General features: G+C 42.8%; 4 protein-coding genes and 1 pseudogene across 6 annotated transcripts; 2 read left to right on the top strand and 3 right to left on the bottom strand.

Annotated features, from left to right (window-relative positions):
- Positions 1 to 9034: 9034 nt before the first annotated feature.
- LOC127580664 (guanine nucleotide-binding protein G(i) subunit alpha-3) lies at positions 9035 to 38929 on the bottom strand. The gene is made up of 9 exons (XM_052034340.1): positions 38438 to 38929; positions 23668 to 23710; positions 22678 to 22819; positions 21715 to 21872; positions 20028 to 20156; positions 16793 to 16922; positions 10882 to 11035; positions 10233 to 10445; positions 9035 to 10042 (listed from the first exon to the last, which is right to left on the bottom strand). The coding sequence occupies exons 1-8, from the start codon at positions 38553 to 38555 to the stop codon at positions 10255 to 10257; spliced, it is 1065 nt and encodes a 354-aa protein (XP_051890300.1). The 5' UTR covers positions 38556 to 38929; the 3' UTR covers positions 9035 to 10042; positions 10233 to 10254.
- Positions 38688 to 133214, bottom strand: LOC127581026 (Fc receptor-like protein 5; annotated as a pseudogene).
- Positions 133215 to 142397: 9183 nt separating this feature from the next.
- LOC127581024 (high affinity immunoglobulin alpha and immunoglobulin mu Fc receptor-like) lies at positions 142398 to 184254 on the bottom strand. The gene is made up of 8 exons (XM_052035083.1): positions 184218 to 184254; positions 179263 to 179583; positions 177416 to 177736; positions 173503 to 173593; positions 171381 to 171472; positions 168826 to 168872; positions 148011 to 148095; positions 142398 to 142525 (listed from the first exon to the last, which is right to left on the bottom strand). The coding sequence occupies exons 1-8, from the start codon at positions 184252 to 184254 to the stop codon at positions 142398 to 142400; spliced, it is 1122 nt and encodes a 373-aa protein (XP_051891043.1).
- A 4285-nt stretch (positions 184255 to 188539) lies between these two features.
- LOC127581023 (uncharacterized) lies at positions 188540 to 208564 on the top strand. Its single transcript, XM_052035082.1, has 6 exons — positions 188540 to 188759; positions 196330 to 196650; positions 199745 to 200065; positions 204551 to 204636; positions 208086 to 208176; positions 208554 to 208564. Exons 1-6 carry the CDS (start codon positions 188540 to 188542, stop codon positions 208562 to 208564), a joined length of 1050 nt encoding a protein of 349 aa, XP_051891042.1.
- A 9472-nt stretch (positions 208565 to 218036) lies between these two features.
- LOC127580793 (polymeric immunoglobulin receptor-like) lies at positions 218037 to 269642 on the top strand. Of its 3 annotated transcripts, XM_052034689.1 has the most exons (13): positions 218040 to 218271; positions 218853 to 219173; positions 219604 to 219924; positions 225259 to 225579; positions 226447 to 226761; positions 244884 to 245204; positions 245619 to 245939; positions 253529 to 253849; positions 254570 to 254887; positions 259456 to 259534; positions 262326 to 262417; positions 264092 to 264138; positions 266022 to 269642. In XM_052034689.1, exons 1-13 carry the CDS (start codon positions 218082 to 218084, stop codon positions 266301 to 266303), a joined length of 3249 nt encoding a protein of 1082 aa, XP_051890649.1. In that variant the 5' UTR covers positions 218040 to 218081; the 3' UTR covers positions 266304 to 269642. The 3 variants fall into 3 exon arrangements, with proteins under 3 accessions (XP_051890648.1, XP_051890647.1, XP_051890649.1); XM_052034687.1 differs by lacking the exons at positions 226447 to 226761; positions 244884 to 245204 and having other exon boundaries at positions 218038 to 218271; XM_052034688.1 differs by lacking the exons at positions 226447 to 226761; positions 244884 to 245204; positions 253529 to 253849 and having other exon boundaries at positions 218037 to 218271.
- The last annotated feature ends 403 nt before the right edge of the window (positions 269643 to 270045 follow it).

The raw sequence follows: 270045 nt of genomic DNA, 5'->3' as shown, positions 1-270045 counted from the left end.
GCTTGTTCCTTTAAAGGTCATCCTCCTTGAACTGATGCAATTCCTTTGTTGGTAATTTTCCATTGATGGTGTAAAGCGGGATATTCCACGATTTTGAAGCAGCATTGATGAAGGAGAGGTATTCTGTACAACTCAGGACTGATGGGCTGAATTTTGGAAGAAATTTAACATGCATTTGCTGTAATATTGCAAACTTCTATTTTTGCAATCCACCTTTTTCTGTTTTGCCTGCTCTGCTGTATATTTCTATTTTACTGTTAAATATTTGTTCATTTTATTTATCTCAATATTGGAAACTTAATGCATTCTCTTTTCCCATCAGGATCCTCTGGCTCTAGCCTTTCCAGATTTCTTATTAAGCATACATCAGAACAATAAACGATTCTGCATGAAAACTCCCGTTATAGACCCATTTAATCTTATCAGCAAAACAAGCAGTAAAATGGCTTGATGTAATTCACTGGGTGTACTGTATTGCTTTTCACCATTATTAAAACCAGTGTAAGAAAACTGATGTTCATCTCCATTAGAAGTGAACCTAGCTCAATGACAAATCTTTCAACCATTGGTTTTGGAATATGAAGGAAGATCTTGTGTTGGTTTTGCCGCAAAAAAGTTGCCCTTTTGCTTTTATTTAAACAAATTATGGAGTTCTGTTGAATAATGTGAAATGGTTGCAAAACAATCTCCATCACTTATGTCATCTGTGTTTATAAAAAATATTGCTGATATGTATTTAGTTTAATATGATATTTTCAGTTTGACATTTAATCCACTTGAATTCATTCTACTAATACAGGTGAATTAATGTTTCACTCCTAAAGACAAGGCCTACAACAAATGTTATCATATGTAGTCATATTTTAAAGACAGAGTTATTGTTTATCAAATTTAAAAAATAAAAACATTGGAAATGCTCAGCAAATCAGGCAGAGAAATCTGTGGAAAGAGAAACAAAGTTAACATCTCAGTTCAATGTCCTTTCATCAGAATATTGCAGTATTAATGACATCGTCAACACTGGCACTTACCCTGTTATATGTTAAAACTGGCAATAACCTCAGATTTTATATAAAATGAAAATTCATGTGTCGCTATTAGTAATTCAGCCCTCAAGTTCAAGTCTATTCTCATGGGCATACATTAACAGGGTATAAATGTTTCTTGCAGCAGCAGCATACAAAATTACAAAGTGATGTGGCATTTGTAATGGAATCAAAGGAAGTTGTTTGCATTAATGTGGATATTACTTATGAATTATTCACTGTAAAATACCCTTCAAATATTTCTTTGTTGCACAATGTGAAGTGAATTTTCAATGGTGTACAAACCTTAATTAATGTCCAGAAGACTCTCTGGCTCTATCAAATTAATTTTATAGTTTGCAAATCCCTCTCATAGATTTTAAAATATTTTAATTTTCTACAGAGTTTATTTATTTCAGCTTTATTGATCAAAAGCATCTGTCATAATTTTTATTAGCTCTGCATAGTCTAAAACGTTAATGTGAAATTTGACTTTTGCTTCCTGTAGGCATTGTTTAAAGTGATTAATTAGCTGGTTCCTGGACATCAGTGATCCTGGAAATCCACATTACAACAATAACCCCGTCTTTGTGGGTAGCTTTCTTAGAAGTCAGCAACAAATATTGCTTTGGGTTCTTAGCAGTTTTCCCTCCACAGATGCTGCTTGACCTGCTGAATGTTTATTTTCAGTTCTAGTTTGGATATTCAGTATTTTTCTTCTGTGTTAATATTCAACACCTTACCATGCATACACATACACCTTTATTTGAAAACTTCAATTTTAAGAACATTTCCCAATGCTGCCATGAATATTGCATGTAACAAGCCAACATTTGAAGATCACCCGTGGTCAACATTTCAATTGCAGAAAAGTCATGTTTATTGGCAATTCTTTTTTTAATAAACATGGAAGAATGTGATTGATGTAAATAAGATTTATTGTGGCAGATTTAAAAATGCATTTTAAGAGTTATAAAGACTAATTCTGTCTCCTAATATTTGTATTTCAAGCATCTTTATTTTGTTCTGCTGCATTGATGGTGTTACAAAATCATGAAACAGGTATTCAGGATCATGAATATAACAACATGAATGTTAGGTGGGCCATCTGGCTAGGTATTTGAGTTTGTACGTTATCCCTGTGTCTGCATGGGTTTCCTCTGGGAGCTCCGGTTTTCTCCCACATTCCAAAGACGAACAGGTTAGGAAGTTGTGAGCATGCTATGTTGGCGCCGGAAATGTGGTGACACTTTCAGGCTGCCCCCAGAACTGCTTCGCAAAAAAGATACATTTCACTGTGTGTTTCGATGTACATGTGACTAATAAAGATATCTTAAAAGGAACCATTCAAATACAAACATTTTATTACTCAAAATGGACAGCATTTAATGTATGGGGCAAAATGAGGAAGTAATTATGCCTTCTTTTAGAAATAGAAATTGACTCAGGTTTCCTGTTCCTTTTCTCTAAATACAGTAAGTCCTATTTTGTCATATGGTTTGCAATTCCATGAAGCATAATGGTAGTCAGTGTTGTGACTATGACTAAGTCACTGGAGATACTGGTAGATATGAAGGTCTTTATTCATCACAAGCAGACTTTCTCTTGGTAGAGTCTTCCACATTCAAAGTACATCAAACTTTTATACCCTTAAGGACAATGGTAACAGTAGGTGATTCAATACAATTTCAAAAACTACAATGACATTGTTTACTTCAATATTTTGTGTCTGGCAAATGGTTGCATTGACGTACATATTTACAGTGGGAGCACATTGTAACTGACAAGACACCTCTGGAAGTTCAAATAACCTTTGCTGGGACAAAGTAATTCACATAGATGGTCTAAAAGCTTCCGAGAATGGAGAACCAGTCACCTAAGATTAATGTTGTGAGGTCTGACTCTCTGAATACACAATATCTGTTATAGATAGAGGAAACATGCCTGCCTGTTTGACAGCCCTCCTTGAGCTATGGGTGCAAAATAACTTATCTGTAGGTGCATTGTTTGATGTAGGCCAATTAACATAGCCCATTGTCTCATGTGTGGCTGATGCAGATGAGAACGTCTCATCATAACATCACTTTGCAAACCATATCTCTTGAGCAGCCCAATGTCCTGCTATGGGCCAGAAGCCTGTGCTCTGTAGACACAATTTGAAAACTGATTACTACTTGTACTTTACATTTTTTTGAAAACTGGTTGGTTCTTGTTTGTATTAATACCTGCTACTCCTATTCTGTAAACCCTAAAAGATGTCCCATGTCTGACAATTCCCTGTCAGAATTACCTGATTAACAGTCTGGGGTCTAGAAAGAAAAATTGCAAATTAAAACTGCATGTAAAATATCATAGCCCTTCCTTCTCTAATATTCATGATGTTACTCAATTTACATTCTGTTGAGAGCTTGTCAACAATGGATACAAGGTTACTTATAGATATGACCAAAAATGTGAAGAGTATGAGGTGATAATTAATCCTCATTAATACTGCTTGAGTTTTGGAGATAAGCTACCATAATAATGAGTGATTTAGATCCATGCGTATAAGGGAGTTAGTTAGCAAGCTCCTACAATGAATTGCCCAATGTGTTACCACAGCAAGGAGTAAGCATTACAACTCATGTGAAAACAGGAAGAAATTTCTCAATGCCAGGATGTGCACAGTGTCACAGCTAGTGAAGGTACTGCCTCATATCTCTAGTGACTGGGTTCAATCTTGAATCCCGCTGCTGTCTGTGTAGAGTTTGCAAGTTTTTGGTGACTGTATGGGTTACCACCTAGGTGCTCTGACTTCCTCCTACCTTCCCAAGAAAAATGCAGGTTAGCCAGAGGCAAATAGTAGAGTCTGGGGCAAATTAATGGGGAAAGTAAAACAATGGAATTAGCGTAAGGTTTAGTGAAAACAAGTGCTTTCTGGTCAGCATAGACGCAGTGGGCTGAAGGGCCCATTTCTGTGCTGTATAACTCTATACCTCTCTGTAGCAAAAGAGCATCATTGATAGTTTCCAAAATGGAGAAGAAAACAACTTATAAAAATTAATAAATGTGGAAAAATTAAAGGGAGCCTTTCCTTACACCTGATGAAATTAAAGCTGGTAGCTAAATTAAGTCAGGGTAATCAAATATTAGGCATGACACAATTACATCCAAAAAGCTAAATGAAATGTGAAAACAAATACTCTTACACAAAGAATTAGGGCTGACTTCATCCAAGGTTTCATACATTTTATCATATTTCTTCTCTTGCATACTTCAGCCTAGCTATGGAAGATTTGTATTAGTCACCAGGTTTTGTATAATTTACAGTTTTAGAAGACTTGCTTCTCACTGTATACATCAGTAACTTAGAATCAAATCCAGAAGGCACTTTTAAGAAATTTGTAGATGATACAAAAATGACTGTGTGGTTGATAATGATGGGATAAGCCTTCAGGAAGGCATCAATAAGTTTTAGGCAATCAGAATGATGACAAATGCAATTCATTTCTAGAAAATGTACTTGTGGATAGCAAAGGAATACAGAATAAATGATGAAATAATTTTGATAGTGTAGTGCAGATTAATAGTGTAGTGAAACAGGAATGTATGTCTATAAGTAGCTAGAATACGGTGGTTAGGAAGGCATGTTGGATATTCACTTTTGTTGGGAAGGCATAGAAAACATGAACATATGATTTAGGTGGTTGTCAGAACTGGAGAAAAATACTTGAGGAAACCATTGTTCTCCAAAGTCAAAAAAATTATGGAGACTAAGATGGGGTGAAGGAATTATTTCCCTCAGCATTGGGGTCATTAATTAGGGTGCACAAAAAGGATTAGAGGAAAGTGGAGGGGGAGATTTATTTTCCACGTTCTCACTGCTTGAAAAGAAACCTAAATCTAATATACTGCAACCCAAAAGATGCAGATCTGGAAATGGAAATTATCTCAACAGATATTTTTGGACTACATCGACAGAATGGATTGAATAGCTTCTGTCCTGTAAATGTCGATGGATTTTATGGTTTGAAGCTTTGCTTTTAGGTGACATATTTACATTGCAAAAGGGAACAATGACATTGCGTAAAGATTCCTGTTGGGAAAACTCGGTCCATAGTTGTCAGGTTGGATCTTATATTTTACTTCTGATGAGCATTATTATTCAGGTCATTAGATATCCATGATTTTTGTACACTCAGATTTGATGTCCTTGCTATTTCATTTTTCCCTGAAAAGGATGCTTAGAAAAAGGACAGCTCATCCAGAGGTAGCATGTTTTTTTAGGAAAACAAAATTAGCAACATTTCTATACTGAGACAGTTGATGCAAGAATAGAGTTCAGTGACAATCTCAAGCTCCAAATAGTTCATATTTTTCCATTTAAAATAATTACATTAACAAAGTGCATTTGTACAAACAAAACTCATTATTCCAATTAAAAAAAATTGGCATTTTCAGAAGCTTCCTATTATGTTAAACCATTATTTAACTAACAGGTTTGTTAAATAAATAAAAACTGACAGAATTGCAGTTTGGCATAATTTTGTTAAAAAAAAATTGCTGAGGCATCAACTTAAGTTTAGAAAAAGGACAATATTTTAGATGATTCTAAGAACCATTAGAAAATATCAGTTTACCACTGTTGAGGTATCATCAAGATGATATAGACATGAAAAAATGTAGCAAACAATTTTTTCTTCTCAATTCTCAAAGGACAAGCATAATTAGCTAATATTGGCTGAAGAATATTTCAACAACTATCTGCTACTTGTAATGAGATGATGAGTATGAACTGGCTGTTCAATTATTCATTCTCTGTTGCAAGAAGCCCACTGGAGAATGGTGAGAGTGGGGGGCAGGGTGAGTTGTTATTTAACATGTGCTTATAGAGCCAAGATAGCAAAATTGATATTAAGCTGAAACACTCATTTAGCCTGCACTTCACATGGGAAATAATTTGTTGCTGAAAGAGCTGCAATAAATGCTACAACAGCCAAGTAAAGTAAGGTTTGAAATTGATTGTCACTTGAATTACTTGCTAGTACTCAATGAGACTGAGTGGTATTTGTGGTTGGCACTGCATATTCCAAGGACTAGCTGTTTGGCAAAACACCAGCTGTGATAAAAGCTTAAGTGCTATTTGTCACCTTTTATTGTCAGTTACTGCTGGGGTTTTGAATAAAATGTTAGGAATTATTCCAGTATAAGTTCACCAAGATTTCAATCACATTTGAAAATTTAAACTTCACCCTGAAAAATTGTAGTGACACTTTATCTAGAGGAATCATTGTGATAAAGTAAGTGCTTGATCATTGATATTTTGTGCAAAAATCCTTTTGGTCTGCTGCAATTGCTGCTACAAGAATGGAAAGATGGATCCTTTGGTACTCTGAACCTTCAGTGCTGTGCCTGAAAGCCTGTGCACCCTCTTACTCATTTTTGTATTAGACCATAGTTAATAGTCATCAGAAACAAGGGCCAAGATTGCATGCTAGGAACACATCTATTTGGAAATGTCTTATTAGCACACCATTTTTTTTCTACCATTTCACAATTAAGCACTAACAACCACCCTTCCCATTTTCCTCATATTCTCGCAAACAGCTGAATAGAAGTGAGGAACTAGCTATCCAGGAAAATAGTAGGAAATTAACTAATATACTACCAGATTTCTGAACAGTCCATGAACATCTCAATACTTTTTTTTGCACTATTTTGTAATTTATAGTAATTTTATGTCTTTGCACTGTACTGCTGCTGCAAAACAAATTTCACAACCTACAAGTCAGTGATAATAAGCCTGATTCTGACCAGTTAAAAGTAGTGAAGGCATAGTAACGTAGTGGTTAGTGTGACACTATTACTGTGCCAGTGATCAGTGTTCACTTCCCACTGCTGTCTGTAAGGAGTTTGTACATTCTCCCCGTGTCTGTGTGGGATTCCTCGAGGTGGTCAGGTTTCCTCCCACATTCCAAAAGCGTATAGGTAGGTTAACATGGGTTTAAGTGTGCAGTGCGGACTCATTGGGCCAGAAGAGCCTGTTACCGTGCTGTATAAATAAATTTTTAGCAGACCCTTCCATAGAAATATAATGCTTAAATACTATTTTCCAATGCATAAAATGTTAGGCCATACAGTATATACTAAGCTTTAGATCACACCTTTTTTTTTGGTTCATTTTGTCATCCCATGCATCTTTTTAGGACTCACTCTTCCAGCAGCAGTACCTTGTGTGCACCACCTAGACTTGTCAAAACAAAAATACCACTGAATTCACCTCAGAAGTACAATGGTCACATACAAGCCTCCCCATCCTTTTGCTGTATATTTTATGAATTTATATTTTATTTACAGCATCCACGACTTTATTCATTACCTATATTTAAAAAAAACCTGACACCATCTGAAGCATATGAATACTTCTAAATGTCATCCCCCAAAATATAACACCTTCCTTTAATTCTGAAACTCGTTGTAATATGTCTCTTTTTCCGGATGTGTATGTCCACTTGTGTGCTTTGATTTATTTCTCTTAAATGTTAGCAAATCATTAGCAACTCCCACGGATGCAATGTTCATTTGAAACCGAAGGTCTCACAAGTAGGAGGGCAATTTCTGCTGGGTATTTGGTCCTGCAAATTTGATGCTGTCTGGTGAATAAAACCAGTGAAAGGCTAGATGGAGTTTGAGAAAATAAGAAAATTAATTGCATAGTATAAAAAGGAGGGAAATAACAGATCTGGACTATTTTGAAACTAAGGAAGTGCTTTTGTTTTCAAACAATACAGATTATTAGAAGCACTAGTTTCCTCCCCACCCACAACTTGGATGCAACATGAATATAGATGTACAAATGGGCAGATTTTCTCCACACTCATCTCAGAACACCAAATAATAATCTGCAGTTACATTGAAGACATACAAAGGTGACCTTTGCATTATTTTTGAGTGGGGGGGGGGGGGGGGGGGGCGGTGGAAGCAAGCAGTTGCATTCCTAACTGTATAGACCAACAAAAAACGATAACAAAGCAGTGTCACCTACACATGCCCCAAGAAACACATTGGAAAAAAATTACTTTTCACATAAATTCCATTACTCAATTTTTTGGGTCATAATTTGTGAATTCTGCAAGGGAAAATTTCCATTACCAGAACAGATGTAAGGTAGGGTCACCTGTATATCATAATTTCCAAGAAGAAAGTGTTTCTAGCTTTAAGGCTAGCAGACTTCCAGATCCCTCCCTTGCAACTGTCCAAAAAAAATTCACTTCCTATCCCAAATGTTAGGTAGAAAACACCTTCAGATGTAAGAGCAACAGGGGGGGGGGGGTGGTTTCCAGAGGCGTGTGCAAAGTGGAACATGGATTGACTCAAGATGGAAAACAAAAATTAATACACAGCTTCTTGGGAATAAAATGCCAGATCTCAGCACAGCAAGAACCCTAGTTTCTTTTGGTCAAATCACTTAAAAATTAAAACCCAAGTAGCTACAGGCTTCACTCACACTAAAAGTGTGCCAGGTGTAGGGTTTGATATTAATTTTCATTTTACTCCTTAAAGTTATATTTGAAAGCTTGTATTTCTTATATTTCAGGCATGTAAACAAGCAATTAGATTCCAATTTAATCTGACATCATGACTCCCACCACACCCCTCCCCAATAATTTCAAATCATGACTAAAATTAATAATCAAATATTTCAATGGATCATCAAAACATTTTCTGACTCCAAGCTCTCAATATAAATAAAATTACAGGTACTTATTGATATTTTAGATCACCTTAATTTTTGATTTGATTTGTCTTTGAAAGGAGTTGGGCTGCAAGGAAAAGGTGACCTCAAAAGAATATCCACAAACTCCTCATGATGGAATGTAACCATCAGTCGTGAAATCCATGTTGAACAAGCAAGTCTAAGATCAGAAACAACCAGGAACAAGTAACAAACTGGAATGCCATTGTTGTCGGGATAAATAACCTTGCAGTGAGGGAAAAAAGTACTTCCACACAATTCACCACAAAAAATGTATGTTAGATTTTATGATTTAATTAGTTGTGGTTTACATGGCAGTGCTGTGTTATAAAAATAATCAAGTGATAGAAGTATGCCACTTCACAGATCATAACTAAAATCTTCCAAATTCTTTTAGGTGCTGGCTGTTTCTATTAAAATTCTGGAATGAACAGGAGGAACTGATGATTTTAAAATCAAATTCCAGACCATAATCCCTGCATTCACAAAAATCTCAACTAAAAGCAGTAAGATAGAGCAGCATAATGGGCATTTCATCAAATTGGTAAATTCATTCAAAAAGGTTTGGCCTGATTTTAGCACTGATACATATTATATTTGGCAAATTGAACAATGGATAGCACTTAAATTCTCAGTGGCATTGCTTAATTCTAAACAAATACTGGATCACATCACTATATTCTGTTGATCTTAACACTGATTTACAAGTGGACAAATACAATTTACATAAACATTGGCAGACAGAAAATGTGCTCTGTAGAACTGTGTTCTCTTTCTGGGTGGATTCATCAATTCTACCAAGAAACACAAAATCCTTGAATTTCACATGTTTAAAGGTCCTTAAGAATAAGCAAATAACTACTTGTAGCAAAATAAGTTTCAACAATTCATGAGGATACAAAATACATATCTGGCAACAAATGAACATCAGAACACTTAATGAAATACCATCCACAAAAATCCAATTGTCATAGATTTCATCAACACTTGGTTAATCAACTCAATTGTAAAGGAATGTTCAAGGCAAAATGGACGTTGAACACAACTTTCCTGAACATTAGGGGGGTGGGGGCTGTGGTTGGTGGCTGAATCAAATCAGACATCATGTACTTATTGGTTTCAGCCTAAAATGCAGTTTTAGAAACAGTCCTTAACAATTAATATCAAATATCTTGCATGCAGTTTTGACTCATGACATCAGTCATCTCTCTTCAGGGTTCCTTTCCTGTTTGGCAAGCAGCATAACCGGGGAATCCTTGCAGGCTTCTTTATTAACAAAAACCTTATTAAAAAAATAGGTTTGTTCAGTTTCAAATCAAAATAGAATAGAAAAAATATTAAGTTGTCCATTCAGCATGGCAGTATTTTAAAAACAACACGTAATACACATTTAAAGGTTTCATGATTTCGGTCTTTCCACCCCATTTCCAATGAATAAATATTTTACTTGCAAGTCTGCTCGAGGCTCTCACCTGGGCACGCTGTCAATACGTTTCAGTACAATCCACATTCTTTCAAATTATTTTTGATGATGACATCTGTCACTGCATCAAACACAAACTGCACATTTTTCGTATCTGTGGCACAAGTGAAATGGGTATAGATCTCCTTGGTTTCTTTCCGTCTGTTCAGATCTTCGAAGTGGCACTGAATATATGCTGCAGCTTCCTCATAAGTGTTGGATCCTGGTTAAATGTGAAGTAAATGGTGTATTTAGCATCAGGTTGGAAGAGGAAGAAATATCAAGAGGGCAAATAGCAAAATGCACTATTTCTGATGGATGATTAAAATCATAACAAGTAGAATTCAATTCTGATAATGATTTCCACAGAATATGAACAACAGGATCACAATATGAAAAAGGTTTCAGGAGTTAAAACTGCTAGAGGCCTTGCATGTTAAAGTAAATTGTACAGTGTTATTGTCTTCACACACTTCTAGTTGCACATTATCAGGTCAGTAACTCACTTTTTGCCATCTGCCATTCTACAAAGTTTAGGTAGATTAAAACACAAAACCGGTAGAAATGTATTGTCATGAGATACTGATGAAATCACACATAGCAAACCACTAAATCTAATTTTGATCAAAATATTTCTAAATCAGACGAGCTATTACTACCTGCATATTCCGGATAACATATTGTTAAAGGACTTCTCTTAATCTTCTCTTCAAATAGATCTTTTTTGTTCAGGAACAGAATAATAGATGTGTCTGTAAACCATTTGTTGTTGCAGATGCTATCAAAAAGTTTCATGCTCTCATGCATTCTGTTCTGTGGGGGTAAAAGTTATATAAGTTTGTACATTAAAATGAACTGTAGAGATCATCTTAATCCCTTTCTTGGTTAAGCTCACTAAACAAAATCCATCGAATTACTGGACAATGCTACTTCCTACAATGTCACACGAAAACTAGACCAAATACTCTTAAAAAGCAGGTACTTCGTTTAAATTTAGTCCTTCCCACACCACCCACTCCCGCCTCCCCCCCCCCCCCCCCCCCCCCCCCCCCCCCCCCCCCCCCCCCCCCCCCCCCCCCCCCCCCCCCCCCCCCCCCCCCCCCCCCCCCCCCCCCCCCCCCACCAGACTTCTGCCTCATGAAGATTAGTTGGACCTCCTTAAAATTGTGCATTATGATTAGCAAGGGAAAACATTCATTATTTTTTTCCCCCCGATTATACCAAGATTTCAATATAAACTAATGATTTGCAATGGTCTGGGTCTCATTTCAATGATCTGGTCTTCAGTAATTACTGTCAACCCCTACTAACTGAACTTTGAAATTTCTGCTGACAGAAACACAAGTATGAAACCTGGGATTTTGTGAATGGGGATGTTAAGTGAAGTGGAGAAAAAAATGTTCCATTTGTATTTTAGTTATAGCTAGTAAGTGAGTAAGGCAGTGGTTTGAAACCAGAACCAAGTAATTATTATATTGTTTTAATTAGCTGAGCTATCGATTTACTATTTCAAGATGGTAAAAAAATCAAATAAAGACTTTACCTACTTAAATAAAATTAAGATTTGCCCAAGATCTGGCAGGGGCAGAGGGTTGAGAGCTTCAAGTTCCTGGGAGTGAACATCACCAACAGCCTGTCCTAGTCAAATCACGTAGATGCCACAGCCAAGAAAGCTCACCAACACCTCTACTTCCTCAGGAGGCTTAAGAAATTTGGTTTGTCCCCTTTGACTCTCACCAACTTTTACCGATGCACCATAGAAAGCATCCTATCTGGATGTATCATGGCTTCGTATGGCAACTGCTCTGCCCAGGACCGCAAGAAGCTGCAGAGAGTTGTGGACACAGCCCAGCGCATCACAGACACCAGCCTCCCCTCCTTGGACTCTTGTCTTTACCTCTCGTTGTCTTGGGGTAGCAGCCAGCATAATCAAAGACCCCACCCACGTGGGACATTCTCTCTTCTCTACTCTTCCATCAGGTAGAAGATGCAGGAGCTTGAGGGCACGTACCACCAAACTCAAGGACAGCTTCTACCCCACTGTGATAAGACTATTGAACAGTTCCCTTATACAATGAGATGGACTATGAGCTCACGATCTACCTTTGTTGTGACCTTGCACCTTATTGCACTGCACTCTCTCTGTAGCTGTGACACTTTACTCAGTACTGTTATCGTTTTTACCTGTACTACATCAATGCACTCTGTACTAACCCAATGTAACTGCACTGTGTAATGAATTGACCTGTACGATCAGTTTGTAAGACCAGCTTTTCACTGTACCTCGGTACAAGTGACAATAATAAACCAATACCAGAACAGATTGGAGTTTGGTCTTGTTATCTTCATCTGCCCTGAACAAACGCATCCTTAGATGGTACGTTTAGTTTGAATCTGTCTGCCTCAGACATTGAGCTGCAGTGAAAGTTGGAGATGCTCCAACAAACAAGGGTAAGGGAATTTCCAGATTATTATTATAGCTAGAATACAGTCAGAGGAAAGCACAGGTTTGGGAAGAGGAGATCAAGATTATTAGGGAGCTGGATGGTGGGGATTTATTAGAGGTCAAGAATGAGGTCGTGCAGACACTGATCTTGTCCAACACTGCCTGTTAAGACAAAGAAAACTGCATTGTGGAAATCACAATGCAGACTAAAGGAACCCCGACTCAGAATGCTGATCAAGATGGAGAGGGATGGAAACAACTTGAATAGAAATATGGTAAAGAAGAATTCCTAAAAATGTATTGACTACTTGCTGCCTAAGTAAGGAATACCCCATGGCAGCTGGAGAGCATCTTGGCATGAGACTAAAAATCCTGCTGCTGTGGTCATGCTAGAATTAAAGGAATAGGGAGGTGGTCCCACTGAAAGAGGTTCAGAAGTCAAGTTCTAAATTAAAAGCAAGGCTTTGAGGCAATAATCCCCAAATAACTGCACAAGCCACATGCAGATCGGGAAGGTTAACAGAGCTAAAGTGTTGCTGTGTGAAAAGGAAATTCATTTCATGGGACACCAATACCAGTTCTGTGATATGAAGGTGCTGCACAGATGGGATGGAAGCCATCTCCTAACAGAAAGGAAAAACTGATGAAGGCTTTAGACTAGCAAGGACAGGGAAGGAATCTACAAGAAATGCAAGCAGCCCGAGGATAAATGAAACTGGGAAAGAGCACAGAAAATTAAAGACACCAATGGAAGGGGAGTCAGAATGATAGTTTAAATTATGGTAATTAAATGGAGGGGAATCCTATTAAAATGAGTTACACTGTACAGAAATTCAGAGTATGTATAATAAAACTGGGAAGCTGAAACCAATCGTGTATTGAAGGAACCAGGCATGGCAAGAATTACTGAAGCATGGGTACAGACAAATTGAAAATATTGTAATTACTCAGCAAGCCAGGCTATGTGTAAGGAGAGAAAGTCAATGTTTTCAAGTTGAGACATTTCACCAGAACCTCTCATCAATTCTGATTAAAGATCATTGATCTGAAAAATTAGCTCCATTCCTCTCTAAGATCCACCTGATCTGTCAGGTATTTTGTCTTTAATTTTTATTTACAACTCCAATTTTTTTTTGCTTGTTAATTACAGAAAAATCAGGCCTGAAAAGAAATTGCAGGGCAACATCTTTTTAGAAAGAGGAAAAAAGAGATGAAACAACAAAAATTAGGGATAACAATGACTGTAGAAAAAATGACAAATACAGCAAAAATAAATTCCTTCTAGATCAAGATAATAAAGAATGAATCACAAGACAGATTCAGCTACAGTACTTAATAGTGGAGGAGGACAACGACAAAACATGCAGACAAATTATGGAAATAGCATAAAGCGGAATCATTGTGGAGGATTTCAACTACCCCAACATTACCTACATCCTTTGGCCCATTTAAATAGGATAAGTGGATTGAGTTCCTACAATGTGCAGGACTCCTTGCTAATTTACTCTGTAAGAAGACCAAAGGAGGATTCGTCATTGGATCATGTAGTGGAGAATTAATCAAAGCAAGTAAATGGGGGAAAACAGAATAGCAGGAGGTGACAAAAGCAAGATGGTACAACATTAAATCACTATTTTGCTTCAGGGAGATAACAGATGGATATGACATTGGAAGAGGAGATAAATGATGAGAAAGGTACATTTAAAATCCAAAAAAATATAAACTAAACCAAATCAAAGTCAAAAATCAAGACCATAAAATGCTGCTCCTGATCAATGCATTTTAAAAGGATCTAAAGACTTGCAGAGCTATTTCCACACATTAATTTTTTTTTAGAAAAAAGTATGCTAGAGTATGGTAAATAGCTAACATAATACCTGTACTTAAGAAAGGAGACAAAATATGTTGAGAAAATTGCAGACTAGTTACCTTAACATGAAATATTTACTAAAGCAGAGAAGAATATTCAGAATTGAAAAATATAATGGTCAGCATGGGCTTTAAGAGGACTTGCTTGACCAACATTTACTTTTTTGGAACCACCGCTGTTTATAAATTTGTATTGATTTAGATTTTGGAATCAAGAACAGTTACAGATGTTGTTAAACTGGGGAGGAATAGTTATATACAGACGTAGACTGCAACATATCACAGGAGAACATTCATAAACCTGCAGAATGGGCAGACAATTGGCAGACAAGGTCAAACAGATAATGCAAGCTGGTTCATTCTGGTCGGAAGAATAAGCAGATCACTTATTATTTGGAAGGAACAAGCGCAGGCAAAAAATGGAACAAAATGATACACATATTACAGAGTCAAACCTTGGTTGCCATATTATTAAAGGATATAGGCAGTGGAGAAGGTACAGGCAAGATTTGCAAGGATAACAGAAATGAGAGGGTTTGCAATCAGCAAAGGATGAACATGCTGAGTCTCCTTAAGGAGAGGAGGCCAGACGGTCTTTAGAACGATAGAGCAAACTCAGTCAGAACGAGAGCACTCGTGAGAAAAACAATAACTGGAGTTCAAGTTTCATTAAAGTTTTAGCATGACCTCCCTACTTTTCAGTTTGTTCCTCCAGAAATAAAGTGAGCCAAGCATGAGGGTTTATTTATGGACTTGCCAACCTGTATTGCAAGATTTAGTGATTGCTATATCTGTACTCCAAGATTTCTCTCTCACACTTAAGCACCTTATTTGGCCAATAAAAGTAACCTCCAAGAATTCCAATATGGGATTCAAAAGAATGCCTTTACGCACATAATGGTGACAATATGGAACTCACTATCCCAGGGAGTAGCTGAAGCATGTAAAATAGATGCAAGGGGAAACTGAACAAGCATGTGTGATACGAGAATAAAGGTTTACATTGTAGATTTTGATGAGAAAAGGTGGGGAAGGCTCGAGCACAGCACAAACACTAGCATGGACTGAATATGCAAAATATCTACAGGCTTGAACATGGGGTACAAAAGTGGTCTTCTAAAAAAAGTTAGGTAGTTCATTAGCCCATGAACAAATGCATTAAATACTTTCTACAAATTTTGACATTTTCTTCGCCTTTAAATGGACACAATTTCGAAACTCAGTCATAATGATTTTACAATTGATCAGAGATTTGTGATCCCAAAAATATGGGATATCCCTAATGTAGATTCATATGAACAATTTTAGTTCTTAATACACAAAACACTTGAACTCAAATAAATTTGTATTTATTTTTCATGATATAAACACATATGGTACAATCCATGGTGCAGAATATTTTCTTTCAAAATTCTCTGCATAATCAAATTACAACTTTAGTATTTTAAAATATGCAATTTTCAGCACAACACTTGAACCACAATAATACAATCTATATTTTGTGCTCTTTTCCATTAGTCAAACTTTCTAATTCCAATCACCATCTATTGCCATCCTTTGCAGAAAGTACCCCTAAAGTCCATTTATAATATTTTGATCATTAAAATACATTAGGTATTACTAACTTCCCTCCCGTTAAGTCAGAATTCAATTTTTTCCTTTTTTAAAAATTATAATCTTTAAAGTATCAGTTCTGACAAACTGTTGCTAACTGGATCTTCATATTCTTTTAAAAGAATTAACTCTTTACTCAGCATGTGGTATAATATAAAATGTGTTTCATTTCTAAATGACAGGATTTAAAATTGCCCAAATGCTTCTTAGACTTCTAAAACTGGAGGATTCCACCTTCTCCACCCCCCTGCCCTCCCCCCCAAGTCTTGTATCACCTCACAGTTGGTTGTAAATCATGCATTTCTGATTACATACTGCCCTTTTTGCCCTTGATACAAGCTGCCCATTTATCTGTTAGGAGGTTAAGCTGGTGACTGTCCAATACCAGTTGGTACACCAATCAAGAATTATTCTTGCTTTTTTTTTAAAACCAAGAGTATTGTTCTAAATGTACATTCTTTGTACTTCTGAGCAGTCATTTCAGTCTCTTAAAAAGTAACCCTGTAAACTAAACTGAAATTCCATAGTACTCAATTTCAGCATTTACACAACTGCCACTGCCAGTTTGCAAAATCCTATAAAGACACAATCTTAGCCTACTTTGCTGGAAAATGGATATGAATTAGAATACAGGTACGCACCATTTCCTCATCTTCAGCAAGTACAAGATCGTAATCACTCAGTGCCACACAGAATATTATTGCAGTTACACCTTCAAAGCAGTGAATCCACTTTTTCCGTTCTGATCTTTGTCCTCCTACATCAAACATCCTGAGACAATAACATTAGTTTTATTTTTGAATACAACAAATTAAAACTGCCAAACACTTTATAGTCTCAGAAAAACCTTTGTATATTTAAAAAACTTATGCACTAAGTTTATAAAATCAAAATGCAATTTTTACAGCTCATTGGAATGCTATGGAATACATTCCAATGCTGAATATACAAGAAAACTTCCATCTTTCAACTTGAAATCTTTTATTATGATTAAATTTTGGAAGTATATATTCTTATTCTGATACTATACTAATGTATAGTTAGCATATTAAATTTATTTTGTCTACAAAATATTAGATATTAGAAATCTCAAATAACAAAATGCTACAAAATACTATGAGAGGTGAAGCATTCACAGAGGGAAAACAGAGTTAAAGTCAACAGCCTTTCATCTGAAACTTTAACTCTTTCCGCAAATGCTGCCTGACCCGCTGAGTTATTTCCAGTTGCTCCCAATTTTAAGATTGCATACTTTAAGTGGCAAAGCATAGTGAGTTTTTAAAAAAAGGCTCAATGCATTTTTACTTAATTTGTATACTCGTGTTTAACACAAGCTATACATCTTATGACTGAAAATAAATTTGCTGAACTAGCTTTAAAAATAATAACTTTCTGATGCAAAAGCAATATTCTGCAAAGTTCTAGTACAAGTTATATTATCGGGGTAGACACTCTTGTTCATTCATGAAAAAGGGCATTGGCTTCATACTCCATTGAACCACTAATTATTCACTAATATCAGTACCCTATTTAGGACAGATTGCTGGACTGCTTTGCCATCCTACCTGTGTACACTGCAACCCATAAGCAAGGACGAAATTAGCAGTCACTTGAATAAGTGTGAGTTAGACGAAGCCAGCATGGATTTATTAAAAGCAAATCCTGTCCAACAAACCTTTGACCATTTTTGATAAAGTAACAGTGTACTAATTACGAAAATGTGGTTGATGTGCTGTATGAATTTCCAAAAGGCACTGGATTAAAAGGTATCACACAATAGGCACAATGTAGCAGCATGGATTGAAAATTGGCTTAGTAACAGCAAACAGATTAGCAATTAAAAGGTTGATTTTCCCAGTATGGAGGAAAATGTACCATGCATTTCACCAGAAGTCTGTGTTAGGACTGCCACTTTCTTATGAGCTGGACTCGGGCCTTTAGAGCACCATTTTTAAATTTGCATACCTCAAAACTTGAAGGTATAGTAAATTGAGAATAGGATTTAAATATAGGGGAGCTGATGGAATAGGCATGCAGATAGGGAGCATATTAAGTTTAATAAATAGAAATGCAACATGTTACATTTGGGTATAAAGAATGAGTTTACATAAACTTGTGGCACAATTCTAGAAGGGATGCATAGGGCCTTGTTCATGCACAGCTCATTGAAAATGGCACGGTTCACTGAGGAAAAAAAGTTTAAAAAATGCAGAGGTGTTCCTTGGCTTTACGAAAGAAACAGTACAAGTGAAAGGAAGTCATCATGAACTTATGAAACACCAACTCAGCCACAATTGGAGTAATGCATTCAATTCTGGCACTGCACTTCAGGGAAGATGCAAAGGCTTTGAGGGTGCAGAAGAGATTTACCAAAATGATTTTTGAATGAGGGATTTTAATGAACAGGCTGCAGAAGCTGGGGCTGATCATTTTGGAAACTCAGAATCTGATCAGAGATTTTTAAAGTTATGAAGATTATAGATAATAGAGGGAAATTATTACTATTGGTGTGGGGTTCAAGAACCAGGTGACATTGAATGAAGGTGACTGGGAAAAGAACCAAACTTTTCCTCATGTTAATTTTATGTGGTTAAGGTTTGAAACAATGCCAGGAGGTAGGAGGAGGTAGACTCAATTGTAGCACACAACAGGGAACCTAAAGGAAAGAATTTGCAGGGCTATAGGGAGAGGATTGGAACCAGTTGTATTGCTTTAAGTGAGCCTGCATGCTCTACTTTCATGCTGTAACCAACCTTTGGGGAGGAGAGAAAAATGTAGCATTCTTTAGACAGATCAGGAGAATTGTTCTTGTAGAGAGCCTTCACATACTTAACTGGTCAAATAGAGTCCACCTGTTTTGTTACCATTCTATAATTGTAATTCCTTTGACAAAACAAAATTCCAATCAATTCATTGAAGTCAAAAGCATGTCATAAAATTGCTGAAATTATGCCATTCATGCAAATAAAATTTATTTACAATTGGTAATTTTATGTTAAGACTTTCAATGACATTCCTGGCCCCAAGGTGACAAATGTTCAGAAAGAGAACTGCAGCAGGTTGCTGTTTATTTTCAGTTGTTTCTTTTTAAAATTCTTGATGGTATTTTTGTGTCACTCTTACCATGCCGTTTCCTGGTGTCACAAGGCAATAATTTTTAGGTTTGCAAAGGTGTCTTGACTCAAATGCAAATTAGATTTTTGCAGAAGGTAGTTTGTCTACAATTTTTACATTAACGTTGGACACCTGCAGTATTGTATGGTTCTCCTAGTATTCCTGCAGTAATTTCTGTATCAATTACTTCTGTATCATTAATTATAAGAGGCAAACTAGGTAGGCCATGGTCTTTTCTCATCCATCAAAGCCTACAGACATTGGGTGGGCTATTAGTTCTCTATTTTATGGGTTAGAAATGGTTGTACACTAATGCATACTTAACCTGGCAATGATCAATTTCAAAGACTAAATCCCAAAATCAGCTTTTGTTATGTGATCCCTGCCAGTGCCTTTGCTTTAAAACATTGAATTAGTCAAATTAGAGGGTGTGCTGAAGAGACAATGTTCATTCTTTTCCTACTTCTTTCCTTCCTCTCATGAGAAGATAGTCCACTGTTTTTGGAGTCCTAGCTGAGACACATTACTGCACATCACTTAGTCTAATCGGGGGGTGGGGTGGGGGGTGGCGGGGGAAAAAAAAATCCAATTAGCCTCATTGTGCGAGAAGTGCCGGTGTAGCAAAATCCAGTCAGATTATACCTATAATGATAGCTGAAGAAAAAGCAAGATTGACCTGGCCCAGTATGACTGAAAGAACACATTTATAATTGATAAAATAATCCCATACACTGATTGTGATTAAAGAGCAATATTACTCACTTAAAATACAGCTCCTTGAAGGTAAAGTGCGTCTCCACTATACCCGTAGTTTTTACTCTGGTCCTTAAAACATCTTGTTGAGTTGGGACGTAGTTTTGCAAGGATATTCTATCCAAATCATTCAAATAACTGAAAAAGAAACTTCTAATTAATGAAGGAAATATACAAAATCAAATCCAATGTCCACCATCATTTCTGCACTTCTAAGCATCAGTTGCTTTCCAATTTGATCAAGGGGGTGGTGGAGATGGAGAAGATGAGACAGCATACAACAATCCACTGAATGGATCTACAAAGCTAGTACTAATTAGCTAAGAGGTCAGTAAGATAGCAGTTGTGGACTCAGAAATTCACCCACATCAATGAGATTCAAAGTGAGACCTGGCAGGGGGACTGGAATGCAAACTGCAGAACATACTTGGGGTTATTTGTATCAATTCAACATGAGGATAATCGGTTGTTGCACATCCTTCCAGCCAAACTCCATCAAGCTACAAACGTCAACAAAGACTCACTTCACACAGAAACTCCTGTGCATCTTAAGTGATGCTTTAAGTGTTCATCTTATCAAATTGAAATGATTATCATTACTCCTTTTCTAGTTAACTTCCTTTCCTTAACATTGAGGATAAAAAAAATGGATCAAGTACTTGTTCCACTTATGGACATAAAAAACATTTTCTCAGAACAGCAAGTCTCTAATAACACTTGCTGCTTCCACCTCTGTTGAAACTGACAACAGCATATTGTCAAATGATATTCAACTGAGTTTTATTCATTTGCAGCTCTGGTATTATAGTTAGAGCTGCTAATGGTGACAATGCTCATGGTAATTAACACATCAGAGAAACCATTTATAGCTGTAAACAGTGGAATGAAACTGGCCTTCAGTAAACAACATCTCTTAGTGAATTAAATACATCCCCTTTAATATACCCAAAACAAAACTTCAGGCTGATTTGGCAACCAGAGTTAGGCTCTGATTAACCAAATATAATAAAACATGGCAATTTGGAAACTAACTTGTTTGTGCATCTGAGCAGCCTTCCTGGCTCTGGCGAGGTGGTTAAGGGATTTAAAAAAGACATTTACAACACTTAATGACACTTGCAAAGGATGTCCTAAGTACTTTATAGCTAATGATTTTTTAAAAATATAGCCAGTCAGCAAGAAACAAAAAAGTCACAAAAATATGAAATGAAACAAACTAATAAGTATTTTTTTGTTTTGGCCATTCATGGAAGAACATTTGCCAAGAAATCGTTCATGTTCTCCTTTGAAGAGTGCAATAGGGGTGGGACAAGGTGGGGTATGAAGGTAAAAATAGGTGGTTCTAGACACCTCTACATCAAAAGGGACCATGGTTAACATCTACCACAAGCAGTATTCATATTCTGAATAAAAGCAACAAAATTAGCAAGCAGTTATACAATTTAAAGCAGATGCAAGTTGGCTATTATGCACAGTGAATCATTTTACAGTAATTTTTATCAAGGATATTGAAAATTCTCCAGCTTTAACACTCCAAGACTTCTTGAAGGTATCAACATTCGTTTCATCTATATCAGTTGGATGAGATAAATACCAAAGGGAGAGACAATACCAAATTAATTGTGAACAGGTGGCTAATGTTTTAGATGCAAGAACTTTTAATTTAATAATATTTAGTAGTAGAGACTCAACTTACTATGATGCAGAGTCATTCAGTTGATATTCTCTAGATCTACCAAAACAAGCCTGAACACCACCATCTTGCCACAACCGTTTGATAACTCCTGCAAGTTCCGCTGTCATGATCCCTTCCTCTGTGGTCCCTGCTAGGATAAACAATTGGCGAGCATCATCCTACGTACAAACAAAAATGGTGACAGGAAATTATTCAAGCATGTGTAAAACTGTTCATTTAAACATTTGAACAAGGCCTTTACTTTTTGCATCATTTAACACAATGTACCCCATACCTGCAAAATGTATTTGCTAAATTAATTGTGCACCTTCAAGCAAGATTTAAAATTTTAACCTGTGACCAAGAACAGTTAATGACAAAATGGCAACTACGATATGATCTTTTAGTGGCATGATTTAAAACAAAAATACCCAAAACACAAAGTCTCTGTTTTTGTATCTATTGACCAACCTCTAGATTTGTCATTAACCCTGTCAGATGCATCATAAAACATTACTTACAAATCATAAGTTAATTCAAAAACCTCAAGGAGAAAATTGAATGGGTGCTGCTGGACAACAGAATATTTCCAAGAATTTCCAACATTTTTTATACAGGTATAGATTAAAGTTTTTTCATAATGCTCCAGGAATTACTATCAGTTTTCTCCTCTTAATGGTGCAGATTCACTCCTGGGTAAGATTTCAAAGTTGCTGTTCTCTGGCACCATACCAAATGTACCTTTATATAGCGAGTGTCAGCAATCTACTTGACTACAGTATTAAGATGACTTGGCTTGATTGTGCCCTCACTTGCTATCCATACCTGCCCTCACAATAGGAGTAATTTTAAATGCAGGAAACAGTGTTACTTTGAGTATACTCCCCAAGAACAACATTAAAAATTACAACCATACTATTTCTTCTATGTATCCCCAAAATATCTCAGTTCATCAGTGCAAAAGAAAATCAAAGACAAACTCACAGCTCTTGATGGATCTCCAAAATCAACTTTCAACCGCCCCATGGCCCTGATGATAGCAATGATAGACTGAATTGTATTGCTATAGACTACTGCTTTATATTGCTTGCACTCCTCTTCAGAGTACCCATCTTCATGGATGATTCTGCAACAGAAAAGGGCAGAAAAGTTGATATTGCAAGAGTAATTTGTGTTTAATTTTTCACTATATTACTGACAAGTTTAGGATGATAGAAAAAAGTACTAATATCAAATTGAAACCCAATCAGACAAAATATATAAAAATCTTATTTGAATAAATCTGAAGCATTTAACCATCAGTTTTGTAGTTCTCACTTTCAGAATTAATTAGTTGTGGTGACAGAAAGAGGGCTTTGAACATTAAGATCTGTGTCCAGTTGGATAACATAGAGCTATGATTATAAAAGAATAATTTGCAGATGCAATCTTTCCTTCTACTCCATGGGATAACTCAACATTTTGGAACTTCTACTCAATATATTAGCACATAGTTCCAATCCATATAGCATAGATAGGACTTCCTTTCCAGGCCTCCTGTTTGATCTTGATAAATAGTAGCAATATTTGGGAGCCAATCAAAACAACTTCAAGAACAAAAGGACATGCATTAACAGTGTATTAATCATAATCCCTTATCTTTACAGTAAACTTATAATAACAATTTCTACCAACTTGGTACTATAAAAATAAGCTAGGTAACATAAGATAAGAATACAAGATTCTAGAATCGAGTTATAATGTGCAACTATATTACTCATCTAAACAAAACAGACTACAAAATACAAAGCGTCTCTAAATAACAGATGAGCAAGGAGAAGTGCTAACAAACCCACATTTATTCTGAAGCTGCATTAAAATAATGATTTGAACAGCAAGACAATCTACATTTAATTGAGGACTTCATTTTTAAATTATTATGCATCAACACTTGAAATCAAGATCAAAAGCTCAGGAAATAGTTTTCAGACTCACTTCATTTGTTTCACAATGGTACTTTTTCCAGATTCCCCAGCACCTGCAAATAAGAAAAATATAACCACTGTCAACACTTAATTTCAAGTTTTTGTGACTGCAATCATGCGGCTTAATATTGTCAATGGTCCATGCAAAAAAGGTGTTATGTCTGTTTTACAATGCATCTACCTTAACTGCAAAACTCTAAACGTATCAAAAATGACAATAGTGGAGTCAAGAACCCATTATCTGACAAAATTGCAATGATAAAAAAAGTACAGAAAATCTTCAGGCTCAAGTTAACAAAAAAACATGAATGTGGGTAAACTAAGCGAAGAATTGTCAAGAAATTCACGAAATTGAACATTTTATGGACCCAGATGTGGTCAAGGAACAACAATTTTCTTTATCAAATTCTGAAGCCTAGATTTTACAGCATGCAAGAAAAATGCCATAGATATTGTGTGGAAATAACACCACATGCATTTCAATGGAGAGCTTCACATCAAAATACCTTCCTTACATACTCTGTGGAAGACACCTTGGGCAGCTTCCTGATTTACACATTTAACTGGGAGTTGCTGTCCAACTGAGTGGTGCAATCCTTCCTGTTACTATAAGTTATACCACTTGCTGCTTATTTCAATTACTACTAAACACAAATGGCAAACACGTTAGAACAAAGTTAGGATTAAGAATGCAACCATAAGACTCCAACAAAAGAGATCTGTCTTACTGCAGCTCAAGAGTGTGATATTAGTTCTACTTGACTTTAACATGTCAGCTGGTCTGTTGTAACCTTTTCCAAGATCTTCAAACCACTGGGAGGTGGACAACAGGAGCAGTGCATACAGAGCTGGTTTTCCACATTACATCAAAGGGTACATAGCTGGTGCCAAATACACCGGCCCCTTCCATGAGATGAACAAAGTAGTAAATGACTGCAACTATTTGAAGAAACAAGGCCATAAAACCATGCAAGTCATTTATAGACTTGCATGGCTTTATGGCCTTGTTTCTTCAATAATCACAGAAATTGGCGTGCTACATTGACTGTAACCATTCTGATACAGTCAATGTAGCACATCGATTCCAGTGATTATTGAGCAAGGCTTAAAATGTAAATTGAACAAAACCAGCAACTGACTAAATACCACATTCAGGGCAAACACCGAAATATACACTTACTATGGAGACAAGAGACTGCAGATGCTGGAATATGGAGCAAAAAACAAACTGCTGGAGCTCAGTGGGTCAAGCAGCATCTGTGGAGGCAAAGGGGTGGTCCATGTTTCAGGTCGAGACCCTGCATCAGGGCCGAGCTTATAGAGAGACGATAGTTTGTATATAGAAATGAGAGGGAGAGTCAAGACAGAGACTGGGAGGTAATAGGTAGAAGCAAATTGGGGAGAATTTGGGCATATGGAGGAGAGCAAAGCAGGAGCATTGAGAAGAGACTGGTAGGTGATACGCAGAAACAGAAAAGGGGGAAAAAAGGCAAATAGAGCCAGGGAGGGGAAGGATAGAGAGAGACTGGTAGGAGATAAGTGGAACCAGACAAGGGAGGGATGATGGGCTGATGGAACAAGGTGGGGCAGAGGAGAGGAAAGGTGAACCAAGGGAGAAGAAACTCAGGTAGAGAGGTATGATGGTGATGAGTCTTGGTAATGAGAGAGGGAGAGACGGAAAAGGTAAACAAAGAAAGAACTGGTGGGAGTGGGAAAGGAACACAGGGGGTGTGGGTTATGCAAAACTGGAAAATTCAATGTTTATACCATTGGACTGTAGGCAACCCAAACAGAATACAAGGTGCTGTTCTTCTAGTTTGCATTTGGCCTCACTGTGGCAGTGGAGAAGGCAGAGGATAGACAGTTTGGCATGAGAATGGTAAAGGGAGTTGAAATGACATGCAAAAGAAAGCTCAGGATAGCCATTGTGGATAGAGCATATGCTCTGCAAAACATTCACCTAGCCTATGCACGGTCTCACCAATGTAGAGGCTGTCACATTGTGAGCATCAAATATAATGGACCAGGTTGGAGGAGGTGCATGCAAATCTCTGCCTCACATGGAAGGGCCATTTAGGTCCCTGAATGGTGGCAAAGGAAGTAGTGAAGGGACAAGTATTGCACCTCCTACGGTTGCAGGGCAGAGTGCTGGGGGACAGGGAGAGGTGGGTGGAAAGAGATCAGGGAGTCACGGATAGAGTGGTCGCTGTGGAAAGCAGAAAAAGGGTGGAGAGAGAATGTGGATGCTGGGATCATATTGGAGCTGGTGGAAGTGGCGAAGGAGGATTTCCTGAACGTGGAGGCTAGTGGGGAAAAAGGTGGCAGATGAGAGTGTTAGTGGAGGGAAATTGGTTGTGCCTTTATTCCAGAAAGATGGCAGAGGGCCCCAAGAACACTTATTACGCTTTTCACAACCTTGGGGTGTACTAAAACATTTTATAGCGAAAGAATAGTTTTTGACTGTGGCAATTTTTAAAAGAATCTCTAGAACCAATTGAAAAGCAGATCCCTACAGATGCTCAAAATCTGTTCAACCATATCAGTGGATAAAGAAGCAGTTTGTACACAGTAGTTTCTTCTACAGCTGCTTTATTTCTGAATTTGGTCTGAACCTGTCCACGTGGAGAAAATCAGATAAGGATCGCAGAGCAGCACAACTCGGATTTCTTGTAAACAGTTAATTAAAACCTAACCAAGGTCCCATAAACAGGAATGGCCATAAATGATGTTTTTTTGTTATTATTGCCCAATTTCTGTTGGTCAGGACACAATGAAGACATCCAGCTGACATGGCAGATGAGGCTTCAATTTTATGTCTCAGCCAAAAAAAAAAGCACCCTAATATTATGGTACTTCTTCAGTAAAGGTATCATTGTTCACATCTATGGAATGGTGCAGGAGCCCAGTCTTCTGGCTCAGAAGGTCACCGAGCCAGGGTTAAGCAGCAGGAAAACATGTTTAACACTGAGTGCTTAGGTTAACTGAGTGTGTGGTGTTCAAAAGTATTATGCCAAATTTCTCATCTACCAAATGGACACATATGGTATTGGCAATGCTTCATTTTCCCCTGCGAAATATTTCAAAAAAAAAACCAAAATTTATAAAAAGAGGAAAAAAATCAATATTAGAGAAAACATTTCACTTGGGTGCTCTGAAACCCATTCAGCTTCATTTTTGGGATAAATCTCCCTGCAGAGCTAGTAAAATAACATTTCTTATACAACATGAAAACCATGTTGGCAATTTTTTTTGTAAAGGTAGCTAGGTGGTATCTCCTCAGTAAAAAGAAACCTGCTATAAGTCACAAAATATATCCTCCACTTACATGTGGAAACCACTTTCAAAAAATTTTGATTATAACTTCCCAACATTACAGGTTTAATAACTGAATGTAGAAAGTAGGGGAAGGAAGTTCAACATTTCCTATTTACATTTGTAATTTACAGCATCCCCAAGTAATTGACTTCCAATTTACCATACAGACTTACTAATCAGCAGTGAAACAGGTGGAAATAAACCATCTTAACACTATCAGAAAATAAAACATATCTGATCAGAACGTGAAGAGCTTTAGAATACCTGAAATCACTTTTCTGATTATTGATAGGAGCATATAAAATAGAAATAGTGAACATTCAGTAGACTTGTAATTAACTACATTAAAAGGGTCAAGGTCACCTACTTAAAAACAAAAATCATACAAGCTGTCAGAGGCAATGGCAGAGACAGGTACAATTATAATGCTTAAAGGACATTTAGACAGGTATCTGGATAGGAAAGGTTTAGAGGGACATGGGCCAAGCACAGGCAAATGGGACTAGCTCAGGTAGGCACCTTAGTCAGAATGACGAGTCGGGTCTTTTGCTTTGCTGTACAACTCTCACTCTATGACCTCCCATCTTAAAATTCAGAAGAAACAATCCATTTGTGAAAAAATGTCTATATAATGATGACTAATATATTAAATGTGATGGCATTCAGACTTCGAATTGCACACCAAACTGATAGCCAAATTTTCAGTGAAAACCAAAGTAATTGGTATCATGCAACAAATTTTGTTCAAAAAAGTTCTAAAAATACTTAATACAAGGCTTTGACTGTGTCCTTTACAAATACAAGAGAGCCTGGACAATATTCCAGTTTATAAAATCATATGCCCAGCCATATAAGATACAGCTGTCATGTTAATTTTGAAACTTATTTATATTAAAAATGCAAATTAAAATTGGGCTAAGATAAAATGTGATGCATACACAGAGCATAGTGAAGCACTCGCTCAAGTTCAACTAGTCAGCTTTCTGTTCCAGTTTGAAGCAAATTAAATAAAAAAAATTGAGGAATAAAAGATTCAATGTTTTATCTGTGGTAGAACTGTGGTAATTATAACTAACAAAAACTGACAAATGAAAATGAGTAGGGTGCAGTTTGCAACCAATACTTATTTCAGAAAGACAGCAGCGGTGTCAGTGGTAGCATTAAAGTCCTCTTTTTCCAAGCATAGCATCTGCACAGATGCAACAATGAACAAAACTTGATTAGTAGAAAAATAGGGGCTTTTGCATTCCAAAAGGTAGTTTACTGAGACAACCTTATTATTAAAGCTTATATAACAACCTATATGAATTAATTATAGAACATGCAGGCAGTTCTATATTGTAATTAACAAATCTTACTATATTTCTAAATTTGTGAATAAATAATGAGTCATCCCTCCTTAATGATGGGATATGTTTTGCCTAGATTTAAGCTATGCAAGTATAGGGAAGAGACTTGCATCAGTGTTTGCATATGGCACTGTGATTAGTACTCTAACATGTTAGAAAGCAGGCTGTGATATACACATTAGTGCTCTATTATTTGTGGTGCCTGAAGATCAACTCTTTCAGCTTTAGAAAACATGTTAATTTGCAAATTTCCACATTCCTGCCAGTGTTTTTATAATTGCACTGTTTCTTTGTTTCTTGCTACACCACAGCATTCTCTTTGCTGCAAGAAATACTTAAACAAATCAGTAACCAATTTCATAGATAACAGCATATTGTGCTTCCATTGCTTTCAGTCCAGCTCTACTCTTTCTGAAGTATAATTAAGATGATCCAAAAACTAATATCACTTCTCCTTGAAGAAGCCACAACTGGCAGAGTTCCCTTGTGCCTGCTATTATGCAACTACAGTGCATTTTGTATATGGCATACACTACAGCCATAACATGATAGTGGTGGAGGAAATGAATGCTTAGGGTGGTGAATGTGGTATCAATTTGTCCTGGATGATGGCATAGAGTCTCTCAAATGTTGTTGGAGCTGCATTCACCAGGTAAATGGAGTGCATTCCATCATAGTCCTGATGTGCCTTGCAGCTAATGAATAGCAGTAGCAGGTGACGAATTGGTCCCCAGACCAGATACAGCTGACCCATTTGTATAGATGGCCCAGTTGGGTTTCTGATCAATGGCGAGTTCCAGGATGTTGATGATGGGAGGTAAGCACTGAAACCACCATTAAATATCAAGGATAATCAGCAAGATGTTCAGAATAGGGGACTTCCAGGTACTTGTCATATATGTTTGTTATCACTCATCAGCTAACATTCAACCATTTGATGGAAAAAAGGTCAATGATTGTTGGGCTTAGGAAACTGTCCTGACAAAATCTTGCAGCAATGTCCTGGTACTTTGATGAATGATTTTGAACAAAGCTGCCTTCCTTTATGCATGGTAGAACTACAACCATTTCCTGGTGAATATAATCTTAATTTAGATATTATACAAATAAGTCTATTTTGTATCTCCAACAAAGCTACATTGCTTTCTCCAGATGAAGACCAGGACTGGTCATAGTACTTAGAACATGCTCTATAAAGGACTAATAACAAGTTTAACAGAGCTTCATTGCTTTTCTATTCTATCCATTTGGAAGTGAACCCCAGTGCTTGGTTTACCCTTTTTATGGCTTTATTAGCTGGCATTAAAAAAAATCTGGGATATTTAAAAAGGTACAACATTCAGGAGTTTACTTCCCTTTTAACTAAGTTGAAACAACATTCATTGCCACAGATTTTTTTTAATATCAACCTGTTAAAACATATTCAATTATAATTTGAAGGGCAGCACAGTAGTGTAGCGGTTAGTGTAATGCTATTACAGCGCCAGCGACTTGGGTTCAATTCCCGCTGCTGTCTGCAAGGAGTTTGTACATTCTCCCCATGTCTGCGTGGGTTTCCTCTGGGTGCTCCGGTTTCCTCCCACATTCCAAAGACATGTTGGATAGGAACTGTGGGCACTCTAAGTTGAGGCCAGAAGATTGGCAACACTTGCAGGCTGCCCCCAACACATTCTCAGTAACGCAAAAAGATGCATTTCACTGTGTTTCAATGTACATGTGACTAATAAATATCTTGTCCTTATCTTACAAAATCAGCAATTCCTGAAATGCAATTCACAAATGCATACATGCCATATTTCAGAATCTAATTAACTTGATACTACTAATAAAATGATCTTATACTGAGCATCTGAATTACTTAGTATAACATCTAAATTGCATAAGATAATTCCATCAGGCTCAAGCCATTTCAGTATTCTCTTTCAGGACATTGTTCCTCATTTCATTTAATTTAAAAAAAAATCAATGCATGCAAACAGCAGAGAGCTACCAATTCTAAGTGGAGAAAGATACCAAATAAAGTTTACATGCATCAGTGATTGTAAGCAAAGAGCTGCATCAATCATTTGTTATCATCGTTTTACTGATCGAATTGAACATGAACATTAAAACATATTTAATATCTTACAAATCTAGTTTCTTATTTAGTTGCTCATGGGATATACACATCACTGCATTTATTGCTCATCCCCAATTGACCCAGAGACTATTTTAATTAAGAATCAGCCACTTAGTGGGTCCAGAGTCATATTTAAAGTCAATGACAGAATTTGAACATACCTCTCGGGATCAATAATCCACTACTAATTAAACCACTATATTACTGTATCTGTCAAAGGCTTTAAAATAAACAATTTGTTCACCTGTTACAGACAAATGTAGAGGTTCATGCTCAAGATCCTTGACTTAATAATTGGTTTAATAATTTGTTTAAAGGTCAGCAGAAATGTCAACAAAAATATTTCAATAAACATTGAAACTTTTTCCAAAGTCAAGAATTGACTGAAGGGACTACCAAGATCATAATGCTTGAAATGTGAACTAGTAATACAGAAAATAATATTGCAGTTGAGACTGCCTGTTATTGAGAACTTATGCAACTGTAAAAGGGAAAGGAAGTGAAGATTGATTTGAAATTAAAAAGGTTTCTTTTTTATTAAATAAATCAGTTTCCTCCTGGTGATGTGCAGACATTACAACACACTGTCACTGATACCCCTATAATAGCAAATAGAGGGAATATTCACATGATACACAGAAGGGCAAGCTTAACAATCAGCCTGAGAATTCAGGTGCAAAAACATTTTCCATTCCACCCCTACCCTGAAGTGTCCTAAAACCCATAAGGCTGGATACCTTATCTGATCACCATATTATTTTATATAATAGCAACTGAAATGATATTTCAAGACAGACTGTATCTATACCAAGAAATAGTGTAGCATAAATGGATACATCCAGCAATCCCATCTTCAAGCAGCAAACTGTGTCAATAACCAAATATTGAAAAGCAAAAACAAAATCTGCAGATGCTCAAAATCGGAAAGAGCAGAAAATGATGGAAATATTCAGCAAGTCAGGCAGCATCCATGGAAAGAGAAGCAGAGTTGACCAATGTGAACTCTGTTTTTCCTCAAGTACTGTCTGACCTACTGAGTATTTCAAGCAATTTGTTTTTATTTCAGTCAGCACGGGGTACCTAAACTTGGGGGTAACTTGGTACAAACAGTTTTATTTACAAAGTATCCTCCATCTAACAGAAAATACATTTTTTTGTTTAAGAAAGCATTTTTTGTCCCCTAGATTTTCCTCTTTCATTTCCTCCTTCATTTCCTCCATCCATACTGAATTGCATTGATGATGCAAGTCCAAACCACAAGATCTGAGCAGAATAGCCCAGCAGGAGCATTGCATGCTGGTATCAGTGGGAGAGGAAGTGAACACCACAGATGAGTCATATATTGTGGATTGTTCTGTGAAAATTAAAGGTGCAAGGTTCCAAAATTACTTCTATAGTTCTCTGCTTGTCCACCTCTCACGTGTAACTGACACGATGAGACATTAATAGCCAACAAGCCAATATTCCAGAAAAAAATTTTTGTCAGGACTTCTGTAGGGGAGGAAAGAGGCAGTTTAAAGAGTGTTGAAGAGAAAAAGCACAAGTATTATTTTGCATTATGATGTATATTCTCTCTCACAAATTAGATCATGTGATTATTGTTTCATTTCTGTACACGAATGGGAAGTACAATCTCAAAATGATGTGACGAATGAATGGAACCCTCAAGTGTAACCTAAAAATTATGAACCCAAGAGGAACCATGTTGAAATTGTAGTTTCACAAGGAAGCCATCTCTCTTCTTGGATACGCAATATGGAATAACAATTAAGCTATAAATGTCATTTGCAAACTGTTTTCATCATAATGAAACCAAATGAACAACAGTCATGAGAAACATAGTTATTTCCCTCAGCAACACCAATATGAGAATTTAATCTTTTGGCAAGGATACTTCAACAGGAAAATCATACGAATTTAGAATGCAAAATTTAATAATTCAGCAAGTATTTATTCTAGCTGTTGTTTCTTCATATTTCAATTTATTAAGTCACACCTTTGAGCAACTTTCTTGCAGACAACACGTGTAGGCCATTTTAATTTTCCCTGGCCATTTCAAAATAGTGGGACATGACATTGATACATTGATGTGTCATCATTAATCTGATCATTTTCACCATTGATTAACCATTCAAAAGACCAATAGGTTCTAACAGTAAGCTTTTTATTTCAAAATTTTTAAGGTGACGAACTAATGTGAAACCTCCAGATAGACACTTATAAAAGGACACATGGTTAATTAATAAGTACCAAACCATTGGATGGGTTACATTAAGTCACTCTGTGCTTCACTTATTTGAATAATAAGCATTTCTTCAGAGACAAATCAATTCACTACTTTCCTGTAATTTAACACACACATGCAAGATTCATTTCATAAAGCAAAATTTAGATAGTGGAAGAAATGCTTAGCTGAAGAATTAAAATACAAAATGCTAAAACTCAATAATCCTATAAATACCCATGAGGAAAGATAATTAATGGTTCAGACAGAAACCAATCCATTCTGTATTATCTCCAACCAAAAATGCTCATGCTGGCAGATCTACTGCAAGCTTCCAGTATTTTCCATGACATCCCCCAAATCAACCTACCACTACTGTATTTTTCATTAAAATACATTTGCTGTACTTAATTCAACTTCAAAAACAGTGTATGTGCATTAGCCTGTTTTTGCTATGTTCTACGACAATTATTTAACCAGTTGCTAACATCATCCCACCAGCTTGTCTCACATTGAACTACTAAATTGTACAAAAGCATGTGTCACAAATCAGGAAGACAATAGCTACAAAATATGGCTATCTCAACACATTACTCAGAAAATGTACCACTTACAAGGACAGAAATGCTACACCAGAGCTAATTTTGAACACCCCAGGGAACAGATTGGAGGACAGTTGTCCAAATCCATGTACTGAGCAGAGGCTACACCATAATTGCCCTGCAACATTTTACCTTCACTAATTTTGATGCTGGCCCAGATGACTCATGCATGGTGGAACCCATCTTAAAATTGTGGGCTGATTATATCACCAGAGTCACAACAGCATTTTAACTCTCACACAAGATGCTGGAGGAACTCAGCAGGTCAGGCAGCATCGATAGAAATGAATAGTCAATGTTTTGGGCCAAGACCCTTCATTGGGATTGGAAAGAAAGGGCAGAAGCCAGAATAAAAGGGTGGGGGGGGGGTGGGGAAGAAGAAGAGGAGGAGGAGGATCATGAGCTGGCAGATGATAGATGAATCCAGGTGAGGGGGAGGCAAGTAAGGGTAAAAAAGACCAAGTAAAATAGACAAAATATTTAAAAATCCTTGAGGGATACAAGATCCAACACAAGCTTTCAACTGCCTGTTGCCCTCACTTTGTTGGACTTTGAGATCCTGGTACTTCTCAAACCCTACTTCTCCCAAGAACTATTCTTCCTGACATTTGATGACATTTCACTTGTCTGCAAGTTACTCAATTCATTGTTATACCTTTGGTTTCAGAATACTGAAATATTGCCCAGGAGTTATAGTCTTCTGAATCTCAACACTCAGCAGCCAGATGAATCTCCATTCCCTTTGCTCCATTCCCAATTCCCATCCCTCACCTCCTGAAGTTAAAAACAGGTCATGGAATGGTGACACATTCTTTGGTAAAACAATGTTGAACTATACCCTTTGAAGACCAAATTTGAAAAGCTTGCAAAAACAGACATTCTCAGGAGTGTGATCAGAATCTGATCAGAATAATCCAACCATCATCAGAATCCAAACTCAAATGTTATTTTAGAGATGTCCTGGGTTTATAAATGTTCCTACAAGTAAATGCACTTACAATAAAATACCCGTGCACTTCACAAAAAAATTATGAATGGCTCAAACATGTAACTGAAAAATTGCTGAATTGTCTGCTTCAAGATTTTTAATAGCTTTTATAATTAATTATTCCAACTCCCAATACACAACTTGCTCTGCAGGACTTCTACTTAAATGCTCCAAGATGTGCATTTCTACACCACAACTTGTAACCTGATCCAGTTTAAAGATTTCAGCCTGCCTTTTCGTCAACTACGTGGAACAGCCCATGTTCCATGACTACACCGGTAATGCTCCCCAACTCTTTCTCCGTTACAATGACGACTGCACTGGGGCCACTTCCTGCACCGATACTGAGCTTGTCAATTTCATCAACTTTGCTCTAACTTCCACCCTTCCCTCAGATTTACTTGGTCCATCTCAGACAACTCTTCTTCCCACCTCCGCCCCACCCCCCCAGCCTCCTTTTTGGATCTCTCTGTCTCCATCTCCGGAGATGAATTAACCACAGACATTTTTACAAACCCACTACCTCCCAGTTACCTTGACTACACCTCTTCTCACCGTCACTTGCAAGGAAGCTATCCCCTTCTCCCAGTTCCTCCGCATCTGTTATGGTGAGGCTTTCCATCCCAGGACATCCAAGATGGCCTCTTTTTTTTCCAGTAAAATGGGGTTTCCCTTCCACCTCCATCAATGCAGCCCTCACCCACATCTTCTCCATTTCCTGCATGTCTGCCGTCACCCCACCCCCGACATAACAGGGACAGGGTTCCCCTTGACCTCACCTACCACCCCACGAGCCTCTGCATCCAACTCTTCATTCTCCACAACTTCTGCCACCTCCAACTGGATCCCACCACCAAGCACGTCTCCATCCACCACCACCTCTTCCCCCCAACTCCCCCCCCCCGGCTTTCTGCGGGGATGAGTCTCTCCGCAACTCCCTTGTCCACTCGTCCCTTCCCACTGATAACCCTCCCAGCACTTATCTCTGCAACCGTGCAAAGTGCTACACCATTCAGGGCCCTAGACAGTCCTTCCAGGTGAGGCAATGCTTCGCCTGTGAATCCAAGGGTGTCATTTATTGCATCCGGTTCTCCCAGTGCAGCCTCCTCTACATCAGTGAGACCCGACACAGACTAGGTGACCATTTCTCGAGCACCTTCTCTCCGTCTGCCGCAAAAGCAAGGATCTCCCGGTGGCCAGCCACTTCAATTCCACATCCCACTCCCATACTGTTATGTCTATCCACAGCCTCCTTTGCTGCCATGTTGAGGCCATGCACAGGTTGGAGGAATAACACCTCATATTCCACCTTGGTAGTCTCCAATCTGACAACCTCAACTTTGATTTCTGTAACTTCTGATAACCCCTCTCCTCTTTTCACCCCACCTCCTCTTTCCACACCCCCGCCCCTGTCTTCCCTCATTCCTGTGGCTCCCTCTCACCTCTTCTCTTTCCCCTCCCCCACCCTCATGACATGCCCATCTATTCCCCACCTCCTTCCCATTTTTTTCCATGGTCGACTGCCCCCTCCTACCAGATTCCGCCTTCTTCAGCCCTTTGTCTCTTCTACCTATCACTTCTCAGCTTCTTGCATCACTCCCTTTTATCCCCCCTCATCTTTCACCTACCAGCCTGTGCTCCTCCCCCTCCCTTCTTATTCTGGCTTGTGCCCTCTTCCTTTCCAGTCCTGATGAAGGGTCTCAATGCGAAACATTGACTATTTCCCCTCTATAGATGCTGCCTGATCTGAGTTCCTTCATCATTTTGTGTTGCTAAACATTTCATTCACATTTTTATCTCAGAATCACTGCCCACTGGCCCTTTACTGCACACATTGACTTTCACGTCTCAAATCTAAGAAAGCCTAATTGCAAATCCCATCTCACCCACCGTAGTCATCATTGGTTACCTCCTCCAAGATATCTTTATTAGTCCCATGTACATCGAAACACAGTGAAATACATCTTTTGCATAGAGTGTTCTGGGGGCAGCCCACAAGTGTCACCACGTTTCTGGTGCCAACAACTTCCTAGCCTGTACATCTTTGGAAAGTGGGAGGAAACCCACGCAGACACAGAAAGAATGTACAAACTCCTTACAGGGAAGCAAGTTATCTAAAACTGAAGAATTCAACACCGAGTACTGCAGGCTGCAACATGCCCAAGTAAAAGACAAGGTGCTGTTCCTCAATGTTCCAATGGCTGTATCCTGGTCAATCCACATTTCACCTTACACCACCACCATTGGTTGGATAAATCACCTGAGCTTAAAACTATCTGATGTCAAAAAACTTTGCTCCAACTTTAAAATCCTACCTTTGACCTCATTTGTCAGCTCCCATGACTTTAATCCAAACACTTACTCTAAAATCCCACATTTTATTCGTGCAAGGTCAATACTAAATCATCTACAAATGTCTGTCATGGTTAAGTGGGTTGTTCTATTATCTGTCAGAAAGTTACAGGTTCATAACAAATCAAGGCCAACACCCCAGCCAAGCACTCGGGAGGGGCAGCAGCTTTTTTAAAATGTGGTGCTAAACAAAGGATGAAGATCCCACAGCACTATTCTCAAAGAGCAAGAGGTTCTTGCCAAGTACATCACTAAAACTAGATTACCTAGTCAATATCACCTTGCCATCTACAAACTCATGCTGTGTGCAAAGTCTGCCATCACAACAGTGCAGAAACATCTCATATGCCATGCAGTGTCTTGGGACATCCTGAAATGGAATACAGAAGGCTCCAAAGTAATAAGTTCCTTCTGTAATGGCCAATCTGGACACCTTCTGCTTAACAAGACAAAATTTGCTCAAAACCAAAGATAAAACAAAGAATCTGACTTCTGGATTGCAGTAACTGAGACTTTGCACACAGCCAATCCTCAATCAAATTGTTACAGCACAGAAGCTTACTCTTATATTACTGCCAGCTCTCTGTTGAGCTATTCGGCCAATTCCATTCCCCTATCCTCTTCGCTGCAGTTGTGCAAGTGGTTTTCCTTTAAGTACTGATAAGATTCCCTTTTCAAAGCACCACACAGATAGCAAGTTCTGGGCAGTTTTGATATCTTTAAGCTGATGTCCTTACATCAAATCTCCAAATACAGCCTTTTTTTTAGTTCCAGAGAGCCAGCTCACTCTAGCTCTATAGGTAGACCCATTCCCCACTACAACCATTCTAGTCAACCAGGACTGCACCAACCTCAAGACCTTGAAATCATTCAAAAACTGTTGTAACCAGAACTGGGACATTACTCCAGTTGTAGGCCAAACTGTGTTTCCTACAGTTTCAACATAATTTGCAAATTTCCGAGGGAAAGGCTACAATGCAATTGCTCAAGATGGTGTGTTGCAACTACACAATTTGCTGGTGAGACTGCATTTGGAGTATTGTGTGCCGTTCTAGTATGGGAAAGATAACATTGTTGAAAAGGGTGCAGAAAAGATTTACAAGATGCTGGACTGGCTGGGACTTTTTTCCCTAGAGCATTGGAGGCAGAGGGATGACCTTATAGAAGTATATAATGTCATGAAAAGCATAGATAAGGTGGATGGTTACATCTTTTTCCCAGGGTAGGACAGTCTAAAACCGGAGAACATAAATTTAAGATGAGAGGGGAATGATTTAAAGGAGACCTGAAGGGCAAGTTTTTCCATAGAGGATGGTGGGTATATAGAACAAGCTACCAGAGGAGGTGGTACAAGTGGGTACAATTGCAATGTTTAGAAGGCACTTGGACAGGTACATGGATAGGGAAGGTTTAGAGGGACATGGGCCAAATGCAGGTAAATGGGAACAGACAGGTACATGGATAGGGAAGGTTTAGAGGGATATGGGCCAAATGGGAACAGCTCTGATAGAGATTTTGGCCAGCATGGACAAGTTGGGCCGAAGGGCCTGTTTCTATGTTGTATGACTCAGCAGAAGCCAGTGGTGCCTCATTATGTCCTACACGGCCTCCTCCTCCTCCTCAGTCAATAGCTTTATGATTTGGGGAAATTAATTTCCCACTCCCAGGAAGCTGCCCTCCGCACACAGCGCCCCCTGCAGCACCGGCGCCGCACCTCGGGGACGGGACAGGCGCCACCCCAGTGCAAGTCTCTCCCGCCACTGCACAGGATGCAGACGGTGCCTCGGCCTCCCCTACCCGATGCAACCGCTTCCCGGCGGCAGGTCTTTACCGAGCAGCAGCAGCTTGACCTCCCGGGACGACTTCTCGCCGTCTTCCCGCAGGTTGCGGTCGATCATCTTGCTCCTGGCCATCGCCGCCTTGTCCTCGGCGCTCATGGTGCAGCCCATCGCGGCGACCGGCGGGCCCCCCCTGCCCGAGGGGGCACGGGTGTGGAGGGAGGCGGCGGATCGGAGCCCCTCCGGCGCGGGAGAGGAGGGGTGGCGGCGGCGGCGGCTTCCACCGGACCCAAAGGGCTTCGTTCACCCGCCCCCGGCGACCAGTCCGCGGGGCAGAGGCGCGACTTCCCTCACGGAGGTGACAAGTCCTGGGTGAGAGCTGAGCTGAGCGTCGGCGGGACCGGCCGAGGGGGTGGCTCCGCCGTCGAGCAGCTCCCTGCCCGCTCTGAGGCTCCGGCGCCCGAACCGTTGGCGGTTTAAACCCGACCGCTCGCCACGAGCCCTGACAGTTAGCGTTCGAAAGCGGAAACCCCGCCCTTTTCTGACCTCACGTCCGGTCCTCGGAGCGCCGGGTCGCGCGTTGCACCGCGGGAGTTGTAGTCCAGCGGCGACACAGACGGCAGATGCTGGAGTCTGGGGCGACACACATCGGGTGCTGGAGGAGCTCAGTGGGTCAGGCAGCGTCTGTGGAGGGAAGTGGACAGTCGAGGCCCTTCATTTGGATTGAGAGGGGATATAGACACTAAGATACTTTGTACTGTTATTGTTTTTACCTGTACTACATCAATGCACTCTGTACTAACCCAATGTAACTGCACTGTGTAATGAATTGACCTGTACGATCGGTATGCAAGACAAGTTTTTCACTGTACCTCGGTACAAGTGACAATAATAAAGCAATACCAATATCTTTATTAGTCACATGTACATGGAAACACACAGTGAAATGCATCTTTTTGCGTAGAGTGTTCTGGGGGCAGCCCTCAAGTGTCACCATGCTTCCGGCACCAATATAGCATGCCCACAACTTCCTAACCCGTATGTCTTTGGAATGTGGGAGGAAACTGGAGGACCCGGAGGAAACCCATGCAGACGTGGGGAGAACGTCCAAACTCCTGACAGACAGTGTCTGGAATTGAACCCGGGTCACTGGCGCTGTAATAGTGTTATGTTAACTGTTACACTACCATGCCTGCTATGCAGTTGCAATTCAGTTGTTCAGTGTTTGCAAGAAATCCTCTGCTGAAGGAACTCAGCAGGTCCAGTAGCATCTATGGAGGGAAATGGACAGTCAACATTTCAGGTCGAGACCCTTCATCTCAACTGAAAGAGGGAGGGGATATAGCCAGTATGCAGGTGTAGTTCAGTGTTTGCAGGAAACAATCTGCTCGAGGAACTCAGCAGGTCGAGCAGCATGTTTGGAGGAAAGGAACTGTCGATGTTTTGGGTCGAAACCCTGTATCAGGACCCAGATTCCAGCATCTGCAGTCTCTTGTGTCTCTTCAGTAGTTTAGTGTTTGTCAGCCCTGCCCATTCCTCTGAAATGTTGACAATTCCTTCTCCTCAACACCACCCCCGTGCGCGCGCACACGCACGCACGCACGCACAGATGCTACTTGACCTGCTGAGTTCTTCCAGCAGATTGTTTGTTGCTCCAGATTCCAGCATCTGCGGTCTTTCGTGTCTCCTCTGCCTGTTCCTCTCCATGGTTCTTTTCAGATTAGTTACAGACTAGTTTATTGTCTTGTACACCAGGGTGCAATGAAATTCCTTGCTTGAGTGAGGCTCACAGAGTAAACAGTATACATGGTAATAATAAATACAATGATGAGTGCAAAATAACAGAACAGTGCACCTTTACTTTTACCAACACTTCTCCTTCCACCTTTCTCCCTCCACTTCCACCTCTTCATTCCCCCTTCATCCACTCTCCCCTCCCTTCTCTCACCTCCACTACCCACTTCTTCCTTTCTCTCTTCCCACTGTCACACATGGGGCAAACTATTTCTCATTTAAATACAGGACTGACAGCAGTCATAGCTGCAACAACCCCCTTCCACTTTACCTGGTGTGTTATCGATCTAGCATGCACCAACTCAGGTTAACTGACTTAATCTGTATCATACGTAGAGCTTGAATTTTTCAGCATTAGCTGATAATAACAAAAAAACTATTTTATATGCCAATAAAACTCTACTAATTGTACATTTTATAATGTTCCTCTTCACCCAGGCTGACCCAGCAGAAATTACTTGTTTCGTCACTGAGATCCTGCCTACTCCACAATTAGAATCTCAGTGACTCAGCAGGACCTGGTATTTTATGTGCTACCAGTTAATGATCAAATAAAGCCTAGTCTTATATGTGAACAAGGCAACAAATAAACACACAAAATGCCCAGCCGTAGGATATCAATTCTAGAATTCCTTGGGACAGTGTTCCAGGCCAACGATTTTCAGCAGCTACATCAATGACTTTTCTTCCAGCATAAGATAAGTGGAAATGTTTGGTGATGACTGTACAATGTTCAATGTTATTTATAGCTTCTCAACAAATGGAGTCCTTGCTTGCATGCAGCGAAACTCAGACAAGATTCAGGCATGTAGTGATAAGTGACAAGTAACTGTCATGCCATAAGTGTGCCAGGCAATGATCATGTCCAACAAGACTAATACCCAACCCTTGACATTCAATGGTATTACCCAGCACTAATACCATTCACCAGAAACCCAACATGACCAGCCCCATAAATAACATGACTACAGGAATAGGGCAGAGGCTGGAGAGCCTGCAGTGACTCTGTCACCTCCTGGCACCCCAAAGCCTTTCCACTGTCCACATGGCCCATCTCAAGAGTATGGAGAAATGTTCTCCACTTGCCTAGATGAATGCAACTCAAACAATTCTCAAGAAGCTCCATAGAACTGGGAATAAAGCAGCTGGCACCCTATCAACCACCATAAATATTAATTTCCTCCACCACTGAAGGCCCCAGTGTGTACCATCTACAAAATACACTGTAATTAATTGCCTAGTGACTCCAACAACTCTTCCAGAATTCACAATGTCTACCATCAGGAGACAAGGGCAGCAGGCACTTGGGAACATATCACTTGCAGGTTCCTCTCCAAGTCATACATATCATCGGTCTTTCTTCATTGCTGCATCTAACTCCTGGAACTTTATTGGAATTGGTTTATTATTGTCACACGTACCCAGATACAGTGAAAAACTTGTCTTGCATACTGTTCGTACAGTTCAATTCATTATACAGTGCATCAAGGTAGTACAGGGCAAAATAATAACAGAATGCAGAATAAAGTGTAACAGCCACAGAGAAAGTGCAGTACAGGTGGACAATAAGGTGCAAGGTCATAACGAGGTAGATTGTGAGGTCAAGAGTCCATTTTATCATACTTGGAAACCATTCAATAGTCAGGAGTATGTGCGTCGTCCCACTTTCCTGAAGTTATCTAACAACACCAGGGGAGTACCTTCACTCACAGGACTACAATAGTTCAAGAAGGCAGCACACTAGAGCAATTAAGGATATATGCCTTACAGGCAATTTTGAAAAGTGAATAAATAAAATCAAGCAGACTGTGAAGAGACAACTACAGTTATGAGATATTCTGCACTTATTTGAACCAATAGCAACACTGAAGATCCTTCAGGAGAAACAGCCTGCTTGGTTGGCATTCTATTCACCACCTTAACCCATCATTGGTGCAGTGTGGCTGCAGTGTGAAACTTCTATCAAAATACAGGGCAGACTAATTTTATTTCTACATTAGTTTCATAATTCTTGCATCTGCAGTATTTTGATTTTGTAAATATGTCACCTTGGTTGCAAGTTTTTTATTTTTACTTCTTTGATGGGATACGGGCATCGTTTATAAGCCCATTATTTATCATCTCTCTCTACTTGCCCATGAGAGGTGGTTGTGAGTTGCCTTACGCTGCTGCAGTGCATTGGTGAAGGAGCTTCCACAGTGCTGTTGTAAGGTTATTCCAGCACTGCCAAAACAACGTCAAAGTATCACCAGAAACAGGGTCAGTGGTTGGGGCACAGTGTTTGCATTAGGTACTGAAGATCACGGGTCTGGAAGGGTTAATAATCATTTGAAAGCTGGTTCTTCATTCCAGTCGCACTTTTCCTGTCTCTTAGGACACCTCAAAGTACTGACAACCAATGAGATGTGGTTGTAATTGTAATGTCAAGTTGGTTGTTGAGTGAGGACCAGAGGATCCAAACCTGACTACTTTAGCAGTTAGCTCCCCGTGAGATCTTTCCTGACTACAGCCTCTAGCAAGTGCATAGGCAGCTGGAACTTGAAGTGAACACACAGGGTGGGTTATGACCCTTCTGCCTGCTGTGATCCAGAATTCCCCAGAGCTCCATAAAGTACCAAGAACCACTTGGTCAAATCTGTAAGGTCCCCAGGACTGGAGATAGAATGTGGAAAATTGGAGAGACAAGAAAGGTGATGGGTAAATATCAGTTTGAAGCAGGGGACATAGGGGAAGAAGCTGAGACAGAGCTAATCTGTGACTTGGCATTGGGGTTCAGAATGCAACAGCAGGGAAGGGGATTGGAGGAAGTGCTTTGAAATTGAGGTTTCATGATGAGTAATAATAAAGTTCTTTCATCAAATTGCCAAACTAGTCATGTGTACCCCTTAAGTCTGCAGCCTTGAGACTGGATTCAACTTGGAGTTGCTAAGACATGCCCTTTGTAAATTCTGTTCTGTATCCATAAATAATTGAAGTCATTGTTTTCTCTTCTGTCCTAACTTTCTCCCTAATTTTTTCTCAAAGCACTGAGTTTTGTTGCAGTGCAGTTCTACTGTTGCTAGTTAACCCTTCTGCACCCTTAGAGGCCTCCCTCTCTGTTTGAACTTAAAAGATGAGTGTCACCTGCTAAGGATAACAGAAGTAAACCCAATCCTAACCACAGTCAATATCTATATGTGAACATTTGGTGGCTGGTCACAATAACAAGCAGCACTTGATGCTTTCTCTTGTCCAAATGCCTTCTTTCTCTTGTCCAAATTACTGAGAATAATTTTATTGTCCTTACTGCCAGCCCAGATGAAATCAGTAAGTGGACCCTGAGGCAGGAGCGGAACAGATCCCCTCTGGTCTGAATGACTCAGTTTCACTAGGGAACAAAATAAAACCATTCGTTATGCAGAATGGATTGTTCTTCAACTTCTCTATAATGCATTTGGTAACACTTCAGCAAAATTTTAGGAAGTTCAGAAAGAAACAGATATGTATGAACAAAACCACAATCCATTACTGTCAATGCTTTATTTCGTAAGCATATCATAACAATTTGCATAATGAAGGAAAGAATAAACAAGGGATGACAAACATTTCATTACCCCAGACCATCCCAAAGCTCTCTATAGCTAATAGAATAAACATCTGAATTGTTGTCCCCTTTGTCATCTAATAAATGTGGCAGCCTATTTCCTTTTAGGAGAAAAATAGAACAGGGTCGCTGATCTGAATCAAGTAAAATAAAATGAAATTTACATAGTTCCTTTCAGAATGTACAATATATTAAAAAATCCTCATATGCATCTGCACTTCTTGACTGCAGCATGTGACATTATCTTATCTTGGTCATGTTTTGTATCAACATTTTCCATTATTTACTTCTAAGAATGCTTTTATCGTGGAAAATGCATATGCAATCCTATCACTCTGATTGTGAAATCTGACTGCTGCCTTCCAAGAATTCTTTTAAAAGGCTTTCTGTAAAAGATTTATATTTTTTATAGGCATTTAAATTTCAAAGGTTCTATATAAGGGTTTAACACATGTTAAAATATGTTGTTTAACAATAGCACCTTTGAATTTTGCTATTGAATTATCTTTTGTGCCTTGTAATTCTTTCATCAGAAGCTTTACTTAAGTAGGGGACATAACCCTTTGGTTGCACAAAACCACAGCAGCTTTTCTGTTCTTAGACTAGCTCGTACTTCCCATTTAAACATGTGCACCTGCAAGCCATTTCATCAGCAACCCCAGGGTAGAGGAGTCTCCGTCTTCAGTTAATAAATGAGGGGTAAAGAAGGATATCCAGGCCTGCTTCGCTGAGAAAGAAGTGGTAGTTGGGAGAGGTAAGAAATTGAAAGAAAGAAGGCGATGGTAATTATAGCCTGCTAAGTTTGTATAGGAGGTTTAATTATACATGTAGATATCTGAAGTTTATAATAGAATTTTTCTGAAGAAATGAATTTTATAATGTGGATTGAATTCTATCTGGGTGCTTTGGTCTAATTTTGCTTCCCTCTGACCCGCCTTGCCTTGACTGCCAGTGTGTAATCAGAGATTAGCTCGCAAATGCTAGTATGAAGGATTGCGCAATATACCCAAACATTATTGTACTGTTTATCATTTTAAATCAGTGGTTGCCAGTACAACAGCTAAGGAATGCAGTGAAGTTGCAGCTAAGAATCCTTACACTTCTGGGAAATGCTATAAACAGAAACATATCTATCAATCTCTTTGGACGGTTGATGAGACAGTCATAATAGTAGAATCCTAGAATTGTTATAGCACAGAAGGAGGATATCTGGCCATCATCCATACCAGTTTCTGCTAGAGCAATCTAGTCAGTTCCATTTCCCTACAGCTGGAGGTAGAATTATCAGAATAACATTATGAGGTTGCATTATTGCCTACATCCAGAAGTTTGTGGGTTCAGGCACCAATCCAGTAACTTGATTAGCATCTCTTCCTAGTTGGGCCAATCTTGCTTCTCTGGTCAAAATGATAGATCCCAAGGAATATTTTGAGCAGGGGAATCCTCCCAATGATATAATCAACACTTATTTAACACAGGTAAATGGCATTAGCTCAGGTAGGCAACTTGCTTGGCATGGACGAGTTGGGCCGAAGGGCCTGTTTCCATGCTGTATGACTCTATCACTCGATGCTGACCCAGGTTCAGCATCAACCTTGGCTGAGTTTAGCACTCTTGCATTTGAGGTACAGGTTTGTCAGTTCAGGAAGAACTTCTAAAATATGAGCATGTAATCCAGCCTGGCTGTTCTGTGCAGGATCACTGAAAACCAAAGCACAGATGAGACATTAAGCCCTTTTAGATGAACATAAAACAACAATTCAATGGTATCGCTTTTACAAAGATCAATGTGTACTGGTGGTACCTTGGTCAATACTTCATCCCTCAAACCACATCCCTAAAAGTTATCGGGTTGTTATGTCTGAAGGATGCTTCATTTGCAAAATGGCTGCAGTATTTTCAATTTTACAACAATGCTTCAAAAATATTTAAATAGAAAATGCTGGAAATGCTCAGCAGGTCAGGAGTAAGCTGAGGAAAGAGTAACAGAGTTAACATTTCAGGTTGAAAGCCCTTCATCAGAATGGTCTGCCTTTTTCATTTGCACAACAAATTTAGTCAAGAATTGCAGATCTTTGCAAAAGAAAGCAATTTGCTCCTTAATCAAACGAAAGGTGCTGCACTGACATTTGCTACTGTTTAACCTTTATTTTTTAATTGATAAGATTCATAATCACAGATTAGGTCATAACTTCTGATAAGAATGTATATTTTTCCAACCTCTGAAGACTGTAGAAAGCTCATGTCAATTTATTCCACTGATAAAAATAGTAATGGTTCTGTCAACCCTGGGGTTATGTTACATTTCTAGATATTGTTCATATAAAGGCACATTCTGGTTTTTAAGGAATGTGTAGGGTGAAAAGGCAGCATATGTGTACAGTCTAACACTTCTCACAAATCAATTAGTGACACTGCTTTTTGTGATTCACAATTTGCAAAACTAAAACGGTCAGAGATGATCCTGTCATAAAAGATCCTATGGGAGTATCAATAGAAAACCAGAGACTTCTCCTGATGATCTGATCAACCTATGTCATCAACACACATTAACTGTTTATCTCATTGAATGCTTATGGCACTTGGGTCTGTGTGAATTGATTGTTGTATTTGGAAATTTCCCAATGGAAAATTGTTAATTGACTGAAACATTAATATAGTCAATTGTCTCCATGGAATGGTTTGAAAAACTATCAAAGTTTCTTGCAGTCCAACACAATTTAGTTCAAAATCAATTTTCCAATTAAAGCACTCTGCAACTGTATTTTGTTCATTTCATGATAACTCAACTGCCAATACCACATTGATTTTCATGTTAAACTGGGAATTGTTAACTTACTTTGCAAAAGCATCAGCCTAATTTATCTATTATTACATTGATATTTTTTCAGTGTAAATGTACCAATAAATGTAATTCAATTGACAGCTTGTGTAGTGGTTGCTACCGCGGAATAAAACAAGACTCACTCGGAGGATTGCCAAACAGAACTGGTTTATTTTCCCGCCTTGCGTGGGCCCTTTAAGGGAGAAAACTCCCGCCCAAAAAACCGGCAATGACGTAAGTCCTACGTCATCAGGACTTTCCCGCGCGCGGGTTCTCCCCGTCGCTCGGAAAGACGAGGCCCGCCGCCATCTTGGGCCTCGTCACTCCGACACCGCGCGACCCGACTGCCGAGCCGGTTCGCCCAACTAGACGGTGAGTCGCCACACAACCCCCCCCAGAACCGGCGAGACAGTCCCCAAGGTCCGTGGGCTGTGCCAGCTGCCGCTTAGGGGGGCGGCCTCTGCGTCGCGGCGTGGCAACCTCGACAGGCTGTTGCAGATCCAAATGGGCCGGTTTGAGGCGGTCCGCCGTGAAAACCTGTTCCCTGCCTCCAATGTCCAAAATAAAAGTGGATCCGTTATTCCGTATGACTCGGAACGGTCCCTCATATGGTCGTTGCAATGGCGCCCGAGGTGTGCCCCTGCGAACGAAAACAAACTTACAGTCCCGTAGTTCCTAGGGCTGGCAGGATGGGGCTTGACTGTGCCATGAGGTGGGAATCGGGGCCAAGGCGCCAAGCTTCTTGTGCAGTCTTTGTAGGACTGCTGGGGGTTGTTCCCCTTGGTCCCGAAGGGCAGGTATGAAATCCCCGGGGACAACTAGTGGCGCCCCGTATACAAGCTCAGCTGACGAAGTGCGGAGGTCTTCTTTGGGGGCAGTGCGTATGCCGAGCAGGACCCAAGGCAGCTCGTCAACCTGGTTAGGACCCTTCAGGCGGGCCATCAAGGCCGATTTTAGATGACGGTGAAAACGTTCCACCAACCCGTTTGATTGAGGATGGTAGGCCGTGGTGGTGTGCAGCTGTGTCCCTAGCAGGTTCGCTAATGCAGCCCAGAGACTGGAAGTGAATTGGGTGCCTCTGTCTGAAGTGATGTGGGCCGGAACGCCAAAACGTGAGACCCAAGTTGTGAGCAGCGCTCGGGCGCAGGAATCAGTTGTGATGTCAGTCAGGGGGGTTGCCTCAGGCCACCTCGTGAACCGGTCCACAATAGTAAGGAGGTACCGGGCTCCTCTTGAAACCGGCAGAGGGCCCACGAGGTCGACGTGTATGTGGTCGAACCTCCTACGGGTAGGCTCGAACTGCTGTGGTGGGACCTTGGTGTGTCGCTGGATTTTTGACGTCTGGCAGTGCGGACAAGTCCTGGCCCACTCACTGACCTGTTTGCGCAGGCCATGCCAGACAAACTTGCTGGCGACCAGTCGGACAGTAGATCTGATGGACGGGTGCGCCAACCCATGTACCCAGTCAAAAACGCGTCTCCGCCAGGCTGCAGGGACTATAGGGCGGGGCTGACCAGTCGCAACGTCGCAAAGTAGGGTCCGCTGACCTGGACCAACCAAGAAATCTCGGAGCTGTAGACCCGAGGCTGCAGTTTTGTAGCTGGGCAGTTCGTCGTCGGCTTGCTGTGCGTCAGCCAGGGCCGTGTACTCGACACCCAAGGATAGGTTGTGGATGGTTGGTCTGGAAAGTGCATCAGCAACAACATTATCCTTTCCGGAGACATGTTGGATGTCAGTTGTGAACTCGGAAATGTAGGATAATTGTCTCTGCTGACGAGCTGACCAGGGATCGGAGACTTTGGAGAAGGCAAAGGACAGAGGCTTATGATCGGTGAAAGCGGTGAAAGGCCTGCCTTCTAGAAAGTATCGGAAATGCCGGACTGCCAGATACAGCGCTAGAAGTTCCCGATCAAAAGCGCTGTACTTCAGTTCGGGCGGTTTAAGGTGTTTGCTGAAAAATGCCAAGGGTTGCCAGCGGCCTTCGAGTAGCTGTTCCAGTACCCCACCCACCGCGGTGTTGGACGCGTCTACCGTGAGGGCAGTCGGGACATCAGTCCTGGGATGTACCAGCATCGTGGCGTCTGCCAGGGCGTCTTTGGCCTTAATGAAAGCAGCCGCAGCCTTGTCAGTCCAGATGATGTCCTTGCCCTTACCAGCCAGCAGCGAGAACAGAGGGCGCATGATGCGGGCTGCTGCAGGGATGAAACGATGGTAAAAGTTGACCATCCCAAGGAATTCCTGTAGGCCTTTGACTGTGTCGGGGCGGGCAAAATGGCGGATAGCATCCACCTTGGCGGGTAGGGGTGTTGCCCCGTCGCTGGTGATTTTGTGGCCGAGGAAATCGATAGAGTCAAGTCCGAATTGGCACTTGGACGGGTTAATCGTGAGGCCGAAATCGTGGAGGCGAGAATACAGCTGGCGGAGGTGGGAAAGGTGTTCCTGGCGGTTACGGCTGGCGATCAGTATGTCATCCAAGTAAATGAACACGAAGTCCAGGTCGGCCTACCGCGTCCATCAGCCGCTGGAAGGTCTGCGCGGCGTTCTTAAGGCCGAACGGCATCCGAAGGAATTTGAACAGGCCGAATGGGGTGATAATCGCAGTTTTGGGGACGTCATCTGGATGGACCGGGATTTGGTGGTATCCCCTAACGAGGTCCACTTTGGAAAAGATGCGGGACCCGTGTAAGTTCGCTGCAAAGTCCTGGATGTGAGGGATGGGATAGCGGTCCGGGGTGGTGGCGTCATTCAGCCTGCGGTAGTCGCCGCAGGGCCTCCACCCTCCGGTGGCTTTGGGGACCATGTGCAGGGGGGAGGCCCAGGGGCTGTCTGACCTGCGAACAATCCCCAGCTCCTCCATGTGACGGAACTCTTCCTTTGCCAGGCGGAGCTTGTCTGGAGGTAATCGCCGTGCTCGGGCATGAAGGGGTGGCCCTGTGGTAATGATGTGGTGTCGTACCCCATGTGTGGGCCTAGAATTTGTAAACGAAGGTGCCAAAATCCATGGGAATTCGGCTAGGAGCTTGGCGAAATCGTCGCCAGAAAGGGAAATGGAGTCCAGGCGCGGGGCTGGTGGGCTGATTTCTCCCAGGGGATAGGTCCGGAGAGTGCTAGAGTGAACTAACCGCTTCCTTCGCAGGTCGACTAACAGGTTGTGGGCCCGAAGGAAATCAGCTCCTAGGAGTGGTCGGGCGACGGTGGCAAGGGTAAAGGTCCAGGTAAAACGGCTGCCGCCAAAGTGTAATTGAAGGGTACGGGTGCCGAAAGACCGTATCATTGTACCGTTGGCGGCATTGAGTAGAGGACCTGGTGGCCTGTCACGAGTGTCGCGGCCTGTCGGGGGCAAAATACTGACCTCCGCTCCAGTATCAACGAGGAAATGCCGTCCAGATTTCTTGTCCTGAACGAAGAGGAGGCTCTGTCGGCGGCCAGCCGCCGTAGCCATCAGCGGCGGCTGGCCCTGGCGTTTCCCTGAAACTTGCAGGGTGGGCGGCATCGACGGGCCTCCGCACCCCACCTCTGATGGTAGAAGCACAGCTGGTCACCCGTGTCGTCGTCTGCGTTCCTGGGGCGTGGCTGCTCGGTTGCTGGGGCCGGGCGAGGCGGGCGTTGGGCTCGCGGCCTGGTGATTTGACTGACGGACGAACCACTCTCGCGCTTGGCCCTCCACAGGACATCTGCCCGGGCGGCCACCTCACGGGGGTTGCTGAAGTCGGCGTCAGCTAACAACAAGTGGATGTCATCGGGGAGCTGTTCGAGGAAGGCCTGTTTGAACATCAGGCATGGCTTGTGTCCCTCGGCCAATGCCAGCATCTCATTCATTAGGGCGGATGGGGATCTGTCCCCCAGGCCATCCAGATGAAGCAGGCGGGCGGCGCGCTCACGACGGGAGAGGCCGAAGGTCCCGATCAAAAGGTCTTTGAAAGCCGGGTACTTATCTTCCTCCGGAGGCGACTGGATGAAGTCTCCAACCTGGGCGGCTGTCTCCTGGTCCAGAGAGCTAACCACATGGTAGTACTTCGTGGAGTCGGAGGTGATCTGCCGAAGGTGGAATTGCGCTTCGGCCTGGTCAAACCAGACGCTGGGCCGAAGTGTCCAAAAGGTGGGCAGCTTGAGGGCCACTGCGTTGGCTGCTGCGCTGTCGTCCATTTCGCGGGTCCAAAAGCCGTTTGGACCGTCGGGGTCACCAATGTAGCGGTTGCTACCGCGGAATAAAACAAGACTCACTCGGAGGATTGCCAAACAGAACTGGTTTATTTTCCCCCCTTGCGCGGGCCCTTTAAGGGAGAAAACTCCCGCCCAAAAAACCGGCAATGACGTAAGTCCTACGTCATCAGGACTTTCCCACGCGCGGGTTCTCCCCGTCGCTCGGAAAGACGAGGCCCGCCGCCATCTTGGGCCTCGTCGCTCCGACACCGCGCGACCCGACTGCTGAGCCAGTTCGCCCGACTAGACGGTGAGTCGCCACACTTGACATTTTTTCCCCAAGATACATAAATGAAATGCGGAGGTGAATATATTAAACTGGTGCAGTAAGAGCATATTCCAGTCAAGTTCTTCTTGAAAGAACTGTTGATTTCTAATGAGTAAACTAATACTTGTATCATATTTTCCTCTGTGTTCCACACACACACACACACACACACACACACACACACACACACACACACACACACACACACACACACACACACACACACACACACACACACACACACACACACACACACAGAGTAGATAACCCAGGCAATGAAGGCAAAGATCTTGTTCAATGTGTGCACGAACACTGTCCTAAAGTGAAAGTATTTTTTTTGAATGTCAAGTTTCCTTTCAGTTAACTCTCTTGCAGAGGGCATGATAATTGGGGAATGTGCTTGATAAGCATGAGAAATGTTTCCAGGAGAAGAGGGAAAGTCTGCTGTTTATCTTTGCTGCATTTTCACTGTGTTGAAATGAAGGCTCATCATGCTATCTCCTATTCTGATGCATCCTTTACTGGGATCTGTGGAATTTCTCAACTCTCTCAATTTACTTTCCTCTGCAGTGGTGAGGATTTCAAAACCCACGCTTGATAATAGCCACGGAGTACCTTGTAACTTTTCTTGTCTTTTTCTTACCCTTTTCAGATGTGCGTAAATTCCATATTGTGGATCTTGGGGATGATGAAAAGGAATAGAGATCACAAACAAGAATGTTAAAAATAGAAACAAGAATAGGCTATTTAATAAGAGAGACACAAGAAACTGCAGATGCTGGAAATCTAAAGCAACACACAAAGGAGCTGGAGGAACTCAAGAGGGTCAGACGGCATCTATGGAGGGAAATGAAGTCCTAATGAAGGGTCTCGACCCAAAATGTTGACTGTTCACTTTGCTCCAGAGATGCTGCCTGACCCGTTGAGTTCCTCCACCTCCTTTATGTGTAAGGCCATTTAATAAGATTGTGGCTTACCTTTTACTTCAGTACCAAATTGCTACACTAACTCTGCATACCTTAATTTCCCAATATTTAAAATTCTGTTGATCTCTGTCTTGAATGTACTCAGCAACTGAACTTCCATGGTCTTCTGGAGAAGAGAATTCCAAAGATTCTTCACACATTAGGTGAAACTTTTTCTTCTCACCTCCATTCTGAATAGCGAACCCCTTATTTTGAGACTGTAACTTCTGATCTGAATGCCCCAGCCAGGGGAAATGTCAACTCTGCTCCTATCCCATCAAGTTTCTTAAGAATTTTGTATGTTTCCATAAGATCACCTCTCATTCTTTTGAATTTAAGAGAATACTGACATACTCTGCTTAATCTCTCTTTGTACGACTTGGAAAAGTTAGAGTACAAGATAAAGCTAGCAAGAAATATAAAACCAGATAGTAAGAGTTTCTACACGTATTGATAAAGGAGTTATCGAGGTGAAGCAGCAAATAAAATGCTGGAGGAACTCAGTGGATCAGGCAGCATCTGTGGAGGGAAATGGACAGTCAACATTTTGGGTCAAGATCTTTCATTCTTCAAGTCCAGACGAATTGTCTTGACCCAAATGTCAACTGTCCATTTCCCTCCATCGATGCTGCCCAACCTGCTGAGTTTTTCCAGTCTTTGTGTGTTGCTCCAGATCCCAGCATCTGCAGTCTCCTGTGTTATGAAAGTGAAAACTGATCCTATAGAATGAGAGGTTGGGGAATTAATAATGGAAAACAAGGAGGTAATTGGTGAATTAAACAAGTATTTTGCAACAGTCTTCACTATATAGGATACAAGAAACATCCCAGTAATAGCTGTTATTTAGGAGTTAGAAGGGAGACAGGAACTCAATAAAATTAGTGACTGGAGAAGAGCTACTCAGCCAACTGTAGGAGCTATAGGCTGACAAATCTCTAGGTCCTGGTGCACTTCACCCTAGGGCCTTAAAAGAAGTGACTAGTGAGATAGTTTATATGTTAGTTTTAATTTTCCAAAATTCCCTAAATTCCGGGGAGGTTCCGTTAAGTTGCAAGAGAGTAACTCCTTTATTCAAAAAGGGAGAAAGAAAGCAGGAAACTACAGGGTAATTAACCACATCTGTCACAAGGAAACTGTTAGAAGTATCCCAACACTGGAAGTATCTACAGTACATGAGGTGTTGCCTCAGGAAGGCAACATCTATCATCCAAAGATCCCCACCATCAGGGCCATGCCATCTTCTCACAGCTACCATTTAACAGGAGGTACAGAAACCTGAAGTCCCACACCACCAGGTTCAAGAACAACTACTTCCCATCAACAATTCCCTTCTTTAACCAACTGGCACAACCCTAATCACTCCCTCAGTATAGCAACATTATGACCATTTTGCACTCTAATGGACTTTTTTTTTGTTCTAATTGTGTTCTTTCTTGTATAATTTTGTATAATTTATGTCTATTTTATGTTTTTCTTGTGAATGTTGTGCATCTGATGCTATGTGCCTGTAATGCTGCTGCAGTAAGATTTTCATTGCACCTGTGCATACATGTACTTGTGCATATGACAATAAACTCGACTTTGACTTTGACTTTGAGAAGCTATAACTAGAGACCTTATAGCAGGGCATTTAGAAAAACTCAAGTTAATCATGCAAAGTCACATTGTTTTGTCAAAAGGAAATCATGTTTGACCAATTTATTGAGCTCTTTGAAGCAGGAACATGTGCTGTGGATAAAGAGGAACACCAGATGAGCTATATTTAGCTTTCCAGAAGGCAGATGATAAGGCAGTGCCAAAGGTTATTTCAGAAAATAAAAGCTCATGGTGTAGAAGGAAATATTTTGATGTGGATGTCACACAAGTAGTCATTCTAGTGCAAGGTGCAGAAGCCGAAATTTAACCCAAACCCCAAATCTCAGTTATAACAAAATATCAGCTTTCAAGATAACACAGAAGAATTTTTACAGGTAAGCATACAATTGGAAGGACTAAAATAATTGATAAAATTTTTACACTTAAATCTGCAGATCTTAATCAGAAAACCTCATTGTATTATTGAGGTCTCCTTACTGTATGAGGAACTAGATTCGTGGATCTATCTAAGGTCCCCTTTCAGGTCATTAACTGAAATTGTTCACGTGAATACTGCAAATACATAGTTGTTAGTTGAAGACTGTCATTTTCAGCTTGCCCACTTTTTATGCACTTCGCATTAAGAGTTTTGTTAAGAATTATAAATGCCATGAAAAGAAAGGTTTCACTAGCTGGACTGTTAAAGAAAGATGAGTTCTGGCTTTGTCAGTGATGCCTTTAGTGTGCTTTCACAGTGAGATAGCATGGTTACGACCTAATGTACACTGTTCAACTAATTAAAGGTTACTGATTCTCTTGCGAAATTATATATATAAAAAAAAACCTGCATACCCAAGAATTTCAAATTCACACTTCTGGTGAAAACTCTGACTCACCACGATCGAGTGGGCTTTGGAGCCCAGATAATAGTCTTTCCTTATTCTGCATTAATTTCCATATATAACTTCCTACCTCATGTGGCATTCCATTTTCAGCATTTACCGCCACCATTATTTATAACTACATATAATTTCGTCAGCCATCTGCGGGAATGAGTCAAAATTCTGCCCAGTTTTCAAAAAGCAACAGGTTTTAAAAACCGGCCTCAACTGGCTCTGCAACAGCAGTACACAGCTTCTGTCTCAACATTACTTTCCTTCCTATTTCTGCAAGCAGCATTTATCTTAGGTTAGTTATTAATTTTAAATCTAAAATTGATTGATCTTTTTAATTAAAGATCTATCTTTAATAGAACGGAAATGGGATTAGGTCAAAATAAACCATGACCTCATTGAATAGACGTTCAGATTCCAGCAGCTAAATGCTCTACCCCCGTTCCTATGTCTTCAAATAAATTAAATGATTTAGCTTAAACTGGATGACAGACTGAGTGAGTAAACTTATATTTTTTTCTAAGAAGTTAGAATGCACCTGACAAGCAGGCTATTGGGACTAAACAATAGGAGAGTGTGGTTATAGATCAGGATGGGAGTGGTGCTATGATGACAAGCTGGAAGTTGGAGGGTGGTACTGAGGTGGTTCAGTGCCGGGATGGGGGTGCCTATAGGCAATGGTAAGTATTTAACTAACCTTGCAGGTCTCCTTGGTCAATACTGTAGGAATAAGTCCATTTTGTCCCAGGAGTGTCCTACAATGTCTGCATCCAGGACAACATGGTTCAAGTTCCCCAGCAATGTTGCAGAAGTAGCATGAGGAATGCTGGTATTGTGTGTACCCCCGTGAACTGGAAATCGTCTCAAGACCTCAAAGGTGACTCATGATAAGAAGTGCCCCATCAAAGTTTCTGACTGAAGGAAATCCACCCAGAAACATGTTGAAAAGTGGAAAGCCTCAGATGCTGGAAATCGGAAGCAAAAAAAAAGTTGGAAATACTTAGCATGCTCAGGAGCATCTGTGAGGAGAGAAACAGAGTTCATATTTCAGTTAGATGACCAAATATTATGAGGCTCTTGGGTCATTTCCTATTTCATCCTTACTCGTTTCATCTCAGACTATATGTTACCAATTTCTCCTTATGATGTGCAGCAGATTGTAGTTCTGTCCACATGAAGATTTTATTCTTCACAGTTTCTGAGCTGCCTCAGAATTCCTTTACCCTACAGCTTAGCTGTCATCTGCAAATCTGCCACACTGCGTTCCTTTTCTGAATTCACATCAGTTTTGCGAACTGGAGACAGCAGTGATCCCAACACCAAGCTCCAGTATGAGAAGGGTTTGACCTAAAACATCAACAATTCTTTTCCCCCCACAGATGCTGCTCAATCCGCTGAGTTCCCCTAGCAGATTTTTTTTGTTACACCAAGCTCCAATACTTCTTTCCATCCTGAACTGACTCTAATTATCAAATACTTTCATGCTTAGCTTGAGTTAATTTCTAATCTACCCTATATAACTTTGATTTAAATTGTCATCTGGCACTTTGCCAAATCTCTTTGGCATTCTCAGTATATCACAGTTTGCCATCTTGCACTCAAGATGAAGATCTAGTGCTGAAAAGCACAAATCTTGTTCTCTGTTTGTGTGAAAAACTACAACTAATCATCTGAGATTTTTTTTTAACTTTGCAATCACTTTTAGCTGATACGTGGGATGCGGATGTCACTGGCCAAGGCAGTATTTAATATTGTCAATAATTGCTCTTTCGAAGTGGTGAGTCACCCGTGTGCAGTATTCTAAGAGTGATCTAATCAAGGCTCTTTAAAGCCCATGACGAAGGTACTATTACAGTCCTGTTGTTTCTAGGAATTTGCCCCAATGACAATGAAGGAATAGCAAAGTATTTCCAAATCAGGATAGTGGGTGACTTGGAGTGGAGCATGGAGGTGATGCCATAACCACATTCCCTTATCGTTCTATAAGAAGTAGAGGTAGCAAATTTGGGAAGTGTTGCCAAAGAAGTTTTGATAAGTCGCCACAGAGCCTTTTGTAGATGATGCATACTATTGAACAGTCTCCATGTACAATAAAATGGACTCTTGACCTCACAATCTACCTCGACATGACCTTGCGCCTTATTGTCTGCCTGCGCTGCACTTTCTCTGTAACTGTTAACACTTTATTCTGCACTCTGTTATTGCTTTTCCCTTGTACTACCTCAATGTACTGATGTGATAAAATGATGCCACGCAAAACAAAGTCTTTCACTGTACGGTACATGTGACAATAATAAACCAATTTACCAATTTACTGATAATGGGGGGAAGCGAATGTTTAAGTTGGTGGATGAGTTGTCAATCAGATGGGCTGCTTTATCCTCAGATTGCCAAAATAATGGGGTAGTTTTGATTCCTACCATTACATGGAATTCTCTAGGACAGAGTAGGCCATTAAGCCCACCAGTGGGTGCCAGCATAGACACACTATGATGATGGGCTTGGAGATGACAGATGGAATACAATGTGGAAAAATGTGAAGTCTTCCACCTTGGTAGAGAAAAAAATGGAAAGAAAGTATATTTAAATAAAAAAGAGCTAAAAGGTGTTAGTGTTCAGAGGGATTTGTTCAGACACAAATCAGAAAGATAATGTGCAAGTATAGGAAGCAGTAATGAAGGCGAATAGTACATTGGCTTTTATTGCAAGAGAATATTAGTAGATGAGTAGAAACATTTCACTACAAATATATTGGGTGGCGGTGAAATCATACCTGAAATATTGTGTTCAGGATGAGTGTTCCAACCGAGGGGACCATTATTTTCTTATGTTCATACGTGAATAACTGCCCTTTCATCCCACTCTTTATTTTCTGAATTGAAGCCAGCTGGCTCTCCATTTTGTTATTAGTTCCCTTGTTTCACATTCTCCAATCTTATTAGTCTATCATGAGGTACCTTATTGACATCCTTTGAAAATCTAGATAAATTCTACCTAGTGCTTTACTATTGCCTGCTCTCTCTATTGTCTCTTTATTCAGTCAAGCAAGATTTTCCCTTTTGAAATCCAGGCTGAGTTCATCATACCTTTTTATTTCTAATAAATGTTCCTTTTGGAAAATATTTTAAATCATATGGTATGAATTTGCCATTTTGTAGCTCAAATTACAGAATGAAGAATTCTTCGTTTTTATTGATAATGATTTGCTGGGATGGAACTGGAATAGATTCCCTCCAGTTTGCATTAGAAGACAACCAACAAGCAAGTGTAAAATCTGTGCGGAAACTCGTTCTTTCCCCACGGGTTTCATGTGCCGCTTCATGTTGCTTCTAGAAATGCTGAGGCATTGTTATCAGTGTCCTGGCATTCTTTACAGCCAGCAGTGGCGTCTGCTGTCAGCACATTTATATCTCCCTAGCTCTCAGTGCAATCAAAGAGTTTCCCTCTGTGTCTATCTTGTAAAGAAAGTCAGGTTTGATTGTATCACAGTGGTGTCACAGTTTGAAGAAACATTACACTATGTTGCTTATCAGTACAAATGGGATTTGTAATACAGATTAGGCAGACATCTGTACTTCCCAAATCCTTTACTTTAATGTCAAATGGTTACTACAAAATAGAACCGAAACAATGTTGGTTTAGAAATTCTGATGCAGAGCATGTCACTTTTAGACGATGTGATTTAATATTATTTAAATCCAAGCATTCTTATTCTGGCTTGTGCCCTCTTCCTTTCCAGTCCTAATGAAGAGCCTTGGCGCGAAACATCGACTGTTTATTTCCCTCCATGGACGCTGCCTAACCTGCTGAGTCCCTCGAGCACTTTTTGGGTATTGCACTAAATTAGGTTGTATTTTCTACATGTAGCATGCTTCCTCAAATTAAATCGCAGTAGATCACTTACAGGCTGTTCTTACCAACAAAGTCAAAGCACACAATACAAACACAATGGGCTTTGACTCTAGTTGATGAACGCCTCTCTGAAACTACTCTAACTGCCCCAAATGTATCTGGGCCAGATGGGCGGTTGGTCCATCAATGTGCCCAGTGCAACACATTATACGTTTGCAGGAACACAACTTAATTTCAGAAAGCATTTCTGTACACATAGACAGCACATTAATATGTTTAAAATCAGTGTTTCAAAAGATTATGTGACACCTAAACTACTTTCAGGTATTTTCCAGCATTCCTTTCCCCTGGATTTCATGACTACTTTGCCTGGGCGGTTCCTGAGAGTCAAGGATGACTTGCTTCCACTTTGATTTCGGGTACTTAGGGTCAGTTCCATCCTAGCATATAATTTGCATGCTTACACTTACCTGGGCCAGATGCAAAGGACTTATCACATTGGGTTTCCACAGCTTGGAGTGTGCTTGCAAGCTTTGGATAATGACCGGACCTCAGGAAGTGGAGAGAGGAAGCCTTGCCCCTTAGATGCCCAATGGCCTTTGAGAGGGAAAGTGGAAGGCAGAGCTTTGCCTTCACCAAAGCTGTCAGTGAGGTTAAAACTTTTATGAAGTATAGGCATTCATGATATTAAAACTGAAGTAAATAATTAAAAGACAATTTATAAACATAAACACAGAAATAATTAAAAGCATTTAAGTAATGAATTTTTTTATTAAAGTAACTTACCAACCATGTCACCTTCTAAATCTGCTTTACAAACTTCATTGAAACTAATGTTGTTTCAGATCTCGCAACAGGTCTGACTTGATGCTGGATCTGATTGACATTTCCTGATGGAGAGTTCCAGCAAGACTTGACTCAAGATGCTGGAGGAACTCAGCAGGGCAGGCAGCATCCATGGAGGGAAATAAACAGTCCACATTTCAGGTTGAGACTCTTTATCAGGACTCAATGCTTCAGATTCCAGCATCTGCAGAATCACTTGTGTTGGCCCATTGTAATTTGCCTTGTGGCAGGGCGATCCATCCTCAAACAGGTGTACTGATCTGTAATATTTAAATTAAGAGTCTCAATAAAGAACATAGAACATAGAACAGTACAGCAAAGAACAGGCCCTTTGGCCCACAATGTTGTGCCGGCATAGCTATTCCCTCCTGCATACAGAATACCCATATCACTCTATTTTCCTCTCATTCATGTGCCCATCTAAGCCCTTCTTGAAAGCCCCCAATGTATTTGCCTCCACCACCCTATCAGGCAACACATTCCAAACATCCACCACTCTCTGAGTAAAAACATACCCCTCATGTCTGTTCTGAACCTACCCCTTCTCACCTTAAATGCATGCCCTCTGGTATTGGGTCGCTCAATAATGGGAAAAAGATTTTGCTTGTCCACCCTATCTATGCCCCTCATAATTTTATACACTTCCAACAGATCACCCCTCAGCCTCCACCGCTCGAGAGAGAACAGCTCAGGTTTGTCCAGCCTCTCCTGATAGCACGTGCCCTCTAATCCAGGCAGCATCCTAGTAAACCTCCTCTGCACCCTCTCTAAAGCCTCGACATCCTTCCTATAGTGAGGTGACCAGAATTGCATGCAATACTCTAAATGCGGCCTAACCAGAGTTCTATAGAGATGCATCACAACTTTTTGACTCCTATACTCAATACCTCGATTAATAAATGCAAGCATTCCATAAGCCTTCTTAACCACCCTGTCTACCTGTGTAGCCACTTTCAATGAGTCATGGACTTGCACCCCAGGGTCTCTCTGCTCTTCAACAGTTAGGTGTCTTGCCCTTAAGAGTGTACTCTCTCTTGACATTAGAGAGAGTACACTCTTCAGGACGCCTTTGACAAATTGTTCACCTTGTTGGGGACTGTCATCAGGCCTGATCACCTAGGATTTTTTCTTCTCTGTCAATAGGTAAGTCATTAAAAAAATATTCAATAATATCTTTCAGTGGAACAGTAAACAGTAGAAGGCAGAGATAGATCACAGATGATTTAGATATCGCTTTTAACACAGAAGACTGCACTGCGGCAGATAACAGGAATGACTTCAGACAAAGTTCAGACTTGAACAGAAGATGGTGACTTTAGTCAGGTGACCAGCTTCCTAGTCATGATGTGAAAATTGATGGATAGTGTTCAGGAGGATGGTGAAGCCAAAAGATTATGGCCAATTGAGGGCACGTTGGTGGTGCATTGAAAAATTGGAAAATTAGCCACCTTAACATGAACTGAAAGGATTCCTGCAGTGGACAAAGCCTCAGAAATAAGGAAGGATGAGATTCAGAGAGACTTCAACCATTTGTCTGAAAACAACCCTGAAGATGTTGAGATCATTTATGACACATTTGCTGCATGAAATGACTAATTGGGTTATTTAGGTCAACTTTTTCATGTGAACAAAAGATAGTATTAATGTGGTAGCCATCTTCAAGTGCAGGAATAGGAGACAGAATTAATATAGTGACCAAGTTTAAGCGAACTAACTTCAAGTTTAAAATGCCTTCTTGGTTGATTAACTCCATCTGTTGAAGCTTGTGAGTATTGCAGTCAAATAAATTTCAAAATCCAAATATAATGTCTGACTTTAGACTGGCTTCCTGAATTTTGATTTTGTGGGATAATAATAATCTTGGAAGGAGCTCCAAGTTATCACAAAATATTCACAAGCATCTTTATTAAGTGAATATCATCCTGTACGTTTATGTGGCTAATTACCATTACTAGAGATATAGACAGAGAATTACAAGGACAATTATAATAATTTAAAATCTGAATACATGACTGAATTTATATGGAATGTGATAAATTTTAACAAATGTTTTTCCTGGATTCTTGTTTCAACCATTGGAAATTTTCCAGGTTCTCAGTGTCACAAACCAGCAACAAAAGAAACACACTGAGCATGATTCAGTGTTAAAAACTATTTTATTAATCACTACTTATGATAATACGTAAAATAAAAGTAAAAAAAAAATGTTAGTATGTTAGAATTCAAAAATGTTAAACCTCGAACGTTAACCCCAAAACTAAACTCTTCGTGTGTGTGTGTGACAAAGTCCAAAACTCCCAGTTCCTGAATGGTTCTTAAAGTTCAGTTCCGCAAGCCATAAGGTGAAACATGAGCAAGGGCTTCTTCAACAACCACCGTTGTCTGAAGATAAGATGTAGATGTAGAAAAACATAGAGAGAGTACATACGAAATCCAAATGTTCCACGATGGAACCCAAACGACACTTCAGTGTTTACTCGGTAGTGACTTCCTCACCCTGAAAAGCATCCGAACCGTGGTCGTCCACATACAAATACCTGTTTCCTTCTACAGGTCAGCAACAAAGTGAACTCCACCGGATTACTTCCAACTTCCATACATGGATTTCAGTGGCAAACACAGTTATTGTTTCTCATCCATCGATAGAGAAAACAAGCAGGCTGGTGTCTCTCTCCCTTCTCTATCTCTCCTTCTTCTTCTTCTGACTTCTTCAACAAGGTCATTACGTCCTTTATCTTCTATTGACGTAAGCACGCCCCACACACACATACACACACACTCTCTATCTTAAAGGGACTTTCACTGAGTCCGTAACATCAGGGAGTATGACAGTTTCAAAATTATGAAAGAGATTCAAGCAAAGGAAATATCAGCTTTGCCTGACTATTTCTCTCCTCTTTTTTCCCTCTTAGTCCTGAAAAGATACTCAGGAAATGTAAGTAACGTGTGTGACAGCTTCATCCACATCTGTAATCATATATAAAGCACTAGTGTCCCAGGAGCCAGTCTGCTTCTTCAGTAGCTGCAGAGAATACAGCTTGAGTTACTGGAGTGGGAAACAATATCTGTTGGGTTCTGGAAAACTGGGGCTAAGGTCCAAACCTGCTTCCCTCAGTGGTTCTCAAAACATTTGCTCAATCCTTCCATTGATCAGTGCCAGATGCAGTGTGTGTTCAATTGTTCCTTACAACACAGGAGTAAGAGGAAATCTAAATGTATGTTTAATCACTATGTGTAGTATTGAGAGAGAGAGAGAGAGAGAGAGAGAGAGAGACATAACAAGAGAGAGGGATAGATAACGAGAGAGAGATAACGAGAAAGAGAGATAAAGAGAGAAAGATAGATAACGACAGAGAAAGAGAGAGAGAGAGAGAGCAGGATTCTGTGTAAGTTATTGGTCAAGAGGTCAGGTAGGTGATGGACCGATGTGGTGTATTTTGCATATGAACAATAGCATTTGAATGTGCCAAAGTTTATAGAAAGTGCAAAGTGTGAGACAACAGAAAATTGTGTTGTCCTGGCACTTGCCAATTGCCCACAAATGTGGCTGCACGGTTTGAACTTTTCTTGGTTCAATGCCACCAAAAGCAGGTTAACACCCTCCCCTAACAATGGGTAAATGATGTCAAGGACAGAAAATCAGCCATGTCCTGCTCCATATTTGACTGGCGTTGCTATTCTCAATGTGTCTGCCTTCACACGCTCCCAGTCTGACAAACAGAAATCAGCCTCCAACCAGCAGAACACACAGTGAGAAGTTAGCAGACACTCTGCACTAAGCATGTGGTTGTTGTCAGTAACTATTTCCGGTGGTGAAAGATATTCATCAATTGCTTGCATGAGGCAGTAAATTGAACAGCTCTGGTCCAAACCGCTGAAGGCAAACACTGCTATTTCTTGCTTGAACATATTGGTCATTTTCTGCTCTTTCCATTGTAACAGACATACAAATTTATAGATTAGGCATGGGAGTAAGCCACCTGAGCCTGCTCCATCATTTAATAAGCTCATGGTAAGTAAGGCTTCAAGTTGGATTGAACTGATATATTATTCAATAAACCTTGGGAAGCACAATTTTGAATTACCGAATTTTACCTACGTAAGTTTGCAGAAGTTGGGACTCCTGAGCAGAGGTGGAAGCCCAGAACTTCTGCTTCACTGGTTGCTGTTATTGAGACCATTGCATCGTGCCATTGGGTGGGTTTCCCAGTGTTGAAGATTGAGAAAGCTGCCCACTGAAGGCGATTTGTCAGTACAAGCTGATTTCCTTCTTTTATTGAATTGATTTAAATGTATTTGAATGCTTTTGTTATGTAGCACTTCATACAAAATAATTTTCTTTAAAGAATTTGTATGGCATTAACAGCTTTTAATTTTTAATCTTTTTGAATATTTTTTATTCAACATGACTAACAGTCCATGCTTTTTAATTGGTAATTAGTAATTGGTTTATTATTGTCACATGTACCAAGATACATTGAAAAACTTTGTTTTTCATGCCATCCAGACAGATCATTCCAAACATAAGTTTATCAAGGTAGTACAAAAGGAAAAGCAAAAAACAGAATGCAGAATATTGTGTTACAGTTACAGAGAAAGTGCAGTGCAGATAGATAAATAAGGTGCAAGGGTCACGGTGAGGTAGATTAAAATCAAGAGTTCAGCTTTATCATACAGGTTGTGTTTAAAAGTTCCAAAGGGAAAAAAGCCTCATTCTCTGCACACATCTGGATATTCATTCACTATACTGGCATTTATCAAAAAGAATTCCACTCACTCAATCTACAGATGTGTTAAAGTGAGTTGGGAATTATGCAGTTTAATGCCTCACAGTTGTAGCAAGAAACTTTTTTCATGTTTGTAATGTACTGTGCTGTTGCTGCAGAAAGTGAATTTTCATGCCTATGACAATAAACTTGAACTTGAAACCTTGAAAAACATAGGGTATATTGTTCAACCAAGGCAGCTTGATTCTGCACATCACTCCCACACTGACCCAATCAAGATTATAATGATGTCATTGTCTCAGTGATGGCTCCACTGAGCAAATTGAGATTCTACGTTAGGAGTTCTATACTTGGACTACTTAGGAGGTGAATATTGCCCATGAAGACTCAAACCTCAGTCCTGCTTCTTTGTATTCACCTTATCTATCACTGTCTTTAAACAGCCATGAGGGATTTATTAGGAATTAGTTCTCCATTATAGCTATGGGCACACCACTTGTACAAATTTGGTAGATTTCTGACAAGAAACATTAAATCAAAAATGATGAGAATGTTATTTACTCCAGGTTTCTTGATGCATGAAATGTAAAGTAAATTCTAACCAAACTCCTTTTGGTACCTTTGAATTGAAATTTTCTCTTCTGGTCAAGTACTTGGTTTAGATTGGATTCAATGAAGAAGTAAGAGTCTATCAGGACCTGAATATTTGATTCTTCTCCACAGAACCTCTCTCAATTCCTGTGCTTGTATTTCTGTCACCACCAAACCTCACATCATAGGGACCTGTGAGTCTGTCCTGGATCCCTTCCCACTCTGAATATATGGCATGAAAAGACCCTGTCAGAAGTCTCAATGATTTCCAACTATGGATCTACATCATTGTTCATTCAAACAACATCACAATCAAGCACAGCCTCAAATAAACTTGGAACAAAATCAAGTGAAGTGTTGATGTATCAGTTTTCAAAATAGCAGTGAACTGGGGTTATGTGGTAGAATTCAGCGGCATTGGGAAGCATTACTTTGATAAAACCAACATGGTCAACACGTCCTAAACACTATTCATATTTTTATTATGAGCCTGCCTCAGTTATGCAATAACCACTTCTGGTGTGTAGCCTTTCCCAACACTACTGCAAGTTCGGAAACTGGTTCTGAGAGGCAGGAAATTACCACTTCCAATATTAGCAGCTGACTGTGTTCGTGTGACGTTCATCTGTGTGTTATTGTAATAAAAACATACTCTAACAGAGAAATATACACATTTTAACTGTTTCTCCATTAATATTAACTACAGTAATTGCTTGAGTACTTCTTATGCATTGCAGAACTGTGGATGGCAGGCCTAGGTAAATATTTGTGCTGAGAAATTGGGCACATTGCACTATTTAAAGTACATAAAGTACCTACAATAATAGTTGTATGCATGTTTCTATGGGTACTTCGTCCCATTTTCAGTGGTAGCTCTGCCCTTTGGGAAATTGCAATGGGCACTCACAAGAGTGATTCTCTTTAGTATCATTGTCAGTGTCATTTGCTTATCTGAAGACACTCATTTCTTCATTAACAACTGAAATTAGTGCAACAATGTACAATCTGCCAGCTGCCATTTTACTCATAATGAAAAAAAGGAGCAAATCCTTCCCCTCTATCCCTCCTCATCTGCATCCATCTTTCATTTGCCAGCTCCTGCCGCACTCCTTCCTCTCACCTCTTTAAACTGGCTATCTCCCTTTCGAAACTCTCAGTCTTGATGCAGGGTCTTGACTCAAAATGTTGACTATGTCTTTGCCTCCACAGATGCTGCCTGACACGCTGAGTTCCTCCAGCAGTTTGTCTTTTTCTCCAGATTCCAGCATCTCCAGTCTCTTGTGTCTCCAAATCCTACACTATGTTGGTAAACATACTTGAATTTAGGTGTCCCGCTGGAGATCAATGTTTTGCTCCCTCATTGTGCCTGACTGCTCACTCATCTGCTTGTGCAACAGATCAGTAATGTGTGTCTGTCTACCTGCAGCAGCTATTCACTACAGAGATCTTCTGCTTGATCCTGCCTCAAAGTGGTTTGCAGCCATTTAGAGCACATGACTGAGCATGTGAGTGGTATAGCAGGGGGTGGGGTTTGTGGCCAGACACAGTGAAAGTACGCATCCTTCTGCCATGCATATTTTCCTTTCTCTCCGGGACAGCCATCCATACAGTTATTATGGTGTAACAGCTACAATCACCACAGGCAGATTCCATTGAGATGTGCACAGGTTATATTATGGTGCACTAAAATGAGGGAAGACAGCCTAATTTTTTTCTTTAAAGGTACATTTCGCTGTAACTGTAATAGTTTTCTATTACAGTTATTCTGCATTCTGTTATTGCTTCCCCTTGTACTACCTCAATGCACTGTTGTAATGAAATGATCTGTTTGGATGGGATGCAACACAAAGTTTTTCACTGTACGTTAGAACATGTGACAATAATAAACCAATTTACCAAGTTCCTATCTCTGACTTGCAACTTTGACTCTCACCAACTTTTACAGGTGCACCAGGAAAGCATCCTATCTGGATGTATCATGGCTTGGTATGGCAACTGCTCTGCCCAGGACCACAAGAAACTGCAGAGAGTTGTGGACACAGCCCAGCGCATTACGGACACCAGCCTCCCCTCCTTGGACTCTTGTCTTTACCTCTCGCTGTCTTGGTGAAGCAGCCAGCATAATCAAAGACCCCACTCACCTGGGACATTCTCTCTTCTCTCCTCTTCTATCAGATAGAAGATACAGGAGCCTGAAGGCACGTACCACCAGACTTAAGGACAGCTTCTACCCCACTGTGATAAGACTATTGAACAGTTCCCTTATACAATAAGATAGACTGAGTCCACTGGAGTCCAACTGTTTCATACAGGGAAAGTTAGTCTCCAGTTTAGAATCAGCATGAAAGAGATCCTTTCTTTGCCTTGGAACCTCTCTGGTTATTGAAAGTCAAAACAACAGGAAACACCTGGTTTCTTTTCCTTTCAGCTTCAAGAAGTGACATTCATTGTTGGGTTACATATTGTGCCCTGTGGTATAGTTTCCTGCCACCCACCCACCCATCCCCCAATCCACAACCATCTGTAATAGAAGGTTAATAGAAGATTAGTTTGTTAGGAGTTGAGGAGATTAGGTATGTCACCAAAGGCTCTTGCTATGTGTGTGTGTATATATATATATATATATATATATAGAGAGAGAGAGAGAGAGAGACAGACAGACAGACAGACAGACAGACACACACACACACATATTTGAATATATAGACGGTGGAGAGCATTCTGACTGGTCGCATCATTGGTGTGGAGGCTCCAATGCACAGGATTGAAAGAGGCTACAGAGCGTTGTAGGCCCAGCCAGCTCCATCATGGGCACAACCCTCCCCACCATTGAGGAAATCTTCAAGAGGCAGTGCCTCAAGAAGGCGGCATCCATCACTAAGGACCCTCAACATCTGGGACATGCCCTCTTCTAATTACTACCATCGAGGAGGAGGTACAGGAGCCTGAAGGTCCACACTCAACGATTCAGAAACAGCTTCTTCCCTTCCATCATTAGATTTCTGAATGGTCCATGAACACTACCTTATTATTCCTTTTTTTTGCTCTATTTATTTAGTTTTGTAATTTATAGTAATTTTATGTCTTACAAATTTCACATCATCTAAGATAGTGATAATAAATCTGATTCTGAGAACATCAATATAAAATAGTGGGAATTATTGTCAGCGAGGGTGAGAAATAAACCCTGTGCTCAGCAGAGATTCACTGAGGTAACAAAACAAACTGCTAGAGGAACTCAGTGGGTCAGGCAGCATCTGTGGAGGCAAAGGTGTGGTCAACATTTCGGGTCAAGAGCTTGCATCAGGACCGAGAGTGTAGAGAGAAGATAGCCAGAATAAAGGGGTGAGAGGGAGGGGTGAGACAGTGGCTGGTAGGTGATAGGTGGAATCAGATGAGTTGGGGTGATAGGCAGATGCAGTCAGGTAGGGGAGGGGATAGGCCAAGGGAGCAGAAACCCAGGTGGACAGACGTGTGAGTGTTGTCTGCGTGTGCTAAAGATGAATACAAATGAACTTCTGGAAACCAACAATGTCTACTTACCTTTTCAACCAAGAATGGGCTACTGTGACCTACTTTTAATCTGATTATTGATCTGAGACATATGTGGCTGATGAGCCAATGATTCTAAGTGAAGTGATGGTAGCCCATCGTGGGCAAACAATCTTTGCCCCAAGTCTCCCCACCCACTAGCAGTCACCCCTGGCGCACACAGCGCTCACCCACCAAAAATTTAAAGGAGATCTTAGGGGCAAGTTCCTCTCACAGAGGGTGATGGTTATATGGAACGAGCTGCTGGAGGAGGTGGTAGAGGCAAATATAACTACAATGTTTAAAAGGTATTTGGATGGGTACTTGGATAGGAAAGTACTAGAGGGATACAGGCCTAATGCAGGAAAATGAGATTAGTATAGATAGGGATCACTGCAGGCATGGATAAGTTGGGCTGAAGTGCCTGTTTCTGTGCTGTCCAACTCTGACCCAATGACTCATTAAAATGATTTGCTTACATTCGAGGCATCAGGAGGTGATCAAAACATGTAACTGGGTTTAATAGAGAAACAAAGGACTGCAGATGTTGGAATCTAGATGAAAAACACGATGATGCTGGAGGAACTCAGCAGGCCAGGCAGCATCCTTAGAGAAAAGCAGGCGGTCAACGTTTTGGGTCAGGACCCTTCTTCAGGACTAAAGATAGGAAAAGGGGAAGCCCAGTATATAGGAGGGAAAAGCAGAGCAGCGATAGGTGGACAAAAGAGGGGAGGCGGGGTGGGCACAAGGTGGTGATAGGTAGATGCAGGTAAGAGATAGTGATAGGCAGGTGCGGGCGAGGAGGGGAGAGCAGACCCTGTGTTATGTTGGCTCTCTCCCCTCCTCCCCCGCACCTGACTATCACTATCTCTTACCTGCATCTGCCTATCACTGCCCTGTGCCCACCCCACCTCCTCTTTTTTGTCCACCTATCACTGCTCTGCTTTTCTCTCCTAATATATTGGGCTTCCCCTTTTCCTATCTTTAGTCCTGAAGAAGGGTCATGACCCAAAACTTTGACCGCCTGCTTTTCTCTACGGATGCTGCCTGGCCTGCTGAGTTCCTCCATCATCATAGTGTTTTTCATTTAATTGGATTTAATACTACACAGTGGCATTCTCTGCCATAAAATTCATAGTGGAGGTTATAAAACATTTAGTTGTGTCATTAAAACGTGCAATAGCAGAACTTGCAGTGACAAAAATCTATCTCCGAAAGGGCCAGACCTTTGACCATCTATGTGTGCTGATGAGACCAGCAAGCCTCCTTGTTTTGTTGGAGAGGAGGCTGCCAAACTCGATCAGGACTGTGGCAGTATAGGTGAGGCTTTTCAGCCTTTGCACTCGGTTGCAGCCGTTACTTTTGGGTAGGGGAGGGATGTTCCAGCCAACATAACACAGAGTCTGCCAGTCACCCGTTACTGAAATCCTACCACTGGTTGGGAGCACTGAAGGTTTCAAAGGGTGTGCAGTTCTATTTAGAGACAAACTGTAAAGGCAAAACTCATTCAGAGAAAAATACGTTAAAGCTAAGTAATTCTGTTTAAACGTTCACTGTTCATGCCTTCCTCTCAGAGGACAAGCACTTCCTTCCTCCCCAAGGCAGGAACCAGACTCTGTCCAAGCTCACTAACCACTGAACCTTACACACCCGCTTCATCTGACATTCATGTACATGCTCCTGTCACTAACTAGAGTAAAGTCTGACAGAGAGGTCCCAGAAGGGATGGTAATTCAAAGAATCCTGAAGTTCTTTCTGCCTATATTAACTCTTTTAAAATTATTGCAGTTATTGCCAGCAAGAAATCAATATATCTAATAATGTACACCAGTGCAGGACAATAACAGACCTGTATCTACCATACCGCACTCCAGTATTATACGGTGACAGACCTGTACTGAACACTACTGCACCCCAGTGTAATACAATGACAGACCTGTACCCACTGAGTACTTTTTACCTGTGTTATACAGTGATAAACCTGTACTGACTTCTACTATATCCCAGTTTTGTACAGTGACAGAGCTGTGCTCACTAATACTGTATACTTGTGTTAAACAGTGATGGACGTATACAGACAACCACTATATGCCAGAGTTATACATTGACAGACCTGTGCTCACTAGTACTGTATCCCAATGTTATAGTAACAGACCTGTACACACTAGTACTACATCTCAGTGTTATACAGTGAACAGACCTGTACCCATCAGTATTGTACCCCAGTGTTATACAGAGATGGATCTATACCAACTACAACTATATCCCAGTGTTATACAGTGACAAACCTGTACCCACTAATACTGTACCCCAGTGTCTATAGAAACAGAACTTTACTGACTACTACTATGTCCCAGTGTTACACAGTGACAGACTGTGCCCACCAGTAACATTACTCTGTTTCTTAGTGAAAGACTGCTAACCTTCAGCATATTACCCTGGGTCTGGAGCTGGATAAAGACCTGAACTCAGGCCCAGAACATTATCTGACCCTAACATCGCCTCTAGGTTTCTGATTTATGGGTTTCTGGCCCAGTCTGGGTGTCTGGTCTCTTTCCTCATGTCCAGTCTGATATCTGAGTTTCTGGTCTCCAGCCCTAGCTGTAGACTGGTCTCTGGTGCCTGGTCATGTCCCTGGCCTTGTCTGGTCCCTGGGTGTTTGGTCTTGGAGCCTCTGGTTCCCAATCCCGTGTCCTGGCCTGGCCCTATGTCTTCCCTGGGACCCTGCTTTGAACTGGACAGGGTAGAGATGAGGACTAAGCCCTGGGTCATGGAAGTGGCTCCACCACATGTCTACAACCCTCCCAGTTATCATGCACTTCTTAACTGACAATATCACTGGGCTTTTAAGTCAATTTATTGTTGTCATAGACTGCAGCAGCTGCACTGTATGTTACAAGATGAGGACAGACAAGAGTTAACATGAATTTAAATTAACATATTATACATGACTTACACAAGTGCAACCCAAACAACCAAATAAACATAACAACACCAGTGCAAGATATTGAAAGACAAAAAATATATAGTCTGCAGTAGTATTAAGGTTTTTCAAGTCATTTCAAGAACCTGAAGCTGTTGTTGAACCTTGAGGTGTGGTTCTTCAGGTTCCTGTACCTCCTGCCTGATGGCAGCATCGAGGAGACGGTGTGGCCTGGTTGATATGGGTCCTTTGTGATGGTTGCCACCTTTCTGAGACATTGCCTCTTGTAGATGTCCTTGATGGTGGGGAGAGCTGTACCTCTGATGGAACTGGCTGAGTCCATTACTCTCTGTAGCTTCTTGCATTCCTACGCATTGGAGTTTCCATATCAGGCTGTGTTGCAACCAGTGGGACTGCTTTCCACTGTACATCTGTAGAAGTCTTTCAGAGTCTTCAATGAAGTGCTGAATTCCCTTAAACATCTAAGAAAGTAGAGACAGTACCACACCTTCTCCATGGTTGCATCTATGTGCTGGGCCCTGGATACGTCCGCCAAGACGTTGACACCCAGGAATATGAAGTTGCTCACCCTTTCAACTGCAAACCTTTCAATTGGGGATTCCTGGTCCCACCCCAAAGCCTCTGCCAGTTTTAAGAGGATGATTAATCCCTGCTAACACACAGATTTTCTTTCAGATACAGCAAATTATGTACCATCTGGGACAGCTGGCAATACTATCTCAAGGTTCACCTCCATTCCTGAACCCTCCTCTGAAGCTCCTCAGTTCTCTTTCTCTTTTTGTCCTTGGTTGCATGGGCCACAACTTATGAAGTGAATCGCTGACTCAACTAAATGAATATTGGATTTGATTGGAATGGCAATTGCAAGGTGATGTGTGGTGGCGGCAGTACGTAGGAGCTTGTGGAGACCGGTGGAATTATTTAACAATGGAATTATATCACCTCATGAGGAACTTTGGTTCAGAGATCAAGAGCTGGAGTGTGAATTGCAGACATTGCATTGTATTAGAGAAGGTGTGAGTGAACAAGACAGTTGGATCAGGGAGAGTGAACAAAAAGCTGTAACTGTGAGTGAGGCAGGCACGGAGGATCAAAAGGTAGTGATGCAGGAGTCTCAGCTTTGGTCTTTATTCAACAATTCTGATCTCCTTGACATCTGCAAAGATACGAATAAAGACTTGAGAAAATATGTGCAGCTTTGGTCTCTGTGCCTAAAGAAGGATAATGACAGATCAGTTTGCGTTCATTAGACTGGACAGCAGATTTCTTTCCCCGAAAGGCATCAGGGAACCATGTGAGTTTATCTGACAATCCCATCATTTCATGGTTAAATAACTGTGACAGACTTTCTCTACTTTCTAGATTCATTTAATTCCCTGTATTTAAATTCAATTCAAACTCATGTTCCTATATCTTAGGAAGGATGTACTGATGTTGCAGAGAGTTCAGAAAAGATTTACGAGGATGATTCCCGAAATGAAAGGGCTTACTTATGATGAGCATTTGTCGGCTCTTGGACTGTATTGATTGGAGTACAGAAGAATGAGAGAGGACTTCATAGAAACATTTAGAATGTTAAAAGGACTGGACAGAGTAGATGTGGTTAAGCTGTTCCCCTGGTGGATGAGTCCAGGACTAGAGGGTACAATCTTAGAATTAGAGGGTACCGGTTTAAAACAGAAATGAGGAGAAATTTCTTTAGCCAGAGGGCAGTGAAATTATGGAATTCTTTGCCACATACAGCTGAGGAGGCCCAATCATTGGGGCATTTAAGGAGGAGATTGATAGGTATCTAATTAGTCAAGGTATCAAGAGATATGGGGACAAGGCCGGAAATTGGGGCTAGATAGGAATAGTATTAGTTTAGCTCATGGAGCAGACTCGATGGGCCGAGTGGCCTACTTCTGCTCCTTTGTCTTGTGATCTTGTGATCTTCAATTCAAAACTCTGGTTGCTAGGGAAATAAATAACCACAATCCTGCCATATCCCATTGCTGGCTTGTAATTAATTTATAGCCTTGATGTTAATGGTGACACATAATGCTGCTGTCCTGATCTGGAGTCCTGCTGTGTTCTGGTTTAAAGGCAACATGACAGCTCAGGCAGCTGGAAAGATGTATGAAGTACGAATCGGTTGCTTCCAAGTCAATCTCGTAATATTCTTCTGAAACAAGTGTCACAAAATAATCAACATTCTGGCAGAGGAAACGCTCACTGCTCTGATAACCAACCCAGTGCAAGCTACAATCTTCTCATTCTTTTCACAAGTATTGCTTTCAGCTGAGAATGGAAGTTAGTTAAGGATTTTGACAGAAAGGGCTACAATTGGGTCATTATTTCAGACTGGCTTTCATCGGAATGAAAATCATGCCTGGTTTACATCGATATGTGGTGGTGCATTCTAATGGCAGTACAAGTTCTGCTGGTGGAGAATATGAACAAGCAATAAGGCCCTCCATGTACATCCCTTCAACCTGTTCTGTTTGTGGTGTTCACCTTGATACACAGCTGATCATATCTCATTAAGTTGTAGTTGCCACACCAAATTGATATCCTTCTTCCTCCCCTCTCTAAATTCTAACACAGAGAGCAATTCTGTAAGAAATAAGCAGCAGGACTTAATCACTGGAAGGGAGTTGTTGGAGTAATGCAGAACACATTTCCCACAAATGGCATGGTGTAGCTCGAGAACCCTAGAATGGTGTAAGTGAGAAAGTGCTTTACTCTTCGTAGTAAATAGGTTCCACATGTGATTTTTTTTCCGATACCCCAACTGTACAGACATAAAAGCTGCTCCCATTTTTCAGCACCAGCTCTTATAGCCCCCTCACTGTCATATTTTGTTGGACTGCTTGCTTGATATCCAATTATATTTCTTATAGACACTATTATATACATTTCCTAATGGAACAGTCAAAGTTTTGGCCACTGTCTTACCCGTACCACATCCTGGCCCACACCGGCTTACACTCAACTCTGGTCAGCAGCACTTGCTCACCAATAATCTGCTCACCAATTCCCAGTTTAGGGTTGCCAATCAGCTTCAGCCCTCATCACAGCCTCGGTCACTTTGCAGGGACCTCCCACTTAGTGACTCCTGGTCACTCTTCTGTTCCCACCCACCGCTCCCCGTCCCATGGCCCAGCACTGGCCATGCAACTGGAAAGATGCAATACCTGTCCATTCACCTCTTCCCTTTCCTCCATCTATGGACTCAAACAAGAATTCTAGGTGAAGCAGCAATTCACTTTCATTGAATATACTGTACTGCATTCAGTGTTCACAATGTGGCCTCCTCGACACTGGAGAAATCAAACGCAAATCAAACGCGGAGCACCTTCACCCAGTCCACAAGGTGATCCTTTTTCATTGTATTCATTCAAGGGATGTGTTCTTCACAGATTGAGCCAGCATTCAATTGCCCATTCCTGATTGCCCTTGAGAAGGTAGTGGTGAGTTGCCCCCTTGAACTGCTGCAGTCCTTGAGGTGTGGGTATGCTGTTAGGGAGAGAATTCCAAGATTTTGCCCCAGTGAGGATGAAGGAACAGCAATATATTTCCAAGACAGGATGGTGTGTGGCTTGAAGGACAACTTCCAGCTGGTGGTGTTCCTATGTTTTCGCTGCCCTTGTCCTTCAAGCTAGTCGCGTCATGCGTTTGGAAGGTGCTGTCTAAGGAGCCTTGATAAGTTGCTGAAGTGTATTCTGTAGATGGTGCAAACTGCTGCTATTGTGCATCAGTGTTGGAGTAAGTGAATGGCTGGGCATGGGACACCTATCAAGCAGGCTGCTATGTCCTGTATGGTGTTGAACTTTTTAAGCTTCATTTTATTTCATTTCATTTTAATTCTCAATCCAACTCCTATTCCAACCTGTTTGTCTCCTTTACTGCCATAGTGATGGTCAACATGAACTGGAGAAACAACAAATTAACTTCCGTCCTGGCACTTTGTAAACTCTGGAATGCACAATGTATGGCCAGTATAGTCTTTTGTCTTCAGTGTCACTCCTCTCCCCGAGTCTGTTTTCTAAGTTGACACCCCTCCACTCTTACCCCAGTTCTGAGGAAGGGTCTCTGACTTGAAATGTTAACAAGTTTCTTTTACCAAAGATACTGCTTGACTGGCTGAGTTGTTCCAGAATTTCTGTTTCTGTTTGAGAATGCTGCAATAATTTGATCAACATGAAATGAGCATTTACTCAAGTTGAGCACATTTCCAGTCACTGTATAAAGATCTAAAGGCAATAGAAATAGAAGTTGTGTCTTGAATAAAATGAGTGAGTTACAGCTTGTTGCACCTTGCAGTGGTCAGCTGGATGTGAAGCTGCAAATGGGAGGTGTTACTTTTCTCAGTGCTGACCAGTGACTGTAACCCATGAGTGTACAATGAGTCTTGGAGCTACTAAAGGGAGCTGTTTGCAAATATGTGAATCAACACTGCATGATGACAAAGTTAGAAATATTAGGGGATTCTTTGTCCTTATCATGAAATGATGCAGTGTAGCAGAACTTTCTTCACCAGTGGATGAGGGGGAGAGGAAATAACATCAAGTGTTACCTTTACACAGAAAACTGTGGCAGGTCACTATTACAAAGCAAGTTTAACATGGGAAAAATGCTATCCATACATCAATTTTTAATGTAATTTTAATTCTGTAACCTTTCACCATTTCCATCAATTGATCAAAATAGTTTTCTTTGATAAATATAACTTAGAGTATTCACATTCTAAGGTGTCAGATTTCATTAACTGACACACTGTGGTTTCAAGATCAGGCTTCCTGCTTCTCTCTCATTTATAATCTAGGTAACATTTTTATTCATTATCTTGCTACAAGATCTAAGAGCTGGGTGGCTGATGACTAGTGCTGTGTCATGGTCTCTATAAATAAAACAAATCGATTGTGGTTGCTTTTCCCACAACACCTCTTACTCTATCTCTCCATCTCCACAACTCCAACTCTCTCTGCCCACATGGACCTGAAATTGAGGGGCTTATTCCTGAGGAATGGAATAGACAATTCAGAATAGACTGAATAGACAAATAGACAAAACTGAATAGACAATTCAGAACCAAAAGGACAACAGTATAGTCCCTCATCACATGCTCAGGATGTTCCAAAGCTCTTCACAGCCAATGATTTGCATTTGATCAGAGTCACTATTGCCCACTGTGGCTTAATGTGAGTTTCATCCTGTCTGAGCCAGTAGATTGTGGGTTCCAGTCCCACTCGAGGGTCCTGGCCATTAAATCTCATCTGCTCTTCCAGTGCCTCTGGCATTAGTCATGGGATCATGATACTGGTTGGTAGTTGTAAAACCCTCAAGTTGAATCCTGCCTCCAGGAAAGAAAATCCACCATCATCATCCAGTCTGGCCTGTGTGTGACAACAGATCATAGGGTGTGGTTTACTCCTAAGTACCCCCGGAATGCATCAAGAAGCCCCCAGTACACATTATGTGGTTCCTAAGAAGCACATTCTGTATGATAAACTCCAGAAAGACCCCGCCCTTCATTCCATTCCCCACACCCACCACCAACCCCCACCATGCTCAAAATTACTGGCTCTTCATTTCCATATCAGAAACAATCATTGATTCTCTTCCTTGTCAGAAACTCCATGTCATCATCACCATTTGCGTCAATAAATTTCTCTGTCATTTTGCCAACAATCTGAACTTCAAGGCCTCCTGTTGTCAACTCACTGATCAGCAGAAATATTCAGACCCAACTCAGCTCATCCAAACCCCTGATAATTTTGAGGACTTCCAGCATATCACCTCCTCTCTGCACTGACGTCTCTCTCTCCTCAAAACTAAAACTGCTCATTTGATCTCAACCCATTTATCTGTCTTCTGCACATCCTCTCTGAATGAAGGCACAGTACAAAGAGGCTGCATTTCACAATTCTGCTGAATCAAACCAGATAGTATAATTCATAAAATCACAGCAAATTACCTTTCATTTTACTTACATGGGATTACAGGGGTTCCAGTAATGTTATGTACAGGTTTTGAGATTTTATAATCCTGTCCAATATTCATGAAATTCAATGGCTTTGTTTAGACCTGTTAATGGATCCAAACTGAATGAATTTGGTTACTTCAGGTGTTTCAAAGTGACTGAAGTATCTTAGCAAGCAACCTAACTCAATATGAACGGTCACATAAATACCTTGAAATAAAAGCAAAACTGCAGGAAACACTCAACAGTTCAGGTAGCATCTGTGAAAAAAGAAATAATTCATGGTCCAGGTCAAAGAACTGAAAGAGAGAAAGCAGGTTAGTTTTCAGTAACAGAGATGGCAGAAGAGGGATGGGTGGAACAAAGGGAATAACTCTGGTAGGGTGAGACCAGAGGACTTAATGTGGCAGCTAAGTAGCAGACTATGATTCTTTGTCCGTGTACTCTGTTGCTAATAGTAAGGCTGTGGGGCATGCCCAGGGGGCCAGATGTATAGTATTGAAAAAAGAAAAACTGAGCCAAAATGATGACAGGCAAAAATGGCCATTTCTGACAGAGATGGAAAGAGTGAATTACCTAAAGCTAAAGAATTTGATTTATCACACTTTCACATCGACCATTACACTGGATTTTGCTCCAGGGTTATTCGAGACTGTGGAGTAATATTAATGGTGTTTGAAGAATTGACAACGTAGATCCAGTTTACTGGTGTCTGAGATCTTTGAATCCACAGACGGGGTCTTTTCATACCATGTGTACTGAATGGGAAGGGATCCCTGGACAGACTCACAGGACACTGACACTGAGCCCCCAACACAGGAGACATTTGCTGGTGACAGAAATCTAAGCATAGGAATAGACACGGGTTCTGTGAGAAAGGATCAAACATTCAGACATTGATCGAACATCTGAAAATCAAACACTCTCCAATTTTCACCACTTCTGTATCTCAGCCAGGACCCGCCAGGTTGAAATCTCACCAGCTCATCTACCTCTCTGTGTCTCTGCATCCTCCCAGCTGCCTGAACTGCCATGTCTGCCATTATCCCAGAACACAGCAGGACTCCAGATCAGGACAGCAGTGATGACACTGAGGATGTGTCAGTGTGAAAATCAGGGTAACAATGTCTCTCAGTAGCAGGGAGCCAGTCTCCAGTGGTGTCCAGTGGTTTGACTCTGGAATGGAAACACGTTGGAAATTCTTCATCTTGATGCATGGTATCGACCCAAAACATCAACTGTCTGTTTGCCTCCACAGATGGTGCTTGACCCTTCTTAAACAAAAATTAGAAGTGGTACTATTGATTCTTCGGTTGAATTTGAAGAAATTTGGAGCCCATTTATCCAGCATTTTCATATGATGTAAGCAGACCTTTTCCGAATCCTTTTCAATAACTTTCTATCTGAATACAGACGAACGGAGTTAATGACATAATAACGCTTTTAACCGAAGGAATACAACAGCCCAGCTTTTGTTTAGTTCTTGGTTAGTTTTTGTTTATTATCATTATTTTGTTTTGTTTTGTTATATTTTTTTAATTTTGTTTTTTTTCCGTATAATCAAATTTCTTTTTAAATCTTTTTCATGTTCAATTATCAAGAGATTGGGAGGTTCAGATTATATATCTTACTCCTTGTGTCTGTATATGTTAACTGTTATTATTGTAAATCCCGATCTCTTTGGATCATGTGTATAATCACTATTGTTACGTTTATTAATTTGAACTTTAATAAAAAGATTGAAACAGAAAAGAAAGATGATGCTTGACCCGCTGAACTCTTCCAGCAGTTTGTTTTTTGCTCCAGATTCCAGCATTTGCCTTCTCCTGTATATCCTGGAAAACCTCAACACTGTATGAAGACGGGAAATTGTCAGATATCTGTCACGTGTTCTGTGGTTTAAGGAAGAGAATGAAATTGCGAATGGTTTCAGGGACCTGTAGCAGAAGTGAACACATTGACGCTGATGGTTATGAATCTTGTGAGCCTGGAAGATCCAGAAACACAGGAAAGTGGTCATCTGGAATTTAATGGCAGAACCTCTCCATTGTCCTTGACTGGGCCTACCCTTAGCAAGGGAAAAGGTAAGTCCACACAAGGACAATGGTGGGAATTTATACATGGACCAAGAGGAAGTGGGCAATGTCCGTAATGAGTACTTTGCAGCATGATTCACCAATGTTGTATGTATAGAGAGATATTAAGGTGGATATATCCCCAGGTCTTGATGGAATCCATCCCAGGATACTGAGGGATGCAATGGTGGAGACTGACAGAGATTTTTATATCCTCTATAGCTAAAGACGAGGTCCCAGAAGACTGGAGAAAAGCCAATATTGCCCTTTTGTTTAAGGAGGACAACAGGGATAAACAAGGAAATTATGGGCCAGGGAGCCTTTATCAGTGGAAGGGAAGATATTGGAGAAGATTCTTAGGAAGAGGATGTATTGCATTTGGAAAGCCAAGACTTGCCAAATGCAATATATCCCCTATAGCTCCATCCATAAAAGACAGAGGATTGTGTTTTGACTGGAAGTCTGTGACAAGTGGTGTTCTGCAAGGATCAGTGCTGGGACAGACACAAAAATTGGTGGAACTGTGGATAGCGAGGAAGGTTGTCAAAGAATATAGCTGCATATAGATCAGTTGGAAATTTGTGCAGAGAAATGGAAAATGTAGTTTTTTTTTACACAGAGAACGGTAGGTGCCTGGAACATGTTGCCACGGGAGGTGGTAGAAGCAGATACTATAGTAACACTTAAGAGGCCTTTAAACAGACACTTGAACATGCAGGAATTAAAGGGATATGCAGGCAGATGGGTTAGTTTAGACTGGCATCAAGTTTCGTGCAGACACAATTGGCTGAATGGCCTGTACCTACACTGTACAGTTCTATGACCTCATTAGAATTCCTTTAGTCTGTCTGCCACCTGGGAATGGGCCAGATGGTCAGTGACTGAGGGGGGGGGGGGGGGGGGGGGGGTGAGGGCTCAGAGTGCATTGAAAGGGACAGAGGGAGAGAGAGACCATGAATTGGGGGATGGAGTGACGGATCTCTGAGGTGGGAGTGGGGAAGGGGCTGGCCTGCTCCTGAATAGAGTCCATTGAGTTCTGGGGACTGATTCTCCTTTTATGAATTTTAATGTATGTAGACCATGAGCGACATTTGTTCCTCACTCAAACAAAAACAGAAAGTGGTGGAAAAACCCAACAGTTCGGCAGCAGCTATAGAAAGAGGAACCATCAACATTTCGTGTCTGCAACCCTTTCAACTGAACTGGGAAAGAAAGAGAGAGATGCAAGTTACTTTTCACAAGGAGAGAAGATGGGGGATGGATGTGTGGAGCAAAGGGAGCGTCTGTAATAGGTGGATCCGGAATGGGGACAGGTATCAGCAAGTTTCACCTCTCGGCCTGTGCAATGAGTTGTTAATGGGAAACTTCAGTTCATGGTTTAGGAAAACTGAGCCAACGTGATTTAAACACAGAAAATGGAAAAGCTAAGCTGGTCAGGCAGCACTTATAGAAAGACAAACTGAGTCATGGGTTGTACAGAGTTGTACAGCACAGAATCAGGCCACTTGGCTTCACTTATACACGCTGACCAAAACAATTAAAGTTTCAGATGGTGGATCCTGCATCAGACTTGAAAGAAAGAAATGTTAGTCTGGGTAGCACTGAAATGTGAGTGAATCCCAGGGAATTTCTCTGATAGAGTGAATGCATGGCAGGTGGGATAAGGTACTGTGGTGGGGGTAATTTGTGGCTGATGTGGTTCTGGCAAAGTGGGACATGTTCAGCAGGCCAGACCAGACACAGAGAGGAAAAGGAAAACGGGCGACAGGGGCAAATGATTTTCTTATATACTGGAAGAAAGAGTATGTTATCTAATGTTTTCAAGTTCGATGCCAAGACTGGAAAGCTGCAACATGCGAAGATGGAAGATGAGGAGTAGTTGTTCCTTGAGCTTATGTTGTGTCCTGTAACAGTGCAGGGGCCACAGATAGGTCAGCGAGGGATGGAGAATTAAAGTGGCAGGGAACAGGAAGCTCAGGATCACTCCTGACTACCTGAAGAGCAGATCATGTTTTGAACGCTGAATCACTGGAAAGACTTTGCAGCGAATCACTTGCACATAAAGCTTTACAACATGGAAATAGGCTCTTTGGCCCAACTCATCCTAGATGACCAAGGTGACTTCCTGAGCTGGTCCTATTTGCCTGCATTTGGCCCACATCCCTCTTAACCTTTCCTATCCATGTACCTGTGCAAACATCTCTTAAAACATTGTAATTGTACCTTTCTCTACCTCTTCCTCTGGCAGCTCTCCATTTCCGCACCACCTTCTGTGTGAAAAACTTACTTCTCAGTTCCTCTTTAAATCATCCCCCCTGAGCCAACATGATATAAAAACAGAAAATTGAAAAAGATGAAAACCTAAGCAGGTTGGGCAGCATTCGTGGAAAGAGAAACAGTTAAAGTTTTAAATGAGGGATCCTTCATTGGACTTGAGAAAGAAATAAATCATTTATGAAATTAAAGAAATGTGGGGAAAACCCAGGGAATGTCTCTAATAGAGTGAACACGTGGCAGATGGGTTAATGTACTACGTTTGTGTAACGTGATTCTGATGCGGTTCAGGTGAACTGTGACATGTTCAGTAGGGCAGACCTTACACAGAGAGGAAAAGAAAATGGATGACAGGGACAAGTGGAGACACGAGAGACTGCAGCTGCCGAAATCTGGAGCAACACACTGGAGGAACTCAGCCGGTCAGGCAGCATCTATGGAGGGAAATAGACAGGCGACATCTCGGGTCGAGACCCTTCATCAGGACTGAAAGAAGGAGGGGAGATAGTATAAAAAGGTGGAGGGAAGGGGTGGAGCAAGAGCTGGCAGGTGATATATGGATCCAGGTGAGAGGGGGGTGATAAGCAGATGAGGGAGGGGGGGAGGTGGGAATGATGTCAGAAGCTGATAGGTGATAAGTGACAAAGGTCTGAAGATGATGGAATCTGATAGGAGAGGAAGGTGTAAAGGGAGGGAGATGGGGAGGGGAACCGGTGGGAGGAGTGTGTGGGTGATGGGCAGATGAGTGGGGTGGGAGAAGGGAAAGAGAGAGGTTGATGGGGGCTGGTGGATCAGGAGGGGAGAGAAAAAACAGAGGGAAAGGTGAATGGAGGGGGGAGAGGTTATTGAAAGTTTGATGCCGTCAGGTTGGAGACTGCCCAGGCAGAATATGAGGTGGTGTTCCTCTAATTTGTGTTTCACCTCAACCTGGCAGTGGAGGAGGCTTTTATATACAGGAAGAAAGAGCACGTTATCTAAAGTTAGAGAATTCAGTGCTTAGTCCAGAGACTGCAACATGCTCAGAGGGAAGATGAGGTCTTGTTCCGCTCATCTAACAGTGCAGGGGGCCACTGATAGGTCAGAGAGGGATGGGGAATTAAAGCAGCAGGGAACTGGAGCCTCAGGATCACTCCTGCCTCCCTGAAGGGGAGACCATGTTGTGAACTCTGAATCACTGGAAAGACTGTTTACAGCGATTCACTTGCACTTTGTCCAATCTGATGCACAGCATTCAGTGTTCACAATCTGGTCTCCTCTACACCAGAGCAACCAAATATTGATTCGGTGATTGCTTTGCAGAGCTCTTGTGTTCAGTCCACAGGAGACAACCTTAACTGGTTGACTAATCCTTTAATTGCCATCTAACTCTCACTCTGATTTACTTGTCAGTGACCTCTCCACTGTTACAACAAGGTCCATTGCTAGTTTGAGGAACAATATCTCACCTTCTGTCTGCAGGAGGTACAGAGATCAGAGTGGGAGTAGGATGGTGAATTAAAATGATAGGTAACCGGAAGCTCAGGGTCACTCCCGTGGACTGAAGGCAGACACTCCACATGAGATCACCCAATCTGTATTTGGTTTCTCCAGTGCAGAGGAGGCCACATTGTGTACACTGAATGTAGTACACTAGATCAACAGAAGTACAAGTGAATCGCTGCATCACCTTAAAGTCCCTGGATGGTGGGAAGGGAGAAGGAATGGTGTTGCATCTCCTGCTGTTGCACAGGAAGGTGTCATTCGATGGGGAGTGGTAGGTGGGATGGAAAAGGGGACCAGAGAGTCATGAACGGAGTGGTCCCTACAAGAAGCTGAAAGGGAGGTGAGTGGAGTTTGTGCTTGTGGTGGAATCTTGTTGGAGCTGGCAGAAATTGCAATGGATGATAATGATACCTCATCTATTTCCTGCATCTCTGCCCTCACCCCTTCTCCCCTGGACAGAACAAGATTAGAGTTCCCCGGTCCTTACCTTCCACCCACCAACTTCCCCACTCAACACATCATGGTTCACAATTGCCAAACAGATTCCACCATTACAGCATCCTACTTGAAATTGGTGGCCAGTCAGTGGGACAGACCCCGCACTGGGTGAGAGCAACATCAGTGGGGTTTCCCGAGCCCTGCCCGCTCCCCACAGGACTCTGCACTGCTGCGGGGCCTCAGGATATCAGTGCTGCCCTGATCCTTCCCAGAGAAAACATAGAATATAGAACAGTGCAACACAGAAGCAGGCCATTCCGACCACGATGTCTGTGCCAAGCATGATAATATATTAAAGTAATCCCTTCTGCCTGTACATGATCCAAATTCCTCCGTTTCCTACATATTCATGTGCCTATCGAAAAGTCTCTTGAACGCCACTATCATATTTGCTTCTACTACCACCCCGGCTGCATTCCGGGCACCAACTGCTCTCTGTTAAAAACCTTGCCTTGCACATCCCCTTTACACTTTCTCCCTCTTATCTTAAAGCTATGTGTGTCCTCTATTACTTGACATTTCTACCCTGAGAAAAAGATTCTATCTACCCTATCTATGCCTCTCATAATTTTATAAATCTCAGTGCGACAATGGCTAACACGAGGGGATATAATTTTAAGGCGATTGGAGGAAGGTATAAGGGGGATGTCAGGGGTAAGTTTTTTACACAGAGAGTGGTGGGTGCGTGGAACGCACTGCTGGAAGAGGTTGTGGGGGCAGATACATTAGGGACATTTAAGACACTCTTAGATCGACACATGAATGATAGAAAAATAGGGGGCTATGTGGGAGGGAAGGGTTAGATAGATCTTAGAGCAGGATAAGATGTCGGCACAACATTGTGGGCTGAAGGACCTGGACTGTGCTGTAGTGTTCTATGTTCTAATATCCTCATTGGAGATCCTGGCTGTGATCCATGGTGCTGAGAAACTCACTAGCATTCTGTGCATCTCAGGGACCTCCATTACTCATAGTGCCACCTATCCCTCAATTAGTACGGCTGTGTCGTTCTGTTGTCTGTTCTGCCCTAAATGTGATGATATCATTTGATCTCAGGAACATCTCCACAACTTCCACATCCAGAGGCAATGGCTGTGACATCTGGCACTTTGAGCTCCACACTTCCATCTCATCTACCACCTGCTATCAAAGCCATTCTATCCAGTGACCCTGGATTTCTCCTCAGTATCACAAACATATTGCCAATGTAGTGCCAGAGCAAACCATTTAAACAGGGTAGAATTTCTAATCATCATCACAAATGGTGAGAAACATTCAACTAAGCAGTAATTGGTACACCAGTGCATCAAAGCTCATGCCACATGGCACATGGTTGTTAAAGTCATACACATACACCATACACCTGACTTGCTCAAGGAAATCCATCCCACCTGAGGAATTGTGTGCAATAACACTCTTGCTTTGTCGTAATTAATGATTGATGACTGCTTTGAATCAGTGGACCGGACCATATTCAGGGACTCCTCTTTGAATCTGAATGAATATACCACAGCCTTCATTGACTTCATCAAGACCTGCGTGGATGAGTGTGCGCCTTCAAGAATATACCGAGTTTTCCCTAACCAGAATCCCTGGATGAACCAACAGATTCACAATCTGCTGAGGGCTAGATCTGTGGCATTCAAGACCGGTGATCCAGAATCCTACAAGAAGTCCAGGTACGACCTACAGAACACCATGGTGAGAATGAAAAGGTAATTCTGAGTGAAGCTAGAGACACAATTGGATGCACGACAGCTGTGGCAGGGTTTGCATTCCATTACTTCCTATAAAGCGAAACCTAACAGCATAAATGGCAGTGATGCTTCACTCCCTGACAAGCTCAATGGCTTTTATGAACACTTTGAAAGGGAGAATAACGCTACACCTGTGCAAATCCCCACAGCACCCAATGACCCTGTGATCTCTGTCTTGGAGGACAATGTCCGAACATCCTTCAAGAGGGTGAACCCTTGCAAAACATCAGGCCCCGATGGTGTACCTGGCGGGTTACTGCAAACCTGTGCCGACCAACTGGCTGGAGTGTTCAAGGACATCTTCAACCGCTCACTGCTGCAGTCTGACATTCCCACCTCCTTCAAGAGGGCAGCGATCATTCCAGTGCCCAAGAAGAACAGGGTCAGCTTCCTCAACTGCTATCGCCCAGGAGCACTCATGTCTTCTGCGATGAAGTTCTTCGAGAGGTTGGTAATGGCTAGAATTAACTTCTGCCTGAGCAAGGACCTGGACACACTGCAATTCACCCACAGCCACAATAGGTCTACAGCAGATGCAATCTCACTGGCTCTCCATTCGGCTTTGAAGCACCTAGATAACAGCAAGATATATGTCAGGCTACTGTTTATTGATTACTGCTCGACATTCAACACCATCATTCCCTCAGTACCAATAACCAAGCTTCAAAACCTGGGCCTCTGTAACTCCCTCTGCAGCTGGATCCTCAACTTCCTTATAAGGAGACCACAGTCAATGTGGATCGGTAATAACATCTCCTCCTCCCTGACTATCAACACAGGCACACCTCAAGGACACGTGTTTATCCCACTGCTCTGCTCTCTCTACACTGCTGACTGTGTGGCTAAGCACAGCTCAAACACCATCTCAGATGGCAATGAGGAGGCTCACAAGAGTGAGATAGATCGGCTGGTTGAGTGGCGTTGCAGCAACAACCATGCACTCAACATCAGCAAGACCAAGAAACTGATTGCGGACTTCAGGAAGGGGACGTCGGGAGAACACACATCGGTCCTCATTGAGGGGTCAGCGGTGGAAAGGGTGAGCAGCTTCAAATTCCTGCGCGTCAACATCTCAGAGGATCTATCCCAGGCCCAACACATTGATGCAATCATGAAGAAGGCACACCAGTGGCTCTACCTCATTAGGAGTTTGTGGAGATTTGATATGTCACCAAAGATTCTCACAAATTTCTATAGATGTGCAGTGGAGAGTATCCTGACGTTGCATCACAGCTTGGCATGGACCCTCCAATGCACAGGATCGCAAGAGGCTGCAGAGGGTTATAAATTCAGCCAGCTCCATCATGGGCACAACCCTCCCCACCATCGAGGACATCTTAAAGGGGCAGTGCCTCGAGAAGACAGCACCCATCATTAAGGACCCTCACCATCTGGGATACGCCCTCTCCTCGTTACTACCATCCGGGAGGAGGTACAGGAGCCTGAAGATCCAAACTCAACGATTCAGGAACAGCTTCTTCTGCTCTGCCATCAGATTTCCGAATGATCCATGAACCCATGAACTCTACCTTTTTGCTTTGCACTATTTATTTATTTTCGTAATTTATAGATTTTTATGTCTGTACTGCTGCCGCAAAACAAAAAAATTCACCCCATATGTCAGTGATAATAAATCTGATTCTGATTACTACAATTCAGGACCAACAGGTTCTAAGAGGCTTAAGTTTATTTTACCAAACTGTTCAGAGACCCAAGACAGATGACACATCTCCACTGAGGGAAAGGAAACAAGACAGTGTTGTTTATTTCTCTGTATACTTATCAGTTAAGGACCTTACTGGAGTAAGTCACCTTTGATCACTGGTGCTTGATGCCCACAGGAGAATCATTGCCAGGATTCAATGGATCCATATCTCAGAAAGTGAATCGAACCAGCACTGAAACTTGCAGGTGTTAATTGCTGACAAACAATTATGGGCTTTTCCCTCAGTGTGTATCTAGGTTTACAAAGGAAAACATGGCAAACTGGGATTCTGTGTCAGTGTTCAAGCTGCTCAAACAGGACCTCAGTTTAACATCTCAAAGGCCACATCTCTGACTGCCCCACATCTGCACTCCCCCAGATCTGCAATGGAGTTCCAGATTGGATTTCTGAGCTCAGTACATTGTGGTGGGAATCAAATCCAAAATCTTCTGACTCTGAAACAAGAGTCTAACCACAGAGCCACAACAAACATCACCGTTCTGGCAAAATGCAAGACACCTTGTCTGTGGTGGCAGTGAGATAGAACATGAGGAATGGAGGGAGCCGGTTGTGTCTGTTGAATGGATGCTCCCAGAAACCTGTCCAACTCCAGGAGGGAACTGAGGGAAGGAGCACAAAGAAAAATAGAAATATTGGATAAACAGTTTAGTAAACAACATGCTTTCTTTCACCAGCAGGGAATAAATAGATTTCACAAAGCAGCTATTATCTGCTCAAATTTTTATATGAACATATTCCAATTGAGCAAAAATTTTAAATTTATACATTGGAACTTTTTGAAGATACTTGCATCTGTAACAAAAGAAACTTTTATACAACAATGAAAAAACCTGCACATTTAAAATAAAATTGCACAATGTAGAGCAGAGGGACAGGTATTGGCCCAACCACACTGTGCTGATGTTTATTCTGTACATAAGCCTTCCCTCATTCCATCCACTCCAGCAGAGCACTTACTCCTTTTCCCTCATCTGCTCATCTACTTTTGATTGGAAAACATCTCAGCTATTTCCTTCATGCATTCCCAGTGAACGTGTGTTCCACATTCTGACCACTCAAGAAATAACTTAAACTAATGCCCCTCATTACGGATTGTCCCAGAAGCAGAAATATTCTTTCCACAAAAAACCTTTCATAATTTTGATGGCATTTAACAGCTTACATCTAAAGATTCGCTCTACCATATTACCCTGGTCTACTAAGTCAGTGACTGCCACTGTGAATTTGATTAGATTGTTAACCCATGATAAACTTCAGGAATCCAGACTGACAACTATACTGATATTATCAATGTCTAGATGTTCTTCTGTCACTGTTGATAAGCAATATACTCTATTGTTCCTAGGTTTGTACTCTGTTCCAGGTTTATACACAGGAGACATATCCCTTACATGGGATATTTATTCAATGTTGACTATCCCCTCCTTTGCTTCCTCGGTTATGGTGGTTGAGCACCATCCAGACCTGGTTTTTATTTTTATTCAATTGTAGGACATGGTGATTGCCAGCAGGACCAACACATGTCGTCTATCGCATACTCTTTTGGAAATTTATCATTGATATTTTTTCCCTTCAAATGATAACTGTTTCAATCTCCTTTTACATCAGAGGTGGCAGGGGGAGCATTCATTTAGAGTTTCACCCAGAAGTTAGCATTTCGGACAGTGGCACACTCTTTCAGTCTCCGTTGAAGTGCCTGGGTAGATTATGACTCAAGTGTTGAGGCAGGACTTGAACTCACAACTTTATGGTCCAGAGCCATGAGGTTGGTGCTGAGCTCAGTGAGACTCCTGAGAGGGTGGGGTGGATACTGCTAAATTCATTATTGGAAGCAAGACCATTTTGTCATTCACACAGATGATCAGGACTCAGAAACTCAATGCTAATTGATTACACTTGCAGATTAAAGTTGAACTGGGAAGGGTAATAGAATTACTCAGAAAAAAATTGACAAAATATGTGGATCAATATTGGCAGAGGAATCTCAATACAAAAATAAAGCAAGGACAGAGCAAGAAGAGACATATGACTTTAATCTGGACAAGTGTGAGGTGATGCATTTAGGGAGGTCAAGGGTAAGAAGAACGCATACAGTAAATGGCAGGATCCTTCGGAGCATTGATGTACAGAGGGATCTTGGAGTGCAAGTCCATTGCTCCTTGAAAGAGGCAACACAAGTGGATAAGATGATAAAGAAGGGTACGGCATCCTTGCCTTCATTGGTTGGGGCACTGAGTATAAAGTTTATAAAGTCATGTTGCTGCTGTATAAAACTTTGGTTAGGCCACATTTGGAGAATTGTGTGAAGTTCTGGTCATCTCATGAAAGGAAGGATGTGGAGGCATCTGAGATGGTTCATCAGGATGTTGCCTGGATTAGGGAGTATTAGCTATAAGAAGAAGTTTGGATTGTTTTTGCTGGAGCGTCAGATGCTGACGAGCAACCTGATGGAAGTACATAACATTATCAGAGGCTTAGTTAGGGTAGATAGTCAGGGTCTGTACCCAGGGTGGAGATGTCAAATACTGGAGGACATAGATTTAAGGTGTGAGGGGGAAAGTTGAAAGGAGATTTTCAAGTCCTTATTTTACAGGTCAGTGCCTGGAATGAGCTGCCAGGGGAGGTGGTGGAAGCTGATATGATAGCAACAGTTAAGAGGCACTTAGACAGATACATGAACAGGCAGGGAGTAGAGGGATACGGATCATGTGCAGGCAGATGGGGTTAGTTAGATTGGCATCATGGTCAGCACAGACCTGGTGGGCCGAAGGGCCTGTTTGTGTGTGTGTGTGACGGTAGTGTAGTGGTTAGTGTAACGCCATTACAGCGCCAGCAACCCGAGTTCAAGTGCGGCTGCTGTCTGCAAGGAGTTTGTACGTTCTTCCCGTGGCTGCGTGGGTTTCCTCCCACATTCCAAAGATGTACGGGTTAGGAAGTTGTGGGCATGCTTTGTTGGCACCGGAAGCGTGGCGACATTTGCGGGCTGCCACCAGAACACGCTATGCAAAAGATGTATTTCACTGTGTATTTCGATGTACATGTGACTAATAAAGATATCTTATCTCTTATCTTACTGGTCTATGTTCTACTAGGTCCCACATGAATGGCTTTCCTATGAAGCAACACTGGAGTAAATTGCCTGTGCAGAGCCCTGTAGAGTGCCAGGAGAGGGAACTTTCTCATTGGCCCTTGGTGGATTGTTTTGAAATTTAACACTTGCATATACAACTTTGTTCTTGTTGTCAACTACTGTTGATTTACTTCGTGAATGCATCATTGCGTACATGGCTCCAGCTTCGTTGTTATCTGACTGGGTAGCTCCCTGGCTGTTTTGAAGTTGCTGCAGATTTAAATAAACGTTGCTCCCATCCAGTGCTGTCATCTCCTGAAAGGTATTTTAAAAAATAAGTGTTCAGTTTCCTTCTAATTAACACAAATTTCAAATAGACCAATTCACAAATTATTCACAGCTCTGAAGCAAATCACTGGACTCAACAAGCTCTTGCTACTGTTGACCTTCAATGCAAGTTACTTACCTGCATTAACATCTTCCTCTCTCCTCAATGTGCTTATCTAGCTTTCCCTTTGATGTTCACCTCAGCCATTCCTTGTCGTACCTAACTCCACAATCTGGGAACTGAAATTCCTCCAGAATTCCCAGCTGGATTTATTATTAACTATCTTATATTGATAGCCCTGGTTCTGCTCTCATCTGCAAGTGGAGTCATGTTCACTGCACTATAGAAAACTTTGACAATCTTGCAGACCTCTATTAGATCAACCTCAGTCTTCTCTTTTCTAACGAGCTCTGATCCCTTCAATGTGTCTGTAAAACTTTCATTTTCCGGAGGGTGTGATGACAGTTTATGATTCAGTAGCAGTGATCCTAAATCAACACCTGCTACATCTAAGTGCATATACTTACACAATACCTTCAACACAGATTGGAGCCTCTACAAGGGTTAGTTGGGTAAAATATCATGTATGCATTTAAGGAAATGCTGGATAAGCACAAGAGGGGGAAAGGACCAGAAGAATATGTTGATGGGGTTTGATGAAGAGGAATGGGAGGAGATTTGTGTGTAGTGTTAACACTGGAGTCAACTAATGAAACTGACTGGCCAGTGAAATCCCATGTAATCCAATTGTATAAATTCTCAAACATTCAGATAATTCATTCTACATGGGCTTACCTGGATTTCATCAGTGCCTCCTCTGCGAGATGTGTTCCACTTGGATTCTGGAAAATACAACTTTACTGTTGAAAGAGCTTAGACGTCCATGTGTTGCATACAGAACCTCACAATCATGAGAACTTCAACTGCACTGCAGTCACGATTCCCCACACAGCGCAAAAATCTGCTCTGGTTAATGCACAGAACATTCAGAAAGAATCAGTGACCTTCACCTTCACTGTGTGATGGAGCAGATCACCTGCTATTTTTGCCCTATTTTCATCCCACTGATCTCCCCAGGGATGTGCCAGATTATCCTCAGTGAGAAGATGCTAATTGGACAAAAGCAGCCCCTCACTTTCCAAGTGGGCCCATTACAGCTTTTTTGAACTCAACACTGAGTTCAATTCCATAAAATGATTCTGCTATTCTTATTTTCGCCATTTCTGGATCCATCTTTGATTCTTCATTAATTTCAGTACTACCTCAGATATTTTCCCCGGCCATCATCCTTCCCAACAAATATTTCCTTCTGCCTTTCACTCTATCAGACATCTCCTCGTTTGTATTTCGCTCCTCACTCTCTTAGCATCATCGTTTCTGACAATTATTTTCCAACAGAAACATTCTCTTTTGTTCCTCCCCTCTCCACTGCCTCAGCACCTGAAGACTTTTCACCTTTTTCAGTTATGATGCAAGGTCATCAATTTGAAGCATTAACTGTTTCCCTCTCCACAGCTGCCCCCTGATGTGCTTCCTGGCAAATTCTGCAAGTTAGGGTGTTAATTAATATCACTTGCATTTACGCTGCCTCTGCCAATGAGTTGGAGGCTGCAACCACATCTATTTTCTCATCAAACAGTAAAATGGAGGAACAGCTCCGCATATTCCATCCAGGTAACCTACAACCTGACAGCATTAACACTGAATTCTCCGACTTCTAGTAACTGCACCCCGTCCATCCCTTTTCTCTTTTCTCTCTCCTCCTGGTCCCCGTCACTGTGTCTCTTTCCCTCCCTCCCCCACCCTCTCCGTCTGCCCATCTCCCGCGCACCCCTCCGACTGGTTCCCCTCCCCCACTACTCCCCTCTGACCTCCCCACCTCCCTCCCTTTATTCCACGCTCCACCTTGCTCCCCTATCAGATTCCGTCATCGACAGCCCTTTGTCGCCTCTACCTATCACCTCTGACGCTATTCCCACACTCTCCTCCCTCATCCGTCTATCATCCCTCCTGACCCTACTTCCACCTATCGCTTGCCGTCTCTTACTCCACCCTTTCCCTCCACCTTTTCATACTGGAGATCTCCCCTCTATCTTTCAGTCCAGGTGAAGGGTCTCGACCCAAAATGTTGTCTGTCCATTTCTCTCCATAGATGCTGCCTGAGTCGTTGAATCCCTTCAGTATTTAGTGTGTTACAGCAAAACAAAGAAGATCTGTATCTTCAGCAGAAATTATGTAAACGGTGCACTACCTCAGTTTATAAGACCACTCAACCCATCTAGTCTGCTCCGCCATTCAATCATGGCTGATTTATTTTTCCCTCTCAACCCCAATCTCCTGCCTTCTTCCTGTAACCTTTGACACCCTTACTAATAAAGAACCTATCAATTTCCGCTTTAAATACACCCAATGACTTGGCCTCCACAGCCGTCTGTAGCGATGAATTCCACAGATTCTCCACCCTCTGGCTAAAGAAATTCCTCCTCATCTCTGTTCTAAAGGAATGACCTTCTATTATGAGGCTGTGCCCTCTGGTCCTGGACTCTCCCACTACTGGAAACATCCTCTCCACGTCCACTCTATCCAGGTCTTTCAACATTTGGTAGGTTTCAATGAGATTCCCTCTCATCCTTTTAAACTTCAGTGAGTATAGATCCAGAGCCATCAAACACTCCTGGTACATTAACCCTTTCCTCCCTGGGATCATTCTCAGAAACCTCCTCTGGACCCTCTCCAACACCAGCACATCCTTCCTTAGATATGGGGCCCAAATCTGCTCATAATTCTCCAAATGTCATCTGACCAAAACCTTATAAAGCCTCAGCATTACATACTTGCTTTTATATTCCAGTCCTCTCAAAATGAATGTTAACATTGCATTTGCCTTCCTTACTACCGACTCAAACTGCAAGTTAACCTTCAGGGAATCCTGCACTAGGACTCCCAAGTCCCTTTGCACCTCTAATTTCTGAATTCTCTCTTTATAAGGAATATTTAAAAGAAACTTTACAGAACTCTTGACTGACTCTACAGCAATTTCTCCCAGTAAAAGCAGGGAGATTTCTCTGGAGAGATGCAGTGACTGGAGGAGAGATACCAGGCGCACCTTGATTATTTCTTTAGAAAATTCATGGGAATAGAATGCTTACATATAAATTGTGCAACTAATCACAGTTAAGTGGAAGATGTAATTCAAAATTTAGATCAGGGAACCCTTAATACTTGAAAAAAAACAATTGTCACTCCCCAAAGTTCAGTCTGACAGCCGAGACAGTGAGGCCATTTAAATCTCTGAGATCTCATGCAACTCTGCCATTCCACAATCAAACTGAATTTTTCATCCAACAATGTTTCGAGGAATAATTACTGTCACCTAGTTACAGTAAGAGATTCTTTATACTTCCATGCTTCATGTACCAAGAATAAATATGAATTTCTGCTTCAAACTGTCACAAAAATGATTAAAGAAAAACATAAACTTACCACTGTTTTTGCACTTTAGGTACAAAAGTAGGCAAATGACAAACACCATGAGAAGACCCCCAATGACACCAAGCTCAATTTTGTAAGTGGGTCTGTGGTATAGAGAACAGGAAAGTTTCAGCCTGGTTCACCATTGATTCTTGGCCATGTGTCAAAAAACAAAAGTCTGGCATTTACACGGCACCTTTCATAACCTCAGGATGTGTGCAACCCAGTAAATGATGTGTAGACATTGCAGCAGTGTGGGAAATGCAGCATCCAATCTGCTCACAGGAAGTTCCCACAAACAGTAATGTAACAATGACCACTGATAGTGATGCTGGTTAAGGAGTGAACATTGTCCAGGTCATCAGGGAAAGCAAGCCTGATCCTTTATCATTATTACATGGGAACTGTTACACCCACCGGAGAGGATTTATCTAGGTCTTCATATCTGACAGAGAGCATTGCTGACCACAAAGCCCTCAGTCAGTATTGCAGTGAGTGGTCACCAAGATATTGACTCGAGAATGGACTTGAATCGACCACTTTGTGAAATTTGCAGCAGAAGCTAACTCAAACCTCAGTGGAGGAGACACCCAAGGCTGGGCCATCCACCCATAAACCCCACACCGCAGAGGAGTGCAGGAAGCAGAACAAACCTGGCCTGGCCATCGCAGTCGGCTGTCCAAACAGTCAAAACTATGAATAATCCTGATTGGCTGAGAATATGTGAAAAATAACAAAATGAAACAATTATTAAAAGATTAGGAATTATTGCAAATTTCGAATTATTGCAGATTTCAAGAAGGGGAGGTACGGTAGTGTAGCAGTTAGTGTAACATCATTACAGCACCAGCGACCCGGGTTCAATTCCAGCTGCTGTCTGTAAGGAGTTTGTACGTTCTCCCCATGAATGTGTGGGTTTCCTCCTGGTGCTCCGGTTTCCTCCTACATTCCAAAAATGTACGGGTTAGGAAGTTGTGGGTACGCTATGTTGGTGCCAGAAGCATGTCGACACTTGTGGACTGCCCCCAGAACACTCAAGGCAAAAGATACATTTCACTGTGTGTTTCGATGCACATGTGACTAATAAAGATATCTCATCCTATCTTATAAACAGTAATCAAACATTTTATCAAAATGATCACACGTGTGTGAGAACCTGGACAGTGGCACTTGTGAGGAAATTCTGGGGCAATATCTACAGGCTTCTCTGCAAACTCTCGCATCATGAGCATCTAATGAAAGGATACAATGCATTTGCTTAAAACTGGCTCTCACCCCGAAATCATCACCAGCTCTACCTCCACCAAGTTTAACACTGGTTTGGACATTTACTGGTGCCTGGTCAAAATTTCTTCGTTAACCTGACTATAGAACATCTTCAACAGACCCAGAAGAAGGCCTAATGCAATCATCTCAGGGCAAACAGTGTGAACTCATTTGCTCACCGCCCAGGGACAAATTTTAGGAGGAGATATTTCCTGTACTTGCAGTGACCGGCATTGAGATTTTGACCAACTCTGCAAGGTGTTGCTCACAAATAAGATCAAGGGCCATGCCCTTAGCCCATAGTTCACCAGGAACTTTCCCTGTCAGTGCCACACCAGAGCAGGTCACAGCAAGGTAAATCAGCATTGCAGCACTGACAGGTAAATACAACTCACCTCACACCATGGGTTGGTGATGGAGCAGTCATGGTGAATACTGCAGGGAACGCCCTCTGAGGGGCACAAATGGAGGAACTTCCCAACAACAAACAGAACACAATAGCACCAACCAGGCACAATTTCAATTTTGATTAACTACATTCCAACATGAATGATGTTTTTCACCTTTTATCCCTAAATTGTACAGAATATTAAGAGAGGGAAATTTGCCTTTGTGTCTGTAGCGTTTAATGTGTACGAGCATCAGTATACTCAATCTCATTATTTGTTTTGAATGAAAAGGGACTTTCTTGCTTCATTGTCTCTCAAGCAGAAGCAGTGCCAATCAAAAAAGCAGCAATAAGAATGTCGTACCTTTCAGCAAAACTGGATTGAGTGGTTTCCAGTTGATTATTGTTGGATGTTATTTCTGTATTTGCAGAATGTGCTGTTGTCGGTGATTCTGTTGTAAAAGTTTCACAAGAGTAATCAGGTCCTGTTGAGACAATAAAATACAATTCAGTTTCACTTGCAGTCGAGCAAGAGAGCATGATTGTCAGAAGGAAGTTCTTGCCTCAAGTAAAGGACTGATAGGTTTCACACATGTGGTGATGTTTCTTCAGAGTAATTGACTGCCTTTTGCAGCAAATGACGGATGCTGCCAACACTTGACTGTTGGTCATATTTACTGATAGTTTCTGTGTCCTTCCCATATTTGAGCACTGGTGTTGCAGAGATGCTGCTGGGGATGTTAAAGGGCTCAGACTGCTGGGACTGCAAACCCTATTTAATCCTGTGTGAACATAAGAGAGAGTTCCAGCTAGGGAGCTGGTCTCCACAGCACTGGGAGATTTATTTCTGGGGCCTAGCACCCATTGGAGGGATGGTCATAGACGCACCATAGAAAGCATCCTATCCAGATGCATCACAACTTGGTATGGCAACTGCTTAGCCCAAGACTGCAAGAAATTGCAAAAAATTGTGCACACAGCCTAGTCTATCACAAAAACCAGCCTCCCCTCCATTGACTCTGTTTACACTTCCCACAGGAAAGGATCCAACGTAATCAAAGACCCCTCCCACCCTCTCTTCTCCCCCCTCCCATCGGGCAGAAGATACAAAAGCTTGAGACCAAATACCACCAGGTTCAATGGCAGCATCTATCGATAAAGGTGAACACTTGATCTCTGAATCTACCTTGTCATGGTCCTTGCATTTTATTTGTCTGCCTGCAGTGCATTTCCTCTGTAACTGTAACACTATTCTGCATTCCATTTTTTATTTCCCTTTTGTAGTACCATGATGTCCTTATGTATGTAATGGTCTGTCTGGATGGCAGGCAAACAAAAGCTTTTACTGGATCTAGGTACACATGATAATAATAAACCATCACCAATTGATAAATGATATGGTAACATTGGAGCCAGTACGAAGGAGATTCACCAGGCTAATTCCTAGGATGAGAGAGTTTTCCTTTCTTTATTTTTCAATCTTTTTATTAGTTTTCAAATTAATACAGATTAATATATCAATGTTTATACATGTAATACAAAGAGATCAAGAGAACAATCATGACATAGATAATCATAAAGAACAATAGAGTATTAAAAAAAATCTGTAGATCCAATGATCTGTTAGTGAATGAATATAATATAAAAGAAAAAGATTTATTATAAAATATAAAAGAAAGAAAAAGAATCCCCAAAACAATAAGAAAAATTATAAACAATATATCAAACCAAACTAAGCTAAAAAAATTTAAAAAAAACAGAAAAAAAAACTGGACTAAAATTTCTCAATAGAAACAGAGCAATATTATGTCATCAACTCCGTTCCTCTAAATTGAAAGGTTATTATAAGGGGATCTATATCATGTGAAAATATTGAATAAATGGACTCCAAACTTCCTCAAATTTAAGTTAAGGATCAACAGTACCACTCCTAATTTTTTCCAAGTTTAAACATGATATAGTTTGAGAGAAAAAGAGTTTTCCAACCAAGGGAGATGAAATAGTTTGAGCTGGTCTTCCTCAGGGTTTAGAAGAATGAGGGCTAACCTTATTCAAAGACATGGGATCCTAAGGGCTTAACAGCATAGACGTTGTGATGCATTTTATCAGTGGGAGATTCTTGAACAAGGAGACATAACTATGAGATAAGTGAGTGGTTATTTAGGACTGAGGTATGTAGAGGTTTCTTCTCACAGAGGGGGGTGAATGTCTGGAATTCTCTGCCCCGTTGGGTGGTGGAAGCTGAATCATTAGAAGTATTTCAAGTAGAGGTGGATAAATCTTTCATAGACCAAGGAGTAGAGAGGTATGGAGAAATGGCACAGAAGAGGAACAGAGGCCAACATAGATCAGCCATGATGGCAATAGATGGTGGAACAGATTTGAAGGGCCTGATGGCCTACTTCTCCTCCTATTTTCTTGTGTTATGGTCCACACCTGATAGCACTTAAGAAATGGTGGTCGGCTTCATTCTTATTCCATGAAGGTGTTCCCATGGATTTGTTGTGGAGGGAGTTCCAGGATTCAGAGCCAGCAATGATGATTGAGCAGCCAAATATTTCCGTTATAAGTTGGGTGTGTTTCTTGGGTGGGTGGGGGGGAGGGTCCCATTAGCCGGTGCCCTTGAACGTTCTAGGTCATTTGAGAGAACTCGAGGTGAACGTTTGCGGTGAATTTTCTAAACGCTGCACGCACTGCAACAGCACTGGAAGGAATGATTTGTGCATCAATTGAGCGGGCTGCTTTGCCCTGGAAGATGTCCAGCTGCTACAGTATTTGGCTGGAGCTACACTCATCCAAGCAAGTATATGATATTATACCCTGGACTTAACTTGAGTCTTGGAGCAGGTGGAAAGTCTTTGGGATGTGAGGAAATGTCACTCACAGCTGGATATCCAGCCTCTGACCTGTTCTTGCAGCCACAGTATTTATGCAATGATCCAGTTGAGTTTCTGCTCCATGCTGACCCCAGGATGTTGATGCTGGCAGCACAGTGATGGTGATGCCACTGAATATCATGACAAAGTAATTTTTATATTTTGGTAGATGGCAATTGCATGAATATCATCTGGGCTTTGCTGCAAGCATGCATGGATTACTGCATTTTCTGAGGAGTTGTGAATGGTGTTGTACATTATCAGTGAACATTCCCACTCCTGACCTTAGGATGGGAGAAGGGCCATTGATGAACCAGATGAAGACGGTTGGGCCTGGACACTGAACTGTGGAACACCTGCAGTGACAAGACTGGGACGATTGACCTCCACCAACCACAGTCTTTGCACAAGGTATGACGTAACTATTGGAGAGTTTTCCAATTGACTCCAACTGACTTCAGTATGACCAGGGCTCCTTGATGCCTCCTTGATGCCACACTGGATTAAATGCTGACTTGATGCCAAAGGCAGTTACACTCCCCCCAGATCGGAAATTCAGCTCTTTGTTCCATGTTTGGACTGAGGCTGTAATGAAGCTCGGAGCTGAATGTATTGGTGAAACCTAAACTGGGCATTGGTGAGCAGGTGTAACACACACCCTCCCTGAACGAGGGGTAAATGATACCAAGAACAGAAACTCAGCCATGTCCTCCTCCATATTCAAGTGGGGTTGCTTTTCTCAATGGGTCTGCCTTCACACACTCCCAGAATGACAACCAACAGAACATGACAGTGAGAAGTTAGCAGAGAGAACTACAGTTCCACTCTGCACTAAGCATGTGGTTGTTGTCAGTAACTATTTCTGGTGGTGAAGGATATTCATGAATTGCTTGCAGGAGGCAGTAACTAAAACAGCAATACACAAATGTTGGAGGAACTCAATGGGTCAGGCTGCATCTATGGAAGGAAATGGACAGTCAACATCTTGGGTTGAGACCCTTCAACTGGACTGAAAGATAGAGAGGAGATGGCCAGTATAAAAAAGACGGAGGGAAGGGGTGGAGCAAGAGCTGGCAGGTGATAGGTTGCGGGAGGGGGGTGGGGGGGGTGATAGGCAGAGGGGGTTAGGAGGGTGGGGATGATGTCAGAAGCTGGGAGGTGATAGGTGGAAATGACAAAGGGCTGAAAATGATGGAGAGGGAGGTGGAGCATGGAATAAAGGGAGGGATGAGGGGAGGGCAGAGTGGTGGGGGAGGGGAACTGACGGGAGGAGTGTATGGGCAATGGGCGGATGGAGAGGGTGGGGGAGAGGAAAGCTACGTGGTGATGGGGGCTGTGTGTCTCAGGAGGAGAGAGAAAAAAGAAAAGGGACAGAGGGGGAGCAGTTACTGGGAGCTGGAGAATCCAATGTTCATGCTGCTGGCTTGTAGGCTCCCCAGGTGGAATATGAGGTGCTGTTCCTCCAGTTTGCATTTAACCTCAACTTGGCTGTGGAGGAGGCTGAGGACAGACATGTTGGTGTGGAAATGGGGAGGAGAATTAAAATGGGGAGTGGGAGGGGCCAAACGTGAGCAGGTTATTGTTGTGTAAGTGTTCAATAAATAGTGCTGTTGACCAGATATGAGAGTAAGCTGGTGTGGGCTGGGATGGGATACTGGTAAGACTGTGGCCAAAGCTTTGACTGGTTCACCGCTCTGGTGATGATTGAGAACAGATTGGGTAATTAGTTCAGCTGAATTTATCCTGCCTTCTGAGAACAGCCCCTACATGGGCAACTTTCCTCAATATTGGGTAGATGCAAATGTTGTAATGGTACCATAGCTAGAGGTGCAACTAATTCTGGATCGCAAGTCTTCAGTTCTACAACTGGGATACTGTTTTCTCCCAGAGCTTCTGACATAGCCAGAGCACCCAGCCATTTGTTCCCATCACATTGCTGAATAACTGAGAACTGCCTTTGGTGATGGTGGGAATATTATGAAGATTAGAAACCCATAACCATCACCAATAACGAAAAAAGCAGCTACCTTGTGGCATCAAGACAAAGTAATCAGCTGTATTGATTACAGAAAATGACACTTACCGGGTAGATGTGAATGGGGAGTGGGAGTTTTATCATGCTTGCAAGGGACTGGAAACTGTTGTCAATGATGAGTGAATGGGACTTATTGTGAGTTATTGTACACACAGCTGAGATTTGAATGTTCTGATGATAGATGTAAGACAGGAGCCCTACCAGGAGAGCATTGGGATGAGGGTTTCAGCAGCAGATGGAATACAGGAGTGCTGGAAATGAGCAGTGATAAATAGGGAACAGTAGGCAGCATTGGACAAGGTGAGAACTAGGGACACAGATGATCAGTCCAGAGTCAAACAGGAACCAGCGCTGGTGCACAATCTGTGGTATTGTCCATTGAACATGATGGTGTTGGTGTGCGGGGAACGGAGATGGTGGCAGTGAGAAAAACAATGGGTTTGTCCCTATATTTCCATCGAAGATATTTCAGGCCATGAAAGAGGGGATAACAGGCAAACAGTCCAACATAAGGCAGTGCAGGGACCGAGAGAGCTGATGCTAAAAATGGGTAAAATCTTTCACATGATTAACTATGTTAATGGCACAAGAAAATTATCACGTGGAATATTTTTCTCACTGACACCATTCTCGGATTCTGGAGCAACATTATCCCATTTCACAGAAAATGCTCCATGTTATTCCAGCTACATCTTTCCTGTGATTAAGTCCTGCCATCAATTTCTAAAAAAAGAACTGCTCATGGATTAGAGATATATTTAGAAAATAATGTAAAAAGATGCAAAGATAATTTTTAAAAAGTCATAAAGAATGTACAGAAACCAATGACCATGACCAGCAAGGACAAGATCAGTTGTCACATGGCATAAAGAAAAATTAATCAGCTGTGTTGTTTATTGAAAGTGACACTTACCAGCGTCATTGATTTCTGTCACATAAGTGCAGGTCCCTGTTCTGTTGAAGAATGTCACATTGACCATTTTACTGGATTTTTCTCCATGATTATTTGAGGTTGTGCAGTAATATTGATGGTGTTGGTGTTTGAAGGATTGACAATGTAGATCCAGTTTCCTGGTGTCTGAGATCTTTGAATCCACAGGCGGGGTCTTTTCATACCATGTGTACTGAATGGGAAGGGATCCCTGGACAGACTCACAGGACACTGACACTGAGTCCCCAACACAGGAGACATTTGCTGGTGACAGAAATCTAAGCACAGGAACAGACACGGGTTCTGTGGGAAAGGATCAAACATTCAGACATTGATCGAACATCTGAAAATCAAACACTCTCCAATTTTCACCACTTCTGTATCTCAGCCAGGACCTGCCAGATTGGAATCTCACCAGCTCATCTACCTCTCTGTGTCTTTGCATCCTCCCAGTTGCCTGAACTGCCACATCTGCCATTATCTCAGAACACAGCAGGACTCCAGGTCAGGACAGCAGCGACGACACAGAGGACGTGTCAGTGTGAAAATCAGGGCTACAATCTCTCTCAGCAGCAGGGAGCCAGTCTCCAGTGGTGTTTCCCACCGGGAATCGGCTGGATGGAGAGGCTGACTGCCGGGCGGTGGTTGGTCAGTGGGTGCTGGGGTTGGAGGCTCCAGCACCGACCTCTGTGACACACCACTAGATACAGGCCTCCAGTCCAAGAAACAACCCTCAACCATCACTCTCTGCTTCCTAGCACTGAGACAATTATGAACTCAATCAGCTATCTCCTCCTGGATCCCATGTGATCTAACCTTCCAGACTACCCTACCATGAGGAACATTGTCAAAGGCCTTGCTAAAGTCCACATAGAACACATCCACTGCCTTACACTCATCTGCCCTCTTGGTTACCTCCTTGAAGGGCTGTAAGAGACTTCACACAACTTCCCACGCGCAAGTTGTACTGACTGTCCCGAATCAGACCCTGTCTCATCAAATGTTGGTAGTTCCTGTCCCTCAGAATCCCCTCCAGCAATTTATCCACCACCAATGTCAGACTCACTGTCCTGTAGTTTCCTGGCTTGCTTTTGCTATCTTTTTAAAACGATGCTACCACATTAACCACTCTCCAATCCCCCAGAACCTCACCCGTGGCCAGAGCTGAAGCATAAATCTCTGCAAGGGCCTCCGCAATTTCTTCTCTAGCTTCCCACAAGGTCTGAGGACTTACCAGGTCAGGGCCTGGGGATTTATCCTCCTTAATGCACTTTAAGGCCTTCAATACCACCTCCCTGCTAATTCGTATTTGGTCCAAGACAACACCACTCATTTCCCTCATTTCCTTTGCTTTCAACATTTTCTTCACAGTAAAAACTGAAGAGAAGTAGTCATTAAAAATCTCTCCCATTTGGTTCCACACATAGACGGCCATGCTGATCTTCAGGGAGACCTATTCTCTCCTTAGACACCCTTTTAATATAGCTATAGAACCTCTTGGAGTTTTGCCTCTCCTTGCCAGCCAGGACCTTCTCGTATCCTCTTTTTGCCCTCCTAACTTCTCTCTTAAGTGCACTCTTACACTTCTTGTAGTCATCAAGAGATTCACTCCTTCCCAATTGCTTATGCGCAGTGTATACCTCCCTCTTTTTTCTTAACCAGAGCCTTAATATCTCTCATCAACCAGGGTTCCTGAAACCTGATGATGTTCAAGCTATATTCACCATGAGCAACACTTGTTTCTCACTCGAACAAAAACAGAAAACACTGGAAACATGCAACAGTTCAGGCACCATCTGCAGAAGGAGTAATCATCAATGCTTTAGGTCGGCATCCTGTCATTCGAACTAGAAATGAGAGAGATGCAAGTTAATTTTCTCTGGGAGAAGGTGGGGGAGGGAAGTGTAGAGCAAAAAAAACAGCTGTTGGAGGAATTCAGTTGGTCAGGCAGTATCTCTGGAAGGAAACGGGCACTCAACGTTTCATGTCAAGACCCTTATCTGGACTGGGAAAGGGAGGATGGAGACACATGAGGCTGCAGGTGCTGGAATCAGCAGTAAAAATCAATCTGCCGGTGGAACTCAACGGGTCGAGCAACATGTCTGGGAGGAAAGGAACTGTCAACGTATCAGGTCAAGGCACTGCATCAGGGCTGAGATTGGAGAGGATAGACAGCCAGTACAGAGAGGAGAGATGGAGTGTTGGGACAGTGGCCAGTAGGTAGTGAGAGAACACAGGAGGGGTGAGGGATGAGGGGGATGGATAATGAAGAGACAGATGCAAGTTAGTTTTCACATGGAGAGAAGGTGCAGGAGAGATGTATAGAGCAAAGGGAATGTCTGTAATTGGAGCAATTGGAATGGCTCAACGGGGACAGTTATCAGTACATTCAGCTTCTAGGCCTGTGTAATAAGTTGTTAATGGTGAGATGGCTGGACCCGCCCAGGGGCTAGACTTATGTAGGTGGGATGAGAAAAACTGTGCTAATGAGCAGTAAACACAGAGAATGGAAAATGTTGGACAGGCAAAGCAGTTCAGACAACATTTGTGGAAAGACAAACACTTTAAGATTTAGATGAGGGATTGTGGCATGACGAAACTGGAGCTGGGGTTGGACATGTTTGAATTTTCCGAAATGCTGAGAGCATCATTGACAAGAGGTTTAGTGAGGTGGTCACACCTAAGGTGCAGGCAGCAGATAGTTGGGTGACCACCAGGAAAGGTGGAGTTAGCAGGCACAGTGCATGATTCCGCTGTGGACATTCCGCTCAGTTACAAGTATACTCCTTTGGATACTGCTACGGAAGGATGACCTATCAGGGCACAGCAACAGCAGCCAGGTCAGTGGCACTGTGGACATCCAGAGGTCATGGTGCACATTGGCACCAATGACATAAGTAGAAAATAGGAAGAGGTCCTGTGCAGTGAGTGTAGGGAGTTACGAGAGAGGCTGAAAAGCAACACCTTGAAGGTAGTAATTTCTGGATTACTCCCAGTGCCACGTGCTAGTCAGGGCATGAATAGAAACATAGGACAGATGAATCTGTGGCTGAGAAACCGGTGCATGGGGGTAGGGTTTCAGATCATGGATTATTGAACTTCTAGGGCAGAGGCAACCTGTACAAGAGGAGCAGGTTGCACCTTAACTGGAGGGGAATCAATATCCTGGCCAGGAGGTTCTCTGCTGCTATTCAGAAGGGTTTAAACTAGTTTGTCAAGGGGATGGGAACCAGAGCACTGGGTCAGAAAGTGGAGGGATTGAGAGGAATGTAGATGTCATGACCAGTAAGGAAGGATAGGCAGGAGCAAGGAAATAGAAACGATGGGACTGGTGGGTTGAAGTGTGTTTATTTTAATGCTGGCAGTATTAGGGGTAAGGATGATAAAATTGGAGCATGAATCAGTACATGGAAATACGATGTGGTCATTTCAGAGACTTGGTTGAGAGAGGGACAGGACCAGATGCTTAATGTTCCAGTTTTCAATGTTTTAGAAAAGATAAAAAGGGAGGTGAAAGTCGGGTTGGGGATGGTGGGTGGAAGGGGTGAAGTTGCACTATGAATCAGGGACAATATCACAGCTGCACTCAGAGGGGACATAATGGAGAGCTCATCCACTGAATCTATGTGGGTAGCACTCAAAAATAAAAAAGGTACAATCACTCCGATGGGATTATACTACAGACCTCCCAATAGCCGCAGGAACATTGACAAACAGATTAAGGAAAGGTGTAAAAACAACAGGGTTGTTGTTGTGGGTGACTTCAACTTCCCTAACATAGACTGGGACCTCCTTAGTGCAAGAGGCTCAAATGGGGCAGAATGTGTTTGGTGCATCCAGAAGGGTTTCTTAAATCAGTATTAGTGCAACGAGAGAGCGATCGCACTGGAAATGATCCTGGCCGGGTGACTGACTGTTCAGTTGGAGAACAGTTAGGGAACAGTGACCACAACTCCTTAAGTTTTAAGATAGCTACAGATAAGGATAAGCATGGACCTTTCAGGAGAGTATTACATTGGAGCCGGGAAAATTACAATTATTAGGCAGGAACTAGGGAGAGTTAATTGGGAACAGCTGTTTTTGGACGTCCATATCTGACCTGTGGAGGGTGTTTAAAGACCAACTGCACAGAGTACTGGACAAGTATATTCCAGTAAGAAGGAAGGACAAGGATGGCAAGGTAAGGGAACTTTGGATGTCGAGAGAGGTGGTGAATTTAGTCAAGATGATAAAGGAAGCCGATATAAGGTTTAGGAAGCTAAAATCAAATGCAGCCCTTGAGGATTATGAAGAAGCCAGAAAGGAACTCAAAAAGGGAACAAAGAGAGCCAGGAGGGACCATGAAAAATCCTTGGCAAGTAGGATTAAAGACAATCCTAAGGCATTCTACAAATACATCAAGAGCAAGATGATAACTAGAGAGAAGGTAAGACCACTCAAAGATGAAGGACCTAATATATGCTTGGAGGCGGAGGATGTGGGCAAGGTCCTAAATGATTACTTTGCATCAATATTTACCAAGGAGAAGGATATGGAGGGTAGTGAGATCAGTGTGGAGCGTGCTAATATGCTAGGACATTTTGAGATAAAAAAGGAGGTAGTGTTGGGTCTCTTAAAGAACATGAAAGTGGATAAGTCCCCAGAGCCTAAGGGATATACCCCAAGTTATTGAGAGAGGCGAGGGATGAGATTGTTGGGGCCTTGACCAAGATCTTTGTGTCCTCTCCAGCCACAGGCAAGGTCCCGGAGGACTGGCGAGTAGCTAATGTTGTTTTGTTATTTAAGAAGGGAGATAAGGATAATCCTTGTAACTATATCTGCAGAGTCTCATGCCAGTGGTAGGTAAACTACTGGAGAGGATTCTTAGGGACTGGATTCATGAGCATTTGGAGGACCAATGCCTAAAATAAGGACAGTCAGCATGGCCTTGTGAGGGGCAAGGCATGTTTTACTAACTTGATTGAGTTTTTCGAGGAAGTACAAAGGCGATTGATGAAGGTAGAGCTGTGGATGTTGTCTACATGGATTTTAGAAAGGGGTTTGTCAAGGTTCTCATTGGAAGGATCATCCAGAAGATAAAATGCACAGGATCCATGGTGACTTTGCCATTTGGATTCAGAATTGGCTTGCCACTCAAAGACAGAGGGTAGTGGTCAATGGGACATTCTGGCTGGAGATCCGTGACTAGAGGTGTTCTGCAGGGATCTGCATTAGGACCTCTGCTGTTTGTGATGTATATACAGTATATGAATAGATTAAAGTGCAGATGGCTGGGTTAGTAAATTCGCAGACGATATAAAGAATGGTCGTGTTGTGGACAGTGTAGAAGATTACCAAAGGATACAGCAAAATGTAGATCAGTTGCAGATATGGGTGGACAAATAGCAGATGGCATTTAATCGGCCAAATATGAGGTTTTGCAGTTTGGGAGATCAAATATAAATGACAGTACACTGTTAACGGTGAAATCCATAACAGTGTTGATGTACAGAGGGAACTTGAGGTCCAAGTCCATAGCTCCCTGAAAGTGGCTGCACAGATTGATAGAGCGGTAAAGAAGGCATGTCGCATGCTTGGTCGAAGCATTGAGTTCGAGTCAGGAAGTTAGTTTGCAGCCTTGTAAAACTCCAGTTAGGCAGCATCTGGAGGATTGCATTCAATTCTGGTCACCCCACTACAGAAAGTATATGGAGGCTTTGGAGAGGGTGCAGAAGTTTACTGGAGTGCTGTCTGGATTAGAGGGCATGTGCTATAAGGAGAGGTTGGACAAACCTGAGTTGTTCTTTCTGGAGTGATGGAGGCTGAGGGGAGACCTGATCGAAGTTTATAAGATTATGAGAGGCCGATTATGAGTAGACAACTGATATCTTTTTTATAGGGTCGCAGTGTCTAATACTCGAGGGCATGCATTTAAGGTGAGATGGGGAAAGTTCAAAGGAGATGTGTGGGGCAAGTGTTTCACACAGAGAGTGGTGGGTGTCTGGAATACGCTGCTAGGGATGGTGGTGGAAGCAAATACGATGGAGGTGTTTAAGAGGCTCTTAGATGTGCACATGAATGTGCAGTAAATGGAGGGATATGCACACTGTGTAGGCAGAAGTGATTCGTTAAGTTAGGGAATTACAAATATTTTTAATTAATTTGGCACAACATCATGGGCCAAAGGCCCTGTTCCTGCACTGTACTATTCTGTGTTCTGAGTGCTAAAATGGCGAGCAGGGTCAAATGGTTCTCATGTAGACTGGAAGAAAGAGCATCTTATCTGAAGGTGGAGAATTGAATATTTAGTTTAGAATTCTGCAACATACCCAATTGGAAGATGAGGTGTCATTCCTCAAGCTGGCGTTGGGTCCTGCAACAGAGCAGGAGGTCAGAGTGGGATGGAGAATAAAAGTGGCAGGGAACAGATAGCTCAGAGTCATTTCTGCTGAGCTGAAGAGGAAACCACGTTGTGAACAGCAAATCACTGAAGAGACTTCGCACTGATTCACTTTCACTTCTTCCAATCTAGTCTATTGCATTTGGTGTTCACACATGGCCTCCTCTACACTAGAGAAACCAAGTACTGATTAGGAGATTATTTTGCAGAGTACATCTGTTCAGTCCATTGGAGTGACCCTGAGCTGTTTGACTAAACCTTCAATTCCATCCCATTCTCACTCTGATCTCTTTGTCTGTGACCTCTGCACTGTTACAGCAAGGCCCAATGACAGTTTCAGAACCAACACTCCATCTTCTGTCCACAGGAAGGCACAAACAGATTCAGAGTCAGATGGTGGATTAAAAGAGCAGGCAAGTGGAAGATAAGGGCAGACCCTCCACATGCAATCACCCAATCTACAGTTTGTTTCTCCAGTGTAGAGGAGGCCACATTGGGAACACCGGATGCAGTGCACAAGACAGGCACAAGAGCAAGTGAATCACTGCTTCACCTGGAAAGAACGTTTGGGTCCCTGGATGGTGGGAAGGAAGAAGGAATGGTGTTGCATCTCCCGCAGTTGCACAAGAAAGTGCCATTCGATGGGGAGTAGTAGGTGGGATGGACAAGGGGACAAAGGAGTCGCAGAGGGAGTGATCCCTACAAAGTGCTGAAAGGGAGAGGAGGGGAATGCGTATTTTGTGGTGGAATCTTGTTGGAGCTGGCGGAAATTGCAAAGGATGGTATAACTTTGCATCCCTGCCCTCACCCTTCTCCTGTGGACAGAATAGGAACAGAGGTCCCCTGGTTCTCGTCTTCCATCACTCCAGTCTCCGCACACAACGCATTAGCATTCGCAATTTCCTCTGAATACAAGATTCCATCACTAGAGCGTCCCAGTTTGAAATCGGCAGCCAGTGGGACAGACCCCGCACGGGGTGAGAGCAACATGAGTGGGGTTTCCCGACCCCTGCCCACTCCCCGCAGGACTCTGCACTGCTGCGGAGCCTCGGGATATCGGTGCTGCCCTGACCCTTCCCAGAGAAAACATGGATCAGACATTTCAGTAGAGACATAAAGTCAATCATTGAGAAACGTACAGTCAGATACCTGTAGATGTACGTGAAACATTGGATCCAGGCCAGGTGTTGTAATCCCACAGCTGTACCATCCTGTATCTCCAGAGTGAAGATCCTCCACAGTAACAGTAAATATTTCCCGTGCCGGGTTATCTGTGATTGACGCTCTTCCCCTCCGTCCGTGTTGCCCATTTATTTGCATTAAAACTGAACATTGGTGGGTCCACCCATGGCACCAATACTTTGTGTGTGAGCGGTACGTTGCTTCATAGGGACAATCAATTGTGATCGCTCTTCCCACAACTCCTCTTACATATTTCCCTGCCCACAATGTACCTGAAACTGAGGGGGAAATCTTTCAGGTTTGAGTGGAAAGTAAACTGTTTCATACAATGGGATGAATGTAGATTTAATGAAGCCACCACTGAATGTCAATCACAAGATCCTGTCCAAGGTCATTGACAATAGGATCAAACCTGTTCTGAGATGGGCTGTATCCAGCGGGAAAATCCCTGACAGCCTTGAACTGCTCAGGAATCCCTTTGACAGGATATTGCATACATACATGATGGACATTCTCTCCAAAGTGGGCTTTGGGGAGTGCATCAGGAATTGCACCCCACTGCTCAACGCAGATATCAGTGCAGCCCAAATCAATGGATGGCAAACAGATGCTTCCCAATCAAGTCTGGTGTCAGGGAACGTTGTTTGCTCTACCTTGCCTTGCTTTTGTGGTGCATAGGACACTTTGTTGAATCCATCAAGAAGAGGGGCATAAGAGGGGTGATGATGCCAGGCATTGGGGGCACTCTGATCAAAACTTCTCTGTACATGACTAATGTCACTGTCTACTGTGACCAGTTTGAGATGGAATCAGGGGTTGTAGTCAACTGCAGGAAATATGAGACCATGCTCTTCTGCAAATGGCTTGACAGGTTCACCGTCAACTCTGACTACCCGAAGGCACTGGGGATCTGGTTCAGAGGGGCTGATGCTAGAGTGAGAGGCAAGGTTAGAGGAATATTGGGACTGCTGGAGCAGTGCTCCCTTGTCATCAGGTGTGAGGTGTGAGGTGCTGTACTTGGTGAAGGTGTGGCCCAAACCCTGCTTTGGTGCCATGGTGGTCACCCAAGCCATTTTCTATTTCATCTGGAGATCCAAGAAGGAACATGTCCAATGGGTCATGATTCACGTTCTCAGACAATTGGGGAAAAGCATACCCAACACTGCCTTATCCTGATGGCCATCTGTCTGTGTAACTCCAGCAAATTATGCATAGAACCGAAGTATGCAGGCACAGTGTCCCAGAGCCTTTTAGGATCCTTAACATCTCTCTCTCTCTCTCTCTGGCTTCACCGGAGAGAGAGATGGTAAGCATCTCAAAAGGCTCTGAGTCGAGTTTCTCCAGTCAAGGAGTTGGCTGGGTTGAAAGTTCAGCCTCAGAGCTACAAGGAACATGCAGTACTCTTGAGTAAACAGTGGTGCACAATAGAACAGATGCATCTTGTCTGTTGAGCTGATTACAAATGAATGAGTAACTGCTACAATGAGAGATAAACTCAAGGTCAGGAGTGGAGATAATAGGTGAAACAGTTGGGGAAAAGAAGTATGTATCTGGAAAAGAATGGATTTATAGCCTTATAATTCATTGTAAAGAAAACAAGAGGCAGCTGGAGAGTGTCTGAAACAATGAATAAAAAGAAGATATTACAAGGTTTCAATAACAATAACTCTGGATACTAACCATTGCAAGAAGAGGACATTCCTATGTCTGGGACGGGGAGTCTGGAATACACCTCATCATGAAACTGGTCAGTTCACAAGTGTGAGGGTAATATCCTAGCTTACTAAGAGAAAATAAGTGTAATGGTGCACACTAAATAATCAATATATGCATATGTTAGTAAAGTAGTTTGGAAACAGAACTTGTTGCTCTGCCAGTACAATGAGATGTACAAAAGAGAATGCTGCTGATGGACACATTCCAGACTACAGCAGTACGTGCTAAGAGATGTACTGAAGCTTGGTGCAGTCAAAGCAAAGGCTTTGTGGGGAAGGAGTCCAGTCTAAGGTCTTTCAGCTGTGAGACATCGAGGGGTTAAGTCCTATGTGGAAGCCTCTCAAGTTCTTACAGTTGGAAAGTTGGATGGAGAAATGGCAGATGGAGTTTAATTTGGACATGTGTGAGACGTTTCCCTTTGGGAAGTCAAATGCAAGAAGTGTTACGGACTTGGTGTATGTCCCTTTAAGATAGAGTAGTTTGTGTGTGTGTGTGTGTGTGGGGGGCGGGGGGCAGGCCTACGTCAACAGAAGATAAAGGACATAATGACGTTGTTGAAGAAGTCAGCCGAGGTCAGAGGGGGAGAGAGAGAGAGAAAAGGGAGAGAGACACCAGCCTGCTAGTTTCTCTATCGATGGATGAGAAACAATAACTGTGTCTGTCACTGCAATCCACGTATGGAAATTGGGAGTAATCCAGTGGAGTTCACTTTGTTGCTGACCTGTAGAAGGAAACAGGTATTTGTGTGTGGACGACTACGATTCGGATGCTTTTCGGGGTGAGGAAGTCACTACCGAGTAAACACTGAGGTGTCATTTGGGTTCCATCGTGGAACATTTGGATTTCGTAATTACTCTCTCTATGTTCTCTACATCTACGTCTTATCTTCAGACAACGGTGGTTATTGAAGAAGCCTTTGCTCATGTTTCACCTTATGGCTTGCTGAACTGAACTTTAAGAACCATTCCTGGACTTGGAGTTTGGTACTTCGCCACACACACACGACGAGTTTAGTTTTGGGGTTAATGTTCAAGGTTTAACATTTTTACTTCTAACATTCTAACATTTTTACTGTTATTTTTCTTATTATCATAAGCAGTGATTAATAAAATAGTTTTTAACACTGAATCATGACAGTGTGTTTCTTTTGTTGCTGGTTCTTAACAGAAGAAAGTATTCAGTAAACCGTAGGATCCTTGGGAGGATTGATCTTGTGGCGCAAGTTCAGAGCTTCCTGAAAGTGGCAACACAGATCGATAGCATGGTAAAAAAGGCATACGGCATGCTTGTATTCATTGGTCATGGCATTGAATATAAAAGCTGGGAAGTCATGGAGAGAGGGTAGAAAAGGTTCACCAGGATGTTGCCTGCATCGGAGAGTATTGGCTATAAGAAGAGAGGTTGGACAAACTTGGATAGTTTTCTCTGGAGTGTCGAAGGTCGCGGGGTGACCTGATAGAGGTATATAAAATTGTGAGAGGCTTACGTAGGGTAAAGAGTCAAAGCCTTTTTCCTCAAGGTGGAATAAAAGAAAAGTTGTTTGTATGGCGCTGTTGCTCAGTGTGAGCTTCCTCCTTTCTGAGCCAGTACATTGTGGGATCCAGTCCCACTCCAGAGTCCTGGCCATAAAATCTCAGCTGTCCTTCCAGTGCAGTTCTGAGAAAGGTGCTCAGAGTCAACGAGATGCCTGCCCGAGGATGTCTGACCCTCAGGCGGAGGTAAAAATTCCCCTGATGCTGCTTGAAAGAAGAGAAGGGGAAATCTGCCCACTGTCGTGGTCAATACCTATCACCCCAGTGAAAGCATTTTATTTGTGCCCTTCAGCCCACTGGGTACAGCCCATTCCCAGTTAAGTAATCCACCAGTGCCTTTTCCCTTCTCCCTATTTCCTTGCAGGCCAGCAATTTATTTTCTTCCACACATTCATCAACTCCAATTTGATGCCTTTTTGCCATTTCCAGAAGGGCAACTTATATTGATCAATTAACCTTCCAGCCTGTGGTTGGTAAGTGGGAGGAAGCCCACGCAGTCACAGGAAGATTGCACAAACCCCACACAGACAGTACCCACAGTCCACGTTGAATTCATTTTGGTACCCCAGAGATTGGATCAGAGAGAGCAAGGGGTGAAGATTACAGGCAAACTGAGCAGGAACTGTGTGAATGAACACTACCACATAAATATTCAGCATAAAAATGAAAAGCTGGAGGCACAAATTCAAATAGGTTGAGGCAATAGACTCAACAGAGATGTAGCTTCAGGTGGAGTAGGATTGGGGAGAACATTGTTGTTCACAAATCTAATTGATCGCAAAATTAGAGGTGCTACACTTAGTGGAAAATTCCATTGATTAAAATGAAAGAAACTTGGAATAAAGGGCATTAGTCAGGGATCATGATACTGGCTGGTAGCCGTAAAGACCATCAAGTTCACCCCTGCGCTCCAGAGAAGAACGTTCCACACCCAGACTGGCATGAATGTGACAGCAGACCAGTGAATGTGGTTCACTATTAAATGACCTCCTAATGAGTGCTGGGAAGCCTCCAGTTCACAGTAAGAGTTTCTAACAGCCATGTTACCACATTCTTTATGATGAATTCCAGGAAATTTCCTCCCTTCATTCCATTCCCTTGCCCATTCCCCATCCTCTCCTGAATCAGCAGCCCTTCACTTCCCCTTTGAAGCGATCACTGATTCTGTACCTTGGCAGAAATTCCATGTCCCCTGACCATTTGCATCCTAAGTTTTTCCTAATCTATGTCATTTTCCTAACAATCTGAACTTCAAGCCCTCCTGTTGCTTACTCAATGACTGGTAGAAATATTTAGAACCAACTCCGCTTATCCAAAACCCTGGTAATTTTGAGGGCCTCCGCTCTGCATTGATGTCTCTCTCCTCAAAACTAAAACTGATCTTCCTCAGTCTTGTTTTAACTTAACCCATTCACCGGTTCTCTGCAAATCCTGTCTGAACTAGGCTGCACTACATGGAGGCTGCATTTCACAAGTCTATTTAATCAAAACAGATATTATAGTTGTCGTCACAGACAATCATGTTCCATTTTAGTTACGTGGCATCACAGAGATTCCTGCAAAGTTTTATTCAGGTTTTTGGAATTGTGTAATCCTGACCATGATCCATGAAATTTGGTGGCCTTGTTCATAACCATTAATGGATCCAAATGGAATGAATTTCTTAGTGGTGTCCCAAAGTGACTGAGGTATCTTAACAAGCAATCAAGCAGACAATTTGAACAGTCACATAAATACTTTAAGATAAAACAACAAATGCTGGAAATAAAACATTCAGCATCTGTGGAAGGAGAAACAATTAAAGTTTCAGGTCAAAGTCCTTTCAAGGGGAAAATATATTTGTTTTCACCAGTAGAGACGGTGGAGGAAGGATGGATAGAACAAAGGGAATAACTCTGGTAGGGTCAGACAAGAGGACTTAATGTGGCAGTTAAGTAGAAGATTATGCTTCTTTGTCCCAACAGTAAGTTTGTAGGACATACTCATGAGTACACAAATAGAAAAAGAAAAATTGAGCCAAAATGATGACAAAAGCAGAAATGGCCAGTTCTGACAGAGATAGAAAGAAGGAGTGAGTTACCTAAAGTTTGGGAATTTGATTTTGAGTTCTGAAGGCTGCAATGTCCCAGATGGAAGCTGAGGTGTTGTTCCTCAAGCTTGTGTTGTTATCATTGTGACAGTACAGGAGCCACAGACAGAAAGGTCAGAGCGCAGTGCAATGGTAAATTAAAGTCCAGGCAAAGGGAGGTCAAGATCCCACCTGTAGACTGAATGCAGGTGCTCCACAAGGCAATCATCCATTGAAAATATTGTTTCTTTAGTATGGAGTAGGCCATTGAACACTGACTACAGTGGTCTGGATTGGAAGAAGTGCAAGTCAACAGGCGTGTTGCCCATTTGTTTCCTTTAAAACTAAACATGGTGGAGTCCACCCACAGAGCTATTTGTTATAAATCTGTTCCAAGTTCAGTTTATTTTAGTGTCCTTACAATTATCCTTCAAAGTGTTGGAGTGTGCTGCCACAGTGGTTATGTAACTAATTTCAATATCTAGACATGAATTTAAATCATCCCAGGACACATGGGAAGTTGAAATCCACATTACTAAATAATTCTGGATTTAAGAACCTTTAATCAGGTGTGATGACAAAGAAGCCACGAGATTGTTAACAAAGCACCATTGAGTTACATTTCCTACATTTACAAGTCTACACATATTTAACCATCTCCGCTGTGGAAACGGTGCCTGAGACCCAAACTATAACACTGCTTATCAGAATGTCCAGTTCTGGCTGGCACTCACCAGGTAGGGAACAGATGAGAAGAATCGGAATCCACATTTGCAGAGACCAGGCCAGCCGTTCACTTTTTGTCAGTTGCTCACCTCTTAGTCCTCAGAATTAAATAGAAGCTAATAGAAGTCTGACCCAGAAAATAAATGAGAAGAAGGCAACAGGATGTCTGACCATGAAACCACAGTGAGCAGCTGAAGTGTCAGAGACCTTACAATATGAAATGCATTTAGGTCTGTTCAACAAATAATAGAGACAATTCTCATGGACTGATGGAAACGGTGGAGGTGGGTGGAATAAAGAGACTGAATCTGTCAGCAGGAGTGGGTGACGGCAATCCGAGGAAAGGTTTATTTCAAAGCGTTAACTGAGGAAGGAAAATAAATATAGTTATAGCAAAGCTGAAAGCGAGTGTAAAATTCATATGCACACACCTCCATCTCCCCACCTCCCCCACCACCACCCCCTCCAACTCTGCCTCCGCTCCAAACAGCACTGGGCGTGCAAATGAGAGCTACACATAAAGCTGTCAATGCAGAGCTTGTCCACAGTGTGAGAAATATCTGAGCATACAATCTGAGTTCAAAAATAAACCTTATTCATGAAAACTATATACAAGAAATGCAAAAAATAATAGTGCATGGCTTTCTTTATCCTCATAATGTTGTTCAGTCTGTACATTTTGGGTGTTGTTGGGTCTATACATTTGTAATGTTAGCATGTTCTATGTACAAGGCACCATTACTGCTTATGTAGCCTCCTTGGATGAAATAAACTTTGAGAGGCTTTTGCCCAGGATCCAGTCCCTCAATGTCCAATGGCGGCAGGAATGCTCAATGTCAGCAAGACTGAGGAATTGATTGTGGGCTTCAGGAAGGAGAGGTCAGGAGAACACACACCAGTATTCATTGAGGGGTCAGCAGTGGAAAGGGAGAGCAAGTTCCTGGGCGTCAACATCTCAGAGGATCTATCCTGGGCCCAACATGTTGATTCAATCACAAAGAAGGTACAACAGAGGAGTTTGAGGAGATTTGGTATGTCACCTAAGACTCTTACAAATTTCTATTGATGTACGTTGGAGAGCATCCTGACGGCAGCCCCTTGTGATCCTCTGCATTGGAGGCTGTGATGCAACGAGTCAGGTTGCTGCCTCGGTGTCAAGTTTTTATCTCCTTGCATTAGTGTGAAGTGCTTGAGGGTCTTTTACTATATTACAGATGCTCCATTGATTCAGATTCCTGTGGTTTATTCCACAAATTAATTAATAATATTTCAGTTAAATGTTTGTGACTTTATTGTTGTGGTCAATGAGAGGTTTATTGTTTTTGTTTTATTAAGTGTGTGAAATCTAACTTAAAGGATACATTGCATTCAGGTTCTTGGATTTTCCCAATGATGTCAATTGTTTAGAAAGTTTTACAGAGGGAAACAATTAATCTCTCAAATCATGACATTTCATAAGAACTTTTATTGCATTAGAACATTGACCTGAAATATCAGCACTTTTCTTTTTTACACAGCTTCTTTCTGACCTGTTGAGGATTTCCACCATTTGCTGTTTTTATTTCAGATTTCCAGGACCTGCAGCATTTTGATTTGACGTTAAATGTCACAATACAGAAAATACTGCAATAATTCATTCAATAAACATTTATTCAGTTGCAGCACATTTCCATTCACTGTACAAACTCCTTAAAAGTCACAGTGCAATGGAAAAAAAATGTTGAGTGTTGAGTAAAATGCAAAAATTGCAGCTTGTGATGGTAAATGGGTTGTGACATTGCAAGGAAAATGTGTTACTTTTCTCAGGGTCAATGTGTGTGATAGAAACTCAAAAACAATGAGTCTTGTAGCTGCTAAATGAGGGGTGTTGCTTGCAAATTCAAAGAACAGTATGAAAGCAAGAATGAAGTTAGAAATATAAGGTGTTCTTTGTCATTATCAGCAGTGTAGCAAAGTTCACACATAACTCAGTAAGTGAGGGGGGGAGGAAGTAAGACCAAGGAGAAGTCTTACAAGAAAATGTGGCAGGTCACTCTTGCAGAAAATTTGAACACAGAAAATGCTCCTATATACGCACAAAACTTGAATTGGTTTTCAGGATCTGGGAGTTGTCAGCAAACCAGCATTTCTTGCCCAGCTCTAATTGCCCTAAATGGGTCCTGCCATTTACTATATATTTTCCTATTGCATTTGTCCTCCCAAAATGCATCACCTCACACTTGTCCATATTAAACTCCTGTATTGCTTTTTGCTCTATCCTTGCTTTATTTGTGCATTGAGATTCCTGTCATAATCGCTCCATATACTTAAGTTTGTTTTTTGAGTTATTCCATTGCCTTTAATCAGCAAGAATAATCAATTAACATTGAGTTTCTGAGTCCAGATTATCTATGTGAATGACAAAATGGTCTTGCTTCCAATACTGGGTTTTACAGTATGCACCCCATCCTCTCAGGGATCTCACTGAGTTCAGCACCAACTTCTTGGCTCCAGACAATAAAGTTATGAGTTCAAGTCCTACCCCAACACTTGAGCTAATAATCCAGATGTATAGATCAACACAGAGTGAAAAAGTGCGTGACTGTCCGAACTGCTAACTTCAGGGTAAAACCTTAAACCACTTGCTCCTCCTGCCATCTCTGATGTAAAAGATTGAAACTATCATCATATAAAGGGGAGAAAAGTCAATGATAAGTTTCCAAAAAGGCATGCGATAGACAGTATGTCTTGGTCCTGCCAGCAATCACCATGTCCTATAATTGAATAAAAATAAAACCAGGTCTGGATCGTGCCCAGGCACCATAACCAAACAAGGGGATAGTCAATATTGAATTAATGTTCCATGTAATGGAGAGGAGTCCTAGAGATTTCTGGATGATAATATGGTCCCTGTACATAGAACTGTAAAGCCTGTGACCAATAGAACTTATTGCTTACCATCAGTAATAGAAGAAAACCTAGACATTGATAATGACAGTATAATAGTCAGTCTGGATTCTTGAAGTTTGTCATGGATTAATGATCCAATAGAATTTCCCATGACTGTCACTTAGTTAGTAGACCAGGGTAATATAGTAGCTGTCATTTCCTCAAAATTTCCTTTCAAACAAATTTTGCAGAAGGGCTACAACGTGCCTTATTACAATGCTTAGAACATGTAGAGTCAGAGGTCAAGTGGGTGAATGGTTAAGGTATGTTTGTATCGAGCTGAGATAAAGAACTCTATTTCTGACTCTAAACTCTATTTAGATTTGATGAAAGTTTAAATGTGTAGCTTTTTTCATTGCTCTGTAAAAGTTTCTTCCATACAGATGCAGCTATTCTCAAAAAGTTCCAATGTGTAAACTTTAAATTTTTGCTCGATTGGAATATGTGCATATTATAAATTTGAGCAGATAATATTTGTATTGTGAAATCCATTTATTCCCTGTTGGTGATAGAAAGCATACTGACCTCTGTGCTGTTTATCCAATATCTCTCTTTTTTAATATGTTCCTTCCCTCCGCTCCTTCCTAGAGTTCAGCAGGTTACTGAGAGCTTCCATTCAACAGACACAACCAATTTCCTCCATTCCTCATGTTGCCTCACTGCCACCAGAGACACCGGTGTCTTGCATTTTGCTGAAACAGTGGTGTTTGCTGTGGCTCTGTGGCCAGACTCTTGTTTCGGATTCAGAAGGTTTGGGTTTGGTTTCCACCACAGTGAACTGAGTCATAGAGTCATACAGCGCAGTAACAGGCCCTTCGGCCCATCTAGTCCATGCTGACCTGATCTTCTGCCTAGTTCCATCTACCTGCACCCGGACCATATCCCTCCAAACCCCTCCCATCCATGTACCTATCCAAACCTCTCTTAAATGTTACAATTAAACGTGCATCTACCACTTCCGTTGGCTGCTCGTTCCACATTCGCACCACCCTCTGAGTGAAGTAGTTCCCCTCAGATTCCCCTTAAATATTTCACCTTTCACCCTAAACCTATGACCTCTAGTTCTAGTCTCACCCAACCTGAGGGGAAAAAGCCTGCATGCATTCACCCTATCTATACCCCTCATAATATCTTATAGATCTCCCCTTATTCTCCTGTGCTCCAGGGAATAAAGTCCTAAACTATTCAACCTTTCCCTATAACTCAGGTCCCCAAGTCCCGGCAACATCCTTGTAAATTTTTTCTGCACTCTTTCAAGCTTACTGATATCTTTCCTGTAGGTAGGTGACCAGAACTACACACAATACTGTAAATTCGGCCTCACCAACGTTGTGTGCAACTTCAACATAACATCCCAATCCCAGTGGTCAATGTCCTGATTTATGAAGGCCAATGTGCCAAAAACTCTCTATGACCCTATCTACCTGTGAAGCCACTTTCAAGGAACTATGGATTTGTATTCCCAGGTCCCTTTGTTCCACCACACACCTCAGAGCCCTACCATTCACTGTGCAAGTCTTACCCTGGTTTGTCATCCCAAAGTGCATCACCTCACACTTGTCTGCATTAAATTCTATCTGCCATTTTTCAGGCCATTTTCCTAGCTGGTCAAGATCACACTGCAAGCTTTGATAGCCTTCCTTGCTGTCCACTACACCCCCCAATCTTGGTGTCATCTGCAAATTTGCTGATCCAGTTTACCATATTATCATCTAAATCATTAATATAGTTGATAAACAACAATGGACCCAGCACTGATCCCTGCAGCACACTAGTCACAGTCCTCCAGTCAGAGAAACAACTATTTACTACCACTCTCTGGCTTCTCCCACTAAGCCAACATTGAATCCAATTGGCTACTTCATCCCGAATGTCAAGTGGCTTAACCTTCTGGAGCAGCCTCCGATGAGGGATTTTGTTAAAGGCCTTGCAAAAGTCCGTGCCATTCCCTCATCGACCTTCTTGGTAACCTCCTTGAAGAACTCTATAAGATTGGTTAGACATGACCTACCACGCACAAAGCCATGTTGACTATCCCTAATCAGGCCCTGTCTATCCAAATACTCATAGATCCTGTCCCTTAATTTCCTGGCTTATTCTCAGAATCTTTCTTAAACAACGGAACAACGTTAGCTATCTTCCAGTTCTTCGGCACCTCACCCGTGGCTAAGGACATTTTCAATATCTCTGCCAGGGCCCCTGCAATTTTTGTATGAGCTTCCTACAAGGTCCGAGGGGACACCTTGTCTGGCCCTGGGGATTTATCCACCTTCATTTGCCTCAAGACAGCCAGCACCTTCTCTTCCGTAATCTGGATACAGTCCATGATCTCACCACTTTTGCCTCTATAGTCTCTGTGTCTGTCTCCAGAGTAAATATAGATGCAAAAAATTCATTTAAGGTCTCCCCCATCTCTTTCCGCTCCATGCATACATGACCATGCTGATCTTCAAGAGGGCCAATTTTGTCCCTTGCTACCCTTTTGCTCTTAATATAGCTATAGAAACCCTTGGGATTCTCTTTCATCTTGTCGCAGAGAAATCTCATGTCCATTTTTTGCCCTCCTGATTTCTCTCGTCAGTGTTCTCTTGCATTTCTTATACTCCTCAGGTGCCTCATTTGATCCTAACTGCCTATACCTGATATGGACCTCCTTTTTCTTTACCAGGGCCTCACTATCCCTCGATAATCTAGGTTCTCTAAACCTGTTAGCCTTGCCTTTTAATCCAACAGGAACATACAGATTCTGTACACTCAATATTTCACTCTTGAAGGCCTCCCACTTACCAAGCATCTCTTTGCCAGAAAACAGCCTATCCCAATCCACGCCTGCCAGATCCCTTCTGATGCCATCAAAATTGGCCTTCCTCCAGTTTAGAACCTCAAACAGACCAGTCCTATCCTTCTCCATACTTATCTTGAAACTAATGGAATTATGATTACTAGATTCAAAGTCTTCCCCATACACACAATTCTGTCACCTGCCCTGTCTCATTCCCTAAAAGGAGGTCCAGTATCATGCTCTCTCTAGTTGGGACCTGTACATATTGATCGAGGAATCTTTCCTGAACACACTGACAATCTCTATCCCACCCAATCCCTTTACAGTACGGGAGTCCCAGTCAATAAGTGGAAAGTTAAAATCACCTACTATCAGAACCTTATATTCCTTGCAACTGTCTGCTATCTCTCTATGAATTTGTTCCTCTAAATCCCACTGACTATTGGGAGGTCTATAATATAGTCCCATTAATGTGGTCAGCCCTTTCTTGTTCCTCAGTTCCACCCATATTGCCTCAGTAGACAAGCCCTCCAGTATGTCCTCTCTGAGCACTGCCGTGACATTTTCCCTGATGAGTAATGCCACCCCTCTCCCTTTAATACCTCCCTCCCTCTCTATCATGTCTAAAACATTGGAACCCCGGAACATTGAGCTGCCAGTCCTGCTCCTCCTGCAACTAAGTTTCATTAATGGCTACAACATCATAATTCCACATGCCGATCCATGCTCTAAGTTCATCTGCCTTACCTACAGTACTCCTCGCATTGAAACAGATGCAACTCAGATCATTAGTCCCATCATGCTCATCAACCAGTTGATTTCTGTCTCTGCTTGTAGGCTTAACATCTACTTTCCCCACAGCCCCTCCACTTGCTGCCCTGCCACTCTGGTTCCCACCCCCCTGTAACTCCAGTTTAAACTCCTCCCCACTCACGAGCAGCACTAGCAAATCTTCTCGCAAGGATATTGGTCCCCCTCCAGTTCAGGTGTAAAGCATCCCATTTGTACAGGTCCCACCTGCACTGGAAGAGAGCCCAATGATCCAAAAATCTGAAGCCACCCCTCCCCTCCTGCACTATCTCATTTGCCACCTGTTAAACTGGACCATCTTCCTATTTCTTGCCTCACTAGCACTTGGCATGGGAGGCGATCCTGTGATCACCACCATGGAGGTCCTGTCTTTTAACTCAGCACCTAACTCCCTGAACTCACATTGCAGGACCTCGTCAACCTTCCTGCCTTCGTCATGGGTACTGATGTGGACCACGATTTCTGGCTGCTCACCCTCATCTCCCTTTGGAGCTCAAAAGTCCATCTGGAACTCTTGTGCAGATCTGACAGAGTGCGGCTCTGTTAGAAATGTAGTCCTTTTATTGAGTTGTTAAACAGAGGTTCTGTTCGACCAGCTTGAATTCTGACACAAAATCCTAGTTTGCTATGTTTCCCTTTGTAAACCTAGGTACACACTGATGGAAAAACCTACCATTGTTCATCAATGCAAGTTTCACAGCTGGTTCCCTGATGAGGATATTGTAAGAATACTGATGGGAGATTTTAATCCAGTGATATCAGAGAATTCCACAATCAGTAGGGTCAGGTTGAAGGTGCTGGGCAAGAAATTCAACATTTTTAGATTCGAAGCAATGGAATTGTTTGTCGTGTGGGCTGTTACAGTGTGTCAGGTGCGAGGAACAAAGATGCAGAACAGTCCTGACAGAGGATCACCCATGAGCTGGAATCAGGGAGTGAAAATGTGGAGCTGGGAATGTCCAAAAGAATTTACCGAACACCTGCAGAGGAAGCCACCAACAATACATTATGTGCCTCCCATCAATTGAAGACAATCAAGGTCAGCTCAAACATTGGTACTGCAGCAAGCTGGTTATGTAGAAGGCAAGATGTGGACCAAGAATACATGAAACACTTTGCATATAGATGGAGAAAACATTTGGTAATTACCAAGGGAGATTCTCCGGGTTACCAGGGGTTGCCAGTGGAGACAGGGGTCCTAGTTACCCATGAGTGGTGATAGGTTTGTGTGCCTTTAATTAGGGACATCAACTGCACTGAGTCACTGGAGATGAAGAACTGTGGTCTGAATCAAGGGACAATAAGTGCATTGTACCTGAAACTGACTGGGAGGAGAGGGTTGGAGAGGTGGGGGGTGGTGGTGAAGTTTGGCCTGAGTGTTGCGGCAAAGACATTGCAACTTAATTGTCTGTGCTGATGTGGTGCCGAGTTCTTAGACATCTGTTTGTAAACGTCCTGATCCAAACTGGATGCCTTGTAGCAGTATTGTGCTTCTCTGTGAAAGTGATTTGAAGAGCCTGGAGACTGTGCTGTTACCTCAAGTTTGGATGTACTGTTGACAGCTCAGTGCACTGTGGCCAAGATACGACAAGGAAGGCTGAGCACTATGTTGGCTGAGACACATGCACTAATGACCATCCAGAAAGGGAAGATCAGAGATTATTGAAAAGAATCAGACTAACAAAGGAAAGGTTAATTGATAAAATAATTTAACTTCTGTAGCAGTATATTTCTTTATTTTGGGAAAAAAGCAGTGCACTCTATTGTGTGTGTGCGTGTGTGTGCGTGTGTGTGTGTATACCTTTGAGAACAGCATCTATCACACGAGTCAATTGTTCTTACCTACCTGAATCAGCCATTGCTCTTCACTGAGTGTTGTTCACCCTCAGTGAAGGACCTTTGGTTAGCAGTGTTGTCCTCTTTACTTGCCTTACTAAACACAACGTAGAGCAGAACCAATGGGTGCTACAAGATGCAACCTGTTCCATCCTCCATTGGCCCATCACTTTTCAAAAAACTGCTCATCAAACCACGTTGCAATAATGTGCTCCTGAGAACACATCTGGAGATACAAATCTACACATCTGGCTTTTCAGCAACTAGGTTAGAGGGTTGAATAATAATTCAGCTAAAAGAAAGCAATAAGACTTTAATTATGTCAGATTACACTGAATCCCATTTCTATGTATGTTTGTAAACTCAGCTGTGGAATATTGCACTGTAAACATTTTGGGATGTCCTGGTGCAGGGAAAGGCTCTACTTCAGGGCAAGTTCCTTCCGTTCGACCATTAGCAAGCTTGGGTTTAACTGGTCCAGCTCCATCAGTGTGACAACAGCAGCTGCAAGTATCATGGGTATTCAGCACCCTTCAAATACCTCTCAGTCATGAGAATGTCAGATCAAAACCTTCTGCTGGACTTGGCCCAGTCGTTGGTGTTTTTGACTCCTGGGTGTAATGCTTGCTTCTTGATAAGATGTTGCAGTCTCATCTGCCTGTTCATGAGGCAGAAAAAAATCCATCGAGCTATTCAAGTGAAAGCAAAGAGTTCTCCTCTTGACCTCAATGATATTTATCTAAGTGTGCCACAGTTTCTCATTGTAAAGCATCCTCAAGTCTTATTCCCCCCTCATTTCCTGTATGAAGAAAGTTAAATCACACTGCACAACATCAGTGAGCTACTTCATCTGAGGGGGAGATAAAGAATCCACTCATGTTTTTAATGTCATCATCATTATTGCTAATGCAACGCCATTTCTTCATTTGCAAACAACGTCCTTCGTTCAATCGCTCTAAGGGTCATTGTATATTTGTGAATTTTAGTCACATGCCAACCCTGAGAAAAGTAACAGCTCCTTGAAGTCTCCAATCACATGCAGGTCATACATACAACAAAAATAAACTAATTTTCTCACTCACACCATTCCAGACTTCTACATTGTGCCATTTCATGGAAAAGTGATCCACATTATTCCAGCTGGTCACTTGCAGTGACTGAGTCCTGCTGCGTATTTCATACAGAATATGGTTGGTGTATTTGCAAGATGTTCAAGGAGAAGACCAAATGGATGAAAAAAAAATCACTCAGATGTTGTACACATAAAGTGGCAGACAGGAGAATTATTATGAAGATCTAAACAGAAAGACACCTTGAGGGATGTCGCTATTGTGTTGCTTTTGATTTCTTCTCCATTGAGTTAATAGTTTAACAACAATAGACTTTTTTAAAGAATAATCAATAATTGTATGTAAAATAGAATGAATAATGAATATTTGATCTTGTCATAAAACTACATTTCCATTGATGTTACCAGGGAATCTTCATTTTGCCTAATGATCCAAGATGTGAGAAACTAATTCGAGTCTCTGCAAAAGACAGTGGTGAAGTCATCAATCTCATTGACACTGGGCACTCTGCTTTATTTTGTCTGGTTGCTCGCAACGGAATTCTGTCTGAAGTTGGCTCAGCAGCTCCGACGTGATCCAAATCAAGAACTTTAGTTCACTTTGGATGTGTAACACAATTAACATTTCAAAACATACTGTATTATCTGCATAGAGCTTTTGTTTGACCATAGGATAAGAAAGAATTCATGTGTATAAATGCTTCTTACTTCAGTGATCGGTATTTCTGAAAGCATCAACAAAAGCTATTTGGGAGCATTCCCCTATTCCACAAAAGCTATTTGGGAGCATTCCCCTATTCCACCGACGTACCTAAAACTTACCTTTGTTTATCTCGTGAACCAGGTGACTGAGATACTCCAGATCCCCAGCAGAACGAAGAGCAGCCAGTGCCCCACGCTCCATATTATGTGAGCGAGCAAAGGGGAAGACACAACATCAGTGGGACCAGACGAGAGAGCATTGTGTTTGAAATATTAGTGTTGAACTGAGGGAGGGAGGACAACCTGTGATCATCAGTTACAGTCCTAATAACTGAGGGGAGGCAAATTGAGGAACTTGTTCTTATTTACCATCAACAAATAAAAACAGTGTGATGTAAATCCGGCACCATTTCCATTCTGCTGAGATACATTCCAAAATTGTACATGCTTTTTATGTTTTTGCCTCAATTATGAAATAATATTTAGGGATAGAAATTTATCTTTGGGTTTCTGGTATTAGACTGTATAACAGCAAGAATCCCAGTTCCGAAAAATCAGTTTGATTGAAGTCAACACATGCACATGCATTCAGCACAAGCAAATCAAAAAGTAGCTCTCCCCTCCCCAATTATCTCTCATACGGAAGCAGTGCTAATCAAGACTCCAGCAATGAGAACCTCATAGAAACATTTTGAATGTTAAAAGGCCTGGACAGTGTAGATGTGGCAAAGTTGTTTCCCATGGTAGGGGAGTCTAGTACAAGAGGGCACGACTTCAGGATTGAAGGGCACCCATTCAGAACAGAGATGCGGAGAAATTTCTTTAGCCAGAGAGTGGTGAATCTGTGGAATTTGTTGCCATGGGCAGCTGTGGAGGCAAAGTCATTGGGTGTATTTAAGGCAGAGATTGAAAGGTATCTGAGTAGCCAGGGCATCAAAGGTTATGGCGAGAAGGCGGGGTAATGGGGCTAAATGGGAGAATGGATCAGCTCATGATAGAATGGAGGAGCAGACTCGATGGGCCGAATGGCCGACTTCTGCTGCTTTGTCTTATTCTACTTTTCAGCGAAACTCGATTGAGAGGTTTACCTTATATCTGTATTCAATTTAGTTGTAAGAGACTCACAAAAATATTCAAGTCCTGTTGAAACAAAGAAACAAAATTCAGTTTCAAGTGCCTTTCACTTGCAGTCGAGCAAGAGAGCACAACTGTCAGACTGCAACTCTTGCCTTGAGTAAAGGGTTGATTGGTTTCATGGACGTGGTGACGTTTCTTCAGTATAACTGACTGTCTTTTGCAGCAAACGAGAAATACTGCTAACACCTGACTGTTGGCCACAATTTGCTGTCAATTTTTGCTTCCTTCCCATTTCTGAGCACTGGTGATGCAAAGATGCCGCTGGTGCAGATACATTGATCAGATTGGTGGAACTGCAAACCCAATGTCATCCTGTGTAAACATAAGGGGAAGTTACTGCCAAGGAGCCGACCTCTGTCAGCACTGGGAGATCAGGTTCTGGGGCCCAGCACCCATTGGAGGGGGGACACAGCTGTGCATTGAGTGCACGGGGGGAAGTTGAACTAGGTAAATTGTCGGTATTACTGAACAATGCAGACTGTGTTCTCAATGAAAAGAACATTTATTTTAACATAATGGAGAAACAAATGTCTCACCGGCATATGAAGCAGTCGCCCACTGCCACTGCCTCCCTGCCCCTGGGACTGACATTCTGAGGGTGAAGAGGTGACAAGAAATTTTAACACTTCAGTAAGCACTCAGCATTTGGAAAAAAAAGTGGATGATCAGAAAATATTTGTGAGGTATAACCTTCTTCTCATCTCAGACTGAAACAGCTCCTCTTATCTGGACACTTCTGCTTTTCCAGACGTTCCATTGAGAGGAAACTCTCTCCCAACTCGAACTCCATCCACCTCCCACAGAACCTCGTGGGCATCAGGGAGGTCGCTCTCCTTCTAAACCTCAGGCAGTGTGGGCCAATCCTACCCCTCCCTCTGGGTGCCGAATTTCTGAGCGTGTAATGTTGACAAGAAACCTCAAGAACTGGCAGAGCGTATCACAAAATCCTGACAGCAGTTTTCTGTGTTTCAGTATTCTGAATGTGTTGTTGTTGGGAGTCATTCCACATTCCTAGTTAGCACTCAGGATATTTGAATAAAGGGTCTGTTCGGTAATTATTTATTTCAGAATATAAGAAGTAATTTGTGCTGCACCCCCATTCTCCTCTCAGACCTATAATTTACCTGACATTACTCCTGTTCTTGATCATCCAGACTGAGGAAACATCTACTCGGTCAGTCCCTGTAGGCATCAGTGAGGACCTCTCTTCTGGACTCCATCTTTCCTCACTGGACAAACACATCCCAAACATTAAACTTGTGATTCTGCTCTACTTCTCCTCCAAGGAACATATCTCCTTCCTTAAGTATGGAGACCAATGTGCACACACCACTCCAGATTTGATGTCATCAATGCTTTGTACAATGGAGTCAAGACTCCATTTCTCTTCCACACCAATTCTCTTGCATCAAAGTCTAGGGGACCTTTTGTCTTCCTCGATGCTTGCAGTACCTGTGTAAATATTCTGTATTTTGAGATCCAACACACCAAGATAACTCTGTCCACCACTGAATATTTCAGTGCTAAGAAAGTGAAGCATACTTTCATTGGAGTAAAGCAGTCAGATAGATCTCATTTCCAGATCATTTGTGTGTGAAATTTCACCAGTCTCTTCCCAGTGTGACAATTTAAAAAAAACTGCAGATGCTGAAAATCTGAAACAAAAATCGAAAATGCTGGAAAAACTCAGCAAGTCGGTGAGAATCTGTGGAAAGAGAAACAGTCAACATTTCCAGTCTGTGACCTCCGTCAGAACATTCTAATGAACTGACATAGACCTAGAACATAAACTGTTTCTCCTTCCACAGATGCCGCCTAAGTTGCTGACTTTTTCCAGCATTTTCTGTTTCTTTTTCAGGCTGTCCTGCTGATACATTTCCATAACAGGGGCACATCAAATGACATAATTCCCTGTGTCTCACTCCTTTTAGAGAATTACCAGGGAAAATAGGCCACATTCTTCCAAGGAGTGACCATGATCAGTCACTCCCGGAGAAATTAGGATTTACAATGGAATGGTTTTACAATGTTTGGCACCAAAGCAAAATATTTGTCAATCAAGTCCATACTAGCTCCAATACAACAAATCTTGTCAGTCCTGTTCCCTCACACCCACCCACCTCCCCCCGCCCCCACCCCCACTGCCTCTTACCAGGGCACAGACTACATGCCTTCCATGTTCTGACCATTAGCCAATCCACTATCCATGATGAAACATTATCAACCCAAAACTCTCCTGTTGGTCTGTTCACCTCCCTTGACACCTCATGTGCTTTTTAAAATCCAGATACACTAAATCCACTGTTTCAATCATATCTACCCTGTTAGTTAAACTTCTAATATACCCTGGTTGTGGGGTCTGGAATCTGGGGTCACAGTGTCAGGATTCAAGGTAAGATAATTTAGACAAAGATGAGGAAAAAAACGTGATGTGCCGAGCAGGCTGTGGAGACCAAATCAAAGAATATGTTTAAGAAAGCGATACAGAGATTTCTAGACAGAAAAGGCATCAATTGGGCAAGAGCAGGAATATCATATTGAGGATTAGTCATAGATTAATGATTCATTGAACAAGCTCAAAAGACCCACCTCAGGGATCAGTCACTCCCTCCCCCACCCTGCCTTTTCCTTCTCCTACTTTACTGTCCCTCTATGTTCCATGTTTCTCTCCTCATGTCTAGTATTGACCACCCCAGGTTCCATTGTAGCTCAGTCCTTCTACACTCTTTCCTGGTGCCTCTCTGAACTAGGACACATTAGTTGGATGATGTATCTCTCAATACCACTTACTAGAAGTAGAACTGTTGGTTTATACACAGCCTATCAGAATCCACTTTAATTGCCTAAGATTACTGAAACTGATCCAAACTTGATAACTTCAAAGGTCTCCAGCAGATCACCTCTGTTCTGAGTTTCTCTGCTTGTAACTAAAGCTGCTTATCCTAAGTGCCATTTTAACTCAACCCCTTCACACTCTCTTCTGGACATCTTCTCCAAACGAGGCATCACCAGCTGCAAACTGTGTTTCAAAATGTAATGTGAACCAAACAGACTTTACACCCATAGAGTTTCAGCCAATCATGATCTAGCTTAATTATGTGCCGCTACTAATTTACACAAGGTCCTGCCAAGATAAATGGATTTCAATAGCTAAGTTCATACGCATTGATGGATCCAAATAGAATGAACTTGTCTGGAAGAGATCGCCTCCAACTACATTGATGAAGCTTGAAACACACCAATGGATACCTCCAAAATGCACAGAAACTCATGACCATCTCCGGCAAAGAGAAGAACCCAGCTACAGGGCCTTAAGAAAAAAATAATCGTCTGAATTGTATATTGAAAATAACACTTACCAGTGCCATTGATTTCTGTCACATAATCTCGATTCCCTGCTCTGTTGAAGACGGTCACATTAATAATTTCACTGGATTTTGCTCCACGATTATTTGAGGCTGTGCAGTAATATTGATGGTGTCGGTGTTCGAAGGATTGACAATGTAGATCCAGTTGACTGGAGTCCGAGACGTTTGAATCCACAGACGGGGTCTTTTCATACCATGTATACGGAATGGGAAAGGATCCCTGGACAGACTCACAGGACACTGACACTGAGCCCCCGAGACGTGAGACATGTGCTGGTGACAGAAATCCAAGCACAGGAACAGACACGGGTTCTGTGGGAAAGGATCAAACATTCACACACTGAGTGAACATAAAGGCAGAACGCTGTCAGATATCGGTTACGTGCTTTGTGGTTCTTGGGAGCGAGTGTAATTATGTTTGGATTCAGTGACCTGTAGCAGGAAGGGAACCCTTGATCTGAGGCAGTGAGGGAGGGTGTGAGCCTGGGAAGCCAAGCCCGGGAAGGTGCAGGTCACCCAGAATTTAATGGCGGGACCTCATGTGAATTAATTAGGGGTTTCCCACCGGGAGTGGGCCGGATGGAGAGGCTGGCTGCCGGGCGGTGGATGGTCAGTGGATGCTGGGGGTGGGGGCTCGAAGCGCATTGACGGGGAGAGAGGGAGGGAGAGAGACCGCGGTGTGGGGGAGGGAGTGACTGATCCCTGAGGTGGCGTCGGGGAGCGGGCTGGCCTGCTCCGGGAGGAGTGAACGCAGCCTGTTGAGCTCTGGGGATTGATTCCCTTTTATTGATTTTCGAGGCATTTAGTCCATGAGCAACACTTGTTTCTCACACAACAATCTGTTGGAGGACTTGATGCAGGATTTCAACCTGAATCATGGACAATTCCTTTATCCCCATAGATCTTCTCGACCCGTTAATTTCCTGCAGTGGATTGTTTGCTGGTCCAGATTCCAGCATCTGCAGCCTCTTGTGTCCCCAGCTGTTTCTCACTGATCTGTTATTGTCGGATTATTAGATTTAGTCTGAATGTAAACCTCTGACAGGGTGACATTTGCTGCAGTTCAGAGGCTGGAAAATGTGCTGAGTATCCCACTTGAAATCGGTGGCCAGTCAGAGGGACAGACCCCGCACTGGGTGAGAGCAACATGAGTGGGGTTTCCCGACCCCTGCCCGCTCCCCGCAGGACTCTGCACTGCTGCGGAGCCTCGGGATATCGGTGCTGCCCTGACCCTTTCCAGAGAAAACACAGATCAGACATTTCAGTAGAGACATGAAGTCAATCGCTGAGAAACGTACAGTCAGATACCTGTAGATGTAAGCGAAACATTGGACCAAGGCCAGGTGTTGTAATCCCACAGCTGTACCATCCTGTATCTCCAGAGTGAAGATCCTCCACAGCAACAGTAAATATTCCCCGTGCCGGGTTATCTGTGATTGACACTCTTCCTCTCCGTCCGTGTTGTCCGTTTGTCGCCACTAAAACTTTACAGTAGCGAGACCGCCCAAGGCACCAATACTTTGTGTGTGAGCGGTACGTTGCTGCATAGCGACATTTGATTGTGATCGCTCTTCCCAGAACTCCTCTTACATTTATATCTGCCCGCAATGCACCTGAAACTGAGGGGGAAAGTTCTTCAGAATCTGGATAGTAAAAAATAAGTTAATACAGATACATTTTAATAAGAGCTGTCACTGTGTACAAAGGAATCTGCCCGCTCCATCTATTAGTACATTGAGTTCCACCTTGGTCTTGTTCCAAAGCTCTTCACAACCAACGTTCAGTTTTGATCAGTCACTACTTTCAGTTCGCCCGTGTGATCTTCCTTATCCCTCTGTAGGGTCCAGGCCATAAGATCTCAGCTGCCCTTCCAGTGCAGTGCTGAGGGAGTGCTGCACTGTCAGAGGCGCTCATTGTCAATGAGATGTGTGGAGGACCCGCCTGATCTCCAACAATATCCCTGGAACTATCAGAAACTTTTTAGATTTCTGCGGAGGTGACCTATAGCATCAGTGTTACCAACCTGCACAGTGTAATTTCTCCTTCTTGTACCAGTTTAATGTGCTGGAAGACAATAATTGCAGTTCACCAGGATATATCCCATTACTTCACAGCCAATTATTTCGGTCTGAAGTGCAGTTGGTGCTGTTAATTATTCCAGTGCTCTCTCCCCTGTACATATTGGGATCACTTCCCACTCCAGAGACTTAATCAGAAACCCTCGGCTGACCGGCCGGTGCAGTCCCGACGGAGTGCAGCAGTGTTGGTTGTGCTGCCTTTTATTCATGCCAGAGCCACGTAGAGTTTCCATGGTGGTGTGTCATTCGGAGTGCTCCCGGGTGTGCTGGGCCAAGTTCATCCTTCAACCAACACTGGGCCGGATCGGGATTCCACGGTTCACTCCTGTCACCGCCTCGTTTCAGGTCGCAAAGTAGGAGGATCGGTGGAGTCTCTTGGTGATCGTTGAAGCGCCGACTGTCCAACCGACTGCTCACCAGTGAAGACGATACTTAACTGGACCCTCGCTGGAGAAGCAGGGGTTCTTTGTCCGGGAGGCAGGAGGCTGAACCTCCCAGCCCGAGCAAACTGTGGGCAGTCTCTCCTTGTAGTGATTCCAGGAATTTGAGGCGAAGCTTGATTCTGAGTGAGGAGAGGCTGCAGAATGAGGGAGACCCTGGGAAGGAACACTGCCCAGTCTTGGAGAGTGAGGAGGAGTTGGGGGACAAAGGAGGATCAGATGGATAAGAGCAGTGCTTCTGCTAATGTACATCAACAAAGAAGTATTTTACATGAACCTCATACAATAACAAAATAAAATCCAATTAATTACCTTGAGGCAATTGAATTTACAAGTTCAGGGTAGAGTGAGATTAGGAAATTAATGTGGCTGGTTACAAATCAATTTGTTCATTCAAGGAAAGGTACTAGAATTAATCAATATTTCCATTCCTTCAGTAATTCATGGAAAATAATCTGACATTGAAGAGAGTGGTGGAGTCATGGTTAAGCTGTTCATCTAGTATCATGAGGGCCAGACTAGTGATTTGGAGATATGTAGACAAACCATGTCTACAAACACGGGAGTTGAAATTCAATTAATTAATTTATTCTGGAATTGAAAGTTTATTGTTAGTGATGATAATAAAACAATTCATTGTCAAAATCTACCTGATTCAAGATCAGCCTTCAGGGAAGGAAATCTATCAGCCCTGCCCAGTCTGTTTATGTGTGACCCCAGACCAACTAACATGCCTGACTACTAAACGACCCTCTGAAATGGCCCAGTAGGACGTGAGCTCAAGAAATTAAATGTTGGCCTTGGCAGTGACCTCTACACTCTGTGAGAGCGCTGCAGACCAACCCTCAGTCCAATTGGAACAGGAACATGAAACATATTATGAAATAGAGTTTAAATAACAGACACAGTTGTAAACATGAGACCAAGTACTTTCCAGAGATCAATTTGACAGCTGCCTTTAAAGAGAACTGGAGAGCAGTAAAACAAGAACTTTTTTTGTGAAAAAAGAGGGTGTCCTTACCCTTTGACCATGTTACATTTAAACTTCTTCAGTTAAATGTCCCTTTATATTCATTCACATTTAGTAATAAAAATTAAGATATGTTAGTGAAGAGGTTTGCATTTCAGGGAGGCAGAGAAAAAGAGATCACAAGATCACACCCCAATACTGTTCAGTTATATTTATCAAGTATTTTGTACCTTTACATGTCCACACATATTTTACCATCTCTGCTTGGAAGAAGTACATAAGACTCAAACTAACACTGATTATCAGAATGTCCAGCGCTGGCTGTCACTCACCGGGCAGGGAACAGATGAGAAGAATTGGAATCCACATTGTTTTGTTCACAGAGACCAGGCCAAAATGCTGTCAGTTGCTCAACGATTCGTCCTTGGAGCTAAATAGCTGTCTAATTGAAATGCTGTGTCAAATATAAATGAGGAAGAAGGCAGAAGGAAGCCTGGTCATGAAACCACAGTGAGCCACTTATAAAGGCTGGTCTCTATGAGTCTAAAGTTTACTCAGTTAATTTAGTACAGCCAGTAGACTATTTTTATGCACCAATGGATGGAAGTGGTGAAAGGTATAGAATAAAAATGTTAACAGGACTGTTCATGACAAACTAATTGAAATGCTTATGATGAATTGTGAGGTGAGCAGGGAAAGATTTTAACAAATTGCTGAGGTTGACTGGAAATTTCAGTCTTTCACTCTCAACAATATCTTCACCAGAAGGACTGCAGTGGTTCAAGAAGCCAGTTTACCAGTGTTTCTCAATTGGGGATGGACTATAAGTGCCAGCCTTGCACCATGGAAAATGACTTAATACATTCTGCTTTGTGTACTAAAACTCTCAAATCACATTACCTTGTATTTGACCACCTTTCCCAATTTCCCTTTTATGATGATCTTCGACCTGAAGTGTTAACTTTTTCTCTTTCCACAGATGCTGCCTGACCTGCTGAGTTTTGCCAGAATTTGCTGTTTTTATTTGCCCTTTCATTGCCATGGTATCAAGTTCTTATCTCACGATATTGTACGTGCTTGTGGGCCTTAAACTGAATTGGTAAAGCTCCATTGATTCAGTTCCTGTTGCTTGTTTCACTAATCATTCAATAAACTAAATGCTCTGCCTTCATCCCACTTGTCAATGGAGGGTTTATTGTCTTTCATTTTGTTAAATTACAACACACAGAGGATGCTGTGATAATTTGTTCAGTTTGAAACCATCATTTATTCAATCTGAGCACATTCCCAGCCAGTGTATAAAAAACCTTATTGCCCTATGAGCAATGGAAAGAAAAGTTGGGTGCTGAACAAAACAAGTTAGCTGCAGCTTGCTGCAGCATTGAATGGTCAACGGGGTGTGAAACTGCAAATAGAAGGTGTTACTTTTCTCAGGGTTGAAGTCTGACTGTAACTCATGAATGTACAATGAGTCTTGGAGCTACTAAATGAAAGGAGCTGTTTGCAAATGGGAGAGTCTAAACTGCAGGAATGGAATAATAATGGCGAAGTTAGAAATATTAGGGCATTTTTTTCTCCTTATCAGAATGTGAAGCAAGGGCTGTCTTTACACAGAAAAGTGTGGCTTGTCACGATTACACAGCCAGTTTAAACATGTTATCTACCAACTTTTTAAAAATTTATTTTGGGGATCTGTGAGTTGCCAGTAAAGCCAGCATTTCCCTTGGGCAATTGGTGGTAGTCTGCCTTCTTGAACCTTCTTTCACAAACACGCATCCAAGCAAGTGGATGGCATTATTCCCCAGAGTTAACTTGTGACTTGTAACTGGTGGAAAGTCTTCGAAGTGTCAGGAGATGAGTCACCATATGAAAGCCAGCCTCTAGACAGACAGACAGACAGACAGATAGATAGATAGATAGATAGATAGATAGATAGATAGATAGATAGATAGATAGATAGATAGATAGATAGATAGATAGATAGAAAGAAAGATTTCTTTATTAATCACATATACATCAAAACACACAGTGAAATGCCATCTTTTGCATAGAGTGTTCTGGGGGCAGCCTGCAAGTGTCGCCACGTTTCCGGCGCAAACATAGCATGCCCATAACATCCTAACCCATATGTCTTTAGAATGTGGGAGGAAACAGAAGCACCCGGAGGAAACCCATGCAGACACGGGGAGAACATACAAACTCCTGACAAACAGTGGCCGGAATTGAACTGGGGTCGCTAGCGCTGTAATAGTGCTACGCTAACCGCTAACCTGCTCTTGCAGCCCTAGCATTGATGTGGCTGGTTGAGTTAAGATTATACTTAATTTTTATTTCAAAAATAAACTTCATTCATAAAAAAATACAGTATATACAGGAAGTTGATAGCAGAGGGTACGGTGACAGTAGTGACATTGAATGTCATGGATAAGTAATTGGACCCTCACTCCTTTGAGAGATGGTAACTTTTATAACACAAATGTTACTTGCCATATTTAATTCCATAGCTAAATGTTGTCTTGGCCTTATATCATGCATGCATGAATTGCTGCATTTTCTGTGGCGTTATGAATGGATTTGGATATTAGGTGATCATCAGTAACTATCTGATGAATATCTGGGCCTGGACACTCTCCTGAGGGACTGGGTTGAACCACCAAGCACAACTATCTCCATGGAGTATGATATCAGCCATGGAGTGTTTTCCAGTTGACTCCAGTTGACCAGGGCTCCTTGACGCCACATTTGATTAAATGCTGACCTGGTAAGCACACTCACCTCAGCTCAAGAATTCAGCTATTTGTTCCAAATTAGGACCAAGGTTGTAATGAGGTCTGGACTTGAGTCTACTGGCAACCCCAAACTGAACATTTTTGAGCAGGTTATTGGTGAGAAAGTGCTTCTTGTTAATACTATTGACCAGAGGTGAAAGTAAGCTGGGGTGAACCAGGGTTGGGTACCAGTGAGTAAGTGACCAAGGTTTCAAACTCGGCAAGAGGAAATTTATTCAAGCAAGCCCGTAGGTAGTTTATTTTACTTTCACATTGGTTGACAGTACTTTCCATTACTCTGTTGATCAATGAGAACAGACAGATTGGGCTCAAATGTAATTCTTCTGCCTTTCATGAACAGCCTATAGCTGGGCAAGTTTTCACAATGTCAGGTAGATGCCAGTGTCAGAACTGTGCTGAAGCAGTGCAGGAAGAGGTGTAGCTAATTCTAGGGTGCAAATTCTCAGACTGGATAATGTCTAGTCTCAGTGCCTCTGCTATACCCAGTACCTACAGACCTCTGCTGATATCACATAGCTGGATTCTGGCTTCTGTGACAGTAGGAATCTCATCAGGAAACCGAGATGGATCATTGACTTGTTGCTGACTGCAACTGCAAATTTTTCAGCTCTCATTTGCTGAGGCTTGTCTTTAGAGAGGATGGGGATGTTCCTAGAGTTTCTCCTCCTGCTGACTGTTTAATTGGCCATCTCATTTACCACTAGGTAAGGCAGGACTGCAGTGTCTTGAGCTGATCTGCTGGTTGTGGGATCATGTTGTTCTATCTGTTTCACGATGTTTTTGCTGTTTAGAATGCTTGTCAGGCTAGTGCCTCATCATTAGGTGAGTCCATTGCTGCTCTGGGTATGCCCCTCTGCACTCCTCATCGAACCAGTGTTGATATTGATAATTGGTTTATTATTGTCACATGTACTGAGGTACACTGAAAATGTTGTTTTGCAAGCCATCCATACAGATCATCTCAGAACATAAGTACTGAGATGGAAGGCTGAGGTAGTATATTGAGGTAGTATGAAGGAAAAACATACAATAACAGTTACAGAGAAAGTGCAGTACAGGTAGACAATAAGGTGCAAGGGCCATGACAAGGTAGATTGAGAGACCAAGAGTTCACCTTAAGTGTACAAGAGGTCCATTCAAGAGTCTTAGAACAGTGGGATAGAAGCTGTCCTTGAGCCTGGTGGTGCGTGTTTTCAAGCCTTTGTATCTTCTGCCTGATGAAAGGGGGAAGAAGAGAGAATGACCGGGGTAGAGGTCTTTGTTTATGTTGGCTGTTTTCCCAAGGCAGCAGGAAGTGTAGATAGAGTCAATGGAGGGGAGGCTTATTTTCATGATGGACTGAACTGTTTATCCACAACTCTGCATTGGGGTTTTGGGCAAAGCAGTTGCCATACTAAGCCGTGATGCATCCGGACAGGATACTTTCTATGGAGCATCTTTAAAAATTGGTGAGGGTCAATGGGGACATGCTGAATTTCTTTACCCTTCTAAGGAAGTAGAGGCACTGGTGTGCTTGGTATGATTGCCTTGATTAGTCAGGGTATTATGGATAAAAGTTGAGAAGTCATGTTGCAGCTGTATAAGCCTTTGGCCAGGCCACATTTGGAGTATTGTGTGCAGTTCTAGTCACCGCATTACAGGAAGGATGTGGAGGCTTTGGAGAGGGTGCAGCAGAGGTTCATGAGGATGTTGCCTGGATTAGAGAGTATTAGATAGCAGGAGAGGTTGGACAGTCTTGCATTGTTTCCTCTGGAACATCGGAGGCTGAGGGGGGACCTGATAGAAGTTTATAAAATTATGAGAGGCATAGATGGGGTAGTCAGAGTCATTTTCCCAGGGTGGAAATGTGAAATAATAGAGGGCATAGGTTTAAGGCGAGGGGGGTAATGTTTAAAGGAGATTTATGAGGCAAGATTTTTTAATGTTACGGACTCAGTGAAAGTCCCTTTAAGATAGAGAGTGTGTGTGTATGTGTGTGTGGGGCGTGCTTACGTCAATAGAAGATAAAGGACGTAATGACGTTGTTGAAGAAGAAGAAGAAGAAGAAAGAGAGAGAGAGAAGGGAGAGATGAAGCAGATGAAATTAGAGGCCGAGCGAGAGAAATTAGAGGCTGAACGAGAGCAAAATAAATTAGAAGCTGAACGAGAACAAAAGAGATTAGAGGCTGAACGAGAACAAACCCAGTTAAAGATAGAGGCTGAACGAGAGCAAACCCAGTTAAAGATAGAGGCTGAACGAGAGAGAAAGAATTACTGTCGCTTGTTTTAGCCTTGCAACAATTCAGTGTATATGCTTGCACCGCTCAGAAACCATTGACTGTGTATACAGATCATAACCCATTGGTGTTTCTGAGCCGAGTCAAAAACAAGAACAGAAGGCTGTTAAACTGGAGTTTAATTTTGCAAGAGTTTGATCTCATGATAACTCACATTAAAGGCAAAGATAATGTGATTGCTGATTGTCTTTCCCGATGTTAAATGGGAAACATGTATCTGTACTAATCTAATAGTCTGTAGTTGTGTAGCATAATAATTATTAACATTACTAACTGTATGCGCGGTTAAAATTTTTCTTGGGAAAATTTTTTTTAGGTGGGTGGTGTTACGGACTCAGTGAAAGTCCCTTTAAGATAGAGAGTGTGTGTGTATGTGTGTGTGGGGCGTGCTTACGTCAATAGAAGATAAAGGACGTAATGACGTTGTTGAAGAAGAAGAAGAAGAAGAAAGAGAGAGAGAGAAGGGAGAGAGACACCAGCCTGCTTGTTTTCTCTATCGATGGATGAGAAACAATAACTGTGTTTGCCACTGAAATCCATGTATGGAAGTTGGAAGTAATCCGGTGGAGTTCACTTTGTTGCTGACCTGTAGAAGGAAACAGGTATTTGTGTGTGGACGACCACGGTTCGGATGCTTTTCGGGGTGAGGAAGTCACTACCGAGTAAACACTGAAGTGTCGTTTGGGTTCCATCGTGGAACATTTGGATTTCGTATGTACTCTCTCTATGTTTTTCTACATCTACATCTTATCTTCAGACAACGGTGGTTGTTGAAGAAGCCCTTGCTCATGTTTCACCTTATGGCTTGCGGAACTGAACTTTAAGAACCATTCAGGAACTGGGAGTTTTGGACTTTGTCACACACACACACGACGAGTTTAGTTTTGGGGTTAACGTTCGAGGTTTAACATTCTTGAATTCTAACATACTAACATTTTTACTTTTATTTTACGTATTATCATAAGTAGTGATTAATAAAATAGTTTTTAACACTGAATCATGCTCAGTGTGTTTCTTTTGTTGCTGGTTCGTGACATTAAACAGAATGGTAGGTGCCTGAAATGCGCTGCCTGGGGAAGTGGCGGAAGCAGATATGATTGCAATGTTTAAGAGGCAGATAGACACATGAACAGGTGGGGGTTGGAGGGATATAGACCACGTGCAGGCAGATGGGACCAGCTCACAGTGGCACCATGGTTGGCAACGAAGGGCCCATTCCATGATCTGATAGGCTGAGATCTAATTATGCTGACTTGATTGTAAGAGTAGAGTGAAGGATATACCAGTCCATGATGTTACTGATTGCAATGGATTACATTTTGGTTGCTGCAGATGTTCCACTGCATTTCCTGGATGTTGAGCTGCCAGATCTGATCTGAATCTGTCCCATTTGGCCCAATGGCAGAATCAGACAATATAATGAAGGGTAGTCTACAATCAATGCATAAACACTGAATTCTCCAGTGTCAGGAAATCTACTGCCTCTCTGTCCGTTTACTTTTTCCTCCTGATCTACCCAACCTGCTACACACACCCAAACCCCCACCCCTCCAGCCCCAAATCACCGTTTCTTTCCCCTCCTTCATCTGCCCATCACCCAAACACTCCTCTCATTGGGTTCACTCCCCCACTGTTCCCATCTGCCCTCCCCACCTCCACTATTTGGTTCCACGCTCCACATTCCTTTCCTATCCAATTCCATCTTGTGGAAGAAGGTACAAAGATCAATGTTGGGACTGCTGCTGTTCACAGTTTATACAAACAATCTCAACCTTGGAATCAAACACACAATTTCTAACTTTGCACACAGTTTTAAAGCTTGAGAGGGGGTAATCAACTCTCGTTAGGGCAGCAACATTGTGCAAAAGGATATTAATCAACTTGTAGAATGGGCAACTGATCCACAAGTTCCATAAAGATAAGTTTAAGGTCTTACATGGTGTGGGAGCAGGGGTGGGGGGACGGGGGGGGAGGGTCAGTTGTGCCACAGGTTAGCAAGACCATTAAAATAAAGCTGTCCCAGCACTTAGTTCTGGAGAAACAGAATTGAGATTTTGGGAAGTTATGCTAAATCTGTATCAAATGTTGGTTAGACCACACCTAGATTACCAAGTATCGGTCTGGTAACATAATATAACAAGAATACAGTGGCACAGGAGATGAAGCATTAAAGATCTACAAGGATGATACCTGGATTGAGGGAGTATAATATCAGAAGTGACGAAGTGATTGCATTAGTTTTCTGTGGAGAAAAGAAACCTGAGGGGTGACCAAACTGACGACTTTAATATCTTGCACAATGTTGACAGAAGGGATACAAACAGTACATTTCCATTTGTGGGAAGGGCAGTTCAATCAGCCACCAATATAAAATAGACATTCAGAAATGCATTGGTGAATTCAGAGGAAACGTCATTATCCAAAGAGTGTCGAAAATATGGAACTCTCTACCACAGGGAGCAGTGGAAGTGAATGTTATTGACGCATTTCAGCAGAAGGCAATAGAAGGTAGCACTGACATAGAAAAGCAAGGACACGTTAGGGCTTGTGTCAACAAAAAGCACCATTGTGGTTAGTTGGAGATAAGTGGTCTTACTCTATGCCATATCTCCTATGTAACCACATGAAATGCTAAATAAAACAGTATGACCTCTCCCCAGGAACATGGTTCAGGAGAAAACATTTCCTGCAGTTGCCGTGACCAGCATTCAGGAGTCGACCATCCCACATCAGAAAATGTTACTCACAAGTCTTATTATGGACCAGGCCCTGAGATCTTCACTAAGTTCTTCCCCGCTGGTACTACACCAGAGCAGGCAAATCAGCCTTGCTGAAGTTTGACAAATACAATTCGCTTCACGCCATGGGATGAGGTTAGTGATGGAGCAGTCACGGAACTGGTGGGCCGAAGAGCCTAGTTCTGTGCTGTATCTCTCTATGCCACTATGAATTATCTCTTCAAGACAATAAATGACAGTGACACTTGGCAGTCACACCCACGTTCTAACTTCATCAGTAACAAAGTCAAAAATTCCACTCGGCCACAGCAGTGGAAGGGTTAATGTTGTCTGCTGCTGAATTAGACAAATGCATCTGGTTGGAGGTAAAGAATGAAAAGGAAATGGTTACATACTATAAGAGTGTGGTAGACCAAATTTTAACCCACGAGTGACTGAGGCATATAACTTATCAAGATGTGGATTTCAAATAACTAGAACAATCGTAATTTGGAGACCACTTATTTTTAGACTCTTGACCTCACAATCTACCTCGTTATGACCTTGTACCTTGCTGTCTACCTGCACTGCATTTTCTCTATAACTGTATCACTTTATTCTGCACTCTGTGGTTGTTTTACCTTGTACTACCTCAATGCCCTGCAATAATGAATTGATCTGTACGAACGGTATGCAAGACAAGTTTTTCACTGTACCTCGGTACAGGTGACAATAATAAACCTATTTACCAATTCCTTGTACAGTAAAAATAAAGATGCTTTACGAAGGGAAATGATGCCTTTGAACTTTGACGTAGAAATTTCGTCTCTTTTTTTCATTCACAATAGTTTCCGATACATTGCAATGATTTCTGGTTCAGTGGCACAGGAACGACCACACCGCAATACTGGTCAGTTATGTTTCCTATGTATCTTCTACCTTACAAGTCTATACATATTTAACCATCGTTGCTGTGGAAACGGTGCGTAAGACTCAACCTAACACTGGCTATCAGCATGTCCAGCGCTGGCTGTCACTCACCGGGCAGATAACAGATGAGAAGTGTCGGAATCCACATTGTTTTGAGCGGAGACTCCAGGCCAGCAATTCTCCGTCGTTCAGCTCTCAGCTCTCCGAGCCAAATAACTAAGACAAATATTACATGGAATATGAACGAGGAAGAAGCCAACAGAAAGCCCAATGGTGAAACCACAGTGAGACAGCTAATGAAATATGACACGTTCGAATTTGAGGTCCTCTGGGTTAAATCCAACAAATAAAAAGAATCCAACTATTCGTGGTGACCGCGAGGTGAGCAAGAAATGATAAAGCAAACTTCTTCAATTTTTTTGAGATTCAGGGAAAATTTCCCCTACTCCACCGCCGCCGACAACGGGTCTTGTGATAGTGCACGGCACTTGTATAGTGAGCGGGGGCTTGATTCAGTGGGAGTCGCCGTAGAGGGGGAGTGTGAAGCTTGAAACAAGGAGAGACTCGATTCAAAAGGATGACCAGACCTTTCCCTCCACAGATGCTACTAGATCGCTGAGTTGTTTCGGCAGTTTATTTTTGTTTTGCTGAAGACTGTTCTGCCTCGCCAGGAGAATCTAGCATTCCTGGGACTACCCGCTGGGTCAAGAGCAGGTAGTAGTGTTCTGGAATCTCCAAGCTGACACATGGGTCAGGACTTTCCTTGGAGGGGTAGCGCAGGCGGCTGCTGGGACTGAACTGGGAACCAAACCAAGTCCTGCCCATGAGGACAAGTCCCACCTATGAGAACAAGCTCCGCTCACACCGACATACTTCGTCGACCACAAGCGGCCCCGCCGATGATCCGCCCCTCGCCCACGGGCTGTCAGGAGACGGGTGTGAGGCCGTGGCGTCTGTGGTGAGGATCTCTGCAACCAACGTGCAGCATGAACGTGGCGCAGCCTGTGTCAGGAATGGTCGTTGGTCACCCCATTTGGGGAGGAACTTGATGGGCCGAACGTAGAGCCATAGAGTGGTACAGCATAGAAACAGACCCTTCGGCCCACCGCGTCTATGCCTTGCTATACAAAATTCCACTTGCCTACATTAATGCCGTATCCCTCCACCTCCTTCTCACGCTATACCTCAAATGTTGTTACTGTTCCTCCCTCCGCTGCCGCTTCTGGCAGCTCATTCCAAATACTAATTTTCTGAGTAAAATTTACCCCTGGCATTCCCTTTAAATCCACCCTTCCCCCAGTTTAAACCTATGCCCACTAGTTTTAGTCACACCTGCCATAGAACCATACAGCACAAAACAGGCCCTTCGGCCCACCATGTTGTGCCGTCCATCAAACCACCCTCACACTATCTAACCCTTTCCTCCCGCATATCCCTCTATCTCACATTCCTCCATGTGCCCATCCAACAAACTCTTGAACCTGTCCAATGTGTCTGCCTCCACCACCACCCCAGGCAGTGCATTCCATGTACCAACCACTCTCTGGGTGAAAAACCTCCCGCTGACATCTCCCCTGAACCTCCCACCCATAACCTTAAAGCCATGCCCTCTCGTCTTGAGCATTGGTGCCCTGGAAAGGAGGTGCTGACTATCTATTCCTCTCAATATTTTATATACCTCTATCATGTCTCCTCTCATCCTCCTCCTTTCCAGTGAATAAAGCCTTAGCACCTTAAGCCTTTCCTCATATTCCATACGCTCTAATCCAGGCAGCATCCTGGTAAATCTCCTCTGCACCCTCTCTAACGCCTCCACATCCTTCCTATAATGCGGCGACCAGAACTGAACGCAGTACTCTAAGTGTGGCCATGGGAAACAGAATCTGGCTGTCCACACTATCTATGGTTCTTAGAAGATAAGATAATATAAGATTTCTTTATTAGTCACATGTACATTGAAACACACAGTGAAATACATCTTTTGCGTAGAGTGTTCTGGGGGCAGCCCGCAAATGTCGCCACGCTTCCGGCACCAACGTAGCATACCCACAACTTCCTAACCCGTACGTCTTTGGAATGTGGGAGGAAACCGGAGCACCCGGAGGAAACGCACGCAGTCACAGGAAGAACGTACAAACTCCTTACAGACAGCGGCCAGAAATGAACCCGGGTCGCTGGTGCTGTAATAGCGTTACGCTAACCACTACACTATTCCTCATGTTCTACCCATTTCTCCACTACCTTCTCTGGTACTGGAGTCCTAAGACAAGGCTGGATAGGCTGGGACTTTATCCCCTGGAGCGTAGGAGGCTGAGGGGTGATTTTATGGTGTATATAAAATCAAGGAAGGCATCTATAAGATGGATGGTCACAGTCTTTTTCCCAGGGTAGGGGACTCTAAAACTAGAAAGCATAGGTTTAAGGTGAGAGGGGAATGATTTAAAAGAGACCTGAGGGGCAATTTGTTCAAGCAGAAGATAGTGGGTATGTGGAACAAGCTGCCAGGGGAAGTGGTGGATGTGAATGCAATTACAACATTTAAAAGATATTTAGACGAGTACAACGATAGGGAATGTCTCGAGTGATATGGATCAAACACAGGCAAATGGAAGTTGCTCATGTATAAAACTTAGTTGGCATGGACAGCTTGGGTGGAAAGGCATGTTTTCATGCTGTATAATTCTACTGAAAACTAACACGTTTCCCTCTTTCTTAGTTCTGACAGTGCCTCATACCTGAAACATTATGTATTTCATTCCATAAATTCTGCCTGACCTACTGAGTGTTTCCACATTTCCTGTTTCAACTTAGGTAATCTTCACCTTCAGCGTGTGATGGAACCCTGGGTCTTTATGGATTAGAACCAAATAAAACCTTTTAGCATTCTGCTGCAGACTATCACAAACATCATGAAAAGTTTTAAAAAGACAGAAGCACACCCCTGTTTTTACGCTTCAGGTAGCAAAATACACAACCGACAAGCACCATGGGAAGAACCACAGCGATCCCAATGAGGTAGGTGAGTCTGTGATGCAGTGAATAGGAAAGGGTCGACCCTGGTTCATCTTTACCCTTGCCAGTGGTAAAGAACAAATATCTGGCATTTAAATGGGGCCTTCCATGACCTCAGGATCTGTGCAGCCCAATAAATGAAGTGTAGGCATTGTTGCAGCGTGGGAAATGCAGCAGCCAATCTGCTCACAGGAAAGTCCCACACATAGCAGTGTGATAATGACCAATGATAGTGATGCTTGTTAAAGGGTAAATATTGTCTGGGCCATCAGGGAACCATCCCTTCCATATTTGATTATGCATAATCATTAAAAGATATTGAGGGAGGGAAATTCACCTCATATGAGAGCATGTTATATTCACCATCAAATGGTTAGTTTGATTAAACTCTGTATCCTTACATACATTTTGTACTTGTGAATGAAAGAGGAAATTCTCCCCTGATTCTCTCTCATATGGAAGCAGTGCCAATATAAAAGACAGCAATGAGAACATGGTATCTTGGAGCAGAACTGGATCGAATAGTTTCCTGTTGACTCTCGTAGGATCTTATTTCTGTATTTACAGATTGTGCAGTTGGTGATTCTGTTGTCGAAGTTTTGCAAGAATATTTAAGTCCTGTTTGGACAAGGAAATAAAATTCAGTTTCAGCAGCTATTCACAGTAATTCATTGGGTTTACTGGGATCAGGGGTGCACACTAGAACTGCTAAGTAATTTTTTAATTGCTGTACGAGAGTAGTGGGGATCAGAGAAATGAATTGATTTATATTCAGCTAAATTTTAGATGGCAATTGTGTACTTATGCACTGTATGTGGAAGCAGTAGTTACTCTTATAAATTCAGTCTGTACATAAATAGCAAACATGGACAGCTATTGTTGTTATGTCTTTATTACTTTTTTCCAGGAAAATGGTGCAGTACATTGGGTGAGTACTTATCTGTTTGAACAAAGTGCATCAGATGGTATGACCCTGGACACTGTTATATCAGCCATTGCTGTTAGTTGTGTGATGTTCACCCTCAGTAAAGATCTTTGGTTTGAGGCTCCACCCTGTTTACTTGCCTTACTAAACACTATGCAGAAAACAGCCAGTGGGTGCCACACGATGACAGTTTGTTCCATCCTCTTCCTCCATTGCCTGATCGGTTCTTGAAAAACTGCCCAGGAAACCACGTTGCAAGTGTGTTGATGTGTAAAAGTCTAGATGTACAAATCTGCACATTCAGGGTTTTAGCAACTTTATCAAAGTGTCAGCACTGAAATACATTTCAGTGAAAAGAAAGGAAAGGCTGATTACTGAGATTAAATCAAATCCCACTCCTTTGTATATCTATAAATGCATCTATGGGATCTAACACTGCCTTCTGTGAAGCACTGTGGGATAAGGAAAGATTCCATTTCAAAGCAAGCCTCCCATCACACCATTAACACTGTCTGCCATTAGCAAGCAGCACCCTTCATTCAGTAGCTCCAATGGTCATTGTAAGTTCATGGGTTTTAGTCACATGTCAACTCTGAGAGAAGTAGCACCTCCTATTTTGGTGGTTTTACATCACATTGATTATCATGCCTGCAACAAGCTGAAAGACACTCATTTTATTCAGCACCCAAATATTCTTTAAATTATTCATTGGCCTTTAATGAATCTGTAGGATGACTGGAGTTGTGTTCAAATTGAATACATCTTTGTGGTATTCTCTCTGTATCAATATATCTGAGCAAACAAATACGCTGCATATCTTAACAAAAAGACAGCCAATGGTGGAAATCCTCAGTCATTCAGGCAGCATATGTTGGGAGAAAAATAATGCAAATGCTTCTGGTCAACATCCTTCCAGAAAATTGTTCTAATGGGGTGTCGTGACCTGAAAGATGAATTGTGTCCCTCTCCTAAAGGTTGTCAACTGTTGACACCATGAGAAACATCTAAGAGCATGAATGCAGTCTGTTCTCTGTGACAAAAATTTGCTGCTCAACAAAACCAAAAGGATAAGTCGCTCATTGGCAACAGTGATTAATTAAGAAGCATTTTAATTGACATTAAATTGGTTGATTAAGAAATAAACAACAGTGAGAGCAGGAATTTGAATCCATGGAGCAGCACTTTTAAGAAATTGAAAGTCTCTTGAGCACTTCACGGCCCCGTACGGGTTAAAAGATTCATGCCAAGATGACAGATTGAGAAAGGAGAACAGATGTTGAGTGCAGTTTAGGGAAAGTTTTGGAAATCGAATTCTGGAAACTGGGACATTGCCTTAACTGATTGCAACATTGTTTGGCTTCGATCTTACCTTCATTAAGTCAGTGATTTAATGACAAGTTTCATATGTTCTGCACAGTCGATAATAGATATGCAAAGCTGCATGAATAAGGAACAATTGATTTTGGAGGAAAATTTCATCTCAGTCACAGTTATAAGGGAGACCAGGGAGTCTTTGTTACATATGATGGGCCAAGCCGAGGATCTGACGCATTGCACGTCTGCAGAAGGGAATGGTGAAGCCATCAGACTCATTGACAATTGGATATCTGCTTTATTTCACATGGCATCTCAAAACAGTATTCTGTCCTCAAAAAGTTGACTCAAGGACTTAATATCATCAACATCAAGCACTCTAAACCATTCTACAGGCAAGTGGCTTGTCAAAGCCCACTGACATATCTGCACGGAGCTTTGATTTGACTAGAGGATATGGAGTTATAGAGTCACAGAGCCTGATTGGACCATGCCAAACAAAGTTCTCATCTAAGCTAGTCCCATTTGTTTGCATTTGGCCTATATTCCTCTAAACATTTCCTATCCGTGTACCTGTCTTAGTGCCTTTTAAATGTTAGTAATGTACCTGCCTCAATTACATCCTCTGGCAGCTCATTTCCATACACTGACCACCCTCTGGGTGAAAAAGTTGCCCCTCAGGTTCCTATTAAATCTTTCCCCTCTCACATTAGCCCTCTAGTTCTTGATTCCCCAACCATGGGAAAAAGATAGTGTACATTGACCCTATCTATGCTCCTCATGATTTTATACAGCTCTATAAGACCTCTATCACCCCTTATTCTCTATCATTTCTCTATCAGGTCTACTGCCCTGCCCTCATCAACCTTCTTGGTTATTTCTTCAAAAAACTCAAGTTTGTGAGACATGATCTTCCACGCACAAAGCCGTGCTGACTACCCCCAATCAACCCCTACTTTTCCAAATGCATGTACAACCTATCCCTCAGAATCCTCTCTGGTAACTTACCTACCACAGATGTCAGGCTTACTTTTCTATAGTTCCCATATTTGTTTTTGCAGCCCTTCTTAAATAAAGGCATTAAATCAACCACCCTATAGTCATCTGACACTTAAATGAAAGGATTCTTGTGTATGATTTTTCTTTTGATGTTCTTTATATTTGAAAGCATTTGATGACTCCACTGATGTCTATGAACCTACCTTGGTTTTTCTCGTGAACCATGTGACTGAGATACTCCAGTTCCTCAGCAGAGCGAAGAGCAGCCCCACTCTCCATATCATGTAACTGAGCAAATGGGAAGAGATACAGAATCAGTGGCAGGAAACGAGACGGCTTTGTGTTTGAAATATTTACCTCCTGGTTCCCCTGTAATCTTAGTGGATAAACAACAGGGAGTTCAGCTTGGATACTAAACTAGTGTTAGACTGAGCGAAGAAAGACAACCTGTGATCATCATTTACAGAACTAATTGCTGAGACATGGCTGCAGATCAATCAGGACTGGGAATTAAACATTGCAGGGCAAAAGGGATTGAGAAAAGACAGAGAAAGTAATAGTGAGGTGAAATAATGGTGCCTCTGGATACAACTTCACAGGAAAAAGGGAATACAGCTGTGAGGGAGGACACTGGGCTAGAATGAAAGATAAAAATAAGTTTCCAGCCCACTCACCCACACATTTCCCCACCTTCCAGTCACTCACTCAAAACATCCTTACTTTCTAAAGCCTTCCTCCAGGTAAACATGTTGAGGGACCAGAACTGATCCCGGAATCTACATCAGTTACATGCTTTCAACCTGATCAAGACCCAGTTGTTCCAACTGTTTTCTTTATTTTAAACAAATGTCAGTCTATACAAACACAATTTCGCCAGTGACATGAACACTTAACTTGAGCACTAATCTTTTATGTGGCACTTCGTCAATGGGGAGTCCTATAGTCATACAGGACAGAAACAGGCCTTTTGGTCCAATATGTCCATGTTGACCAAGATGTCCATCCGACTTAGTCCCAATTGCCTGCGTTTGGCCCGTATCCCTCCATACCTTTAATATGCATGTACCTGACTAAACGTCATTGAAACATTTTAATTGTACCCATTGCTACGGTTGCTTCTGGCAGCTCGTCCATGTACCCACCAACGCCTGTGTGAAATATGGTTCCCCTCAGGACCATTTTTAATCTTTCCGCTCTCAGGTTACACCTATGTCCTCAAGATTTAGACACCTCCATCTGGGAAAAAGACAGTGGCCATCTCCCTTGTCCATGCCCCTCATGATTTTATATACCTCTATCCTGCTGTGGCACCTCGGGATATCAGTGCTGCCCTGACCCAACCCACAGAAAACAAGGATCAGACATTTCAGTGGCGACATAAAGTCAATCGCTGAGAAACGTACCATCAGATACCTGTAGGTGTACGGGAAACACTGAATCCTCACCAGGTGTTGTAATTCCAAAGCTGTACCATCCTGTATCTCCAGAGTGAAGATCCTTCATATTAACAGTAATTTTTCCTCCTTCGCCATTATCTGTGATTGACACTCTTCCCATCTGTACATGTTGCCAGTTTGTCTCCACTGTAACGCTACAATTGTGACTCCTCCCGTGACACCAGTATTTTATGTGTGAGCGGTACGTTGCTGCATAGTCCAGGTGAGAGGGGGAAGATAGGTGAGTGGTGGAGCGGGGGATGAAAGGGAGTGATGTAAGAATCTGAGAGGTGATAAGTAGAAGAGACAAAGGGCTGAAGAAGGAAAGGGTAGTAGAACATTAGAAAAAAGGGGAGGAGGTGGGGTATAGATGGGCAGGTCATGAGGGTGGGAAGGGAAAGAGAAGGGGAGAGGGGGCCACAAGAATGAAGGAAGACAAAGGGGAGGAAGAAAAGGGGGAAAACGAGGGGAAGGGTTACTGGAAGTTAGAGGAATCTAGGTTGAGGCCATCAGGTTGGAGAATAGCAAGGCAGAATATAAGACGTTGTTCCTCCAACCTGCGTCTGGCCTCAACGTGGCAGTAGAGGAGGCCGTGGATGGACGTTTCAGTATAGAAGTGGGATGTGAAGTTGAAGTGGCTGGCCACCGGGAGATCTTTGTTTTTGTGGCGGACGAAGCAAAGGTGCTTGGTGAAGCAGTCACCCAATCTGCGTCGGGTCTCACTGATGTAGAGGAGGCTGCACTGGGAGCACCAGATGCAATAAGTGACACTCTCGGATTCACAGGTGAAACAGTGCCTCACCTGGGACTGTCTAGGGCCCTGAATAGTGCGAGGGAGGAAGTATAGGGACAGGTGTAGCACTTTGCACAGTTGCAGGGATAAGTGTCAGGAGGGTTATCAGTGGGGAGGGATGAGAGGATAAGGGAGTCACGGAGAGGGCGATCCATGCGGAAAGCAGAGGGGAAAACGTGCCTGGTGGTGGGATTCCGTTGGAGGTGTGGGAAGTTGCGGAGAATGATATGTTGGACGCAGAGGCTCATGAGGTGGTAGGTGAGGACAAGGGGAACCCTGTCCCTGTTATGTTTGGGGTGGATGGGGTGAAGGCAGATGTGCTGGAAATGGAGGAGATGTGGGTAAAGTGGTGGAAGGGAAAACACCATTTACTGAAAAAAGAGGACATCTCAGATGTCCTGGAATGGAAAGACTCATGATGGGAACAGATGCGGTGAAGACGGACGAATTGGGAGAAGGGGATGACATCCTTGGATGACACCCTCAGATTCACAGGTGAAACACTGCCTCACCTGGAAGGACTGTCTAGGGCAGCGTCTGTAGAGGGAAATGAACAGTCAACGTTTTGGGTCGAGACACTTCATCTGGACTGAAAGACAGAGGGCAGATAGGCAATATAAAGAGGTGAGGAGAGGGGGTGGAGCAAGAGCTGGTAAGCAACAGGTAGATTCAGGTGAGGAGGGGTGATAGCCAGATAGAGGAAGGGTGTGTGGAAGTTGCAACAGAGGCTGGGAGGTGATATGTGGAGTCAACAAAGGGCTGCAGATCATGGAATCTGATGGGAAAGGAAGATTGGGCATGGAATCAAATAAGGGAGGTGGGGAGGGCAGATGGGAACAGTAGGGAGAGTGGAAGGATTGTGTGGGTGATGGGCAGATGGGCGGAGGACGGGAAAGAAACAGGGTGTTGGGGGGCTGGGGTGGGTGTAGAAGGAACTGGGTAGATCATCAGAGCGAGGGAAAAGGGACAGAGGGGGAGAAGTTAACTCATTAAACCTATTACCTGATCTAGATGAACATGGCTGGGGTTCGATGTGATGAGTTCTTCTCGTCAGAGAATCGGGGTTTCCATAATCACTTTAGCCACCTGGTCTGCAATTACCTGAGTTTAGACTTGTACAATTTACCAGACTGTGCCTGGTACCCAGTATCTCAAAATTGTCTATTTCTTGATAACGGGGATAGTGGGAGGAAATGTTCGCTATGAAATTGTCTGAGGTGGACAATTACTGCAGCTACATTCCCACACTGTCCAAATGTCAGCGTGACCTCACTTCACATCAACCCTTCAGCTTCATGCTGACCAAGTCTCTTCTGTTGTTTTTAATTCTTCTGTTTAACACTTTCTTTTCTCCCCAACTGTCTGCGTAAGCACCCTCTCCAACTTTCAGTATTAATCTGTGGTTTAATGACTGGTCAAATTAATAGCAAAGCATTGATCCATACAATGGACTGGAAGATCAAAAGTTTGCCAACTTTTAAGGAATATCTATGGTTGCAAACTGACAACACATTCATACCATTTAAAGCAGTTGGAAATCGCATAAGGTTTCCTCAATATGGTAAACAAAATGTACACTTACTGAAATGATCACAACCAACAACAAAGATAAGGCTACAATATGTTAACAACATTCACCTCTCCACAAAGCAGTGACTGATAAGTGACAAGCAGCAGACGCTAAGTAAATGTATACTTCCAGGTAAATGTTCACACTTTCACACAAACAGAAACAAAATATGTGGCCCCTCTAAAGTTAAGCAGATTGGACACACAAAAAAGTTTCAAGTGGACCTTTAGACTTCAAGACCATAAAACAAAGGAATTCTGCAAATTGTTGATCATGCGAGTAGGTAGCCATCATTCCTGGAGATACCATATGGACAAGTATTTCAGTCATAACTTCAGCACTCATTTAAAGATTCACTGATTCATAGATTATACAGCACAGAGACAGGCAATTCAACCCAACTCCTCCATGCCTTGCAAGGTGCCGATTTACACTAATCCCATTTGCCCGCATTTGGCCCGTGTCCCTCTAAAGATTTCCTATCCATGTACCTTTCCAAATATATCTTAAGCATTAACATTGTACCTGTCTCTGACATCTCCTCTAGCAGCATGTTCTATATACTCACCACCTTCTGTGTGAAAAACTTGCCCCTCAGATCATTATTAAATCTTTTCCCCCTCACCTCAAATCTATGCCTTCTAGTTCTAGACTCCCCTACCCTGAGAAAATGACTGTGACCATCCATCCTATCTATGCCTCATAATTTTATAAATCACTATAAAGTCACTCCTCAGCCTCCTTCTCTCCAGGGAAAATAGTCCCAGCCTATCCAACTGCTCCTTGAAACTCAAGCCCTCCAGTCCAGGCAGAATTCCTGTTCACCTTTTCTGCACCCTCTCTAGCTTAATCACATCCTTCCCATAGTGGCGACCAGAACTGCACACAATACTCCAAAAGCGGTCTAACAAACAATAGAATGTGACATTCCAACTCCTATACTTAATGCCCTGCTGATGAAGGCAAGCATACCATGCACCTTCTTCAACACTGTCAACCTGTGTTACCACTTTCAGGGAACAATGTACTTGTACCACAAGTTCTCGCTATTCACTAATATTTCAAAGGGCCCTGCCATTCATTTATGTCCTGTCCTGGCTTAACTTCCAAAAATCCATCTCTTCACCCCCACTAGTATCAGCCCTTAGTTCCTACTTCACCACATCAATAGATGTAAAGGAACACAGAGGTCTGATTGAAAAAGAACAAAATAGTTTTATACAGAAGGTAAGAACATTGAGCATAAAACAAACAGATTAGGAGCAGAAATAGGCCACGCAGCCCCTCGAGCCTGTTCCATCAGTCAATGCAATCATGGCTAATCCTCTATCTCAAACCATTTTTCTGCTGTCTTCCCATATTCCCTGTTTCCCTGTATCCCTTTTGTGTCTATCGACCTCCTTCTTAGAGAATTCCACAGGTTCGACTCATCTCATTCCTAAAAATCTTACCCTGTGACTGTGATCTCTGGTTCTAGACCCCAACCTGAACCCAGATGAAACATCCCCCCTGCATCCAGCCTGTCAAAACCTGTTGAGAATTTTTACCTTTCAATGAGCTCCCTTCTTCTTCTAAACTCTCGTCAGTATCGGCCGAGTTGATCCAGCATCTCCTCAAATGACTATCTCCCCATCCCAGTAATTAATTTGGTGAACCTTTGTTGACTTGCTTCTGTGGCATACATATATACTTTCTTTATAAGATAGGATACCTTCATTAGTCATATGTACATCGAAACACACAGTGAAATGCATCTTTTGCATAAAGTGTTCTGGGGGCAGCCCGCAAGTGTCGCCACGCTTCCGACGCCAACACAGCATGCCCACAACTTCCTAACCTGTACGTCTTTGGAATGTGGGAGGAAACCGGAGCACCCGGAGGAAACCCACACAGACACGGGGAGAACGTACGAACTCCTTACAGATGGTGGCCGGAATTGAACCCGGGTCACTGGCGCTGTAAAGCGTTACACTAACCGCTGCACTGCCGTGCCTGCCATGGCCCGGTATGAATGTAGTAAGACATCCTGGCTCCCCTCACAAGATATCTTGCAACAAATGCCAATATACTATTTGTCTTCTTAACTACTTGCTATACTGGTATGTTTGTTTTCAATGACTGGTATACAAGGTCCCTTCGTACATCAACATTTCCCAATCTATCCATTTGAATAACATTCTGCCTTTCAATTTTTCCAACTAAAAAGGATAGCTGCACATTTATCCATGTTGTGCTGAATGTGCCATGTATTTTTCCACACACCCAGTTTGTCTAAATTACCTTGAAATCTCTTTGTATCCTCCTCAAAACTTACAAACCCACTCAGATTCATGTCATCAACAAATTTAGAAATCTTACATTTGGTTTATTACATCCAAATTCTTGATATATATTGTGAGTGGTGAGGGTCCATGCACTGATCCCGATGGTACACCAATAGTCACTGCCTGCCACCTGAAGAAAGACCCAGTCATTCCTACTCGCTGTTTCCTCTTTGTCCACCAATTCTTAATCCATGCTTGTATATTGCCCTTGTTCCACCTGCTTTAAATTTACTCACTAATCTCTTATGTTGGACTTTATTAAAGACCTTCTGCAAATCTATCTATATGTATTAGTTCTCACTTATTTCAGTTAAAATGTTTTGGTAGATCTGGGAAGTTATTTGTGTCCTGTTCCAGGAAGACAGAACCAGAATTTTTGTTTAACCGCTCTACCAGTTATGTGTTCCACATCACAATTTCCGACAGTGTTCACAAATCATCTTTCATCTTACATGCATTGAGGCTTTTACAGTCTGTTTTAATGTTCCTTGTGTAGCGGTTGCTACCGCGGAATAAAACAAGACTCTACTCGGAGGATTGCCAAACAGAACTGGTTTTTTTTCCCGCCTTGTGCGGGCCCCTTTAAGGGAGAAAAACTCCCGCCCAAAAAAACCGGCAATGACGTAAGTCCTACGTCATCAGGACTTTCCTGCGCGCGGGTTCTCCCCGTCGCTCGGAAAGACGAGGCCCGCCGCCATCTTGGGCCTCGTCGCTCCGACGCCGCGTGACCCGACTGCCGAGCCGGTTCGCCCGACTAGACGGTGAGTCGCCACACAACCCCCCCCAGAACTGGCGAGACAGTCCCCAAGGTCCGTGGGCTGTGCCAGCTGCCGCTTAGGGGGGCGGCCTCTGCGTCGTGGCGTGGCAACCTCGACAGGCTGTTGCAGATCCAAATGGGCCGGTTTGAGGCAGTCCGCCGTGAAAACCTGTTCCCTGCCTCCAATGTCCAAAATAAAAGTGGATCCGTTGTTCCGTATGACTCGGAACGGTCCCTCATATGGTCGTTGCAATGGCGCCCGAGGTGTGCCCCTGCGAACGAAAACAAACTTACAGTCCCGTAGTTCCTTGGGCTGGCAGGATGGGGCTTGACCGTGCCATGAGGTGGGAATCGGGGCCAAGGCGCCGAGCTTCTCGCGCAGTCTTTGTAGAACTGCTGGGGGTTGTTCCCCTTGGTCCTGAAGGGCAGGTATGAAATCCCCGGGGACAACTAGTGGCGCCCCGTATACAAGCTCAGCTGACGAAGTGCGGAGGTCGTCTTTGGGGGCAGTGCGTATGCCGAGCAGGACCCAAGGCAGCTCGTCAACCCAGTTAGGACCCTTCAGGCGGGCCATCAAGGCCGATTTTAGATGGCGGTGAAAACGTTCCACCAACCCGTTTGATTGAGGATGGTAGGCCGTGGTGGTGTGCAGCTGCGTCCCTAGCAAGTTCGCTAATGCAGCCCAGAGACTGGAAGTGAATTGGGTGCCCCTGTCTGAAGTGATGTGGGCCGGAACGCCAAAACGTGAGACCCAAGTTGTGAGCAGCGCTCGGGCGCAGGAATCAGTTGTGATGTCAGTCAGGGGGGTTGCCTCAGGCCACCTCGTGAACCGGTCCACGATGGTAAGGAGGTACCGGGCTCCTCTTGAAACCGGCAGAGGGCCCACGAGGTCGACGTGTATGTGGTCGAACCTCCTACGGGTAGGCTCGAACTGCTGTGGTGGGACCTTGGTGTGTCGCTGGATTTTTGACGTCTGGCAGTGCAGACAAGTCCTGGCCCACTCACTGACCTGTTTGCGCAGGCCATGCCAGACAAACTTGCTGGCGACCAGTCGGACAGTAGATCTGATGGATGGGTGCGCCAACCCATGTACCGAGTCAAAAACGCGTCTCCGCCAGGCTGCAGGGACAATAGGGCGGGGCTGACCAGTCGCAACGTCGCAAAGTAGGGTCCGCTGACCTGGACCAACCAAGAAATCTCGGAGCTGCAGACCCGAGACTGCGGTTCTGTAGCTGGGCAGTTCGTCGTCGGCTTGCTGTGCGTCAGCCAGGGCCGTGTAGTCGACACCCAAGGATAGGTTGTGGATGGTTGGTCTGGAAAGTGCATCAGCAACGACATTATCCTTTCCGGAGACATGTTGGATGTCAGTTGTGAACTCGGAAATGTAGGATAAATGTCTCTGCTGACGAGCTGACCAGGGATCGGAGACTTTGGAGAAGGCAAAGGACAGAGGCTTATGATCGGTGAAAGCGGTGAAAGGCCTGCCTTCTAGAAAGTATCGGAAATGCCGGACCGCCAGATACAGCGCTAGAAGTTCCCGATCAAAAGCGCTGTACTTCAGTTCGGGCGGTCTAAGGTGTTTGCTGAAAAATGCCAAGGGTTGCCAGCGGCCTTCGAGTAGCTGTTCCAGTACCCCACCCACCGCGGTGTTGGACGCGTCTACCGTGAGGGCAGTCGGGACGTCAGTCCTAGGGTGGACCAGCATCGTGGCGTCTGCCAGGGCATCTTTGGCCTTAACGAAAGCAGCCACAGCCTCGTCAGTCCAGGTGATGTCCTTGCCCTTACCAGCCAGCAGCGAGAACAGAGGGCGCATGATACGGGCTGCTGCAGGGATGAAACGATGGTAAAAGTTGACCATCCCAAGGAATTCCTGTAGGCCTTTGACTGTGTCGGGGCGGGCAAAATGGCGGATAGCATCCACCTTGGCGGGTAGGGGTGTTGCCCCGTCGCTGGTGATTTTGTGGCCGAGGAAATCGATAGAGTCAAGTCCGAATTGGCACTTGGACGGGTTAATCGTGAGGCCGAAATCGCGGAGGCGGGAATACAGCTGGCGGAGGTGGGAAAGGTGTTCCTGGCGGTTACGGCTGGCGATCAGTATGTCGTCCAAGTAAATGAACACGAAGTCCAGGTCTCGGCCTACCGCGTCCATCAGCCGCTGGAAGGTCTGCGCGGCGTTCTTAAGGCCGAACGGCATCCGAAGGAATTCGAACAGGCCGAATGGGGTGATAATCGCAGTTTTGGGGACGTCATCCGGATGGACCGGGATTTGGTGGTATCCCCTAACGAGGTCCACTTTGGAAAAGATGCGGGCCCCGTGTAAGTTCGCTGCGAAGTCCTGGATGTGAGGGATGGGATAGCGGTCCGGGGTGGTGGCGTCATTCAGCCTGCGGTAGTCGCCGCAGGGCCTCCACCCTCCGGTGGCTTTGGGGACCATGTGCAGGGGGGAGGCCCAGGGGCTGTCCGACCTGCGAACAATCCCCAGCTCCTCCATGTGATGGAACTCTTCCTTTGCCAGGCGGAGCTTGTCTGGAGGTAATCGTCGTGCTCGGGCATGAAGGGGTGGCCCTGTGGTAATGATGTGGTGTCGTACCCCATGTGCGGGCCGAGAATTTGTAAACGAAGGTGCCAAAATCGATGGGAATTCGGCTAGGAGCTTGGCGAAATCGTTGCCAGAAAGGGTAATGGAGTCCAGGCGCGGGGCTGGTGGGCTGATTTCTCCCAGGGGATAGGTCCGGAGAGTGCTAGAGTGGACTAACCGCTTCCTTCGCAGGTCGACTAACAGGTTGTGGGCCCGAAGGAAATCGGCGCCTAGGAGTGGTCGGGCGACGGTGGCAAGGGTAAAGGTCCAGGTAAAACGGCTGCCGCCAAAGTGTAATTGAAGCGTACGGGTGCCGAAAGACCGTATCGTTGTACCGTTGGCGGCATTGAGTAGAGGACCTGGTGGCCTGTCACGAGTATCACGGCCTGTCGGGGGCAAAATACTGACCTCCGCTCCAGTATCAACGAGGAAATGCCGTCCAGATTTCTTGTCCTGAACGAAGAGGAGGCTCTGTCGGCGGCCAGCCGCCGTAGCCATCAGCGGCGGCTGGCCCTGGCGTTTCCCTGAAACTTGCAGGGTGGGCGGCATCGACGGGCCTCCGCACCCCACCTCTGATGGTAGAAGCACAGCTGGTTACCCGTGTCGTCGTCTGCGTTCCTGGGGCGTGGCTGCTCGGTTGCTGGGGCCGGGCGAGGCAGGCGTTGGGCTCGCGGCCTGGTTATTTGACTGACGGACGAACCGCTCTCACGCTTGGCCCTCCACAGGACATCTGCCCGGGCGGCCACCTCACGGGGGTTGCTGAAGTCGGCGTCAGCTAACAACAAGTGGATGTCATCGGGGAGCTGTTCGAGGAAGGCCTGTTCGAACATCAGGCATGGCTTGTGTCCCTCGGCCAATGCCAGCATCTCATTCATTAGGGCGGATGGGGATCTGTCCCCCAGGCCATCCAGATGAAGCAGGCGGGCGGCACGCTCACGACGGGAGAGGCCAAAGGTCCGGATCAAAAGATCTTTGAAAGCCGGGTACTTATCTTCCTCCGGAGGCGACGGGATGAAGTCTCCAACCTGGGCGGCTGTCTCCTGGTCCAGAGAGCTAACCACATGGTAGTACTTCGTGGAGTCGGAGGTGATCTGCCGAAGGTGGAATTGGGCTTCGGCCTGGTCAAACCAGACGCTGGGCCGAAGTGTCCAAAAGGTGGGCAGCTTGAGGGCCACTGCGTTGGCTGCTGCGCTGTCGTCCATTTCGCGGGTCCAAAAGCCGTTTGGACCGTCGGGGTCACCAATGTAGCGGTTGCTACCGCGGAATAAAACAAGACTCTACTCGGAGGATTGCCAAACAGAACTGGTTTTTTTTCCCGCCTTGTGCGGGCCCCTTTAAGGGAGAAAAACTCCCGCCCAAAAAAACCGGCAATGACGTAAGTCCTACGTCATCAGGACTTTCCCGCGCGCGGGTTCTCCCCGTCGCTCGGAAAGACGAGGCCCGCCGCCATCTTGGGCCTCGTCGCTCCGACGCCGCGCGACCCGACTGCCGAGCCGGTTCGCCCGACTAGACGGTGAGTCGCCACACTTGCAACTTTACTCTCATATTCTGTTTCTGCCCTCTCTGTCAATCTCTATGTCCTTTTTGCTGTTATCCAAACTGACATCCAATCGTCAGAACTGTTACTTTTTCTGGCAAGTATATACAACTCCTCATTGGATTTAATACTATTCCAAACTTCTTTTCTTATCCATGGTTTGGTCATTTTCCTCTTGTGTTTTTTGCATGAGAAAGGAATCAATCAATGACCAGCATTACGAATTGTGGTCCTTTATTCCAGATTTACATAACTTTAAATAACAGAATTTTTGATGAACTTAGGCTCCTTTCTATTTAAGTTGAATTCATATTGTAACCAGCAAACTTGAATAAGCAGTGGGGTAATAGGAAGTTATATTACAAGACCTGGTATGTTCAGAAACTAACAATAAATACCACTTCTTAAAATATGAAAGGAAATTGAACCAGATGTTGCCTGTTGTTCTCCCGTAACTTTCCTAAGGCAGTTATTTTCTAGGATGAAAAGAGGATTGCTTTCATAGTGACTCTAAATGGGAGATTATTTTCTTAAACAAAAGAAATTAGCCTCCAAGAAGTAGTATTGGTATGGGTGGAAGTAAGAAAGAGCAAGGGGCAGAAGACGTTGGTGGGAGTTCTCATAAAGTCACACATCCATAGACAGATGTAGCACAACCCTCTGAGTCCACGACCCACATTCTACCATTCATTTGTTCAGAAGGGGCAATTTAAACTGTGTACTTAACCTACCAACACACACGTTTTTGAGATGCAGGAGGAAGTTGAGGAAGCCCACGCAATGACAGGAAGATTGTGCAAACTCTACACAGACAGAACCAGGGGTCAGGACTGAAACCAGTGGCTTTACTAGCTGTGCCTCTGTGCTGCCCATAGAGGTCATAGAGCCACACAGCACAAAAATAGGCCTTTTGTCCGTCTGAGTCCTCGCCAACAATCGAGCTCCCATTTACACTAATTCTACACTAGTCCCATTGTCTAGAGACCCCAAACAGAAAGAGTACTGCTGGACATATAATAAATCTATACCCTCTAGTTATAGCCTCCCTCACTCTTGGAAAAAGACTGTGGCTATCTAACCTATCTATGCCACTCATAATTTTATAAACCTTAGAAGGTCACCCCCTCAGCCTCCTTAATGTCCCAACCTATCCAATCTTATAACTCAAACCCTCCAGTCTAGGCAATATTCTTGTGAATACTTTCTGTACCCTCTCGAGCTTAATCACAAACTTCTGGTAGCATGGTGACCAGAACAGCACACAATGCCCCAATTGTGGCCCAAGCAACAATTTGTACAACAGTAGTATGGCATCCCAACTCCTATACTCAATGATTTGATCAATAAAAACATGCATACCATATGCCTTTTTCACCACCCTGTCTACCTGTCTCGCAACTTTCAGAGAACTATCCTTGTACGTCAAGATCTCACTGTTCAATAGCACTCCCCAGAGCCCTGCCATTTACTGTGTATGTCCTGCCCTGGTTTAACTTCCCAAAATCTATCATTCTGTACTTGTCTGAATTAACTTCCATCCCTTGCCCACTTCCCAGTTGATCTAGATCCTGTTGTAATCTTAAGCAATCTTCTTCATGCTCCACTATACCACCAACTGTGGTGCCGTCTGCAAACGTATTAATCATGCCATCTGTATTCTCCTCCAGATCATTAATATATATGATGAACAGTAAAGGGCCCAGCACCGATCCCTGTGACACACCATTGATTACAGGTCTACAATCTGAAAAGCAGTCCTCTACTGCAACCCTCTATCTTCTACCATGAAGCTAATTTTGAATCCAATTTGCTAGCTCACCCTAGATTCCATGTATTCGAACTTTCCATACCAGCCTATCATGCAGGACCTTGTCAATGGCCTTGCTAAAGTCCATGCAGACAACATCCACTACCCTGCCCCCATCAATCCTCTTGGTCACCTCCCCAAAAAACTCAAATCTGTGAGACATAATCTCCTATGGACAAAGCCATGCTGACTATCCCTTGCCTTTCCAAAAATAAATCCTATCCCTCAGAATCCCTTCCAGTAACATTCCTACCGTTGACGTAAGGCTCATTGACCTGTAGTTTCCTGGCTTGTCCTGGTAGTCTTTCTTAAAATATAGTACAATAACAGCCAGTCTTCCGGTACCTCACCCATGGCTAACAAAGATACAAAAATCTCCCAGCAATCTCCTGCCTTGCTTCAAATTATATTCAAAGACAAGCTCTGGAGGTAACACTCTGGGCTATCCAGAAAGCATCTGTTAAAGGTAAGTGTTTCCATTTAGATGGGTGCTGTTCATACCTTCCTGTCAGAGGACAAACACTCCTCCCTCCCCGAGGCAGAAAGCCAGACTCTGTCCAACCTCAGTAATCACTGAACATTACACATCTGCTTCATCTGACATTCATGTACACACTCCTGTCACTAACTACAATAAAATCTGACAGGAAGGCCCCAACAGGGATGGTAATTCAAAGGCAATTGTGTTTGTACCAGTTCCTTCACAGAGATGGCCATTAGCATCAGCAAGAAGTCTACACTCACCACTACACAGATGGATCTGTGTTATACATTGTAGATCCATCTCAACAAGTACTGTACTCCTGTGTTATACAGTGCAGACCCATCCCCACGGTACTGTACCCTGTGGCATAAAGTGACAGACTTGTCCCCACCAGTACCTTACCAGTGTTATACATGACAGACCCGTTCCCTGCTCTTGTACCCCAGTGTTATATAGTAGCAGACCTGTCCCCACTGCTACTGTATCAAGTGGTTTTATTGTTGTATATAGTTTGCTTTTTTTATGATGAATAAAGTTTATTTTAGAATAAAAAAAGTGGTACACAGTGACAGACCCGTCCCACCACTACTGTATCAAGTGGTACACAGTGACAGGCCTGTATCCAGCAGTAAGGTGCATGAGTATTATACCTCAGGCCCTACTCGTTTATCCAGCTCGAACTGTGATAGTAAGATAAGATTTCTTTATTAGTCACATGTACATGGAAACACACAGTGAAATGCTTCTTTTGCATCGAGTGTTCCGGGGGTAGCCTGCAAGTGTCGCCACGCTTCCGGCACCAACACAGCATGTCCACAACTTCCTAACCCGTACGTCTTTGGAATGTGGGAGGAAACCAGAGCACCCGGAGGAAACCCACGCAGACACGGGGAGAACGTACAAACTCCTTACAGACAGCAGCCAGAATTGAACTCGGGTCACTGGCACTGTAATAGCGTTATACTAACCGCTACACAATCGTGTCTGCCCTATCAAAGGGTTAAAGGGTCAAAGGGTTAAAAGCAGCCATGCCAGAACAAAAGAATGGACAGTGTCTTAATTTTGAACAAGATTTGGAGGTTGCCATATACAAAAATTGTTAATGATCTGTGAGTGTACAGACCAGAGTTAGATAGAAACAGCCTGCTGGCAAATAAACCTGTCCTGATCAGTGCAGGTAACGGAAATAGTCACAATGCATGTGAATGTTATTATCCAGGGAATCAGACCCATAGAGAGTAACGGGCCATCCAACATATGGTATGTGTATGAGGAAAGGGCTAGGGTAATGGAGCTAAGGGAAGGGAGCGAACTCATGTTTTTAACTTGTTTCCCTACCATCGAGGACATCTTCAAGAAGTGGTGTCTCAAGAAGGTGTCATCCATCACTAAGGACCCTCACCATCCGGGATATGCCCTCTCCTCATTACTACCATCAGGCAGGAGGTACAGGAGCCTGAAAACCCAAACTCAATGATTCAGGAACAGCTTCTTCCCCTCCACCATCAGATTTCTGAACGGTTCATGAACCCATGAACACTACCTTGTTATGCCTTTTTTTCCACTATTTATTTATTTTTGTAATTTATAGTGATTTTTATGCCTTTGCACTTCACTGCTGCCACACAGCAACAAATTTCATGTCATATAAATCAGTGATAATAAACCTGATTCTCATTCTCAGAATGTCGAGAATGTTTTGGATGGATGAAGGACAGGTCATGGCTCATGAGGGGACAGCCACCCACTGAGAGAAGACCTGCTTCAGCTGGACCTATGCCTTGTAATAACATAATAGGGAAGTTCTATATGTAATTGTAGGAGAATGGGTCATTTTGCTTCTGACTGTACAGCACTCTGAAGGCAGTTCCTTTGTATAGAATCAGGTGCATTTCCCGGATCATCTCAGCCCCTAGAGGGGGCGGGATCACCTGTGGTGTTACCATGGGATCAAAATGCACCAGGTTATCCTCCGGCCCCATAAGTGTTGGTGGTCCCGGTACAGCTCCTGTTATCCAACCTTGTCGGAACTATTGACAGTGTCAGAATGGGTTTGCAAAGAGGGTAGGGATTCAGTCAAGTGCTCAATGATAGAAAGAGTGGTAGAAGGCCACCTTACAATGATTTTAGGGGGAAAATGGAGAGTCTCGAATGGGTTTAAATCAGACTAAAGGAATAGACCTCGGTGGCAACCCCTCAATGAAATAACCTGGGTTGGTTTTACTAGCCACTCACAGACAGGAATGGAGATTCAAGCCCTTTTGGTCAAATTGCGAGGTATAGTTTTAAATCTTCATGTGAGGTTGTTCCAATGGAACAATCTGATGATAGCGTTTTTGGATCAGAGGTAATGAGGAAATGGGGTTTGTCTTTTATGTGAGACAGATTTACCTAATATAGTGTCAGTAAGCTTGCATTCAGAAAGGATTTGTTCTGTAGCTAACTTATGGTAAAACTAGAGGAAATGACTGCAGATAAGGAAGCACAGTAGCTTATTGAACATCTCACCTGGTGTTTGCTGCCTGGAAGCTCAATTGTGGTTGAAGTGAAGTGGATGTGTTAATTAAAGGAGCAGATCACCTGCCCCAGATACAGTGAGGGTTTCCCAAGCAGGCAGGGGGTGGTATCTGACATATGATGGACAGTATCTCCCAGCAGGGAGTGTAAAGATCCTTTGCTTCCACCAAAAACTCTCTTGAGGCCAATCCAATAACCTGATGGCTCCTGCAGACTGACTGCTGATTACTGGGAATTAAAATAAAGTGACTGTCCTTACAGCCGTCACAGTGTTCATTAGTCCTGAGACAGCAATGAAGCAGCATCCCAAGCCAAATCGTTTACAGTATTAATGATTAGTCAAGGATTTTGGTTAATATCCTTAGCTCAAGAATATCAAATGAAATTTGTGTTTACATTCCAAGGACAATATACATGGACTTTCATAATAGCACATGCATATTTCAGCAGCAATGAGCTCAGGTTTTAGCTCCTTGTCTCAACCAGAATGCCTGATACAATATGTAGATGACCTACGGCTCTTGACAGAAGTAGGGAAATGTGCTGAGCATCCTACTTGAAATCCGTGGCCAGTCAGTGGGACAGATGCCGCACTGGGTGAGTCCAACATGCGTCAGATTTCCTGACCCCTGCCCGCTCTCCGTAGGACTCTGCACTGCTGCAGAGCCTTGGGATATCGGTGCTGCCCTGACCCTTCCTAGAGAAAACATGGATCAGACATTTCAGTGGAGTCATAAAGTGAATCGCTGAGAAATGTACCGTCAGATGCTTGTAGATATATGTTAAACATTGGATCAAGGCCAGGTGTCGTAATTCTACAGTTGTACCATCCTGTATCTCCAGACACAGGGAGAACAGGTAGTACTGGAGTTCAGGATTGAAATGGGCTGCTGGACTTGTGAGGCAGCAGCTCCACTGTGTCTCCCCAGTAAATTCTAGTGAAGTTATAATTTTCAATTGGTTCCCTAGCACTTGATGCGGTTCTTATGATTAGTTCTTCTGCATCCCAAGTCCCCTTTACTGTTCTATCTTTTGCAGCCTATTTGATTTTCTAGTTTAATTCTAGCAAGTGTGAGGTGTTGCACTGTGGGAGGTCAAATGTAAGGGGAAAGTATACAGTTAATGGCAAGACCCCTAACAGCATTGATGTACAGAGGGATCTTGGGGTCCTAGTCCATAGTTCCTTGAATGTGGCCACGCAAGTAGATAGGGTGGTACAGAAGGCGTATGGCATGCTTGCCTTCATTGGTCAGGGCATTGAGTATAAGAGTAAGGAAGTCATGTTGCATCTATATAAAACTTTGGCTGGGCCTCACATGGAGTATTGTGTGTTATTCTGGTTGCCCCATTACAAGAAGGATGTGGATGCTTTGGAGAGGGTGCAGAAGAGGTTTACCAGGGTGCTCCCTGGACTAGAGGGTATGAACTATAAGGAGAGGTTGGACAACCTTGGGTTGTTTTCTCTGCAGCATCAGCAGCTGAGCAGAGACCTAATAGAGGTTTATAAAATTACGAGAGACATAGATAGGGTGGACAGTCAGAATCTTTTTCCCAGAGTGGAAATGTCAAATACTAGAAGGCATGCATTTAAAGTGAGAGGGGGAAAGTTTAAAAGAGATGTGCAGGGCAAGTATTTTACACAGAGAGTGGGCTGCCAGCTGGCAAAAGATAAAATAGTGGCGTTTAAGAGGCTTTTAGATAGACACATAATATGCAGGGAATAAAGAGATATGGACCATGTGCAGGCAGAAGATTTTTAATTTGGCATCGTGTTCAGCACAGACACAGTGGACTGAAGGGCCTGTGCTTGTGCTGTACTGTTCTATGACAGAGACAACGTTTCTCCTTTGGTGTCACTTGACAATTCTTTCATGTCCATGTTCGTTTGCCATCCTACTGGATGTTTGCGAGTGTCCCACAGTCTTCCTGCAATAGGTGGTTTTCTCCATCAGTGTAGGCCTCATCCACCTCTTCACCCTCCCACCCCTTCACACTCTAATTTGAAATCACGCACTAATTATCTTGTGGTGTTACAATTGTCACTGTAATTATGAAAACTGTGAATCCAGTCTTTGTGGAAAACCTTTCTCAAATCTAAACAACTATTTGTTACCTTCTGTCTATTCCATTGTGTATATATTTTTTTTATTTATTTTGCTGTTGGTCCCCCTCATTCTAACAAGTGTTAACCTTTGCAATAAGCCCATACCATGATATTTTATTGTAACTTCTTGTACTATTGGCAAAATGGTCCAAATAATTGAAACCTATTATATTCCCCTGATGTAGTATCTGAATTACCACCAGCAGAAATTCTATAGGATTAGTAACATGTGACATAGGATTCAGGAATCCAAACTAACTATTCTTATTTATTCTTATGTGCTTTATGTTTCTGGAGGTTTTTCCATCATTTATTTCAAAAAAGATTCCTCATCTTTCCTTATCATTAATGGTAAACATTATTTATTCCCAGGTTATGCTCAAACTCCTGTCTTATAAATAGGAACAGCAATAATTATCAAACTGAAATTTCCATGACCATGCATGGATGATATATTTAACGTGGGGACTCTCTTTATTCTTATTCAGTGAGGCAGTTGCACACCATCCAGACATTCTTTAACCTTTTATTCAGTTTTACAATGTGACAACATTGGCAGGACCACCATTCCTGAACAAGCTTATCCTCTTTCAGCTTCAGAAGTTTGCAAGTAATTTTTCCCCATTTCATGGTAACAGTTTCAATCCTCTTTCGCGTCCACCTGAGATGCAGAAGGAGCCCTGGTTTAGGGTCTCACCCAGATGCTGGCAGTTCTAGCAGTGACATCCTCTCTCAGTTTGCGTTGAAGTGTCCAGCTTGATATGTGTTCACGTGCTGGGGTGGGACTTGAACCCACAATTTTATGGTCTAAAGTCAAGAGGATGGTGCTAAGCTCAGGCTCACCGAGAGTAATTATGATGGGGTGGTGGTGTGATGCGGATATTGTGAGGCTCACAATTGCAAGTATGACCATCCTGTCATGTCAATTGTCTACACTTTCTGATGAAGGGGAACTGCAAGTGGATGAAATTGGAAGGAAGTACTCAGAAAAAGCTTGACAAAGTATGTATGTGGATAGATCATGGCTGAGGAATCTCAATACAACAATGAGAAAAAGGTGGAATAATAACCACACAGGTCCAAGTATATGGTTTTCCTAATAAGCAATAGTGGCATAAATTGTCTGTGTAGAGTTCTGCACAGTGCCTGCAGCGGGAGGTTCACTGGTGGCCCTTGGGGAGTTGTTTTCAAATTTAACATCTGTGTAGATGACATTGCCCTCTCCCTTGTTGGAGTGACCTGCTGTTGATTTCCTTTGAAGTTGCACTGTTGCATCCATGATTCCATTTTCTTTGTTAGCCAATTGGGCAGCTGCATTGTTGTTTTGAATCTCCAGCACTGTTGCATAATCATTGCTCATTTTGGATGCTGCTGTTTCCTAAAGTATGAAAAATGCAAAGTCCAATTTATGCCTGATGAATGTGAAGGGAGAAATCCCCTGTGCTGAGCAGAAGTCCATTAGAAAGCAGCTCTCAAACAGTTTGCTAGACTCAATAAGCCCTTGCTGGTGTTTACAGCGAACAATCTGCCAGAGGAACTCAGCAGTTTGAGCAGCATCTGTGGGGGGAATGGAATTTTGGCATTTCGGGTCGAAACCCTACATCAGGACTGGTGTTTCAGTGTCTAGGTGGTGCTTATTTTGAACATAATTTATTCACCTGCATTAACTTATATTCTTCTCTTCCCCATGTGCTTATCCTATTACCTTTAATATTTGATATTCACTTCAATTACACCCTATGGTAACTAACTACACAATCTCAACACAATCCGGGAATCAAAGTTTTTCCAGAATTTCTGATGGGATTTATTATTAACTGCCTTATATTTATAGCTTTAATTCTGCTCTCACCTGCAAGTGGAAACACCTTCACATCACTGTGAAACACTTTGACAACTTTGTAACCTCTATCAAATCACTCTCCAACTTTACTTTGCTTTTCATTCTTTTTAATAAGCCCAACGCCCTTAAATGCATCTATCAAAGTTTAATTTAACTTTAAGCAGCTTATGATTCAGTAGCAGTGATCCTAATTCAACACCTGCTACATGTAAATGTACACCAACAATCACAGTACCTCCAACAGACTAAAACTGTTCCAAGTGCTTCACAGGAGCATAATGAGAGAAAAGATTGAAGTTGAATGTGGAAGACATTAGGGCAGGGTCCAAAACCTTTATGGTTTATAGGCAATGCAGTTTAATGGACCACCTTAGAGTTGTAGATATTCAGGGAGTGAATCCCAGGGCTGAGGACCAGGATAACTGGAGCCAGAGTGACAGGTGGTGGGATTAAGTGAGTGGAGATGAAGAAGAGGACAACAGAGTTTTTGGAGCCTATTTGGAAAGCTTGCCAACGCTAATAAGAGGGAAAATCTATGACACAACAGAAACCTATGGAGAAGTGGAGAGACAGAAGATGAAATTGAGAAGATTACGAACCCAATTGACGAGATGGATCTAAATTATTCAAAGTGGCAAAAGATCATATCAATTGGGATGTCCAGTTAAAAATTCATAAGGTAGTAATACAGAACAAGCATGCAGTATATTGTGGAAAATATCATTAACAAAGACAGTTGATAATAGATCCAAGAATTGGCAATATACTTGGAGTGGTGTTCTCAGAATTAGGAGGTATGGTGAGAAAATTGATGGGTGAGGCCAGCTCATGAGCACAGAACAGAAGAGCTAGTTGTCCTGAGTGAACTTTCCGTTACTTTTTTCCAAATTTGCATTAGTGTTTGGGACTCAGTAGGAAGCTATGAAGTATCAAATGAAGAGTCATTGAATACAAAGGTGGGGTTACAGAATTAGAAAAGTTCCATCTCTAACAGCAAAGCCAGGGCCAACCTCACGTTGTGCCCATCAGTAACAATATTAAAGATTGCAGTGACTCTGAGGATTGGTTCAGGAGAATATCATGGATCATTGTAAGGAAAAGCTGGATAAGTACAGGAGGGAGAATGAACTGGAAGGATATGCTGATGGAGTGGGATGTGAGGAAGTTTGCATATAGTATTAATGCTGGAGTGGACTGGTGGGGCTGAATGGCCTATGTAATCCCATGTTTTATGTAAATATTTAAGCATTCACATTTCAAGCCCTTACCTGGGTTTCATTGTTGCTTCCTCTGTGAAATATTTTGAACTTGAATTCTGGAAAATACATTACCATTGAAAATGCCATGTCAGGAACAGGTTTAAACATCCATGTGTTGCATGCAGAACCTTGTATTTACAAAAACCGCAGCTGCAACGCAGACATAATACCCCGCACAGAGCAAAAATTTGCTCTGGTCACTGCACAGAACATTCAGAAAGGATCAGTAACCTTCACCTTCACTGTGTGATGGAGCAGATCACCTGCCAATACCCACTGCTATCCCATTTTCATCCCATTAACTTCTCCAGGACTGTATGCCTGATTGTCCTTAGGTAGAAGGTTCAAGTTACACAAAAACAACATTTAATTTTCCAAATGTGACCATTACAGCCTGTTGGATTCAACACTAAGTTGAACACTTGCAGAAAGTGATGCTGCTTCTTCCATTTTCACTATTTCTGGATCCATATTTTGTTCTTTATTAGTCCGATTACCACCCACCTATTGTCTCACACAACATCCTTTCTGACAATTATTTTCTCCTGCTTTCCTACCAGCCAAAGACCTACCCTTCTGTTCTTCCCTCTGCTCCTCACCATCTCAGCATCTCAACATCTTAACTTTTCCAGTTATGATGAGAGGTCATTGACATCGAGAATTAACCATTTCTCTCTCCACATCTGCTGTTTGACTTGCTGAATATTCCCAATGACTTCTGCTTATATTTCTGGAATTGTACTTTTATAACATTTCCCTTTGAAAAACATTGCTTCCTCTTTCTTCAGAGCTTAACAAAACACAAAACAATTCTGCATTGATATCGCACTGAAGTTCCTGATCTGTTGAGCAATGAGAGAGAGGCCAAGAAGTTCATCACAGGGAAGTCAACATGTCAATCAACATCCCCATCAACCAGTGAGTTGCAGTGTATCAGCCACTGAGTGGGAGTCTGCAGGAACTTTCTCTTACAATGATCAAAAGCTATTTCCTCATATAGAACACAGAACATAGAATAGTACAGCACTGGAAGAGGCCCTCCGGCTCATGATGTCTGTGATGCAAATTAATCTAAACCTATCTGTCTGCACATGATCGATATTCCTCCATTCCCTGCATGTTCATGTGTCTGTCTAAATGCCTATTATATCCCACTATTGTGTCTGCTTCCACTACCACCCCTGGCAGCGAGTTCCAGGTACCTATGTAAAAAAATATCCCCCGCACATCTCCCTTAAGCATTCCCCCTCTAACCTTAAAGCTATGTCATCTAGTATTTGACATTTCTACCCTGGGAAAAAGACACTGACTATCTACCCTACCTGCGCTTCTCATAAATTTTTAAACCACTATCAAGTCTCCCCTCAGCCTCCAATGCTCCAGAGAAAACAATCCAATTTTGTTCAACCTCTCCTTATAGCTAGTACTCTCAATTCCAGGGAGCATTCTGGTGAACCTCTTCTGCACCCTCTTCAAAGCTTCCGCATCCTTCCTCTAATGGGACAACCAGAACTGCACACAATACTCCCAAATGTGGCCCAACTAATCTTTTATACAGCCCATCTAAAGTAATGCAGGAAAGATCGATATACCCAGCAGAATCTATTCAAATAGTGCTCCTCATCAACCTACAACGTCAATATCAAAAAGAATTTACAAGTCAGAGGAAACAGAACTCACAACTGACTCTGCAGCAAATTCTCCCAATAAAAGCAGAGAGATTTCTCTGCATGAACGGAGGATAGGTACAAGATACAATATGATTATTTCTTTGGAAACTTTCATGAGAGGAGGATTATATGTATAAATTGAGAACTGACTAGAAGTAAGTGGAGGATATACTGAGAAACTTAGCTCAGTGAATCCCTAGCATGTCCAAGTACAACAGTTAATTCCCCAAGGCTCAGTCCAACAGATGAGACCATCTAAATCTCACTTAATAGTCTAAATGAAGGGCCTCGACCCAAAACATCATCTGTCCATTTCCCTCCACTCAGCGGGTGCTGCCTGACCCGCTGAATTCCTCCAGCTTTATGTGTGTTGCTCCAGATTACAGCATCTGCAGTCTCTTGTGTCTCTAAATCTCACTTCTACCCAACCTCTTAGTTCTCATGCAGCTCTGCCATTCCACACTAAGTTGTGCTCTGAATCCCATAATGTTCAAGGGAATATCTCTATCACCTAATTACAATGGCAGCTTCTTCACTCTCCAGGTCATTATTCCAACCCCCAACTTCATTCCTCTTCCATTGTTTGTATATCTAGATGAGACCATTTTAACAGAAAATGCTGGAAACACCCAACAGGTCAGGCAGCACCCGTGGAAAGAGAAACAGTTAACATTTCAGGTCCTGAAACATTCATCAAAACAATTTCCTGACCTGCTCAGTGCTTCCAGCATTTTCTGTTTTTATTTCAGAATTCCAACATCTGCAGGTTTTTGATTTTCAGTCAAATGTGCCTTAACCCTAGGTCTTTTTGATGAGAGCCAAATACAATCTCTCAATGTTCTGCAGCAATCTCTCACTAACATGAGATTATTTTTTTAAAAAGTCAAAACTCACCCCTTCTTTTACACCTCAGGAACCAAAGTAGGCAAATGAGAAATGCCACGACCAGAATCCCAATGAGACTGGGCACAATTATGTAAATGGGTCTGTGGTACAGAGAATAGTAAAGGGTCAGCCCTGGTTCCCATTCATTCTTGGCTATTGGTAAGGAGCAAATATCTGGCATTTACATGGCTCCATTCATGACCTCAGGATGTGTGCAGCCCAGTAAATGAAGTGCAGACATTGTGGCAGTGTAGAAACACAACAGCCAATGTTTGCACAGCAAGATCCCACAAACAACTATGTGATAATGACCAATGATAGCAATGGAGCTTAAAATATAAGTATTGTCCAGGCCATCAGGAAAAGGTCATTTGCTCCTCTCTGAATATTGCATGGGAACTGTTATATCCACCTGAAAGGATTGATTGAGCCCTTTTTATCCAACAGATGACACTAATGACCACTCAACACTCCTTCGTACTGCAGTAGAGTGCTCACCAAGATATTCACTGAAGCATTTGTGGTCAGACATTTTATGAACATGGTGGCAGAAGCCAACCCCAGCCTCAGCAGTGAAGTCCACCACACCAGGGGTAGCAACCTGTCAATCCCATTTGTGTGGGGGAGGCGGGGGGAGAGGCAGAATAAACTAGGCCCAGGAAACTGCTAAAAAACCATTTATAATTAGCTGAACCGCTCCCAGCAACATAGTCCGAGCAGTCAAAACTATGAAAGTTAACGCTTGGCAGTGAATATCCAAAAACAAAAGAAAACAAAGTATTTTTAGGAAATTAGAAATTATTGCAACTCTGTAAAAAAAAACAAAGTATTTCATGAAAAATTTCAAGCACTGTGTTTAGGAATGTGGAGAGTGCCACTGTCATGAGGAGTCTCTAGGGCAATATCTACAGAGCTCACTGCAAAAACATTCACATCACAAGCATTCATTAAAAGGAAACACAGCAGTTGCTTAAAACTAGCTCTCACTCCAGACTACTTCAATTGTACTCCCTCATCAATATATTTTATTACTTCTTTGAAAAATTTAGTCAAATTAGTCAGACAGGATGTCCCCCTAACAAAGCCATGCTGGTTATATTTAATTAATCACTGCTTTTTCAGGTGCTTTTTCATCCTGTCCTTCAGAATTGTTTCCAATAACTTCCCTACTGCTGACGTTAGACTCACAGGTCTGTAATCTCCTGGCTTTTCCCTGCAGCCTTTCTTGAATAAAGGTAACAATCTTGCTGTTCCTGAATTGTCTGGCACCTCATCTGTGGCCAGCAAAGATTTAAAAATCTGTCAGGGCCCAGTAATCTCCTCCCTTTCCTCCACAGATCGCATCAGGCCCTGGGGATATATCCACCTTTGAGAGTGCTTTCATTGTCTGGGGCACAAGTACAGAAGAGCAAGGAAGTTACGATACAGCTTTATAAAACTTTAGTTAGACCTCAGCTGGGGTATTGTTTACAGTTCTGGTCACAACACTATACGAAGGACATGATTATTGTGCAGAAGGTGCAGAGGAGATTCACTAGGACATTGTCAGGATGGAGAGTTTCAGTATGAGGGGAGAGTATGTAGGCTGAATTTGTGTGAGGTGGAACAGAAGAGGTTGAGGAAGGACATGACAGAGGTGTACAAAGTTTGAGGTACAGAGATAGGGTAGATAGTTGGACACTTTTCCCACAGCAGGTATCTCTAAAGTTAGAGGGATCTGGTTTAGGGTAAGGGGAAGTGGGTTAGAGAAGAGCTGAGAAAGAACTTTTCACCAGAGGGTAGTTGGAATCTAGAACACACTGCCTGATGGAGTGGTGAGAAAGGAACTTTCAAACACTTAAGAAAAACACTTAAGAAAATTGCCAAAGCATTCAAAGGCTATGAACTGAGTTCAGAGAAATGGGATTGGTATATTTGATGGTCAGCATAGACAAAGTGGGCCAACTGGCTTATATCTGTGCTGTATGACTCTATGACTCAGCTCTCAGTATCCACTAATGCTACATTCATTTATTGCTGGCAATCGAGAGAAGAATTTCTCTCCCCAGTAATTTCTCATATGAAAACATTTCCAGTCAAAACACCAGCAATGAGAACATTGTACTATTCAGTGGAATAGGATCAAGTTTACCCTTGACTATCATTGGGTCTTATTTCTGTATTTGCAGAATGTGTCCTTATTGTTGATTCAGTTGCAGAAGTTTCACAAAAATAGCCAGATCCTGTTGAGACAACAAATAAAATTCAGTTTAAACCTGCTTTTCACTTATATTCAAGTAAGAGAGCATAATGGGCCAAGGAATGGAAAATGAGTTGAATTTGGATAAGTGCGAGGTGTTGTATTTTGGAAAGTCAAATCCACGTAGGACTTTCACACTGAACAGCAGGGCCCTGGGGAGTGTTGTAGAACAGAGGGACCTTGGAGTACAAGTACATGGTTCACTGAAAGATGATATTACACTGGAAAGACTGCAGAAATTATTTACACGGATGCTGCCAGGACTGAGTTTTAGGGAGAGGTTGGGCAGGCTTTATTCCTTAGAGTGTAGGAGACTGAGAGATGATCTTATAGAGCTGTACAAAATTATGAGGGGCATAGATAGGGTTGACAGTCACAGTCCTTCTCCCAGGGTAGGGGAGTCTAAAATTAGAGGGCACAGTTTTAGGTTGAGAGGGAAGAAACTTAAAGGAGATCTGAGGGGCAGGTTTTTCACACAGAGGGTGTGGGTATATGGAACCATTTGCCAGAGGAGGTGGTAGAGGCAAGTGCAATTACAACATTTAAGATACATTTGTACAGGTCGATGGATAGGAAGGGTTTAGAGGGATAGGGAGAAATGTAGGCAAATTGGATTACTGTTGGTAGCATCTTGGTCAGCAGGAACAAGTTGGGCTGGACGGCCTGTTTCTGTGCTTATAACTTTATTAATCTTTAGAGTTGATATTACTGGACAATGTAGAACTAAACAGTGAACCCTGTTCCTAATTCTGTCCTGTTCTAAACATCTCAGCTTCTACTCTGCCACTCCTTCTCAGATTCTCTTGGGCTTCAATGAGGTCAATTGTCCTTCTTCTTGACTTCACTTCATGCAGTATGGACCCCTGCTAATCCCTCTCTCCCAAAGGGCAACCAAATTCCAGGAAATAATCTCATGATTTCTGCTCTGCACCTCCACCAAGGGAAGTATATTCTTCCTCTGGTAAAGAGACAAAAGCACAATCAATGCTCCAGATGTGATCTCACCAGTGCCTTGTAAAAATGAACAAGTCTTCTTTCATCTTGCATCATTCATTACCCCAACTTTCTTGTAACAAAGGCCAGGGCACAATTTGTCTTCCAATGTACCAAGTATCCTCTCTCTCCTGCTGATTATTTTGATACCATGCAATCAAAATATATGTACCTGCAGTAAAACATGATTACTCCCCTCTGCAGCTCAACTTCTGTCAGAAATTCGTTTGGGCACTTCCCAATATAAGTGATACTAACGCATCTGACAAATTTTCATTACATTATGCCCTGTGCACTGTTCCTTTTGGGGTTTTGCCAGGGAATATAGTCCCTGGAGCAGCCATTGCTAGTGACTCCAGCAGCAATTAGGCTTTGTTATACAATGAAAGAACTGTTGTATCAGAGACAACAAAATTTGGCCCAAGCAATCCATGTTGGCACCAAGTGGAGCAACCTCTTCAGTGCCATTCCCTGCTCTTGCCTCAGAGCCTTGACAATTAACCTCTTCCAAATGTTGAGCCAGTTTCCTTATGCAGCCAGTGATTGACACTGTCTCCATCAACCTTGGAGACAGTGAACTCCAGATTATATCTACTCTCTGCATATAAATGCTGTCACTCGAACCTTCTTGCAGCTTTTGCTGAAACTTTTAAATCTGTGCCCCTTGGTCATTGAACCATCCACAAATTGAAATCATTTCCCTCAAACTCTTCTGTCTAAAACAGCCATTATCTTGGAAATTTCTATCAAATATCCTCTTAACATTCCTGATAACAATTTGCATCAATAACTTTCTCCAGACCTCTGCCACTTTGGTAATCTTAAATTTATGCTCTCATATGATTGACTCACTAATGGAGGGAAATAGATACAACTCAGTTTATCTAAGCAGATTATAACAAAGAATCACAACATCTCTCTGCTGATGTTTTCCTCATTTGGGGAAAATGCTGGAGTAAATAATATATGTTGTAATAATAGAAAACTTAGAAAGTATCAATAGGATTAAATCAAATGAACATCAATTTATTAAAAGGAAATCATATTTGACAAATCTATTGGAGTTTTTTGACAGAATAGTTTAGGGAGAACTAGGATTTTCAGAAGGCCTTTGATAAAATCTGATAAAAATAAGTTTCTCAGCGGCCCATTAACCCATGAACACTACATTATTATAATATTTTTTGCACTATTTATTTATTTTTGTAATTTATAGCAATTTTATCTCTTTGCACTGTACTGCCACTGCAAAACAACAAATGTCACGTCATAAGACAGTGATAATAAATCTGATTCTGAGGTTGTGAGTTCAAATGACCACAAGATAAAAATTCCACATTAGATGTTAGTGTGCAAGATTAATGCACATAGGATTGGAGGTGAATATTGTCAAAAAATGGAAATTGGTTGACAGGAAACAGAGAATAGGAATAAACTGGTCTTTTTAGGGTGTCCGGCAGTGACTAAAGGAGTACGGCAGGGCTTGGTGCTTGGGTTCCAGCTATTCACAATACATATCAATGATGTAGGTGAGGGAAACTAATGCAATATTTTCAGACTGCCAGCAACTGGGTGGGATTATGAGTTGGAAGGAGGATACAAAGAGGCATCAAGGCAATTTAGATAAAGTGAGTGAGTGGTAAATGCATGGCAGATGTAAACTTAGATGGATAAATGTGAAGTTACGACAATTATGCAGAGGTACAGTGAGACCACATCTGCAGCGTTATCTAAGATTTTGATCACTGTACCAAAGAAAAGATACACTTGCCATGAACAAAGATTCACCAGACTGACTCCTTGGATGGGAGAGCTGTTGTATGAGGAGTGGTTGGTTTGATTAGACCTGTATTCACTAGAGTTTAGAGGAGTGAGAGGAGATCTCCTTGAAATGTGCGAATCAGGTTCAATGCGCTGGATGCAGGGAGAGAGTTTCCCCTGGTTTGTCATCTAGAACCAAGGGTCACACTTGTAGGAAACAGGGAAAGACATTTATGAATAAGTAGAAATTTCTTCACTCAGAGGGTGGTGAACTGTGGAAATTCACTACCACAGAAGGATGTGGAGGCCAAGTAACTGACTATATTTCAGAAAGTTAGATAGATTTTACATCACAAATGACATCAAGGGATATCAGATAAACAAGATAACATGGTATTGAAATAGAGGATCAACTTTGATCACATGGAATAGTGGGGTAGGTTCAAAGAGCCAAATGGCCTTTTGTTCTTTCTCCTATTTATCTATGCCTCTGTGTTTCCATGTTTCTCTCCTCATCACCTTAACTGCTTACTCCAGGAATCAATTGAGCTCAGTCTTTCTACACTCTCTCCTTGAGCTTCCCTGAACTAGGATTCAGAGGTTGAAAATGGCAGCTCTCTTTTCCATTTAGAAGGATAGGGAGTGTTAGTTTCATGAAGACAAAGCCACTAGATTCTAATTTAACTGCATGGATTTGCTCTAATTCTTCAAGACACCAGTGTGAGATTTCTGTCTCCATTCATTTTTCAATATAATAGCCAGCCATAAGAGTCCAAACAGATAATTTGGTAATTTATAGTTTCTCAAACACTGAATCATCTTAATGAGCAATTAGAAATTCAAACACGACAAGCAGAACAGACTGCCAGCAACAGCATGTCAGAGGCTGGGTATCCAGAGGTGAGTGACTCACATTCCAAACATTCTGTGTAAGACATGCCAGCGGGTGATGCAGTACTCGCCACATGCCTGAAAGAGTGAAGCTCCAACAATGAACAACATTTACCATCACTCAGGAGAAATCAATAACTTCACTCCCTTCAACACTTACGATTGCTGTTGATTTCTGTCACATAACTGCAGGTCCCTGTTCCACTGAAGACTGTCACATTGACCATTTCACTAGATTTTGTTCCATTAACATTTGAGGCTGTGCAGTAATATTGATGGTGTCGGTGTTTGAAGGATTGACAATGTAGATCCAGTTTACTGGTGCCTGAGATCTTTGAATCCACGGACGGTGTCCTTTCATACCAGGTGTACTGAATGGGAAGGGATCCCTGGACAGACTCACAGGACACTGACACTGAGCCCCCAGTACATGAGGCATTTGCTGGTGACAGAAATCCAAGCACAGGAATAGACACGGGTTCTGTGGGAAAGGATCAAACATTCAAACACTGAGTGAACATCTAAAAGTCAAACACTCTCTAATTATAAACACTTCTGTATCTCAGCCAGAACCTGCCAGGTTAGAATCTCACCAGCTCATCTACCTCTCTGTGTCTCTGCATTGTCCCAGCTGCCTGAACTGCCCTGTCTGCCAACATACCAGAACACAGCAGAACTCCAGATCAGGACAGCGGGACACTGAGGATGTGTCAATGTGAAGATCAGGGCTATAATCCCTCTCAGCAGCTGGGACCCAGTCTCCAGTGGTGTCCAGTGGTTTGACTCTGGAACGGGCACAAGTTGGAGAGAGCCCTGGAAAATCTCAGCACAATATGAGCGTAGGAATTTGTGAGACATGTGTCACATGCTCTGTGGCTTCAGAGTCATAGAGTTAGAGAGTTATACAGCACAGAAACAAAACCTTTGGCCCAACTCATCCGAGCCGACCAAATTGACAACTTGTGCTAGTCCCGTTTCCCTGCATTTGCCACATATCCCCTTGAACCTTTCACCCATGTACCTGTCTAAATGTCTTTTAAGTGTTGTAATTGTTCCTACATCCACAGGCAGCTATACACATATACCCACCACCATCTTGGTGAAAATGTTGCTCCTCAGATCCCTTTTAAGTCTTTCCCCTCTCACCGTAAACCTTCAGCCTCTAGTTTTAGACTCCCTTACCCTGGGAAAAGGACTTTGACCATTATCTATGCCCCTCATGATGTTATAAATCTCTATAAGGTCACCCTCTCAGCCTCCTCTGCTCTAGGGGAGGAAGTCCCAGGCTATCTAGTCTCTCCTCATAGATCAAGCCTTCTGGATCAATAACTTGCTCATAAATATTTTTGCACTCATTCACATCAGTCCCATACCCAGTTGACCAGAATTGCACACAGTATTCCAAGTGTAGTTTCACCAACATCTTGCACAGATGTAACATGTCATTATAACCTGGATAAAAGATACTGGCTGTCTACTTTATCTATGCCTCTCACAATCTTATAAACTTCTATCTGGTCTCCCCTCAGCCTCTGCCGCTCCAGAGAAAACAATCCAAGGTTGCCCAACCTCTCCTTATAGCACATACCCTCTAATCCAGGCTGCATCCTGGTAAATTTCTTATGCATCCTCTCCAAAACCTCCACATCCTTCCTAAAATGGGGCGAGCAGAACTGAATGTAAAACTCCGGATGCAGCCTAACTGGAGTTCTATAAAGCTGCACTATGACTTTCTGACTCTTGAACTCAGTGCCTCGACTAATAAAGACAAGCATGCCATATGTCTTCCTTACCACCCTGTCAACCTGCACAGCCTCTTTCAGGGAGCTATGGACTTGGACCCCAAGATCCCTTTATACATCAACGCTGTTAGGAGTCTTGCAATTAACAGTGTACTGTCACTTTACATTTGGTCTCCCAATATGCAACACCTCACATTTGGCTGGATTAAACCCCCTGGATCAGACATTTCAGTGGAGACATGAAGTCAATCGCTGAGAAACATACCATCAGAAACTTGTAGATGTATGTTAAACATTGGATCAAAACTGCGTTTTGTAATTCCACAGCTGTACCGTCCTGTATCTCCAGAGTGAAGATCCTCCACAGTAACAGTAAATATTCCCCGTGCCGGGTTATCTGTGATTGACACTCTTCCCCTCCGTCCGTGTTGCCCATTTGTTTCCACTAAAACTGAACAAAAGTGACTCCACCCACGGCACCAGTACTTTGTGTGTGAGCGATACTTTGCTGCATAGTGACAATCGATTGTGATCGCTCTACCCACAACTCCTCTTACATCTCTCTCTGCCCACAATTCACCTGAAACTCAGAGGGGAAAGTAATTTAGAAATTGAATAGGAAAAATCAATTTAACCAACATCTGAAATTGAGTGGAGAAATGTTCAGATTACTGGAGAATGAAACTGTTTAGTACAGAGAGGTATATTTTGATTACAATTGGCGCTCTCCAATCATTGACTAAAAGGTATTTCATTGGATTTGTGATAAAAGATGATATTAAAATATCATCAGATATTAATCATCAGATTCCAGCACTGATAGCCTTTGTGTCCCTGCTTATCACCCTCCTAACTGTCTCTATCTCCCAATGCCACCCCTCCCCTTCCCCCAAAAGGCTTCATCTGCCTGTCATCCTTGAGCCCTCTTTTTTTCTACCAATAACCTATTGGCCCCTGCCTCACCACTTTCTCTTTCCTTTTGATACTGACTGTCTTCCCTCTCCACTCTCAGTCCTGATGCAGGGACTCAATCCAAAACATTAACAATTCCCTTCCCCCCACAGATGCTGCTCGACCCACTGAGTTCCTCCAGCATCTGCAGTCTCTTGTGTCTTGATACTAATATCACACCTGATCATGCTCCCAGGATGTGTCCCATCACTTCACAGCCAATGACTTTGGTCTGAAGTGCAGTCAGCACTGTTACTGTGCCAGCTGTGTCAGTGCTCTCTCCCCTGTGTCACTATAATGTGGGGTCACTTCCCCACTCTAGAGCAGAAACTCTTGCCTGACCTTCCAGTGCAGTAATGAGGGAGTGCAGCAGTAATGGAGATGTTGCATTTAAATCAGACCCCATCCAACCTCTCAAATGTGCACAAAGATCGCACAGTGATGTTTCATTAGGAGAGTGCCCAGCTGTTCCGGCCAACATTCATCCCTCAAACAACACAAGGCTGGATTGTCTGGCCCACGTGGAAGTGGGAGGATCTGTAGAGTCCCCTCGTGATCACTGAAACACCGACCAACCAAACAATCGCTTACCAGTGAAGCCAGTCCCTGACTGGTCCCTCGCTGGTGTAGTCAATCCCTGGTTGATCCCTCTCCTGGGTGCTGGGGACTGAAATTCCTAGCCCATGTCAGTGTTCAGCCTCCTCTTCTAGTGTTCCCTACTTCCTTGGGAATTTTCAGCAAGCTGGATTCTGAAAGGCTAGAAGTTGCAGAACTGAGGGAGACTCTGGGATGGAGTAAGGTCCGTGGACCATTCTTGGACTTGGTAGAGCTGTGGTGTTGGTGAAGTAGAATAAATGGAGAAGATGTTTGAGCCATGCAAGGATGGCTTCCTCGACTTGTCCAGGCTTTGTGTGAAGTTGTTGAAAGTAATCCCTCCTGTTGTCCGAATCCTCTGGTCCTCCAGCCCTGGAGTGGCTCTCTAAATTCTGTTTATTTTTTGTGTTTTTTTAACTATCTTTAAAGGTTCGAGATAAGGTGAAGACACTGAAAGAAAAGCAGGAAGGAGAAAGTATAAATGAAGATTAAAGAGGGAAATGAGAATGTAAAATAATCAGGCAGGAGAGAGCAAAGACTGAACATTAGAAAATTTCCAGATAAAGGGCAGTTATTCTACGAATATATGCATTTAAACTAGTCTGAATATCAAAAGTGATCTGCATATTGAAGGTTAGTTAAGGCACAGATTTAAATGGAGTAACACACAAAGTACTTGAGGAACTCAGCAGGTCAGGCAGCATCTGTGGAGGGAAGTGGAATGTCGAAGTTTCAGGTCGAGATGCTTCATCTGGACTGAGTCCAGATTGAGTCCAGATGAAGGGTCTTGACCCAAAATTTCGAATGTCCACTTCCCTCCATAGATGCTGCCTGACCTGTTGGGTTCCTCTAGCTCTTTGTGTGCAGCTCCAGATTCCAGCATCTGTAGTCTCCTGTGTGTCCACAAATTTAAATGGGTTGGTTTGATGCAATCGAATTCATATAATCAAAATATTGGGTGAAATGAGACGAGGTTAACGTGCTGGGTATAAATCAAACTCACCCTTTGGCAGAGGTCCCAGAGTTAATCAAAATTTACACTCCTTCTCCAATTAATTAGATTTGAAATACTGTTGGGATTGAGAAGTGTTGTACCTTAGTGATTTAAAGATTAATTTGTTATTTGGAATTCCAGACTACTATGGAGACAGGAGTTCAAATCCTGTCAGGATATATAGTGAGTTTAAATCTAAATTATTAAGTAATTCTGGAAATAAAAAAAAGCTTTTATCCTGAAAGTGGTACAACAGTTAGATAAGGTAATGAAGAAGTCCTATGGCATGCCTGCCTTCATTGGATGGGGCATTCAGTACAACAGTTGGGATGTCATGTTACCACGCTATAGGACGTTGGTGAGACTGCACATGGAATACTGTGTGCAGTTCTGGTCACCAAGCTATAGGAAGGATGTCATTAAGCTAGAGAGAGTGCATACAAGATTTATAAGGATGTTGCTGGGACTGGAGGACTTCACTTTTAAGGAGAGATTGTCTTTCCTGGAGAGGAGGAGACCGAGTGGTGACCTGAGAGGTTTATGAAATCATACAGGGCATAAATGAGGTGCATGATCAGTCTTTTTCCCACAGCAGGGGAGTCCAAAATTAGAGGGCGATGGTTTTAAGGTGAGAGGGGAAAGATACAAAGGGGATCTGAAGGACAAGTTTTACCACATAGAGGGTTGTGGATATATGGGATGAACTGCCAGAGGAAGTGGTAGAGGCGGGTACACTTTCAACATTTAAGAGACACTTAGTCAGGTACATGGATAGGAAGGGTTTAGAACACAGAACATGGAACATAGAACATGGAACAGTACAGCACAGGAACAGGCCTATTGACCCACAATAGCTGTGCCAAACACGAGGCCAAATTAAACTAAATCTCTTCTGCCTGTACATGATCCACATCCCTCCATTTCCTGCATATTCATATGCCTATCTCAAAGCTTCTTAAATGCCACTATTGTATTTGCTTCCTCCACCACACCTGGCAGCCCGTTCCAGGCACATAACATCTCTAAAAAAACTTGCCTTGCTCATCTCCTTTAAACTTTCCCCCTGTCATCTTAAGTGCATGTTGTCTAATATCTGACATTTCTACCTTGTGAAAATAATTCTGTCTGTCTATCTATGCCTCTCATAATTTTATAAATGTCTATCTGGTCTCCTCTCAGCCTCTGAAGCTCCAGAGAAAGCAAACCATGTTGTCCAATCTCTCCTTATAGCTCATACTCTCTAATTCTATATTCTCTCAAAGTTTTATATAGCTGCAACATTTCCTTACTCTTATACTCAATGTCCTGACCAATGAAAGCAAGTATACCATATGCCTTCTTTATCACCCTATCAACTTGTGTGGTCACTTACAGTGAGCTATGGACTTGGACCCCAAAATCCCTCTGTACATCAATGTTGCTAAGGGTCCTGCCATTAACTGCCTACTTTCCCCTTACATTTGACCTCCCAAAGTACAACACCTTACACTTGCTCAGATTAAACTCCATCTGCCATTTCTCAGCCCTTATCTGTAACTGATCTATATCCTGCTGTATCCTTTGACACTGTCCACAACTCCACCGATCTTTGTGTCATCTGCAAATTTACTAATCCATCCATCTACACTTTCATCCAAGTTACGTAGATACAGAAGCCCCAGAACCGGTCCCTGTGGAACACCACTGATTCCAGCCAGAATAACACATTCCACCACTACCCTCTGTCTTCAATATGCAAGCTAATTCTGAATCCAAACTACCAAGTCACTTTTGATCCCATACATCTTAATCTTCTTGATCACTTCAGAGGTTTTGAGGGATATGGGCCAAATACAAGCAAGTGGGATTAGATTAGGAAGGCACCATGGATGAGTTGGGCCAAAGTACAGTAATCCATACTGTATAACTCTATTATCAGTGGGGGTGAACAAGAAACTACCAGGTTGTTATCAAAGCACTCCTGGTTTAGGAATGTCCCTCAGGGAAGGAAATCTATCACTCCTGCCAGACAAATTTATGTGTGACTCCAGATCCACCAATGTGTTTGACCACTAACTGCCTCTCTGAAATGGCCCAGAAATGCTGGCCATTTATTATCTTGAAATCAGTGATGCCTACACCCCGACAATCAGCAACGCACTCACAAATTCCATTTAGCCATGAGAGCGAAAAGGGTGTTGGTGAAGCAGACAAATCTACATGATTTGCAGTAGAGAACAAGAAGAAAATGGTTCCTTATTGCAAGAATAATGGAGACCTTCAGGAACATGGTCTTGAAGAGAGGATCATAAAACTGGATTTTAACAAACAGAAGCAATCATGGAGATGATCATATCCAATGTTGTACTCAGTTAAAACTGTAGAGTATTAGAAACATTACCTTTTAACAGAAGAGAATGATGACTTTTGTGTTTTGATTTTGTTACCTGTGCAGACTTTTAACTTAAGTGTCCCTTCCTTTTCATTTACAATTCATAATAAAATGTCAGATAATAATGGTGAATACTTGTGTGGTGCACCAGCACAGAGAAAAAAGAGATTACGTGACAACACCATAGTCCTACTGAGTTACATTTTCATGCCATTACAAGTCTGCACATAGTTAATTATCTTTACTGTGGAAACGGTGCATGAGACACAAACACTGATTATAGGAATGTTCAGGTCTAGCTGTCACTCACCGAGCAGGAAACAAATGAGAAGAGTCGGAATCCACATTATTTTATTCGCAGAAACCAAGCCAGCTCTTGTCAGTCACCCAGTTCTTAATCCTCAGAGATAAGTACCCACCTAATAGAAATGCAACGTAGAAAATAAATGAGGAAGAACACAGCAGGAAAGTCCAATCGTGAAGCCACTGTGAGCCATTTGATGAAATCTGACACCTTAAAACTTGAAGCCCCCTCAGTTATAGTTAACAAATTATTCCAAATTAATTTTCATTGACAGATGGAAATGGTGAAAGCTAGCAAATTAAAATATTAGCAGGATTATTAATGGCTTATTGACTGAAACTTTATGATGAATTGCGAGATGAGTAAGAAAAAAAGAAAAATCACAAAGTTGTTGAAGTTAAAACTCCGTCTCCCTGGCTCCCAACAGCACTTCACCAGAAACTGTTGGAAGAGGCAGCTCACCACTACCTTCTGAAGCGTAATTAGTATTAGACAATAATTACTGATTTTGTTGGTAACTCCCTGCCACACTTTTCTATGTGAAGAAAAAAACACGTTTGCTTCCTCTCCTCCTCACCAACTGTGTAAAGTTATGCCACATACTACCTGGAGTAAGCACAAAGAATCCTCTAATATTTCTAACTTCATCATCATTAATGCTTTCATGCAGTTTAATTTCTCCTTTTACAAGAAATGCTGCAGATGTTGGAAATCTGAAATAAAAATTGCAAATGGCAGAAATCCTCTAGGTCAGACAATATCTGTAAGAAAATAAAACTGCTGATATTTCAGATCAACATTCCTCCATAACAAAATCTCTGATAGAAAGTTATGACCTGAAAAAACTAATAATTTCCCTCTTTGAAAAGCTCTTAATAGTTGACATCATCAGGAAACTCCAAAACCCTGAATTTAATTCATTCTCTATGTTAAATTTCACACTTAAAGCAAAGATTGACAACAGCAGTGACATGAGAAGCATTTTAATTGATTATTGTTGGTTGATAAGTGAAATAAACAGGAATCTGAATAGATGGTGCACGAGACCCAAACTAAGACTGATTATCCAAATATCCAGCACTGGCTGTCACTCACTGGGCAGGGAAAAATGGGAAGAATCAGAATCCACATTGTTTTATTGGCAGGATCCAGGCCAACACTTGTCGTCCATCATCCAGCTGTTAGGGTTTTTAGAAATGTAAGGAGAAATGTAAATGAGGAAGAGGGAAGTAGGAAATCTGATAGTAAAGTCACATGGAGCCAGCTGACGAAGGCTGATAGGTTAATTAGCCATTGTACATTCTCCTTGTGTGTGGGTGGGCTGTGGAATCTGGGAGGCGTTGATGGAAATGTGGGCTGAATAAATTGGTCGTAGATGGGAGTGTCATAGAGTTAAAGTCATAGAGTTACACAGCACAGAAACTCACCCAACTCATCCATGGTACATTCCTACTCTAGTTCCATTTTCCTGCATTAGGCCCATATCCCTCTAAACCTTTCCTATCCAATCACCTGCCCAAATCTCTTTTAAACATTGTAATTGTACCTGCCTCTGCAGCTTCCTCTGGCAGGGTTCCGTATACCAACCAACAAAGGTCCCCTTTTAAATCTTTCCCCTCTCACCTTAAATCTATGTCCTCCAGTTTTAGACTCCCCTACCCTGGGAAAACAACTGTGACCATCCACCTTATCTATGCCCCTCATGATTTTATATGCCTCTATAAGGTCAGCCCCCAGCTTACTACACTGCAGGGGAAAATGTCCCAGCCTATCCAGCCTCTCATAACTTAAGCCTTTCAGTCCTGGTAACATTTTCCTGAATCTATTTTGTACCCTTTCCATTTTAATGACATGAAGAATAAAATGGGATCAGTGTAGAATTAGTATAGATGGGTGGCTAATAGTTGGCATGGACTTCGTAGACCAAAAGGGGTGTTTCCGTGCTATACGACTCCATCACTTAATATATGAATTTCTCTCAATTATATTTAACAAATAATAATAAAACAAATTTCATTTACATTATGTAAATGGCAAATAATTTTAAAATAGCAGAAATAGTGGTAGCAACCTGAGTAGGAGATTTATGGTAAAATATTAACTGAGGAAGAAAAGTTAGAAATACTTCTGATAATGTTCAGAGTGGAAAATTCAACCCTTGCTTCCCACAGCACTGGGTATGTAAATGACAGCCACAAGTGAAGCAGTTAGTGCAGAGTTTGTTCAAAATGTGAGGAGCATCTAAGTACACAGGGGACCTTTGGTGGCGGGTATACGGAACCCTGCCAGAGGAAGCTGCAGAGGCAGGTAAATTACAATGATTAAAAGAAATTTGGACAGGTGATTGGATAGGAAAGGTTTAGAGGGATATGGGCCTGTAAAGTTCACGGTTGTCGTCAGATCCATCTCCTGTAGTTGGACACTCAGCATCTTTTTAAATGTCCCTTTGTCTGTGGTATTGCCGACCACTTCCCTCCCAGTGGAACATGCCACTTGGTCTGGGATGGAGCAGGGATCTACCTGCAATATGCAAGTTCCCCTAACAGAGGTCAGGGATGACCAGTAATGCCACTGGCTGTGCCAAGTTTGTGCAAGCAAATAGTGGCATTTGTTTACTGTTCACGTCTGTCCTTTTGATTATGTGTTTTTTTTCAGCATTGTGATGTATCCTTAAACATGGAACAGATGTTATCTCTGTTTCATTGTGTGTGTTTTTATGTCATACTATAGGACAGCAGTCATGAAGGTGTGTCTACTTCTCAAAAAAAACAATAGTTTCACTGTCACAGTCTGCACCATAAATCAGTGGCTAATTTGCTGCCTTTGTAAATAATCCTCCCTGTTTTTGGATGTATGTTTTAGCTGAGTCTCAGTGCAAACCACAGATATCACTGATTCCAATGAGTAAGATTGTTGCAGAACATTGTTGAATCCCACATGGGATATTTTAGGTAAATCTGGAGTACCAGAAGTGATGTTTGTGTTTTCCACTAGCACAGAATCTCACTTGTCAAAGGCCTCCATGTGTCGCAACAAGAGTGCAGAGCACAGCAGGCCACAATGGTCAGGCTTAGTATGTTGACCCATGACTGGCTGTTCACACACACCATGTTAGCTGTGTTACTGCAGCCCCGACTGGCTACATTAGGACCCTCAGCATGTCATGACCAAAGTTTGGAGCAAATCAGCCTGTTTGTCAAATGAATGGACAGAAAGCAAATAGTTAAAGCAAACAATATCCCAGAGCTGAAGATGAAGGCAATATTGTGAAAGCTCAAAATGATCTGAGATGTCAGCATTAAAAAAGCAATGGTAGTAATGGAATAAAAACAGAAAATGCTGGAAATACTCAGCAAGTCAGGCAGCATTTGTGGAAAAGGAAATGGGGCTAATTTTTTTAGTTTGAAGTCCTTCATCAGATTGCAGATTTGACCAGAATTATATCACTTTGATCCAGAGATATTGGAAACAGCCGAAAGCTATGAGTTTGTGACAACTTGCCATAAGCACAGGTGAGAATGAGTGAGCATGTCAGGGCAGATTTCCCAAGTTCCCACACCACATTTTCCCTTCTAGAGTGTGCCAAGTGCGGTTCTGTGTGGAGACCCTGGCCCAGCTGCCCAGTGAAGCACGGGCAAGCAGAGGGTCTCTCCTGAAGCAACAGGCTAGCTGTTCTAATGCAAGAACAGTGACTAACAGTAAGACCTCACCATACCACCTTCCCCCAACCCTCTGCTCAACGGCCATCAAACCTGCTGCTTGTATTGACCATTTCTGAATGTCTTCAAAACTCGCAGCCACTCAGGGACTGCCAACATGGAAAAATGATATCAAAAAAGTTACATTTGTTCCAAAAAGTTTAAATTTCACAGTATTGCCTTCCCCTTTAGCCTCTGGTATATTATTTGCTTTAACTATTTGTTTTCTGTCCATCCGCTTGACATAAAGGCCGAGTTTCTTCAAACCTTGGCCATGACATGCTCAGGGGCAACTTTTTCACCCGGGGGTGGTCAGTAATGCAACAACTGCCAGAGGAAGTGGTTGAGGCAGGTACATTAACAAGGCACTTGGACGGGTACATGAATAGGAAAGTTTTAGAGGGATATGGGCTAAATGCAGGCAAATGGGACCAGCTAAGATGGGAATCTTAGTTGGCATGGACCAGTTGGGTCAAAGGGCCTGTTTCCATGCCGTATAACTCTATGACTCTAAATTAAAAAAGAAATACGCACATATTTAAAACAGATAAAACTTTTAAATAAAAGTATATCAAATGAAGAATCCTCACCCAGCTCTCCCTCTGTGGATGGTTTCTCCCAATGATTTCCATGTCCTCTTTGTCTTTGTCCTGGAATAACCTGAGCTGGGATCAGTGGGTGGATTTCCCAGCTTGGGTGAGCAGAAATGCTCATTGCTTCACTTGGCTCGATGAGGATTCCAAGTGGACAGTGCAGAGGTTCCAGGCCAGTCTCCTGTTGAGTGAAGGAGGGTGCCACAGGCTCTGCTATCAATTTTCCCAGTTATGGCTTCCTATGCTCTGCACTCTTGGTGATACATGTGGACAAACTGGATTCAAGAAACAAGGAAAACTTCACAAATATCAGTTCTGGTTCTTTAGAGCCACCTAAAACATCCTTTGTGAAGGCCAATGAATTCTTCACGTTATTGCAAATTATAGTACCGAATACAATAGTTTTATGCATGTGCTCACGGACAAGAGAATACAATAAAGTGTGTGTAGAATGTAAGAATGGCAGTGGGAGCTGCATTTTAAATTAAAACGGAAATAGCAATCAAGAAGGTTGGAGGATTTTATCCACCACAGGTAACTGGCAGGGCTTATGTCTATAGTCAGAGAGTTATACCAAAGTCCAAGGCTACGACACTGAGTCTGAACCACATTCAGTCTTTTGCGATTTTTGCAATGGCCACTGTACTGCGTATTGGAGGAGATAAATGTTTCCTTTGCTGAAGGATAGATTGCATTGTAAAGGCCTGCAAATCCAAGTACAAGACAAGCAACAAATCAATTGCAGTGACAATTTGGAATGACCAACAAAATAGAAGACTTCACCATTTGGTAGTTCATTCATACAATGAGGAATGGGGATCGTACAGTATCTATCTCACTAATAGTACCAGCAGTGAACAAATCGACTTTGGGAAAAGGTGTTTATTGCAAATGAGAGACTTGACATTTATATTGCTGCAGACTGTTCAGAAAGGAGTCCAGCCTTTGTGGGAGTTCAGCCACTCACCACAGATGGAAAGCTTTATGCAAAATGACTCTGGGGAGGTTTATTGGACATTAGAAAAATGGGGTGCCCAGTGCAATAGGCTGCACATACAGTGGCCCATTGTAACAAACCATGAAAACAGGCCAACATTAATTGGGAAGTACTGGCTGAGACAACTGAAGCTACTGTAGAAGAAAACTTTCAACAGTAATGCTTCAAAGTTACACCTTGACACATTGATGGAAAAGTATGACAATATGTTCAAAGTCAGCTCCACTGACATAATGGGGTACAATGTGCACATTTCCAGCAGACTAAAGGAAGCCACTCTATTGAAAGCCCACACTGCTCTACATTTGAAAGAGTTGATATAAGAAGGAACTAGAGTGGCCAGAACCAAATGTTGCATTTGTAAAAACTGTCCAGAGTGAGGAGGCCATGCCAGTAGTGGTTGGTAGAGAAAGCCATGCGATTATCCAGTGATGGAAAACTCATACTAAGTGAAACCCTGGATAACACATCGTATCTGCTACATAGTTCACAAGACTTTTATAGACACCGTTGGTAAGATCAATGGTCCTCTCAAAATCAGACCTCCCCTGTCTACCTACAAATATGGTCAATAGTACCTCTCCATCAATGTGCACAAATGACTCTATCCATACAGAAGGTTACCCTCTGGATCAAATTTTCACACAAAACTGTCCAGGCCATTATGGATAAAACCTCACAAGAGGTGGGTCTTAGCTTATGTAACCATGATGACCTGATGTTTGCTACAGCCAACATAGCACTTGCCTTCATACCAGCCTGACTGGCTGGTATTTCCAACATTCTCTTTTATTTCAGATTTCCAACAAATACTTTGTTTTGTATCTTACAGATCAGAAATTGTTTTAATATCTCCTTTATCTGTCCTTATTCATCTCCTTCTATTGACATCTCCTCCCAATAGAGCAGCTGCAATTAGTAAGCCTTCACCAAGCTCTCTCAGCCAGGGGCAGTAACCTCCCAGCAATTCAGCTGCACTGAGTCTCCACCCCATCACAGACATTCCCTTTATTCTCTGCACCCCTCCCCTCCTTGGCAACTTAAAACAAGTTTAACTTTTAATCTTTGCAAGTTCTGATGAAAAGTCCCTGACCTGAAACATTATTTTTTGTTTCTCTTTCTCCACAGATGCTGCCTGAGTGTTATCAGCATGTTCTGTTTTTACTTTGGATGATTTCATACTTTTCCATTTTCCATTCCATTTGCAATGTCCTTCCCCATTCCCTTACACTGTCTATGCTCAAAGTCCCTCTGATTCTCCTTACAATTGACAGTGACACCAGGTTAATATGATCAAAAATTTGTATCTATTACATGGTCCACTCATCTAATTCACTTATATAGATTATGACTGTGATGTGGCATTGACCGCTACAACACTCCACTACTCACAGCTTTTCAGCCCAAAAATAATCTATTTATTCCTGCTATCTGTTTTCTCTTCAATAAGCAATCCACAAACAACACGAGTAGATCACCCAAATCTCATGGCCTTTTTTCTTAATAACTGCTTATGTGGTGCAGTATTGAACATCTCTGAAAGCTCAAATATACCAGATCCACTGTTTCCCCCATCAACTAATATGCTAGTTATAAACCCAAAAATCTTTACTCGGATTTCAGACAGTAGATGATCACATTCAATCATTACATACAATTCTGTCCTATTCTATTCATCTGTAATGAAATATTTTGAAATTCATTCCTTGTTCTTTTCTGATTCAGCAGCAAGAGATATTCACAGACAAAGGAGGCAATATTAAGGAGGCAGTGTTAAAGGTTATAAAAACTAATTTATTTGGATTATATTAAGACAAATCACTAACTATTTCAATAAAATACAGAAAGAAGTAAAATAATACTTATCAACCAATCAATGAACTGATCTATATAATGCCAGAGGGAACATCAGGTGTCCAACAGCCTTTTCTGTAGCCTTCTCTCTGTCTCTCAGTGCTGGTCATGACCCAGGCCAAGACAAGGTTCCAATCTCCACAGAGAAGTTGCCTCTTTTTATACCTTTCAAAACATAGCATAATTCCTAGCCCAGTATTTTTCCATTCAGTCATGGTACCAGTCTGTACCCTCTTATATCTTGGGACCTTCGGTTAGGTGCATATCTTAAAGACAGAGACAGCCTATTTGAAGAAAGACATGGTTTTCATCATTATCTACTCTCAAGGCAGTGTGTCAGTACTCCTGTACAGTCTCAAAACATTCCCACATTCCAAGCTGACACTTTTTCTAACAACCACCATTTTGTGTTACACACTTTTGCACATACCAAGGAGGAATCAAATTTGACTTTTGTAAAATTTAATTCTCTCCTTACATCATCTTCCTTAAATAACCTTAACTACTCTATTAATAATATAGCCTTTCTCGTTGCACAATACTAGATCCAAAATAGCCTGTCCTCCAGTTGCTTCTTTGCTCTGAGAAACAACCTCCGACACACTCCATGAATTCATCCACCACATTATTACTGCCATTTGGTTGGCGAAACACACAGACAGGCTATTGAAATGTCCAGCTCTGGCTGTTCGTCACCAGCATGGAACCAACAAGAAGAACTGGAACCCACATTGTTTTATTTACAGGGAACAAACTCTTGGTTCTTAAAGCTAAACAATCATCCAATAAAAATGTTACATGGAATATAAATGAGCAAGAAGGCAACGGGAAGGCCAGTTGTGAAACTACAATGAGCCAACTATCTAGAGATTATTGCATAGCTATGATTACATACTCTAATAATTATTTCCATCAATAAATTCCTTGAATTCTTTGTCGTTGAGGTAATGATAGTAAATTGATGCTCTCCTGTTGCTGATACACTGAATAGAAGAAATATTTAGGTCCAACTCAGAACCCCTAATAAAATTGAATGTCTCTAGATGATTGGCTCCCCTGTTCCCTGATATTTCTTCCTTCATTACGAGAAGTGCTCACCCCAAGGGATTGTTGTAGCTCAGTTCTTTCTGGACCTTCCCTGAACTAGGACACACAGGGTGGAAGAAGCATCTCATAATTCTATCCACTAGGAGTAGATGTGTTGGTTGATAAGGACACAGCCAATCAGAAACCATGTTAAATGCATGGGATTATAGGGTTTTCATTCTGTGTTTGAGATAATAGCAATGTGTCCATTTTTCAGGCAATGTAATGGTTAATGAATCCAAAGAGAGAATTGACTTGTAGTTTCTCAAAGACTCAGAAATGAGCCATCAGAAAGAGTAATTTACACATAAACATCACACCAGCAAGAGCAAGTCACATGCTAGGCATCCTGACATGAGTGACTCACATCTCAACTATATAATGGCTTCCCACATTTTCTAAAGTTACACATCTGCACATATTTACCCATCTCTGCTGTGGAAACAGTGGACTAGACTCAAACTATCACTGATCATCGGAATGTCCAGTTCTGGGTGTCACTCACAGACAGGGAACAGAAGAAAAGAATTGGAACCCCTGTTGTTTTATTCACAGAAACGAGCTCTTGGTTCTCAGAGCTAAATAATCATCCAATAGAAATGTTACATACAATATTAATGAGAAAGAAGGCAGCAGGAAGTGCACTTGTGTGCCAAATATCTGAAGATCTCTTAGAATATTTAACAAATAAAGCGAAAACAATTATTGTGAAAAGATGAAAGAAGAAATGATGGCAGGTCTGGGTAATTACAACCCAAAATTGTAACAATGTTCAGACTGGAATGTTCACTCCCAACAGCACTGGGAATGTAAATTAGAGCCACAGATAAGCCGAGCATGTTCAGAGCTGGGTGAGTATCTGAGCACACAGTCCGAGGTCCTGGCTGAGGTCAGATGCACCAACAGCTTTTTAACTGTTCCTTCTCTCTGTTGTGGTGCCCACCCCGCCCCCCCCCCCCCCCAACCCCAGTGGGATGTCCCACTTGGTCTGCGATGGTGCGGGAACCTGCCCACAATCTGTAGATTAGACCGACCATGGGATTTCTGCCTTTCCAGGACCCTGCCTGCAACTGGTTTTATGGGAGGTGTCCAAAGCCACCGGAGGGGCATCGAGCACTGCCGGGAGCAGTGCCCACATTCTCCTGTTTGTGAACATCAATGAGGATGGCAGAGCTCACACTGTTTGGCCCATCAGGGCAGGCAGGGTAGTGTAACAGTTAGGATAATGCTATTACAGTGCCAGCGACCCGGGTTCAAGTCCAGCCACTGTCTGTAAGGAGTTTGTACCTTCTCCCCATATCTGTGTGGGTTTCCTCCGGGTGCTGCAGTTTCCTCCCACATTCCAAAGACGTACAGGTTAGGAAGTTGTGGGCATGTTATGTTGGCGCCAGAAGCGTGGTGACACTTGTGGGCTGTCCCTAGAACACTCTACGCAAAAGATGATTTCACTGTGTGTTTTGATCTACATGGGACTAATAAAGATATCTTATCTTATCCTCGACAGGATTACCGGCGACCATCCTGACACTGGCTGCACCACGTTTATGCTGCATGTTAGCTGCAGAGATCCTCACGGCAGAGAACACAGTGACACATTGGTGTCTCTGATGGTTCGAGGGCCGGGACACAGATCATAGGTGGGGCTTTTTACGGTAGGCGAAGCATGTGGGTGTGGGCCGGGCTTTGACCATGGGCAAGACTTGTTATCCTGTGCAGGACTTGGTTTGATTCGCAGTTCTGTTGCAGCAGCTGACTGCGCTCCTGCTGAGCGTGTCAGCTGGGAGACTCCAGAACACTATTGCCTGCTCCTGCCCCAGCGGGCAGCCTTGAGAAAGCTGGATCCTCCCTGGAGAGGCAGGACAAGTCCTGACGCTGGTACAAACCCCGCCTATGATAATGCTTCGCCCACTGCACGAATTCCGGACCGCTATCCCAAGCCACAGCCACTCTCATAAATCCTTTGGACTACCACAAGCCACACCCGCTATCCGAAAATGTAGGGTCTCGATCCGAAATATCCACCATCCCTTCGCCTCCAAGAATGCTGCCTGACCCGATGTGTTCCTCCAGCAGCATTCCTTCCCCCCCCCTCCCCGTTTCTCACTTCACAATTTACCACAAACACCTGCTAACAGTTTAACTACCGTTCACTAATTATAGTAGTCATTGGAACTCGGTTTAGTTATATTTGCCTGCACTGCACTTTCTCTGCAACTGTAACTTCATTCTGCATTCTGTTATTGACTTTCCCTTGTATTACCTTGATGTACAGATGTGATAAAATTATCTATATCATTGGCACTTTTTTCACTGTACCCCTGTGCATGTGACAATAATAAACCAATTTAACAATTTCATAGAATCATAGAACGTAGAATAGTACAGCACAGTACAGGCCCTTCGGCCCACAATGTTGTGCTGACATTTTATCTACCCAACCCTTCCCTCCCACATAGCCCTCTATTTCTCTATCGTTCATGTGTCTAAGAGTCTCTTAAATGTTAACTGAATAAAGGGAATTTCTGTGATAGAGTGAAATAATGTACTTGTTAAGAAACAGTTGAGCTCCTTTGTCTGTGTCATGTCTCGCTGATGTTGTAAAATCCCCGTAATGTTTATAGCTTGGAACATATAAATACAACAAGAGAAAGGAAGATAGGCATGGTGGGTAAAAATGGCCAGGCCTGATACAAACAGAAAACAGAGTGAGTGACCTAAAGTTGGAAAATTCAATATTAAGTCCCGCAGGCTGTAAAGTGCCCAAATGAAAGACAAGGTATTTTCCTCAAACTTGCCTTTGGCCTCATTGTGTTAGAGCCGGAGGCCACGGACGGAGATCAGAGTAGGAATATTGAATTCTCCAACTTCGGATGACTTGCTCTTTCTGCCTCCATGTATCAGGACTGGCTACCTTTGTCGAGAATACCTTTCTTCTTTCATTTATTCGACATTCTGTTATTATTTTCCTTTTGTACTACCTCGATGTACTTGTGTATGGAACGATCTGTCTGGATGGCATGCTAACAAAAGCTTTTCACTGTATCTTGGTACATGTGACAATAATACACCAATTGTCATTGTATATGTTGTCCTTATATCTGCATTATTTCACTCTATCACAGAAATTCCCTTTGTTCTGCCCTTTGTCCTCACCCACCGTCTTTGCATTCTGCACTAACTTGTTTGCTCTCTTTCTCTGTTCTGGTGAAGGGTCTTTGACCTGAAACCTTAACTGTTTCTCATGCCACGGATGCTGCCTGACCTGCTGAGTTGTTCCAGCGTCTTCTGTTTTTTAAAGCAGGCTACCCACCGACATGAAGGCTGGGAGATTCAGCTCCCAACAGTTCAGTGATTCACTGACATTTCACCCGAAGAGGGGAGAAGCCAAACATTGCTGGTAGAGACATTCCACTGATCTACACAACATCCAACCTCAAAGGAGGTTAAGTGCAAGCAGTGATAACACTGCATGTCCGTACACGGGTCGGGCAATCGGGCCAGCTGCTGGTTGAGGGATAATTGTTTGCCACCATGTCCGGGAGCACGATGAAATAGCACCATCTTTCTGTGCACTTAGGAAGCCAGAGATGGTCTGTGTTAGATGAAAGGCAGCCCCTGCAACACTGCCGCACGCCCTCTGTACTGCGCAGGAAGGTCAACCCAGTGTTTCTGCTCAAGTCTCTGGAGGGGGAAGTGACCCCACAATGTAATGACACAAGGCAGAGAGCACTGACACAGCTGGCACAGTAACAGTGCTGACTGCACTTCAGACCGAGATCATTGGCTGTGAAGTGATGGGACACATCCTGGGGACATTTATTACCTTTTAAATGTATCGGTTTGTATTAAACTGATCATTCTCCTCCAACCCTAAAAGGTTTCCTTCTCAGTTTCAGGTGCCCTGTGGGCTGAGAGAGATGTAAGTGGAGTTATGGGAAGAACGATCACAATTGATTGTCACTATGAAGGAAACTACCGCTTATACACGAAATATTGGTGCCGTGGGTGGAATCGCCACTGTTCCGTTTTAGTAGAAACAAACGGGCAGCACGGACGGAGGGGAAGAGCGTCAATCACAGATAACCCGGCACGGGGAATATTTACTGTTACTGTGGAGGATCTTCACTCTGGAGATACAGGATGGTACAGCTGTGGAATTACAACACCTGGCAATGATCCAACGTTTCCCGTACATCTACAGGTCTCTGACGGTACGTTTCTCAGCGATTGACGATGTCTCCACTGAAATGTCTGATCCATGTTTTCTCTGGGAAGGGTCAGGGCAGCACCGATATCCCAAGGCTCCGCAGCAGTGCAGAGTCCTGCGGGGAGCGGGCAGGGGTCGGGAAACCCCACTCATGTTGCTCTCACCCAGTGCGGGTTCTGTCCCACTGACTGGCCACCGATTTCAAGTGGGATGCTCAGCACATTTTCCTGCCTCTGAACTGTAGGAAATGTCACCCTGTCAGAGGTTTGCATTCAGACTAAAACTAATAATCCGACAGTAACAGATCAGTGAGAAACAAGTGTTGCTCATGGTCGAAATACCTCGGAAATCATGAAAAGGGAATCAGTCCCCAGAGCTCAACAGACTGCGTTCAGTCCTCCGGGAGCAGGCCAGCTCGCTCCCCGCCCCCACCTCAGGGATCAGTCACTCCCTCCCCCACCCCGCGGTCTCTCCCTCCCTCTGTCCCCGTCAACGCGCTCCGAGCCCCCAACCCCTGCACCCACTGACCATCCACCGCCCGGCAGCCAGCCTCTCCATCCGGCCCATTCCCGGTGGGAGACACCACTGGAGACTGGCTCCCTGATGCTGACAGAGATTGTAGCCCTAATTTTCACACTGACACATCCTCTGTCTCATCACTGCTGTCCTGATCTGGAGACAATTCCAGTGAAATATTCAGTGTGACCGTCTTCCATATCAGAGTCTTGCAATTATGTGACAGAAACTCAGGGCCCCGGTAAGTGTTAATTTCGGGGATGGTGGCATAAATTATTTTTTCCTTCTTGCGACTGCTGCTCTTTTCCTTGTTGGCGATGGTCATAGGTTTCTCTGCATTTCACACCTGGTTCCCAATGCAGTCTCTGTGTGGTGGCAAAGTGTTTACGAGGTGAAGTTTGCGACTTTCGTTTGCTACTTTCTCGTGAAGGGGGATAAGCTTCTTGTACAGACTTAAGCTGCACCCATCCAGGCAATCCATCACACTGGCTCTACCTTGAAGCTTGTACAGTGTGCTGGGAAGGACGGCAAGAACTTTTTAATCGGCTTACCACATCAGGCAGACTGTGTACAACACAGTCCCTCCCACTGGACTTTGCTCTATTTTCTACCTATGATTCTGTTTTCTCACCCTCTGCATTATCGTTCTGTCGTGTATCCAGATGAGCACTAGAATCGCCAAGGCATAGAAGGCTACAGACCAAGAAGTGCTGGTAGATGGGATAAGTGTAAAATATAAAACATAGAACAGTACAGCACAAGAACAGTGCCTTCGGGCCAAGGTATCCGTGCAGACCATGATGCCAATTTAAAATGCATAACTCCCTGCACATGGCCTATATCCCTCACTTCCACGCCTGTTAATGTGCCCGTTTAAATGACTCTTAAAAGTTGCTATCCTGTCTGCTTCCATTACTTCCCTGGGCAGCGCGTTCTAGTCACCCAGTTATCCCTGAGTAAAAAAATAACTGGCAAATCTCCTTTAACCCCCCCCCCCCCCTATCCTTAAACCCCTACCCTCCAGTATTTGACATTTCCATCCTGGATATTCCATCTGAATATCTCCCCTGTCGATATCTCTCATAGTTTTATCAATTTGCCCTCTAAGGCTCCAACGCTCCAGAGAAATCAATTCAAGATTGTCCAGTCTCTCCTGATAGCCAATACTCTCTAGTCCAGGCAACATTCTTGTGAACCCCCTCTGTATTGTCTCCATATCCTTCATGTAATGGGATGACTAGAGCTGAACCCAATACTCCAGATGTGGCCTGACCAATTTTTATGCAGCTGCAATATGGCTTTTATACCCCAGAGCCTGACTGATGAAGGTAAGCATGCCGTACGCCTTCTCTTTATTACCTATCTACCTGCCTGTCACTTCCAGGGAGCTATGGACTTGCATACCAAGATCCCTCTATACATCAGTTCTCCTGAGGGCGCTGCCTTTTACTGCATATTTTCCTCTTACATTTGACCTCTTAAACTGCAACACCTCACAATTGTCTGGATTAAACTCCATTTGGCATTTTTGTCCCCACACTTCTAAGTGGTCTATATCCTATTGAACCTTTGACAAACTTCATCACTGCTCACAACTTCAACAAATATTGTGTCATCTGCAAACTTCCTAATCAGCCCAATGATATTTTCTTATCATAACTAACAGAGCTCCAAGCCTTGACCCACGCAGAATACCACTTGCCACACCTCCAGTCACAATTGGTTATTATTGTTACATGTACCAAGATACAGTGAACAGCTTTTGCTTGCATGCCATCCAGAGAGCGCATTCCATACATAAGCACATTGATGTAGTACAAAGGGAAAGAAAATCAGAATGCAACAGAATGCAGTGTTACAGTTGCAAAGTGCAGTGCAGATAGACAAATAGAGTGCAAGGACCATGATGAAGTAGAATGTGTAAGAGGTCTGTTCAAGAGTCTTATAACAGCAGGATATAAGATATCCTTGAGAATGGTAGGATGTGTTCTCAAGTTTTGAATCTTGTGCACAATGTGAGGGGGGAGAAGAGAGACTGAATGTGGTGGGAGCAGTGCCCAGGGTTTCTGGGCTTCCTAGGCTCACACAATCCCTCACTTAGTCTGCATCAATATCAACGCCAAAGGGTTCCCTTCCTGCTGCAGGTCACTGAAACCAATTACAGTTACACTCACGCCCTAAAGCCACTGAACATGTGACAGATATCTGACAATTTCCTGCCCTCATATTGTGCTGAAGTTTTCCAGGACTCTCTTCAACTTGTTCCCATTCCAGAGTCAAACCACTGGACACCACTGGAGACTGGCTCCCTGCTGCTGAGAGGCATTGTTGCCCTAATTTTCACATTGACACATCCTCAGTGTCATCACTGCTGTCCTTATCCAGAGTCCTGCTGTGTTCTGGGATAATGGCAGACATGGCAGTTCAGGCAGCTGGGAGGATGCAGAGACACAGAGGGGTAGAGGAGCTGGTGAGATTCCAACCTGGCCCGTCCTGGCTGGGATACAGTAGTGGCAACAATTGGAGAGTGTTTGATTTTCAGATGTTCACTCAGTGTCTGAATGTTTGATCCTTTCCCACAGAACCCGTGTCTGTTCCTGTGCTTGGATTTCAGTCACCGGCAAATGCCTCATGTGCTGGGGGCTCAGTGTCTGTGTCCTGTGAGTCTGTCCAGGGATCCCTTTCCATTCAGTACGCCTGGTATGAAAAGACCCAGTCTGTAGATTCTAAGATCTCAGACACCAGTAAACTGGATCTACATTGTCAATCCTTCAAACACCAACACCATCAATGTAACTGCACAGCGTCAAATGTTAATGGAACAAAATCCAGTGAAGTGGTTAATGCGACAGTCTTCAGTGGAACAGGGACCTGCAGTTATGTGACAGAAATCAACAGCAATCGTAAGTGTTGAAGGGAGTGAAGTTATTGATTTCTCCTGAGTGATGGTAAATGTTGTTCATTGTTGGAGCTTCACTCTTTCAGGCATGTGGCGAGTACTGCATCACCCGCCGGCATGTCTTACACAGAATGTTTGGAATGTGAGTCACTCTCCAAGGATACCCAGCCTCTGACATGCTGTTGCTGGCAGTCTGTTCTGCTTGTCACGTTTGAGTTTCTGATTGTTCATTAAGATGAGTTAGTGTTGGAGAAACTATAAATTATCAAATTATCTGTTTGGACAGTTATAGCTGGTATACTACGTTGAAAATGAATGGAATCTTACAACTGGTGTCTTGAAGAATTACAGTAATCCCATGCAGTTAAATTAGAATCTGGTTGGCTATGTCTTCAAATGGGAAAGAGAGTTGTGATCTTCAACCCATGAATCCTAGTTCAGAGAGGCTTCAGGAGAAAGTGTAGAAAGAATGAACTCAAATGACTCCTGGAATAAGCAGTTTTGGTGATGAGGAGAGAAACATGAAAACACAGATGTATAGGTAAGTAGGAGAAAGAAAGAAAAGCCATTTGGCCCTTTGAACCTACCCCGCTATTCCATTTGATCAAAGGTGATCCTCCATTTCAATACCATGTTATCTTGTTTACCTGATATCCCTTGATGTCGTTTGTGATGCAAAATCTAACTCATTCTGAAACATAGTCAGTTACTTGGCCTCCACACCCTTCTGTGGTAGTGAATTTCCACAGTTCATCACTCTCTTAGTGAAGAAATTTTTACTTATCTCATTCCTAAATGTCTTTCCCTGTTTCCTACAAACATGACTCTTGGTTCCAGATGAACCAGGGGAAACATCCTCCCTGTTTCCTGCCCATTGAGCCCTGTCAAAATTTTGCATGTTTCAAGGCGATCTCTCATTCATCTAAATTCTAGTGAATACAGGTCTAGTTGAACCAATCATTCCTCAGACAACAATCCTCCCATCCCTGGAATTAGCCTGCTCAACCTTTGCTGCTTTTCCCCAATGACAAGTACATCTTTCATTTGGTATGGAGATCAAAATCTTACCTAAGGCTGCGCATGTGGTCTCTCAACAGCCCTGCATAATTGTAGTAAGACATCCCTGCTCCTGCACTCAAAATCTCTTACAACAATGGCCAACATACCATTTAAATAATTCCCTGCATTTTTGTCTTTCCGACGAAACTGGATAACTTCAGATTTCGCCATGTTAAGTTACATCGGCCATGCATTTGCCCACTCAGTCAATTTGTTGAAATTGCCTTGAAGCCGCGACACTTGAGGGCTGCCCCCAGAACACCATGCAAAAAGATGTATTTTACTCTTTGTTTTGATGTACATGTGACTAATAAAGATATCTTATCTCTTATCTTATGTTACGTTTGGTTCCCTCATCCACATCATTGATACATATTGTGGATAGCTGGTGCCCAAGCGCCGATTCCTGAAGTACTCCTTTATTCACCAGCTGACATCCTAAAAAGACCAGTTTATTGCTGTTCTCTGTTTCCTGTCAACCAATTTTCTCTCTTTGCCAGTATTCACCTCCAATGCCATGTGCTTTAATTTTACACACCAACATCTAATGTGAAACTTTATAAAAGGCCTTCTGAAAATCCAAATGCACCACATCCTTTAGTTCTCCCTTGTCTCTTCTGTCAAAAGTCTTCAGTAGATTTGCCAAACCTGATTTCCTCTGAACAAATTTAGGTTCATTTTGTTTGATACTGGGTGGTGATTTTCACTGTGAGATGTTCCCATGCACCCTAGTTTTAAATGACAGTTCTATAATCTTGTAACTATGTCCCCTAATTCGATATTCTACCTCCAATGGGAACACCTCAACATATATCCTGTCATGCCCCCGAAAGGATCTTCTATGTTTCAGTAAGATCACCTCTGAATACCCTAAACCCCAACGAATGTAGATCTAATTTCTTTAGCTGCTTCTGACGGATAACCCTATCATTGCAGGAATTAGGCTTGTGACTGTCTTCAATGCTAGCATATCCTTCTTAAATTAGGGGACAAATCCATGCACTGTGCTCCAGGTGTGGCCTGACCAGTACCTTGTAAAAGTGTAACAGCGCTTTCCTATTTTTAAACTCCAATGTTCTTGCAATAAAGACCTTTATACTATTTGCCTTTTGAACCACTTACTGCAACTGCCTGCTAACATTTTGCCATTTGTGCACAGGAACACCGAGATCCTTTAGTACTTCACTCATCTGCAATCATTCTCTATAATAATCTGTCTTTAGATTCCTCTTATCAAAATGCATGGCCTCACACTTGCCCCACATTAAACTCCATTATTCAATTTCTCACTGACTCCCTCAACCACTCTATATCCAGTTGAAGACTCTTAATATCATCATCACAACATGAAACTCCCCCATCTATTTTCATATTGTTGGCAAACTGGATACCTTAAATTTGCACCATTCCTCCAGGTTATTAATATAAATCTTAATTAGTAGGTCAAGTACTCTTGGGAAATTCCACTACTTGCATCTTCCAGCCTGAAAAAGGCCCATGTATTCCTACTCTCTGTCTCCTGTGAGATTACCAGCCTTTAACCTGTACCAACACACTTCACTGAATACCATGAACTCTTATCATGTGCACCTGCATTTTATGCAGCACGTAGTTAATCGCCTTCTGGTAATCCCAATACACTACATATAGCGGTTCCATGGTATCAATTCTGTTTGTTGCATCCTTGAAGAACTCTCGCAAATTTGTTAAATATAATTCACCTTTTCACAAAACTACATTGACTTGGTTTGAATACATTAAGCTTCTATAAATGACTAGCTATTCCTTCCTTGATTACAGATTCAAGAGTCGAGCCAAGAACAAGACGTTAAGCTAGGAGGCTTATTGTTTCCAGCTTTTTGCCTTTCTGCTTTCTTGAATAAGGGCTTCACTTCTGCAGTTTTCTCATCGTTTGGTACCTTCCTGGAACTCAGTGAGTTTTGAAAAGTCTCAGCCAATGACATCACTATCTCTGCAAGTGCTTCAACTGTTTCATTTAAAACTCTAATCAGGTCCTGGCAACTGCCTACCTTTATCCTGTTAGTTTTCTCAATACCTGCTCCTTGCATTATGACAGAGTTTGGAGAAAGTTGTTGATGTAAATGTTTATTAGGACGTAGAGCGTCCGACCTGAATTAGGGTCAGGGATGTAATCAATAACCGCGAGATGCCTGCCTGCCCGGACACCCCTTTGAAATCCGGGGCTCATCCTCCCTCGGCGAGGCAGCTCTCGGTCCATCGGCGCAGCTGAAGGTAGCGCAGTGCAGCGCAGAGCCACCGACCAACTGCGCTGATGGAATACTCGGTACCACAGACAGTCCGCAGTCTCTCAGTCTAACAGTGAGAACAACGTTAAACAGGTTAACACGCCAGAACACCTTTGATTATTGAAACACACACATAAATTAAATTTTGGTTAATTCAATCAAATAAAAATCTCCAATATAAAACCGCAAACTGCCGGCCACACTCATCAGGTCAGGCAGCACCTGTGGAATGAGAAACAGTTAACGTTTCGCACCGAAGACCGTTCAGCTGAATAAAAATCTCTACCGACCTTCCTCCCTGCAGCCGATTTCTTTCAATAGAAACCGAGAAAGCAGAAGTAGACCATTCGGCCCTTTGAACCTGTTCCACATTCAACATGATCATCCATGTTCAGTCCCCGGTTCCTAGTCCCCCTCCACACCTATCCGTTGACACCTGGTCCTTAAGAACTATATACAACTCCTTCTTGAATATATTTAGTATTTCAGGTTCAACGGCTTTCTATGTTAGATAATTCACCGCTCTCTGGTTGAAATAATTTCTCCTCAACTCAGTTTTAAATAGCTTACCCCATATCCTGAGACTGGGAACATCCTCCCTCCATCTCGTCTGTCCGGTCCTATGAGAAATTTGTCGTTCTCATTCTTCCAAAACCTACCTTTCATGGAACTGAAATGGGTGGTTTCACATATATCTACAGTATGCTGCATCTGCTATTTATTGGCAAACTCTCTCAATCTGTCCAAAACACGCTTAAGTTTCTCTGCATCCTCACAGTACACATTCACACCCAACTTTGTGCAATCCGAAAATTTGAAATATTACATTTAATTCCCTCGACTACAGCATTAATACACCGAGACTAGCTGGGATTCTGGCACTGAACGCTACAATTCCCCACTACTCGCTTCCTGCCACTCCAGAACAGAGCTGTTCATTCCTACTATTTTCTTTCTGCCTGCCAACTGATTCTCCATCTATATCAGTTCCCTAATCCACCTGCTTTAATTTTACATGCTAATCTATCATGTGGGACCTTATCAAAAGCCTTCTCAAAATCCAAACACGCAACATCCACTGGTTCTTCCTCATTATTCTGCTAGCTACATCCTCAATATGTCAAAGCAATTGAAACGTTGTTTTATTATCCTTGCCTCAACAGGAGCTGGATATTTTTGTGAAACTTCTGCAACAGAATCAATGACGACTGCGCATTCCTCAAATACGGAAATAAGATCCAATGATACTGTAAGGTAAAGCACTCAATCCAGTTCCACTGAAAGGTAAAATGTCCTTATTTCTGGTGTTTTGATTGACACTGCTTCTGTACGAGACATAATTGTTGTGTTGTTAATGGTGGCAGGTGAGGGGCGCGGAGGGGACGGGATTCACCCTCCCGTTCGCTGGTACTGGTATCTGCGAGATTATTGGCTTCAATGATACTGAGTATTGGGAGCGGAATATCATTTATCCTCTCTTACGTGTTTCAACGCTGAGACCCCAGGGTAGATTACACTTTCTAAATATCCTGTATTAATTTAGGCATGAAAGTTGAAAATGTTATTTTGGAATGTCGCTTATCAGAATGGAAACAGTATCGGGTTTACAACTGGCTGCTTTGTTGTTGGGAAATAAGAACAAGTTCCCCCACTTGCCATCCCTCAGAGGGTGTTCCCTGCAGTATTCACTATGACTGCTCCATCACTAACCTCATCCCATGGTGTGAGGTGAGTTGTATTTGCCAAACCCCAGCAATGCTGCTTTGTCTTGCTGTGACCTGCTCTGGTGTAGCACTGATGGGGAAGTTCCTGCTGAACATCGTGAGCATCACCTTGCAGGGTGGCACAAGAGAGACCGCAGATGCTGGAAATTTGGAGCAACGGACACAAAATGCTGGAGGAACTCAGCAGGCCAGGCAATATCTATGGAGGGAAATGAACAGTTGACGTTTCGGACCGAGACCCTTCACCAGGCCTGGAAAGGAAGAGGGCAGGCGCCAGAATAAAAGGGTGGGGGAGGGGGAGGAGCATCAGATAGGTGAATCCAGGTGAGGGGGGAAGGTAGGCAGGTGGGGGAGCGGGGTTGAAAGGGAGTGATGTGAGAAGCTGAGAGCTGAGGGGTGGAAGAGGCAAAGGGCTGAAGAAGAAGGAATCTGACAGGAGAGGACAGTAGGCCATGGAATAAAGGGAAGGAAGTGAGCAGGTCGTGAGGGCAGGGAAGGGGGAAGAGAAGGGATGAAGGGGCCACAGGAATCAGGGAAAAGAAAGGGGGTGAGACGAAAAAGGAAAACAGAGGGGAGTGGTCACCGGAAGTTGGAGAAATCAGTGTTGATGCCGTCAGGTTGGAGACTAGCAAGGTAGTATATGAGGTGTCGTTCCTCCATCCTGAGTATGGCTTCAATGTGGCAGTAGAGGAGGCTGTGGATAGACATGGGAGTGGGATGTGGAATTAAAATGGCTGGCCACCAGGAGATCCTGGCTGTTGCGGCGGACGGAGTGAAGGTGCTCGATGAAGTGATCACCCAACCTGCGTCAGATCTCACGGAAGTAGAGAAGGTTGCACCGGGAGCGCCGGATGTAATAAATGACCCCAATGGATTCACAAGTGAAGCAGTGCCTCACCTGGAAGGACTGTTTAGGGCCCTGAATGGTGGTGAGGGAGGAGGTGTAGGAGCAGGTGTGACACTTAGCATGGTTGCAGGGATAACTGTCTGGAGAGTGATAAGTGGGGAGGGAGTAGCAGACAAGGGAGTCACAGAGAGAGTGATCCTTGCAGAAAGTGGAAAAGGGAGGGGAGGGGAAGATGTGCCTGGTGGTGGGTTCCTGTTGGAGATGGCGCAACTTGCAGAGAATGATGTGTTGGATGTGGAGGCTCATGGGGTAGTATGCGAGGACAAGATGAACCCTGTCCCTGTTATGTCAGGGGGAGGGGGAATGGGGTGAGGGCAGACATGCTGGAAATGGAGGAGATATGGGTGAGGGCTGCATTGATAGTAGTGGAGGGTAAACCCCATTTACTGAAAAAAGAGAACATCTCAGATGTCCTGGAATGGAAGGTCTCGTCATGGGAACAGATGTGGTGAGAGTGGAGGAACTGAGACAAGGGAATAGCATCTTTGCAAGTGACAGGGTGGGAAGAGGTGTCGTCCAGGTAGCTGTGGGTTTCTAAAAGATGTCAGTAGAAAATCTGTCTCTGGAGATGGAGACATAGAGATCAAGAAAGGGGAGAATGGTGTTGGAGGTGTACCACGTAGACCACTGAGACTTTGACCCAACCTTTCCGGGTAGGTCAAAATCTCAATGCGAGTCACTGCAATTACAGGAAAGGAGCTCCTGAGTGGTGGGCACCAGTGGCGAGGCCCTGGACTACACAGCATTAAAATAGGGTTACGTGGGAGATTTAATACAGAAAGGAGACAATTCAGCACAAACAGTCCATCTATTGGGTTATGCTCACATCCAGCCTCCTTCCTCCCTTTTTTCCTCATCTAAATCTGTCAGTGTACCCCTCTTTTCCCATCTCTTTTATATACCATTCCAACATCTCCTTAATCGTATCCTTGCTTAACATGCTCCATCTCCTGTGAGAGAGAACTCCATGTTGTCACCACTGTTGAGGAGGAGATGTTTTGTCTGCAGTCCCTACTGGATCTCTTGGTAACTCTTTTATGTTGATGGTCTCTTGCTCTCTTCTCAAGAAGAAGGAGATCCAGTCTGTTCATCCTTTTCGATATTATCAATGCACTGTGCAATGAATTGATCAATACGACCTGCATGCAAGACAAGTTTTTCACTGTACCTCGGTACAAGTGACAATAATAAACCAATACCAATCTTATGTCCTCTCATTTCTGGCTTCATCAATTTTAAGGGTTTCCTCTTGTAGTTCCATATGACTCCTACCCATTTCATGTTCCAAATTTCTATTCACAGCCACTCAACATGTGCTTTTCTCCAACATAAATTATTCGTTTTTCTTGTTACTTACTTCCTTCTCTATTATCATTATAAGGTGCATTTCATTTTGCTCACCTATTCTTATTTTTCCTACATGCTCCGGTTGACCTACCCTCTAAATGCTAATTCCCATATTGGGCTTTTTAACTATTGTGTTCCGACTCAGTCCTTTATACTTTTTTGAACTCGATTCTTCTATCCCCACGGCTACTACTGTAGCCCTAGGAATATTGAGAATATTGAGATCTTTGAGATCACCCATATTTATTTCTCTGAAGCTTCTTTAAATTAATTGTCCTTATTTGTTTGCACATTTCACGCCCCAACTCCCTTCTTCTGTTGGTCATAGAACATTTATGAGCTTTCATATCTGTCCATGGGGATTCTATTACTGTCCTTCCCTTCGAGCTGTGTTGTCTTTCAGCAATGACATTACATTATCCTCAGAGGCACCACTACCCAACCTCATTATTTCCTTCTCTGTCTTTTCTAAATCTATCTGCGATGTCTAATTTCCTGCCCTGATATGTCTGCAGCCATATTTCAGCAACGCTGTCTCCAAATGATTATCACGTTATCTTCCCTCCCTCAGTACTGCGCTAGTTTAGTCTCCCCGCTGAACTCCATTGATTTAATCGCTCCACTCCACTACGATTACAGAGGAGCAAGGAGGTAAATCTTTCAAACACAAAACCGTCTCGTTTCCTCCCCTGGATTCTGCATCTCTTCCCTTTTGTTCAGTTACATGATATGGAGTGTGCTGCGTTGGGTGCTCTTCGCTCTGCTGGGGATCTGGAGTATCTCAGTCACGTGGTTCACAAGAGACATCAAGGTAGGTCTACCGACATCGCTGGATGCTCCTAAATGGTTTCCGTGAATGCTCTCAAATACACTGACCATTTAAAGAACAACATTGACACATGAGCTCTTTCTTATAGTAGGTTTTCACGCTCTGTTCGTGTGCAGAACGAAGAAGGTTGCTTGTTATGAATATATTGGACTCTATATTTCAGAAAGAATTCTGTTGCGAGCGCCCGTATGAAATATAAATCAACGTCAAAGTTAAGTTTGTTGTCATATGCACAAGCATATGTATGCACAGGTGCAATGAAAAACCTATTTGCAGCATCGCAGGCGTGCAGCAGCATATAGTATTGCGTAGTTCCCAGTGTCAATGAGTCTGATGATTTCATGACTTGCCTTTTGCAGAGAAGCGATGAATCAGATCCTCACAGCCTGGCCAATGAGGTAAAATGAAGGCTCCCGGACTACACCGACTGTGGGGGAATCTTGCATCAAGATCAAATATTCATGATTCATCCCGCTTTGCGCAACTTTTTAAAAATTGTACAGAATTAATGTCACTTGTCATTAAGCAATTAACTTAATGAAAGTCAAATCAAAACAAAATGTTGCCATCCTTCAAGGTGATGACATTTTTTTCTAGAATTCCACTTTCAGCCTTCACTGATCTCAATATTGCGGCACTTTCCCCACTATTTCTTGCGTCACCCCAGCCTCAAGTTTTAACGTTCACATGGCAGTGAACTGCTCAAGATTCTTTTACTCTGTTTAACTCTCCTATTGATTCGATTTCCTGTATTTTCTGTTTATCTCACTAACCAATTAATTAAAATTATTCCTCTTTAAATGCTGTTTTCAACGAGAAACGTCTCCCATTGGTTTTGTTTAGAATATATTGTCACTTATGGAGAATAGATCGCCTTCAGGGTCCTGGATTTTCCTCATGGTGTCAATGGTTGAAAATCATAAGGAGAGGGAAACAATTAATGTTCAGTTCATGACATCACATCAGATCGATTGTACGGAAAGGCGTTGACCTGAAACATTTGCTTTATTTTTCTCTCCGCGCATGCTGCCTGAGCTGCTGAGTATTCCATCATCTGCGGATATCATTTCAGATAGGCACGTGTTTTGCTGGTGAATATTGATACACAGAGAATGCTGCAATGAGTTATTCAATTTGAGCACAACTGCTGTCATTGTGCAAAGGTCTTAAAGGAGCAATGGAAAGTAATGTCGGGTGATGAATAAAATGAGTGAGTTGTAGCTTTTTGCGACTTGCAGTGGTCAACGGGATATGAAACTGCAAATAGGAGGAGATACTTTTATAACTAACTCATGAATGTACAATAGAGTGGAGTATAATACAGCATAGAAATAGGCCCTTCAGCACAACTCCACCATGCCGAGAAAGATGCCCATTTAACCTAGTCACATTTACCCACATTTGGCCCATATCCCTCTAAACCTCTCCTATCCATGTATCTGTCTAAGTGTCTTTTAAATGTTATAGTACCTCCTCTGGCAGCTCGTTCCATAAATACACAGCCGTCTCATGAAGAACTTGCCCCTCAGGTCACTTTTAAGTCATCACCTCTCTCCTTAAACCTATGCCCTCTAGTTTTGTTTTATTCCCTTTCCCTGAGAAAAAGACAGTGTGCATTCACCCTGTCTATTCCCCTCATGATTTTATACACCTCTATAAGGTCGCCCCTCAGTCTCTTGAATGCCGAGGAATAAAATCCTAGCCTGCCCAACCTCTGGCTATTACTCAGGCCCTCGAGTTCTGGCAACATTCCTGTAAATCTTCTCTGCACTCTTTCCAGCTTAATGATATCCTTACTGTAATAGGGTAACCAAAGCTGTAGGCAATACTTCAGGTGCAGACTCACCAATATTTTGTACAACTGCAACATAACATCCCAACATTTATTCTCAATGCCCTGACCAATTAACACCAACATGTCAAATGCCTTCTTCACTACCCTGTCCACCCATCATGTCACTTTCAGAGAAATACGTACTTCTACTGCCAGGTCCCACTCCCCAGGGCCCTACCATTCACATGCTACCCTGGTGTGACTTCCCAAAATGCAACACCTTTCATTCATCTGAATTGAATAACATTTGCCGTTCCTTGGCTCACTTACTTAGCTGATCAAGATCCCCCCATGATTTTTGAGAACCTTCTTCATTTCCTACAATACCATCTGAATAGAAATGGTTCCACCAGGCAGACGCAGCATGGATTCAGGAAGAGCAGGTCCTGTTTGACAAACTTATTGGAGTTCTTTGAGGATATAATGAGCACAGTGGATAGACAGGAACAGGTGGATGTTGTATACTTGGATTTCCAGAAGGGGTTCAATAAGGTGCCGCATAAAAGACATCCATAAGATAAAGATGCATGGAGTTGGGAGTAATGTATCAGCATGGATAGAGGATTGGTTAACCAATAGAAGGCAGAGAGTTGGGATAAATAGGTGTTTCTCTGGTTGGCCATCAGTGGTGAGCAGGGTGCCGCAGGGGTCTGTGCTGTGCCCGCAAATGTTCATGATATACATTAACGATTTGGAAGAGGGGACCCAGTGTAGTGTATCTAAGTTTGCTGATGACACTGAGTGGGAAAGCAAATTGTGCAGGGGATGTGGAGAGTCTACAGAGAGATATAGATAGGTTAAGTGAGTGGGCAAGTGTCTGACCAATGGAGTACAATGTTGGTAAATGTGAGGTCACTTTGGAAGGAAAAATAGAAAGTCAGGTTATTATTTAAATGGTGAAAGATTGCAGTATGTTGTTGTGCAGAGAGACTTGTTATCAAGAAGACAAATGGAATGCTGGCCTTCATTGCTAGAGGGATTGAATTTAAGAACAGGGAGGTTGTGCTGCAACTGTACAGGGTACTGGTGAGGCCACACCTGGAGTACTGCATGCAGTTCTGGTCTCCTTACTTGAGGAAAGATATACTGGCTTTGGAGCCGGTGCAGAGGAAGTTCACCAGGTTGATTCTAGAGATGAGGGGGTTAGCCTATGAGGAGAGATTGGGTCACCTGGGACTATACTTGCAGGAATTCAGAAGAATGAGAGAAATATATAAAATTATGAAAGGGATTGATAAGATCGAGGCAGGAAGGTTGTTTCCACTGGTAGGTGAGACTAGAACTGGGGTACATAGCCTCAAGATTCGGGGCAATATATTTAGGACAGAGATGAGGATGAACTGTTTTTCCCAGAGAGTAGTGAATCTTGTGAAATTATCTGCCCAGGGAAGCAGTGGAGGCTACCTCATTAAATATATTTAAGACACAGTTAGATAGATTTTTGCCAAGTAGAGGAATTAAGGGTTATGGGGAAAAGGCAGATCAGTGGATCTGAGTCCACCGCCAGATCAGCCATAATTTTATTGAATGGCGATGCAGGCTTGATGGGCCAGATGGCCTACTCCTGCTCCTATTTCTCATGTTCTTATTTTAGTGTCATTTGCAAACTTACTAATCATGCCTTGTACATACTCATCCAAATTGTTTATATAAATGTTGAACAACAATGGGCCCAGCTCCAGTCCCTGTGGCACACTACTAGTCACAGGCCTCCAGTCCAATAAACAACCTTCCACCCTTTCCCTCTGCTTCCACCATCAAGCCAATTATGTATCCACTTAGCTAGCTCTCCCTGGATCCCATGTATCTCAGCTTCCAGATGAGTCTTCCATGCGTGACCTCAAGGGTCTTGCTAAAGTTGATATAGACAACATCCACAGCACTGCCCACATCAGTTCTCTTGGTTTTGCGTTCAAAGAAACTCCAACAGATTTTTGAGACACAAGTTCCCATGCACAAAGACATGCTGACTATCCCTAATCAATCATTGTCTATCCAACTGCTGAGGATTCTGTCCCTCAGAATCCACCCCAACCACCCCCCCCCATAACTTACCCACCACTGATGTCAGGCACACCGGCTTTAGTTCCCTGGCTTGCCTTTGCTGCTCTTCCTAAACAGCAGTATAAGATTAGCCACCTTCTAGTCTTCCAGAACTTCACCCATGCCTAAAGATGATGCAAATATCTCTACAAGAGCCTCCACAATCTCTTCTATAGCTTCCCACAAGGTGCAAGCATACACTTGGCTAAGCCCTGTGGACTGATCCACCTTAAAGTGCGTTAAGACCACCGATACCTCATCTTTGGTATTTATATAAAGGGTCTAATTTGGAAATGAGAGGAGTACTGTATTATTGCAATTATAATCATGAAGTTACGAAAAATAGAGGATTGTTCGTTCCACATCAGGTAAAGTGCCCCACTAATAAGGAAAATGTGGCATAACATCCTTCACACAGTGAGATGGGAGGAAAGGAAATAAGATCCAAGGCAGCTTTGAACACAAATTCTTCACGTCAGGGAATCAGAGGGGTGATGAAGAGCCACAGATAATTCCAGATGTGGTCGTCCCACTGAGTGAGCTGGACCTGTTAAACCTGAGCTTGTTAATGGCCTGAAGGAAGGAACTTGTTTTTTTAATTTCAAAAATAAACTTTATTCATAATAAAAATATATATACAAAAGAATATACATAGTGCAAATGCTCTTTACAATCTTAGTGTCATTTGGTCAATACATTCATTATTGTCAGCACATTTTTTTGTACATGGCACCATTGCCACTCATGTGGCCCGCTTGAGTGATTCACCCTTCTGTTGTCTGAGGGGCTTTCCGACCGGACTCAGCCCCCCAATGTCCAGTAGTGGAAGGATCCTGGACTGTGGTCCTTTCCCACAGAGCCTTTGCATTGTTTGCGCCAAACTTCATTCATCCCTCATCACATACTCCTGAAGCCTGGAACGTGCAAGTTAGCAGCATTCCATTATGGACATCTCTCTGTGCTGAAATTCCAACAGGTTTCAGGCAGATCTAAGAGCGTCTTTCACAGAGTTGATGGTCTTCCAGCAGCACTTGATGTCCGTGTCTGCGTGTGACCCTGGGAACCGCTCTGAGGAAAGGAACATCCCCTGCAATGGAACATTTCCGTACACCAGGACATCCCAAAGTACTTCACAGACACTGAGAACAAAACATAAAATCCCACACTTGTGTTTACAGATAGGCACAGGATTGAGTTTTAGCAAGTATGATCTGACACTCTGATCTTGTTGCTGAAACTTAGGATGTGCTTTGTATCTCTACACATTCTCATCAGAATATTGTATTGTGGCTTGCTGAGCAATTTTCTGCAGTGATGGAGGAAGAGGATGGAAAGAAGTTGTTCTTTTGTAGTACCTATTGGTTCTTCTCTACATCATGTTTTATAAGGATACAGGGATTGTTCACACACAGAACATATCCTGTCAAAATGGGTTTGGTTTGGTAAAGTGAAATCCCACTGTAGCTCTTTAAATTGTACTTGACCAATGGAATGGAATGGAGAAATTGTGTCATTACAATGCTTTAAACTTTGCATGAAAGAGCTGACAGACACCAGCCAGGAGGGGGAAAGAAGCCAAGCACCGTTTGTTGAGGTTAGGTGAAAAGCCCCTTTTCCTGCACACTTGCTTCATGCTTTGCTTCTTCCTTAGCAGCAAGTTCCCAAAAACAGCTTGGATTTAGTTATCACTAAGGCAGAAATAGAAAGGTGCACAAATCTTACAGTGCAAGTCCATAGTTCCCTGAAAGTGGCAACACAAGGTAGGTGGTAAAGTCGGTGGTATGGTAGGCATACAGCATGCTTGCTTTCATTGATCAGGGCATTGAGCATAAAAATCAGGAACTCATTTTGCAGCTGTATAAAACTTCGGTTAGGCCACATTTGGAATATTGTGTGCAGTTCTGGTCACTGTATTACAGGAAGGATGTGGAGGCTTTTGAGGGGTGCAGGAGATGTTCACCAAGATGTTGCCTGGATTAGAGAGTATTAGCTATAAGGAGATATTGGATAAACTTGGACTGTTTTTCTAGAGTGCTGGAGACTTGTTAGAAGTTTATAAAATTATGGGAGGCATAGGTATGGTAGATAGATTCTTTTTCCCAGGGTGAAAATATCAAATACAAGAGGGCATCACTTTAAGGTAAGAGTGGGAAAGTTTAGAGGAGATTTGCAAGACAACAGAGTAGGTGGTGGAAGCAGATATGATAATGACATTTAAGAGAGATTTAGACAGGCTCATGAACATGCAGGGGATGGAGTGATATGGATCATGTGCAGGGAGGTGGGATTAGTTTATTTAGTATCATGGTCAGTGCAGACATTGTGGACTGAAGGGCTTGTTCTTGTGCTGTACTGTTCTATGTTCTAGTAACTAAGAACCATGTCCTACATTTTGGTAACTATTCTGATGAATGCAAACGCAGGCAAATGAGACCAGTTCAGTTACGCAACTTGGCATGGACAATATTTGTGGAGTTTTCCTTGTGAACTCCCATTTGTCAAAGGCCTCCCCATTTACCACAGAGAGTACAGAGGTCTGGAATCCATGAGGGACAAGGACGGCGGGATCGATGGCAGAAACTGGACATTGTGGGGGAGGTAAGTGAAGCCTTTTAACAGAGAACATAGAACAATACAGCACAGGAACAGGCTGTACGGCCCACGAGGTCTGTGCCAAACATGATACCAAATTTAGTTAAATCTCTTCTGCGTACACGTGATCCATATCCCTCCATTCCCTGCACATTCATGTGTCCATCTAAAAGATTCTTAAATGCCACTATCATATCTGCTTCTACCACTATCCCTGGCAGCCTGTTCCAGGCAGCCACCGCTGTAAAAATTTGCCTCGCACATCTCCTTCAAACTTTCCTCCTCTCACCTTAAATCCGTGTCCTCTAGTATTTGACATTTCTACCCTGGGGAAAAGATTCTGACTGTCTACCCTATCTGCACCTCTCTTAATTTTATAGACTTCTATCAGGTCTCCCCTCAGCCTTTGATGCTCCAGAGAAAACAACCCAAGTTTGTCCAGTCTCTCTTTATAGCTCATACACCCTAATCAAGGCAGTATCCTGGTAAACCTCTTCTGCATCCTTTCCAAAGCCTCCACATCCTTCCTGTAATGGGGTTACCAGAAATGCACACAACACCCCAAGTGCTGCCCAACCAAAGTTTTATATGGCTGCAACATGACCTCCTGACTCTTATACTCAATGCTCCAACCAATGAAGGCAAGGATGCCATATGCCTTCTGTACCACCTTAACTACATGTGTGGCCACCTTCAGGGAGTTAAGAACTTGGACCCCAAGATTTACTTCATGTGGTTAAGTTTGTTTAAATTTTACATTTTTTTAAACTTGTTTTTACTCTTCTAAATTTAAACAGATAACAACCATTCCATGTTTAAGGCTACAGAACAGTTTCTGAAGCGTAATGCAGCGAAAAAAAGTGATCACAAGTACAGGTGTGGGACTTGGCCACCGGTTGCTCACACAAACTCGGCACAGCCAGTGAGTGATAAAATTCTGAAAAGAATTGAAATGTCAGACACAAGCTGAAGACTGAAGACGTTGTAATCTGGAGCCAAAAAAAACTGCTGGATGAGTCCTGATGCAGGGTCTTAATTATTAAAGGGTGGGGGTGGAGTGGGGTTGGAGGGTGGTGGGGGTTGGGGGTGGTGGGGGTGGGGGAGGGGGTGTGGGGTGGGGCGGGAGGGGGTGAAAGGGTGGGGGTGGGGTGGTGGGGGTGGGGTTGGAGTGTGGCGGGGTGGGGGTGGGGTGAAAGGGTGGGGGTGTGGTGGGAGTGAAGGGATGGGGGTGAATTTTCCACTCACACTCAACGTTTCTACAAGTATTTTATATTTCTCTTCCTTGGTTAACATTTCGCCATGAATCCTTTACTCGAGTGAATATAACTCATCACAGCTAACATTTTAACTCAAGCAGAAAAAAACCTCTGGAGGAACCCATTGAGTCAGGCAGCATCTGTGGAGGCGGAGTGATCAACGTTTCAGATTAAGACCCTGCATTGGGACTCCTCCAGCAGTTTATTTTTGCATCTGCAGTCGCTTGTGTCTAACATGTTAACTCTTCTCACAATTTCTATCAGTCATTGGGAATTGACTAATTTTATTTTGTTAAATATAACTAAGAGCTTTTTGTTTTGTAACAAATTACACCCAGCTGGCTCGCTGTGGTTTCATGCTCGGACTTCCTGCTGTCTTCTTCCTCCTTTTTATTTGACAGTTATTTCACCCTGAGGATTGACAAGTGCTGGCCGGGTCTCTGCAAATAAAACAATGTGGATTTCGATTCTTCTGATTACTTTCCTACCCGGTGAGTGACAACCGGAGCTGGGCATTCGGATGATCAGTGCTGCTTTGGGCGCCATGCTCCGTTTCCAGAGCAGAGTTGTTGAACACACGGAGACACCAAAGATGTCACAATCTGGAGTCCAACGCAAACTACTGGAGGAACTCAGCAGGTCGAGCAGAGTGGTTCTCTAGTTTTAGGGAGAGTCCAAAACTAGGGGGCACAGGTTTAGGGTGAGAGGGAAAAACTTTAAAAGGAACCTGAGGGGCAACTTTTTCACCCAGAGGGTGGTGAGTATATGGAACGAGCTGCCAGATGAAGTGTTTGAAGCAGATACAATAATATAATTTAAGAGGGTCCATGGAGGGGCAGGGCTTTGAGGGATATGGGCCGTACGCAGGAAATTAGGACGAGCTGGTTGGGCACCGTGGTCGGCATGGACTGGTTGGGCCGAAGGGCCTGTATCCATGCTGCATTGCTCTATGACTCAAAGGTAGACACAACAGACTGAAGATGTCAGAATCTGGAGTTCAGAGCAAACTACTGGAGGAACTCAGCGGGGGGAAAGGAATTGTCGACGTCCTGCATCAGGACTAAGAGTTGAGATGGGAGATGGGGTAAAGAGGAGGAGAGGTGTGAGACAGCGGCCAATAGGAGGACTGAGGAGGGGTGAAAGATGGCTGGCAGATGGAGCCGGGAGGGAGAGGGGTGCAGTTGGGAGATAGAAGCAGGTGGGTGGGAGGAGGAAGCAGTTAAGGAAAAAAAGGGTGGAGCCAGGTGGGGGAGAAGAGGGTGAAGGTAGTGAAAGCTGCTGGAGGATGTTAAAGAGCAATATAATGTCTACCAGTGCTGGAATCTGATCTCTGGGTGCAGGGATCACCGCCAAGGCCAGCATTATTGTCTCGAATTCAGTGTCTTCACTTTGTTATTTCAGTGGGGCAATTCGTAGTCAAGCACATTGGTGAGCCTGGAGTCACAGGTAAACCAGACTGGATGGGGATGATAGATTTCTCCCCCTAAAAGGCATTTGCAACCTGGGTGGGATTTTGATAACAATCTGGTGATCTCTTCATCATTATCGATACGTGGTTCTTAATTCCAGAATTAATTAATACATTGGATTTAAACTCAATGTATCCTCATGGAATTTGAAATTGCACCTGGATTTCTAGACCCTAAGGTGGTAATGACCACAGTTACAGCACATTCTAATTACACATTGAAGGATACCTGACAAGCACAAAATATGGACTGAATTTGGAACAGATACCGCCAGGGCAACCAGTCCCTCCCTGGACAAGGAACACTCAGTATCCATGGGTAAAATGGGGGATTTCCCAGACCTGTGGGCTCCAGTGTGTTCTGAATAGAGATGGTTGTGTAACTGAACATAGTATGAATCGTGGATTATGGTAATATTGTAATAATAGTGTGTTGCTGTAATCACTGAATGAAGTTCGTTTGGAAAACGGTTGTGTCAGTGATGGAACTGGCTGAGTCTGCAAGGTCTTGCAATCCTGTGCACTGGAGCCTCCATACCAGGCGGTGATGCCACCAGTCAGAATGCTCTCCGCCGTTCATCTATAGAAATTTTCAAGAGTCTTTTGTGACATACCCCCAGTGCAACCGGACCAGAGAGCACAGGTTCAGACATAACCGGGGATTTCTTTCTGCAGTTTAAATACTTGTATGTAAATGTGGAGGAAGTCAGGACACTGGCCTGAGAGGAGGTTCAAGCACGACCTCCATTTATCCTACTTACCACGCCCCCGCCCGGTCCCAACCCCGCAGCTCCCTGGAATCCGGGACTTAACCGCGGACATCGGTCTCCCTCAGCCTTCGACCTCTCGCCGTTCCATGGTCCAGGTGTGCAGAATATTCCAGGGTGAGTTGGGATCACGGGAAAAGGAGGATGCCCGCCGATGCGATGGCGGGATATTCGGTTCCCAGCGCTCTCTCCGTTGAGGGTTCCGCTTCGCCGACAACCGTCCACCGTCTGACCTCTCTGAGGCAGTGACCACAGCAGATGTCTGTGCGCGGGTCCAACCCCCAGTATTGCTTGTGGGATGAATATCGGCCACCACACCCAGGAGCATCCCAAATGAAACAACTTAGTGGGACCTTTGTGTGCATTTGAGAGGCCGACATGGTCTGGGTTGATTGAAAGTCAGCACCCTCAGCACTGCCGCCCTTCCTCAGTACTGCACCAGAACATCACCTCAGGGTTTGTGCGCAGGTCTCTGGAGGGGGGTGACCCCACAATGTAGTGACACAGGGGAGCACTGACACAGCTGGCACAGTAACTGCACTGACTGCACTTCAGACCCAAATCATTGGCTGTGAACAGATGGGTTACGTCCTGGGACGCGACCTGGAGCTGTTTATATGTTATCTTCAATGTTTATCTGTCTGTATTAAGTAGTCCCTTTCACCTCAGATCTGAACATGTCCCCACCCACCCCTTAGTTTCAGGTGCGTTGTGGGCAGAGAGAGATGTAAGAGGAGTTGTGGGAAGAGCGATCACAATCGATTGTCACTATGCAGCAACGTACCGCTCGCACACAAAGTATTGGTGCGATGGGTGGACTCACCAATGTTTAATTATCGTCGCAACAAACGGGCAACACGGATGGAGGGGAAGGGTGTCAGTCACAGATGACACGGCACGGGGAATATTTACTGTTACTGTGGAGGATCTTCACTCTGGAGATACAGGACGGTACAGCTGTGGAATTTCAACATTTGGCAACGATCCAGTATTTAATGTGTATTTACAAGTATCTGACGGTACGTTTTTAAGTGATTGAATTTGTGTCTTCAATGAAATGTCTGATCCATGTTTTCTTTCTCTGGGAAGGGTCAGGGCAGAAGATGATCTGGGGAGCAACGTCGCGCGGGTCCCGCTGGCAAGCCTGGCGGCTGGGAAGATGTCCCTCTCACGACTGAGGGTAGTTGTCGTCCTAAGAACGGTAATCTGCTCGTCTTCCCACTCCTCAGCACGGATTGCAAGATCTCTGCCCAGACCCTGTACATCCCTCGCTGCCTCAGCGTTGATATCAGTGCTCAAGGGTTCCCTTTCTCCTGCAGGTCACTAAAACCAATCGCAATTGCACTCTCTCCTGAAAGCCACCGAACATATCGCAGATATCTGACCAATTTCAGCCTTTATATTTTCAGATGTTCACTCAGTGTTTGAATGTTTGATCCTTTCCCACAGAACCCGTGTCTGTTCCTGTGCTTGGATTTCTGTCACCAGCAAATGTCTCACGTCTCGGGGGTTCAGTGTTAATGTCCTGTGAGTCTGTCCAGGGATCACTTCCCATTCAGTACACATGGTATGAAAAGACCCCGTCTGTGGATTCAAAGGTCTCCGACACCAGTAAACTGGATCTACATTGTCAATCCTTCAAACACCAACACCATCAATATTACTGCACAGCCTCAAATAATCGTGGAACAAAATCCAGTGAAATTGTGAATGTGACGGTCTTCAACAAAGGAGGGATCTGCAGTTATGTGACAGAAATCAATAGCACCAGTAAGTATTGATTTAAAGGGGGGGGGATACAATTAATTATTTGCTTTTGTTACTCTGCTGCTGCTGCTCCTGATGGTGAGGGATTTCTTTGCATCTGTGAATGGTACATATTGCAGCCACCATGTGGCGGTGATGTGGAAATTAAGTGCGTCTGGTGAATAATTAAGTCTGTTACTTCCTCCTGCTGGTGTCAAGCATCTTGAGCATAGTCGGACTTGCACATCGAGACAATTTGAGAGCATTCCATTATTCTTCTGGCTTCTGCTTTGAAAGTAGTTGAAGAGTGTTAGCTGTGAGACAGTGAGACTGTCGTCACTGATCCCCAGTTTCTGAACTGCTCGATCAGCTGTATTTTTGTGACTGGTCAAACTGAGTTTCAGGTTGCTGATTAACATACCTCACTCACGTTGAAACATAAAAAAAATTCCTTCTACTTAGGTCCATGATCAGGGATAAACGAGGCTGCTGCAGTTCATGATCATGGGCAGGATTATAAAACCTCAAAACCCATGTAAAATAGTTCAGGATCTCCAGTGATCCCGTGGAATTCATGTGGAATCTGATTGGCTGCAACTCCATAGACTGTAACACCTATGTGATCAAATAGAATTCCGAATGATACCTTCCAAAAGTGTGGTCCAGTTTAGAGAGGATGTCACAGAGTCTTGGAGTTATAGAGCACGGAAGCAGACCCTTTGGCCCAACTTGTCCATGCCAACCAAGGTGCCTTCTTGAGCTTGTCCCATTTGCTTGCATGTGGTCCATATCCCTCTAAACCTTTGCTATCTATGAACCTGTCCAAATGTCTTTTAAATGTTGTATTTGTACTTGCATCGACCACTTCCTCTGACAACTCGTTCCACATAACCGCTGCCGTCAGCCTCGGTGTGAAAAATTTGTCACTCCAGTCCCTTTTAAATCTTTTCCCTCTCACCTGAAACCTAGGGCCTCCAGCTTTATACTTTCCTATCCTGGGGTAAAGACCGACCATCCACCATATCTATGTCCCTCATGATATTATAAACCTCTATAAACTCAGCCCTCAGCGTCCTTCACTCCAGGGAAAACAGTCCCAGCCCATCCAGTTTCTCCTGATAACTCAAACCCTCCAGTCCTGGCAACATCCTTGTGAATCTTCTCAGCACCCTCTCTCATTTAATCACATCCTTCCTATGGTCTGATGATCAGAACTGCACAGAGTATTTGGAGGTGTGGTCTCACCAATGCCCAGCGCAGCTGTAACATGACATCCCAACTCTTGTACTCAATGCCCCATCCGATGAAAGCAAGCATGGCATATGCCTTCTTCACCACTTTGACCATCTGTGTCGCCACTTTCAGGCAACTATGTTCATGTCTCTCCACATCTCTACTGTTCTAACTCCTCACACTGCATCAGTCCACATACAGTATGTCTGAGTCAAATTCCATCTGTTATTCCATTACCCACTTTCTTAGTTAATCTAGATCCCATTGTAACCTTAGACAACCTGCTTCACTGTCCACTTCACTACCAATGATGGTGTCATCCACAAACTTACTAATCATGCCACCTACATTCTCATCCAAATTATTAATAAAGATGACAATCAAAAGTGGATTGGCACTGATCCCTGCAGAATGCCACTGGTGATAGGCCTCCAGTCTGAAAAACAACATTCCGCTACTACCCTCTGACTCCTTTCCACCAAGCCAGTTTGATATCCATCTGATCTGCTCACCCTCGATCCCCTGTGACCTCACATTCGTACCAATCTACCATGCGAGACCTTTGTCAAGGGCCTTTCTAAAATCCACATAGACAACATCTGCTGCCCTTCCCTCATCAATCCCTTTGGTCCACATTTTCAAAACTCACTCAAATTTGTGAGGCACGATTTCGCTCACACTGCTGACTATCCCAAATCAATCTTTGCTTTTCCAAATACAGATAGATCCTATCTCGCAGAGTCCCCTCCAGTAAGTTACCCACCCTTGATATAAGGCTCACTGGCCTGCAGTTCCATGGCTTGTCTTTGCAGCCCTTCTTTAATAGATGCACCAATGTGAGCCACCTTCTAGTCTTCAGAAAACTCACTCCATAGTGTAGCGGTTAGCGTAACGCTTTACAGCGCCAGCAACCTGGGTTCAAATCCGGCCACTGTCTGTAAGGAGTTTGTACGTTCTCCCCGTGTCTGCATGGTTTCCTCGGGTGCTCTGGTTTTCCTCCCACATTCCAAAGATGTACAGGTTAGGAAGTTGTGGGCATGCTACATTGGTGCCGGAAGCGTGGCGACACTTGCGGACTGCCCCCCAGAACACTCCACTCAAAAAGATGTATTTCACTGTGTGTTTCAATGCACATGTGACTAATAAAGATATCTTACCTTAAGATGCAAAAGGATGTTGTGGGGAGAAGGGAAAAAACTACTGGGGTCCTGGTCTTGGCCAGAACCCCAATAGTTTCTTCCCTTCTTCCCACAACATCCTTGGGTACACTTGGTCAGGCCCCAGGGACTTAGCAAACTTTTTGTGCCTCAAGAGGGCATGATGTGTACTGGAGGCTTCCCAGTGCATTTCAGGGGAGCATTTAAGAGTGAACCACATTGGTGTCACAGACAGGCCAGACTGGGTGAGGATGGTGAATTATGTTACCTGGAGGACAGGCATGAACTTCACAATACTGCCATAACTGATGACAACTTTGTTTTCCAGGTTCTAGTGTAAACAATAGAATTTTCTACTAATTCTGGTATTTCTCCATTTATGATCTTTGGATTTGTAACCAGCAATATACTGCCCTGTCCCTCACCCTCCACCCCAACAGCCTCCACATGCAGTGGATCATTCCCACCAGGTTCAAGATTGCAGCACACAACACAGATTCCCCTCCCTTCCTCTCTCCGCATTTCAAAGGGACCAGTTACTTCAAGACTCCCTCGTCTGCTCTTCCATCCCACCTACCACTTCACATCCTGGGGCACTTTCCCTTGCAACTGCAGCATTTCCAATACCTGTCCTTTCACCTCTTCTCTTCCCATCCCACCATCCAGGGACCCAAAAAGTCTTCCCAATTGGAGCAGTGATTCATTTGCACTTCATCTAATCCAGTGCCGTGCATTTCTTTTTTCTCAACATTGGGGCGGGGGTGGGGCGGAGAGGGTGCGAACAAATCAAGATTTGGTGCCTGCTTTCAGAACATCTGCATTCAGTTGGCTAGGGTTACTCTGTTCTTCATCCCATTCCAGCTCTGCATTATCTGTCTGTGGTCTTCTACATTGTTACAATGAGGACTTTAATTATGGGGAGAGATTGGATCGTTTGATCTTGTTTTCCTTGGTGCGAAGGATGCTGAGGGGTGACCTAACAGAAGGACAGAAGATTCTGAGAGACATAGTTAATGTAGATATTGTAAACCTTTTTCTTGTAGTGGGGGATATCAAAAACACGAGGGCATAGTTTTAAGGTGAAATATAAGAAACTCTGGAATGAAACTCTGGAAAGAAACTTACAGGGTAAGTTTTGTTTTACACGAAGAGTGGTTTATGTGTGGAATGTGCAGCTCGGGCAGTGGTGAAATCAGATACAGTTATTTATGGTAAAGATGCATTGAGAGAGAGACGTAAGTAGGCATGGCATTGAAGGATGTAAACCTAATGAAGGCAAAGAAAATGTGTGTTAATGGGTAAAAAGTTTGGCATGGACCTTGTGAGCCTAACATCCATTTTCTGTGCTGTACAACTCCATGACTTTATGAAACATTAAGTCTGTTTCTCTTTCCAAAGTGGCTGCCTGTACTGGTGAGTATTTCCAAAATTTTCTGTTTTTATTTCAGGTTTCCTGCATCTGCAGTTTGGTGGATCATCATCGTCAATCTCCCAACCTCTCTCTGTCTGAAGACTTGTTCATTCCATTACATCAACCTACTCTTTCACAACTTGTGCTTCTAGCTTTTCACTTTATCCTGAACATTTAGTTTGTTATGCATGTTCCTGGTTCTATTTTGCTGGAAATCTACACTCTGCCCTCTCTCTCATCAGATGCTTCTTATCTCTCCATTTCCCTCTAGAACCTTCCTTTATCCTTTCCCTCTCTGCTCTCTTCTCTGTTTTCATCTTCTCTTTAGTGCAGTTTATGTATTTATGTACATTCACATGAATGTGACCCTGGTCTTTCTGACAATTTTCCTCTTGTTCATCCTTCACTCCTTCCTCACTGTGAGCTGAACTCTTCACACTCCCAGTTTCCCTATTTAATCTTCCTTTATCCTTTCTCCTTTTCTCTCTTTCATCTTTAACCTCCTTCCTGTCATTTTAGTGTAGACTCATTCCCCCTAAAGGATCCTCTCCCTACAAGCCCATTGATCCAATAACCATTCCAGTAACGACTTTCCATGGTCTACAAACCACTTCTCTTCCAGAATAGCCCCACCATGGATGTAATCTGATTCATTTCCTTCTGACCCATCTCCCAGGCAATGAAGTGCCGTCATATTTTACTGTTCTTGTACTGACCACCACATCCCCCGGCACTAATCCTCACTTGAGGTCCTGTTCATTTATCCATCTCCAACTTCCTGAATCTTCCCCTGCATCTCTTCAGTTCTCTTGCTCCTTGTGCTTCGAATAATGAACCATGTTCACATTTCCTTTTCAAATCCTGCTGAAGGAAATGTTGCAGGCATGATGGTGGAGATAGTGAAGGATGTCAAATTCAAGTTGATGTTGATATGAGAAAAGATGATTTACATTTTATACGCTGCTTCATCACCTCAGGATTTTACAACCAATAAGTGGACACTGCAGGAACATATCAAATCTGCAAACCAAACTGGACACAGCAAAATCCCACACAGCACATCAGTTAAAGCCAGATAATGTATTTTCACAAGGACAGTGGGCATATTTCCTCTTCTTTTCTTTCAGGCAGTATCAGTAGAATTTTTCCTTCCTCCTGAGAGGAGATGCTCAGCTCATTGACAAGAATCACCTCTGACAGTGCAGTACTCTCTCAGAACTGCACTGGAAGGGCAGATGAGATTTTATGGCCAGGACCCTGAAGTGGGTCTGAAATCAGAACTCAGAAATGAGGAAGGTCAAACTGAGCCACAATGGGCACACTGACAATAGTGACTCTGATCAAAAGCAGATCATTGGTTGTGAAGACTTTCGGAACGTCCTGAGCACATGATAAAGGATGATACTGTTGTCTTTCCTCTCAGTCTATGTGGAATTTAATTATATTAATAGATGGAGTGGGCAGATTCCTCGGTACAGAGCGGCAACTAATTCAAGTAGGCACGTTTTATGTCGGGTTGATTTTACTTGTTCATTGTCTGAAGAATTTTCCCCTCAGTTTCAGGCGCATTGTGGGCAAAAAATAAAGTAAGAGGAGTTGTGGGAAGAGCGATCACAATCAATTGTCACTATGCAGCAACATACCGCTCACACTCAAAATATTTATGCCGTGTATGGGGTCACCAATGTACAATGTTAGTGGAAACAAATGGGCAACACGGATGGAGGGGAAGAAGGTCAATCACAGATAACCCGGCACGGGGAATATTTACTGTTACTGTGGAGGATCTTCGCTCTTATGATACAGGATGCTACAGCTGTGGAATTACAACACCTGGTGATGATCCAATGTTTGACATACATCTGCAAGTATCTGACGGTACGTTTCTCAGTGATTGACTTCACATCTCCACTGAAATGTCTGATCCATGTTTTCTCTGGGAAGGGTCAGGGCAGCACCAATATCCTGAGGCTCCGCAGCAGTGCAGAGCCCTGCAGGGAGTGGGCAAGGGTCGGCAAACCCCACTCATGTTGCTCTCACCCAGTGCAGGGTCTGTCCCACTGACTGGCCACCGATTTCAAGTGGGATGCTCAGCACATTTTCCTGCCTCTGAACTGTAGAAAATGTCACCCTGTCAGAGATTTGCATTCAGACTAAAGCTAATAATCCAACATAACAGATCAGTGAGAAACAAGTGTTGCTCATGGTCTAAATACCTCAAAAATAATGAAAAGGGAATCAGTCCCCAGAGCTCAACAGACTGCTTTCAGTCCTCCCGGAGCAGGCCAGCCCGCTCCCCACCCCCACCTCAGGGATCAGTCACTCAATCCCCCACCCCGTGGTCTCTTTCTCCCTCTGTCCCCATCAATGCACCCCGAGCCCCACCCCCAGCACCCACTGACCATCCACCGCCCGGCAGCCAGCCTCTCCATCCAGCCCATTCCCGGTGGGAAACACCATTGGAGACTGGCTCCCTGATGCTGACAGAGATTGTAGCCCTGATTTCCACACTGACACATCCTCAGTGTCATCACTGCTGTCCTGATCTGGAGTCCTGCTGTGTTCTGGGATAATGGCAGACATGGCAGTTCAGGCAGCTGGGAGGATGCAGAGACACAGAGGTAGGTGAGTTGGTGAGATTCCAACCTGGCAGGTCCTGGCTGAGACACAGAAGTACTGAAAACTTTAGAGTGTTTGATTTTCATTTGTTCACTGGGTATCTGAATGTTTGATCCTTTCCCACAGAACCCGTGTCTGTTCCTGTGCTTGGATTTCTGTCGCCAGCAAATGTCTCTTGTGTTGGGGGCTCAGTGTCATGTGAGTCTGTCTGGGGATCCCTTCCCATTCAGTACACATGGTATGAAAAGATGCCATCTGTGGATTCAAAGATCTCGGACACCAATAAACTGGATCTACATTGTCAATCCTTCAAACACCAATACCATCAATATTACTGCAGAGCTGCAAATATTCGTGGAACAAAATCTAGTGAAATTGTGAATGTGTCCATCTACTACAGAGGAGGAAAGTGCAGTTATGTGATGCGATTGACTGGCATGGGTAAGTTGTGGAGGGAGTGACTCCTTGGGGAGATCGATGGGGTGTAATTGAATGTCTCTTTTGTGATGGATGTTTTGTTGTTGGAGCTGCATTCAGGCATTTGGAGAGTTTTGTGTCACCACTGTGATATGTCTTGAAAAGAACGGAATGCCTTAATGTACAATAGATGAGAAGTGAGTCCCATTCCACAGAGTGTCCCATCTCTGGCCCAGTCTTGCTCGACGTGCTAGCTATGTGTCTAAACTGCTTATGTTTCTGGTTGCTGACTGAGATGTTCTCATCTTTGAGAAACAACAATTACGCAAATTTGCTCCTTCTGGATTTATAAAGAATTACCACTGGTTTATTTTATGGAAAATGGACAGAATTTTACTATCTAAAGAAATACTAGAAACCTCATGCCGCTAACATAAGAACACAAGAAGATAGGAGCAGCAGTAGGCTGTTTGGTCTTTGAGGACTGCTCCACTATTCAATGTTATCATGGCTGATCTATCCCAGGGCTTATCTCCTCTTCTGTAGCACTTTCCCACAGTTCTTCATTTTCTGATTAAAAAGTATCTACTTTCTGTTTAAGTACCCCCTCTAATCCAGCCGCCACAACCTTCCAAGTGAAGAATTCCAGCGGTTCACCTCACTCTGTATGAAGAAGCTCCTTTTCACCTCAGTTTTAAATTTACCCTATCCTAATCTTGTTAATACATTCCCTCATGCGAGACTCCCTAACAAGTGTAAACACCTCAGCACCTTGCCTGTGATGCCCCCTAAGAATCTTCTATTTGGATATTTCTATCTTTCAATAAGATTTCCAATCAATCTCCTAAATGGTTAAGAATATTGATCTAATTTCTTCAGCCGAAAATGATGGAACATCCCTTTCATTGCAAGAATTAGTCCATTAAATCTCTTCTGGACTGCCTCCAATCCCAGTATATCCTTCCTTAAAATAGGTGAACAAAACTCTGCATAATACTCCAGGTGTGGCCTCAATGTCACCCTCTGCAATTACAATAATTCCTAATATCTAAACTCCAAACCTCTTTCAATAAAGACCTATACACCACTTGCCTTCCTAACCACTTAATGCAACTGCATGAAAATAGTATTCTATTTTTGCACAAGAACACCTAGATCCTTTTGTACTTCACTCATCTGCAGTCTTTCTTCAATTGGATAACACTCTGTTTTTAGCTTCCTCGTACTGAAGTGCATAACCTCATACTTTCCCACATTAAAATCCATTTGCCATGATTTTGCCCCCATACTCAATCTATCAATATCCAGTTGAAGAGCCTTAATATCAACGTCGCCCAACTCATTTTCATGTCATTGGCAAACTTGGATATCTTACAACCTGCTTCCTCTACCAGGTTGTTTATATAAATCTTGAGGGCCAAATATGGATTCTTCAGGCACTCCACAACTTGCATTTTTCCAGCCTGAACAAGACCCACTTATCTCAACTATCTCTCATCTATGCGGTAGCTGTTTTTTAATCCATGCCAACACACTTCTCCTGGTACCACGAAGCCCTCTAATAAATTTCTCTAACATAATTTACCCTGCATAAAACCACGTTGACTTCATTTACTTCATGTTGACTTTCAATATCTAGTCATTAAGCTGCTCTAAATGATGGATATTGCTTCCCTGATTATGGACTCCAGCATCTTGCCAACAACAGATGTTAATCTAATGGGCATATTGTTACCCACCTTTTGTCTTCCTGCCCTAGAGGCATGGAGTTATGCAGCACAGAAACAGGCCTTTCCACCCTACTTGTCAATGCCAATCAAATTGTCAACTTGAACTAGTCCAATTTCTCTGCATTTTATCCATATCCTCCTAAACCTTTCCTATTCATGTACCTGTACAACATTTTCTAGGGCAGTACCATTTACTGTGCAAGTCCTACCCTGGTTTTACTTATCAAAGTGCAACACCTTTCATGTGTCTGAGTTAAATTCCATTTGTCATTCTCTGGTCCACTTCCTAAATTGATCCAAGATAAGATCTCTTTATTAGTCACATGTATATCGAAACACACAGTGAAATGCATCTTTTGCGTAGAGTGTTCTGGGGGCAGCCCACAAGTGTTGCCACGCTTCTGGCGCCAACATAGCATGCCTACAACTTCCTAACCCATATGTCTTTGGAGGAAACTGGAGCACCCGGAGGAAACCCACGCAGACACAGGGAGAACGTACAAAGTCCTTACAGGCAGTGGCCGGAATTGAACCTGGGTCGCTGGCACTGTAATAGCATTATGCTAACTGCTACACTACCGTGCCTGCCCTACATCCCCTTATAAACTTAAGTAAATCCCCTTGATCTACATCCCCTTATAAACTTAGATAACCCTCTTCACTGTCCACTCTACCACCAATTTTGAACAATGTTGAACAACCTTCTTGACCAAGGGATTCACATTATTGGCTTCATTTTAATCCCCTGGTACCTTTCTATAACTCAGTGAGTTTTGACAAACATCAGTCAATGTCTCCAGTATCTCTGCAGTCACTTCCTTTAATCATCTTAACTGTAGGCAATCAGGTCCTCGCAACTCAGGTCCCACAAGGATTGCTTCTGGGACCTCTATTTTTCATGATATTTATTAATGACTTGGATGAGGGGGTAGAAGGGTGGGTTAGCAAGTTTGCCGACAACACAAAGGTCGGTGGTGTTGTGGATAGTGTAGAAGACTGTCGAAGCTTGCAGAGGGACATTGATAGGATGCAGAGCTGGGCTGAGAAGTGGCAGATGGAGTTCAATCCAGAGAAGTGTGAGGTGGTACACTTTGGAAAGACAAACTCCAAGGCGGAGTACAAGGTTAGTAGCAGGATTCTAGGTAGTATGGAGGAGCAGAGGGATCTGGGAGTTCATTATCCACAGATCACTGAAAGTTGCCTCACAGGTGGATAGGGTAGTTAAGAAAGCTTATGGGATGTTAGCTTTTATAAGTCGTGGGATTGAGTTTAAGAGCCGTGAGGTAATGATGCAGCTCTAAAAAACTCTGATTAGACCACACTTGGAGTACTTGTGTCCAGTTCTGGTCATTTCATTATAGGAAGGATGTGGAAGCGTTGGAAAGGGTGCAGAAGAGATTTACCAGGATGCTACCTGGTTTAGAGAGTTTGCATTATAAGGAGAGACTAAGGGAGCTAAGGCTTTACTCTTTGGAGAGAAGGAGGATGAGAGGAGACATGATAGAGGTATACAAAATACTAAGAGGAATAGATAGAGTAGACAGCCAGCGCCTCTTTCCCAGGGCACCAATGCTCAATACAAGAAGGCATGGCTTTAAAGTAATGGGTGGGAAGTTCAAGGGAGATATCAGAGGGAGGTTTTTCACTGAGATAGTGATTAGTGTATGGAATGGGCTGCCTGGGGTGGTGGTGGAGGCTGATATGTTGGTCAAGTTCAAGAGGTTGTTAGGTAAGCATGTGGAGGAATTCAGAATAGGGGATATGTGGGATGAAGGGGTTAGATAGTCTTAGGCATGGTTTAAAGGTTGGCACAACATGGTGGGCCGAAGGGCCTGTATTGTGCTGTATTGTTCTATGGTTCTATGTTTCTATAACTCACCTCCCTTAATCCTGTTCATTTTCCCAATAGATTGTCCCTGTAATAGGAATTTTTACAATCTCTTCCACACAATACAAGACAATTTGAAACTTGCCTGTCAGATATCTTTGGGGTATTTTAGGTGTCCTCCACCATGATGACTGATGCTGAATATTGACTTAACTTATCCTCTATTTTCTCATTCCCATTATTAATTCACTCTCTAGGCAGTCTCACATTTGCCTGCCCTACCCTCTTCATTTTTATATATCCATAGAAGCCCTTGATGGTTTGTTTTAATAATATCTGCCAATTTTCTCTCATAATCAATAATCTTTTGCCTTGATAACTTTTCAGTCTCTTACAGCTGGTCCCAATGGTCTGGTCTACCGCTAGCTCTTTCTGTTTTATATGTTCTGATATTTGCTTGAATATTATCATAGTCCTCTTATGTTAACCACAGGTAGTTCACCCTTGCCCTGGGATTCCTCTTTCTGATTGTGATAATATTGGGATGCTTGGCTATGTTTTTTATAAACCTAAGCACCTATTTCCTGGTGGATGGAATTGAGAAATGTGACCTGCACTTGTGTGTCCCAGTTCAGGCAGGGTCCAGAAGAATGCGTAGAAGGATTGAACTCAAAGGTTCGCTAAGATGAACAGTTTTAGTTCTGAGGAGGGAACTATCCATGGAGAGGGATGATCGGATAGTGGTATTCAATGTGATTGGTAGTTTGGATATAGAACATAGAACATTACAGCACAGTACAAGCCCTTCGGCCCACAATGTTGTGCCAACATTATATCCTGCTATAAGATCTATCTAACCCTTCCCTCCCACATAGCCCCTCATTTCTCTATCATTCATGTGTCTACCTAAGAGTTGAGTCAGGTCTGACTATTTTCCCCTATTCAACATTATGAGGGCATAGGTTTAGGGGCTGGAGAAACTAATTGATGCAAATGGTTATTAGGGACTTGAAAGCCCAACAGGAAAAGGGTCAGGGATATAATCACTGACAGGCAGCTCTCCAGCTGCACCAAGATCTCCAGCTGGCTGCCCAGACACTCTGCTGTGTCTCCCGGCGAGGTACAGCTCTCCAGTTCAAGTTATTTTTCACACTTTAAAGCAAATATTTACTAAACTGTTCCTCGAATAAAACCTCTTCCACCAGTGACACTATCACAATACTTGAATGCACAGAAAATTGCCATCAGGATTTAGGATATTCTTTGCCAATGACTAAGTTTTCTTCTCACATCTGCAAGCTCAGAAAAGCAGCCCCCCAATGAGGGGAAAGTGATATTATAGCTATTAGAGAATCATTGTTGATGGACAGGGCAGGACTGGCAACTCAATATTCCAGGGTACAGATGCTACAGCTGTGATCGAGGTAGAGGTAAGAGAGGAGGGGGAGTTACATGTTTGACTAGGGAGAACATCACAGCAGTACTTAGAGAGGTTCCTGGGAGATTGTCCAGTGAGTCTATATAGGTGGAACTTCGAAATAAGAAGGGGGTTATCACCCTTCTTATTGGGCTTTTAAAAGTGAGGTTGGGAAGCTCATGGCCAACATGTAGCAGGCACGGTAGTATAGCAGTTAGCATAACGCTTTACAGTAGCAGCGACCCAGGTTCAATTCTGGCCACTGTCTGTAAGGAGTTTGTACATTCTCCCCATGTCTACGTGGATTTTCTCCGGGTGCTCCGGTTTCCTCCCACATTCCAAAGACATACAGGTTAGGAAGTTGTGGGCATGCTATGTTGGCGCTGGAAGTGTGGCGACACTTGCGGGCTGCCCCAGAACACTATGCAAAAGATTCATTTCACTGTGTGTTTTGATGTACATGTGACTAATAAAGATATCTTATCTTATGTACCTGTAGAGTGAAGGGCAAGGCTGGCAGGATGAGGAAGCCCTGGATGATGAGGGATATTGAGGATCTCATCAGCAAAAAAAAGGGGGCATATGTCAGGTATAGGCAGCTTGGATCAAGCAAATCCCTTCAGGAGCATTAGGGAGTAACTTAAGTGGGAAGTCATGAAGACAAAAAGGAGACATGAGATAGCTTTGTCAGGTAAAGGAGAATCCTCAGAGATTCAGTAAGTATATTAAAAGCAAAAGGGCAACTAAGGAGAGAATAGGTCCCCTTAAGGATCAATATGATCATCTATGTGTGGAGCCATAACATATGGGTGATGTCTTAAATGAATGTTTCTCATCTGTATTTACCACAGAGAAGTATGTGGGATCTAGGGAATTCAGGGAAGAGAATAGTCTTGAAATGTCTTGAAACAAATCCATATTACAAAAGAGGAACTGCTAGCAGTCTTAAAGCACATAAAAGTGGATAAATCCCCAGAGCCTGACCAAGTGTATCCTTGGACATTCTTACCCTGGCAGCGATATTTGTAGCATAGTTAACCATGTGTGAGGTACTGGAAGACTGGAGGGTGACTAATGTAGTGCATCTATTTGAAAAGGACTGCAAGGACAAGTCAGGGAACTATAGTCCTGTGAGCCTAACGTCATGGTGGGAAAGTTATTGGACGGGATTCTAAAAGGCAGCATCTGCCTTCATTTGGAAAGGCAAGGGCCTATTACCGATTGCATGACTTTGTGTGTGGGAAATCAATTCTCACAAATTTGGTTGAGTTTTTTGACCAAGAGGACTGACAAGGACTTGGCAGAAGATGTTATCTACTTGGACTTTAGCTAGGCCTTTGACAACATCTCTGATGGTAGGCTGGTCAGTAAGGTTAAATTACATGGGATCCAGGGTGAGTTAGCCATTTGGATGCAAAATATGCTTGGGTGGTAGAAATCAGAAAGTAGTAGTGGAGGGTTGTTTTTCATACTGGAGGCCTGTGACCAGTGGTGTGCCACAGGGATCGGTGCTGGGTCCACTGTTGTTTGTTGTCTGTATTAACAATTTGGGTAAGAGTGTAGTTGGCATGGTTAGTAACTTAGTAGGTGGCACCAAAATTATGAAGAAGGTTATCTAAGAATATGACAGGATCGAGATCATTTGGGAAAGTAAGCCAAGGAATGGGAGAGGAATTTAACTTGGACAGTAGTGAAGTGTTGCTTTTGGGAAGTTAAACCAAGGCAGGATGTACCAAATGGCAGGGCCCTGCAGAGTGTTGTAGAACAAAGAAATCTGGGTGTACAAGTATATAGTTCCCTAAAAGTGGTGACACAGCTACACAGGGGTTTGGCACACTTGTCTTCATTGGTTAGGGCATGGAGTACATGAGCTGGGACATCATGTTAAAGTTGTATTATTCATTGGTGAGACTACAGTTGGAGGTTTGTGTGCAGATCTGGTCACCTAGCTAAAGGAAGAATGTCCTTAAGCTGGAAAGGGTGCAAAAAAGGTTCACAAGAATGTTACCAGGACAAGAAGGCTTGAGTTATCAGGAGACACTGGATAGGCTGAGATTTTTTTTCTTGGAGGGTAGGAGGCTGAGAAGTGACTTTAGGAAGTATGTAAATTCATGAGGGAAACAGATAGAGTGAGTGGTCACAGTCTTGTTTCCCTGGTAGATGAGTCTAAAGCTCAAGGGCATAGATTGAGAATTAGAGGGGAAAGATACAAGGAGGACCTGAGGAGCAAGTTTTTCACACAAGAGGGTGGTGGGTTTATGGAATGAGCTACCAGAGGAAGTGGTAGAGGTGGGTACAATAAAAATGTTTAAAAGATATTTAGACAGGTACATAGATGGAAAAGGGATATGGGCCAAATGCAGGCAAGTAGGACTAGCTCAGTTAGGCACCCTGGTCTGCATGGATGAGCTGAGCTGAAGGGCCTGTTTCCATGCCTTATAACTCTGAGTGTCTAATGTGCTGGTCAGACATCTGTTTGCCCATTATTATGACAGAAGTTGTCTTTTCTTTGAGAGCAACAACAGCATTGTCCTGTTGTATCAACAACTGTACTTGGTCCAATATCTCAGCATACACTCAGTGCACAGCTGGGTTCATCCTTCCAGTGGGTGCTGGGCCCCAGAAATAGATCTCCCAGTGCTGGTGGAGGTCAGGTCCCTGGCTGGAACTTTCACTTACATTTACACAGGATTAAATAGGGTTTGCAGTCCCACCAGACCAAGCCCTTTAACTTCCCCAGAAACATCTCTGCATCACCTGTGTTCAGATATGCACTGGAGACAGAAATTATCCACCTCCATGAAACCAATCAGCTGTTCACTCAAGGCATGAGTTTCCACTTGTCAATCACGTTGTCTTGCTTGACTGCACTTGATAACACGTGAGACTGAATTTTATTTCCTTATTTCAACAGGACCTGAATATTCTTGTGAAACCTTTACAACAGAATCAACTGCAAGGTAAACCACTCAATCCAGTTCCCCTTTAAACTACGGTTTTCATTGCTGATTAGCCCTGCTTCAGCATGAGAGATAATTGAAGGGAGATTTTCTATTTCACTTGCTTGTACTGAATGCCTGCAAGAGTATTGTCTTCAATTCTACTGAATAGCGAGAACTGATTATAGCTGATGCTCTCCTATATGTTTCAAGCTTGAGGCTCCAAATTCAATTACTCTCTCTAAATATTCTGTAATAATTTAGACATAAAAGTTGAGTATAGTTTGTTATTTTAGAATGTAGCTTATTGGAATAGAAGAGGTTCAGGGTTTACATCATACTGTTGTGTAATAGAATCATACAGTCCCAGAGTTAGACAGTATCGAAAAAAGCCATGTGGCTTACATTGGGCATCCATCTGTATAAACCCATCTTCCACCAATTGGCCCACAGCCTTCTATGTATAGGTGACTTAAGTACTCAATCAGACACTTCATCAATCCTGTCAGTGACTCTCTCAAGCAGTGCTTTCCAGGTACTCACCACCATCGTGGAAAAGGTCCCCTCAAATCCCCTCTAATCTCTTACCCTTACCCTAAATCTATGTCCTCTATTTTTATTCACCTCTGACAAGGGGAAAGTTTCCTGTAATCTACTGCACCTGTACGCCTCATGAAATTATATAGCTCAATCACATATCCTCTTAACCTCCTCTGCTTCATGGAAAATGGGCCCAGTATCTCCTCATAATGTTTGTTTTTAGGAAATGAGAACCATTTGCTGTCCTCAGAGGGTGTTCCCTGCAGTATTCACCACGACTGCTCCATCACTAACCTCATCCCATGGTGTGAGGTGAGTTGTATTTGCCAAACCCCAGGATGCTGCTTTGTCTTGCTGTGGCACTGACTGGGAAGATCCTGGGTATGCATTAAAGGCACAGCCATTGATATGACTTGTGAACAACACCTTGCAGAGTAGGTCAAAGTCTCAATGCCGGTCACTGCCAGAAAAAAGTCTTCTCCTAAGATGTGTGATTTGAAGATGACACTAAATAGGTGGTTTTGTAGGCAGTGAGAAGATTATCGAAGAATTACAGCAAGATGTTTGATCAGCTGGGTAATTGGGCTGAGAAATGGCAATGAAGTTTAATTCAGATATGTGTGAAAGTTGTTGCATTTTGGAAAGTCAAATAAAGGTAGGACTTTCAATGGTAGGCTCCTGAGGAGTGTTGCAGAACAGAGGGACTTGGAATTCAGGTACATGGTTCTCTGAATGTGGAGTCACAGGTAGACAGCATTGTGAAGAAGGCTTTTGGCATGTTGGCCTTCATCAGTCAGGGCACTGAGTATAGAAGTTGGGAGGTGATGTTGCAGTTGTACAAGATATTGGTGAGGCTGCTCGTGGAGTACTGCGTTCAGTTTTGTTTGCCCTGCTATAGGAAAGATTGTATTCAACTGGAAAGAGTGCAGAGAAGAATTACAAGGATGTTTCCAGGTCTCAAGGGACTGAGTTAGAGGGAGAGGTTGGACAGGCTGGGACATTTCTCCTAGCAATGGGGGGGGGGGTGATCTTATGGAGGTGTATAAAATCTTGAGGGGTATAGATTGGATGAATGCGCTCTATCTTTTTCCTAAGATTATGGAATCAAGAACTAGAGGGTATAGGTTTAAGGTGCAAGGGGAAAGGCTTAATTGGAACTCAAGGGGCAATGTTTTTACACAGGGGGTGGTGAGTATATGGAATGAACTGCCAGAGGAAGTGGTTGAGGCAGGTACAATAACGACTTTTAAAAGACATTTGGACAGGTACATGGATAAGAAAGGTTTAGAGGGACGTGGACCAAAGGCAGGAAAATGTGAGTTGCTTGGATAAGTGTCTTTGTCGGCATGGACCAGTTAGACTGAAAGGCCTGTCTCCATGCTGTATGACTCTATGATTCTTGAGTGTTGGGCATTTAAGGTGAGGTTACACCATTGTTCTGGATTACACAGCATTAAACTGGATTGTGCAGGAGATATAATACAGAAGAAAACCATTCAGCCCAAGCAGTCCATGTCGTCACTTATGCTCACTTCAAACTTCCTCCTGTCTATTCATTATCTATCCTTATTGATGTGAGAGTGAGCGCCACATCCTCACCATTCTTAACGGGGTGGTGTTTCTTCCACAATACCAATTGTATTTCTTGGTGACCCTCTTATGTTGATGCACTCTCATTATGCTCTTCCCACAACTGAAAACAGTTTCTTTGTATCGATGTTATTAAAATTTTCTCTCTCATCAAGAGAAGAGAGATATGATCTGTTCATCCTTTCCTTGATATTATGCTGTCTCTTTCCTGGAATCATCCAGTTTAAGTCTTCTCCCTTGTTGTTCCATACTATTCTTGCCCATTTTATCTCCCAAATCTCCATGCACAATTGCTCAACATCTGTTTGTCTCTAACGTATTAATTTGTTTCTACTGCTACATGTTTCCTTCTCTTTTATCACCATGAAGTGCATTTTATTGTGGTCACACATTTTTACTTTTCATATATGTTCTGATTGATTTACCCTGTGGTTGCTCCAATTTGCGAAGTCTCTTATTGGGCTTTTAGATATTGTGTTGTGAGTGAGTCCTTTAGAAATTATTGAACTTGATTCCTCTATCCTCACATCTTCCACTGTAGTCCAGGAAATAATGAGATTTTAGTGACCATTGATGAATATTTTTCTCAGTTCTATATTCATTGACCTAATCTGTCTGCATAATTCATGTCCCACCTCCCTTCCACTATCGTTCGTTATCTTTCATAACTATCCATGTGGATTCTCTCACTGTCTTCCTTACAGATGCCCGCTGTCGCCAATGACATCTCATTATCATAGACACCTCGCATTTCACAATTTCCTTCTCTACCTTTTCTAAATCCATTTTCAGTTTGCAATTTCTAATTCAAAGTCCACATTTGTCTGCAGCTAAGTCCCTGTATTTAGGACTGTAACTGATGATCACAGGTTGTCCTCCCTCCCTCAGTCCAACACTAGTTTATTCTCCCAGCTGAACTGCCTTGGCTCTGCTGCTTTACCTTGTTCCACTTTGTTAATATAACAGAGGGAACAGGAGGTAAATGTTTCAAACACAAAGCTGACTCGTTTCCTCTCACTGATTCGGTACCTCTTCCCTTTCCTTCAGTTATATGATATGGACTGTGGGGCGCTGGCTGCTCTTTGCTCTGCTGGTGATCTGGTCTATTTCAGTCACATGGTTCGCAAGAGAAACAAAGGTAGGTTTATGGCCATCAGTGGAATTGCTTTCAATATACAGATCATCTGAAGAAAAACATTTATATACGTGAACCCTTTCTTATCTCATGGTCAAAACAAAGCATTATTGCAGATGATATGACTAGATTTTGACAACTGTCTGTGTGAAGAATGCTTGATGTGAATGTATTGGAGTCCTTGTTTCAAACAGAATTCTGTTGCAAGTGGCCATCTGAAATACAGCAGAGTTTCCAGTGTCGATGAAACTCATGACTTCAACTTTGTCTTTTGCAGAGACCCAGTGATCCTCACAGCTTGGCCCATGAGGTAAAATGAAGGCTCCAGAATTACACCCATGAGGAAATTTTACACCAAGATCAAATATTCATTATTCTTCCATTTTGTGCAAATTTTATCAATGTGGCAGAATTAACCTCTCTTGTCATCAAACTGTTAACTTCATGAAGGGGAAAACAAAACAAAATAATGTTGCCATCCTTCAAGGCAGTGGTTTTGTTTTTAGAATTCCATTTCCAACATGTTATCCTCACTAATCTCAATATTACGGCACCTTTCCCAATGTTTCCTTCACCCCAGCATCAATTTTCAACCCTTACATGCCTGTGAACTGCTTAAGACCCTTTTACTCTGTTAAGCTCTGTTCCATGGATTCAAATGCCTGAAGCTGTTGTTGTTTATTCCAATAACCAATTAATAATAATCAATTAAAGTGCTTCTTTGTAAACTGCTGTTGTCAATGAAGGGTTTATCCCTCTGGTTTTGCTTAGAATGAAACTTCACTCATGGAGAATAGATCGCATTCAGGGTCCTGGATTTTCCTCAAGGTGTCAGTGGTTGAGAACCTTCAGGAAAGGGAAACAATTAATTTTTTGGATCATGATATCCCATCAGAACAAGTCTATGGAAGGATGTTCACCTGAAGTGTTAGCTTTATTTTTCTCTCTGCAGATGCTGCCTGACCTGCTGGTATTTCCATCATCTGCAGACTTCATTTCACATTGGCACATATTTGGCTTGTGTGTTCAGAAATATTGATACACAGAGAATGCTGCAATGAATTATTCAGTATGTGCACAATTGATGTCACTGTACAAAGGTCTTAAAGGACAATGAACAATGGAGAGTAATGTCGGGTGCTGAATAAAATGAGTGAGGTGCAATTTGTCGCAGCTTGCAACGGTCAACAGTGTGTGAAACTTCAAATAGGAGGTGTTACTTTTCTCAGTGCTGATAATATGACTGTAACCCATGAATGTACAACAAAGGGTCTTATTTGAAAATGAGAGAAGGGGAACCTCATTATTGCAATTATAATCATGAAGTTAGAAAACATGGGGAAGTATTTGCTGCTTATCAGGTACAAATGCTCCACTGACAAGGATGAATGTGACATAACATCCTTCACCTGGTAAGTGAAGCAGTGAAGCAATAAAACCAGAGGTTGTTTTGAGCTCATAAACTCTTCAGGTCATTTCCCAATGCAATTGGCCCACTGATGGACCTCGACCTATTAAACCCAAGCTTGTTAATGCTCTGAGGGAAGGAACTTGCATTGAAATGAAGCCTTTGCCTATCCCAGGACATCTCAAAGCAGTCCACAGACACTGAGTGGAAAACGTTGTAAGATCCCACAGTTGTGTTTACAGGTATGCACAGGATGGGAATTCAGTTTAAGTAAGTATGTTTAAGCAGTCTTTTCATTCTTTTCACTGAATTGTTGTTCAGTGCTGACACTCTGACTTAGTTGCTGAAACACAGGATGTGTTTTGTATCTCTACACTTGTTCTCATCAGCATATTGCACCATAGTTTGCTGAGAAGTTTTCCCAAGAAGTGATGGGGCAATGGAGGAAGAGGATTGAACATGTCGTCATCTTGTAGCACCCATTGGTGCTTTTGCACATTGTGTTTCATAAGGCAAGTGAAGAGGACAGATGTTCTAACCCAATATCCTTTACTGAGGGTGAACATCACACAGCTAACAGCAGTGACTGACACAACTGTGTCAATGCTCATACTATGTGATGTACATAATTTATGCAGATATACATACATGCCTAATATACTGCACTGTTTTCCCCTGAAAACCTAACAAACCCAAAATGACAATAGCGCTCCATGTATGTTAAATTATTTTTGTCATTTAACTATTTACATACAAAGTCAAATTAAGCTTTATAAAGTTACAAAGTCAGCAAATAAATTCAGGTGAATATAAATCAATTACTTTCTTGGATCACCTCAACTCTCACACTGCAATGAAACCAAGCTTGAACAGTTAAAGTTGTTCAGTAAACCCCGTGTATTACTTCTCCAATATGTGGGACACGTGACAACTGTTACCTCTTGTACTGAAGTTCTCCTCAGACTTCATCTGTTCGAATGAATCATACAGCACGGAAACTGAATAGATCACACTTCAATTAACATCAAAAGATGAACAGGATGAAGCAGGTGAACAGGAATATTGGAAAACTGGCAGCTTCCATTAGCTGGGATGGTGAGTGAATGTATGCTAGGGTAGGGGTAAGGGAGACCATGGTGGTGGGGGGAGATAGGTGAGGTAGAATTGTCCTGTTCCTGGATAAGAGTGAACTATCCAGTTTCTGTGCTGAATTATTCTATCAGAAATACTAAGCTACAGGGGTTGTCTACTCTCACAGATCATTTCCTGTCAAAATGGTGTTGGTTTGGTTCAAGAACAGAACTCACTTGGATTTTACCTATTGTGAATGTGTAATTCATTCAACTGGTTTTCCCCCAATATGTTACTGAAGTAAAGTGAAATTCATCATAGATCTTGAAATTGCACTTGACCAATGGAATATATTTAAGAAGAAGTGACATTACAGAGTTTTAAAGAGCTAACTTGGATACCAGAGAGGAGAGGGAATGAAGCCAAGCACTGTTTGCTGAGCTCATGTGAAAAGCCCCTTCTCCCACACTTCATTTTCTGCTTTGCTCCTTCCTCAGCAGCAAGTTCTTCAAACCAGCTTTAATTGAATTATCACTAAGGCAGATCCAGGAAGGTGAACAAATCTTACAGTGCAAGTTCACAGCTCTCTGAAAGTGGCAACACAAGTAGATGGTAATGAAGGCATATGGCATTGGTCAGACATTGAGCATATAGTCAGGAGTTCATGTTGCAGCTGTATAAAACTTTGGTTAGGTCAAGTCTGAAGTATGTCTGCAGTTCTGGTTGCTGCATTATAGGTCAGATGTGGAGGTTTCGAAGGGGGTGCAGAAGAGGTTCACCTGGATTGGAGGGTATAAACTATACAGAGAGGTTGGACAAACTAAGGTTGTTTTCTCCAGAGTGTTGGATGCTGAAGAGAGACCTGATAGAAGTTAATCACATTACAAGAGGCATAGATAGGGCAGATAGTCAGGGTGGAAATGTCAAATATCAGAGGATATTGCTTTAAGGTGAGAGTGAGAAAGCTTAAAGGAAATTTGCGAGGTGAGGTTTTTACGCAGAGAGTGGTAAGTGCCTGGAATGCACTGTTGGGGTGGGTGGAAGCAGACATGTTAATGGCATTTAAGAAGCATTTAGACAGGTACAGGAATATTCAGGGGATGGAGTGATACCGATCATGTGCAGGCAGAGGGCATTAGTTTATTTGGCAGCATGGTCGGTGCAGACATTGTGGGCCGAAGGGCCTGTTCCTGTGCTGTATTGTTCTATGTTCTATTAGCAGAAACCATCTCCCACATTTTGATAACTATACTGACCAATGCAAAAGCAGGCGGGACAACCGCAGGTAACTAGGCAACTTGGTCGGCATGTACCAGTTGAGCCGAAGATACTGCATAACTCTCTGACTCCATGACTCTAGTTTGCAATGTGAGCAACATTACTGCCCTTCACAATGCAAGTTTCGGGTAACTGTGCAGAACCAGATGTTCTCCTGGTCAACACTCATTTGGACTCCCAGTAGTCAAAAGGTTTCCCGTTTACCGCGGAGAGCGCAGAGCTCAGGAATCCATGCAAGGACAGCGGGATCAACAGTAGAAACCGTCCACTGTGGGGGAGGTAAGTCAGGCTATTTATTTGATATACTTAAGTTTGTTTACAAGTTTAAATTGCTTTAAATGTGTGCGCACTCTTACTCTTTCAAAGTGAAATGTTTAACCAACTTATCATTATTGTTCAATGTTAACAGGCTCGGAGACACTCAGACACTTCCCCTACCTCTGTGAACAAGCTTTTCATTAACTGTTTCATCTGTGGCTCTGATTTAAATCCCCAGTGCTATTGCCAACCGACGGGGGTGGGGTGGCGGGTGGGAGGTGACGAGCGGTGAATGTTCCACTCACACTCAACGTTTCAATAAGTATTTCATTTTTTTTTCTTCAGCAGTTAACATTTCTCCATCAACCCTTTACCCGAATGACTCACTACAGCTAACACTACAAGCAAAAAAAAACAAACCCCTGGAGGAACCCATTGAGTCAGGCAGCATCTGTGGAGGTGGAGTGATCAACGTTTCAGATTAAGACCCTGCATTGGGACTCCTCCAGCAGTTTATTTTTGCATCTGCAGTCGCTTGTGTCTAACATGTTAACTCTTCTCACAATTTCTATCAGTCATTGGGAATTGGCTAGTTTTATTTTGTTAAATGTAACTAAGAGCTTTTCGTTTTGTAACAAATTACACCCAGCTGGCTCGCTGTGGTTTCATGCTCGGACTTCCTGCTGTCTTCTTCCTCCTTTTTATTTGACGGTTATTTCACCCTGAGGACTGACAAGTGCTGGCCGGGTCTCTGCGAATAAAACGATGTGGATTTCGATTCTTCTGATTAGTTTCCTACCCGGTGAGTGACAACCGGAGCTGGACATTCGGATAATCAGTGCGGGTTTGGGCGCCTTGCTCCGTTTCCAGAGCAGAGTTGTTGAACACGCGGAGACACCAAAAGATGTCGGAATCTGGAGTCCAAAGCAAACTACTGGAGGAACTCAGCGGGTCGAGCAGCATCTGTGGGCGGGGTGGGGGGGGGAGTGGAAGGTATTGTCGACGTTTTGGGTCGAAACCCTGCATCAAGACTGAGAGTGGGGAGGGGAGGTAGATGGACCGGGGAGGGGTGAAGAAGGACGGTTAGATAGGGCGGGGAGGGAGAGGGGTGCAGTTGGGAGGTGGGAGGCAGGTGGGAGCAGATAAAGAAAAAAAGACGGGGGGAGGCACGGTGGAGCCGGGTGGTGCAGAGAAGGGTGAAGGTGGAGAAAGCGGGAACGTAAAGTCTGCCAGAGCTGGAATCTGATCTCTGGGTGCAGGGATCACTGCCAAGGCCAGCATTATTGTCTCGAATTCAGTGTCTTTACTGGGCTATCTCAGTGGGGCAAGTCGTAGTCAAGCACATTGGTGAGCCTGGAGTCACAGGTAAACCAGACTGGATGGGGATGATAGATTTCAGTCCCTAAAAGGCCTTTGCGACCCGGGTGAGATTTTTATAACAATCTGGTGGTCACTTGATCATTATCATTATTAATACGTGGTTCTTAATTCCAGAATTAATTAATAAATTGGATTTAAACTCTCAATGTACCCTCCCGGAATTTGAACTCATTTCCGGATTTCTAGACTCTGTAACGACCATTGTTACAGCACATTCTAATTACACATTGGAGAATCATTGACAAGCACAAAATATCGACTGAATTTGGAACAATTCAGAATCAGGTTTATTATCATTGTCTTATATGACATTAGATTTGTTGTTTTGCAGCAGCAGTACAGTGTAAAGACCTAAAAAAATTATAAATTACGAAATAAATAAATAGTGCAAAAAAAAAGAAATAATGAGGTAGTGGTCCCGGACCGTTCAGAGATCTGACGGCGGAGGGGAAGAAGCAGTTCCAGAAACGTTGAGTGTGGGTCTTCAGGTTACTGCACCTCCTCCGCGATGAAGGGGGCGTGTCCCGGGCGGTGGGAGTCCTTAACAATGGATGCCACCTTCTTGAGGAACCACCCCTTGAAGATGTCCTCGGTGGTGGGGAGGTTTGTGCCGGTGAGGGAGCTGGCTGAGTCTGCAAGATCTTGCAATCCGGTGCACTGGAGCCTCCATACCAGGTGGTGGTGCAACCAGTCAGAATGCTCTCCACCGTTCATCTATAGAAATTTGCAAGTCTTTGGTGATATACCCCAAGTGCAACGGGACCAGAGAGCACAGGTTCAGACGTCACCGGGGATTTCTCTCTGCAGTTTAAACTCTTGTACGTAAATGTGGAGGAGGTCAGGACACTGGCCTGAGAGGTTCAAACATTACCTCCACCTATCCTACTTACTACCCACCGCCCCACCCCACCCCGTCCCAGCCCCGCAGCTCCGGAGTCCGGGATTTAACCACAGACCTCGTTCCTCTCGCCGTTCCGTGGTCCAGTTGTGCAGAATATTCCAGGGTCAGTCGGGATCACGGGAAAAGGAGGATGCCCGCCGATGCGATGTCGGGATATTCGGTTCCCAGCGCTCTCTCCGCTGAGGGTCCCACTTCACGGACAACCGTCCACTGTCTGACCTCTCTGAGGCAGTGACCACAGTAAATGTCCAACCCACGGTATTGCTTGTGGGATGAATATCAGCCACTACACCCGGGAGCATCCCAAATGAAATAGCTCAATGGGACCTTTGTGTGCATTTGAGACGCCGACATGGTCTGGGCTGATTGAAAGTCAGCACCCTCAGCACTGCCGCCCTTCCTCAGTACTGCACCAGAACATCACCTCAGGGTTTGTGCGCAGGTCTCTGGAGGGGGAAGTGACCCCACAATGTACTGACACAGGGGAGAGAGCACTGACACAGCTGGCACAGTAACTGCACTGACTGCACTTCAGACCCAAATCATTGGCTGTGAAGTGATGGGACACACCCTGGGACGCGACCTGGAGCTGTTTATATGTTATCTTCATTGTTTATCTGTCTGTATTAAGTAGTCCCTTTCACCTCAGATCTGAAAATGTCCCCCTTCAGTTTCAGGTGCGTTGTGGGCAGAGAGAGATGTCAGAGGAGTTGTGGGAAGAGCGATCACAATCGATTGTCACTATACAGATTGGTACCGCTCGCACACAAAGTACTGGTGCGATGGGTGGACTCGCCAATGTTCAACTATCGTCGCAACAAACGGGCAACACGGACGGAGGGGAAGAGTGTCAATCACAGATAACCCGGCACGGGGAATATTTACTGTTACTGTGGAGGATCTTCACCCTGGAGACGCAGGACGGTACAGCTGTGGAATTTCAACATTTGGCAACGATCCAATGTTTAACGTAGATCTGCAAGTATCTGACGGTACGTTTCTCAGTGATTGACTTTGTGTCTTCACTGAAATATCTGATCCATGTTTTCTCTGGGAAGGGTCAGGTCATGCGATGTCCTGGGGAGAGGAGACGCGCGGGTCCCGGGGTTAAGCTTGGCGACCGGGGAAACGCCGCTCTGTGGCTGACGGCAGACGTCGTCCTGAGAAAAGCAGTCTCCGCCTCCTGCTCTTCAGCACGGATTTCACGATCTTTGCCCAGACTCTGTCCATCCCTCGCTGTCTCCGCGTTAATACCAGTGACAAATGCTTCCCTTTCTGCACGGGTCACTGAACCCAATCACAATCTCCCTGAAAGCCACCGAACATATTGCAGATATCTGACAAATTCCTGCCTTTACATTTCCAGATGTTCACTCAGTGTCTGAATGTTTGATCCTTTCCCACAGAACCCGTGTCTGTTCCTGTGCTTGGATTTCTGTCGCCAGCAAATGTCTCACGTCTCGGGGGCTCAGTGTCAATGTCCTGTGAGTCTGTCCAGGGATCCGTTCCCGTTCAGTACGCGTGGTATGAAAAGACCCCGTCCAGGGATGTAAAGATTTTCGACACGAGTGTACTGGATCTATATTGTCAATCCTTCGAACTCCAGCACCATCAATATTACTGCACAGCCTCAAATAATCGTGGAGAAAAATCCAGTGAAATGGTCAACGTGACGGTCTTCAAAAAAGGAGGGATCTGCAGTTATGTGACAGAAGTCAATGGCACCAGTAGGTGTTAATTTCGGGGTGGGGATACAATTATTTTTTCGCCTTTTTTACACACCGTTACTGCTGCTCTTGTGATGCTAAGGATTCTTTGTACTTGTGGAAGGTACACTTTGCCGCCACCATGTGTCGGTGGTGTAGAGGTTCAGTGTGTCCTGTGACAATGGTAAAAAAATTAAGTCTGTTACCCCCTCCTGGAACATGGCAAGCATCTTGAGCATAGTTGCCCTTGCACTCATCCAGACAATTTGACACTGTCATCGCCAGATTCTGAACTAGTGAAAAAGAGTAAATTAAAGAGAATAGAGCCCCTCAAAGACCAAAGGGGACACCTTTGTGTGCAGCCACAGGAGATGGGCAAGGTCCTTAATGAATATTTCTCCTCTGCTTTTACCCTGGAGAAAAACATAAAGACTTCAGAACTAGGAAAAGTAAATTGGGAGGTCTTGGGGATAGTCTGCATTACAGTAGAGGATGTCTTAAAAAGGAATGAAGTTGGACACATCTCCAGAGCCTGACCTAGTTTATCTAAGAATACTGTGGGAGGCTAGAGAAGAAATTGTGGGAGCCCTGGCTGAGATATTTGCATTATTGTTAGCCATGGGTGAGATACCGTAAAGTGAAGGGTAGCGAATGTTGTGCCTTTATTTAAGAAGGGCGGCAAAGAAAAACCTGGGAACTATAGGCCAGTAAGTCTAATATCTCTGGTAGGTAAGTTACTGGAAAGGATTCTGAAGGATAAGTTATATGTACATCTGGAAAAACAGGGATTGATTAGGGGTAGTCAGCATAGCTTTTTGCATGGGAGATCATGTCTTACTAACTTGATTGAGTTTTTTGATGAGGAGACCAAGAAAGTCGATGAGGGAAGTGCAGTTTTCAGTTGAGAACTTGTTTTCTCCAGTTGCAGCAGCCAGAGCAGCAGAGGGGAGGAGCTAGCAGCTTTTGTTTTAAGTTGTCTGATAGGCTAAGTGTTTGGCAACTGAGCCAGTAAAAGGAAGGTAGGGTAAAATGGAGTGGCTATTTTGGAGCAGTCATTGTGTGAGTGGACCAATATAGGAGTGGGAATCTGAGGCTTTGGCTCAAGAGGTGTTGATGAGGAGGCACAGATGAGTAGTCAGTAAGAACAGGTAAGGATTTTTATAGTAATTAAATAAAAAGACAACAAATTACAATTAATTAAATAAAGTAGGGATGCAGGATCAGGGGATGTGTTGTAGCTGCAAAATGTGGGAGCTGGTGGACCCCATTGTGGTTCCTGGTGACCACATCTGTAGCAAATGTTGGTTGCTCGAGGAACCCGGGCTTAAAGTTGGTGACTTGGAATCTGAGCTTCGAACACTACGATGCAGCAGGGAGGAGGAATTGTTGCCTTGATGCTGTGTTTCAGGACGCAGTCACAGTCATTAGATTAATTACTGCAAATTTGACATGTGGTCAGGGACAAAAGGGTGTGACTGCAAGTGAGGTAGGTAGAGGTCGTGCTGGAGGAGCCTCAGCCCATGAGCTTGTCCAACAGGGGGAGCTAAACATCCAAGGATACACATCCTATCAAAAAGACAGGCAGGTGGGCAGAGGGGGTGGGGTGGCTCTGTTGGTAAAAAAATCTGAAATCAAATCCTTAGCAAGAAGTGACATAGGATCAGAAGATGTAGAATCCTTGTGGGTAGAGTTAAGAAACTGCAAGGGTAAAAATGACCCTGATGGGAGTTACATACAGGCCTCAGAATAGTAGCCAGGATGTAGGGTACAAATTATAACAGGAGATAGAAAGGGCATATAAAAAGGGCAATGTTACTGTGGTCATGGGGGATTTCAATATGCAGGTAGATTGGGGAAAATCAGGCTGGTACTGGATCCCAAGAGAAGGAATTTGTGGAGTGCCTATGAGATGGCTTCTTAGAGCAGCTTGTGGCTGAGCCCACTAGGGAAAAGGCAATTCTGGATCTGATGTGCAATGAACCAGATTTGATTGGGGAGCTTAAGGTAAAGGAAACCTTAAGAGACAGTGATCATAATATGATAGAATTCACCCTGCATCTTGAGAGGGAGAAGCTAAAATCGGATGTATTACAATTGAGTAAATATAACTACAACAGCATGAGAGTGGAGCTGGCCAAAGTTGATTGGAAGGGGACCCGAGCAGGGATGACGGTAGAGCAGCAATGGCAGGAGTTTCTGGGAGTATTTCAGAAGATGCAGGATCATTTCATTCCAAAGAAGAAGAAGCATTCTAGAGGGAGGATTAGGCAACTGTAACTGACAAAGGAAGTCAAAGACAGCATAAAAGCAAAGGAGAGGGCAAACAATATTGCAAAAATTAGTGGGCAGCTAGAGGATTGGGAAGCTATTAAATGACAACAGAAGGCAACTAAAAAAGCAAAAAGGGGAGAAAAGATGACATATGAGGGTAAGCTAGCCCAATAATATAAAATAGGATAACAAAAGTTTTTTCAGATATATAAAGAGTAAAAAAGAGAGGGAAAAGTGGACATCGGACTGCTGGAAAATGCTGCTGGAGAGGTAGTAATGGGGAACAAAGAAATGGCAGACGAACTGAATAAATATTTTGCATCAGTCTTCACTGTGGAAGACACCAGCAACATTCCAGAAATTCCAGAGAGTGAGGGGGCAGAAGTGAGTGTAGTCACTATTACTAAGGAGAAGGTGCTTGGGAAACTGGAAGGTCTGAAGGCAGGTAAGTCACCTGGACTGGATGGACTACAGTGCAGAGTTCTGAAAGAGGTAACTGAAGAGTTTTGGAGGCAGTAGTAGTGATCTTTCAAGAATCGCTGGAGTCAAGAATGGTTCCAGAGGACTAGAAAATCACAAATGTCTCTCCACTTTTTAAGAAGGGAGGAAGGCAAACAACAGGAAATTAGAGGCCAGCTGAGAATAAAGGGGCCTTTTCTGGTTGGCTGCCAGTGACTAGTGGTGTTCCGCAAGGGTGGGTGTTGGGTCCGCTACTTTTCATGTTATATGTTAATGATCTGGTACATGGAATTGATGGCTTTGTGGCCAAGTCTGCGGATGATACAAAGATAGGTGGAGGGGCAGGTAGTCTTGAGGAATCAGGGAGTCTGCAGAAGGACTTGGACAGGTTGGGAGAATGGGCAATGAAGTAGCAGATCGAATATAGCGTAGGGAAGTGTCTGATCATGCACTTTGGTGGAAGGAATAACGGCGTAGACTATTTTCTAAATGGGAAGCGAATTCAGAAATCAGAGGTGCAAAGGGACTTGGGAGTCCTAGTGCAGGATTCCCTGAAGGTTAACTTGCAGTTTGAGTCGGTAGTAAGGAAGGCAAATGCAATGTTAGCATTCATTTTGAGAGGACTGGAATATAAAAGCAAGTGTGTAATGCTGAAGCTTTATAAGGTATTGGTCGGATGATATTTGGGGAATTATGAGAAGATTTGGGCCCCATATCCAAGGAATGATGTGCTGGTGTTGGAGAGAGTCTAGAGGAGGTTTCTGAGAATGATCCCAGGGAGGAAAGGGTTAACGTACGAGGAGTGTTTGATGGCTCTGGATCTGTACTCGCTGAAGTTTAAAAGGATCTCATTGAAACCTACAGAATACTGAAAGGCCTGGAGAGAGTGGAATTGGAGAGGATGTTTCCAGTAGTGGGAGAGTCTAGGACCAGAGGGCACAGCCTCATAATAGAAGGTCATTCCTTTAGAACAGAGATGAGGAGGAATTTGTTTAGCCAGAGGTTGGTGAATCTGTGGAATCCATTGCCACAGACTCTGTGGAGGCCAAGTCATTGGGTATATTTAAAGCTGAGGTTGATAGGTTCTTGAATCGTAAGGGTGTCAAAGATTACAGGGAGAAAGCAGGAGAATGGGGTTGAGAGGGAAAACTAAATCAGCCATGATCGAACGGCAGAGCAGATTTGATGAGCCAAATGGCCTAATTCTGCTCCTTTGTTTTATGGTCTAATGGTAGACGTGATTTATATAGACTTCAGTTAAGGCCTTTGATAAGATTCCACATGGTAGGCTGCGCTGGATGGTTAGATCACATGGAATCAAGGGGGATTTGGCTAGTTAGATACACAATTGGCTTGATGGTAGAAAGCAGAGGGTGATGGTAGAAGGTTGTTTCTTGGACTGGAGGCCCATGACAAGGGTTGTGACTCAGGAGTCGGAGCTGGGTCTATTGTTTGTCATCTATAACAACGATTTGATTAAGAATGTACAAGGCATGGTTAGTGAGTTTGCAGATGACACTAAGATAAGTGGTATAGTGGACAATGAAGAAGGTTATCAAAAATTACAGGGGGATCTTGATCAGCTGAGTAAGTGAGCCAAGGAATGGCAAATGGAGTTTAATTCAGATAAGTGCAAGGTGTTGCACTTAGGAAAGTCAAGTCTAGATAGGACTCACAGTGAATGGCAGAGGCTGGGGAGTGTTGTAGAGCAGAGGGACCTTGGAGTACAAGTAGATGGTTCCCTGAAAGTGGAGTCACAGACAAGGTGGTGAAGAGGCGTTTGGCACGCTGGCCTTCATAAGTCAGGGCATTGAGTGTAAAAGTTGGGGGGTCATGGTGCAGTTGTACAGGACGCTGATGAGGCCACACTTGGAATATTGTGTTCAGTTTTGGTCACCCTGCAAAAGGAAAGATGTTATTAAACTGGAAAGAGCACAGAAAAGATTTACAAGGATGCTGCCAGGACTGAGTTATCGGGAGAGGTTGGACAGGTGAGGACTTTATTCCTTGGAACGTAGGAGAATGAGAGGTGATCTTATAGACGTGTATAAAATTATGAGGGGCATATACAGGGTGAATACATTCAATCTTTTTCCCAGAGTTGGGTTATCAAGAACTAGAGGGCATAAGTTTAAGGTGAGGTGGGAAAGATTTAAGAGGAACTTGAGGGGCAGTGTTTTTTATACAAAGGGTGGTAGGTATGTGGAATCAACTACCAGAGGAAGTGGTTGAGGCAGGTACAATAACAACTTTTAAAAGACAGTTGAGCAGGTACATGGATTGGAAAGGTTTAGAAGGTTATGGGCCAAGTGTTAGCAAATGGGACTAGCTTGAATGGGGCAGCACAGTAGTGTAGTGGTTAGCTTAATGCTATTATAGCACCAGCGACCTGGGTTCAATTACTGCCACTGTGTGTAAGGAGTTTGTACATTCTCCCCGTGTGTCTGCATGGGTTTCCTCCGGGTGCTCAATTTTCCTCCTGCATTCCAAAAACGTACAGATTAGGAGCTGTGGGCATGCTATGCTGGCGCTGGAAGAGTGATGACACTTGCAGGCTGCCCCCAGCAGATTCTCGGTAATGCAAAAAGACACATTCACTTGTGTGTTTAGACGTACATGTGACTAATAAATAAATATCTGATCTTGATCGGCATGGACCGGTTGGGACGAAGGGCCTGTTTCCGTGCTGTATGACTCTATGACTATATAACTGCTCAACTAAATGTGTGACTGCTCAAACTGAGTTTCAGGTTGCTGATCAACATACCTCACTCATGCTGAGACACAACAAGGAAACAAATTCCTTTGATTTGTGTCCACGAACAGTTATGAACAAGGCTGCTGCATTTCATTATCATGGACAAGATTATAATCTCAAAACCCATGTAAAACACTGCAGGAACTCCAGTGATCCCATGAAATTCAAGTGGGATATGATTGGCTATGACTCCATGAACTGTAACATCTATGTGATCAAATGGAATTCTGAATTTTGCCTTCCAAAAGTGTAGTCCAGTTTAGAGAGGATGTCACAGAATCATGTAGTTATAGATCACAAGCTCTATAACTCATCCATGCCAACCAAGGTGCCTTCCTGAGCTTGTCCCATTTGTTTGCATTTGGCCCATACCTTCTAAATCTTTCCTATACATGAATCAGTCCAAATGTATTAAAAATGCTGTAGTTGCTCCTGCCCCCAGCACTTCCTCAGGCAGCTTGTCCCACATGCACACTGCCCTGTATGAAAAACTTGCCCCTCCAGCCCCCTTTAAATCTTTTCCCTTTCACCTTAAACCTCAGCCCTCTAGTGTTAGACTCCCCTACCCTGAGAAAAAGACAGTGACCATACACCTTATCTTTGTCCCTCATGATTTTAAGATAAGATATTTACTTATTAGTCACATGTACCATCGAAACACACAGTGAAATGCATCTTTTTGCATTTCTGAGGACGCGCTGGGGGCAGCCCACAAGTGTCGCCATGTTTCTGGCACCAACATAGCATGCCCACAGCTCCTAACTTGTACGTCTTTGGAATGTGGGAGGAAGCCGGAGCACCCAGACGAAACCCACGCAGACACAGGGAGAACGTACAAACTCTATAAGGTCACCCATCAGCATCCTTCACTTCAGGGAAAACAGTCCCAGCCTATCCAGTCGCTTCTCATAACTCAAACCCTCCAGTCCCAGTAAGATGCTTGTGAATCTTCTCAGCACCCTCTCTAGTTTAATCACTTCCTTCCAATAGTCTGGTAATCAGAACTGCACAGAGTATGCGAGGTGCAGTCTCACCAATGTCCTTTCCAGCTGTAACATGATATCCCAACTCTTGTACTCAGTGCCCCATCAAATGAAGGCAAGCATGGCATGTGGCTTCTTCACCAGTTTGTCCATCTGTGTTGCCATTTTCAGCGACCTATGTAGTTGTACCCCTGGTTCTCTACGATGTAAGTTGTGCCCTGGTTTAACTGCCCAAAGCACATCACTTCACACTGTCTGTGTTCAATTCCAGTTGCCATTCCATTGCCCACTTTCCCAGTTGATCCAGATCCCATTGTAATCAATGACAACAGTTTTCACTCTCCACCACTCTACAACAATTAAGTCATCCACAAAATTATTAATCATGCCACCTACATTATTATTTCAAATCATTAATATAGATGACAAATAACAGTAGACCCAGCACTGATCCCTGCGGCACACCACTGGTCATAAAAAATGGTGTTATCCAAAAAACAAGACTCCTCTACCACCCTCTGACTCCTTTCACCAAGCCAATTTGGTATCCATCTTACTAGCTTACCCTGAATCCCACGAGATCTCACATTCTGGACTGGTCTACCGTGCAGGACCTTGTCAAAGGTCTACTGCCAATGTCTACTGCCCACGTCTATTGCCCTGCCCTTATCAATTCTTTTGGTCACCTCTTCAAACAACTCAAAGAAATTTGTGAGAGACAATTTGCCACACACAAAGATGTACTGACTATCCCAAATCAGTTTTTGCCTCTCCAAATTCAGATAGATTCTGTCTCACAGAATCCCCTCCTGTAAGTTACCCACCACTGATCTTTTACTCACCTGCCTGGAATGGGACTGGAATCCATAACCTACTGGCCAGAACTGAGGCACAGTGGGCACTGACAATCGTGACCCTGATCAAGCACAAATCATTGGCTGTGGAGAGCTTTGGAATATCGTGAATATGTGATGAGGGACGATGCCTTAGTTGTTCTTCTCAATCTATGTGGAATTCAATTATACTAATAGATGTAGTGGGCAGATTCCTTGCTGCACAGTGTGACAACTTTAATTAAAATGCACTTGCTTGTGTTAAGTTGATTTTACCTGTTCATTTTCTGAAGAATTTCCCCTCAGTTTCAGGTGCGTTTTGGGCAAAAGATAGAGTAATAGGAGTTGTGGGAAGAACGATCACAATCGATTGTCACTATGCAGCAGTATACCACTCACACACAAAATATTTATGCCGTGTGTGGGGTCACCAATGTATAAAGTTAGTGGAAACAAATGGACAAAGTAGCCAGTATGGAAGAAGGTCAATCACTGATAACTCGACACAAGGAATATTTACTGTTACTATGGAGGATCTTCACACTGAAGATACAGGATGGTACAGATGTGGAATTAAAACTCTTGGCCTGGATCCAATGTTTGACATACATCTACAGGTATCTGATGGTACGTTTCTCAGCGATTGATGTTACGTCTCCACTGAATTGTCTGATCCATGTTTTCTCTGGGAAGGGTCAGGGCAGCACTGATATCCCGAGGCTCCACAGCAGTGCAGAGTCCTGCGGGGAGCGGGCAGGGGTCGGGAAACCCCACTCATGTTGCTCTCATCCAGTGCGGAGTCTGTCCCACTGATTGGCCACTGATTTCAAGTGGGATGCTCAGCAAATTTTCCTGCCTCTGAACTGAATGAAATGTCACCCTGTCAGAGGTTTGCACTCGGACTAAAACTAATCATCCAACAGTAACAGATCAGTGAGAAACAAATGTTGCTCATGGTCTAAATACCTCAAAGAGGGAGTCAGTCCCCAGAGCTCAACAGAGGGGCAGCCCGCAAGTGTCACCCCACTTCAGGTGCCAACATAACATACCCACAACTTCCCAACCCGTACATCTTTGGAATGTGGGAGGAAACCGCAGCACCCAGAGGAAACCCACACAGACATGGGGAGAATGTACAAACTCCTTACAGACAGCGGCAGGAATTGAACCCGGATCACTGGTGCTGTAATAGTGTTATGCTAACAGCTACACTACTGTGCCTGCCGATTGAGCTGGTGAGATTCCTACCTGGTGGGCCCTGGCTGAGATACAGAAGTGTTTATAATTGGAGAGTGTTTGATTTTCAGATGTTCACTCAGTGTCTGAATGTTTGATCCTTTCCCACAGAACCCGTGTCTGTTCCTGTGCTTGGATTTCAGTCACCAGCAAATGCCCGATGTCTTGGACACTCAGTAACAGTGTCCTGTGAGTCTGTCTACGGATCCCTTCCCATTACCTATGCATGGTATGAAAAGATGCCCTCTGAGGATTCAAAGATCTCAAATAACACTAAACTAGATCTACATTGTGAATCCTTAAAAGGCCAATATTATCAGTACTATTGTACAGCATCAAATGTTAATGGAACAAAATCCAGCGAAATGGTCAATGTGTCCATATCCAACAGTGGGACCTGCAGAAATGTGATTGAAGCCAACAGCACGGGTAAGTGGTGGAGGGATTGACTCTTTATGGTGGTTGATGGAGAGCAACTGAATGACTGATATGTGCTGACTATTGTGTTGTTGGAAATGCGCTCAGGAACATGAGAGTATTTTGTCACTACCCTACAGAGAATGAAAAGCTTTGAGACACAACAGTTCAAATGTGAGTCCCTCACCACAGGGTCTCCCACCTCTGATCTGTTTTTGCTGGCTTGGTGTGAATGTGCTTCATATAGTTATGTTTCTGGTCACTGATTAAGAGGGTCCTTCTATGATAAACCACTTATATCCATATTTGCTCTGTCTGAATTTATAAACAGTTATGTGTGCTGTATTTTATGGAAAATGGGCTGAACGATAAAATCTAAGCAGTTCTATGTTGAAAAAACTCCAGGAATCACATGGAGTTAAATTGGATCCCCAGTGGCTGTGTCTTCAAAACCTGGTACCTTTTTCTGGTGGGTGGAATTGTGAGATGTGACCTCAAAACTGTGTGACCTACTTCACTGAGGCTCCACGCAAGAGTGTAGAATGATTGAACGCAAATGAATCCTAGGATGAGCAGTTTTAGTTATGAGAGAGAGAAACATCATTGGCCAAGGTGGGGTTATATCAGAACCATGCACACCGTATTGGGGGTTTGGATAAATTAAATTGGGTCTAACTATTTCCCCCATTCAGTGAATCAGCAACACAAGGGCAAACATTTAGTATTGTTAAGATTGTGGCAATAACAGGAATTCAGGTTATTACCTGGATGGCAGTAGAGTGGAAAAGGGGGAGATATAATGAATCTTGGTTGTCCTTGTGCACCTTTCACTGAAGGTAAACATGCAGGTGCAGCAGGGCATTAAGAAGGCAAACTGTATTCTGACTTACAGAGGATTTGAATAAAGGAACAGGCATGAAATGCTGCAAAGATACAGGGCCTTTATCAGATGGGACCATTGGTATCGTGCGCAGTTTTTGTCCGATGATGGATGTTCTTGCAATGGAGGGACGTTAGCAAAGGTCCAGCAGACTGATTTCTAGGATGCCAGGAGTGGCACAAGATGAGAGATTTGGTTAATTAGGCTTATAATTTGCTGGAGTTCAGAAGACTGAGAGTAGATCTTATCGAAACTTGCAAAATTTGAGCAAGATTACGCAGATGCAGGTAGGACGTTCCCAATGGCCAGGAAATCCAGAACAGTCTAAGGATAAGGGATGAATCGTTTAAGACCAAGATGAATAAAGATTTCTTCTCCTAGTAAGTGGTGAACCTGTGGAATTCTCTACCTCAGAAAGCAATTGAAGCCAAATCATTAACCGTATTCAAGAAAGGTTTGGTTATTTTTCTCAGGGTAGAGGGATAAAGAGATGTAAGAACATAAGAAATAGGAGCAGGAGTCGACCATTGAGTCTGCTCTGCCATTCAATAAGATCATGGCTGATCAGGCCGTGGACTCAAATTCACCTACCTGCCTTTTCCCCATAACCCATAATTCCCCTACTATGCAAAAATCTATCTAACTGTGTCTTAAATATATTTAATGAGGTAGCCTCCACTGCTTCCCTGGGCAGATAATTCCACAGATTCACTACTCTCTGGGAAAGCAGTTTCTCCTCATCTCCATCCTAAATCTATTCCCCCGAATCTTGAGGCTATGTCCCCCAGTTCTAGTCTCATCTACCAGTGGAAACAACCTTCCTGCCTCTATCTTATCCAGCCCTTTCATAATTTTATATGTTTCTCTAAGATCCTCTCTCATTCTTCTGAATTCCAGTGAGTATAGTCCCAGGTGACTCAATCTCTCCTCATAGGCTAACCCCCTCATCTCCATAATCAACCTGGTGAACCTCCTCTGCACTGCCAGTATGTTCTTCCTCAAGTAAAGTGACCAGAACTGCACTCAGTACTCCAGGTGCGGCCTCACCAGTACCCTGTACAATTGCAGCATAACTTCCCTGGTCTTAAATTAAATCCCTCTAGCAATGAAGACCAACATTTCATTTGCCTTCTTGATAACCTGTTGTACCTGCAAACCAACCTTTTGCGATTCATGCGCAAGCACTTCCAAATCCCTCTGCACAACAACATGCTGCAATCTTTCACCATTTAAATAATAATCCGATCTTCTATTTTCCTTCCAAAGTGGATGACCTCACTTTTACCAACATTGTACTCCATCTGCCAGACCCTTGCCCACTCATTTAACCTATCTATATCTCTCTGCAGATTCTCCGCATCCTCTGCACAATTTGCTTTTCCACTCAATTTAGTGTCTTCAGCAAACTTAGATATGCTACATTCGGTTCTCTCTTCCAAATCGTTAATGTATATCATGAACATCTGTGGGCCCAGCGCTGACCCCTGCGGCACCCTGCACACCACTGATTGCCAACCAGAGAAACACCCATTTATCCCAACTCTCTGCCTTCTATTGGTTAACCAATCCTCTATCCATGCCAATACATTACCCCTAACTCCATGTATCCTTATCTTATGGATGTCTTTTATGTCGCACCTTATTGAACTCCTTCTGGAAATCCAAGTATATAACATCCACCTGTTCCCTTCTATCTACTGTGCTCATTATATCCTCAAAGAACTCCAATGTTTGTCAAATAGGACCTGCCTTTCCTGAATCCATGCTGCACCTGCCTGCATCTGCTTCTAACAAGATGTCTTGCTATTTCTTCCTTAATGATAGCTTCAAGCATCTTCCCAACTATAGACGTTAAGCTAACTGGCCTATAGCTACCTGCCTTTTGCCTACATCCTTTTTTAAACAGTGGCGTGACATTTGCTGTCTTCCAATCTGCTAGGACCTGCCCAGAGTCCAGAGAACTTTAGTAATTTATCACAGGTGCATCTACTATAACTTACGCCATTTCTTTCAATACCCTGGGATGGATCCCATCAGGACCAGGGGATGTCTACCTTTATGCTCACTAGTTTGCTCAACACTACCTCTTTAGTGACAGCAATTGTATTGAGGTCCTCACCTCCTATCGCATCCATATCATCTCTATTTGGCATGTTAGACACCTCCTCCACCTTGAAGAAGGTGAAGATTTGGGGAGAAAGCTGGAACATAGAGGACACAATCCCCCAGAAATGCTGGAGAACATAGAAAGAGAGAAAATGAGTAATCAACATTAATAGAGTAATGGTGTCTGGAAAATTGTGGGGATTAATAGCCAATAAATCTCCAGGCTCTGATACTCTACATGCAAGAGTATATAAGGCCCGAGAAATAATGGATGCATTACTGGCCATTTTCAGTTCCACTGGATTGGAGGGAAGTTATCCACACTAGTTTGAAAAGGAATTAGAGAGAAAAGAGGAAATTATAGAGCAGTTAGTCTGACATTGGTATTAGGACACGTGGCGAAGAAGAACAACACCAAAGTATGTATTGAATTGGTTTTGCATTTCTTTGTCCCCATTATAAATTCCTCCATTTCTGTCTGACAGGTAACCTCCATTTGTTTTAACTAATCTTCTCCTCTTTGCATATCTCTTGAAGCTTTTACATAGGTTTATATGTTCCCTGCAAACTTGCTCACATAATCTATTTTAAATATTTTAATCAATTACCTTGTATTCCATTGCTGATTTCTGAACTACTACCAGTACTCAGGTTTGCTGATTTTTCTGACCATTACACATCTCCTTGAATCTAATACTATCACTAACTTCTTTTGGGAGTCACGGTTGATCTTCTAAAATCTTCTGAGGTGATCTCTTTGATACTTGAAATATTCTGTGAAAGCTGGATGGAGTTCATACTGAGTGGGATGTTTCATCAGGCTGCAGGGTGTAGAATGGGGACAATTCAAGGATAATATTGATCACCATTTAGTTCTTGGAGTTAGGTCTATTACTCCTAAGTGTTTCAGAAACCACATCTTTATTCGAATATCTGAGTGCTCACTGGAGGTGCAGAACCTCTCCCACCAGCAACACAATCAGAATAATCATATGCACAGAAATTTTCACCAGGATTTTGTGACATCTTCTGAAAGTGGTTGGGGTTTCTTGTCACTACTGCAAGCTCAGAAAACCAGCCCTGAGTGGGAGGGAGCCAATGACAGTGAACAACAGTTGAATATGAAAGTGAGACATTTTTTCCATACTTTATTTTTAAAAGGCCTTGCCTTTTCATTGGGAATACCATCCGCATTATCCTGTAATATAGAACTGTACTTGAACCAATATCTCCCTGTATATTCAATGTACAGCTATGACCAATCTCCGGTGGGTGATGGGCCCCAGAAAGAGATCTCCCAGTGCTAGCCAAGGCCAGGTCCCTGGCTAGATCTTTCTATTATGATTGCATAGGTTTTAATAAACTTACAGTCCCAGAAGTCCAAGCCCTTTAATTTCCCCTGCAACATCTCCACACCACTAGTCCCTGAATATGGAAAAGAATCCAGATTGTCAGTAAATGCGGTCAACCTCAAGAGTAATCAATCACCTTTGGTCCACCGTGTTCAAGTACCCATCAGTCTAACAATTGTGCTCTCTCATTTCACTGCGTAAAAAAACAAGTGAAATTGAATTTTATCTCCTTGTCTCAACAGGGCCAATGTATTTTTGTGACATTTCTGTGACAGAATCAATGACAACTGCACAAAGGAAACAACATACTCCATTTCCAATGTAAGGTACAAGGTTCTCATTTCTGGTGGTTTGATTGGTACTGCTTCAAAATAGTGCCAGTTGTGAGGGAAATTTGTTTTTCTTTAACTGGTGTTAAATATCTGTGAGATTATTAACTTGAATTAAACCATGTATTGGGAACTGAGTATATCTGATGTTCTTGTACATGCTTCAAGCCTGAGATGCAAAGATAAATTTCTCTCCCTAAATATTATTTAATAATTTAAGCATAAAAGTTGAAGCTCATATAAAGAGTCATAAAGTCACAGTTATACAGCAGGGAAACAGGCCCTTCGGCCTAACTTGTCCATGATGACCAAGTTGTCTACCTGAGCTGGTCACCCTTGCCAGTGTTTGCCCCAAATCCCACTAAGCCTTTCCTATCCATGTGTCTGTTAAAATGTCTTTTAAACATTGTAAATGTACCCACATCTGCAGATTCCTCTGGCAGCTTGTTCCTTACACCCAACACCCTCTGTGTGGAAAAAGTTGCTCCCCAGGTCCCTTTTAAATCTTTCCTGTCTCACCTTGAACCTATGCCTTATCATTTTACAATCCTCTACCCTGGGAAGAAGACTGTGACCATTCACCTTATCGATGCCCTTCATGATTTTATATACCTCTATAAGGTTACCCCTCAGCATCCTACACTCCAGGGAAAAAAGTCCCAGTCTAGCCAGCCTCTCCTTGTAACTCAAGCCCTCCATTCTTGGTAATGTCCTCGTGAATCTTTTCTGCATCCTTTCCAGCTTAATGGCATCCTTCCTAGAACTGGGCAACCAGAATTGCACAAAAAACTCCACATGTGGTCTCACTATCATCTTGTAAAGTTATAACATGATATCCCAATATTTTCTGCACCCATTCCAGCTTCATGACATCTGTCCTATACCCAGGTGACAAGGGCTGTGCACAATATTCTAAGTACTGTCTCACCAATATCTGGTACAGCTGTAACACGACATCATGACTCAATGCCTTGACCAATAAAGCAAAATGTACTTGTAACTCTAGGTCTCTCTGTTCTACAACATTCTCCATGGTCCTCCCATTTATTGTGTATGTCCTGCTCTGGTATAATTTACCAAAGTGCAACACCTCCAATCTGAACAAAACCCTCCACTACCATCCTTTGATCCTTCCACCAAGCCAATGTTGTATTCAATTGGCTAGCTCACCCTGGATCCCATGTGATCTAACCTTCTGGACCGTTGTGGGTCCTTGTCAAAGGCCTTGCTAAGGTCCATGTAAACAACATCTTCTGCCCTGCCCTGATCAATCCTCTCTGTCACCTCTTCAAAAAAACTCAATCATATTTGTGAGACATGATTTCCCATGCACAAAGCCATGCTGACTATCCTGAATCAGTCCTTGCTTTTCCAAATGCTGGTAGATCCTGTACCTCAGAATCCTCTCCAGTAATTTTCCCACCACTGATGTTGGGTCCACTGGCCTGCAGTGCACTGGCACGTCTTTGCAACCCATTTTTAAATTTTCCTCCTCATCTGACACCATTTGCCAACATTTGCCACCCTCCAATCTTCCAGTACCTTACCCATGGCTAAAAAATGATGCAAATATCTCTGCCAAGGCCCCTGCAATTTCTTCCCTAGCTTCCCACAAGAAAAACTCGTTCAGGCCCTGGGGAATTATCCAAAATAATATTTTTTAAGACTGCCAGCACCTCCTCTTTTGTAATGACGATATGTTCCAACAGATCACTATTAAGTTCCCTTAATTCCTTGGGGGAGGACATATGATATCACACTGTTTGTCCTGAGAAGGTTGCGGTGGGTCTTCCTCTGGATATGTTGAAGATGTTCCACAGTCCAGATGAGGAAAAGATTTTGACATGGCACCATTAAAACCACAACAGTCTATGTCCAAACTAGTGTTAGGTTTGATGGAGGTTGAGTTGGTGATGATTTTTGGATGAGAGCTGGTTTTAAGCAAGTGAAGTTTTTCCTTTATTAGATCTTTGGTCTATGAGTATTTGCAGTGGGATCTGTAGATATTGCCCCAGCTTCTCCCCACAACGGTGCCACCATCCTGATTCTTACACAAACATAATTAATTTTTTTTTTGGATATTTGCAATAATTTCTATTTTTTTAATTGATTTTTATTATATTTTGAATGTCTTCTTCCAGTTATAAACCTTCATAGTTTTGACAGTTTGGACAGCTGACTGTGAAGGTGTGAGCAGTTTGGACAATGTCAATATTTTTTCAGCAATTTCATGGGCCTGGCTTGTTTTGTCCCCTCCACCCAACCCCCATGATGGGATTTATATTTTAATGGCCCAGCCATGGGGAGCTTCTCCACTGACATTGGAGCTGGCTTCTACAGCCAGGATGATAAAAATTGTTTGTTCAAGTCCAGCTATAAATGCTTGAGTTAATTCCTCAGCGACTACTCCACTGCCATACTGAGGAAAAGCTGCATGGTCAACAGTGCTGTTTGTCAAATCAGAACCCTCCAATCAATCCTTTCAGATTGATGTAACAGTTCCCATGCAATGTTTGTAAAGGAGCATGCGAGGTTTCCCGAATGGCCCGGACAATACTTACCCTTTAACCAGCATCACCATCATTGGTCAGTATTGGTGTTATTGTGAGCAAATTGGCTGCTGTGTTTTCCACTCTGCAACAATGGCTACACTCCATTTTCTGAGCTGCACACATCCTGAGCTCATGGAAGGTGCCGTGTAAATGCCAGACTTTCATTCTTTACAAATGGCCAAGAATCAATGGTGAACCAGGGCTGACCCTTTCCTATTCTTTGTATCACAGACCCACTTACATAATTGTACTCAGTGTCCTTGGGATTCTTCTCATCATTCTTGTCATTTGTTTACTTTGCTACCTGAAGTGGAAAAACAGGGGTAAGTTTCCATTTTCCTTCAATCATTTCATGATGTATGTGATAGTTCGGGGTGGTTAAGCGATTTCAACAAAAAGCCAGGATTAAAGTGCTCATGTCTAGGTTTACAAAGCATGAACGAATAATGATACTACCACTGTAATGTGGTGACAGCCATTATTCCCCAAACATCAGGGGACGTAAACTCAACCCAGTGTGGAATTGCAGAACCACATGAGAAGTAAGAGTTTGGGTAGAAGTAAGATTTAGTTGGTCTCACCCTCTCAGCTGTTGGACTGAGCTTTGGGGACTTAATTGTTGTAATTGAAAGTGTGTTCAATAAGCTGTTCCTCAGTACAACCTCTTATTAATTGCAATCATTTGCACAATGGATGTGTAAATATCCTATTCTCACTAATTTTCAAATGAAATGATCAGGTCTATTTTTTACCTATCCTCCACTCACTGCATATCACTGGAGAAATTTCCCTGCTTTTATTAGGCAAAGTTGCTGCAGATTCAGTCATGGGTCTGCTTTGTTGAGATGATCTTGTCTCTTTTAAATAGACTTTGTAAAATGATGAAGTGAACTTCCTTGTTTTATCGTTAGATGGGGAAATGAGGTTGATTGCTGGAAGATGAAGTCCCTGCAGCCTCCAACTCATTGGCAGATAGAGTGTATCCATTGGCTGACAATGATGTTAATTGACAGTTCGACTTCTCCCTGGATGTATTTCCTGGATTCTCTCTCCCTCTCTCTCTCCAGCAGACAAGAAAATTACTTTGTGTAGTATTATCACCCACCCCATGTTTGCTGCAAACATCTAAACAAAAAGAGTGCAATCTTTTCCAAAGTGAAATTCCCTCAATGCTGAGTATCTGAGATATAAGCAGAAAATTGCAAAGAACGCTCAGCATGTCAGATGGCAATTGTGAAGAGAGAAACAGTTAATGCTTCAAGACAGTGAGCTTGTATCGTAATTGGAAAATGTGAAGGATTAAACAAGTCTTGGGGTACTGAGACAGTGAGGAGGGAAGAACAAAAGAGAGGGTTTCTGATAGGGTGCAAGACAGAAGAAAATAATTGTTAGCAAAGGTGATGTGTGACTCACAAGGTGGGTAGTAATAGGATATTGAAGAATTGAAGATGGGTCCAGAATTGGAGAATGTGGAAACAGCAAATCATTTTATGAAATTGTTGATCTCAGTGTTGAATTCAAAAGGAGGTTTTGTCATCATTTGGGAAATGAGGTTTTATTTTGTGCAATTGTTCCTTCTGCCTAAGGGACAATCTGGCAGAAATCAATGGGATATTTATGAGGCAGTGTGAATATTGTCAGGTGAACTACTCCATCATATGCTGAAGGTGAAGTATTATCTCAAAAACACAGACAATGTAGGAAACAGTCAGCAGGTCAGACAGAATTTGTAGAAACAAAAAGAAAATTAAAATTTCAGATCTGAAACCCTCATCAGAACATTGAAAGATGGAAAACATGTTAGTTTTCAGTAGCAGTGAATGTGGTGGTAAAATACAGGGAATATGATCCTTTCTGAACATTATGTGTAGTAACCAGAGCAGAGTTTTCCTCTGTGTGGGGAATCGTGCTGCAGTGCAGCTGAGGTTCTCATGGATATGAGATGCTTAAACCTGTTTCTGACACAGCTCTTTCAGCAGTAATGTTGTATTTTCCAGTATCCAAGTGCAACACATCTCGCAGTGGAGGCAAAAATGAAACCCAGGTAAGGACGTAAAGTATGAATTCTCTGAATGTTTATGGATTTATAAAATTGGATTACATGGGACTAAACAAGCCCCACTAGTCCAGTTCAGCATTAATATTATACACAAACCTCTGAACACCCCTTTTCGGCATATCCTTCTGGTCATTTGTCCCTCTCTCATGCTTATGTAGCTTCTTTTTAAATGTATCTATGATATTTTACTTGACTAATCTTCAGAGTAGCTCCGGTCTTTAATATCGTTACTGATAGGAAAAAATGTGAGATTGGTTCTCACTGTATTGTTAGAGTTGGAACTTGTCTAATTGTGCAACCCCGTCTTTGAGTTCAATGACTTTTCAGTTGACATTTTGTTTACTCCCACTGAGACCCAAACACTGATGTGAAATCAGAAAAAAAAGGGCAGATCCATTCAGAGTAACCAGCTCATCTGTTCTGTACTTGTGGGCTGACCTCGCTCATCCACTTTCTCACTCTATCCCACAATTCTGATATCACTCCAAATCTTTTATTGTTTCTTAGGTCTATTATCAACAATCTTCGTTTGTGATATTTTCCACAATGTTCAGCACACTTGTTGTATATTATTACCTTATTAATTATCAACTGGATGTCCCAAATGATGGAACCTTTTCCGACATTGCATAATTTGGGTCAATATTGTTAATTAGCTTTAAAATCTTCTCAATTTCATCAAGTGCCTTTCATTTTCCCAAAGGTTACTGAGATTGTTGAAAGATTCTGCTCTATCGTACAGTTTCTCTCTTGTTAGCACCACAGTCTCTCCAAGATCTCTACCCTAGAACGTTTGGAGGACTATATGTTCCTCTTGTGCATCCTCCAATCTCTGAATCCCACCACCTGTGGCAATAGCTTAAGCTGGCCAAGCCCCACGCACTTGACTTAACTCCACGAACACCTGCAATTCTGTCCTCTGTAGTATGTCAGACCATTTTGCCTGTAAATCATAAAAGTTTTGGACCTTACCCTAATAATTCCCAAATTCATTTTAACCTCTTCTCTCATTGTGCTCCTGTTAATCACCTAGGACAATGTTACTGTTTTGAAGGTGTTGTAAAGAACATGCAGTTATTATTGTATATTTAAATGTAACACGTGTTGATTTAGGATCACTGCTACTGAATCATAAGCTGTTATCATGCATTCTGGAAAACCAAACTCTGTGAATTGATTGAAAGAATCATGGTTTATTCAAAATAACAGAAAACTGGGGGTGATCTGATAGATGTCTGCAAGAATATCAAAGTGTTTCATAGAATAGTGAATGTGTTTCCACTTACAGGTGAGAGTAGAACTAGGGCTGTAAATATAAGATAATTAATTTTAAAAATCCAGTCAGGAACTGTGGAGGAAATTCTGTTCCCAGTTTTGTAATGAGGTTGTGGAGTTACTCACAACAAGGGGTAGTTGAGGTGAACAGAAAAAGATATTGAAGGGAAACTGGGTAAACATATGGGGAAGGGATGAGTACAAGTTAATGCAGATGAATAACTTGAATAATAAAAGTAAACACCAGTTATGACTTGTTGAGTCCAGTGAAAAGATTTATAAGATATCTTTATTGGTCACACGTACATCGAAACACACAGTGAAATACTTCTTTTGCATAGAGTGTTCTGGGGGCAGCCCGCAAGTGTCGCCACGCTTCTGGCACCAACATAGCATGCCCACAACTTCCTAACCCATACGACTTTGGAATGTGGGAGGAAACCAGAGCACCCGGAGGAAACCCACACAGACGCGGGGAGAATGTACAAACTCCTTACAGACAATGGCAGGAATAGACTTCTGCTCAGTGCAGTGTATTTCACATTTCACATTCATCAGGTATAAAATAGATAAAGGATTTTTTCAAATTTCAGGAAATGGCCACATTGGAAGGGAGCATCGTTTATGCAGATCTGCACCAACTTCGAACCAATGAGGCAGCTGCCCAGTTGGATAACAATGAAAATGGAATTGTGTATGCAGATGTGCAGTTTCAAAGGAAATCAAGAGTTGGGCATTCCATTACTGATGAAGACAATGTCACCTATGCAGATATCAAATTGCAAAGTCATCCTCGAAAGCCCAAACAGAAAGGTCCCTCTCCTGGCACTCTGCAGGACTCTGCACAGGCAATTTATGCCAATGTTGGTTCTTAGGAAACTTATTTACTTCAGCCTGTGTTGTATATTTCTCCTTCCTTGCTTTACTATTGTATTATGATTCTACTTCCTTAATCCATCCACGTAATTATCTTGTCAAGCTTTTTCTGAGTTGCTTCTTCAAATCCCTTTCCAGCTCCTTTTCATCAGCAAGTGTAATCAATTGGCATTGAGTTTCTGTGTCTGGATCATCTATGCAAATGTCAAAATGCTCTTGCCTCTCATTCTGAGTTCTGCAATATCCACCCTGACACCACACTCACACCACCTCCTCATCAATCATAATTTCTTTCAGGGGTTTGAATGAAAACAAAGCGATATCTTGTTCGAGTTATATAGAGCTCTGGTGAGACTGCATCTGGACTATTTTGTAAGGTATGGTTCTTCCCACCTAAGGAAAGATGGACTTGTAATGGATGGAGTGTGGCAAAGCTCTCCTGGAAGGATTCTTGGGATTGTGAATTTGTTATATAAGGAGGGATTGCCATATGAGGCTGACTGGAAATCATCTCTCTATACTTTAGAGGTGATCTCAATGAAACACAGAATATAGAACATAGAATATAGACCATAGAACAGTATAACACAGGAACAGGCCCTTCAGCTCACTACATCTGCGCTGACCATTATTCCAGTCTAACTAATCCCATCTCCCTGCACATGATCCACATCTATTCCCTACCTGTTCATGTATCCGTCTCAATGCCTCTTAAATGTTGCTATTGTGTATCCTTCCACCACCTCCCTTGGCAGCACATTCTAGGCACCAACTACTCTCTGTGTAAAATGAGAAACTTACCTTGCACATCTCCTTCAAACTTCCGCCTGCTCACCTTAAACCTATGTCCTCTGATATTTGACATTTCATCTTGGGAAAAGGACTCTGACTATCTACCTTGTCTATGCTTCTCATAATTTTATATATTTCCATTAGGTCGACCCTCAGCCTCTGACTCACCAGAGAAAATAATCCAACTTTGTCCAAACTCTCCGTATAGCTATTACACTCTAATCCAGGCAACATCACAGTTAACCTCTACTGCACCCTCTTTGAGGCCTCTGCATCTTTTCTATAGTGTGGCAACCAGAACTGCACACAATACTCCAAGTGTGACCTTACCAAAGTTTTATACATCTGCAACATGACTTGCCAGTTTATATACTCAATGCCCTGACCAGTGTTAGCAAGAACGCCATACGCCTTCTTTACCACCCTATTCACTTTCATTGCCTCTTTCAGGGAGCTACGGACTTGCACCCCAAGATCCCATTGTACATCAACACTGCAAAGTGTCCTGCCATTTACAGTATAATTTCATCTTGCATTTGACCTCCTAAAATGCAACATCTCATGCTTGTCCAGATTAAAGTTCATCTACCTTTTCTCTGCCCGAACTTCCAGCTGATCTATATCCTGCGGTATCCTTTGGCCACCTTGCTCACTATCCACAACTCCTCAGTTGTTTTATTGTCTTAATGCTTATTAATCAAAGTACCTACATTTTCATCCAAATAATTTATATATATCACAAACAACTGAGGTCCCAGTATTGAACCTTGCAGAGCAACATTATTCACAGACCTCCAGTCAGAAAAACACTTCCTCCACCACTACCCTCTGTTGTCTCTGGCCAAGCCAACTTTGTTTCTAACTAAGAAACTCACTATGGATCCCATGTGGTTTAATTTTCTGGACCAGCCTACCATGAGGGACCATGCCAAATGCTTTGCTGAAGTCCATGCCCACAACATCCACTGCGCTCCCTCATCAATCATCTTGTTCACTGTCATTATTCTGGAGTTATGAAATTATATGGATAACCAGTATTCATTAAAAATGAGAACCAGTCTTCAGGAAATAAGCTGTTCACAATTCAACTTCCATTGACACTCAAAGGCCATCAGAACCTATCATTGAGTGTGGGACATTCTGATTCTGTACCACCCCAGGGTAAGACAATAGATGAATGATGATGTTAATTGGTACTTATTAAAACCTTAATGATAAAATCAGGGAAGCCATTAAGTGGCCATCTACTGTATTAACACGTTGTTAAAGACATATTCCTGCCACTTGATGGACAGTTCAGGACATGCCTGTTTTGTCAATATTCTGGCTGTTTGTACATTCAGCGATCCATCCCTCAACACTGTAACAAAAGAGCTATATTTTGGATGACTGGAGTTTGTGCTCAGAAGCTTTCAGACCAGCCGCCAGTATTTGAATATTCAGAAGGTCTGCTCAGTTGGGATGTGCTGCCACTGTAAATATGTAATTCTGCAAAAGTTAGCTGTCTATGTTCAAAATATTAATGCTATGGAGGTAATTATATCCACTGAAAATGCAGTTAATCACTTATTGTTGTCTTTGTGTTTACAAAGTACAAAGCATCATTGTACTATTGTGTGAGGGGAGAGGAGAAATAGATTCTCCATGAGATCTGCTGTGTTGAATAAAGTTCTTGTATATCTCACACTTGCAGCTTCCATGTGGCTCAGTTCAGCAGTCACAACAGTCCCTCAGAGCCATAGAGCAATACAGCACGGATACAGGCCCTTCGGCCCAACCAGTCCATGCCAACCATGGTGCCCACCTAGCCAGTCCTAATTTCCTGCAACACACACAAAATGCTGGAGGAACTCAGCAGATCAGGCAGCATTTATGGAGGAAAATAAACAGTCAATGTTTCGGGTGGAGACACTTCATCAGGGCTGGAAAGGAAGAGGGCAGAAGCCAGAATAAAAAGGGAGGGGGAGGAGCACAAGCTGGCAGGTTGCTCCTTCCCGTCCCCCTACCTTTTTTTTCTGGCTTCTGCCCTCTTCCTTTCCAGTCCTGAAGCAGGGGGTCAACCTGAAATGTCAACTGTTTATTTCCCTCCATAGATGCTTCCTGAGCTGCTGAGTTCCTCCAGCATTTTGTGTGTGTTGCTCCAGATTTCCAGCATCTGCAGAATCTCTTGTGTTTCCAATTTCCTGCATTTGGCCCATAACCCTCTAAACTCCACCCCTCCTTGTACCTACCCAAATGCTTCTTAAATGATACTATGTACTATGAAATTTTTAGGAATTAAGAAATATAAGACATTTGCCTCCAATGTCTGTAGTCTTACTATTAAATTAACTATAGGCCTACTGCAGATATCTATGGATAAATGAGATTGTTATATTTGAATAATTGGGCATTCTGAAGAGCGAAAAATGCCATCGATTTTGACTGAATTTTACTGTATTTTATTGTATTTTATACTACTGCTTATTATGTATTATGTACTCCATGTACCTACCCAAGTGCTTCTTAAATGATACTATTGTACCTGCCTCAACTACTTCCTTTGGCAGCTCGTTCCATATACTCACCATCCACTGCGTGAAAAAGTCACCCCTCAGATCCCTTTTAAATCTTCCCTCTCTCACCCTTAACCTATGCCTCCTAGTTTTGGGCTCCCCTATCCTGGGGAAAGACTTATCTATGCCTCTCATAATTTTAAACAATTCTATAAGGTTGCTTCTAACTTTCCTATGTTCCAAGGAATAAAGACCCAGCCCGGCCAATCTCTCCCTGTAACTCAGGACCTCTATTCCTGGCAACATCCTCGTAAATCTTTTCTGCACTCTTTCCAGTTTAAGCACACCTTTCCTATTACAGGGTGACCAAAACTTCACACAGTACTCTAAGTGCAGCCTCACCAATGACTTATACAACTGCAACATAATGTCCTAACTCCCATACTCAATGCCC

Source organism: Pristis pectinata, chromosome 20 (assembly GCF_009764475.1).
Source record: "Pristis pectinata isolate sPriPec2 chromosome 20, sPriPec2.1.pri, whole genome shotgun sequence".
Taxonomy (NCBI): Eukaryota; Metazoa; Chordata; class Chondrichthyes; order Rhinopristiformes; family Pristidae; genus Pristis; species Pristis pectinata.
Note: the sequence above shows the minus strand (reverse complement) of the source record. Positions and strands in the feature narration are given on the sequence as shown.

Bases quoted from the DNA above. Each gene is read 5' to 3' on its own strand.
- LOC127580664 (XM_052034340.1), bottom strand. From the start codon at position 38,555: ATGGGCTGCACCATGAGCGCCGAGGACAAGGCGGCGATGGCCAGGAGC. The intron at 23,711-38,437 runs GTAAAGACCTGC...TCTTATTTGCAG, and splicing joins GGTCAAGCTGCTGCTGCTCG to GTGCTGGGGAATCTGGAAAA. The intron at 21,873-22,677 runs GTGAGTTTGTCT...GTTTGTACGTAG, and splicing joins TTGGAGATCCATCAAGAGCT to GATGATGCTCGCCAATTGTT.
- LOC127581024 (XM_052035083.1), bottom strand. From the start codon at position 184,254: ATGTGGATTCCGACTCTTCTCATTTGTTTCCTGCTCG. The intron at 179,584-184,217 runs GTGAGTGACAGC...TTCCCCTCTGAG, and splicing joins TCTCATTTGTTTCCTGCTCG to TTTCAGGTGAATTGTGGGCA. The intron at 171,473-173,502 runs GTAAACTTGATC...TCTGTACCACAG, and splicing joins AGACCCAATGATAGTCAAGG to ACCCATTTACATAATTGTGC.
- LOC127581023 (XM_052035082.1), top strand. From the start codon at position 188,540: ATGTCCTCTTTGTCTTTGTCCTGGAATAACCTGAGCTGGGATCAGTGG. The intron at 188,760-196,329 runs GTGATACATGTG...TTTCCTTCTCAG, and splicing joins TCCTATGCTCTGCACTCTTG to TTTCAGGTGCCCTGTGGGCT. The intron at 196,651-199,744 runs GTACGTTTCTCA...CCTTTCCCACAG, and splicing joins ACATCTACAGGTCTCTGACG to AACCCGTGTCTGTTCCTGTG.
- LOC127580793 (XM_052034689.1), top strand. From the start codon at position 218,082: ATGTGGAGGAAGTCAGGACACTGGCCTGAGAGGAGGTTCAAGCACGAC. The intron at 225,580-226,446 runs GTACGTTTCTCA...CCTTTCCCACAG, and splicing joins ACATCTGCAAGTATCTGACG to AACCCGTGTCTGTTCCTGTG. The intron at 253,850-254,569 runs GTACGTTTCTCA...CCTTTCCCACAG, and splicing joins ACATCTACAGGTATCTGATG to AACCCGTGTCTGTTCCTGTG.